The sequence below is a fragment of the Neovison vison genome, chromosome 3 (genome assembly GCF_020171115.1).
Source record: "Neovison vison isolate M4711 chromosome 3, ASM_NN_V1, whole genome shotgun sequence".
Classification (NCBI taxonomy): Eukaryota; Metazoa; Chordata; class Mammalia; order Carnivora; family Mustelidae; genus Neogale; species Neogale vison.
This window is the reverse complement of record NC_058093.1, coordinates 136,330,044-136,618,401: the sequence shown is the minus strand read 5'-3', so window position 1 is coordinate 136,618,401 and position 288,358 is coordinate 136,330,044. Positions and strand designations below refer to the sequence as shown.

General features: G+C 40.2%; 6 protein-coding genes and 1 pseudogene across 12 annotated transcripts; 5 read left to right on the top strand and 2 right to left on the bottom strand.

The window, feature by feature from the left end:
* Positions 1 to 28,421: 28,421 nt before the first annotated feature.
* On the top strand, positions 28,422 to 51,369 carry SERPINB5 (serpin family B member 5). Its single transcript, XM_044242851.1, has 7 exons — positions 28,422 to 28,517; positions 35,797 to 35,971; positions 38,756 to 38,893; positions 42,087 to 42,204; positions 43,754 to 43,896; positions 46,613 to 46,780; positions 49,585 to 51,369. Exons 2-7 carry the CDS (start codon positions 35,804 to 35,806, stop codon positions 49,975 to 49,977), a joined length of 1,128 nt encoding a protein of 375 aa, XP_044098786.1. The 5' UTR covers positions 28,422 to 28,517; positions 35,797 to 35,803; the 3' UTR covers positions 49,978 to 51,369.
* A 14,313-nt stretch (positions 51,370 to 65,682) lies between these two features.
* On the top strand, positions 65,683 to 101,187 carry SERPINB12 (serpin family B member 12). Of its 3 annotated transcripts, none has more exons than XM_044240971.1 (8): positions 65,683 to 65,795; positions 89,900 to 90,085; positions 92,167 to 92,301; positions 92,975 to 93,115; positions 94,633 to 94,750; positions 96,598 to 96,740; positions 97,701 to 97,868; positions 98,816 to 101,187. In XM_044240971.1, exons 2-8 carry the CDS (start codon positions 89,918 to 89,920, stop codon positions 99,218 to 99,220), a joined length of 1,278 nt encoding a protein of 425 aa, XP_044096906.1. In that variant the 5' UTR covers positions 65,683 to 65,795; positions 89,900 to 89,917; the 3' UTR covers positions 99,221 to 101,187. The 3 variants fall into 3 exon arrangements, with proteins under 3 accessions (XP_044096906.1, XP_044096907.1, XP_044096908.1); XM_044240972.1 differs by lacking the exon at positions 65,683 to 65,795 and adding an exon at positions 78,171 to 78,261; XM_044240973.1 differs by lacking the exon at positions 65,683 to 65,795 and adding an exon at positions 82,525 to 82,550.
* A 13,951-nt stretch (positions 101,188 to 115,138) lies between these two features.
* Positions 115,139 to 124,037, top strand: SERPINB13 (serpin family B member 13). Its single transcript, XM_044240970.1, has 7 exons — positions 115,139 to 115,179; positions 115,324 to 115,505; positions 119,044 to 119,181; positions 119,570 to 119,687; positions 121,102 to 121,244; positions 121,446 to 121,601; positions 123,413 to 124,037. The coding sequence occupies exons 2-7, from the start codon at positions 115,341 to 115,343 to the stop codon at positions 123,815 to 123,817; spliced, it is 1,125 nt and encodes a 374-aa protein (XP_044096905.1). The 5' UTR covers positions 115,139 to 115,179; positions 115,324 to 115,340; the 3' UTR covers positions 123,818 to 124,037.
* Positions 124,038 to 126,032: 1,995 nt separating this feature from the next.
* Positions 126,033 to 126,445, bottom strand: LOC122901899 (annotated as a pseudogene).
* A 5,832-nt stretch (positions 126,446 to 132,277) lies between these two features.
* Positions 132,278 to 219,327, top strand: SERPINB11 (serpin family B member 11). Of its 4 annotated transcripts, none has more exons than XM_044242848.1 (8): positions 132,278 to 132,608; positions 202,736 to 202,920; positions 203,930 to 203,989; positions 205,038 to 205,166; positions 205,866 to 205,983; positions 216,217 to 216,359; positions 217,257 to 217,412; positions 218,299 to 218,459. In XM_044242848.1, the coding sequence occupies exons 1-8, from the start codon at positions 132,527 to 132,529 to the stop codon at positions 218,371 to 218,373; spliced, it is 948 nt and encodes a 315-aa protein (XP_044098783.1). In that variant the 5' UTR covers positions 132,278 to 132,526; the 3' UTR covers positions 218,374 to 218,459. The 4 variants fall into 4 exon arrangements, with proteins under 4 accessions (XP_044098783.1, XP_044098779.1, XP_044098782.1 ...); XM_044242844.1 differs by having other exon boundaries at positions 132,291 to 132,608; positions 218,443 to 219,327; XM_044242847.1 differs by lacking the exon at positions 132,278 to 132,608 and adding an exon at positions 197,160 to 197,316 and having other exon boundaries at positions 202,740 to 202,920; positions 218,443 to 219,327.
* SERPINB3 (serpin family B member 3) lies at positions 145,974 to 152,633 on the bottom strand. Of its 2 annotated transcripts, none has more exons than XM_044242849.1 (7): positions 152,466 to 152,633; positions 151,810 to 151,866; positions 150,458 to 150,586; positions 149,563 to 149,680; positions 148,587 to 148,729; positions 148,282 to 148,437; positions 145,974 to 146,401 (listed from the first exon to the last, which is right to left on the bottom strand). In XM_044242849.1, exons 1-7 carry the CDS (start codon positions 152,631 to 152,633, stop codon positions 146,000 to 146,002), a joined length of 1,173 nt encoding a protein of 390 aa, XP_044098784.1. In that variant the 3' UTR covers positions 145,974 to 145,999. The 2 variants fall into 2 exon arrangements, with proteins under 2 accessions (XP_044098784.1, XP_044098785.1); XM_044242850.1 differs by having other exon boundaries at positions 148,282 to 148,374.
* Positions 219,328 to 256,568: 37,241 nt separating the features above from the next.
* SERPINB7 (serpin family B member 7) lies at positions 256,569 to 287,722 on the top strand. Its single transcript, XM_044240968.1, has 8 exons — positions 256,569 to 256,622; positions 261,703 to 261,888; positions 269,348 to 269,398; positions 270,007 to 270,123; positions 278,443 to 278,560; positions 281,941 to 282,083; positions 284,076 to 284,222; positions 286,577 to 287,722. Exons 2-8 carry the CDS (start codon positions 261,721 to 261,723, stop codon positions 286,973 to 286,975), a joined length of 1,143 nt encoding a protein of 380 aa, XP_044096903.1. The 5' UTR covers positions 256,569 to 256,622; positions 261,703 to 261,720; the 3' UTR covers positions 286,976 to 287,722.
* Positions 287,723 to 288,358: the final 636 nt, after the last annotated feature.

Sequence of the window (288,358 nt, the reverse complement as noted above, 5' to 3'; positions counted from 1 at the left end):
ACTTCATGGCCATGGTTTCCACAGTGAGGTCAGCCCCAGCAGGCCCCAAGTTCACGTGCAGGCTGTAGTATGGACCAGATGAAGCTCCTTCTCGGTTTGGCATTTTCTTCCATTATTCTTTTCAGGCTCCTCTTTCCAGCGCCATCCCTGGCACCTTTCCAGCGTCCCCACTGCTCTGTGCTGTGGCACAGATGTGGCATCTTGGCCACATCTGGATGCTGTTGGATACGTCCTCTGTCTCTCCGGCAAACGGAGCAACACACAGGTTTCCGCCAACCTTGGCTGCTTCCCTTCATCTCATTTGCACCAACAGTGGTCATTATAAGGTGCAAAGTTAGAAACCCTTTTGGTTGCATACAATCACATTTGATTCTGGAACCTACTTTGGATTAATTAACTCTTCCCATTTTTGAGCACCTGTCACTCACTCTTCTTGGACCTCGGACTTCCCGTCGGCTCTTGCGAGGGAGCACGGATGGTTGTGTTTCCAGCTTTGACAGTTGCCCCGGCAACTCACTGTAGAAGGCACCACCCCTGTTTTCAGAGGGCTTACAGTCCGATCCCACACGGAGGGATGACTTGCAGACGATCCCATGAGATAAGCATGAGCCGTATGTTATAAGCAGCAGAAGTTGCCGGGGAGGAGAGGAAATGGCCGTGGGCTGGACCAAGTGGCTATGAAGGGGGCCAACCCGGGAGCTGGCTCCTGGTGCGGAGAGAGGAGAGGCCCCGTCGGGTGTGGGGGCAGGGATGGGCCAAACGAGCAGCTTCCGCAGAATCTTCCCCAGAGCCATCTCATGGTCTGCTGCCCAATCAACTGATAAGCTCATCTTTGCTGTGGATATTCTTTTTAGCCCAACGCGGCACAGAAAAGTGGGGGCCGTGCACTGCGTGTGTGAGCAGGGCTAGACCACGCGTCTAATTCCAGCCTTTCAACAGGTACAGCCGGCCTCGAGGCCTAATGTGACGATTAAGATGGAAGCCATTCTACCGGGAGAGAGCAGGCCCTTGAGGGACGTGAGATGTCCCCTGTTCCTCTGCTCCACATAAATATGTCTGTGACACGTAGAATTGGTTCATACGTATCTCTACAGTTAATTCATTTTATATTAGAATTTATTCACAAATTAAAGAACATGTTTAGGTGAATAAACACAAATGTGGTACATCTATCCATTTCCTAGGTCTTTGTTATTTCTGGAATATTTCTGGGATGGACTGAAAAAAGATAAAAAAGTAGTTTTAAGGCAATCTTGTCAAGCATATAAGTACAAAATGTAGAAGATTGTGTCTGGGGTTTTTGGTGACCCACCTGCCAAACGGCCTTTTCTTGTTTAGGGGACCCCCGGCATTTGAGAGTTCTAGGGCCACTGTAACAAAGGACCGCCAACTTGGTGGCTTCAAGCAATAGATATTTATTCTCTCACCGTCACGGGGGCTGGAAATCCAGATCCAGGCGTCGGCAGAACATTGCTCCCCTGAAGGCTCACTTCTCCTGCATTCAGGGTTGGGGGGGCTGTCATCCTTGGTGTTCCTTGGTTTGTAGACAAATCACTCTAATCTCTGTGTCTGATGTCATATTGTGTTCTCCTTGTGTCTGAGCCTCTGAGCCTGGATTTCTCTTTTCTTACAAGGACACCAGCCATGTTGGATACAGGGCACACCAGATCCAGTGCTACCTCACCTTGATCTGATGGTTTCTGCTTCTCTGTGTGGAGGCGGAGTAGACAGTGAGGAGGGGGCAGCCTCATCGCTGGGCAGGGCGTGAACTCACAACCTCATTTTGGATGCTCTTGTCTGAGCTCTTGAATCCGGTTCAAGTGGCCCAACGCCGTAGGGGCAGTGAGCTCGGACTCTGTAACCCAGCAGTGCACGGGTGGCCCCACGCACCCCTGTGACCAGGGGCAGCTGCTCATCGGAGGGTGAGCGGGGATGTTTCTGGTCTCTTTCAGTTCCTGATTAATTCCTGAACTTGATTTCTCTGGCTCTCCCTTCAGTTCTACAGTCGTCCTAACCTCCTCTCAACAAATTCCCTCTTCTTTGTGTAAGTTAGACAAAGTCAGCTTCTCTTCTTTGCAGGCAAGGACTTGGAGTAGCAGCAACATCAACAAACTAATTTATTATCCAAACGTTACCAGAAGGTCCCAAGGAGAAGCAGAACCCAGAGACAATTAGCTTCAAAAGAGTAACTGCCATTAAGAACATTAGTTATGACAGGATATTAAATATTGATTGACTACCGGGTCACCTTTTGTTGTAAATATTTCATACAAATGACAAAGGATAGAGCTCCTTTATAAATAAAGTAGTTGCACTAGGAAATTTTGAAATCTTTCTCCTCAATGTCTAGAGATTTGGAAAATGGAATTAAAATTATTTTAAAAATTGAAATTCGAAAGGTTTTAGGGAAAAAGCTAAAAGAGAAAGAGTTGAAATATTGCTTCTTTTAATTATTTTTGGGCTGTCAGAACGGTTCCTTAATATCAGATACAACTGCAAATTTTAAAGAAATTCTACGACTCTATATTAATGAATAAATTTTCTTAGTTCCATCAATCTGTTAATAATCTGGAGTTGGGTAAAAAGAATTTGTGTTTCAAACCGTACACCCTGTTTTTCCGTCCTAAGCGTGATAAGGCGTCCCTCTAGTGGCTATTTGTGGAAACTACAGTTGTCTACCTAAGGCCCTTGTCGCTGATTTAAAAGTGCGCAGTTTCCCTTTTCCTGCGTCGCTCCTTGAAAACCTGCAGGAGTTGTAGCCGCAGGGCAAAAACAAGAACAGGCGCCGTTTAGGAACAAGCTGCTGGGCAAATCTTGGCCATAGCTCTCTGGGTTGAAATGAAAAACGCCTCTCTGTGGAGTAATGTTTTCTAATAAAAAAGTAATTCAAGGCGCAAATGTGAGCCCCACACGTAATTTTGAATTTCCTAGTGGCCACAACAAAAAATTAAATTGAAACAAGAAAATTAATTTTAATTATGTATTTTTATTTAGACTAATATAGCCAAAGTATTATCGCTTCAGCATGGTATCAATATAAAAAAATAATAAGATTTTCTTTTTTTTTTTACGCTTTTTTTTCACTAGGCCTTTGAATCTGGGGTGTACTTTGCACTTGAAGTGCGTCCCAGTTTGGACTAGCCACATTTCTTATGTTCAGTAGCCCCACGGGGCTAGTGGTTAATTAGCACAGGGCTCAAGAAACTCCAAAAGCAAGAACACGAATACGAGGGACATGGCATTAGCGGTTTCAGGGTGTCATGTCATAATCTGCTCAAAATCTGTTTAGAAAAAGGACCATAAAGTACAGATAAATTGACTTGCAGGAGCCTAGAGGCTCATGTTCCTTTCCCATGTCTCATTCCCAGTGGAGGCTATGTTGTAGAAGGTGCTGGAAAGTGGTTTGATGTTGTGCACCCAGAGCTTTCAAACATTCAGACCCTCTGTGCCAACAATAGTTGCGCTTGTGAGAGTGGGGTTTGGGGGGCCGCACTCCAGCAGATGGTACGTAGGAAACAGCTCTTTGAGTCTCCTCTGGCAGGTCTTGGGATGGCTGTAGAGCTCTACCCAAGCCCACATCTGAGCCCAGGAGCCAGACAACTTGGAGACTTCTGGTCACACGCTTGGCTTGCTTTCCCTCCCCTTCCTGTGGGCTCTGAGGCTGGGTGGGCTAGTTAAACATAAGCTGCGTATGTAAAATTAAACTAATGCATCAACATATGTAATTTAACTAATTAAAATAAGTCTATAATTAAACTGATGAAATTTACTATTGATCATGAAGGTCTTTGTCCTCAAGGGCATTTTTGCGGGGTCTAATTAGAAGGAGCCATGGGTGATGGTGGGAGGGCATGGCTTTTCTAACAGGGTACGCCTCTGAATGGGAATCCACCCCAGGGAGGTCACCAAAGATACAGACCAAGAGATCCACGGGTCAAACCGTTCAACGTGACCTTATGTTATGAGGCAAAAACAGAAGCAGCTTAAACATTCAACATTAGGTGACTGCTTAGACGTATCCCCACATGATAGATATTACCCAGCTTTCAAAGTAAGTCTTCAATAAGTGTTCTTCCTCCTTATTTTTGGTTTTTGGTTTTGTCAGTGACAGCCAAGAGTTCGGAATGGCTGGTTATGGAAAGCGTCAGCCTCCCTTGCTTCCATCTTTCCTCTTCCTAGAGGACCCCTCTGCCACCTCTTCTGAACTGGCCATTTTAAAGACTTATTTAAGAGACAGAGAGAGAGAGAGAGGCGTGGAGGGGCAGAGGAAGAGGGAGAGAGAAACTGCAGCGGACTCCGTGCTCAGCGTGGCACCCGACACCAGCTCTGTCTCATGACCCCCCCGCTCCCCACCTGAGCTGAAACCATGAGTCTGGGGCTTAACCGACTCTGCCACCAGGGTGCCCCTGAACTAGCCATTTCAGAATTTACTTCTAGTTCTCCAAAGAGCGGGCATGTATTAATACTTCTGCTTTTTTCAGCTTTAGTTATTATCTTTCAACTTCTCACTCTGGAAGGTGAGGATTCAGCCCTTTCTTTCCCCGCCCCCATTACCCATGCTCACCTTTCCCGTTTCCTAGCCCGTCTTCCTTTCTGAGTTTCCGCCCCTCCTGGAGCTGGATTGCTGCTGTCAGTTTACGCCATGCACTGCTCTGTCTTATCTCTTGCCCCCCATCAGGTTATAACCATTCACGGGGTTCACTGCTCCACCGGGAATCTCGGAGGATTAGGTCTATGCCTTTCTGCTCTAGGTCTCAGGAGTTTAAGACATCCCAGACAATGTTTGAGGAATACATAAGTTAAATAAGGCACGTGGCAGTCGTGGGCTCCTGCAAGAAGGGTATGGAACGCCAGTGGCAATTAAAGCCTCCCACAAGGGATTCATTAGGCAAGGGACTTCCATCTCTCCACACCTGTTACTGTATCTTAACCAGCATCCCAATTCCTGGACGTCCTCCCCTGACTTTGCTTCCACACATGGAGGTTCCTCATATGCCCCCATCTTTATATTGGTCAACTTTGTCTCCAAGTTCGTCTACAACTGGAAGAGCTAAAAGTAAATCATTAAGGTCATTTAAGTTGAGTGCACTCATTGAACTAACATAAGTGGAACTGTGTTTTCTTCTGAAAAAAGAGAAATTATCAGGATGGTTTTCTGTTAGGATTGTTTAAAGATTCAGGACAATGCCGAAAGATGGAGATGGTTTTTTACCCCTCCTCCCCCAGAAATATGTCCCAGGTAGAAACTGTGACTGAGCAGCGTGGGTTGTGTACCAGGAAAAGCCACCCGTTTGCTTTTGCTGTAAATTAACTCTACTTGTGTTAGATGTTCGACCCTCATTTTGTTGGTGTTAAATTGGATGCCTTCTTGCATTCCAGAGGAGCTTGTAGGTGTTTGTGGAGGTTTGTGAGTTGTCAGTGTGTAAGCAGAGTGTCTACCAGATTCTGTTGAATGCCTAGCATGTCGGACACCATGCTGGACAGAGGGACAGATGTAGTAGAAAACACACGGATCTTACAGTCAAGTCGATGAGATCGTCACAATAGTAAATAAGTAGTAAACTAGACGATGCTAGGCAATTACAAGTACAATAAGTGCTATGAGGAGGGAGAGGGAGTCCCGGAAGGTGTCCCTTGAGAGAACTGGATGAAACTCACCTTCCACTGATGAAGATTGTAGGGATGTGGTGTCATGGTTCAAAGTCAAATTCCAAGCGCTTTAAGGAAGGGAGATAGAGCAGCTATAACAAGGGAATGTTTAAAGATACAAGGCAAATTGTGCATTAATGTGACGAACTTTCAAAAATTGGACATAAAAATGTAAGCCTCTGGATAATTGAATTTAATTCTATCAAAGAGAAAAGAAAATAGCCTGGTTACTTACAAGTCAACTGGGCTACACCCAATCCCTCGGAGGGGGCATTGCGGATTTAAAACTTTGCCCCTCCCTGAAAAAACTCAGTCACATTCAATCTTACGGGTCGGGGCGCTATTCCCTTCCCCAGGGTGGATATTAGGACGCGATGGGTTTGCACCCCAGTCCCCTGGAAGGGGCGTGGCCGCGGCCCCCCCACGCCCTCCCACGCCTACACACACACTGTGGGAATGACAGTTCCCCTGGAAGCCGCCCCACCAGGGAACACTGGGGGAGAAGCCCCCCCGCAGCCGGCTGTTCTGTCTCTGGCAGGACTGAGACCCAGGTCTGTGTTTCTTGGATTCTGAAACTTCGATGAGGCCTTCGTCGTGTGCTCCTTCTCATCCTTCCACCCCCAAACCGACTTGCCAAGGGATGGGCGGATTGGCTAGCTCCCACACTGAAAAGGACCTTCCTCCTCCTTCTTCCCAAATGAGAGGGTCTTGTATTTTCCTGGAGTGGGCGTGAGGCCTGGGGAGCCCCGCTCTATTATTCCTCTTTTCTCATCTTTTCTGCTTTACTCCTTTCAGTGCTGCGGTTCCTTACTTCTGGCCAAGCCCGGGCAGGCTTGACAGGTAAATGAGAGTCGCGGTCGGAGGGTGCGAGCCGCCTGCAATCCTATCTCGCGAGCGCCCCCTCTGTTCCCAAGAGAACAGTGGAAGCGGCCCGACCTGCGTGGCGAGAACTAGAGCGAATGGGACAGAGCAAGGAGCCTCGGAGAAAACAGGGTCCAAGGTCTGCACCAGGAACCAGTGACCGTGGGTACTGGGATTCAGGGAAACTGAGTCACATGGGTGACGTGCTAGCAGATGTGGAGGAATTCCAAGTAAACAGAACTTAACCCGCATCCTGTATGCATCGGTCCTAAAAATTTTATTTATTTATTTATTTTCATTGTTTCAACTTAAGTGTTGTAGTTGAAACAGGATTGCTCACTCTATTTCTTGGGCACGGACGCTTGTTTTCTTTTATCCTTGAGTAAATGTGGAGACCTTCGAAAGCGCAATAAATTGAAAGCATGTGGTGGCTTATAAAAATATGACTCGCCCCTCCCAAGCCCAGTATGTCTGAGCGGGTCAAGCTGAGTGTCTCCTTAAAATGTGCTGTCTGAGGGGGGCAGCGGTGATGTCACTCGTTGGCCCTGAACCCAGGAGGACCATCACTGAGGCTGACAGGACGTTAGAAAAAAACGAGTCCCCAGGGAAACCGGTTGGCTTGGCCTCTCCTTCCTTGAGATGTAAATACGGCTCTGGAAATGCAAACATATATGCCTGACTTCTTCTTTTTTTTTTTTTTAAATATTTTATTTATTTGATAGAGACACAGCAAGAGAGGGAGCACAAGCACGGGAAGTGGGAGAAGGAGAAGCAGGCGTCCCATCCAGCAGGGAGCCTGATGCGAGGCCAGATCCCAGGAGCCTGGGATCATGACCCCTGACAAGGAAGACGCCTGATGACTGAGCCACCCGGGCACCCCGTATGTGTGACTTCTTACCACCACATCAGTGTGTGTCCCTGAGGGAGAATGAATGGCATGAGGGATCGGTGTGGTTAGCATTTATTCCTCAAAGGTACAGGTCAGGAGCCCCATTCCTGGGGTGACCAGGCTGGGAAATAGGATCCTTTTAAAACCTGTCCCCCGAATTCCCTCCTTGCCCTTCCTCAACGTGTGAGTCCATTGGGTTGAGCCAAGATTCAGTGAGAACCGTGGGGCTTGCCCCATGCCCTCATGAAACGTTCTTTTCGAATGAGTAACAGAGAGATACACGCATTCGTACCTGCTTACAGTCTGTGGTTTTCTTGCAGGGGCCTGTTTGGGGTGATCCTCTACTGGAACAGATCCCATGGGAGCTGTGCCCAGATCCTGGGCAGAGAACCTGCCTGCTCACATCTGCATCCAAGAGCCAGCTGTCTTGTCTTATGAGGAGAGGAGCGAGTTCTCCTAGAGGGTTTCTCGTAACAGTGGGTTGGGGTGGGGGGCATTGGAAGGAGGCCAGAGGTAGTGTGGGATTTCAGTTTGCCCCCCTCCTGCTGATGTTAATTTTAACCCCTTGATTAGACCTCTTGGTTTAATATGGTATTTTTTTGAGCAGTGTTAGTTTCATAACAAAGTTGAGAGGAAGGTGCAGAGATTTTCCACATACGCCTTGTCCCCACACATACGCATCCTCCTCCCTTGTCGACATCCCTCACCGAGTGGTACCTTTGTTACGATCAGCAAATCTACACGGACACGTCATAACCACTCAGAGGCTGAAGTCTGAGGTTGCCCATTCTGTGGGGTTGGATAAATGTACAGTGACATGTATCGATCATTAGGGTATCACACAGAGTATTTTCACTGCCCTAAGGATCTTCTGTGCTTTGTGTCTTCATCCCTCCCCTCACCCACCCTCTGGCATCCCCACAATTTTGCCTTTTCCAGAATACTATGTGGTTGGAATGCTATGTGGCCTTTTCGGATAGTTTTGTGGGTTTTTTTGTTTTTTTGTTTTTTTTTGAATTTTCCACTGAGTAATCTGCACTTACATGTCTCCCAGGTCTTCTCATGGCTGGAGAGCTTTCTTTTCAAAGCTGACTAGTATTCCATGATCAGGATGGATCACAATTTATTTATCCATTCACCCACCAAAGGCATCTTGTCTGCTTTGAAGTTTGGGCGTTTATGAGTAAAGCTGCTATAAACATCCATAGGCGGGTTTTTATGTGAACATACGTTTTGAGCTCTTTTGGGTAAGTATCAAGCAGTGTGATTGCTGGATTGTACAACAGGGCTATGTTCAGTTTCGTCAGAAAAGGCTCTGTAGTTTTCTTGTAATGTCTTTGTCTGAATTGGGAATTAGGTAATGATGGCTTCACAGAACAAGTCAGAAAGTATTCCTTCCGCTTCTATCTTCTAGAAGAGATTATAGAAAATTAGCATAATTTTCTTCCTTTCAATATTTGGTAGAATTAATTGGTGAACCTATGTGGTGCATTCTGTCTTGGAAGATTATTCATTATTGATTCAATCCCTTTATTAAATATCAACCGATTCAATCTATTTCTTCTTCTGTGAGTTTTGGCAGATTATGTCTTTCAAGGAACGGGTCCGTTTCATCTAGGTTATCAGATTTATGGGTAGCGTCTCTTGGCCTCAGTATACCCATCTGTAAAACAGGGAAGCTAATTGCTCCTTGCTTTCTTCATGAAGGAGAAGGATTGTGGATTAATAGCATGACCTCCTGACAACAGAGGCGCTATATACATAAAGGCTTTATTCTCATTAGTAGTAATGATGTCGTTGTGTTTTCTGTTCTTCCATTGACTTAACACGAAGACTAGAATTTGTTTCTTTCTTGCCTTAGAGAGTCATGAGGCTTAGTAGGGCTTATAGGTGCTATCCTGTCCCCACTTGAAAGGGGCTCTGCAAATGGTAAATTGAAAATGCTAGTAAGCAAGGAAGGTCAGATTCCAGGCTTTCTGGCCCACTGCCTGCTGAGCCAATTGAGGCCGTTTTTAATCTCTTTGGAGCTCAGTTCCCTCAACTGTAAAGAAAGGAAATAGGATTTTGTCTATGAGAAGGCAGTGACTGGTCCAGTCCATTTCTTTTTTCCTTTCGATCTATATTCAATTAATTCAATTACTGATACCCATACTCAAAATCCTATCACACAAAGAATTCATTCATTTAGAAATATTGCGTTTCCCTAAATTCACATTTCTGAAGCAATTTTATTCTACTTCTTTCATATATCCCCACATCAATGTCTTCTTTACCACCAGACCCACTTCCTGAGTCAGACTTTTCTAGAACACACGATGGCTTTCATCTGCATCATCTGAAATGCCGCTGCTGTCTGATTGCCCTTTGAAACTGCAGCAGGCGGCCGAGCCCCACAGGCTTGTCCATCTCTTTTATAAGCATCGTAGCTGCGACCTCTGCTATGTAACCACGTACCTTACAGCTTACTTTTGAGCTTTAAGTTTCATTAAAAAAACAAACAAACCAGATTTTATTTATTTGGGAGAGAGAGAATGAGAGAGAGAGAGAGAGAGCATGAAAGGAGGTCAGTGGGAGAAGCAGACTCCCCACTGAGCAGGGAGCCTGATGCGGGACTCGATCCCAGGACTCTAGGATCACAACCTGAGCCAAAGCCAGTCACTTAAACAACTGAGCACCCAGATGCTCTAAGTTTCACTTTTATCAAAATAGAATGTATGCATAGTTTAAAAAGTCAGTGTTTCAACTTGCTCACTGAGCTAAGTCCTTACTACCCAGAACCATCTACTCTCAATTCCTTTGCCTCCATCATCGCACGGCCCCTGTCCAGGTAGGTCTTCCTGTCTTCTTCCCTGGGTGCGTGTTTTTGTGTCCAAATTTCCCTTGTCTCATCAGGACACCAGTCCTACTGGCTTAGGACCCATCTTAACCTGATAACATCCACAAAGACCCGATTTCCCTGTAAGGTCATATTTAGTTACTGGGGGATAAGATTTCAGAATATCTCTTTGGGGGGCACAATGCAACCCACAAGACCCAATGACTTCCTTTGGTGGTGGATGAGAATTTTATATCTCTTACACCTTTGCCTCCTTTTCCTCCTCACATCCTCCCAATATAGGTACATTACAATTCCTGGTTAAATCCTCACGAGGTTTTCGTTATAAAGGTGTGAGTGATCAAAATTACCTAATGATCTATGAATTCCATAGTTCGTTGTTTGAAATCTTTCCCAGTCTTGGCTCTGTGGTTCTAGCAATTCCTTAGGTCTGCTCTCAGTATTTTGGGGGATGTAGCAGACAGTATTTTGTTAACTCAAAACACAGCTTCTGAATGTCTAGTTTACCCCAGAGGTTAACTGGTAGGGTGGAGCCAGCATTTCCTGGAGATAACACAGAGACTGTTGACCTCCTGTCATCCTAAGTTGAACACCAGCTTCAACTGTACCTGAGGGAGAAGTAACTTGTTTCCGGTAGGTAGATGGAAGGGAAGAAGGTAGTTAGGATGGTAGTTGTCAGAAGAAGACTTGTCATTTGAACTAGACATCAAAGGTGAGTACGTGCTCACCAGTGGAGGGAGGGGAAGCAGAATGTTCCAGATGCACTGAATGAAAATGGCACAAAGCAGGAAAACAAATGGTTTATTCAGGGAACAGAGCATTCTCCTTGACCAGAACAGAGGCTCTAGATCATCTTGTTAAAAGTCAACTCAGGGGGCACCTGGGTGGCTCAGTGGGTTGAAGCCTCTGCCTTCGGCTCAGGTCATGATCCCAGGGTCTTGGCATCGAGCCCTGCATCCGGCTCTCTGCTCAGCGGGGAGCCTGCTTCTGCCCCTCTCTGCCTGCCTCTTTGCCTACTTGTGATCTCTCTGTCAAATAAATTAAAAAAATAAAATCTTAAAAAAAAAGTCAACTCAGTTCATTGAAGGATCAATTCACTGAAGGAATATTCTCAAATAAATTTAATGAATATATATGTGTGCATTTATATGTGTGTGCATATATATTCATGTATTATATATATACATGTATGTATATATCCACAAATATTTAGATCTAATGGATATATTGCTGAATCTATTCTTCTTGAATAGACATATTATGGTTTTGCCTTTTCTCTTATTGCAGCTGGGGAGGTGGAAGAAGTTCAAAGGGAGATGGAAGGTGGGGAATCCCAACAGATGAATTTACATTACTTCCCAAATGAATAGGCCTTGGTCTCCCACATATTCTTTCATCTGAAATGTGAGAGTTAAATTGGTTCAGGAGTTCCTCATCCTAAATACAGATTCTGGATCATGTATGGTAGAGTTCGTTGGTCCTTTGTATCTGAGTCATAGAAGTGGTGGGTATCTAGATGAGGGATTCCCAAGCCTCAAACTCGCGAGAAGAGATATAAAAATAAGATAATCTTTTCTGGGACTGGGGCTCAGAGAAAAGTCTTTTCAACCAGATTTAGGAAGAATTGGCCGCACCAGCCTCCTGCCCCACCCCCTTCCTAGTCTTGAATTTTAGTACATTCTAATTAGCTGGAGAAGTTGTTAAAAATGGGAGATTTGGGGGCTCTTCCCAGAAATTCTGACTCCATAAGTGAAGGGGGGAATCCTCGTTTTACAACCAAACCTGGTGATTTTGTGGGATTACAATTTGAGAACACTCCTTCCTATCCAGTGAGTCTCTCAACCCTGGCTGCTGTTTAGAATCCCCCAGGAGCTTTTTGCAAGTACTGATGCCTGGGCCCTGCCTCCCTCCCTGCAGATCAATTGCACAGGAGTTTCTGGGGGGCGGGGCTTGACACCTGGCTTTGTTAACCGCTCTCTGCCTAATTCCAACTTGTGGTTTGGGCAAGGAGGATCCTAGCTAGACAGCAGAATCCTAGGGTGAAGTTGGCATTCGATTGCATACATGGAGAAAATGGTGCTTACTTACAATTTAATGCATTTCTTTAAATCTCACAGCAATCTATGAATTTGGTGTAATTATCCCCATTTTATAGATAAAAAAAAAAAAACTCTGAGGCTCAGAAATATCGTATCGTTAATCTCAGGGCGTATGTCTTATGAGTATTGAAACCAGCATTGGATTCTGGTGCCAAAGACCTCTTCTAATAATTTTTGCTACCTCCTTCCACCAAGAGATGCTATAGAAGAATGAAAAAGAATTTGATTCAGTTTTGAAAGTCAAACGAACTGATAACCAGAATGAATTAATGGAAAATTGCCCCTACTAAAATCTATTTTTAAGCATTGTCTTATAACCTAGGTAGGTCTCATGCATGTACCATGATGAATGATCAACCAGTTGGATACAACTTTGTTATCGGATAAAGACACTGTTGCTGATTTATAAGGAGTATTGTTCTTGGAAAGGAGGGTGAGGTCTATTTTCTCCCTCATGTACCAGTGACTTGTACTCACTGTGACCAGAGACCCCTTCCAGGTAATTCAGTCACCTCCTCCCAAGCAGGGGCTGCCTCTTGTTTCTGCCCCATTTAATAGTTGTTTTGAGTTTCAGTGGACATGAATTCATGTATAATAATTGAAAGAAAATACTTAATCACTCATGTCCTCATTTGTGGTGTTTCACACTGACCTGGCACAACTTCTGTGGAGGGGTGTGACCCCAGCCGTCTTCCAGCTTCCTCCTGACCTGTGCCTTCAGTGGCTGCGGGACTAATGGGGCTTGGCCTTGACTTTGGGCAGATTCATCCTTACTCACTGAGAGCTTCCAGTAGCCCGGGGGTGTTTGGACACCACCATTAACTGCCCCACCCATTGCTCCATTAACTCCTGGTTTAAGAGAGGGACCCTCCCTCTAGTGCTCCTTTTTAATTAAATATAGGAATGTTGTGTCTTGGGCATTTACATAAGGTTTGCATTTTTCTGAGTGGATTGCAACCCAAGAACTTTGAAGGCAGATGTTGCGTTTGAATGAGGGACTACTATTCTGGGCTTTAGATTTTCTCAGTAGTGCTCTGGAATGATATCTGGATTGCTTCTGAGTAGTGTTACTCCTGTATGATGTTGCAAAACAAGCCGCTCACCAGCATGTCTGCCCGAAGTGTGAATTTCTCATTCTTTCTCTACGTGGTCTGCATGGACACCATCAAAACAAGGTTTGGAGGGCTGCCCTCCACACTCTTGCTCTGCCCACTGTCTTCCAGAGAGAGTCTCTGGTTCATCTTGTCTGGTTTCTTATCAAGGATTCTTTTCAAGGAGTAGCTGGTTCATTACTAGCCTTTATGGGTTATTCTGACTTTACGGAATTCTTTTGTAAATAACTGCTTTACTGAGATATAATTCACATTAAAATTCACTCTCTTAAAGTGCACAATTTAGTTTTTTTGTTTGTTTGTTTTAGCATATTCACAGAGTTGTGCAACCACCACTACTCCCTGATTTTAGACATTTTTACTAACCCTAAAACACCTGGCGCCCATTCATGGTTACTCCCCAGCTTACTTCAACTTTCCCTCTCCTAGTCCTAGGCAACCACAAATCAACTTTCTGCTGCTGCTTCTTCCTTTTTTTTTTTCCCCTTCCTTTTAAAAGATTATTTATTTATTTTAGAGAGAGAGAGTGAGAGAGCAGGGGAGAAGCAGAGGGAGAGAATCTCAAGCAGACTCTCTGCTGAGCAGAGAGCCCGATGCAGGGCTGGATCCCATGACCCTGAGATCATGACTTGAGCCGAAACCATGATCAGACTTTCAACCAGCTGAGCTACCAGTTACCCCTCTACTTTCTGCTTCTGTAGATGTGATTATTCTAGGCATTTCATATGGACAGAATCATACAGTGTATGGTCCTTTGTGATTGACTTTTTTGCTTAGCATAATGTTTTCAAGCTTTGTCCGTGCTTGTAGCATGGATCGGAACTTCCTTCCTTTTTATGGCTGAATAATATTCCGTTGTATGACTAGACCAGACTTTATTCATCCATTCATTAGCTGGTGTATATTTGGGTTGTTTTTATTTTGACTATTATGAATGATGCTATTATGGACATTTATGTTCAAGTTTTTGTGCACATATGTTTTCATTTTGGGACGGGTATATGCCAAAGAGTGAAATGCTGGGTCATATGCCAGACTAGTTTCCAAAGTAGTTATACAATTTACATTCTAACCTGAAATGTCTGAGCGTTCCAGTTTCTCTACATCTTTAATATTTATTTTCTCTCTTTTTAATGATAGCTATTGTAGTAGGTGTGAGATAGTATTTCATCGTTTTTATTTGCATTTTCCTTATCATTAAGGAGATTTGAGTATCTTTTCATGTACTATGTACTTATTGACCATTAGTATACCTTTTTTTTTTTTTTAGAAATATTTATTTGAATCCTTAGCCCACTTTTTAAAAATTTGGTTGTTTGCCTTTTTATTTGAGAGAAAGGAATTCTTTTTATGTCCTGGATTCAAATCCCTTACCTGATTTGCAAATGTTTACTCCCATTATGTGGAGTGCTTTTTTTTTTTTTTGTCTTTCATTTTCTTGGTGGTATCCTTTGCAACACAGAAGTTTTAATTGTGATGAAGTCCAATTTACCTATTTTTTTCTTTTGTTGCTTGTTTCTTTGATGTCATATCTAAGAAACCACTGCTTAGTCCAAGGTCACAAAGATTTTCTCTTATGACTTCTTCTCAGAGTTTTATAGCAATGAGCCATGTTTAGTTAACTTTTGTATATGGTATAAGGTAAAGGTTCAACTCTGGATATCCAGATCTCCAGCACCATTATTTGAAAGGACTCTTCTTTCCCCCATTAAATTGTCTTAAGTACCTGCATTAGTCACCTTGGGCTGCCATAACAAAATACCCTAGACTGAATGATTTAAACTACAGAAATGTATATTTCACAGTTGTAAAGTCTGGGAAGTCCAAGGTCAAGGTGCTGATTGATTCCTCCTATGATGGAGTAAAAGATCAATCTGTTTCTTCCTCCCCTTATAAGGCCACTAATGTCCTTGTGACGAACCCCATCTACATGAACCAATCTAACCCTAATTTCCTCCTGTCTCCAAGTACCGTCATATTCAGGGTTAGGGCTTCAATATATGAATTTTGGGGCATCACAAACATTTAGTCTAGAAGATTATTCCCCTAGCCCCCTCAAATTCATGCTCTTGTGTACAAAATGCATTTGTTCCATCCATAGCTCCAAGAATCTTCACTCATTCTAGCGTCAACTCCAAAGTATCATGCCCAAAGTTTCCCCCAAGTATCATCTAAATCAGATATGGGCAAGACCTGAGGTACGGCTCATCCTGAGGCAAAATTCCTCTCCAGCTGTGTATCTGTGAAATAAGACAAGTTATATGTAATGGTGGGTCAGGCATAAGATAGATTTTCCCGTTCCAAAAGGGAAAAATGGGAAACAAGAAAGGGTGATGGGTCTCAGGCAAGTCCAAAACCTCGCAAGGGGAATTCCATCAGACTTTAAGGCTTATAAACAACAGACACTTCCTTCTCATAGTTCTAAAGGTAGAAGTCCAAGATCAAGGTTCCTGCAAATTCAGTGTCTGCTGAGAGGGCCCTCTTTCTGGTTCATAGATGGCTGTCTTTTCACAGTGTCCTCACAGGGTAGAGGGGGCTATGGAGCTCTGTGAGGTCTCTTTTTATAAGAAGTCTAATCCCATTTATAAATACTAAACCCATTTGTAAGAATACTAACCCCAGGGGCGCCTGGGTGGCTCAGTGGGTTAAGGCCTCTGCCTTCGGCTCAGGTCATGATCCCAGAGTCCTGGGATCGAGCCCCACGTCGGGCTCTCTGCTCCGCAGGGAGCCTGCTTCCTCCTCTCTCTCTCTGCCTGCCTCTCTGCCTACTTGTGATCTCTGTCTGTCAAATAAATAAATAATCTTAAAAAAAAAAAGAATACTAACCCCATAAGATTATTAATATCCACCCTCATGACATCAGCACCTCCTAAAGCCTGCACCTCCTAGTATCATCATAGTGGGCCTTGGGTTTCAATGTATGAATTTAGTGGGGAGCATGATATTCAGCCTATAGCAACTAGATAACTCAAGTGCTTCTCCATATGACAAAAGATTCTAATATCTATATATATTTCTTATATATATATATTTTTTTCTTCATCATTCTAGAATTTTCTTTCATACTTGAATGTTTTTCTAATACTATGAATTGCTATGTATTTTGGCTATAGGTAAGTTTATCCAAAAGCACCACACACGTTAGGTGAAGAAATCACAGCTTATACAAATGGGATTTTAGGTGTTAACAAACATGTTCTAGATCAAAAGAGATACTGAGAATCTGTGAGTAATCACGGTGGCTCCTTACCCCTTTCTTTACACGATGCTTACAATTCCATTGATCTATGACATCCAAAGCTGTTTTATAACTGTTAAACATTCTAATTATAGTATTATAAAAAATGAGACCTAGATTTTGTTTCTCTTATGTGTTCAACCCAATATATAGTCATTTGTATTTTTCTCAAAGAATTCTGAGAAAACTCATTTTCATATGGATAAAGGATTCCTGTAGGTCTGTGTTATAGTTTTACATCAATTTTTAATTTTTATAACTCATCTAGGTATTATTCTGATCAAAATCATAATCAGTATATATAAGTTTTTATCTAGAATATCTTCTTGAAAAGTGTTGGTTTCTGTTCTTGTCAGTAGTGCTATGGAATCTTAATTCTAAAAGCTATGAGTGTTAATTCAAATAGATTTGAAACTATAAGAAAATGAAATGAAACACAGAAACATTCTATAAAGAGTGGGTACTTTTGACCTACCCCATATTACATTGCTTTGGTTACTCTCATCCATTCCAGCCAGGTTCTAGAACTTTGTCTTGATGCATCTGTGGGGTAAGGAGAACAGGGATATGGGGGATGGGAAGTTGGAGAAAAGAGCTTGATTTCCTCAGAGCTAGACTTTGAATGGAAATGACTGGCCCCTGAGTTTGCCATACCCTACTCTTGTTTGTTTGGGGGAATAATTCCTCAGACCCTGACCAGTGGACCACCCTGGTTTCTTCTTGCCTAAATGGGACCCACTAATTCTTTGCTCTGGGATTCTGCTTATTTGAATATTCTATCTCAGGTTCAAAACATTTGATTTGATGTTCCCAATTCATTTGTATCACGGTATAAAGTGAAATAAAGTCACAAGTAAAGTTTTAGTTACAAAATTCTACTTACTCTAAGGTTGCTCAGATTTTTTTTTTAACTTTTCAGACTTATGGAAAAATTATAATAGTAATACAAGGATTTCCCTTATATTCTTCACCTGAATTGTCCAAATATTATTATTATTTTACCTGATTGCTTTACTATTCCTTCTCTGCCTCTAGCACTTGAGAATAATTGCAGACATGTAGCCCTATTACCCCTAAATATTTCAACGTGTATTTCCTCAAAATAAGGACATTTTCTTCCATATCATAGTACAAGTATTATAATCAGGGAATAACCATTGACATAATACTGTTATCTTTTTTCCTCCCAATTTTTATTTAAATTCTAGTTAGTTAACATATAGTGCAATATTGGTTTCAGGAGTAGAATTTAGTGACTCAACACTTACATATAATGCCCAGTGATCATCACAACAGACACCCTCCATAATATCCATCACCTGTTTACCCCATTCCCCACCCACCTCCCTCCATCAACCCTCAGTTTCTCTATTGTTTAGAGTCTTTTATGGTTTGGTTCCCTCTCTTTCACTTTTTTTTTTGTTGTTGTTCCCTTCCCCTATCTTCATCTGTTTTGTTTCCTAAATTCCATGTAAGTGAAATCATATAGTTTTTGTCTTTCTGATTTATTTCACTTAGCATAATATACCTTAGCTCCATCAATGTTGTTGCAAATGGCAAGATTTCATTCTTTCTGATGACTGAGTAATATTCCTATGTGTGTGTCTGTGTGTTCTGTGTGTGTGTGTGTGTATGTATGTGTGCATGTACCATATCTTCTTTATCCACGTAGCACTGTTATCTAATGCACAGATCTTATTCAAATTTTTCCAGTTGTCCCAATATTTCAATAATGTCAGCAGGGAGTCTACTTGCCACTCTCCACTTCCCTCTCCCAACTTGTGCTCTCTCTCTTTCAAATGAATAAATAAAATCTTTAAAAAACAAAGAAATACACAATGTCCAGTTATGTCTCCTTCTGTGATATCAACCATTGATGATCATGCCCTACATGTACTAGTTCACTCGTGGTTATAAAGTGAGGCTCTAATCCTATAAGTTCTTTATTCATTAGCTGGGATACTTCTTTTTTTTTTTTTTCCCTGACACAGTTCCTGTCTCCAATCCCAGCAGTACCATATATTCATTTTTTTAAAAAAGATTTTATTCATCCACTTGACAGACAGAGACCACAAGTAGGCAGAGAGGCAGCAGAGAGAGAGGAGGAAGCAGGCTCCCTGCTGAGCAGAGAACCCGATGCAGGGCTCGATCCCAGGACCCTGGGATCATGACCTAGTTGAAGGCAGAGGCTCAACCCACTGAGCCACCCAGGCACCCCTAGCTGGGATACTTCTATAAAATGAAAACTCTTTATCAACAGCCTGGTTATTTGAGATTTGCATAGAAAAGGCAAAATAAATGTTGGATTCTTTCCCTTTTGCTTCCATTCTCAAAAGAGTAATTCGGTTAGGAGAGTGTATTCTTTGAGACAGTGGAAGAATGCAGCTATAGACGGTGTTTGCTTATCTGCCAAGAATTAAGCACATGGACTCTTCTGACAGTCTCTTCTTTGGTTTTCCTGAAGAACATGCCAATGCAAATGGAAAAACCAGCATATTTTGCCAGACAATGGGCACCAAGAGTAATGTGGCCCTTTTCATCTTCAAAGTATTTCAGGGATAATTATTTTTCTCATCTCCCCCACAGGTAGGTGTTATTAACCTCATTTTAAAGATAAGAAAAGTGAGACTTGAAGAAGATAAGAGAGCAACCTGCCCCAAGCCAACAGGGCATCATGAAAGATGAGAATATAATTTGTGTATGGCTTAATTTAGAATTTCATGCTGGGAAAAAGATACAGGGAGAGCCAGAGAAAAAGAGAATAGAGACCTCTGAGTCAGTGCTGACACCATGAGTTGTGTAGGGAGCAGAAATTTGAGGACTTGCTGTACCACGGGTATTGTCAGGGAAGCATTTGATATTGTAAGGCCTGACGGATGGCAGGTGGTGAGCACATGTTTACCAGATGACTAAAAATAAATATCTCACCACATGTTGCCACTGTGAATATCCTTGTGTGAGGAGGACTGGAAACTCCACTAGATTCAGACCCCACAGCTATTCTACACCTGGTGTTTGGAAGGTGATATATATATATATTTTTTCTAAGTTAGAATTATTTCGTCTACACTGATTACTTCTTGTGTAAAGGAAAGATCGTATTTGTGTGGAAGTTTGAACATAGTTTCTGCTGACAGAGCACATGTAATCGTGAGCCTGGATCAAACAAAAGATAATATAATTCTTGGGAATCGGTCTTCTTAACATCAGCGTTGGCACTCGGATTTTTCATTGTAGTGGTGGTGAAGTTAAAATAACCCCCAATACTTTGGAGCTGGAACATACAAAATTTGTGTTCTCCACCCAGGCTAATTGCCCCAACAGCCTGGAATTGCTTAGACCCTGGGCAAGCTTGCCTCATCACCACGAGCATTTCTGCCAGTGGTACGGGAGAGTGAGGTGCAAAGCAAGGCAACAGAAGGAGTTTTTCAAAAGGAAGAAGCCCAGAAGCCTCCCTCTGACATTAGGTTTGTCTTATTAGTCACCTAACCACACCTTAACCTAACTCGTGAGCTTCATGATGACCTGGGAGTTTATCTCCTCCTTGGAAAGAACTGCTAAGACATTCCAGGTTCTGTAGATTTTTAGTTCAGGAATCAAATTCTACATGTAAGGCTTACCAGGTGAGAAATCTCAGTTTAATTTGCTCTTCCTGTTTCTTCTCTATTGGTAGTTCTCAATTCATGTGCCAATAAACCTATTTACTCCTTCTTAGCTTCTTAGCTAAGAAGGAATAAATATTCCTTCTTATTCCTTCTTAGTTTTTCTCCTTCCCTAACCGAAAGCTAGGTTGATGTTTTATGGGTGCTCAGCTGTTTAAAGGCACCTTTGTAATTTTTTGGACAGGAAGGAGGAGGGATCCTGGCCATCTAACACGGCCGCCTCCTACTCCAAATCTACTCAAAGCCTTGCTCCACTTTCCTTAGGCTCCTCCTTCTCTGGCTGAAGATATCTTCCTGTGAAGTCATGACTGCTAACAGTATGCTACCACTAGTTCGCTCATTGAATCTGGAAATACTAGAAGCTTGAAGAAAGTAGGTTGAAAACTAATATGAAGGACACATTGTTTTACACAAGGAGAGTGAATACATGATCTTTTTAATATTAATAGAAGGTGGAGCTGGCAATATAATTCAGCTTAGGGGTGTGCTAGAATCATGGCTCTATCATAGAGAGATGTGTGGGAGACACCCATTATGGAGGGCAGCCATGACTCTTGCCAATGAATGGCGCTTTGCACAGGGGGGTGGGAGGAAGCTTGATTCTAACCAAGTGAGTCAGGATGGTGGTTTGGCTTTGTGGTGAGTCTTTGGGCTTCCTCTTCAAAACTGCTTTTGAAAAGAACACTGATAATAAATGTCAAGGGATTCATCTTTGATTCATTTATTTTCTTCCATTCTTGAGCTATAATTAAGTCTCCATACTTACTTGTTAACTTTTTTTTTTATTTTTTATTTTTAAGCAGTGGAGGTGGTGTGGTATTGGTACAGGCTCAGTCTTTGGAGTCTGAATTCTGGGGATGAGCTTAGCTCCATCTTTCACAAGTAATTACTTAAATTTCTAATATCAGTTTTCTCATTTGTAAAATTGGAATCATGATAACGTAACTGGCTTGAAAGAGATAATATGCACAAAATTGCCTTGGGGGAAAGGCTAGGTGTGCAATAAGAACTTGTAATTTATAAAATATTACAGGTTGTTGAAGGGATAGTAATAATAAATATCTATGATTTAATATGAAATATTAATATATACTCCCCTCTTCAAAGTCTTTTTTTTAAAGATTTTTTAATTTATTTGCGAGAGAGAGAAAAAAAAGCATGAGCAGGGCAGAGAGAGAAGTAGACTCCCCGTTGAGCAAGGAGCCTAATGCAGGGCTCGATCCAAGGACCCTGAGGTAATGACCTGAGCTGAAGGCAGTCACTCAACCAACTGAGCCATCCAGGTGTCCCCCCCTCTTCAAAGTCTTAATCCTCCACTACTATTACCAGTGAATTCCACTTTTATTTTTGTTTTTCATGTTTTTCTTTTGCTGTCACTCTTTGCTATTTATAAAAAAAACCCAGACCTAAATGCAGAAAGGGGAAACCTCATATAAACTGGGTGTGTATGTTTGTGGATATATGTGTGTGTGAGTGTCTATGTCTGTTTATGCATGTGGGACAGCCAGTGATTCTTAGTTCCTCTCAAGCTTTATAGACTTACATTTTCTTCCACTAAAAAAAAAAATCTACATTTTTTTCTCTGACAAGTTTTAGTGAGTAAAAATCACAATGGTTAATATTTATTGGACCTTTATTCGTGGCAGGAACTCTTCAAGGCACTTGACCTGTGTTCTCTGATTTCGTCCTCATTATAGGAAGAGTTGCTAATGTCACCCCATATTACAGATGAGAAGAGTGGGGCAAAGTGAGTTTAGTAAGTGTCCGAGGCCACAGAGTCAGTAAATGGCAGAGCTGGGAATCAGCCAGTCTCACCGCTAACCACTGGATGGCCTGTGTCAGCAAGAAACCGGACAGAAGGGTGCCTGGGTGGCTCAGTGGGTTAAGCCGGTGCCTTCGGCTCAGGTCATGATCTCGGGGTCCTGGGATCGAGTCCCGCATCGGGCTCTCTGCTCAGCGGAGAGCCTGCTTCCCTCTCTCTCTCTCTGCCTGCCTCTCCGTCTACTTGTGATTTCTCTCTGTTAAATAAATAAAATCTTTAAAAAAAAAAAAAAAAAAAAAAAGAAACCGGACAGAAGCCTGTGATTTTGAAGGGACGATAGGTGAACCACCAGTCCTGAACCACTGAGAGGAATTCGGATTCCAGGGCCTAGGCCTATGGAATCACAGTGCCTGGAGATGTGGATCTGGGAATCTGCAGTTTGACTGTACTTCCTCTCCTGTCCCTCTCTCCTCATCTCCCCTACTACCTCCATTAACCACCCCCGCCCCCCACCAAGACTTTGATGGATGATGGTGTCAAAGAACCAGTAGCGTAAGTATTTTGATCTAATTAGGTAGAAAAAGAAAACTTTGATTTACTTACTATAATTTTTAATCCTTTATGTTTGAAAATACTAAAACAGCAACTCTCTTTCTTAGAATTGGACACCAGTTGTTTTCATGACACTCATTGTCTGCACCCACCATTGCTACAGATAATTTATTGCTTTCTACTACAGGTTTCTGCTCATGTGTTGTTTTTACAAATTTCAGATATGCTTATTTAATGTTAGTGTGCAAAGCATTGCGTGAATTCTGAGAAGAGGGAGTAGGAATATAAAGACAAAGAAACTGTGGTCCTGTTCTCATGTGGCTTGGGTTCCAGGGGGAACTGAGCTCAGATACACATGATATATGGGCGTGAATGAAGGGGTACATGCACAGAATGGGGCTCAGGGAAGAAAGGCCAGGTCTCAAGTTTCACGTTGGGAGGATCTGGAGCTCCAGCAAGCAAATCCAGAATCCTCAAGGTGTGGGGGAAATGAGGACACTGGATAGAAAGTTCCACCTGCAAATCCCATCTCAGAACTAGAGTTCTCCCATGAAGAGCCTTGCATGGTGCCTGACATGCAGAGTGTGGGTTGATTCATACATTTCTCTTCCTCCCCCCCCAATTCCTTGCAAGCTTCCTTGAAAATTTCCTTCAAGTGAAGCCAGTTGACTTCATATTTCTGAGACATGTAAATTCTTACATTCATTCTCTCATTTGGTTGGTGCTGTCATCACAGAGCCAACGCTCATGAGGAAGGAGTACTTCATATATTTTACACAATATATTCCATAGTCCACATGAAATAGGTGTGTTAAAATTCATTTTAACCCACTGAGCCACCCAGGCACCCCTCAAATTCATTTTAAACCAAGAGGATGGTGCTTCAAAAGAGAGTATGGTGTATTTGTTAAGGACACCACCTGGATTTAAACTGGAATCTGGTTCCACCATTTACTAATGTTGTGACCTGGGGAAGTTATTCAATAACCCTGGCCCTCTGTGGTTTTTTTTTTTCCCCACTTATAAAATGGAATGAAAGTAGAACTTATATAAAATAGGTTATTACAAGGCATGTAGTGAAAGATCTTACATCACTTTTAAAAATGGGCACACAAGACAGTGTAGGCTTAAGTTTCACCATTCAGAAACAAGGGATTTGGATTGGTGATGGCCAGGTTTCTTTTAGAGCTGTGTGTCGGCTTCTCCTTGACATGCTTTAGTGGCATTATGCAGCGAAGGCAAAGAGCAAGGCCTGCAACTGAGTCAGCATGGCAGCTAATGCTGCGGGGGAGGAGGTGAGAGGAAGGAGAAAGAGGGTCAGGCCTGTTCCCACTTGTGCTCCCCTCCTGGGGTGGGGATCCTCCTGGAGGAGCTCCTGGGCCCCAGGGTGTTGGGCTCCGTGCTCCTTGGCCTGGGTCATCCAGGGAGGGGTTGGGCCTGGTTGCTGGGGTGAGGCGTGACACCAGCTTCCTTTGGGCTTTGGAGCGGTCCTGAACCTCACCAAGGAAACTCTGGAATTTCTGCTTCTTAAAAAAAACGCCATTTTGCTTTGAGTTGCGTAGCCTTTATTACATGGTGCGGGTAATCATTAACTCCAGCTAGAGATTTATTATGCAAACGCCCAGTTGTGGCAGGTAGCTTTTTTTGAAAGTAGCTTGTCAAGAAACCTAACTTTCAATCTTAAGACATAATAGAAAATTTGGCAGATACAGGGAAGTATAAAAATAAACTAAAAATCACTTTCAGTTTCAGCCACTGGAATGATTACTGTTAAATTATTTGATGCACTGTCTGTAAGTCTCCTGAGTATACACACACACACACACACACACACACACACAGGTCATTGTCAACCTCAAGTGCATTAAAGCAAGAACCAGTCTCTAAATACATATGTGAATATATATATTTTAGCCTACTGTTATGCAACTTAATCTTGTGGGCACTACTCTTCAAAAACATATATTTAGTTATTTTCCTTATGATGGATAGTCAGCTGGTTTCTAGCTTTTCTGTTATAAGTAATATTACTGTGGATATTTCTGGGCATGAATCATTGACTTTATCTGTAATTATTACCTTAAGAAAGATTTCTAAAAGCTGTGTTAGTGGGTCAAAGGAGATGAATATTAAAAAGGTCACATATTGCCAAATTGATAGTGTTATTTCCCAGAAGAGTTGACCAAGTTACATTTTTGCCAGCTGTATTGAAATTCTTACTTCGACAGGACATTTTAGAAAGATTATATTTTGATTCATATATTCATTCCTTTTGTTTTGTAAGAATTACATATAAAAGGAAAATTTTTAAATAGCTTGTATATACATATATTTGAAAAGCTGAATAAGTCACCAGTTCATGTAACTTGATTACCTAATGAATTAAAACCCAATTGTTAATGAACTAATATATTGAATTTTCATTTTATTTTTATATCATGTTCAAGGCACTCCATACTATTCATTTTCTAGACTCATTGAGCTCTTTTTGATTAGGTAAAGGCAAGTTTCACTCTCTGACCTTTCTGTCTACAGAAAACATTAGAACCATGGGTCCAACCCCTCTCTCCCTTTTATGTGGCAGGAGCCTGAGGCCCAGAGAGGCTAAGTTTCTTGCTGATGATTAATACTTAACTGAGCCATTGAGTGTGGTTCAGAATTGATGCCAAGATGAATTGAATCCTCTTTCCCACACTGTCACCTTCTTTTCCTCTTCATCCATCAACCGAATATAAGTGATTTGATACTGAATTTTCTGCTTGGATATCCCCTGACACTCGGTATGAAAAATTGAATCACTCGTACTATCTGCTTGTGGTTTAATTCTGGAGTCTTGCTTTACCCTTTATTTGTTTTTTCAGTATGAGTCTTCCCCCCCGTCCTCGTAAGTTTGCATCTTAGTAGAAATTTCATGTGAGTCATTTTCCATTACAGGTTATCATTTAATGTAAAATTTCTTCTAGACAGAATTTTAGGCTTCTCAAACACTAGATGTTGACAAGTCACAAAGCATATTAACAAGTTGTTAATGTTAACAAGATGTTGACAAGTCACAAAGTGTATTAAGCTGTTGGATTCTTGAAATGGACGTAGTTTGGGTAAAGGATTATAAATCTGGGATCTTGAACACTTTTTTTTTTTTTCTGTCTCACTCAGAAACTCTAAGGTGAAGTTGCCTTAACTTTTCTATTTCAGTTTCTCCACATGTGAAAAGGAGGTGACTGTTCTCAGGGACTGGGTGGGGGCTTTATCGTGTGATGTCTGTGAATAGTTGGGAATGTGCATGGTTCTCGTCATTCCCCTGTTGTGGGGGAGAACTGTGACATGCATGGGTGGGAATCATACCTATCAGCGGTGAAAAAAACTCCTGATGATTTGTAGATATCTGGGGAGAGTACTCAGGAATTTTTGGCTGAAATTTATTCTTGGAAGGGAAGACAGAGAGAGAGAGAGAGAGAGAGAGAGACAAAGAGATTGAGAGAGAGAGAGAGAGAGATAATTCTAAGCAGGCTATAACAAAGCTCCTTTGAATGGTTCCTGGGAGTGCCCAGGTGTGGCAAGCCATCTGTCAGCCAAAATGCTGAGTAATCAACTTACCATGTTTGCAGTGTTTCAGACGACAGGTAAGAAAAAGCACCCACGAAACAGTCTCCTGGGTTATTAAATATTTGGGCCGATGACTGTTTTTGTTGAACTAGAGAAAATTAGGTCTGATAAAATTGTTGATGACCAAATGGATAATTCATTTTTAAAGCTATATTTCTTCTCTCAAAATTAAAAAAAATCTACTCTTTAATACATAGTCCAACACATGGTTTTTGAAGCAAATGAAAGAGAAGAAAATGAGAGGTCATTGGGGAATCATACAGCGAATGGTATACTTCCTACAAATGGGCGTATGGCTTTCACTAAGGTTTTTTTTTTTTTTTTTTTTTAAAGATCTTATTTATTTATTTGACAGAGAGAGACACAACGAGAGGGAACACAAGCAAGGGAAGTGGGAGAGGGAGAAGCAGGCTTTCTGCTGAGCATGGAGCCTGATGTGGGGCTCGATCCTAGGACCCTGGGATCATGACCTGAGCTGAAGGCAGACGATTAACAACTGAGCCACCCAGGTGCCCCTCACTATTTTAAATGAAATATTTATTTCCAACAGTCAGAATTGTGTTCGGGCTTCCTTGGGCATTGTCGAATTTCTGTCACCGGAGGCATTTCCGTCCAGGTTTGACAAGCACCGAGCAGGAGGGTTGCAGAGGGAATTCAAATATCAAAAGGGAGAAGGGCCAAAGCTCTCTGATTTAAGCGCGGGTCTCTTCAAAATCTCTGGGTCACAGTGGCAAGCAGGCAACAGCTGTTTAAAAAATGATTGCGGTGAATTCAGCGTGAAGCTTCTGCACCAGCCTTTGGGCCATTATGATTATTCCCTGAGCCTGTGCCGCCTGAGGAGAAGGCAAAGCAGCCAAACAATAACCACCGTCATCCAGGAGGACACACGGTGGGCCAGACGGTCCCTGTGTGCTGTGTCTCCATGTGTCTGTGTATTTCATTTTACAGATGAGGACACTGAGGCCGGAGCGGTTAAGCGCTTTGTCCAGGGCAGCTCAAGCAAGGAGAGGTACAGTGCATCTCCCAATGTATGACTCTGCCCCTAAACCCACATTTCCCCACTAGGGCTGGAGAGTGTAACTTTCGAGAGGCGTCCTGCCCACGTCACCCTCCGATGACCTTCTTACCTCCACTTGCCCCATGGATGCCTACGAGTCTACTCTCATAGTTCGACTCATTTAGTTTATGGCTTTGATCCTGGTTAATAATAACCAGGCATCCGGGAAGGGAAGCTATCCATCCGTCCGTCTTAGTCCGGCCAAACGAGGTGCTCTCATTCATTTCGACAGCCAGCATTTATGGACTGCATCCCGTCTATCGAGTCCGCACCAAGGGTCGGTGCCACAAAACTGAACGAGGCTTGGTCTTTATGGTGAAGATTCTCGAAGTCGGATAGAGAAGGCCGTGCAATAAACAGCTGATCAGGAAACTGTGGTAAACGAATAATAGGGACTCTTAGGTGAGTGCAGCAGGGAAGCAGTTGGCTTAGTTGGAGGTGCTTTCCTGAGAACAGATTCACTAGGTAGGGTGTAGGTCCCCCCCAAAGAAGGAGCAGCGGTGGGGGCAGGAAGAGCAGGCTCCGCGAAGACAGAGCTGTGTCTTCCTCATCACTGGGAACTTCACGCAGCACTTTGTCCTATCAACTTGGTATTACATATTTTGCTAAGCAGAATTTATTTAATTCATAGACCCTCTTCTTTTGTGATCGCCGCTCTGTTTAATAGGTAGTACCTCTTTGGTGTTCTGGAAGGATAAGCTAGCCCAGCTGACATGGAAAGGTGGAGGTTGGAGAGCTTTTTGGGGCACCACCCTCTCTGAGAGGTGTGAATCATTACGACCGTCACATATTCCTTCTGTTTCGTGCATTTCATCTTCCGGTCCCAGGGTCGCCCTTGTGTACCTGCGGATGTGTTCATTTAGCCCAAGGCAGGAGCCACGACAGCCCTTCCTGCCCGAGCACGTCGGAGGCCTTTGGAAGCTGCGCAGGCAACCGCAACTTCAGCCCGAATCATTTTTTTTTTTTTTTCACTCAGGGACCAGCTGCCAAGACGCCTGAGTAAGAGCCGGGAGGGGAGGGGAGGGGAGGGGAGGGCGGCGGCCGCCAGGCTGGGAGTGGTCACCGCGCGCGGGTGCGGCTCCAGGTGAGCGAGCCTCGCCTCTGCCCCACAGAGGGTTGCTCCTGCAAGGTCCCTCCACGGCCTCACTTTCCTTTTCCCGTGCCGGGCATTTTCCAGGATAGCTGGGACTCCAGGTAAGCAAAGCGCGGTGGCAGGGCGGGTGATGCCTCTTTTCAGGAAGATTCTTACAACGAAATCATGATTTGAGCTGCTGCGAGGTGGGGAAGGAAGTTGGCAGAAGGGTTATTGTCAAGGACGGGCTGTGAGGGCCGCTGCTGCCGGCCCACCCTGACAGGGGCAGCCCTTTGCCTTGGGAACTCGAAGTGGGAAGCAGGAATGCCGTGCAGGGAGCGAAATCACTCAGTGGGACGAGGAGGAGCGCGTATGAAGAGCCAACAGGGCTTGGAGGTTTGGGTGGTGGTGGTGGGGGGGGTGGCCGTGCGACAGTGATTTCTGGAGGGGACCGTCTTTCTGAGGACCTTTTCAGCCCTATCTGGAAATTTGAAATGAATTTTGCAATGCTGGTTTTCAGAAAGGGCGTGGTGCTGAGAACCTGGAGGGACTTGGAAGGTGTTTGAGCGTCCGGCTCCCCTTCCCGGCTGGGGGAGAGTCTGATTTTGGAACCGCTCTGCTTTTTGGGGCTTCTAAGCCCCCAGCCGGCGTTCGCTTACTAACCATGCCCTCTTCCAGGCAGGGAGCATCCTCTCTCCCTGTTTCTGGGTTTCGGGACACTTGAAACAAGTTACATATTTCCCATGTGTGCTCTTGGGCAACCTTTCAAATAGGCCGGGTCACAGTCTCTTCCTCACCGACACTGCGGTTTTTATGACGTCACTGAAGTGTATCCTGGTACGGATCAATTTAACAGGCCAGGCTGTTCTGATGGCTTGTTCTCAGAGGAGGTACGGACTCGCAGAGCTGAGGGGTTACCTCCATCCCGGCTTGGCCCTTCCCGTTGTGGATGAGGAGTGGAGGGTCACCGAGGGGAAGTGGGTCCCCAGCCACACAGCTTATCTGTGCCGAGATGAAGGAGAATCCCGGCCTTCCAACTCACAGCTTGTGGCCACGATGCCCCAAGTACTCTGACCGACCTGCTCACCCCTGCGTCACCAAAGAGGTCTTGAACAGAATCAGGCGGGTCTCAAACCTCAGTCCCCACCAGTCTGTGCAAGTGTTTGATGGGTTCCCGGATGGGCGGAGAGGCGGAGGCCCGCCTGAAGCAAGGATTCTCCATGTGACTCAGTGGGTTTATTTCTTTGCTTCCCAACGCCATGAATTCTGCTACCTCAGTCCCTCTGCTGGACTTTGAAGTTATGCAGTCTGAGCAATTTCGGTCATTCTGGTGCGGCAAGCCCGGTTCTAGTTTGCTGTCGGGCAGCTCAGTGGTCAAGATCAGGCTCTACACGGAGTATCTGAGTATAGAGAGGCTCCCCCGCCATTGGTGATTAAGCAATTGACCTCATTACTAATAGCTGCGCTGTTCTGTCCTGCTAACCAAGCACTTTGCACACACATCTACTCATTTCATAACTTCCCTTAATCTTCACAAGTTTCCCCCGCACAGAAGCTGCAGGATCTCGGATTTTCTTCATCTGGCTCTGACTTTTTCTTCTCGTGAGTGCAGACAGCAGAGACGGTGTTTTCAGGCATCCCATGGTTGTTATTACAACAAGGCAAGCTTCCTCAAGACATTGCCTAGGGATGGCCTAGACTAAATATCGATTTTTTTTTTTTAACCACATTTTTCTTCATCTGTAAACTGAGACTGGCTAGGCTAAGTGATATCCACAATAACGTGACACAGTGAAAAATAGTTTTTAAGGAATGAACAAAAACATGCACAGTTGTGTGTGTGTATGTGTGTGTGCGCACACATGTGTGTAGAAGAATGGATCTATACATAGGGTGAACTTATCTTGTTCAAATACAACATGTTTGAGAGTGAAAGGGGCACTCTTGCTAATGTCAGGACAACACAGAGAAGCCAGGACTGTCCCAGGCAAAGTGGGACATATGGTCAACCTACCCACATGGTTTTTATCTCATCCAATAGTCTACATTTCATTTTTCATCTACAGATGAAAAGCTCGAGGACCATTGACTTAGATGCATTAAAAACTGTAGGAATCTTTATGCAGGGGCCAGTGACCGGTAGTAGGTCTAGAGAAGCAAGCACACTGACCCGCGCACCTTCCAGTGTGTGTGTCTCTCATTTGGGACCCCCTGCAGTCTCTGAATTGGGTCCGTTCTCTCTGGCACATGTTTTTGCTTGGCTAACTCCTACTTCTCCCTCAGGACTTGCTTTCGTGTGACTTACTTGGATGGAGCTGTCTCTGAAGTGACCTCACTAAAATTTTACTGTAAGCAGACTCTCTCCCCTGAGGTCTCCCACAGTAACTGGTGCCCCCATCCAAATGCTGGTCACCCCACCACACGCGTCGTGCCACGCGACGGCTCCACAGAGGCAGGAACCGTGCGTGTTCCCTCGTGACTTCCCAATGTCCAGCCCAGTGCCTGACACACAGGAGGTCCCCCGGTAACACTTACTAAATGAAAGCGATGTCGGACTCGTAGGTTGCAATGCAAAGATCAGGAAGAGAACAAGAGTTTCTTGAAAAATGGGAAGAAAAATTTTGTGTGGATTAAAAAAAAAAAAAACCTGTGCAAAGTCTCTCAGTGTCTCTGAAGGGGTAATTGAGGACATGTAAGATTTTTGGAACTCTGAAGACTTCCGAGAGAACGCATGCCAGCGAAGACACAAGTACCAAGAGGGAAGGTGATGGGGTGTGGTGGGGAGAACGCGGCTGGCAGCAGGTGGAAAGGAAGGTCTGGTTTTGCCACTCTCACTCCCCGTGTGGGTGGCCTGGGACAATCGCTTCATCTCCGCCCGCCTTACTTTCTTCATCTGTAACGTGAGGGAGAGGAGCCAGACTAGATCCATTCCAAGATCTTGTCCTACTCGAAAGATCTCTGATTTTAGGATGCAATGCAAACAACAAGCCACTTTGCAATAAATTCTGACAACTTTCTGTTTGCTGCATTTGCATTTCTTACTTAACTTTCTATCTCACTTTTCTCTGGTTAACATAAAAGTGCCTCTTAAACATTTAAGCTACGAAGAGATGTAGTGTTTTCTCTGTTAGAGCTGTTAGGAAATTCTCCTTATTTGTTACAATTGTCAGAAGGTTTTCATGAAAATGAAAGAAGTTCTCTAGTAACAAAGTGAAAAGTAAAACCAAAAATGTTGTAGCAATTTAGCGCTGTGCACATAGGTCATTAGACATGTACATTGATTATGTAGGACCTGCTAATCTGTACTCTTTTCTAATTTCTACTCTTGCATGCGTAATTTTCATACAATTCCTTACCCAAAACGGTCTGTGTAGGACCTGATGGGTGTCCCCGGGCGCATGTTGCTAACGTTGCTGAGATTTGTTTGCATGCTTAATCTTGCAGCACAGGGAAGTGGTAATGGACTGTGGCCAAAGTCATCCGTTGGAACTACCTTAGCCCAGATCGGCCTTAAGTGTTTTAGGTCAGTTGGTTCTCATCACCAAGCCGGGGATCAGATTTGCCAGGCAATGTCTGATTGATGACTCCTTGGTGACTGTTTGCAGCTACAGCAATTTCCACGCGCAGTCATTTTCTGCTTCCCTTGTCAAGCATCAAACAATGTCATTTTCTCTGGGACCTCAGATATTAAAGGGCTGCATGATCCTCCCCAACTCGAAGGAGACTTTTCTGGGAAAGGAGCTTGTCAGCACACAGATAAGAAGGCACACCTCAAGCACTAGGACTCTTGAGGCAGAGGAACAGACTCTTGAAAGGGAGGGTCTCCCTGTTGGGAAAGCCTTAGCTGATAGATGTGGACTGATTCATGTTTTCCAACAGAGGCCTGACTCTGAGGTTTGAATTGCAACACAGTGTCAATTATATTGTGTAATCAACTGTACTAAAAACCACTGTGATCTCGTACTCGCATAGAACCGTTTAGACTAAATTTATCTTCAAATGCTATAAAGCATGAAGAAAGAGTGCTTCACTTGAACAAAAGGAACATTTCCTTACCCTTCATTCCACGTCCAGGGGTTTGAGTCAAAATTCTCTTAGCAGATCACTCCAAGGGCTGATACACAAGAAGGAAAACCAACTTGAAAAGTAAAGTTTGTTATTCATTGTGCAAAGTTATTCAAATATTTCTTCTGCGAGGGTAGGAAATACATCTGGGAAGGACTACTGATGTTTGTTCCAGTGGAGCTGGTGTATTTTCATATTGGTAATAATGTGATTAGGCCTCAAGTTGTAAAAGCTTTGAGAAGTTCCCAGGGACCTGGGTTGAGGCTTTTCTCTTTGATGAAGTGATAGCTCATTTAGGCTTCTCTCTCTCTCTCTCTCTTTTTTTTTTTTTAAGATTTTAATTTATTTATTTGACAGACAGAGATCACAAGTAGGCAGAGAGGCAGGCAGAGAGAGAGGAGGAAGCAAGCTCCCCACTGAGCAGAGAGCCCGATGCGGGACTCGATCCCAGGACCCCGAGATCATGACCTGAGCCAAAGGCAGAGGCTTTAACCCACTGAGCAACCCAGGCACCCCGAGGCTTCTCTCTTTGATGGAAAAGTAATTCAGGTTGAATGTTGGCTGTAGATGAAGTCAGCACCAACAATGTTAAATTTCCTGCCGTTGAAACCTTTTGTGCGGTTTCTTCTAATTTCCCTGCAGTGGTCCTACTCATCAAAACCCCCCATACGTGTCTGTTTATGTCTCATTGCCTTTTGCACACCTGATGCTTGGCTGCTTTGCCTGGGAGTGGGCTGTCAACCCGCTCAGACCCACTCCTGAGGAGAGAAGGGAAGGTCGTGGGCCCCAAAGAAATATAAGATTGAAGGTGACCTTGTAGTAGGTTTTCAGTGAGAACACTGATGTAAGCTCACTTAGCTGTTCTTATCAGGGACATAAAATGAAGGAAGAAGATGACCAGCGAGCATGAACAGGTCAACAAAACTTTTTTTTTTTTTTGCTAATGAATTTGCTTTTACAGACTGTGAGATATATATTATAATCTTTTTGAATCCATCCTACACACAAGCCACATGTCCCACAAAAGGCAGGATTCTGTAGACCAGGGACTCATTCCTTGATCTTCTTATCACGTCTTTGAATTTTTAATTTCTGTGCAGGCGTAAGGTATACTGTTGAGATCCTATTCATGTATTGACTCTCTAATAGCTCTTTGGGTCCTTCTGGAAGGAAGCCCTCTGTCCTGAGTGCTGATACTTTGTCTGATGCTGGAGAGTATGTCCTCCTAGAGGTCCTTCAATGTCATGTTCACTCTTTGTGTCTCTGTGTGGGACTACACAGTACCTGATGGCTTTGGGGGAATACTTCAAACCTTGGCCTGTGCACCAGCCAGTCATGGGTAGTAATATCGTTCTGTGGCCCATAGACACACTCTATCCTGGTCTCAGGCTGAGCCTGAGGAGTCCATGATGCTCTGCTCCGTTCTAGGAAGGGTTATGGTCCAACTGCCTGAGTTACCCAGGTGGCTTTTGGCTTGATCGTTAACTACTGGATTGGACAGATAGTGGACCTTTCAACAGAACATTTCTCAAACTTTTAAATTTCAAGACCCTTCTACACTCTTAAAAATTACTGAGGATCCAGGGAGCCTGGGTGGCTCAGCTGGTTAAGCATCTACCTTTGGCTCAGGTCATGATCCCAGAGTCCTTGGATCGAGCCCCATGTTGGGCTCCCTGCTCAGTGGAGAGCTTGCTTCTCCCTCTCCCTCTGCCTGCCACTCTGCCTACTTGTGTTTTCTTTATTTCTCTGTCAAATAAATAAATAAAATCTTTAAAAAAGAAATTACTGAGGATCCCAAAGAGCTGTTTTTCTTTTCTTTTTCTGATGTCAGATATGTCTATCCATACTTCCCAAATTAGAAATTAAAACTGGAGAAATTTTGAAGCATTTACTAATTTATTAAAATGACTATAATAGAGCCATGACATATTAATTTGAATAACATATTTTTATGAAAAAACAACTGTTTTCTAAAGGAAAAAAATTGCAGGAAGATGAGTAACATTGTTATTTCTTTTCTTTAAATCTCTGTAATATTTGGTTTGAGAGAAGACACACCAAACAGCCTCTGGAAAACTCTGCTGCCTATTTGTGAGAGATTGAAAATGAAAAAGATGATGTCTAAAAGTTATTATGAAATTAAAATAATGTTTTAATCTCTATGCCCAACAAAGGGCTCGAACTCATGACCCAGGGATCAAGAGTCGCATGCTCTGCTGACTGAGCCAGCCAGGAGCCCCTGAAAATGGACCCACTGAAAGGGTCTTAGGGGCTGCCAGGGGTCTCTGGACACCACTTAGAGAACATGCATCAGGATAAGAGTCCTCAGACAAGGGTAGTAATATCGTTCTGTGGCCCATAGACACACTCTATCTTGTTCTCTCTACTTCCCCAGGCGCTATGTTTTTAGCTGAACCCACCTTCTCTCTTTTCTTTAACCCTCTGTGACTTGTTGCAGTGCTCACATGTCACAGGAAGCCCCACATTTACTTCTTTGTCTCCATATCTGCCCCAAAGAGTTGCAGACTCAGAGAAGGAGGGACTCAGTTGGTACATCTAATACTGCGTGTGGGGTCTTCCACATTGTAGGTATATACTCACGACAAAAACAGTTAACTGCTGTGTTTGTTCAATATTGCTATGTGCCAGCTGCCCTCCTAAGGCATTACTGGCTCTATTAGTCTCCCGGGGCTGCTGTAACAAAGACCCTCAGAATTGCATGGCTTAAAGCAATAGAAATGTATTCTCCCACAATTCTGGAGACCAGATGCCCGAAATCAAGGTGTTGGCAGGACTCTGCTCTCCCTGCAGGCTGTAGGGGAGAATCTGTCCCATGCTTTCCTCTTGGCTTCTGATGTTTCCCGTGATCCTTCTGGTGCTCCTAGAAGCATCACTTCGCTCTCCTCCTCGCTGTCGTGGCCTGCTCCCGGTGTGTCCTCACACCATCTTCCCTTTGCACATGTCTGTCTCTGTATCTTTTCTCCTGTTCTTACAAGGACCTCATTCATATTGGATTAGGGACACCCTAATGACCTTAACGTAATTGAATCTGCAAAGATCATATTTCCAAATAAGATCTCATTCACAGGTACCCAGGAGTGGGACTTCAACATATCTTTTTGGGGGGATACAATTTAACCCATAACATTTACTAAATGTTAAATTGAACCTTGCAGAACTGCTGTGATTGGACTGTTTTTCATCTTCAAAAATGTTAATTCTATATGGTTTCACCTACGTCTTAACTGAAACAAAATTGGTCAATAAAACCAACTGATTTTGATCAGTGTTGTCAACTGTCAGCTGAAATCCCCTCATCCTCGTCCTTTGCTCCAGGCCCACAATGGATGCTCTCCGACTGGCAAATTCAGCCTTTGCGGTTGACCTGTTCAAACAACTGTGTGAAAAGGAGCCAGCAGGCAACGTCCTCTTCTCTCCAATCTGTCTCTCCACCTCTCTGTCCCTTGCTCAAGTAGGCGCCAAAGGGGACACGGCAGATGAAATTGGACAGGTAAGCTCCATACCTTGTTTCTGTTTCGAGTGCCAACAGGCTTATTAGAACACATAGGCAGTGCCTTGGGAGAAATGAATGGGGGCCCTTGGAGAAAATTGCTTGGGATTGAGAGTTGTGCCTTTTCTAGCACCCTCTTAATCAGTCTTTCTATGTGGAAGTTCATTAATCTGTCCTGCAGTCCACATTTACAAGTACCATGCTGTGATGGAGGACAGGGGACCTGCAAGGCGATCACCATCTTTATACTAATGGGTGGCCTTTGGCAAGTCTACCTGTTACATTATAAGGATCAATCAAGATGGTGTTTGTTAAATGTGCTCCTGCACATACCCCCTGTTTTATGCACAAAATTTATTGACAGCATCGTGCTTTAAGATGCAGGCTCAACTGCATTCTACTCTATAATATATTGTCCCCTATAATATAGTGATATAGTAATATATCCATACTATCCATCCTAATAGATATATATATAGTAATATATCCATACTCTATAATACAGTAATATATCCCTGTTAAATAAATACATCTGCACTTATGTTGGTACAGAAATAACATTTAAAATTTTCTACCTTCAAGCAACAGGGGTGAATAAGAAGACGGATTGTTCTTTCTTATGTTTCAGAATATCCCATTCGAGAAGAATGGACTAAAATGATGTTACCCCCTCCCCCATATATGTATATAGTTTTATGCAGATGCGAATTGTGTGTGTGTGTGTGTGTGTGTTTATTTTTAGAGTTTCTTTTTTGGCTATGGTTGACCGTCTAGCTTTGTAAAATTCTTAGATCTTCAAATGAGGTGATCTTCCAGATTGTTATGTTTAGGTACTCATTTACCTTTATTTCAGTTTATCATTATTTTTAATTATGATATAGTTGACATATAACACATTAGTTTTAGGTGTACAAGATAATGATTTGATATCTGTGTATATTGTGAAATGATCACCACACTAAATCGAGTTAACATCTGTCACCTTACATTGTTACACATTTTTTTCTTGTGTGAGAACTTTGGAGACCCACTGTCTTAGCAACTTTTACATGTACAATATAGTATTATTAGTCACTGTCACCCTGTTGTACATTAAATTTGCATGAATTGTTTATTTTATGCCTGGAAATTTTTTCCCCTTTACCCATCTCCCCCTCTTAGATCGTAGGTAGATGTGCTTCTACTTCCATTCCAATATGATTTTTATGTTGATCATTTTAGGTTCAACAGAATCTTTTTTTTCCCATCAACTCACAAGCATTAAAAAAAGAAACATCTTCTTATATCCATAAATCCCCAGGAAGTACACCCAAATAATAATTTGGGTCAGGATGAAGAATTTACACTCAAAACTGACTGGGGCTTGAAAAAGAAACTTCAGTTGTGGGCAGAACACCGGTCTCTTCTCATTCATCTTTCATTCCTGACTCCCCCAACCTCTCCATCCCCACCCAATTCTCCTTCTTCCTTCTCATCTCCCACTAGAGAAGGGAGAGCAAAGATGACTTCCCGGTAGTGGGTCTGTTCCCAATATTATTAATAAAGCTCTTTTCAGTACCTACAATTGTTTTCCTGGTAGCGCTTACCTGGGTTCTTTAACTTTCTGGTCTTTTTAGCTGCCATTAGGCATGAGAGCAATGCACTGCCTTGGACCAGCCAATGTGACCCTGCTGTACCAAGGTTTTTGGGTCATCAGACATTGTGCCTATTTAGTGACATTACCTGAAGTATGGCAGTCGGGGCAGTTGCTCTGACTTAGGAGTCAGGAGAGGATTGCCTTATGCTGACATCACATTTTGGGGCACCAAGAAGCAGAGGAGCTGCTGGGCTATTGGTTGGAACAAAAGAAGAGTTAGGAACAAAATGGAAGAAATCAAGCCTTCCAGAAGATAACATCCTAGTTTTAAGTGACTTTGAATATTAGTATAAGAATAATTTTACCATTTTTGAAACCATACGAAGTTTTGTTGTTTTACATGCAAGGTCCGTAATAGTTATACCAACTCAAAAAAGTAGGTGTTCTCAGTCCCTTTTACAGAGGGGAACGTGAAGCTTGGAAGAGCTCGGCAAGATGGCATTTCTAGTGGGTACAGGCTGGGATCCAAGGCAGGGCTGTGTGACTGTAGCTCACTGAGGGCAGGCGACCGTGGATGGTGGCTGCCTTCTATCAGCGATGCCTCAGCACATTTGGTTAGAGCAACTGAAGGGGCTAGAAAGACCCTGCCTGGAGACACATCTATCCCCAAATCTGATACCTGTCCAATGATTGTCTCTCTTGGTACTCCTCTCTCTCTTCTTGTGTCTCAGTTGGACAGGCATTATAACGCAGCTTTACTCCTTCCCGAGTTCAGAAAGCCTTCTGTATGAGCATTAGAGACATCCTTTTGAAGAATGGGCAAAATTTCCCCAAAGTTGAATAAAGAGAAGACTTTAATGGCAGTGTTTCTCAACTGGGGACAGTTCCACGCCCCCTCCCATCCCAGGGATATTTGGCGATGCCTGGAGACATTTTTGGTTGTCACAAATGGAGGAAGGAGTGCTAGGGTCACCAAGTCAGCCAGGGATGCTGCCTAACATTCTACAGTACCCGGGACAGCACCCCAACAAGAATCATCCAGCCTCAAATGTCAATAATATTCAGGTTGAAAAGCTTTCCTTTATGGGGGCAAATGAGCAGGGAGGTACTGACACGCCCCACCCCCAGGTGGTGGATCATTGTCCTGTACCCACTGCAGTAGGAAGAGGCAATATTTCATGGGTAATGGATTTTTTTTCTTTTCACAGGTCCTTCATTTTGAAAATATCAAAGATGTACCCTTTGGATTTCAAACAGTAACATCGGATGTGAACAAACTTAGTTCCTTTTACTCTCTGAAACTAATCAAACGGCTCTACGTAGACAAATCTCTGAACCCCTCTACCGTAAGTGGGTTAAAGCAAGGAACACGATTTAGCTTTTTACCAGGAATGACATTTTCACGTGGTTAGACCCACAACTTTGTTGTCCGTGAAATTCACTTCTAGGATGCTCATTTGTGATTTCAGCCTTATCAGAAATAAATCGGTTCTAGTGGAGAATGTGGGGGTGGGTCTCCCAATATGATGGGAAGCCGCCCAACGTGGACAACTTCACACAAGGCAGAGTGACGGAGATAGACGTTTACTGAAGACACCGCAAGGGAGTGGGAAGGACAGCAAGAGAGAGTCTGTTCTCCCCGAGGCAGTGGTGGGGGGCTCTAGTTAAGGGGTGGGTGAGGGAGTATGGAACGTATGGAGTTTTCCTGTTGTGGTACCTGAGTCTGGGTGTAAGCAGACCATGGGTCAGCTAGGGCTTGTGGATATTTTGAAGGGGGTCGCTTAATGGGACTGCTTGTATTCAGCCAAGGAGCAGGGGGTCCTGTGGGCTCCTCTACTTTCTCAGGTTTCCATTGCTCAAGTTGATTGCCTAAAAGCAGCCTCTACAGAGAAGCTGCAAATTGTGGAAATCACTTCTAGCTAGAATCGCCTTGCAGTCACAACACAGCTCAAAATGCAGAGAAGCTTGCGGGTTTCCCTTTCTCCTCTCAAACACACCTAAATCTCACCTTTCCTCCTAGCTTCCTCACTGAGAGGAATAGAGAATGGGGTATTAACTCTCTAGTAAGTGTATCTCCATAGATGCAAGACAGCTCATGAGTTAAACCTTTTTCTCCTCGAATAGCAGGGTGTCTGGCCTGGATCAACATTTTAAGTTCTCCTCCTCATTTGTTCATTCACACAATGTTCTCTTGACGTCTCTCAAAATCAATAAGAAAAATAGCAACTGTATGAATCAGTCACAAATTGGTTTTGTTTGCTTTCCTAGGCTGGTCATGTGGGCATCTATCCAAGGTAGGCCTACGGGTTTAATTTCAGCTGTTTCTTGAAGGACTCATATAAAGTACACTGTAGTATCTTTACCCTTGACCCCATAGTGTGTCATCATATTTCGTAGAATCTGTGTTTGAAACACATAACCAGCATCCTGGACTACGACATAGAATTTCTTTCTCTAGTCGCAGAGAGTTGATTCCGTTTGTGTTTGCATGGTCAGAATTTCAAGCTTTCCACATCTAGAAGGTAGACTAAAAGGTTAAATATTGTACCGTAGTTTTACTACTTTCTGCATACTGCTTGTTTTTCTAGTCTATTTTTTTTAGTTTTTTTAATTTCTTTTTTTTTTAGTTTTTTAATGTCTTTTTTCTTTTTTAATTTTTTTTTTTTTAAATTTCATCTGATGAGTGACAGAGATAGTGACAGAGATAGTGAGAGAAGAAGAAGAGGAAGAAGCAGGCTCCCCGCAGAGCAGAGAGCTTGATGTAGGACTCCATCCCAGGACCCTGAGCATGACCTGAGCTGAAGCAGACGCTTAACTGACTGAGCCACCCAGGTGCCCCCTGGTCAAGATCTTTTGAGAATATGAGTCACTAGATGTTATTGTGACTTTATTTGTTTTATGTGAAGACATATATACATAGCATTCTTTTCTGCCAGCAATCACCTAGGACATTAAAAAAAATATATATCCTAAGATGGGAGTTGGGATCTGAGTATGGAAAAATTTAAAAAGCTCCCTAGGTGGTCCTGAAGGAGCTGCTCAATACATTTTGCAGCTAGCTGTGAGGAGCAGGGAGGTCCTTTATCTTGCTGGGGCTCAGGGTTCTTAGGTGGTGCCAGCTCTCTCTGTCAATGTTAACACTCAGTCCTAAGGTTGCGTTGCCTAAGAAGCAAAATGGCTAAGGCTAAACAGCTGCTCTCAAGAACTTCACGGAGCCCCCTGTGCTCAGGACATTGAATCAGATACATCTCATTTGGTTGAATTTCCATTCCACATTTTGAGTCATTTCAACCAAACTTGGAATTGAAAGAATTTTAAAGCCTATTTCTTTATTTAAAAATTTATTTATATATTTATTTTTAGAAAAAGAGAGAGAGAGAGAGAAGGGGGTGGAGCAGAGAGAAAGGGATAAGCAGATGCTGTGCTAAGTGTGGAGTCCTACCTGGGGCTTGAGCTAATGCCCCTGAGATCATGACCTGAGCAGAAAAGAAGAGTAAGGTGTTTAAGGGATCCAGTCACTCAGGCACCCTGAAAGACTTTTTTTTTTTAAAAGACTGCTTTCCATTCCTCCTACTGGGTGTGTAACATTTGCAAATTTACTGGTAATAGAATCAACAAATGTGGTAGGAGGTCCCCCACCCCTCCAATCAGAATGACCTGAGTGTTTGTTAAAAGTGCACATTCCTGGCCTCAGATCACTGGAATCAAGATCAATAGGGTTGGGATTTGGGGTTTTGCAGTTTTAGCAGACATGCTGTGGACTCCCTGCTGTGTTTTCCCTAGAGTCTGTATTGATTTTAGTGAGGATAGGAGTTTTCTGTTCACAGAAAACTTCTTCTATTCTTTTTTTCTTTTTTAAATATAAATTGAGGTTAGATTCCTTTTGGAGTATTTTATATTGTTATTTAAATTTTTAAGAAGTTTTTATTTATTCATTTAGAGAGAGAGAGAGCACAAGTACGCAAAGCAGTAGGTAGAGGGACAAAGAGAAGAAGGCTCCTCACTTAGCAGGAGCCTGGTGCTGTGCTTGATTCCAGGACTCTGGGATCATGACCTGAGCTGAAGGCAGCCATCCAGGTGCCCCCATTTTTTTCTATTCTAAAAGATATATATCTCTTAGAATAGAAGAAAAAATATCTCAGGTGTGAGATACACACACACACACATATAGATATAGATATGCATATATGTATATATACATATATATATATCACATTTTAATGTTTCTAAATTGGAATTCATATTGCAATTGTTGCATACATTAGTATAGTGTTCCTTTTTTCCCCCAAAGCTGCTATTTCATTGACAGAAGTTTTTAATAATTGATATTGCCTTATAATTAAAGAAGTGACATACTTCATGCAAAGAACATTCATTGATTCCCACATGAAGTTTCCATTTGTACAGTGTTTCAGATTTTGAAAGGGTATTCACCAATCTGGACACTTACCAATCCATTAGTTAGAATCATGGGAGGAGGCAATGGTTTGGCTGTGGACTTTAGGAACTTTGTGATTTTATAAACTGGATGTTTTTCAGGAGTTCATCAGCTCTACGAAGAGACCCTATGCAAAGGAAATGGAAACTGTTGACTTCAAAGAAAAATTGGAAGAAACAAAAGGTCAGATCAACGAGTCAATCAAGGATCTCACAGATGGCAAGTATCTTTTCCTTACCTGGACCCTATCTTCGACCCTATCTTCTCATGAACTTTCTGCTAAGCATCAACTGGAACATCTGGAAGCTTCCTCAGATGTTTTCAGTAGACGGGCTAAACTTTTGTTTTTCCAGCCCATTCAAACATGTGGTTGGATTCCCGGGCATGTCCTACATCATCTTACGCTCGGCAGGAATTCCTGGTGCTTCCATTCTCACCCACCTGGCTGGGCTCCCCAGCGCGCTTCTAACAGAGAGTGGCTTCGCGGAAGTCACTGGCCGCTTTCTCAATCTGGAAACGAAACCTCAGTTTACTGATCTGCAAAATGGGGCCTAAGTTACCTGATTAATTTTTACATGGTGGCTGTGAAGATCAAGTTTGATCTCTAGGGTAACAAACAATCTATGATCACCAAGATAATCTATGGCAGTCATAGGTGTGCGCACACACAAATGTATTCATATGTATGTATCTGTCATTGAAATGATGTTTCTTTGCCTTCATATGTAAAGAAAAAAACTGGCATAAGTAACACCAGGTTAAGCACAGTTTAAAGATCTATAAGCAAAACCAGTTGCTGTTTAAACTGCTGTGTAGCAGTTTTGCTTCCAGAATTGTCTGATGATTGTATTTTCTCTATAAGGGCCTTTGAAAAAAGTCCATAAACTTAAGATTTTACTGGAGAAGTGAAAAGTCTCTGAATTTAGAGTCAGAAGCTCGAGATTTAAGTTGGAACGACCACCCACCAGCTCCCCTCCTTGTCTGGTCTTCCAGCTCCTTCCTTAACATGATTAGCAGTCAACCCGTCATGTAACATTAGCAAGACTGGTTACGTGAGCTCAGTGCAAAATGCAAATGCAGGGCCCTTTATTAAAAACTGTATTAAGGCCTTTAATGTGGTGACAGAGGAAACCAGGACAGGGCCCTGCACGTGCATGTCACAGGTCTGCAAAGTGGGCCCTGAGCAGCGGCGGGAAGATCCCGGGGATTTGGTAAATGAAAATCCCTTGGGAAAAACGTCAGTACTCTTCACACATGAGGACTTCGTTCTATGATGGCATTATCCCGAGGGAGCTCTTGTGGCTGCTGCGATTGAATCCTGCGATAATGACCCCACTGCCCTCTGGGGAGGGTGAGCCGGGCTAGGGGGTGAAGAGCACAGCCCGGCCCTGCGCAGATGCACTTTCCAGCCCGGTGAGCCTCCGGGGCTGCTCAGCCTCCCCGAGCCCCAGTTTCCTGAAATATAAAACGGGGACAATGATCTTGGCCTTCCAGGATCCCTGTGAGGTAACGCATGTGAAAAGGTTCAAATTACACTCGTGGCTTTTCATTTCGGAGCGCAGGCTGTGGAGTCCAAAAGACTCAGCTCTGAATCCCGACTCTGACCTTGCTCCTGTGTCATCTTGGGCCAGTGACTTAAGCACCACATCTCAGCATCCTCATCTGTAAAATGGGGATAAATACTCAGCGAGCGGATACACGTGTGGATATCAGATATGGTTTGGAAGAACGACAGGTGCAATCTGGGCTTTCCTATCGTTGCTTGCAGGCCGCTTTGAGAACATCTTGGCTGACAGCAGTGTCAGTGACCAGACCAAAATGCTTGTGGTTAATGCTGCCTACTTCGTTGGGAAGTGGATGAAGAAATTTCCTGAATCCGAAACCAAAGAATGCCCATTCAGAATCAACAAGGTATGGGAGAGGGGGGCAGCACGTCGGAGGTTCCCAACTATAGATCTGAAAAATTATAGCAACAGACGGGACCATAGGGATTCACTCCAGTGAGGGCAACTGAGGCCCAGGACGCAGTGTGCTTTTCCTGAGACAGGAAGGAAGGTGGGAGACAGAGACCCGTAATCCAGAGCCTCTCACACTTCTCCAGAATAGTTAGATGGTTTTGCTGGTGGTTGGTTCTCCTCCCTTGGAAGGGCTGGCAGACGGGCCCCAAGTTATATGTAAGCAAACCCAAGACAGTCTGCTGATGGTGGGTTTCCTAGTGGCCGCAGGGCCAGCCCAGACCCAACCCACGCCTGGTAATGGTCAGTGAAGGCACTGTGGACTTTGGAGCTGAGCATGCAGATGTGTAGTGTTTGCATCTCACAAAGTGTGAATGGGCGGAAGGGAGGAGGGATGTGTGCTACTCCTTTACTTGATTTACGTGATTCAGTCATAAAGCTGAGGAGAGCGAAGTGATGCTTCTAGGAACACCAGAAGGATCACGGGAAACATCAGAAGCCAAGAGAAGAGCGTGGGACAGATTCTCCCCTACAGGCTGCAGGGAGAGCAGGGTCCTGTCAACACTTTGATTTCAGTCATAAAGCTGGGTCATGGCAGATCCTGGAGACTCAATAAGGATTTGAAACGTTATTGATCTTGCTATATTTCCTCTGAGCAAGCAGTAAAAACACTGCTCAAGGCTATGTGGGGATACGTCCTCCTTTTGAATGCACACTTTCTTTTGTTTCCTTTGCTTTGCTTTTGTAGCCACTGAACTTTTCCAGTGATGTTACCGAACTTTCCCCCCTGGTTCTATAGTGTTTCCTTTAAGGGGAGACTAAGTTGATGAAGTTACCTTGTTTGGTATAGCGCCTATTCAGACAAGGTGAACACACGCGTGCACACACACACATTTCCTGGAATGGTCTTTATTTAGTCCTGTGTTCAGAAGGTATGTCTCTCAATTTATGTTTCAGAAATGGGGTCATTGTATCCATGTTCGGTGCTGATAAGTGAAATCGATGGGTTTTGGTCATCACAACTCTATGCAAATTCACATGACTAGCAGTCTAACTCGATGGAGATTTTTAGACAAATCTGTATCTTCTTTAAGAGAAGTAAATGGAAGAACCAGCAGCTTAGTTCAAAAGTAGTATGTTTTTCTATCATAGTTATGTTTCTGGTTGTATGCAGGATCGAAGTCTTTAGTGACCTGTCAACCAAATATTTAGTGAGCAGCTACCTTGTGCTGGGATATACCAAGATAGTAAGACAGGGTTTCTGCTTTGACTGTGGTCCAGCTGGTGTGTGGTGGTGGGGAGTGGAAAGACGGTCACATAAATAAATATTCTAACCATGTGACAAGTACTGAAATAGAGGTGTTATAAAAAGTAAAATACGGTCTAGCTCTGCTTGAGAGAGGTGTCTGGGGAAATTCAGTTTACAGTTTGAAGATCCCAGATAAAGGTTTTACTGCAGTATTATTCCTGATAGGAAGTTTATAATCTCCCCTAAAAGAGATGCAGTTAATAGGCCAATATCCCATGGGAGGTGTAGATTGAAATAAGAAGTCACACTAAATTTCTATCAGTCTCTTACTCTTGAGTATGAACTAATTTTTCTTCAGAAAATCAGTGTCTTTGTAATAGAGGCACAAAGTCAAATGTTAACGGAGATAGAGAAAAGGAAGGGCTTGAAGAAAAAAGCCTGGGCACTGAGGCCGTTTTTTGAGGATTGTGGAACGCATTGGAGCTAGAAGCGACTTCGAGATGGTTCTGTTCCTTAATATTCCCATTTTAAAAATTACTAAATATTTGTAGTATACAGAAAATTATAGAAAATAATAAAGCAAGCACTGACATACCCAACAACCAACTTTGTAAATCTTTATATTTTGCCTTATTTCAGATATTTTAAAAGAAAAAAATAAAGCAACAGATGCACTGTCCCACACAGGCCCACCCTCTCCTGTGTCTTTCTCTCTTCCTCCCCAGAGGTGATGACTTTGCAGAAATGTCTGATTCCCTCATTCCACAGACAGGAAACTGAGGACCAGAGGAGTTTAGTGACTTGTGCAAGATCTCAGCATCTATTTGTGTCACATATGGGCTAAAACCCAGGGTTCTTAACTCTACCCCAGACTCTTCATTGCTCAGATGAGAGTAGGTTGGCCATACAGGAAGAGCTTGAAAAACCTGAAGGAGAACAGAAGACGAAACAAATGGGATGTTTGTCCTGCTCTATGCTGAGTGTTCTCTAGTACAGGTTTTAGCAGGAAGAGCTGCATAAGGAGATACGTGGTTTGCACTAGAACTTTCTATCAAGTCAGATCCACCAGGAATGGTTCAAAGAGCTTGTACTTATGAGCATCTATAAAGACTGAGTTAAATTCTCCCTGTTTTCAGTCCTACTGTCTTATTTTTCCTGTTTAATATAAGCAAGTACAGTATTCTGTCTAGTTCCTGAATAGATTGGAATTATGAGGCACGTGAATAACCTTTCAAGGGAAGTCATTAACTCTTCAGAGGCTAGTCTGTGATGGTTTGGGTCCAGAAGGGAGTTGAGCCATAATGGTCTGACACTATAACAAGAACAAACGTCGTGTGTGTGTGTGTGTGTATGTGTGTGTGCGTGTGTGTATTTATGCTTGTGTAAGTCGAAAAGCAACGGGTCCAAATTTCTCCTCTTACAGACAGACACCAAACCTGTGCCGATGATGAGCATGGAGGCCACGTTCTGTATGGGCAACGTTGACGGTATCAACTGTAAGGTCATAGAGCTTCCCTTTCAAAATAAACACCTCAGCATGCTCATTCTGCTCCCCAAGGACGTGGAGGATGAGTCCACAGGCCTGGAGAAGGTGAGGAGGAGGAGGGAGGTCGGGGTTCAGCACGACGGCGCCCCCTGCTGTGCATTGGAGACATGTGGCCCGCACTGTGTGTGGCTTGCCAACGGTGTCAGGGTCCTTTCCCGGCCTTTGTCTGGAAAAAGCCAACATTTACCTGGCAATTGGGAAGGACCCAGGGCCTGTGAGGTCCCACATGCCCCTTCTCACTGGTTTCTTCCAACAGGCCCATCTGTGCATTGGAAATGATCACGGTGCTCTTGTTGGCTGGGGAAACTGAGGCACAGTCGGGTCGGTGACTGGTCTGTGGTCACATAGATCGTCAGTGGTGTCTTGAATTAGAATCTGAGCCCAGGAAGTTGGAATCTGTGTTCTCAATCTAGCCTCGAGCATCTATTGTTAGCATTTCCCATTAGCATGGTACCTTTGTTACCATCCACGAGCCCGTTATTAGCACATTTGTCCTAGGGTCTGTGGCTTGCTTTAGGGCTCGCTCTTCATGTGGTACATTCTGTGGGTTTTGAAAAGCTCTTCTTTTTTTAAAAACATTTTTTAAAGATTTTTATTTATTTATTTGACAGACAGAGATCACAAGTAGGCAGAGAAGCAGGCAGAGAGAGAGGAAGGGAAACAGGCTCCCCACTGAGCAGAAAGCCCAACTCGGGGCTTGATCCCAGGACTCTGGGATCATGACCCAAGCCAAAGGCAGAGGCTTTAATCCATTGATCCACCTGGGCACCCCTTGAAAAGCTCTTCTAATGCACTCGCCTATATGAGATTTTGTTAGGCTTTATTCTTTCTGTAGGTTATTAGAGGCCCGAGGTTTAAACAGAGGTTCATCTGCTGGTGAATGGTGCTTTTGCTTCCCCTCTGTTCCGGCAGCCCCATCCAGCACCCCCTCCCCAGCCACCTCTTCCCCCCTTGGTCCTCCCTTCCCAGCTTCCCTAGCTCCCTTCCAACTGGGCCTTGGCCCTTGGCCGGGGAGGACAGCCTCTTTGAGGCACCCAGAGGTCACTGCTTCATTTCCAGCCATGCGTCAGTTACTCCCTGACTTTCCTGGGGATAATCTAGGTCTAAGCCAGTCTCCCTCCCACCTGCGGCTTTCACGATGGTTACACTTTCTCCATCACTGCCTTGATTGCTCTTTTACTCACTGCTCTCTTTTTCTTTCTCACTCAATTCACGCATTGGTCTCTTTTCTCCTGCGGTCATTGCACTTTCTCTTACGGGAAATACCCTCATCCCAGCCTTTTTCTGATGACAGTACAGAATGGATGAAACTGATCTCTTGGGTCTCAGGGAAATGCAGAATGCATGTAGTGTTGGTCTCCTACGGCTGCCATAACAAAGTACCATGAACCCAGTGGTTTAAACAGCAGGAATTTATTCTCTTAACAGTTCCAGAGGCTAGAAATCTGAGTACTAGGTCTTGATTCCTGCTGCGGGCTAAGAGGCAGACTCTGTTCTATGCCTCTCCCCTAGCTTCTGGAGATGGGCTGGCGATCTTTGGCCTTTTTTTTTTTAGCTTGGAGATGCGTCGCTTCAATTTTTGCCTCTGTGTTTTCACATGGCTTTCTCTGTGTGTGTGTGCGCATCTGTGTCTAAAATTTTCCTTTTTATAAAGACACTGGTCTTATTAGGTTAGGGCCCACCCTAAGACCTCATCTGAATGACCTACAAGTCATTCTGTTCCCACATAAGGTTGCATTTTAAGGCACTGTGAGTTAGGACTTCAACGTACGAATTTATTTTTGGGGGGGGGGATACGATTTGACCCATAACACATACATAATGGAAGAGAAAAGAGCTTTTTTTCCTCTGAGTAGTCTTTTTGAGTTATGGATGAATTTTATTCCCTCTCTTCATTCCCACAAATCAAGGGGTCAGGAATTTTTGGCTCAAAAATTCTAGTTACTTATGGTAATCTTTTGATCAAAGTAATTTGTCATAAGTGAAACAGTAGTCATAGAAAACATAATTATTGTAGATTAACAAGAGAATCCAAGGGGGACCCTCCCCCACTAAAGACAAAACAAACAAACTTGTGTCCGGTTTATGACCTTGCTGTGCCACTGATTCTTAATGGGGTTTCAGGTGAGTAACTACAGTGCAGTGGTGGTGGGGGGAAGCATGATAATATCAGTCAAGTACTGTCATTCTCTCTTGTGCGTGCCTTTCTCCTCTAGCCAGTGGGGTGGTGAGCAGGGCAAGGAGTAATCTAAGATTTGCTCAGTGAAGAATTTTATGACTAAACCATTTTATACATCGTTGCCTCTCTCTCATTTCTAAAACCACCAACTGAAATGGATACATTCATCACCACGGGTCTTCAAGAATGACCACAGACAGTTCAAGTTCTCATTTTAGAAAGAGTAACTTTAGGTTTAATTTGCGTTACAAATTTTGATGCTACGCCAAGTACATGAATATTCTGGATTTCCTGGTAGAAAAGTTAAAGTAAGCATTCGAGAAAGAGTATGTGTAAAAACCCTTCTTTTATATTTATTTCACTCTTATTTATGCCACATTATCATCCATGCATTTGTTTCTTCTCTACAGCTTCCGGGAAATGCCCTCAGACATTTCAGTGCAAAGGGACCATTGTGGGAGGGTTGGGGAGTGGCCGGGTGCTTCTCTGGAAGGGAAACTTCCAAACCACACACCCAAACTGCAGGACTGATTGACTCCATGTTTGGTGGAGTATTTGCACTGCTTTCAAACTGGGCTTGCAACGGCACTTTTTGTTTTCAATCAAACAGGATCACTTACAACTGGGAATAAAAAAAAAAAAATAATTTCCTCTCCTTCGGGTCCTTCAGGTTGAACAACAGCTCAACTCAGAGACGCTCTTGCAGTGGACCAATCCCAGCACCATGGCCAACGCCAAAGTCAAACTCTCCATTCCAAAATTTAAGGTGGAAAAGCTTGTTGATCCCAAAGCTAGTCTTGAAAACCTAGGGCTGAAAAATATCTTTAATGAGAATACATCTGATTTCTCTGGAATGTCAGAGACCAAGGGAGTGGCCCTCTCCAATGTTATTCACAGAGTGTGCTTAGAGATCACGGAAGATGGCGGGGATTCCATAGAGGTGCCTGGATCGCGAATCCTGCAACACAAGGATGAGTTCAATGCCGACCACCCATTTATTTACATCATCAGGCACAACAAAACGCGAAACATCATTTTCTTTGGCAAGTTCTGTTCTCCTTAAGTGGCAGCGCCCAAGTTAAGTCCCACCTGGCTTTTCTGTAAACTCTGTATCCAAAGAATCACTTTCTAAATACAATAAATTGTTAATATTGCTGGGTCAGGAAGCAGCTGGTACTTGACGTGTGTGGCCCTCACACTTAATAAGCCCTTCTTTTCCAATCCTTTCTTTTATTCTCCCCACCCCCCAACCCCGCCATAAACCATAATGCTTTTAATGGAAAGGAGTTACCTTAGAGAAAAAAATATGTATTCATTATTTGCCAAATTATCTAAGGTCATGGGGAGGATTGCAGTCTTCCACAACGAAAATTCCTGTAAGAAGAATCTGGAGGACTTTAGAGCTTTGGCTTCTTTCACTGGGATACAGAATGTTCCAGACATTCTCACTTCCCTGAAAGACTAAAGAAAACGGTACACGAGATCCACAAAACTTTCCTGGCTCCAGCGGAACTTGGGCACATGTGCAGGCTGCTGTCCGTCCCTAGCTCCTTTTGCTTAAACTGTGGTCCCAATGTTTTCTCCCAACTCCTTGACTTTTTGGGATTTAAGAAAGCTAACATGTTGCACATAGTATATGTAATGGAAGGAACTCCATCGATGGAGATCGGGACAGCCCCCTATAAATCAACACTTTCATATTTCTGCCACAAAACACAGAACGCTCACACAGAGTGGATCAAGACTCCGAGGAACCTACAAATGTCAGGTTTTGCTGCCAAACGAGTGTGCCACCCCCTTATGAAATAGCTTTTTGTTTTCAGAATTTTTGGAAGTCTTGGAAGTGTGGCGAGGGCATGGTAGACCCATGGGAAGTGCAGCACCTCGAGGGAGGTTTGATTTTATTAAAAATCCGCTTTTGCTTTCGGCAGAACACGCACGTGGTCACTTGGCTAGGGGTCGGCGGCTGGTGGGCAGGGAGTGCTGAGAGCCTCAACAAGGCTCTGGGTGTCTGATGGCCAGGGACTTCAAACATGCGGGGATTTTTAAGGTAGCCGATAAAAGAGTCTTTTGAGTGTTGAAGGAACTTGTCTCTTTGTCCAACGTGCTAGTGGGAAAGGGGAAAGGAGCTAATGCCCTTGGAGAGAAAACAGCAATTGGAATGTTCTTCCGCCTTGACATGTGTGTTTCCAGACTACGAGTTTAGTTACGGTACACAGCTAGTTAGTAACTTAGGTTAACAGTAATCTGTGAGGTTGGTCTGTTACGTCACCGATGCTGCAAGTACACGGGTTAATTTGCTACCAAAAGAGCACATTTGCTGAAGATTTCATGACATTCCTTCACCCATCTCTTGTCTGGCATTCATTGTAAATAGATTCAACTTCCTTCTTGTTCTGAAGGTTCGATATTGAATGTCTTTTATGCCACTGACAATAAATATTATTGAACTACATGTCTTATTCCCTTATTCCTGTTCTTGTTCCCTTGTCTTCCTTTCTTCCTGCCCACCAGGCTTGCTTCCTCCCGCATTCCCTTTCATCCTGGGGAGAAAGGACCTGAGGGTGTGTGTGGGTGCTGGGATCCCTTTCTGTTACGTGTAACTCTGCAATGAAACGAGAAGCCCGCCAGGAGGACATGGAGCTTTTCTCCAGCAGAAAAGTTCAGGCCCAGCCTCAAAATCTCGTTCTATTAAGTAAGCTGTATATGCTCAAAATATTTGTAAGTACATTTTTCTCAATGTACATTTGTTTTAAGACAGTTACGGTATCCCTGAACCTAATATCAACAGAGCCCTCATCCTGTCCCTGTGCTGTGTTCCAATGGAATGTGTCCCCAGCTGCAGTAACGGCTGAGCACAAACAGTGACAAATGCTCCTCACCCCCCAAAAGAAAAAAAAGCCATTTGTGCAGGGTTGCTGGGGGTGACCCAAACCACGTTTTGCCACTCTTGGCTCATCACCCGTTCTTGTCTAAGAAACAGAAAGCGGGGGATAAGCACGGAAAGGGTTAGTGAGTGCGGACAGGAGGGAAGGGATTAGCGCCTTTTTAAACCAAGTGTTCAGAGGCTTAGAGTGTCTCCTGGAATTTGGAAAGCACTGGAACTTTTGATGAACTCTTGCCTGTGATACTTTAATCCAGTGGTTTTCAGCTGGGGGCAGTTCTGTTCCCTAGGAGACATTATGTTATGGTCAAGAATTCTCAATATTCTACCATGCTCAGAACAGGCCCGGAGCAAAGAATGCCCACGCAACACCACCAGTGCCAAGGTTAGGAAAGCTGGGCTGGAGGGGTCCCTGAGGCAGAGCAGGGAGAAGGGGCTGCAGAGGCCGTGAGGGGAGGCGGCCTGGTGTCAGCGGCCACCAGACGTGCAGGGAAGCAGGCGCCAGTGCTTTGAGACGCTGCTCAAAAGGTCGGCTCAGGGACGGTGTCTCCGAAGAGCCCAGGAGGAGAACATCCCGTGAGAAAAAGCCAGCATTTGGCGCCTCTCACGCTGGATTCCAACTGCACCAGTGAGGCCAAGTCCTTCCCTCCTTCTCCCTCCTCCTCCCCCGCCCCACAAGTTGGGTGTTGTAAGAAGCAGCAGAAGAACGCAGGGTGGGGGGGGCACCTCCCCTCCCTTCCCCTGTGGGATGGTAAGCCCCAACCAGCGCCCAGCGCTGGAGGATGGAGACGCTTTCAGCCAGAAGAGGATCGTCTTTATTAACACATGAAAGTGACTGGAGAGGTGTTAGTCTCCAGGATGTGGTTTGGGGGATTTAGTCCAGGGGAGCGGGGGTGGGGGGGTAGGGACGCCGTGGCAGTGTGGACTTGAGAGGACATGGAGAGAGGGCCATTTCCTTGGCACCTGCCCAGCCTGGTTCGCTGATAAACCGGTTACTCACTTAGTCATCAACAACCGTAGGAGGAGGAGGAGGAAACCACAGGAGGAGGAAACACAGCCTTGTTTTATAAACCAGCGTACGGAGACACCGAGTGGGTGGGTCACCAGGACAGGAGCGCAGGGCCAATGAAAGCTGATGGCCAGATCTGAACTCCTGTAGACAGAGTCCAGAGCTGGGGCTCTGACCTCCAAGCCACCATCTTTCCCCAGCACAGATGGCCACCGCACGTGCCTGGAGGAATTCTAATGTATCTTCTCTATTTTGAAGTTCCCGGATGTTTGTCTGATTCCGATGGTCCTTTTCTTGTCAACCCAAATGCGCCTAGCGGGAACCGGCTCAGCTCGGTACCTTCACGGAGCATCTTTATGGGCCAGGCGTTGTAGGGGCAGGTGCTTTGTGGGTGTTACTACATCTGCTTATTCTCCCAGTCACCCTGGAGATTGACACCATGCCCATATATTTTAGGAGGACATATGGGCTCAGAGGAATGGGGTAAAGCATCCAAATTGGTGATTAGCAGGGTATGTCTGAAGCTCTGTCTGACCTCCTTCTCCTATGACTTAGGGCCCTTGAACCGCTGGGGTAGGCTCCTCCTGGATGGACGGCTTTGAGCAGTCACTTGTGCATCCCACAGGACCTCAGGCCACCCATTGCTGCCGATGCAATGTCTGTCTCCGTCCTCCAGGCAAATGGAGTGAAACAAAACTTCTCAGTTAATCCCTATGCTGGTCCCCAGCAGGACACTAGGCTAACTGGCAGTTGTTGGCAGCCTCCTGTCTCTCTGCGGAGGTGGCTGGGCCCAGAAGGCAGTAGAAGGAAGTGGGATTTCAGAAAGGCCTGGAATCTTAGTCCCGATGGGGAAAGACGAGAAAGGGCAGGGGTCCCACAAAGGAGAAGCATGTGCTCATTGTTTATGGAAGAAAAATGAGGTGCTAGGTTGCACACGAGGCTCCGACTGGATGGAACACGAAGGAAAGAGCAGGAGGTCAGACTATGCGGGTGCATAGCGGGCCCTGGCACCGGGGGCCCTGATGACCTTGGTGTCCCAGGCTGTGGGGCTGACGCCAGTGCTGGCTTGCTGTGGCCATGGATAAAGTGGGCACATAAAAATATAACTTCTATCTATTTATACACACACACACTTGGGACCCGGGATTCCTGAGCCATATGCAAATATTCGCCAGTTTTCCAAAGTGGTTCTCCCATTCCTCACTATCTTTTATTAGCAATACTATTACTATTATTATAATGATTACTATAATTACAATAGTAGTAGTGGGTTATAATATAAAATAAGGCTGGTATATTATTGCCAGTAGTATTATTATTAAATAATTATTACTAAAGATTTTTTTTTTTCAATTATTACCTTTATCCACCCCATTGCCATTTAGAAGCTGGGTACTGGGCTAACTATGACCTATATTATAATTCAGCTTCCACGACAGTCCTGACGACTGGCTTGAGGCGAAAGGAATTGAGATTTCTGAGACATGAAGAAATTTGCCGAGCCCGTGTGGCTGGTGAGCTGTGCTGCGAGGATTAAAACCTGCCCCCCCAGCCCCCCCACCTCGGACTCCAGAGCCCCTTCTTTTACCCTCAGTGCATTTGATTCCATTAAAAGCTTTTACTTGATGAATTCAATCGTTTCCCCTCAAGAGCTGACTTGGTTCTATTTAGGTTAAAAATAGAAGACAAATGAATATGGGTAAAGATAAACTTGAGCTGAAGATTTACCTAGGAAGCAAAATTTCTAGCAGTGTTTGCTTTTCAAACATTTCTGGTTGAATGTAATAGATATTTTTTAAAAAATTCGGGGCTTTTCCCTCAGGGGTAACATTCAGTCCCCTGTAGGCCCTTTGCTTGCTCTTCACACCAGATCTGAAAGGCCTCCCTGCTGTGCTTTTAGCTCTTGGACCTGAAACTGCTTCCAGGACATTCTTTTCCTCAGCCCCACCCAACTGCCACAGAGGATTGAGTAGATGGGCGTATCCCTGTGGGAAGGTGTCCGTTTCTGTTCCCATCCTTGGCCCAACGATAATGGCGCCTCCAGTGTGTGACGGCTTTCAAGTGAGGGGATCAAAGTGTGTTAGGAACTGTAAATGACTACGCCTGACCCAAGTTCTGGAATAGATAAGTAGATCGCGCTGTTCTCCATTAGAGATAAGATCGTAGGGATGTGTCCCTCGAACTTCTCACAGCCTTAAAGGAACATTGCCAGACCCGCGTAGCCTGAATTGAGCCCCACAAGCTCCTTTGTGCCTCCCCAGAAATAGTAAATATTAATACATACTTTTGAGTGATGGTAAAAGAGCGTCTGATCGGATAGGTAATCCGTGTGTTTGAGTTGTCCTGCTGTCTCTCAGAACTAACAACCTTTTGACTGACTTAAAAAAAAAAAGACCATTCAGTATTTCTGAAATGAGTCTGGAGGATCATGAGTTCTGTGGGGATGAGAAGCTGCTGTGAAAATAGGAATAGGAATAGGAATAGGAATAGGAAAATAGGAATCCATGCTTAAGAAGTCACGCACAGGTTGTGTTGAACGAAGTTAAACAGGTTCTGCAGTACTTTCTAAGCTTTGGAGAAAAAGCTTTGTAGCTCTCCTCGCTGGAGTACACAGGGCCTTGTTTCTTAAACTTATGACCTCTACACCTGCTAGTTACACTCTAACTCAGAGGACTATTGCTTCATGGAGCAAGTTTTGTGAAAAGTAAACTTAGCTGGGACATCAAGTTGAAGAGAAAACTCCAGATTTGCCAGGTTGCCAGGTGGGTGCTGTGAATAGAGCACTGGCAAGGGGAGCAGGGAGCCCGGATTCCAGCGTCCAAGCCTTTCATCCTTTCAAGGGCTCAGGTGCTACTTGAATATGAGGGAGAGCCTTGATAGCAGTGCTCTCTGAGATGCCCACTGATGGCAGGAAGTCCCCTGGGGCCAAGGCAAATCTTCTCTACTTGAGCCAGTCCTCACTCAGTCATCTAGGCAGAGCCAACCACCACCTCCATCTTCAAGAGCCCGTCAAGGGTCTGACTGAGCTGATTCTTCTCTTTGACACTGGGAACGAAGGTTGGCCTTTCCTGGCCATGACTGAAGAGGCATGATTGCTGTAGCTGCTCACTTAGGGAGGGGACAGAAACACCTGAGACAGACTTTCAGGCCAATTCTTGGACTTCCCATTATTGGTCAAAAGACTCTTCCTCCAGCAGTTCCAAGTCCCAGACAGGAGGTTACTGATGCAGGTGGAAAGTGTTAAGGCAATGAAGCCAGCTTTTTCTCCCTACCATATACATATATGTATGTATGTATGTGTGTGTGTGTGTGTGTGTATAATTTTATTTATTTATTTATTTATTTATTTTCTGTCTACTTATAACACAGAGCTGGCTCTTTTCCTATATCTTACTACCCAGTCTTTTCCCCTTTCACGAATGCTACTGCATGTGGCTGTGTCAGGGGCATTCTAGTGAGAGGGTAAGGGGGATGACCTCAAGCTGCCATTCCATTTATGCAGCTGCACACCAGGTGTGGGGCTGTGTCAGTTGGAGGAAGGGTCACCTCTTCTGAATTCACACAAAGGTACTGCCCAGGTTAACAGTGGCCCTGTTCAGTTCTCTGCGAAATGTGCAAAAGAAATAAAAGCATCATCATGTCATCGTTATTTCCATTACTACTATTGCTGATATCATGCTCATCAAGTCAACATTTTCCTTTGTGAAGAGAATGATCCTTATCTACAATCAGGCCCATTAGAACTACATAGGCTTTCCCCTGCATGCCATTGGTGGGAATGTAAAATGGTGCAGCCACTGTGGAAAGTGGTACAGAGGCTCCTCAAAATATTAAAAATAGGACTATCCTATGACCCAGCAATCCCAGTTCTGGGAATTTAGCCATAAGAATTGACATCCGGATCTCGAAGAGATACTTACACTCCTAATTTCACTGGAGCACAACTCAAAATAGCCAAGAGACAGGAGACTGCCTAAATGTGTGGGTGTTGAGAACTAGTTGCAATGACCACGCTGCTTGCTGTGCCCACAACTGAGACCTGACTCAGCTTCTTGGTTTCACCCTTGCCCCCTTCCTTGGTCATCCTGTGTCCAGAAGTGGGCCTTATCATCACCATCTTCAGTTCCATGACTTTTTTAGGGAAAATGCATGAATTTAAAGGGAGTTTTATGCAGAAGGACCAAAGCTTGGACACTGCAGGAGTTGAACGCTTCATGTTCTGCACCCAGAGAAGCAAGCCTTCTTTCCTTCTTCAAGAGCCTGGTGTTGATGACTAAGTTTGACCTAACACTGAAGGCAGGTCGTGGAAGGCTGAGATGAGCTGTATTCCCTTGTCCTTAATTCTTATTCTTTGCTGACTGAGGAAAAAGCAGAAACGAAATGCGTAGGGTAATTAGGTCAATGGCTTTCCAGGTAGAGAACAGGTTTTCCCATTCTTGGCAGCGCGTCATCGCAAAGTTGCTGGCTGAAGAGTCCGCGGGCGAATGTGAGGCCATCCTGAGCGTCTTTCTCTTTGCCATAAAATTAATCCCAGTGGGAACCCAAGTACTAATGATGGAGTTACAATAGGTGGTGAAGAGGCTTGACACTAGCTTTTTCAATAATTTAAGGTGCGTCAGTCTCAGTAATGAATTTATTTCTTTTTTAGAAAACAATTGTATTGAGTATCCAATAGGCAAGGCTGCTTGCTCACCTGTGAAACCACCAAAGCAGACTATCAAGTCCGGCCTCTACCTTGTCTACAAAATTATCAGGAAAACCTTCATCAGCTCTGTCATTCATTTACTCATTTGATAGACATTGGTTGTGTTAGACACGGGTCGAAATGTGGGGAAGGAAAGACATGAATAAGACATAGAGGCCATAGCCATGTAGGAAACGAGCCACTGGCTAGGATGAGAATAGGGTAGAGCGTCTTCTGAGCACAGAAGGAGAGTTCCCAGCCCAGTCTGAGGGACCCTCCAGCGTCGGAAGTGAGTTTTAAAGGACCAGGATGCATTACCCAGGGGAGAAAGGCAAAGGAGGGAACAGTATCTGCAAACAGAGAGGCAGGGGATAAGACCTAGTTGTTGGGTGGAAGGGGTGTGAGAAACTCCCGAGAACCATTAGCTGCTTATCTCACTCAGCGTAATGCCCTCCAGGGCCATCCATGTTGCCGCTGCAGTAGGTAGGAATTCCTTCTTTTTATGGCTGAATACTATTCCGTTGTATGTACGAATACCACACGGAGAAGGGACTTTTATGCAGCACTTTGGGCAGTGTTGTTTCTCATTCATATTCATGGGACTGTTTTTCCAAATTAACAAGTTCGTTTTCGGTTCCAAATTCCAAGTTTTTTGTGGGCAGCGGCCAAATGAAGGAACAGCGATAGGTGTGTTGGTTCCATTAGTAGAAGAACACCCCAGTTACGTGACGTCGGCTTGGTATCAGTTGTCATGAGCTAGTTCAACTAGGAAATCATTTATGCTAATTTTTTAAATTTAATTTTTTATTTTTTATTAACATATAATGTATTATTAGCCCCAGGGGTACAGGTCTGTGAATCACCAGGTTTACACACTTCAGCACTCACCATAGCACATGCCCTCCCCAGTGTCCATAACCCAATCTCCCCCCTCTAACCTCAGTTTGTTTTGTGAGATTAAGAGTCTTTTATAGTTTGTCTCCATTTATGCTAATTTCAACAGTGGTTCTCTTTTTCTTTCACAGCTTTTAGAATTTCCACTTATCCAATGAAAAACACCTGGTATGAACTCAGTAGTAGATTTGAAAGGTTAAAAGGTTCAACAGTAAAGATAAAATTATTTTTACAGCGATGACAAATAGAAACTTTGGTGGACCTCCATGTCATAATGGGAACAATTTTCTCTCCTAAATTAAAAAAAAAAAAAAAACCCTCATGAAACAGCAACAGACTTGGAATTGCGTGCATTCATAAAATTTATAACAGTGTCCAAACAGGCTGCACGACTCTACCAACACAGGGGTTGCAGTGGCCCAAATTCATAAATTTGTAGGTGCACACACAGTTACTACAGAATTTTTGAGACTCCGTCATCAGTTGGAGTTTGGAAAGGCTTGATGTAATCTGGGGGCAGGGGTGAGACCAGATTTAGCCACTTGTTGCTGACAAATCTAAAGGCAGAAAGACGAAGGGTGGAGAAACAAGAAAGGAATTTATTTCAGTAACGCCAACACCAGGAAGACAGCGGATTAGTGCCCCCCTCTTTTTTAAAGATTTTATTTATTTATTTGACAGAGAGAGAGAGAGATCACAAGTAGGCAGAGAGGCAGGCACAGATAGAGGGAGAAGCAGGCTCCCTGCCGAGCAGAGAGCCCTATACAGGGCTCCATGCGGGGCTCGATGTGGGGCTTGATCCCTGGACCCTGAGACCGTGACCTGAGCCGGAGGCAGAGGCTTAGCCCACTGAGCCACTCAGGCACCCCACAAATTAGTGTTTTAAAGACAGTCTCCAAAGTGCTAAAAAGTGCTCCAAAGTGCTTGGGGTCAATCACATGGAGTCTTGCTGGCTCAGGGCAGTCCTCGTGGCTTGAGGCGGTGGTCTCAGTTCCCAACAGGGGATGCTTTGCCTGCTGGCTCTTCTGCCCCAGTGAAGAGATATGCTGGAAAGAAGAACTTCAGGAACTAGAAAGTGCAGACTGAGGTCAAATGGAGGTGGTTGACAACTTGTTTCATTCAGTCTGTGAAGAGCTGTGTTGTCAACCAAGCCGTGTTTTCCTCATGTCCACGTCTGAAGGTTTTGTTCTTGTTTTTAACAAATGGATTCTTTACCTATTAGTTGCATTTTGTTCACTGTCAGCTGGAAGTCTCTAATCCAAGCATCCCCCCACCTCAGCTTTTGATGCTTTTAGCTAATTGCGAGGATTGAAAACAAAACCTGCAGGCAGGAAGACATTTAAATTAATTTCAGAAGAAGAAGGGGGAACTGAACACATGAAAGAACAAGAGTTGCTCAGATGTGTGTAAGATTTAAGTCTGAAATTCTGTAACTGCACTTGAGAATAGCCCAGCTTGTGGAAAGAATCTTTAGATAGAACTTGGATTTTTAATTCTATAAACTTTTGTATTTTCTTTTCTTTTTTTAAAAAATATTTTGTTTATTTATTTGACAGAGAGAGAGAGAGAGGAGACAGAGATCACAAGTAGGCAGAGAGGCAGGCAGAAAGAGAGGGGGAAGCAGGCTCCCCGCTGAGCAGAGAGCCCGATGCGGGACTCGATCCCAGGACCCTGGGATCATGACCTGAGCTAGAAGCAGAGGCTTTAACCCACTGAGTCACCCAGGCGCCCCAACTTTTGTATTTTCTTACCAGAATAAAATACAGGGGAGACCCTCAAATTTGCACAATCTAGATTTAGTGATGTGTTCAAGAGGATCATAGAACTTACTTGACAAGTGGTGGGTTGTAGGACAAATGCTCTCTGAGTAAAAGCGAAGACTTGTATCTATGGTGTTTTTGGGCTGCATTATTCAGTACTGAACTGCAGGAAGTTTGAATCAAAACTATCCCTCCTGCAGCGGAATTAGTTGAGCTTACCAGGTACCCTGGCTCAGGTTAGAGAGACTATCTTCTCAGTGATTTCCATTTTTTAAATCATAAAATGCAACTTTGAAGAAGATTTCTGCCGATCTTGGGAAAGAATTAAAAAGAAATCATATTGAGAAACAATATTCTTCAGAAAAATACTAGAGACATAATACATCTCCCTGTTTCAGTGACACAATGACGATTCTGCTTATGTTTATGGTTTTTTTAATGCTCAGATAATCATTTTGAGGAGGGTTCTTTGTTTTTTGCATTTTGCTTGGTGTGCACAGACACATGCCATTTTAAAAGACAATTTTATTTTTGAATATAGTTTTCATGTAGAACTATTTTCAAGATCTACCAAGGAAATGAAACCAGTTTGGCAGTCAAGTCAAGACCGCACATATCTACATCTATGTTTGACTATGTCTATCTGTCCATCTTTAATCATTTTTGGTGCCCTTTTTACTTTCAGATTGTGTGGTCACACTATTTTTTATATTTAAAGATTTTATTTATTTGTCAGAGAGAGAGTGAGAGAGAGACCGAGCGAGAAAGCACAATTGGGGGGGGTGATAAGCAGGCAGAGGCAGAGGGACAAGCTGGCTCCCTGCTGAGCAGGGAGCCCAGTGTGGGACGGGATCCCAGGACCCCGAGATCATGACCTGAGCTGAAGGCAGACACTTAACCGACTGAGCCACCCAGGCGTCCCATGGTCACATTCTTTATAAAAGACAATATGAGGGGCGCCTGGTTGGCTCAGTCGGTTAAGCATCTGCCTTTGGCTCAGGTCATGATTCCGGGGTCCTGGGATCGAGCCCCAGGTCAAACTCCATGGTCAGCAGACAGTCTGTTTCTCCCTTTATGTGCTCTCTCTCTCTCTCTCTCAAATTAAATAAATAAAATCTTAAAAACAAGAAGACAATGTGAAAAGAATTTTTTTCTCCTGAGAGTGTCAGGGAAGAAAGGAAAGAGAAGGAAACCCATGACATGAGGTGCATTCGTCAAAACACAGTCAGGCAAGGGCTTCTTGTTCTTCTGCTTCCGGTTCTCTGTCTCCATATTGGCCTTGGGTGGGGTGTTTCGTTTGTGGTCGTATGAGGCTGCTTTTTGGTTCTTATCTCGACCCTGGCGCCATAGACGGGCTTTGTTTTCATGCTGGGGTTGATGCAAAGCCTGGGTTAAAGTTAAGGATAGGAATTCCGGAGAGGAAAATTCAGGACCCTGAAGTGTCCACGAATTTACACAGGCCTTAGAAAAGCAATGGACTTTTGTAGGTGAGAAATGGGGATTTGTTCCAAACCTTGTGCAAGTCCTAAGGAGCAGGGGGACCCCAGGGACACCTGAGTCACAGTTAGTCTGGGTCTGACAGTGTTCTATGACCCATAGCCCCTTGAGACAGTATGGAGTTAATGAGGCTACAGGCTTGGGAGCCCACAAGCCAGGTAGTAGTTCTAGCTCTCACTGGAGAAGTTACATAACTTGCGGGGAAGTCAAACTTGGTTCTTGTGGCCTATACTTTCTCTGTCAAATACACCTCTAAGATCCATTCCAACTCCAACTCAAAGTGATATTATCAAGGAAGAAAATCGGTCTTCTCCCGGCTGTTCACGTGACCGTCCACGAGATGGCGCTGCTCATCACACTATAGTTGCTGCTCGGTTTCTCAAACTAGCAGCTGTAACAGCTTTAAAGACTCCGGGCCCTACCCTGGCTTCTCTGGGGACGTTCTTGAAATGCTTTCGTCTCTTTGCTGCCCGGACACATCACTCTTCAATTCTCCCTCTGCCTGCCCCTGAAGTGTTAACTTTTTTTCTTTAGAGTTTTATTCCAGGTGCCATTTGCTATCAATAACAATTACTTAGTTTCTGTGGTTAGTTCTATGTTGGCCGCTCTCCAATTTCCGTCCTGGGTCTCCTGCTGACTTCCGGCCGCATGTCCAACTGCCCTGTGGCCACCTACGTGTGACACAGACACTCCAAGCCGACTTCGCCTGCTCTCTTTCCCTAGTCTCTTTTGTCGAATGGCCCTACCATGCACCGAGAGGTCCAAACGGGGCTCACACCGTTTTCCACAACGATTTACCTCCTTTCCCCACCAACCAATCACTACCTCCTGATATCTTTCAAATTCAACCCGGGTCGGGATCCAAACTCCGTGGCCCCTCCTCTGGATAACAAAAGCATAACTTTATCTAAAGCGCCTCCTTTCTTTCCCTCCATCCATTCTCCATAGTGCAGCCACACGCACGTCTGTATGCATATGGAGTCACATACGTAAGTCTATGTATATACATATGCGTGTAGGTAGACATATATGCTTGCATAAAAAGGTATTTATAAAGATATGTATGTAGGGGCGCCTGGGTGGGTCAGCCGGTTGTTCGTCTGACTCTTGATCTCAGCTCAGGTCTTGATCTCAGGGTCTTGAGTTCAAGCCCTGCACTGGGTGTGATATTTGTGTGTGTTTATGTAGTGTCTCCTACCACCCCAGTGTAAGGTCCAAGAGGGCAGAGATCTTGTTCACTCTGTTGTGTGCTGTACCTCCAGTGCCTAGTGTGTAGTAAGTGCTCAGTAAGTATTTGTGGAGTGGCTACATTTCCCATTGAACAGATAATTGCGGCCAGAGGAATGCTGTGTGTTGGTTGTCTTAGACATTGGTCGTATATGTCACTTACAGGGCTTGGGGTTCTCTGAGAGATATGACATATTGGTTTCCATCCTCCTAATTTTGCTAATAAATATGAAATAAATTCTATTTGATGATGAAGGACCCACACATTGGCGGGCTAATCTTATGTGTGGGTGAGTTAGACACTCGGCCAGCTTAGGAGTGGTCGAGCTGGGGAGGGCCCTCAAACTGAGGTGAACTGAGGACACTCCGAGTCTTTCTCTCTTTCATATCTCTTTCTGGCAATGTGCCTCAAATTCCAATAATTGTGTCTCTCCTCGAGGGATACCAGTAACGTAAAGTTATTTTAAAGCATGATCTAATGGGAGGGGCAACCCATTACCTAGAGCATAAATAAGCACAAGCTGGTTTCTGTGATTATTTCATTATCATTCTCTGCTATCTTGAAAAGTGCTGGTTTGGTTGAGGGTGTGTGTGAAATAAACTTGAATGGGTTGGGGGTAATGTGGGGAAGCCTGGCATTTGGAAGCTTGGCAGAGGATCTGTGAAAACAAGAAAGACACGTTTAAGAATAGGAGGGACAGAGAAGAAAATCTTCCACTTTGTAATTTTGCTTGGGTCTGGTTCTGCTTGTCGGACTGCTTTCAAAATCTGTGAATTTGTGTATTTCATATTTCATCAGTTCTGGAAAATTCTCAGCCATGTCTCTTCAAGTTTGCCCCTCATCCATCCTTTGTCATTTCTGCTTCTGAGACTTAAAAGCAATGCATAATTTCTTATTCTGTTATGTATCCATTAATCTTCCTTTTACATTTTTCATTTCCTAATTTTTTATGGCCCTTTCTCAGTTACTTCTTCATATCTACCTTTTATCTCATTAATCCTTTCTTCAGTGATGTCTAATAAGTTTTACCCTCTATTCAATTTTTAATTTCAATACCTATGTATTTCGTTTCTAAAGTTTCTGTTTGGTTCTTTTAAAAATATGCCTGGTCACAGATGATGGTCTTACCACTTGTTCATTTGGGGGACCCCAACCTTTTTTTTTTTCTTTTTCTTTTTTAACATTTCATACATAGTGATTTTACATTCTGTATATTATAGCATCAGTAGCTGAAAATCTTGGGCTTTAAATCTGTTTTTGTTTGTTTGTGCTGACCATATGTCATGGTGGCTTGTTATATTGTATATTTCGTGATATTTTATTATAAAATCGTAGTTGATTGATATTAATCTGTGGGAATCCTGGAGGCATTTATTCTCAAATGTTTGCGTCTTTGTTTTCGGAGAGCCAGGGGGCGCTACTGATCTGTAATTGATCTCCATCTTCTCTGCATCCAGTGCCCCATGTGGAAGTCTAGGAATCAGATTTCCCACTTTTTGAATTTGCTTACCCTTTGAAGCTCAGATTTCAGCTCACAAATTTTGTTGTTGCAGTTTTTAGCTTCTGGAATTGCGCTGTCCAATAGGATAGCCACTAGCTGTCTGTGGTTAGTAAAATTAAGTAAAATTAAACACACAGTTTCTTACATTTTCAGAGATCAATAGCTACACATTGCCAGTGGTAACCACACTGGACAGCAGAGAGATAGGACATTTTCAGCACTGCAATTCCAACAATACATGAAAAAGTATGCTTTATAGGAGTAAGTTTTGTAGAGGAAGGAAGCTTCAGAGTATCCAGTACTCCACACAGCCCAAGGCATAATATAAAGATCATCTTAAGTATCTTCCTCTGGACAGTAATGCAATAAACAATGCAGACAATAGCAGAGATATTTAATAGGAGGTAGGGTGTGATGATCTCTTTTGTGAAGAAGAATTGAGAAGAGAGCCCTCTGGCAAGTGTATCAGAGGGGAGAAGGATTAGAAGCCAGGAGGACCACCTGGAGGGTCTTGAAGTCTTCCAGGTGAGAAATGCCAAGGCCTCAGCTAAGCAAATCAGTGACAGCGCAGGTGGGGTGGAGAAAAGAGCCAGAACGTTTAAGTAGGAGTTTACATGGGTGGGATGTTTTAGATACAAGAGGAAAGAGGCAGAGAGCGGATAGGATTCAGGTTTTTGGTTGAGCCAGGAGCCAGACGGTGATGCCGTTGACCAGAACTGGCCATACCAGAGAAGGGACGCTTTAGGGAAGAAGATGAGTTCAGTTTGGGTCATGTCGGGTTGGAGGTGATCAGCCTCGCACAGTGGTGTTCTCAGGGACTTTGCACCACTTAGAAAGAACTACAGATCGCCCCGTAGGCATCAGAGGGAGCCCCAGCCCATAAGTATGGCAGGCACACCATGCGAGAACAAGAAACCTCTGGTCCTGCACCTGTGATATCTGAGCCGCTTGGCACGGAGGAGAACCAGAGGCCATTTCCAGGCCCGTTCGGTGACAAATGCCATCATCCTACCCTTCTCTGCCCATTTATCTTAATTTTCAACGCTTTACCCCTTTCAGGCCTTCTGGACCTCATGCTGCCTCCCATGTTCCTTTGATTTACCCCCACAATTCAGGGAGAGGGGACCAGAATATTTGGCAGAGTGGCTTGCCAAGGCCGGTGCCACTGGGCCTTAATGAGTAGGAACAACAGTTTTCTCAAGAGCACGCCTCTCTGTGGGAGCCTCCCCCGTAGGTGAGACCGCGAACTCAGCCCCACTTACCTGACGTCACCTGTGGGCACCAGATGTGTGGGTTGGAGATGGTGCCATCCTGGTTGAAGTCCTTAGAACCTTCTCCAGCCTTGGCAGAACGCACACGAAAGGAAAACTCAGTGGAGACAATTCTGGGGCAGTTGGCATCTGTTGAGAATCTCCTCTGTACAGGTAGGTACCAGATGCTTCTAGAAATTACTGTGTTTATTTGCGGCACGAAAACCCTATCGGTACCTGCAGCCTCACTTAGCTTCTTGAACTTCGGCTAATTGCCTTTTGCTTCCTTCTCAACCCCACCCCCTGCTCACTTTCTCAGCTTGACAGGCCAGTTGGTTCCCCCTACATTCCAGGACCATGCGGCGCATTGCTGCAATTCTGTGATGAAAACAAGGAATCTCTTTTATGTCAGGGACGTGGGCTTGCTGGTGGAATCCCGTTGGGAAGGCTGGGTATTGGTGGGCTTCTCATTTTCCTTGCTGCCATGAGATGCCTCATCGCTCATTCTCGCAATAGTAGAAGTTCTGTGAGCATCACAACCTCCCCAGAGCCTTGTTAAAACGCACATCCCAAGGCTCTATCCCTAGGAGTCCTGATTTGTTATCTAGGGTGAGGCTTAAGAATAAGTATTTTGAGACAAGTGCCAGGAGTGATTCTGAGGCAAGTGTCAAGGATCCCGCGTTGAGCAGTTATGTTAGAGCCCATGGGGGCTGGTGTCTCTTCAGAGATGCCTCGCTTCCCCACTCCCTGACAGTCCCTGTGAGTGGTATCCCACACCAAGAAGACCATCAGAAGGCTGTCTTCTCGCCCGGGGACCTTCTGTCGTCCAGACCAACACCTTCCCCCTCAGCTCAATGCTGGTATCGAGTTCTATCAGTCAGAGGAATCAGTCAGCAAGTTCTTATCAGGCTACCAAGATTATGGAACCCATCACGCTCCCAGGCTCAGGCCTTCCCTTGAGAGACAAGAGTATAATTAAATGAAGTGTGTTCACAGAAGGGCAGTAATTAGAACAGTATTTTTCAGTGGGAGCGGGGGAATGAGTTGGTGCAGTCTTTGGAAGTAGTAGACTGTGAAGACTTTAGAGACTCAGGTTGTATTTAATAAACATTCGCTGGTTAATGAGAAGTAAGTGCCAGGCACTTCCATATACATTGTTTTTGTTATAAGAAATAGAAATTCAGGGTGCCTGGGTGGCTCAGTGGGCTAAGCCTCTGCCTTCGGTTCGGGTCATGATCTCAGGGTCCTGGGATCGAGCCCTGCGTTGGGCTCTCTGCTCAGCAGGGAGCCTGCTTCCTTCTCTCTCTCTGCTTGCCTCTCTGCCTACTTGTGATCTCTCTCTGTCAAATAAATACATAAAATATTAAAAAAAAAGAAATAGAAATTCATACTATGTACTTATGAATAAAATTCATACTTATGAAGTCATATTCTTTCCCTTGGCAGAAAGAACCAAGAATCCTTAAAATCAGTAGGGTTCCCTAAAGCACGATAGACCTAAGGTTTTCATCACAAAACCATAGCCTGAAGGGTATAGCGAGCTTGCCCAAATGTTCAGTGGTTTGCTGGGATGACAGCTGGGGATTGCCAAACCCCAAATCCTCAGCAGAGTTCGGTGTTTGTTGACCATAAGCCATCACATAAATAGATTAAGAGCGCTTCCGTGGGTTTTTTTAATTTTCTCTTGCCATGCAGCTCTTTGAGTTTGAAAACCTGAAGACCTTCTTAAATTCTGGTCAACACATGGGTCAGGTATTTGCACCGACTTCACAAGGATGAAGGGCAAAATCACCAAAGACGCATGCTGAGTCTATGGTTTTCTAACTTGTGTAGGAGGGAACCCTCATACAATTTGCACTACTGTTTTTTGGGTGCAGAATACAGGCATATGGTTTTTGAGGCAGACTTGATTTCAGAGGAAGAAACACCTGGATTGGAATCACACTATTCAGCGTGTACTGCTTAGAGATTTTCGGCAGTTTACTCAACCTCTCTAAGCTCCCGTTTCCCAGCCAGTGACATACAGACTATTCCCTGCCTCGTATCGAGGGTTACATGAGATAAACTAATAAAACATCTTGTTTAGTGCCTGTGGTTGGGAAACATGCAACAATATGTTACTTCTTCTTTCATTTTCCGAAATTCAATACCATCTGATAACTATTTCTGATATAACTAACTTTCAAGAAATGCCAAAGGTTGAAGAAATTATTTAAATCACTTCTGCTTTATTTTATTTTATTATTTTATTTTATATTTCTGTGAATGAGGAAGTGTTATTTAATCGAGTCGGGGGACATTTTGATCCATGTTGCGGCACCCAGGGCCCTGTGGGGACTCAGCTTGAGAATCTCCAGCCAAGTGTGATTTTAAGAATGGTTTTATTTCATGGGATATGGATGTTGGCCTGCTCTGCAAACCTGTCCTCACCCCGGCCTGCACTCATTCTCAAGGTTAGGGTTGTTTGAGATTGAAGATATCATCTCCAAGGTAGAGGCAAATATTCTGGAAACCTAGTGTGAAAGAGTTTGCCAAAGGGTTACTGCTATGAACAGCACCGTGGTTCCACTAAGGGTGGCATAGATTCTGGCTTCTGGGCTCTGCTGGAAAATGAGCATGATTGCAAAATAAGGACAATGGCAACCATAGCAACAAGAGCAAACCCCAGCACCCTTCTTGCTTTTCAGGGACCAGTATGTGTGAAGGGTGCCCCTAAACCTTCCTGAGTCCGATAACGTTGACCTTGGGACTAACAGAAGTTCCTTGTAACATGAATTCTTGTTATAAAGCGAGTCCTCATGTATGTTTATTGTATGAATGACTCCAAACTTAAGTTCTCATGGTTGAGGGTGTGTCAGAAGATAAAATCATGAATATGGCCTTTAATGAGATCTTTCAACCTTGACATTTCGGTATGATCACCAGTCAATCCAGTTGTTGTCTTCCCATTGCATTCTCAGGGAAACAAATATGGCGCCCTATCATAACTTACACCAATTTCAATTTCAAGGCTGAAATTACAGAATGTCAGGACTGAGAGTTCCCATCGCTCAAACCCTTAATTTTACTGATAATTAGATGGAGCATAGTTTTAATCTTTTTGAAAACATGTTAATCCAGATACCTCATGACCCTAATGAGTATGTGCTGATCGTCCCTGCTGACCCAGAGCTGGGCTTGGAGAGGTTCCTTTGCCTACCTCCATACATAATGGTGTATTTATAACTTCAGCAGCCTCTTACCTTCCCTTTCTAAAACTGGTGGTTTCTTAGATTTAAGATAGGTTTATGCACCTTGTGCCAAATGATTGTTTTTCTTCCCCCACCAAAGGAACACCAGGGTTCGGGTTTATTGGCATCTATATAATAAAAACTTACTTGAAAAGAAAGGTGTGTAAGCTCAGTTTCAGATTTACTGCTCTGCTCTCCTCTCAATGGCTTGGTTGTCAAGTTCACTGTGGGGGAACTCTAGAAACTGCAATATACCAACCACAACTATCAGTGATTTTTAGATTTTTTTCTTGTGTTTTAATTTTTTTCAAAGCTGTGGTTCAGGTCAAGCTTTTGCTGTAGGTTTCCATTTTGCTCTATGTTTCCATTTTTCAACAATCCATCTAAATTATGATTTGAAATTTTAAATTTTAAAGAATTTTGTGTCCAAAGCCATTTGAAAAATGATGCTAAAGTTGAAAAAAAGTTTTTTAAAAAATATTTTTCTATGACTGAGAACTCACTGTAGAATTTGAAACAGTGATCCAAAGACCCATTTGATTGAAACTTATTTTGGGAGGCAGATAAACTGATTTGTCGGAGCTCATGGTTCTTTGTGTCATTAAAAGCAACTGTAAATCCATAGTAATTCATACTCTATTTTGAAAGGCAATGACTCACTAAAAAAACAAAACTATTTGTGGAGACCACAGGGACTTACCAAGTAAGAGGACCCTGACTCTTTCATACCACGTCCTCTGCCTTATTGCACTATTAATTACACAGAAGGACTAAAATTTCCAAATCACTTAATACTCAAAAACAAAAATTGTTTTGTTCTGTGAGCTTTCATGAACAAGCATCGTTTTGGCCAGCACAGAAGAGCTAGACTTTGCAGATTTTGATTATATTCTTGTGTCCTGAGGATTAACTCTACTGGAATTCACAAGCTTCCCTTCTGCCCCCCTACTCTTTCTTCCAGCACAAAGTATAGATGTTGAAGAGACTCACAGCCAAGTAAAATCTCTAATAATTTGTATTCTTTCCTTCATATTCTTTTTTTTTTTTTTTTAGAGAGAGAGAAAGAACATGTGCATGTGTGCAGGAGTGAGGGTGGGAGGGAGGGCAGAGGGAGAGGGAGAGAGAGAAGCTTAAGCAGTCTCCACACCTGTACTATGGAGGTGGGGGCTTCCTGAAGCTGGGCTGGATCTTGAAATCCTGAGATCAGGACCTGAGCTGAAACCAAGAGCCCAGGCTTTGATTACTGAGCCATCCAGGTGCCTTTGTACTCATTCATATTCTAATATGGAATCTCTGTACTTAGTCATCAGTACTTGTCTTTTGAGTTTCTTTTCCAGAGTGGTATGACTTTGTAACAGCACTTTTGTGCTGAGATGACTGGGTGGCTCAGGAAGGCGAGTGCCTGCGAGCAAGCTTATTTGGAAACTGAAGCTGTAAAACAGACCCATTCACACCACATCATGACCAACAAACAAGAGCTGGCCAGAGTCACATAATCATGGGGGACACCCTTAGGTTTCCTACGAACAGAGGCAGTGTCTCAAACAAATGGCAATCTTTTTTCTTAAAAAATTTCAGATGAGAAATTGAAAGCAAAATATAGATAAGCTATACTCAATTAGGTTTTTCTTTTTCCTAATGGTTTAGTGATTTTAAGAATCTTATATTAGAATGCCAACTTATAATTAAAGATGAAATACCAATTAGAAAAATTACTATTTTGAAATAGTTGCATAATAATTAATTCAAGCAAGAATCATTAATGGTTGCTAAAATCTGAAAATGTTTGATGAAGACAAGGATATTTACAGTTTCAAAATATTTCCTTCCTTTTTGTCTCTATAATAACTGTGGCTTATGTAAGAGAATGTCACTTTTTTTACAATATAAAAATATTTAGGGGCAAAGGGACATGTTTGCGTGGATATATATATATATATATATATATATATATATATATATATATGATGAGAGAATCACAAGGCAAATGAGACAAAAGGTTAATGATTGGTAAATCTGGGTGAAGAGTATACAGTTATTCTTTGTAACTTTCCCGCAACTTTCTGCAAATTTGAAATCAGTGTTAAATAAAAGATAAAAAGAAAACCCATTTTCCTAGAAAAGGTATAAAGAAGGCCAACTTGATTTAATAAAAATTAAAAATGTCTATACTTTGAAAGTGTAATCAAATTTAAGGTCAAATGATAGCAATGGAAAAACACAATAGATAGAGTTCATTTTGTTTATAATATCAAACAAAAATATGTAGGTCAAGAAAATAGAAATAACTAATTTTAAGTGTAATGCATACAAAAATGCATTTAATAGAAAAAATAAATGCTAATGAATGTGAATAGGTACTTAATTTATAACTAATCCAAGAATTAAATTAAAATGAGGGTAATTCCATTTTTACCATGTTTAGCAAATTTATGAAAATGGATAATGTTAGGAAAAATTGGGGGCTTCCTTTTTTCTACTGCCAGGAAGGAAACATGGATGGACTAACACATTTATATTTTTCCACTTCCAACTCATTGTGCCCAATGAGGATTGGTTAGATTGGACAGAACCTGATCTGTATTGGGCTAAGCTAATCAACATATTCTGTTGAGAGCTCCCATGTACTAGACACTACGTAGAACACATTATATACATACATTATATCATTCAACCCTTAAAATGATTTTATGAAGTTGGTACTATTATTATTTCTCTTTCATCAATGTTTTAGTTTTATCATATATTAAAACTGATTGGCCAAGAAGAGAAGTAGTACCAACCAAAGGGGAAGGAGTAGATAATTCACCCAATAGTTCTGGGAACACTGACTAAGTAGTTAGGGGGTATTTGAGTATTATTTATATTCCTACCCCACATCATAGACCAAATAAATTCTTGATGAACAAAAAAAAAAGGTAAAAAGAAAACCTAGAAGAAACTGTAGATGAGTAATTACCCGTTCTCTGAAAGGGGAAAGACCATAACTATAAAACACAAAATTATCAAGGAAAAGATACATTTATCAGATAAAAAGACATATTTGTCAGTATCATCCAGTGCATGTCTATATCGTGGGCTGATTACCACCTAGGATTTGTTTGGAAAGAACAGCTAGGGCCCTGTTAGAGAGCTAATGTGCCAACCTTCAAAGGGTGACATTGAATGTACTCTGAGTCTCTCCTACTAAATGATGTGTTCCTCCCAGGAGGGACCATGTTCTGCTCACTTGTGTGTCCCTGGTGTCTTGTACTGACCTGGTCCATCCTGTGCATTCTATTCTGTGTTTTGATAGATTGAGTCAACAGAGGAATGGTATTCAGGTGTGGCCAAAGCAACGTGATAGAAAGGCACAGTAGGCATGTCCTAGACCTGTGACATACACGGGTAATGAGAGAGTTGGAAGAGTTTAGTACTTTAAAACAATTTGATTGACTGAGTTCTACACCCATATTTCTAAATTCACTAGGAATGTGGATGAACTGTATGATTATTCTATTGTGTCTAATAAATTGTTATTAGAAGTTTGGGAGACTGAGCAAATCAATAAAACTCTGATTTTCTAGAGAGTCAACTACAAACAAGTTATCACATCAATTATCTGAATTAAATATTGTCCTATGGAAACCCTCTTGTGTGGAGTTTAAAAAACTCCATGAAGATAGATTATATTTATGAAATTACATTCAATGACTGACCTTTCGAAATATCTTATTACTACTATTTAAAAATAGTATTATGTTTGTGCACTGAAAAGTGAGGTTTAGAGCGTGAAGAAGCCCTTTTGGCTGAGTCGAGGGAAGGAGAACAGGGGTGAGAGATGGAGTGTTATGTCATTGCGGTTTGGATTTGCACGTCCCTAATGACTAATGATGTTGGGTACATTTTCACGTGCTCATTGGCCATTTATCTCCTCCAGAGGAATTTCTGTTGAAATCAATTGCCCATTTAAAAATTGGGTTATTTATTTTGTTACTGTTGAGTTGTAAGTGTTCTTTATACAAGTCCCTTACCTGATCCACGAGTTGCAAACATCTTCTCCCATTTTGTGGGTTGTCTTTTCCATTTCTTGATGGTGTCTTTGCAGCTCAGAAGTTTTTAGTTTTGGTGAAATCCAGTATAGTTCTTTTTCTTTCGGTTCTATTTTGTGTGTATGTGTGTGACATATAAGGAACCACAGCCTAACCTAAGATCATAAAGATTCATTTCTATGTTTTCTTGTAAGAGCTTTTGAGTTTTAGCTCTTATACTTAGGTCTGATCAATGTTGAGTTAATTTTTGTGGGTGGTCAGATAGGGTCCAGCTTCATTCTTCTGTTTGTGTAATACTCTGGGTTTAATTCTGAGTTATAAGAAAATATCTCATTGCTATAATGGAAGCCCTAAGGAGGTGAGGCAAAAGTTAGAGGTCAAAGGTGAGGAATGCAAGGACTACTGGAATATGAAACCTCGGCTTTCTAGACACATATTAAAAAACTCAACAAAATTATATCCTTTCCTGTGAGGCATTAAAAGGGAATATGTCTCAAGAGGACTAAAACTGAAGATTGTAGTGATAGTTTCACAGGTGTATAGTTATCTTCAAGCCCAACATGTTATATACATTAAATGTGTATAGCTTTTTTTAATGTCAGGTATAGGTCAATAAAGTGGTTTAAAAATAATAAGTATGGAATTAAAAAATAAAAGAGCAGGTTAGGTCAAAAAGAATCTGATTTCCTATTGTGATCAGATCCCTTGAATTATTACTTTTAAAGAATTTATTTATTTGTGAGAGAGAGAGGGTGCAAGCATGAGCAGTTGGGGAGGCAGAGAGAAGCAGATGCCCTGCTTCTCTGGGATCATGACCTGAGCTGAAGGCAGATGCTTCACTGAGCCTCCGAGGCACTCCTCCCTTGAATTATTGAGCAGAAGACAAATGCATCTTGGGCTCAGCAAAATACTGGTCACGGTTCTTGTTATAGCATGGAGGAAGCAGAGAGATGCGTTCTTCCCTGATCCCTCTGCCACCAACTTTGATTCGAGGCTCTCTTCTTTGCCACCCTAACTTCTACCGTTAGTGGCACCAAAATTTGTGCCTTTCTTTGTGGCACCAAAATTTGAAGTGGACGCATATTGTTCATAATTTTGGACTTTGCTTTTATCATCTGGCATTTAAGAAACCAGAAGGCTCAGTAGGTTTTGGTGAAGAGGAGGAGTTTCCATTTTTTTTGCGGACTAGGTCAGTGTTACGCAATGAGGAAGAATTTCTGAGAGAAGAATTTCTGCAAATATCCTGATGCTTCCCTTAAGTTCGAGCACAGTTATTAGACTGAATTGATACATGTATTTCTGTTGTGGGGGTTTTATACATAACCATGTGCCCTTACCCTCAGTGGTTGTTGCCTATGGACTTCATAGTATCTGAAAGGAGAAAGTTTACTTGAGAAAAATAGAATGAGGCAAATCTTACTTAACACATAGTTTAGTCACTCTTTCCTCAAAAGTCTAAAGTAACTGAATTGAATTTTATGGGAAAAAGTTCTCCTTGAAAATTTTTCTTTTATTTCTGGCCAATATTTAAACTATGGACACTCTCCTGGGAGTCTGGGTCTACCAACTATTCTCTCTGTAAGAAAAAGAAAATCAAGATTCCACACTTACCAGAGTCATTTCTTCTTCCCTCGAATTGTTTCCTTTTGGTGACCATGGCTCTCCTCAGGGGCTCCCATAATTTCCCGTAGTAGCCATAGCCAAGGCCATTCTGAAGGCTCAGTCAGAGCCAGTAAGAAGGTGTGAAACCAGAAAGCTTGTTTTCTTCCTTCTTGCATAATTTTCAGTACACCCAACAAGGCTCTTTAAAAATCTATTAAAAAGGAGGGGGGTGATAAGAGGATGCACAAAATAGTCACACTTCTTCCATAAAACTGAGTAAGCACCAGGAAGTGCTGCATGTTGTGGGGTTTTGCCACCATCATCTCCAGAAATAGGGAAAGTTCTAGGATGTGGGAGAGCAGAGGGCATCAGGAAGGGATGTGGGGGTCACCAAAGACTTTGTCTTCTTGTCTGGCTGTGTCACTAACTAACGTTTGTCCCCTCCCTCTTCTCCCTCTCCTACTCCTACCCTCCTCCCTCCACTTTCAAACAAAATGCCATGAAATCCTGTCATTTTGTTTGGGCATTTACATGGATATCTAGTGCCCAGCTTTTCTAAGGGAGTTATATTCCCAAATCCCTGGGAGACAGATGGTGGTGGAGTGGTCATTCTCCCAGGAACCCTCATGGTAGAAGGGAGAACCAGCTAGGTAGCTTCATGGATAACCCCCATGTACATGCCTTTTTTTTTCCCAGTCTAATTTTGTGCAATAATATAAACAGATGGATTAACTTTTTGAGCCTCATTTTCTAAGTTTTTTTTTTTTTTTAAAGATTTTATTTATTTATTTGAGAGAGACAGTGAGAGAGAGCATGAGCGAGGAGAAGGTCAGAGAGCGAAGCAGACTCCCCATGGAGCTGGGAGCCTGATGTGGGACTCGATCCTGGGACTCCAGGATCACGCCCTGAGCCGAAGGCAGTCGTCCAACCAACTGCGCCACACAGGCGTCCCTCATTTTCTAAGTTTTGAAATGACTTATCCTACATACGTCATGGTTGGCCACTCTGGGATGCACAGAATTGCTACAAGGTGGAAGATATCCAGGGAAAATACAAGAAAACTAGGCTCCAGCCTGTCTTTGGTGTTTGCTTAGGAATTCTCTGACATTAAGAAGTCAAACCCTGTCCCCACCCTGATGGGAGAGACTAGTTGAAAGCTGATCAAAATCTGACTTGAAAGAATTGTAGATGGTCTAAACAGTCACTCATGTAGTTGCGCAAAGTAGTGATGTGTGTAACATGAGTGGTAGAGGATGCTGAGCTTTTTCACTGTTTTCTCAGGGAGCGTTCTTAGGAGGGAGAAGGCTTGGTTACCAGGTTTTAGGAGAGAAAAAACTGGATGGTAAAGAACAGTGGAATGGAAGCTCCGTCAGTGGTGGGATTTCTCTGGAGTACATTTGCCATGGTATTATCAGGTATAAAAATGTTAATACATTTCTTTTTTTTAAAAAAGATTTTATTTATTTATTTGACAGATGGAGATCACAAGTAGGCAGAGAGGCAGGCAGAGAGAGAGGAAGGGAAGCAGGCTCTGTGCTGAGCAGAGAGCCCAATGCGGGGCTTGATTCCAGGACCCTGGGATCATGATCTGAACTGAAGGCAGAAGCTTTAGCCCACTGAGCCACCCAGGCGCCCCAAAATGTTCATAAATTTCATCCATTAATTTATTGCTTAGATATCTGTGCTAAAAAGACCATCTGAGATTCAGATAACAGGCTAAAACCAAATACTTTCAGTTGCAGTATTTATATAAATTAGAAACCACCTAATTGTTGAATTAATAAAAGAATAGATGAGTAATTTATGGTACATTCATGTAGTCCCTAAAAGTAATTGTTATGAACAGAACTTTAAAATATGGAGAAATAATTAGGGTGAAGTATTAAATGAAATAGATGGAAGACATAAAACTAGAATGTAGGTGAGCTTAACTATGTAAAAACAGGATGTAAAGAAAAAAAGAAAATTATGATTTGATGAACTTGTAATTACTTTTTATTTACATGACTGAATATATTTAATTTTCTCAAATAACCTGTATTATTTAAAATTCATTTATAGTCTACTATTCCAAATTTCTTTCCTTTTTTTTTTTTTTAAAGATTTACTTATTATTTGTGATAGAGACAGTCGAGGGATGAGGAGGGGCAGAGGAAGAGGGAGAAAAATCTCCAGCAGACTTCCTGCTGAGTGTGGAGCCCAGCACAGGGCTTGATCCCAGGACCCTGAGATCATGACCTGAGCCAAAATCAAGAGTTAGGACATCAAACTGACTGAGCCACCCAGGCACTCCTATTATGCCAAATTTCTAACTATCTTTCTAATTCAAAACTTTTGTTACTTTTGCAGTTATATTCTTAGTTACATTCTGTGGGCTCAATTTGACTTATGTAAGAAAACCAATTTCGTACTTGCAAGTTACATGCTACTTTAAGTTCCTTTAGATTCTCAGATTCTCTAGCATATAGGTTAGGAGTTCACAATTTTAACATTCCACAGAATTTCAGAGTTTTCTTTTGTAATGGGATAAGGTCTTCATTTCCGATATAATTATAGATAATATTTGCTCCTCAGTTATGACTCTCACTCAGTCACAGCTTAGGGGTGGGTTTTCATGGAAGATCAGGTACACTGCCCTGAATTGATTTACGTAAAGAGGAAGGGCCTTTCTATGGAAACTCAATGCCACAGCTTTGCTGTAAGCTGCAAAATGGACTAACTGTCCTCAAAACAGTTTAGAAAAAAATAAACATCCTCCTAGGAGGTGTCATTTTCCTTCACAATATACGAACCATGTTTTTGAAAAGGACCCAGTGTTTCTCTATGGTGATAGGTAATATTTGGTGAGTTTTGTAGGTGAATCATTTCCTCTGAAATAGCCTTACTCTGGGAGAAAGAGCAAGACCACTGGGGAAATAGGTCAAGTGAAACTTGGGGAGAGGGAATGAGGAGGAAAGAAAGGCAGAGAGAAAGAGAAGGAACAGAGGAAATCAAGGGAAGAGGGGAGAGAATTTGTCCATTGGTTGGGTTTTGTCTGAGGTGAGAAGAAAAAGTAGTGATTGGCGAGAATGCTCAGTGAATTGTTCTAGATAGCTGTGGAGTGCATCACGATGGGGTTGGTGATACGGCCACAGAGAACATGGTTTGTAATACCCGAGTCTTCTCTCTCAGCTGCACTTGCCTTCGCTTCATACTTAGCTCAGACCACAGAGTTCTAACTAACTCAATCCATTTGCTGGGAGTTGGCTGGAACACGCTAGGAAAACCATTCCTCTTGGGTTTTGTGTATTCTGTTTACAAACTATGAACTTATGGAGGTTCACAGTGCTGAAAGTTCTTTCTAAGTTGTTTGGGGGAGAATAAGGAACAGAGAATGAAGTCCAGGGTTTTCTAGCAGCCTTTCTAAAGGCTTGCTTTATAACCCATGGTTTCCCCGAAAACAGCAGGCTGGTGGACAAATTCTTAAAGAGAGGCTGTGCTCATGGAATGATCTATTCTAAAGGAGTGATAACTGACTTAGAGATTAATTTAAAATTAATTTAAAATTCATTGAGCTAATGACCATCAATGTAGGGTTTTTTACCCCTCCTCTGTCTTATAGGTTCATCATTGTGATTCATAGTCATAATTAGAAAGTCACAGAATTACTTGCTCAACACCTATCCTTACCAGTTTTCATAGGCTGTAGGACTTGGCTGCTCCCTCTTCTGTGTGATAATTGAACTGACTTTGTCAGAGCACAAACCTTAGCTGGGGACAGTTCTCACTGGCTTCCAGGTACGTACTGGGAGGTGGGTGAGTGGTTGATGGTACAGGTGACTTTGGGGATAGTTGTCCCAGTGCTGAAGCGAGATGTTTGAAGATCTTTATTCTTGGCAGAGAGTGCAAAAGAGGTCCTCCTTTATCATCCTGTCATCCTGCTACTTTGCAGCATCATGACTGTGAGCAACTTAAAGTGTCCAAGTCCCAGCTCTCTCGTTTGTTGGGAGAACAATGTCTTCCTCCCTGGCTTACTGGAGGAACTGAATGAAGTAATGATGTGGAAGGGTCTGTGACATAGTGGGTCCTCTGGAAATGTTTATTACATCTAGATGCAGGTAAGACAGTCTGGGCTGTAAGCTCCTGCTGTGCTAGGTGACATGAATCGAGGAGCAATCGAGCTCTTGTTCACTGGATATGCCTGACACATGGTGGGCATGCAATAAATAATTACTTACCAAATGAACATCTGGGCTATCATTTTAATGTGATGTTCAAGGGATCTAGAGTTTTTCCTGGGACCAAGATCAAACCGAAATGAGTATTTTCAATTTAAGAAACTGTATTTCTTATCTGTATTATAACATTTATTTTTTATAAAGAGAGGTTACATATCTAAGGCTATAACAATTTCATGGGTGTTAAAAATGATGATGTTTTATCATTTAAAGCAAGGATCGGCAAACTTTTCAGTAAAGGACCAGACAGTAAATATTTTTGATTTTGCAGGCCCTGTGGTTTCTTCACAACTGCTCAGCTCTGCCATTGTAGCTGGAAAGCAGCCATAGATAGTAGTAAATGAATGGGCATGGCTGTGTGTCGATAAAAATTTATTTACAGAAGCAGGCAGTGGGCTGGATTTGACCTGAAGGCTGTAGTCTGGTTGAAGCTCTGATTTACAATTACAGAAGAAATAGAGAGATGTCATATAGATCTGGCTCAGAAATGAAAAGAAAAACCATTTATGCTGTACTAATTCTATATAATTATGCTAGTAGTGCTAATATTTGTATAACACATTAAAGCAAGGGAAGCCATATTATTATTCCTATTTTTTTTTATGGGTGGGAAAATTGAAATGCAAGAGGTATTTGCTAGATGTCAGGCTAGTAGGATTCAGCACAGGGTCCGGAGGTTCTGATTGCAAATGTGCTACTCTTTCCGTGTTGTATTCTTTGCCATCCTGTAGCTTTGGCCGTCTTTGGTCTCTGTGTCTCTGTCTCTTTGGGGCAGACAGCTGATGTTGTTTCAAGCCTGGAGGCTTCAGTTGGGATCCAGGAGAACGGAAGGCTTCGATGGGAAGGGTGATTGATATCTCAAGGGTGATTGCAAGTTTTAAAACAAGTTTAGTGTGCTTTAGTGTTTACTAGTGTTGCTTTTTGTCATTTTCATGGTATATGCATATATTTTTGATGTTATACCAGCCTTTTAAGTTTGGAGGATAACATGATGAATGTGAGGTCATTCTTCTACTTTAGATAAAGGATGCATTTTTTCGTTAGACCAAAGCATCTATGCTGATATTTTCCCCATAAACATTCTGTTTCCCCAGCAATGTGATGTAAAATTAGATGGAAAAAGAGCCCCCTTATGATATTTCAAAAACTGTTTTTATCACCTCAGAGAGAACGTTAATCATACTGTTTTCCATCACAAGCTGGCAAAGACTTTGGTGAATCGTTCTGGGATTCCTGAAGTTTTAAGTCCAGGCCGAAAAAGACTAGTTACTAAAGAGTTAAAAGATTGGTTCATAACTGAGGATGGGTTGTAACACACCTAGGAGGAGCCACCTAACTCTACCCTTGATGAAATCACGTTCATACAGCCTGTTGACACGGAAAACCCTCCTAGCTTGCCTCTATTAGCAGCCGGGCACGTGAATGACCTCCAAAATTCCTTCAAACTCTAGTGTAACTCTCTGGCGCTGTAAGTCGTTGATATTGGAGAGACTGACTTTCTTCACTCAAATGAGATGGTGTCGGTGAAATCGCAAACAATGCTTGGCACATAGTAGGTGTTTGATGAATTCTCACACCCTCCTTAGTGATTCATTACGCTCCTTCCCTTAAGATTTAGCTACATTTAGCGGTGGATTGCATCATTCCTGATTGACCAATCACACCACACCAAATTTTTAGCCTTGTAGGGCACAGTCATCTGTAGTCAGACCTTTGTTGGGTTATTTGAAAGGATAAACAGATTCAATCCTAGATTAAAGATATTCAAACAAGCTTTGAATCTGTCTGGGCACCCGGAAGCCCAACGTGGTGTGAGTATCAGAGCCAGCAAGGACAAACGTGACAATCCGAAATCCAGAAAACCAGACCAAAATAAAACAAAATAAAATAAAATCAGCCTGTGGTAAATGTAAATAGTATCCTTTTTGAAAGGTAATGCTGGACAGTAGTCATGTGCAATAGTTATTGATCAACTAGCATGAAATATTAATGGTTAACCTGTTAAAATTTTCCAACCATTTATAATTCTTAACCAGTGATGAAATTCAACTGAAAAATTATGGTTTTTAGAATTTTGTGGAAGGATTTAGAGAAAAAGCCCACAGCAATTTTCAAATGAAATAGTGAAGATAATTAACAAGATATTTGGTTTTCTATGTTCACTATTGATAATTGAGAGACCTTCTTGATGCTCAGCTGTGAATTTCTATTGGTCAATATCTTGCCTTATAAAACTGACTTTTACTTGTTTCAGTTATACTCTAGCTACACAAGTAGCTTATATTCTCTGTGTACATATATATATAATATAGATAAGAAGCTTATGTTCTCCACAATGGCTACATACTCACTTTAAAAAGTTTTCTTTTGAATTTCCCTGTCTAATATAATGATATTTATAGGGTTGGGGCTCAGAAATCTTGTTGTCTGATAAAAAGTTAGAAAAGGAAGACAGAGCCTGTCAAAAAGGGAACCAGGCCAGAAAGGAGTCATCATTCTGTCCTTAAATCATGTCCATTCTGCAAATTTTCACTTTTTCTCACTTTCCTCTAGTTTCAACCTTTGTTCCTGATTCACGGACCCCCAAGTTTATAGTCATAAATGAATCAGGATTGTAGAAAATTGAAGTTTATAGTCATAAATGAATCAGGATTAGAACTAAAAGCAACATCAGAAGTTATCTGGCTCAGTTTTAAAACTTTTGTTTTTTTCAGTTGTGGAATATATTTGCTCCATGAAAACTTTATTAAAATCCTGATAAGAAAAAGAGGAAGAAAGAAAGGAAAGATGGAAGGAAGGGAGAAAAAGAGGGATGGAGGAAAGGAAAGTAACGAAGAAAATGAGGGGTCTGGAGCTCCAGAATTCCTTGAGGAAATAAATAGGACAAGCAGAAGAGCAGTTCACATGGTGTGGAGGCAAAATTGGACAGACTTTCTGGAGATGCTGGCATGGAGTTGATCAGTTCTTTTCTTCTTAGAAAATCAGTTTTCTTCTAGAAAACACTCCCCATTTCATCTCTCTGTCAGTAGGCCTTGATAATTTCTACCCACTGATTGGTATTCAGCTATTCTAGTTGATAAATTAAATAATACCCCCCATCTTCACTACAGGACTGTTAAAGGAAAAAAATAGCAATAACAAACCATTTATAATAGCTTAACATGCATTTTGCAGATCCTATGGAATAAGTAAAAAAAAATTTGGGACGCCTGGGTGGCTCAGTTGGTTAAGCAGCTGCCTTCGGCTCAGGTCATGATTCTGGCGTCCTGGGATCGAGTCCCACATAGGGCTCCTTGCTCGGCAGGGAGCCTGCTTCTCCCTCTGCCTCTGCCTGCCTCTCTGTCTGCCTGTGCTCACTCTCTCTCCCTCTCTCTCTGACCAAAAAAAAAAAAAAAAAGAATAATACAGAAATTGGAGTATAAGAGAATGTCCAAGACAATGGTTATATGAAGCAAAAATAGTTCTCTTCTCTCTTTAGTGTAGGGATTTGTGTTGAAAGGTGTGGATCAAATATTATAAGGAGGTCTCTAAAAAGAGACCCCATTGGAAATAGCAAAAAAAAAAAAAAAAAAAACAACCCAAATATAGTAAGTTAAATATTTAATTTAGTGGAAAGCATAGAACATGTGAAGTTTAAGAAAATAATATGTATTATATATATATATATGTACCATACATTTGTGTCCTCCTCCTTTTAATCAATCAATGACAATTTTACCCTGGATTCCAAAATGGCACTTGGAGAAGTGCCATTGTGGGAGGGGCAGAGTTCATAAATTTCCATTCCTGCCAGGGTGTGGATTGAAACTTACCTGACCAGCTGTTAGCAGCAACTCTGAAGACAAGAAGGTAAATGCAAGCATTACCAAATAGCATTTTTAACAATGAACATTGCATTGGAAAATAATAGAAACCCAAAAGAGATTTAATTGAAACCAAAGGGCATGCTATTTTTATGAAGTCAATGTCTTTTAAAAAAGAGCCGTTTGTTTCATGACATGTCGAAGTTTTTGTAAATGTGGCAATGCTTGCTGGGAGATATTAACAACATCTGTCACCTCATTTGGCCTCCACGTACCCGGTCAGATGTCTGATGTATCTGATCGATTTTCTAAAAATGTGGATGTTTGAATAATTTTATAAAAATCCTTCCATACTTGACAGATTGTATGCTATCTTTTTATAATGTCTGTAATATAAAATGGTATAATATTTAGAATATTTATGTTTTAAATAATAAGAGATTTCATTTCTCTTTTGTAACTTAAGTTGGAAATGCTCTTGGTTGCATCTTCACAACTATTTCTCTGTTTCTAAAGACTGTTTATCACTGAGTTAGTTTTAGCCGGATCTGACTATTTGTTCTAGCTATAGCATCTATCTGTATAAAGTTGGAACTTCATTCTTGGGTTCTTAATAGCTTTGTGGGAATTATGAAAATTATAAGACATGAAATATTTTGGAGATAGAAATTTTTTCCTTCCTACTGTATAGGAAGAACAATTTCCCCCAGAATATTTTGGGTTGTTAGAAAATCTATCTCATCTAAATTTTTACACTTTTACCATAAAGGAAACCAATTTTAACAAGTGAACTATTTCTAATGCATTGGAAAGTGAATCAAAATTTGATTCTGCAAAGTAGCATCTCTATTGATTATAGCTGCCTGCAGAGTGTATGCAGAATGAGTATGAAATAGTGAGTCATCATCTAATATTTCTTATTTTTTTTGAAGGATTTTATTTATTTATTTATTTGACAGACAGAAAGAAAACAAGCAGGCAGAGAGGCAGGTGGTGGGGTGGGAGAAGTAGGCTCCCTGCCGAGCAGAGAGCCGGACCTGGGTTCGATCCCAGGACCCTGAGATCATGACCTGAGCTGAAGGCAGAGGCTTAACCCACTGAACCACCCAGGTGCCCCTCATCTAATATCTCAAATGTCAGAATTATTTACAGTGAAAAAGGGGCAGATGCTAGCAAATAAAGCCATAAAATCTTATGAAATGTACTTATGTGCCACTATTTGTATTCTTTACTGATGGGATACAAAGATGAAAATGAAACTTGGAACCTGCCCGCAAGTGAATTATGTTTTGGAAGAAGACAGAAATAGGAAAAAAAAAATTACCTCACAGAGTGATAAGGGAAACAAATATGGATGTCGTGTGTTTATTATCTGTGTCTATACCTACATTATGATCACAAGATTAGAAAACATGTAGAAAATGAAGGCCAAACTGTGGAAAGAACCTAGAAGTTCATCCACAAATGAAGGATAAAGAAGATGTGGTATATATATACAATGGAATACTATGTAGCCATCAAAAGAAATGAACTCTTGCCATTTGTGATGACGTGGATGGAGCTAGAGGGTATTATGCTTAGCAAAATAAGTCAATTGGAGAAAGACAACTATCATATGATATCCCTGATATGAGGAAGTGGAGATGCAATGTTGGGGGTTAGGGGGTAGGAAAAGAATAAATGAAACAAGATGGGATTGGGAGGGAGACAAACTGTAAGAGACTCTTAATCTCACAAAACAAACTGAGGGTTGCTGGGGGGAAGGCGGTAGGGAGAGGGTGGTGGGGTTATGGACATCGGGGAGGGTATGTGCTATGATGAGTGCTGTAAAGTATGGAAACCTGGCAATTCACAGACCTGTACCCCTGGGGCTAATAATACATTATGTGTTAATAAAAAAATAAAAAATAATAAAAAAAACAAACAACAACAACAACAACAAGAAAATGAAGGCGATTGATTTGTCAATACTGTGGGAGCAAAATTCAAATTTATCGTGCAGATGGCAGAATACCATTAATGATATCTGATATTCTGCCATCTGCATCATAAATTTGACTTTGAGAACTGAAGTCCTTTTACTTAAAAACTAAATAATGAATCACTTACTTGGAAAGAACTGTAGACATAAATATGATAATATATTATTATTGATATCAAAATGAGTTTTTTTTTCTGAATAAAAATTGCCTATTAGCCCCACTCTTTAAACTTGTGGTTGGTAGGTGATATTGAGGACAGTAAGTATGAAATGACCTAAGTCAGATCTAATTTGGGATAAAGTTGTTTGTAATCATGAAGTTCCAATCTATGTTTATGACACATTTGCAGAGGTTTCAAAGCAATCTGAAAAAGTCTTTGAGGAAATGTTCAGTCTAGAGAAGCAAGCCCCTCAGCAGATCAGAGGAGTCTTGGAAGAACAACCTGGGACTGGAGGTGCCCCTGGGCAATGAGGTGGTCCAGAGTAGTCCTGATGGGCACTTAGTGCTGGCCATTGGTCAGATACACCAGTGAAACCAATAATACATGTTTTATTATTTTTTAATCAGTATTTGCCTTATTAGTTTCTTATTTATTATACATCCATCTTCTTGTCATGAAGCTGTGTGGTGGGTTACTAGAGCCATGGTCTTGCAGAGCACAAATGCCACCTGCCCAAGATGGCAGCATGATGTAGAAGGAAAGAGGGTGACCAAACCGACGGATTTGTTGATACAATTGGTCAAAAAAAAGGAAGATAATTTCTGATTTATGGATTGTTTGAGAATTAAGACAACATTTGTGAAATGCCAGGCACATGGTAGGCAAATTAAATGGTAGCTATTATAAAGTCATTATAGGTGGAGTAGTGCTAATTCTTTGAGCTGGACAGAGTTTTGAGGGACCTTGCTATTTTAAAGATTATTTCAAGTCTGTTTGGAAATAATGATGACTGAAGTAAATTATGTACAAGTGTTTCAAGTTGTAGCTTATTAAGAAGCAGCTTACTCAGCAATCCACCTTTAGACTCAGACTTCGCCAAACAGTAACTTCTTTGTGAAGTGCATATTTTCCATAGCGGATGTTAAGTAGCTATTGTTAATGCTTGGGGAACTCCTAATTGCATCTGGAGACTGAATTTCATTTTGAGATGTTATTCTTCAAATTTCCCTCTAATCTTAGTTCTTGTGTTAAACACAAATAAATTTTCAGTGCTCTAAAATTTGTTGCCATGTTTAGTAATACATCTAGAGTACATTTTAAAATTAAACTTCATCCATACATATAAAATTTATGTATATTTACATATAAATATACATACATAATAAATATATAGAGATGTTCTATGTAACTATACTATTATGGACTCTTCCCATCCATCTTCTTTTACTTGTTTGTGCTTATGAGATCCACATTATTATGGGGCACTAGAGTTCACTCAGACATATTGCTGTGTATTCCATTGTATACCTGACCCACAAGCTATTTATTTATCTTTCTGATGATGGACATTTGGTTTGTTTCTGAATTTGGGTTACTATGAAAGTGTTTCTTTGAACTTATTTGTACACACCATTTTTTTTTTTAAAATCTGAAAGGTATTTTGCTACACACCTCTGAAAAATATCTGTTATGGTTACATTTTAGTATGATGACAATTAGATCGCTACTTTCCATTTATTGCTAAATTGGTCCCATATGTAAATCCAGTGGATTTGGAGACTGGCTTGGTCATACTATTTTCAAATTAGTACCGATATAAAGGGATTTTTGATGAGGACAAGAAAACAGACCTTAGAGATTTTCCTCCTTTATTTTCTGTTGTAACAACATAGCATGGCTTTTACTGACCACCAGAGTGTCTCTGTAATGAATAAGAACAGTGTTAAGTAGCTTTAAAATGTTGAAAACATGATATTTTTAAATTACTTGCTTGAATTTTACTAGAGGAATACTAGAATAAGTCTTGATGAGTGCTGTTTAAAATTTTTTTCTTATGTAATACTCTGCTTTTTCTATTTCTTTTTTAAAAAGATTTTATTTATTTCAGAGAGAGAGAGAGAGATATTGAGCATGCACATGAATTGGGGGAGGGATGGGGCGGGGGGTAGAATCTGAAGCAGGCTCCCTGCTGAACACAGAGCCTGACATGGGGCTTGATCCCATGACCCTGAGATCATGACGTGAGCCAAAACCAAGAGTGGGAGGGTCAATCAACTGAGCCACTCAGGCGCCCCTGCTTTTTCCATTTCCTTTTGTAAATGAGTATGGGATTGCACGATGCTCTCAGATCATGGGAGCTGCTTCTGTTGAGGTACCTGCTTTATGAGATGGTGGCTTTCTGAGAGGCGAAAACTGGGTCTCAGTCAGCTCATGCTACTATGTGCAGTGACTGTCCTCATGGAATAAGTTTCAAAATGGTTATAGGGTAATTAGGTTACTGTCAGATTTAGCCAGTTTCTAATTCAAAAACAAACAAAATGACAACAGCTCTCAGAAGGTGATTATTGGATGGCCTTTTAATCTAGTTATTAAGTGCTCATTTTTCTATATTTTAGAGGTTTATAGAACACCAGGAAAGATTCTCCTGTAATAAATGCTTACCTACAGGCATCCAATACCAACTGCAGCTTTTAGGCTGTTCGTCCATGAGGACCATTCTCAGCCCTCCCTTGGAAGGTGGGCAGAGTTAAGCTACATAGACTCTAATGGAAACTTAGAACCAACCTACAGGGTAGAACCTGATGAGGCGCAGAAAAGTAAACTGTTGCTGGGTGAGGACAAGATTGTAGCTGGAGCCAGGTTAGGGAATGTGTGAAAAATTCACAAAATTTAGTGTAGTTTCCATGTTCTTTAGGCACCAATGGGCAGACAGAGTGTGGGGGTACACTGCAGCTCCCAGAGTGAATAAGGGTAGTAGTTGAATTAGAAATGGACAGAAAGCAATCTTTTCCAGGAGAGAGCAGGCCTGGGCATGGAGAGGTCTGAGCCTTGCTCTTCTCCCAGCCAGCTGCGTGATTATGTGCAAGTCACTGCTGCTTCTGGCCTCAGGATTTTTAGTCTCAAGAAGGGAGTTGGCCTGCATGAGCCATCATGTTCTTGGTAGGTAAGACTCCAGCTGCTCAGTTCTGTGCATGTCACACCAGAAAGGAACACACTTCCCTCTGATGCCAGGGGCACATCCGTAAAAAGAAACAGGTTAAAATTGAGCAAATAGCTGGGACATTTAAAGAGCCAGGTTGGGATCATTCAATTTTCAATCCAAATCCTATCTTTGCCTTGAGTATTTTGTCTCTAGCCTTCTTTTATAGTAGTGAACAAAGAGCCAGAGTATCCACTGCCTTTTCTTTTGGTGCCAAAGATTTGTATCAAATAGCAACCTTGATTACATGACCAAGACTTTAAAAAAGATGAGACTACTTTTTATCCAAATTTTATGATTTAACACAAGTCCATGAAATCCCCTTGACTCAGACCATCTTGAATTTATCTGATTTCTCTACTTCCTTAGTAAGTTTGTTACTGAAGTGGTAATGCTAGATACTGTTGTAGAACATTTTGGATGTGAAGGGATTTTCCACCTAAAGAATGTAGATTCTTGAGGTCTGAAACATTAGTGAATTTCCAGACAAGTTCAGGACATATGTTTCTTGGAAAGCATCTATCTGAACCCAGCTTTAGCAACACAAAATGAGAAATATGCATCACATACAAGTTTGGCAGGAAAAAAATAAGCATAAAAATGGACTCTAAACTGAGCAGGGGAGAACACCAATATATAGTGGGATGTGTCTGACCAGTCTGTCCTACACTGAGGACAACTTAGGAGAAATAGTAGATACAGCAGGAAGAGCACTTAGTTTAGGCCAACATATGTGATTCAATTCTTTGATTCTTTTCTCATTGGTAGAAAGGGAATGACAATATCTACTCTGTAAAGTTGTAGGGTTAAAGCTAATATATGTAAAACATATGTCTGGCACTTTTAAAAATGGGTATTTAATGTTTTTTTTTTTTTTTTTTGAGTTAGGTTTTATAGACTAAAAAAGCCTGTGTTAAGCTGGAAAGATTCTAAAACCAATGTACAATGTTCAATTCAGTGCAATAATAATTTCTTAATGCTTTACTATGTACCACATGTCTGATGATTAAAAAATAGACATAAAGGGGTTTACATTTCCATCTTGGAAAATATGCAATACATTGACAAAAAAAATATAATACATTGGCAAAACATTGACAAAAAGACAAAAGAGAAAGCATTTCTTTTGGGATGGTCCAAAGTGAGATCTATGTAAGATTTTCTTGATACTTCTGGAACAGATTATTGGTGAGGGGCAAGGAATCTGTCATGAAGGAATCACTCCCTTAATTTGGTTCCATATCACTGTGGTTCTACACTGTCAAGGGAAGGTATTAAATCTAATGACTTCTAAACTCCCAACATCTTTCAAGATCAATGATCTCTTGAACAATAATATCAATGACTGACTGAAGCACCTCAAGGCTTACAAGTTGCATGTGGAATGAGTCAAAGGAGGTGAGAACTTGACAAAGTACATGGCCCATGATAATTTGCTGGGTATTGTCAGTCCAAGGATGTTGAGGGGGAGAATGCTGGCAAAGGACTTGAGCAGAACCATGTATAGCCTGTGAAGAAGGAGGTGGGATATAGTTTTCTTGGTTGCAGACTTGACCATGAGGACATGGTTGCTTGTGACTTTGTTTTACCTAAATAAAGGAAGTTTTACCACAATAGAATCGTATCCCCCACAGACATGTCTAAGACCTAATCCTTGGTACCTTTGAATGTGCTCTTATTGGGAAATGGGGTCTTTGCAGATTTAATCAAGTTAAGATGAGGTCATACTGGATTAGTGTGGGCCCTAATCCAATGATTGGTGTCCTTATAAGAAAGGGGAAATGTGGACTCACACAGAAGACTAGGGAAGAACACCATATGGAGGCAGAGACTTGTGGTGCCTCTCTAAACCAAGGAATGTCAACAGTTGCTGGAAACCACCAGAAGTTGAAAGAGAGGCAAGAAACAGATTCTCCTTGACAGCCCCCAGAATGAACCAATCCTGCCAATGCCTTGATTTTGGACATCTGGTCTCCAAAACTGAGGGAGAATAAATTCTTTTTGTTTAAGCCACCCAGTTTGTGGTAATTTGTTACAGCAGCTCTAGGGAACTAAATCATATCACTAAATGAAAATAGACCTCTGTCTGTATCAATATCAATATGGATATCAATATCTATATACCAAGATGATGATGACCTTAGTTTTTGAGTTTTTAATAACACGTGGAATCATTGTATATGATTATATCTCATGTGTTTAAAATGAGAACTGTTTATTTATCTCCTTCTGACCATGATGTTTTCTCTGTTTTGTTTTGTGTTTCGTTTTAGACTGTCATCAATTTCAGGATGGACTCTCTCGTGGCAGCCAACACCAAATTTTGCTTTGATCTTTTCCAGGAGATAAGCAAAGATGATCCTCATAAAAACATCTTCTTCTGTCCTCTAAGCCTCTCAGCTGCTCTTGGCATGGTCCGCCTGGGGGCCAGAAGCGAGAGTGCACAGCAGATCGACCAGGTGTGGCTCCGGTATCTCTGGGTCCACCCTCAAAGTCAGACCCTAGTCCTTCTTTTGCAAGCCATGATGCTCACTGAGCCTGGGGCCTGGGGCGGGGGGGGAAGACTGCATTTGCCCTGGAGTTTTCATTTACATCCCACCTTGCTCTCTCTTCAAGGCTGAGTGAAACCTCTGCCTCCTTTATGACACTTCTTCAGCCTCCCCAGACTCATAACTTCTCTCAGTCACATTCTCTGTCTCTGTGTGTCTGTCTGTTTGCCTGTATATCTGTTCTTCTTCTGCTCTATAATTATCCATACTGATATCACTAACAGTATTTCTTATGTGCCTATGTGTTCTTTTATTCCATAAATAAGTATTTAGTAAGCACCAATTATGTATCCAGTGGAAAAGATCTTGGTGTCCTTCTTGACTTCTCTCTTTCTCACTTCACATCTAACTCCAACAGGCTTTTCTCTTGATATACAACGCAAATGTAGGTGCTTCCCACTGTGTCCCTGAGTCTGACCCACCACCATCCTTTCTAACCTGGATGCAACTTCCTCATGGGCTTCCTTGCTTCCACTGACAGTCTGTTCTCTATCTGGCTGCCAGAAAGATCCTTTAAAACCTCAGGCAGAGCCTATTTCTCATCGTTTCAAAACCTGGACTTCCAAGTTAGCTAATGATAGAAGCCTGAGTCCTTACAGTGGCCCATGAAGATCTAGTGTCTGACTTCCCATCAACCGGGTGACTCCCTCTATCACCCTGTCCCCTCCCCACTCCTCTGAACAGGCCTCCATGTTCCTGGGTAAGCTTGCCCACTCCTGCCTTAGGGCCTTTGCTCCGTCCCCTTTGCCTAATGGCTTTCCCCCCAGATAACTGATCCATAACTTACTTTCTCCTTCAGGGCTTTGATCAGAGTTTACCTTCTCAACCAGTCCTTCCTTCACCTCTCAATCTAATGCTGCATCCTGACTCCTCACCCCATAAAATGACTTCTTACCCTACCTACTTTTCCCTGACATGGCATTTTCCATCTTCCAACATAATGCATACAGTAGCTCATTACTATGTGCCTACCTGGCTAGAATATAATTCTCCAGATGGCAAGAATCTTTGTCCTAGAACCATGCTTGGCTAATAGCAGCTTCCAATACAAATCTGTAGAATGAACGAATGAATGTGACAAGAACAACTTCCCAAATAATCTTCAGGTTCCTGAGGTTGGTCTTTTAACTTCCATGGATCTCACACACAGCACAGAGGTTATTCAGGCACCTGTCTGTTGTCCCTAATATGGAGGAGTTGAATTCTTGGATTAAGGTAGAATGTGTTTGGAGTTATTCTGCTTTATTAATTTACTTCTATTAATATCCCATTAGGAGAACTTAGCTTTAGACTGTCATTGACATCCTCCCCATCAGGTGTCAGAGGTTCTTTCTCCAAGCACTTGGGTTTCACTTGCCCAGCAAAACGGTCCCAAGCAACACAAGATGTGCCTTTGTCTCCTACTTTTCCTGCAATGCCCTGGGTGACTTGTCTTTCACTGCCCTCACTTGCTTCATTGACTGAAAGTTCTAGATCAGTGCTAACACAAATATAATTCAAACCCCACATGTGATTTAAAAAAATTTAGCAGCCACAAGAAAGTAAAAAAAAAAAAATTGGTGAGACTCATTTTAATAGTATATTTTATTTAACCCAATATACCCAAAATATCATATCAACATGTAATCAAGCAAGCAATTTAAATGAGATATTTTAATTCTTTTTTTCATACTAAGTCTTCACAAATCCAATGACTATTTTACACTAACAGTCTGACCAGCTCCACAGCCATGTGTGTCTCGTGGAGACCTGGACGTCCTTTTAGTTGGGTTATTCATTCTTAAGTGCAGACCCCCGGGGGTTGCATGCAGTTTACTTCCCTTCCATTCCACCTCACAACCAAGTCAAAAGGATCATCCACTATGCTTTGCACTGTTGTTGCGGGGTTGACTCTGGAGTCCTTGTCCCTGCCACACTATAAAAAGGTTCTGAAGCTGTTCAGATTTCCCGGTTCGTATCATCTGAGAAACCCCATCGCTGTCCTCACGCAGGTACTACACTTCAATGAATTTTCCCAGAATGAAAGAAAAGAACCCGATCCCTGTCTGAAAAGCAAAAAACAGCAAGTGCACGGTGACAGCCCTCTGGAGGCACAGAAAGAAACAATGGAGCCTCTGACCCTACAGGTGAGCCAACCATGAACTCCTGCCCCTCTTCTTGTGAACTGCTCATCCTGGTTACGCTCTATTTGGCAATATGTATCTTTTATGTCGGTGGCTGTAAGCTAGTTTCCTAAAGAGTAGGATCTGGTATCTTCTACTCATGATAAAGGCAGTTAGAGGAAAGCCCCAGAACTAAACTACTTTTCTGGGTCACAGGTCCCCAGGACAGAGCATGGTGGAGGATGAAGGGCAGGAAGGGGCAGGAATCAGCCGTGGGAGTCTCACTCTCTTTCTCTACCTCTCCTTATCTATTTCATGGGGGAAATATACTTTTATTGGTTGCCTCATACCAGGAGTGGGAAAGATATTCTCCAGGTTATGTATCCCTGTACCTTAGAAAGTTTAAGAGGAGGGTAGAGAGAAGATTGTCTTTTTCTTCTATATTTTTGAATATAGAGGAAAACGAGGCACACTGAACTCAAAAACAGTGTGCACTGCTGAGTCCCCAGATGTACCGTTCCTGGAGGACCTTGATACCTAGTGGGAGCAATGATCTTCCCCTGGGACCCTTTCCCACCCTCCATTCCTCTCTTCATCTCAGCTTGCTCCCTCTCATGGTAACATCATGAAATGACAATGTGCTCTGGTGGCCTTTTGCTCTCCTGATTCGGTCCCATTTTCTTTCTTCTTTTGTCAGGCTGAGTCTTCCAGAGATGAGAGTGGACTGCTCAGCTGCTACTTCGGGAAGCTTCTCTCCAAGATAGACAGGATCCGAGTTGATTACACCCTAAGTATTGCCAATAGGCTTTACGGAGAGCAGGAATTCCAGATCTGTCCGGTGAGTTCGGCATGGCTGGTGATTAAAACTATTGTATGGCAGACGTTGTAAAAATCAGGGAGTAGCTGGATTACTCACCGGGCACCTGGACCACAATCCTGTCTGACATGTAGTGTGATGTACTGTGGACTGGGGGTTCCCCGGGACCCACCTCTTTCTCTCCCACACTGTTGGTTGCCCTGGTTCTGCCAGTTTTCAACTTGAGCAGCTTAGGAGGCCTGTTGTGGGTGAAAGGGGGTCGTGTGACCCTAATAACTTTGGAGCACACGTGGGTTTGGTAATGACTTTCTCTGTTGGGACCGTCTTTCCCAGTAAAGGTGCCTGGTAGATGCACTTGGTAGTTCTTCTTCCTGCCCCTCCCCCCCTTCCCCCAGCACATCTCTAAAATCCCCTTTCATGCCACCCTGAGGCCACCCCTCAATAGAATTGTACTCAGTAGCACCGCGGTATAGCAGAAGGAGTCTGCGTTTGGAGTCAAAGGCATCTGGCTCCTCCCTGTGGCTAAGCAGCGTGTACCTACAGCAAGACCCATCAGGTTCCTCTCTCACCCTTGCAAGGAGCCACATACTTAGCAATGGGCATGAGGGGTGTGACCATAGGCAAATGTGTGATGCAGGTGGTTAGGCTGGTCTAGTGAGGGGGCGGGCTTAGCCTCCTTTGGCCGAAAGAAGTATGTTTTCTCAACAATGAGAATGAGCTTTTAGATGTTTTTTTTTTGAACTGGCTTTATTGAAGTATAAATTCATATATCATACAATTCACCTATTAAAATTGTACACGCCAGTCATTTGGGTATATTACCCTGTAATTGTAGTAACATGTAATGTAAAAATGGCTGTTTTAACCAGTTTTAAGTAAACAGTTTGTTAGCCTTGATCACATTCACAATGTTGTGCAAACATCACCCAATTTCCAAAACGTTTTTATCGCTCTGGAAACTGTTACCGTTAAGTAGGGTTTTAATTCTTAAAAATAGAGGCATTTTGCAGCTAAATCTCTCAAGTAACTTAATACTGATGTTATAGGGTCTCCACAAATGGGACGTTCAAGGATACCTGGTAGCAACAGCTTGTGCCCTTGTAACTGTAGACTGCTTCATGAATAGACATTCTTTTTTCTTTTTTTAAAAGATTTTATTTATTTATTTTTGGAGAGAGAAAGAGACAGAGAGTGCATGCAGGGGGAGGTACAGAGGGAGAAGGAGAGGGAGGGGAAAGAATCTCAATTAGACTTTGCACTGAGCGCAGAGACGGACGCGGGACTCGAGCTGAAACCAAGAATTGAAGGTTTAGCCAACTGAGTCACCCCAAAATCCTGTTAACAAGCATTCTATATCCTGAATTGTCACCACGATGAATGAAAGGCCCGTGGCTAATTAAGAGTGGGGGATAGACAGAGACCACGTGCGTCCCATTTAAATGACCATCTCTCTCATTAGGCTTCTCCTGACTGCCTCATACTTATTAGCACAGTTATCTGATTTCACTGTATTATCTCTCTTTATTCCAACTTAACAGGAATACTTAGATGGCGTGATTGAATTTTACCACACGACCATTGAAAGTGTTGATTTCCGGAAGGACTCCGAGAAGTCCAGACAACAGATTAACTTTTGGGTTGAATCTCAGTCCCAAGGTAAGAAAGACCAAACACATTGTGGCTGGTCTTCTTTTCCATTTAAAAGGAGAAAAGCCAGCCCGGTGTCTCAGATTGCAAGTCTGTCATGACCAGGTACTCACATGCATGGGCTGTGTTCAAAGCCCGTTTTGCAAGTGCACAGTTACACGCTTAGATGCTGTGTTTCTCCTTTGCTCCCTCATAAAAGGGTAAATCCGTTCAACCAAGGACATGCCAGTGGGATGTTAACTATTTCCAAGTTTTTTAAGATTTCATTTATTTATTTGCCAGAGAGAGAGAGAGCGCGCACACAAGCAGGGGAGTGGCAGGCAGAGGAAGAAGCGGGCTCCTCTCTGAACAAGGAGTCCAATGCAGGACTCAGTCCCAGGGTCCCGGGATCACGATGTGGACTGAGGGCGGACGCTTAAGTGACTGAGCCACCCACGTGTCCCAGCTGTTTCTATTTTTAAAAAAACGGTCAGTAGAAATGTTGCAAAGAAAATCTAGTTATTCAGAAGGAAATGGAAATAATTAAATCCATTTTTTTTCAACGTTTCACTAGGTACATAGGTGTTTTCTGGGTGAAGGGTTTAGAGATAGTGATGAGTAGTGAAATTTAGAATTCAACATAAAATGGAATAATTTTTTAATATAGAACTCCCTTGTCTGGCCTTGTCCTGGGAGAAGCACCCAAATTCGAAAATTATTTCTCCTAACTTGGTCCATATGTTGCAAAAATGCCCATTTCTTCAACTTTCCACTCAGTTGCCAAGAAGAAAGCATGTGCACTAAAAAAACGTATACCAAGTCACTAGTTAACTCTCCGGCAGTATTTTAAGTGTAGGTGATGTCAACATAGTCTTTTATTATGGCATTTAAGTTCAAGTCTTGCTGTAGAAAGCTCTAGTCATCTTTAAGGACTAGGCATGTATTCAGATAACCAATGGTTTGGTATTTTGCATGGAAAAGAATGCGTACTGCAAATGGGTGATTGCCTGACCATGTGGGATTTTCCAGTCTGGCTCAGGGCTGTGTTATGGTACAAGGGGCCTCAGAGCTGGACCAAGAGTGGGAAGGCCCCAGGACTGATCTCAGCCAGCCTTGCTGATTTTTGGCTGTGTGGCCTTCCCTCTCACTAGCTGTGGTGTATTCCTCTCTAAGAAGGGAAAACAATACCTACTTCTCATAACTGACATGCGCTGGCATGAGAGGAGGCATGTGAAAGCCCCTACCGACCTGGCCTAGAATATTTATGTGCATTTTTGTTCATATGTAAGCATATACTGTTTGCTGTGATGAGCACTTGAGATAGGAAGTTTACCCAATAGTCCTGTTTCTCAAGGAGGTTATAATATAATCATGTGTCAGGGTCTACTTTGAAAGGTAAATCATGGAGGTGAGGAGGGTAACCTAGTGATGGGTTTTAAAGAGGGCACAGGATGTGATGAGCACTGGGTATTATTCAGAACTAACGAATCATTGAACACCACATCAAAAACTAATGATGTATTATATGCTGGCTAATTGAACTTAATTAAAAAAAAGACAAGTAAATAATGGCATAGGATGTCTCATGGCAATTTCCAACCACAGTGACTCAGGGAATGGAAGGAAATTCCCTCAGTTTCAAGGCTTTAAAATGGGTCCTTCTTGGGGTTGAGAGACAGTGTGTCTCCCCCACGATACACCCCATCACCTCCACCACATCCAGGACTGTACTGTGAGTGGCGTCATTTTCTTAGGTTAGTTCTTGAATCAGACATGCCCTAGCCTTGGGGATGGGAAGCAGCCTTCAGGAAAATCTGTCTACCTGAATACTTCTGGTACAATTCACATTCAGGATATTCTCTGAAACATTTTTTAAGGTAAGATCAAGGAACTCTTCAACAAGGATGCAATTGACAGTGCGACGGTGCTGGTGTTGGTGAATGCTGTTTACTTCAAGGCCAAATGGGAAAAATATTTTGACCCTAAAAACACAGTTGATGCCCCTTTCTCTCTAAATGAGGTATGCTATTATAGCACGTGGTTTTCTAGATATTTCTCTCATAATTTTCACTAAGAAGTATGATTTAGAGTATGTGTACTCAACTCTAAAACTTAGGTCTCTGGGTTAAAGCATACAATATAATAAGAATATTTTGTTATTAGAAAAATCAGTATCAGAAGTTCATTGATCATCTTGGTGCCAGGCACCACCTTGAGCATTTTCGATTCATTATTTCACTTGTTCCCTGAAATATCCTTATGGAAATGGATGTTATTATTCCCATTTAGGAGTTGAGGGGAAAGAATGCAAAGGTTATGTTACATGGCTAAATTCATGCATTAGCATTCACATCTGTGAGTATTTATCTCAAAAACTCATGTTCTAAGCCACTGAGCTGTAGAATGGAGAAAAGGGAAGGTTGGGATCCCAGCCCACCACCTGTCAGCTGTGTTCCTTTCGCAAGCACTGTGCATCTCATCTGTCGATTGATGACCTCTCATAATCATGAGGTGTCTGGGGTGGTGGCCTTTGATCTGATGGAAACCTATGGAAGAATTACTGTGATTCAATATGTAGATAATTATCATTTAACCAAATCTCCAGGCCAACGAAGGTAAGAAGGGGTCAGGAGATCAGGTGAGGCCAATAGACTGGGTGGTGCAGACACAGAAGGTATGAAGCTGGTGGGGATATATCCCTTGGCTAGGCTGTAGGGAGAGCCTGGATAGATAGCTTACCAACGAGTTGTCTTGGGAGCTGAAGAAGCTATGGAAACCAAGGGAAAATAAGGTGTTGGCAAGGACGGGCTGGCTGATCAGTGGGCAGAGGACTCATGGGTTGGGTCACTGGTGTGGCTCAGAGCTTTTGGTAAAGATGCTTCTTATCTTAGTGGAGCCCCGTTTTCAGGAGAGATGAAGGCCATGGGGGTGCACGAGCTTCCCATGACTGTTCCATGACTTTCTATCTTGTCCACTGCAGAATGAAAAGAGGACTGTGAAGATGATGAACCAAAAGGGCCTGTTTCGAATCGGTTTCATAGAGGAGTTGAAGGCACAGATCCTTGAAATGAGGTATACCAAGGGGGCACTCAGCATGTTCGTCCTGCTGCCTTCTTGCTCTGCAGATAATGTGAAGGGCCTGGAAGAGGTAAGTCTTCACTGTCTCTACAAAATACTTCACTGTCAATCTTTGGAGAGCAGCCCTATTAACCATCTACCTGCCTGAGGAAGGATGGCACCTCAGTTATCAGAGATATCAGATAATATGTAAGAATCTGAATTCAGTGAGAGAGTTCATCCTCATTGGTTTAGAAAATGCCAAAAGCCTTGGATAGGGCTTTCCTCTCCCATCTCACAGCTCTCTGCAGTGGTTCTCCAGACCAAGTGATCTGGACATGGAGTGAGGTGAGACTTGCTGCAAATGCTCAATAGCCTGACTTCTGGCCTCTTGCTTGGATTCTTCTGCTATGGCTCATGGAACGGAGCTGTTAGCTGAACTCTGTTTTTGGGTGCAAGTGCCTTGACAGGGTGGAGATCTGGTACTGGGATAAAGTGGTTGTGAGCTGGGGATCAGTGAAGGCTGGAGAGCCTCAGTGGTGTGTTGTTATGTGCAGTGAAGAGATGGAGACAGAGGAAGAGAGAAATACCCGGATAGCGAATCACAACAATAGCCATGATTCAAAATGTATCGTGTGCTGGCACTATGTTAATTACTCTACATACATCATTTTGTTTAATCCCTCAAGAGCCTAATGGTATTATCTCCATTTTATAGAAGACGGAATTGAACCTTAAAATGTTAAGGCATGACCAAGCTCACTCAACTTGGTCAACGGAGTTTTGCTGGGCTTTGACACCCAGACACCAGTCTGTCAGACACCAGAGGATACCAGAACTCAAATTGTCCTGTGACTTCTAAAGACTCCAGAGAATTGCTTGGAGGGATTTAAATGAGATCAGAGTAGGTTGAGGCTTAGAGAAGGACCTTGAAGATTGTTACTGGCTGTTGAAATATACTCAAGCCTTTTGAAGTAATTGGGACATCCATTGCTGGTTCATAATATGACCTTAAATATTATTTCCTTCCTTTTGTAGCTTGAAAGGAACATCACTCATGAAAAAATAGTGACCTGGAGCAGCTCAGAGAATATGTCAGAAGAAACAGTAGACGTCTCCTTCCCTCAGTTCACCCTGGAAGATAGCTATGATCTCAATTCTATTCTACAGGACATGGGCATCACGGATATCTTTGAGGAAGGGAAGGCTGATCTTACTGGAATCTCTCCAAGTCCCAATTTGTACCTTTCAAAAGTTTTCCATAAAACCTTTGTGGAGGTGAATGAAAATGGCACCCAGGCAGTTGCTGCCAGTGGGGCTGTTGGCACAGTAAGGTCCATACCTTCCTGGGTGACGTTTACTGCCGATCACCCTTTTCTCTTTTTCATCAGACACAACAAAACCCAAACTATTCTATTCTATGGCAGGGTCTGCTCTCCCTGAAAGGAGCACACTGTCTAGTAACCCAGGAGCTGGAAGAAAGTGGCAGAATGGTCTCCCGCTGGCGATAACATGGGAATTTGCGTTCTTGCTGATATCTAAAGCTGACCGAATTCTGCCACAGCTCCATGCCCCCTTCCTCCTGCCACTGGCCTGAGCTTGTCCTGATCCTTTTCTCACCCTGTAGCTGACTTTCATCTACGTCCATTAGTATCAAAGTCTCTGGCTCCCTCCCTAACCTTTCACCACACTAAGCTTTCAAGCATATAATTCACCCTCTGTGACCTTGAAGGTCAGTGTAATGTACTGACTTTAAGTTCCCTACCTCCATATAAAGGAATCCTGGAAGTTCAAGTCATTAGACCACTTCTAGGGGAGGATAAATTCAGAAACCACTTTAACATGGGCAACAGGAGGAAATGTTTAAATGGAATGTGTTTTGGAAACTCAGCTCTATTTCTATGGTAGTTAAAACCAGGGGTCGCTGCTGGCCAAGACGCCCTGCCTCTTTCTCTCCCATCTTCTTCTACTGCATGGAAGATGCCCTGTAAGATGCTTCTCACCTAAGGAAAAATCCACCTACCAGGGGTGGATTTAAGTGAGAGCTCAAGGACGGAAGCCTGCCCTGACCAGCACTCATTCTGTGGAGGTCAGGACATGTTTTGCGAATCTGACATTGACCTAAGGGAGCGGCAGTGGATTTAAAAATTAGTCTCAGCTTTCCTTATTGAGTCTCCTAGGCTATCATCATGAATCATGATCCTCTGTGTCTTTTCACCCCTTCCTCAGAGAATTCGCCTCTGTAGTTATTCTTAAATACCCAATAAGTTAGGTGGGGGAGGGGAGCCATCATCATGAAGCATGATCCTCTGTGTCTTTTCACCCCTTCCTCAGAGAATTCGCCTCTGTAGTTATTCTTAAATACCCAATAAGTTAGGTGGGGCAGGGGAGCACTGCCCCCCCTGTAGACTGCTGGCTCCCTAACCCCCTCAGTCAGGAGTCTGCCACATGGACCTATTTCCTCCTGGAGGCCTTATGCTGGGTCATGTCCTGAGAGCTGGCCTGGTTCTGGGCATGATGCATGTGGAAATCTATGTCAAGAAGGCCGTTGGCTTCATATCAATCTCTAGTCTACTGAAAACCAGATGCCCAAGTGTTTAAGACTCTAGAACTGGACTTTCATTCTCTGATACGTCTGTCTGAATTCTTGATCTCTGCCTTAGCTGAATGCTCTGGAATGACTATTACCAATGCCTAACTCAAGGAAGTGGAGAATCATTCTGTCAAGGTGAATTTCTGGTCTTGGCCATGGCCCCATTTCCCTGCCCTGCCCTGCCCTATGAGCGTCCTCCTCCCAGTTGCCACCATGTTGGTTAAGGGTGGCTGTGGCGGTTTTTGCAAGAGAAGGTAGGTTAAGTTCAGCTGGTTAAGTCATGCTGGCCCCTGTCCCCCTGTTTGCCTCTATATTAATGATTTCTTTGTGCTGTGAAGGACAAGTTCCATGTTCCTCATACAGGCTTCTCATTGTCAAAGGTTGTTTGTGGTATAAAAAATTCCTCATTGATAATGTGAGGCAGCTTGAGGTGGCTCTCCCAAGTCCTTCCACAGAAGGCATGTCCCATGGGTCAAATTTATGTCAGATAATATAATATGTAGTCACTTCTGTGGTTCTTTTTGGGGCTAACATTTTGAAGATTCCATGCCTGACCTGTCATTGCTGTTGGATACTGAACTCAATAACTATGACCTTTGTGAAGGTTTGGCATTGTCCGGCATCGCTATGTTCTTATTCTTTTCCTTGATAAACACATCTTCTCATTGTATTGGGCTCTCTCAGAATTTTAATCACAAAGGGAAAGTGTATCTCCTTATAAAAATGAGAGTGAGAGTGAGATTCTGTGAACCAGTAAACTTACTAATCTTCAATTGATCAAAATGTTTCTTCTTAGTAAATAAAACACTTTTGTCAGTTAAAATGTGTACGTTATTTTATGTGCCAACTGACTTTTTTAGTGACCTAAACCTAGCTTTAATTTTTTTCATCCCCAAATATAGAAATACATACTCTATAAAACTAACCATTCATCTCGTTTATGTTGGAAAGATGTATCTTGTGCCAGAAAAACTTTCTTAACTTTCTACCATAATTATATATGAAGGCATACACAAAAGGTGAAAGCTTGCAATGATTCTAAAATCTAGGAGTGATATCCAGTGGGTCATCAAACTTGGAAGACGTTTCTACTGACTACAAGTTAAGAGCTGGAAGGAAAACCTCAACAAGTGGTTCCCTGTATAGTGCCACCCCTGTGTCAGTCAGCTTCGTTCCCTCCCATTACTGGCTTCACTGGGGTTCAGAAACATAAGAGCCTTGCCAGCTTAAATTCCAGACAGCTACCTTTCTCCTTTGTACTTGCTGTGGTCTCAGCCTCTGTCTTTCTTGTCAGTTTTTTTCTTTTTGCCGCCATTTGAAGACTGATTGATACTCCCCCCATACAACGCACAGGAAAGTGAAGAGAGGGTATTGGCATTTTCTACCTTGGGCAGTTTAGACTTCACAAGGAGAGTATTTTTGGTGGGACAAAGACAGAAAGAATGCTGGTGGCAATGTTGTTGGGTTCGTATACTTCATTTGTCCCCTGTCTTTGAAGTGTCAGAGAGTCTGACCATACAGGGAAGACAGGATTCTAACTTAGTTCTATGGAATACAGTATATGGAAGCCTATGAGAAACTGGGGATTATGCTCAAAATTAGGAGTTCTTGACTCTTCATTCTTGTGCCAGTCCAGTGAGACTGACCTTTTAATATGGCAGCCACAGGCACAGAGAACATGCAAGTCCATGCATGTTCTGTAAGTGCTAAAAAATCAGCCAGAGCATTCAAATCTGGGAAGTGAGCTCCTCCATTTCTAATTCATGATTCCCTCCACCCAGCAATGTTGACAGGTAAGACAAATGAGGCAATGTAGATTCCAAAACAACTGATTCATTTACTCTGAGTATAAGCATTCTGGGAAGAGAACCACTAACGTGTCGTACTCAATAGGCTCTCTAGTGCTCTCCAGGTCACAGGATTTGAACATTCTATTTTATTTTGACTTCAGCCCTCCTTATGATTTCATACATTACCTCATGTATCTTTCCCCCTCAGACTCCTCCCCAGCTTCTTCTTGAGCTGGAGCAAGCCAGAACATATGTTGCTTCATCCTTGATTGCTGTTTATCTTTTGCATTTGGACGTGTGGCCTTTTTTTTTTTTATTACAGTATCATTAACCTTAGGTGGAGGCCCTATGATTGGGATGATGTGTGAGGAAACTGTGCGGTGTTTCATTGGGTTTGCTTGCTCCGTAGTTGAATGCCAACATCAGACGTTTTCTTCATTCACATTACTCGTGTTGTGTTCTTGTTTTTCCAAATCTACTGTGTTATTCTTTTTTTTTTTTACTCAATATATAAAACACAAGATTTTATTTAAGAGACACACCTCCTACCAATGTATTCTATATGCTTAAAATTTAATTAAAAATTTCCCATATTCTCATACACTGTTTCCCTTCTAAATTATGTCATCCATCATATGCATCAAATAATGTTTTAGCCACGGTTCGGTGAAAGGACTTGAGAAGCAACCAAATGCACAACAGGGGATCTGGTGGAAACCCACATTCCTTTTGTTGACACATATAGGTTTTGAATAGATCATCCCAGGTCCGAGGTTATGTAAATGAGGAGAACATATAGAGCTTTAAAAAAATTTGTGCCCAGTAAGGAATGAATACATCATGATATAGAGAAAAAAAAAATGATCTGAAGCTTCAGAAAATGACTTGTGGCAAGAACTTGAAGAGAACTTTAGAAAACTTTTTGGGATGATTGACAGGTTTGAAGAAGGCAGGACATTTGTGGAATTGGAGAAGAAATCTATGAAGATAAACGGTAGATAAATTGTGACAAGGTGTGAAAAAACTGGATGAAATATAAAAAGACTGCCAGGGAACTAAAAATACAGTAGCAGAATTTAAATAGAATTTAGAGGCAGTAAAGAAGCAAAACTGATGTACTGGAAAATTTAATTAGTGATGAACAGGGTGTATTTCAGTGTTTGTTTTAGAACATATAGGAAATAATAAAAGGGAAATTCATAGCTACAGAGAACAGAGGATAAACCTAAGGGTTAGGTGTTTCTGAGAAAGCAAGCATATTAATTGGCATGAAATTAATAATCAAGACACAATGAAAGAAAACTTTCTTACGTTGGACAGTCACCTGATTACACGGATTGATTTCCAAGAAAAGTAAGCAAAAATAGACTTGCTAAGAAACTGTAACAATAAAAGGCTGAGAAAATAATTCTGTTAACATTTGGGCAAAAAAGAACATGTTCACTTATAAAGGATAAATAATCAGAGGCTCCTCAAAAATTCATGTTGTGTTAAATTTCTAGGTTTAAAACCTAGTCTACAGGTTTGAGAGAAAAATACAGGATTAAAGAATTTCCTGTTCAGTCAAGTTGTAAATGCAACAGAAAATCCTTCCTAGCTGTATTTCTGCACAGGTGACCATGGTGTGTTTAATCCCCAGCACCTGGCACCATGCTATAACTATGAGAGGAACTGAAATTGAATTCATGTTGCTTTGAGCAAAATCCAATGCAGTCTAATTCTCCAAAGGTAAAGAAATACATCTAGTAAAAATATGATTTCAACTGACAGCCAAAGTAAGAAGAGAAATTCTTAATTTTAAGTTCTAATTATGTCCCCAAATTGTTGGCAGTTGTGACTCTTCCTTTTGGCACTATTTTTTTTTTTTAATGTTTGGTCTAGGTATGGGGTGAGTTTCAATATCCAGAAGACTATAGTCATGAAATCCCTGAACTGGAACAGTAATAGTTCTTGAAATTTGTTGAGTACTTACACATACTGGTATTGATCAAAAACCTTTATATGTGTTAGCCCCTTTAACTCTCTCAATCTTCCTCAGAGGTGGGTTATCATTAGTTAACAGATCATAGTGGGTTATCATAGTTAACAGATAAGGAAACTGAGGCAAAAGATCACCCAGGTCACAGATGATTGGACTAGAGTTTGAACTTGGCAGTCTGGCTGGATAATATACAGTAGATTTCTAACCACTGCCCTTTATGTTCTTCCAAATAGAAATAAGAACATAAGAGGACATTTACTTCCATTTTTTAAATTTTGCAAGTATGCCCTTTGAGGGCTGAGATAAAGTTTTAGGTTCCAGTGTGCTTTGAGCTTTGAGGTGGAAAATTCAGGGGGGCAGAAGGAGTATGGGGTGGGCAATCATCATGATGCCAGGTTCAAGTTCTTAAGTAGGAGTCACCTGGCAGGTGTGAGTCTTCCTGCCCTGGCCCTGTGCCAAGCAACTGAGTGGCAGAGGTCTTTGTCCCCTGGCTGTAAGCAGGTCCACTTGAGTCACAGATGCATCACCATGTCCCCAGGTGACTGCTACTGTCACAGAGGAGGACAAATTCCCACTCAAGAGGTACAAGCTGCTAGTATCCTTGCCAGGAGCACATACAGAACCTTCCACTCCTAAATTGCTAACACAGGACAAGGGTAACTGCAAAACAGCATTCATGGACAGTCTAACAGGGAAACTCAAAGACAGAGATAAGTGTATGACATAGATTAGCAAATGTCTGAAGGAAATAACCACATGAAAGCAAGAAATCAACCTCAACAGAGTTAATAGATTAGATAAAATACCTTAAGACATATAAAGTGAAGTTAAGATACTCATTTAGAATTCTTGGAAATAAGCTTAATTATTATAAGAGGTCAGTAAGTGGACTTAACAGCAGAATGAACACAGCCAAAGAGACAGCTGGAAGACTGAACCTCGAAGTTCTACAAAACATAGAAGAGACAGATAAAGAGATAGAAGATACTTAAGTATGTTAAGAGCCATGCTAGGTAGTGAAAGAAGCTCCAACATTCATCAGTGAGCATTTCAGGAACAGAGAGAACTGAAGGGAGGAAGTACTCAAAGATAAAAGAAAAATACAGAGAATTGAAAAAAATTCATGCTGATTGAAAGGGACAATTGAGAACCTGCACTTCCACACTGTGGTTAAATTATTGAAGATCAGGGAAAGAGGGGAGTATTCTAAGAGCTTTGTGAGACGAGAGAAATAGAATTCATAAAATGGAATGAGAATCAGATTGAGTTTAGGTTTCTCTTTGGCCCTGTAAGAAGACACAGGGCAATATTTTGGAGTTCCAAGAGAAAGGAAATCTAACTGAAGTATGTACCTATATAAACTATTAGTCACTGGTGATAGCAAAATGTGTGAATGAGGGGGGCACCTGGGTGGCTCAGTGGGTTGAGCCTCTGCCTTCGGCTCGGGTCGTGATCTCAGTGTACTGGGATCGGGTCCCGCATCGGGCTCTCTGCTCTGCGGGGAGCCTGCTTCCTCCTCTCTCTCTCTCTCTCTCTTCCTCTCTGCGCACTTGTGATCTCTCTCTGTCAAATAAATAAAATCTTAAAAAAAATGCGTGAACAAGGGCTCTTAGTTGACTATCTGTAGACTTTAACCTGAAGCAAGCTCTACTACAAAAAAGCCTTAAAAGATGAATTGAAGAGGAAAAAGTGAGCCATGCATAACTGTGATGCCAAAAAAGAAAAAAAGAGTAAAATGTGACTTAAGCTTAAATTAGAATTAATTATTAAAAAATGAGGATTCACATGTCTCAACATGAGAAGTAGGAGATGGTGGGATTGAAGAGTGAAGAGAGATTGACTTCAGACATTAATAGAAATTTTTTTTCCAATTTATTTATTTTCAGAAAAACAGTATTCATTATTTTTTCCATTAATAGAAATTTATGTTTAATATTTGTGTTATACCAAAGGTTAACCAGTTGGTTAACCAGTTGAGATAGAATGCACAATTGCTGAAACATTAGGGAAAAAAGAATGAAAAATACTTGATCAATTCAAAGAAATATGATCAATAAGACAAGAAACAAGAAGGCATAGTGTATACATAATGTAAAACAAGGTGGCAGTAAGTCTAAGGTCCTAGAGATGTGGGTAAGTTAAATTCCACAATCACAAGACCACTGAATTAAAAAGACAAAGATTTATTTATACACTATTAATAGGACACAATAACAAGAATATGAGGATTAGAGTAATGATATAGGAGAAATATCCAAGAAACATTAACAGAAGAAAAGTAAGAATAGTAACAATAACACCAGATGAAAATTTAATCAAAGCCCCAAACAGTAATGAACAAAGATAATCATGACACATATTTCTTTTTGTTGTTGTTGTTCATTTCCATTCTAATTTTTTGCAATTATGATTTGAAGCATTCTTTGTGTTCACAATTTTTTAAATGATTTTATTTATTTATTTGAGACAGAGAGAGAGAAAGAGATTCTGCTAGGCACAGAGGGGCTCGATCTCACAACCGTGAGATCATCACCTGAGCTGAAATCATGAGCAGATGCTTAACTGCCTGAGCCACCCAGGTGTCCCCACAGTGCTTTTTAAGTGGTATTTAACTCATAAGGTAAAATGTTGTAGCTTTTTTTTTTTTTTTGGCTCATGGTTGATTCTTTGGGGAACATTTTTATGAACTGAAAAGTTTTGATTTTCACTATTTTCTTCTTACAGTAGTTTTGCACGTTTGTTGGACAACTTTTTCTGTTCATTCTGAAATGTATAGAATTTGGGGGCTAAAAAGGACTAAAATGACATTACTTTAGGAAGGCAATGTTTCTTGGTTCAAGAGTACCCTCTTCTGTTGGAATAGTAAAGTACAGCTTGTAAAACAAATGGTGCCTTACTATTATGCCTGTAGATTTGAACTACGTGCGCAGATATTTGAAATCAGGTGGATTCCATTAAACCTGATGGAACAGTCCCACCAGAAGAACAAATATTGGTAAAGGAGACTAACTCATTATGCAGAGATTTAATGATCATCTTTTTTATTGCGTTATGTTAGTCACCACAAAATACATCATTAGTTTTTGATGCAGTGTTCCAAGATTCATTGTTTATGTACAACCCCCAGTGCTCCATGCAAAACATGCCCTCCTTAATACCCACCACCAGGCTCACCTAACCCCCAACCCCCTCCCCTCCAAAACCCCCAGTTTGTTTCTCATAGTCCACAGTCTCTCATAGTTCATCTTTCCCTCCAATTTTCCCCAATTCACCTCTCCTTTCCTTCTCCTAATGTCCTCTATGTTATACCTTATGTTCCACAAGTAAGTGAAAGAATATGATAATTGACTTTCTCTGCTTGACTTAGTTCACTCAGCATAATCTCCTCCAGTCCCAGCCATGTTGATGCAAAAGTTGGGTATTCATCCTTTCTGATGGCTAAGTAATATTCCATAGTATATATGGACCACATCTTCCTTATATATACATATATATGGACCATGTCTTCTTTATCCATTGGTCTGTTGAAGGGCATCTTGGCTCTTTCCACAGTTTGGCTATTGTGAACATTGCTGCTATGAACATTGGGGTACATATGGCCCTTCTTTTAACTACATCTGTATCTTTGGGGTAAATACCCAGTAGTGCAATTGCTGGGTCATACTGTAGCTCTATTTTTAATTTTTTAAGGGATTCCACACTGTTTTCTAAAGTGGCTGCACCAACTTGCATTCCCACAAACAGTGTAAGAGGGTTCCCCTTTCTCCACATCCTCTCCAACATTTGTTGTTTCCTACCTTGTTAATCTTTGCCATTCTAACTGCTATAGGTGGTATATCAATGTGGTTTTAATTTGAATTTCCCTGATGGCTAATGATGATCAACATTTTTTCATATGTTTGCTAGCCATTTGTATGTCTTCTTTCTAAAAGATTCCAAGTGAGTTAACTGATGGTTTACCAAGTAAGGAAGTTCTCCAAGATAGTTAGTTAGCTAGTTACCCAAAATTTAAAACAAACAAACAAAAGCCTTCTTATACACCAGCAATAGCTACTTGCAAGTTCAACATTTTGGTTAATTCATTGCATTTAGTTCTATTTGAGATTTTCTCTTTATTCATTCATTTGTTTACTTATAATCTGCATCTCCCCAGGAGAATGTCAATCTGATGAGAGAAGTGCTGTTTTACATCTTATTCATTGTTGTTTCTCTGTACTTAAACCAGAATCTGACACAGGGAAATGCTTAAATAATACTGGTTGAATAAATGAATGAGTGGAAAAACCAAAGACCCTATTCACAAAAATATCAAAACTATAAAATATTTATGAATAAATCTAAAATACACGTGTTTCTGTGTGATGAATAACACAAATATGGAAATATTAAATATATGAACATAGAGTTCAATGATTTGTCAAACAGTGAATATCCATGCAACCATCATCCAGGTAAAAATATATATATATAACATTATCATTACTCCAAAGCTTTTCCTATTCCCCCATATCACTTTCCAATTCTTACTTTCTTTGTCCTCTTCAAAGTATAACCGTTATGCTGACTGGCAGCATTATAGTCAAGTTTTGCCTGCTTTTGAACTTCATATAAATAGAATCATACAGTCTATATTATTTTGCATTTGGCTTCTTTTCATCAATATTGTTTTTGATGCTCAACCATTTTGTCATCTATAGCTTTAGTTCATTCCTTATCGTGGCTGTGTGGTATCTCATTGTGTGAATGCACCATAATTTATGTCTATGTTCTACCATCATATGTATCTTTTGGTGCCTGTGAGTGCACATTTCTGGGTGTGTATCTGAGATGGAATTTCTAGGTCATAGAATATGTGTATGTTGAACTTTAATAAGGCCTTTTGATTAGTGCAAGTTTTACCTTTTATGTAGTCCAATTTATTAAACTTTACTATTCATGCTAATGTTTTTGTTGTGTTTCATTTAGCTCTGCAGGTCATTTAGAATTGATATTTTGCATATGGTATGAGGCAGTAGTCAAGATTTATTTTTTCCTAATGGCTATCCAACTGCCTCAGCATAATTTATTGAAAACGCCACTTTCCCCCCATTGCTCTGCAGCAATACTTGGAAAAAAATTGAGTGAGCATATATGCACAGATACGTTTCTGGGCCTTTCTTCTGCCCTATCCTTTGGCCAAATCACACTCAATTATTTAATGACAAACACTCTCCAAGAGTGTTTTGGTTATTTTTGGCTTTCTGAATCAGCTGGTCAATTTTTTTGAAAAAACAAAACAAAACAAAAAACCCAAAAACCCAGAAACTCCTGGGATTTCAACTGAGATTACAGTGACCAATTTTGACAGAATCGACATCTTTGCAATACTGAGTCTTCCAAACCATAAATGAAGCATAGTCCTCTATCAATTTAGGTCTTTCCAAGTTTCCTGGATTATGTTTGGAGGGAGGCTTACCCATCTTTCATTTTTACTAGAAATGTGATGGTTTTGGGTACTCTTTCAAAGAATTTTTCATTTTCTAATTGTATGTTGCTAGTTTATAAACAGTATTTGATATTTTTAATAGTCACCTTGTATTCAGCAATTTTGCTATACTCACCTTTAAATTCTTATAATGTGTGTGTCAATTCCTCTGTGAATAATTTTATTTTGTTTTGGGTCTTGAAACTTATTCAGTTGCGTTGAATTCATCTTTTTTCCCCCTATTCTTTCTTCCAGCCTTGGTTCAGTTTTGAAGGGGAGCAGTGATAGTGGGCATACTTGTTTCATTTTTGCTCACAAAGACAAAACTGGTTTTCCATCTCTTTATTTCCTCCATTCCTTTCTATCTATGAACTCTACTGAGGAACATGTAAGAGGAACATATCACTGGCTCAGTATGTAAAGCTGACAATATCTCCCACATTGATCTATCAGTTTTAAATGTTCCAATCTAAATCTCCAGGGAAATTTCCATAGGTCTTGGAAAAGCTCATCTAAAGGAGATTGTGTGCAAGAATTTCCAAGGAATGTTTAGAAAGCAAAAACAGTGAGGGAGCTTGGGATAGATATGAAGACGCATGGTCTTGGTTAGCTTCTCTAGAAGCAGTGCTGCAGATCGGAGTTCTTGTTCAGGGAGTTTTCTGGGTGGGGATGAGAGGAGAGGGTTTCCTTGAGAGAAGCAGGACAGGGAAGGGAAACCTGTTCATCAATCATGTCTCAGCTACAGGCTGGATTCACTCTGATCCTGTGGCTGAAGCTCTGGAGGACAAATTACACTATGAAATGAGTCCTGTTTTGTTGCAAGGGGACTGTCCTGTCCTTTTATATCCTTATGCCAGTGAGTCACAGCTGAGGTGTGCCCTGGCTGGGGGTGGCGTGCTGCGTGGCTCCCACTTGAACTGTCAGCCAGAACAGCAGCCTGGTGACAGGAGCACTGGCTGGCAAAGGGAATCTGCTTGGGACCCAGCAGCAGTCATTACATTAAAGGCTTGAAGAAGAAAAATGTCACATGCCAGTATCAGTCACAGATGTGCAGAGGTTGTACCCAAACTTGGGATAGGTGGGGAACCCCTGAGTACTCTGGGTCAGGGCTTATTATTTTCATGTCCTCACTCGGAAGCACTGGAACCACTTTTATGGTTTCCAAGTGTCAATGTATTTTCTACCGTTGGGACATTTTTGATACTGGGAGGAGAGAGCTGATGAAATAGTAGGTTAGGGAGGGGTCCAGCCATTGGAGGTTGTGATGACATTGAAAATTAGGTTTAGGAAGAACAAGGATGAGAATCTGTAACCAGAGGGGGGAATTTTGGAGGCCAGTAATTTCCAGTAGGAGCAGTTTCTGGTGGTGATGACACCCAAAGGGTGACCATGTGGATCACAGAGGAGAGGGAAGGGGAGGGTCAGGAAAGTGTTAAATGCCCCCAGCATGGACTGTGAAGATATACAGAGGGATGGTGGGGTTAGAGAAGACAGGAAGAACTTATGTGTGCAGAGTGGTGAGTGGGGGGGAGATATGCTTAGGGAAAGAAGGGGTAAGTCTCTAAGGGGAACACTGAAGGTGATCAAAGGAAGAAATACTTCATGCATAGCAAGTGGACGGCACGAGGCATGGGAACCTTGCTTCCTGAACCCAAGATATGAGTAGCTGTCTCAGGGAAGAATGTGGGATGTGTGGTCCACAGGGGAAAGCTAGGCCTCCCTGTGAAAGTGCCTGGTAGAGGAAATGCATTAGGACAAAGCAGACGTCTTGTGGAGGTAGCTGGGCCATTGAACAGGGGATCTAGGGTCACAGAAAAAGAAATTAGAAGACAAATACTGATAGGGATGTTCAAACATAAAGCATTATTGCCAACTCAAAGATTTCATACCATTAAAAAAAACCCAACATCTTCATTTCAATGGCATCCAGTCTTAACTCCATAACCACGTGCTGATTCTTTCCAAATCTTACTCAATTGGTGTATCTCTCAGTGACAATGAGAATGTAAAATTTAATTAAATACTGTTTTGAGTTTGCTTAAAGAGCTGTAATCAGAATATTAAAAAACAGAAGGTGAATTGTGAGTGTTGAGATTGGCACATATATTACCTGTGCCCTTAGAAGGTGTATCACTGAGCTACTTCCTTTGGCAGACTTGCAGGTGAGAGGGAAGAGTTAAGATGTCCTTCTATGATTTGTTTCTTGGCAATAATGACAAATCTTCATACCCTTTACCCAAGACTAAAGCTGAGAATAGTCCAAGAACTGTTTATTTTTTTAAAATTTTTTATGTCAATTCATCAATTTTTTATGTCAATTTAATTAACATACAGTGTATTAATATACAGTTTCAGAGGTAGAATTCAGTGACTCATCCATTACACACAAAACCTAGTGTGCATTACATCAGGTGCCCTCCTTAATGCCCATCACATTCCCCCACCAATCTCCCATCTAGGACCCCTTGGTTGGTTCTCTATAGTGAAGAGTCTCTATGGTTTGCCTCCCTCTCTGTTTTTCTCTTGTTTAATTTTTCTTTCCCTTCCCCTGTGTTTATCTGTTTTGTTTCTTAAATTCTCCACATGAGTGAAATCATATGGTATTTGTCTCTCTCTGATTGACTTATTTTGATTAGCATAATACTCTCTAGTTCCATCCACATCATTGCAAATGGCAAGGTTTCATTCTTTTTGATGGCTGAGTAATATTCTCTCTCCCCCCCCTCTACACACACACACACACACACACACACATCACCTCTTCTTTATCTATTCATCTGTAGATGTACATCTGGGCTCTTTTCCATATTTTGGCAGTTGTGGACATTGCTGCTATAAACATTGAGTTGCTTGTGTCCCTTTGAATCACTATGTTTCTATCTTTTGGATAAATACCTAGTAGAAACATTGTTTCTTAAATGGATTAGTAGAGACAATGGGGATACCTCTGGATTAGCAGAAAATAACTGGAATTTAGAGATGTAATTTATTGATTTTTTAAAATAGTGTTGTTTTCCTGAAATCAGGGAGCTTGTTGGATGTTTATGAATTATTAGTCCTTAGCCCAGTGTTTGGTACATAGTAGACGCTCAGCAAATGTTTACTGAGTCAACTAAAATGAGGGATTTCATAATTCATGGAAAGAATGTTTGGGAATAAGAGTGGTGGGTGGTGTGTATATGTGTGTGGTCACTGCCTGCCTGTGTTTGGTCACTGCCTGCCCCAAATTTCTCACTAATTTTTCTGGTTCTTTTCTAGCAAGATAGCTTTCTTTCATTTTCTTCTTTTCATTTGATATCTTAAAATAATACAACTGCTAAGTTAACTTTATTGCAGAGACTGGGCTTGTCAGGACGCAACCTTGTACACCCACAGTAAGTAAAGTATGCATTAAATCAGATCTTTGTCAAGCTATAAACCAGTGGGTTTCCAACCTTGGCTGCACATCGTAATCACCTGGGGTGATAAAAATTCCAATGTCTTATTCTCACCCTAGAAAATGCTCACTTAAGTTGTCCGGGCATTGTTTTTGTTTGTTTGTTTCCCAGGAGATTTTAATGTGTATCTAAGATGGAGAACCAGTGCTCTGAACAATTTTTTCCAGAGGATCCCTAAGATCACTGGGGATGAAGGCCCTTTCATAGTCTTTCCACCTGGGCCAAAATTCACTTGACTTGGCCATTTTGGTCCTGAGTTGAGCTCCTGCTTTTAGTCTTATTTTGCTGTCTGGTTGATTTTTATCTCTTTATGCTTGGAATTCCAAAATCCTTTTTTTTTTTAAAATTTTATTTATTTATTTGACAGAGAGATATATCACAAGTAGGAGGAGAGGCAGGCAGAGAGAGAGAGAGAGGTGGAGCAAGCAGGCTCCCCGCTGAGCAGAGAGCCTGATGTGGGGCTTGATCCCAGGATCCTGAGATCATGACCTGAGCCAAAGGCAGAGGCTTAAGCCACTGAGCCACCCAGGCACCCACCAAAATCCTTTATAAGGGAATTCAAGAATTTACACTCTATTCCTCTATGTCATAAGGTGCACCCTTTTTGAGTTCCCAGAACAATTAGCTGACAAGTGCATAACTTTATGGCTACGAGTGGAAGAAATAGGAAATCCAATCCCCAGTTTTGTCAAAAGCCTTGTATCCTAATTTTTATTAGGGAAATCGTCATTGAGAAATCAAAGGTTGTTTCACTGGAAAGGCAACGATAATGACTAGGGAGAGGCAGAGAGAGCCCTATAAATTTAAGATCTCAACAACTCATGTTACATATGTTTCCTGGTTCTTGTCAGCTACCTCTGTCTCTTCAAAAATCAGGTAAGTTCTTTCTTTGGCTTTAACTGAAGACTTCTGTGTTTTAAGAACACTTGAGGTTTGTTCATTTGAGAGAAGTAGTTTTGTTGTGCATAGTTTTCCTTGGGCTGGTTTTATTTAATGCAGAGCCTACATAGCCATGACAGTGTATCTTCATCTTGTTTGATGGTAAGTTAATTCATTTTATTTCTCAGTTAGCTTGCAAGGAATCCCCACAAGGCAACTTGGGGGTTTTAACAGCAGATGTAGAATGCCTTAGCAGGGATGGGCCCTTGATGGCCAAAACCCTTCAAAGTATTTAAGCTTGCAAAAAATTTTATTCTGCATTAATCTCATTCTTGTTTTAGGATTTTTCTGAAAGCCTTTGTAAATTACTTATAACATAGCTGGTGGGGAAGAAATTATAAAGTGTGTTTTATTTATTTATTTTAAAAAAGATTTTATTTATTTATTTGACAGAGAGAGATCACAAGTAGGCAAAGAGGCAGGAAGAGAGATTGGGGGAAGCAGGCTCCCTGCCAAGCAGAGAACCCGATGCGGGGCTCGATCCCAGGACCCTGAGACCATGACTGGAGCCAAAAGCAGAGGCTTAACCCACTGAGCCACCCAGGTGCCCCAAAGTGTGTTTTATTTATTTTGGTAAATATTAATTGCTCTTCAAAATTATTTCTTTTTGTGTGAGATAATGAAAGTAATATGAACTCATGGTACAAGCCTGAAACAATATAGAAAAGTATAGAAGAGAAAACACTCTCGCTCCTACTTAATAATTCATGGCAAAGAGTTTTATCTTTGTCCCTCAGGGAAAATTCTGCCCAGAGTCAAGTTTGCATGCAGTTAGGGATTGGGGTTTCAGAGAATGAATGTAACATGCCATTCGCTGCACTAGATCTCAATCTTGAGAAATAGAAAGTATTGAGGAGCCAGTATTGGCTTTAATATTTTAAGGCTGAATTGCAGAACACTGCTTGGATCTGAGGTCGGCAGGGATTCCTAGGCCTTCCCCTGGTCTGGCCATGGGCCAGCAGCTGGACAGCTAGACAGGAATAGGCAAGGGCTGGGCCTGCCCGGGGAAGATTAGCACAGGAGGAGGCAGTGGGCAGGCAGATACAGGCAGGCTCTGGGAGAGGACAAGAGAGAAGGAAACCATTTAGGCGTTAACCCTGCTGCCTGGGGAAATGAGAACAGAAACACTCTATGCTGCCAGATTGAGTCACGTCTCCTGCTCAGAGAAGACCGAGAGAGGGGGGAGAAGCTGACTGCAGTGAGTTTTCCCTGGGAGGGTGAAAATCTCTATTTTTTGAATCACTGCAGGGAGGGTAAGAGAAGCAGGAAGGGCTCCCTCTGATATAAAGCAATTCAAATAAGTGAGATGTTCTTGTTTGGTTTTTGACTGTTGTTGTTCCAGATCTTGCTGGAATCTTCATGGATTCGCCTGGTGCAGCATACACTCAGTTTGGGTTTAGTCTCTTCCAAAAGCTGAATAAAATACAAGATGGCAACATCTTCTTTTCCCCTGTGGGCATTTCAGCTGCCATTGGCATGCTCATCCTGGAGGCCCGAGAAGCTGCCTCGGTCCAGTTACAGAAGGTAGGGAGGCTCTCACTGCTGTCCCACATGGGCTGGTTGCTGGGGGCAGCCAGCCAGCATTACTTTGAAATGGGGTTGGGAAACCGAGAATGCATATGAAGACACAGAGCAATTTCAGATCTGTCAGGGAAGTCCTCCTCCTTCTCCAAATACTGCCATGCCATCTGCTCTCTGGTGCTTGAAATTCCTTTGAGTGGGGATTGATGTGGCCTTGTTCAAAGTCATTAACCTCATAATTAAATATAGAGTGTGAAGAACAGAACCTTCTGGAAGAAGTTGCGTAGTCCCCACTGGGCCATAAATGACACATCAAATGTCAATACATGAATGGCCAAACCACTGTAGGAGAGATCAATGGGTAGTTGAGACCTTTGCATGATTTTGCAAAGGAGAGAAATATGACCTGTTTACCACTGACGTTTCTTTAACATTTTACTAATTCTGTGTGAGGGTTTCTCTGTTCTGACCACAACTAGACTATTTTCTGTCCCTTCCAGATGCTTTTCTCTGAAAAAGATGCAGAGGGCTCAAAAGTCAAAACCGAAGAAAAAATGGTGAGGAGACAGGTGTTGCAACCTTCAGGATGGCTGCTTTGTTGATGTGGGCTTCCTGGGAGAATGTGTAGGAGAGCTAATAGTTTATACTTATTTTTAAGCAATTACAAACACTGCAGCCAAGTGGGGTTGCTGGTATTTTACAATAATACACCCTTAATATTAAGAGGAGACTTTTCAAAAAAGATTTACTTATTTAGAGAGGGGGAGAGAGAGCACGAACTGGGGGAGAGTCAGAGGGGGAGGGAGAGGGAGAGAAAGAGCCTGTGATGTGAGGCATGATCTCAGGATTCTAAGATCGTGACCCAAGCTGAAGCCAAGGATCAGATGCTCAACTAACTGAGACACCCACGTGCCTTGAGGAGACTTTAAAGCACTTTGACCACTCTGATGTTAAGTGTTCATAGACTGCAAAGTCCCTATGGCAGTGTGAATGGGTTTAAGAGTTAAACAGATTTGAGTTTAAATCCTGACCCAGTGACTTAATAGCCATGCTACCTTGGGCAAGTTATTTTCTTTGAGCCTCCATGATGTGTCCAGTGGAGTGTCTGGAACACACTGGTGACTCACCTGGTAATGATGGCGGTGGTAATAGGCAATGCTATTACTACATTCCATTTTCATTTTAAGCCTCTTGTTGATATTTTATTTTAAAAATACATTAGCACAGGACCACTGACTTCTTAGGCTCTCTTCCAGCTCTAGGGATGTAGTATTCCTTACCTAAAGAATAATATGCTCAAATGTGGGGAAGTTCACTGGTCAGGGCTGGAATCTGGAGATGGTTAGAGCTCTCAGGAGGGGCACATCTGCCTGAAGTAGTCATAGCTCAGTACCAGATGCTCATAAAATCATAGCTCCAATCACCCAGCAATATGAGCTGTTCATTTCACAGTCCCACACGGCCAGGTTGTCTGGTTGACTTAGTGGCATATGTGGAGAGTCAGGCTTCCTCACAAAATTTGTGCAACCAAATTGGATCACACAGCTGCTCCACTGTCCACTCAATCAAGAAACACAGTTGTTTTCAGAGCCTTCTCCTTCTCAAGTATATTAGCTTGTACAGAATCTTTATGGGAATTAGAAAAACAAACATCCCATTGGATAGGTGCCCACTAATGGCTTGGTGATGGGGCTAAGGGTTGAATTCCAGCTTTGTGCAGGTCATAAACTGTATGGCTCTGCATAGCAACTCTGTCCATTTCTCAGGACTTTTCTGTGAGCCACAGAGGTACAAAAAAGAATAGAATTACTGACTGAAAGGATATTAGGACTGGTGCCTGTCTTGGAGGCCATCCACTCTAATCTCCTTTCTTAATAGATGAGAAAACAGATGAGTAGAATGAGCTGCCCAAAGGTATGCCAGATGTACATTTGATTATATTACATGAATTCAGAGTATTCTGAGCTTTGCTTTTAAAAACTGAATTTCAAGATCTTAGTAGGAGATCTTGACGATTTTAAGATTTGTTGAAGGAAAACTGCTCTACTACTCACACTTCTGACACCAAATGTGGGTTTTTTTTTTTCTCCTCACATTAAACAATTGTGTATTAATTGCCTGCAGTCAGAGCAGACCCCACACATTAAGGGCTCCATTCCATGAGACTTGCCCTACTTCAGATGCCAATTGCAAGGAAGTGAGTTCCCAGATTACCCACACTTCTCTCCAACTTGGCTATAAATCGCAGGATCCCATTACCCCCTACTTAGGCTTGATAGTTTGCTATAATGGCCCACAGAACTCAGGGAAACACTAGTTTACTGTAAAGGATACAAATGAACAAGTAGATGAAGAGTTATATAGGGTTAGGTCTCAAATTGTCCCAAGAGCAAGAGCTTCTATCCCTGCAGACTTTGGAGTTATCAAACACACATGAATGTTAAACACTGTAGTTCAGGGTTTTTTATAAAAGCTTTATCATATAGGCATGATCAATTATTAGTTCTGTCTCTAGCCCTTCTCCTTTTCCTGGAAGATGGGAGATGGGCCTGAAAATTCTAAGCTTGTAATTATGGTTTGGTCTTTTCTGGTGACCAGTTCCCCCCGCACTCCCCCTTGAAGCTGTTCGGGATCCTACCAAGAGTTGTTTTATTAGAACCAAAGATGCTCCTATATGAGGAAATTCCAAGGGATTTAGGAGTCTGTGTCAGGAACTGGGATCAAAGAGCAAATATTAAAAACAAAAGATGCTCCAGGTACCCCTATCACTCAGCAAATTATAAGACTTAAAAATTCTGTTAGGAATTGGAGAAAGAGACCAAATATACATTTTTTAATGTAACAGATGTAAAATATTTTGTTAATTTTTATATAATATTTTTGTTGAAATAATATATAATACTTATATATTATATTAATATATAATTATGTATTATAGTTACATTGAAATGATGTTTAGATAGATTTGGTTGGAAAAAAATATAATATTAAATTTGATTCCATCTGTTTCTTTTTACTTTTAAGAATGTAGTTACGAAAAATCTAAGATTATATATGTGGTTCACATTTGTGCCTTGCATTGTATTTCTATGGGACAGCAATCGTCTACAGTATATACCTGGAAGGTAGGGTTTATGTGTGTTTGACTTCATTAAATATTAACAAATTGTTTGCCAATGGGATTATACCAATATCTATTCCACTTAGCCGTGTGAATTGGCCAATCTCATACAATCGTAGAGAGAGTGGGTCCTGACCCCACTGGCTTTGAAATCCCCAGTCATTGATATTCATGTACAGTTGACCCTTGAATAACATGGGGTTGAATGGCACAGGTCCACTTAGATGAGAATTTCCTTTGGATAAATGGAACACAGTACTATAAATGTATTTTCTCTTCCTTAGGATTTCCTTAATAACATTTTCTTTTCTTAAGCTTACTTTATTGTAAGAACACAGCACATTATACATATATATGTATGCATATACATATGTACATATATGTATATACATATACATATATTTTGTTTTGATTTTGAAGATTGACAAGATTGACAAGACAGAAGAAATACATCACCAATTCCAAGAGTTTTTGGATGAGATAGGCAAACCCACCAGTGATTTTGAACTAAAAATAACCAACAAGCTATTTGGAGAAAAGACATACCTCTTCCTTCAAGTAAGTTTTGCTGTGTCCACCACATCTGTGAGTGGTATTCATGAATGACCAATGGCCCTTCTGTGACTGTGGGTCCTGAAGACATACTGCCTAAGCTGATGGCCTGGTTTAGCCCATATCACTGAGTGTGTTCCCCTGCCTGTTCTCCAGACATCCAGACCATTTGGGAGTTTCTTTTTAATTCTGGCAGTCTAATTCTGAGTTTTGCCTTAACCCTATTGCACCTGCAAAAAACATGTATGGAAGTACTCAAAGTGATTTGCCCAGGTCCCAAATTCCCTGCTAACAATATTAGTCATCTTAATATAGAAACACATTTATTTAGATATGTAAGAAATATATAGATTGAATTTTCAACCTTTGTATTCTTTCTCTGTTCCTCCTGAAGAAATACTTAGATTATGTGGAAAAATATTACCATGCCTCTCTGGAACCTGTTGATTTTGTAAATGCAGCAGATGAAACTCGAAAGAAGATTAACTCCTGGGTTGAAAGCCAAACAAATGGTAGAGTATGGATCGGTCATTGAACATGAAACACTTCTTGAGTGTCTGCTCTGAGAGAAGACCTGAGATTGACACTGCATGTGGGGCCGGGCTGTACCAGATTTGGGGAGGTGAAGACTTGAGAAAAATTTTTCAGAGTTAGAAGGGCAGCACTGGGCACGAGGAATGGGAAAAGACCTTACAGATGGTGGAATGGTCTCAGCAAATGGGAGGGAGCTGAGGGGCACCAGAGAGGCACCAAAGAAAGCCAACTTCTTGGAAACACATAGTGGAGAATGATTTGCATGAGGTTGTGGATCATGGTATCTTTGGGGCTCCTGAAACTGGACTCCTGTCTCTGTTGGGTTCACTTCTTTTCCTTTATATCAGATCCTTCCTTTCTGAGTCTGGGTCCGTAAGTGGAAATGTCACAGGGTTTATCCTTTCTCTTTGTCAAGCGAGAAACTTTCAGTCTCTTCCCATCAAGACTTGCCTTTTACTACCTGTAGCTGGGGCCGCCCAGGCTTCATCTCCACTTGAGCGTTAAGCAGTGGTGATAACAACTTTCAGCCTCATCCACAATGGAGAGCTTGACAGAGCCTTCACTTCTTCCTCCCTCTTTATCCCCTAACATGAGGCAAATGCTCAAGAAATACCAGATGGGACTATTAATACGGAAATAGACCTTAGGGAGCAAGAGCTGATACTTTAGTGTTAGAGTTTCAGAATACATTTTTTAAAAAATTCCAGTTATTAGGAAGACATTATTATTTTGCAGTCCATTTTTGGGTCTTTATACTTAGTCCAAAACATGAAATAAAATTTGAAAGAGCAGGAAAAAAGAGGGCCTATCAAATGGTTGATTGAAGGCAGTATTTAGTGTGGAATAGGCTAATCCCAGGGACAAAAACATTAGCACCTTTTCCAGTAATAGAATAAATCTCTAAGTTTTGGGTGGTAGCTATATCAAATGGGTAAAAATAATAACAGGTAACACTTACTAAATGCTGCTTAAGAGTCAGATAACTATAAGTGCTTTACATATATTAAGTCATTTATTCCTTGCAAAAACTCTATGAGGCAGGTTTTATTCCTGTTTTACAGATTTGGAAACTGAGGCACAGCGAGCTTAAATAAGTTGTCTGAGATTCCTCAACCTGTAAGAGGCAAAACTGGATGCTAACAGAGGCAATCTGATCCCAGAGCTTGAACTCTTAACCATCACACCTCAATTTATCCAATGGGATAAATAGGAGATGGGCAAAGTGAGAACCTCCCTACGATTCTGCCAGCAAACCTGTTGTCGGCAAGGCCTTCAGGTGCTGACCTGGCTGAGTTTTTAATGATGAGTCAAGTCCATCTGCATCATATCTGCCATGCATAGCACTTGTGATTTTGAAGATGGACCAATTTTTTTGTTGTTGTTCGTTTGCAGAAAAAATCAAGGACCTGTTTCCAGATGGTTCTCTAAACAGCTTCACCAAGCTGGTGCTGGTGAACATAGTTTATTTTAAAGGGCAATGGGACAGGGAGTTTAAGAAAGAAAATACCAAGGAGGAGGAATTTTGGCTGAATAAGGTATGGTCCTTTATTTATTTATTGTGTTTATACATGGAATATAAAATCTAAAGTCATATTTGAGCAAATGTGGTAGATAGCAAAGGCGACTCTGAGGCTCTGATCTTTAGCATTGTTTTCTGTTGAGCTAATTATTTTGCTGAGCTAACTTGGTCATCTTATGCCTCTTTTGACATGGCATGCTCTGTTGCTTTGTTGCAGAGTACAAGCAAATCTGTGCCAATGATGACACAGTGCCATTCTTTCAGCTTCACTTTCCTGGAAGACTTACAAGCCCAAATCCTGGGGATTCCATATAAAAACAACGACTTAAGCATGTTTGTGTTGCTGCCCAATGACATCGATGGCCTGGATAAGGTAAAAACCTTGTGTCTCCCCAATCTTACTTTCATTTCCTGAAGCTTTGAATCCCAAAGCTAGTTTCTAGGTAAGCCTGGAAACAGGACTTCTGATAGGGAGCTGGCATCTGGCAGTGCCAAGCAGAAAATATCTCTATAGATGGATGTCTAAAAGGAGCATTAGATGGTATCAGGTTTATTGGAAACAACTAGAGTTAAAATACTTGAGGATGAGCTAAAATGAACAGTTAAGGTCATACGGGAATTTTAAAGATCAGCCACCTTTCTGAGAAATGGTTGATCTCTATGCACCTTTTTCCTAGAAAAATTGCATTTGCACATACAGCAAAGTTTGCATCCTGTTCAGCAGGCTATTAGACCTCCTGAATTTCTGTCTTGGGCCATTAATTTCTTTTTAAAGATTTTAATTTTGGTGGGGGGCAGTTTTAGGTTTACAGCAAAGTCGAGAGAAAGGTACAGAGATTTCTCACGTATCCCCTGGCCCTACACATACATAGCTTCCCTCATCATCAACATCACTTATCAGAATGGTAATTTTTTTTAACCAAGGATGAACCTACATCAACACATAATCATCATCCCAAATCCATAAGACCTTTAATCTTGAACCTCTTGATTTAGTTTTTTGACTTAAACTTAGACTAAGATATCACTTAGAATGGGTCCAGTACATGGAAGCGCTCAATAAATGATAGACACTCTATTATTATAATACTACATGTTGTTCTGCTGCTGTGAAACATCTCTAGTAGCATTATACATTGGAAAAATTTGGGACAGCAAAATGGCAATATATATGAAAGCTTTAAGAGTATTTATACTCTGACCCCAAAAATCCCAGTTGTGAGGATTGCCTTAGAGAAATAATTTGAAAGAAAAAAACTGCCTTCCTCACTGAAATCAGTAATTTCTGCCTTAAATACACTAGGATACCTAGTTTGAAATTTATCATCATCATCATTATCATCATTATTTTGGGATCTACAGTATCTATCAGCATCTATCATGCTGGATACATACTAGAAGACTGTAAAGTGAATGGATGAATATTTGGCAAAATTTATGAGATTGATGGACTTATTATCCACCAGTTTAAAGATATTCAGGAGAGATACAGGCTTGTGAAAAGTTTACATTTAAACAAATAACATGGACATTCAAAGAGATTGCAACTATGTAAAAAATATATATAACATATAAATTATTTTAATTATAACATTTTAGTTATATATAATTCATATAAATATACAACTTAATATAATAAACTGTATATCATATATTCATAAAAGACTACAGGGGAACAGTAAAAAATGAAATAATATATATTAGATTGATAGAATAAGAACTCATTTTTCATCTTTAAAAATTCATTTAATACTATTGAGTTCTCACACATACACAGATTATTTATTTATTTATTTTAAAAAGATTTTATTTATTTATTTGTCAGAGAGAGAGAGAGAGAGCGAGCACAGGCAGACAGAGTGGCAGGCAGAGACAGACAGAGAAGCAGGCTCCCTGGTGAGCAAGGAGCCCGATGTGGGACTCGATCCTAGGACGCTGGGATCATGACCTGAGTTGAAGGCAGCCGCTTAACCAACCGAGCCACCCAGGCATCCCTCACATATACACAGATAATAAATAAAGAAGTATAAGACAAGTGCCTGCTATATAAAGACAAGAGTCTAGTGAAATAAAATTTCTATTTTTATTTATTAAAATTAATAATTTCTGATACAAATCAGTGTTGCAGTGTTTCAACTTTGTATTGATAACGTATCACTTTCCCCTCCCCTTTTTTCTTAATAGATTATAGATCAAATAACTCCAGAAAAATTAATAGAGTGGACAAGCCCTGGGCATATGAAAGAAAGGACTGTGATATTGCACTTGCCCCGGTTTGAAGTGGAGGATGGTTATGATCTGGAGGCCGTCTTGTCAGCCATGGGGCTGGGGGAAGCCTTCAGCGTGTGCGGAGCTGACTATCCTGGGATGTCCTCGCACTCCAGGCTGCACGCACAGAAGTTCCTGCACAGGTCCTTCGTGGTGGTAACCGAGGAAGGCACGGAGTCTTCGGCAGCCACCGGTGTGGGCTTTGCTCTCACCTCAGCACCAGGTTGTGAACATTTTCATTGCAATCACCCTTTCCTGTTCTTCATCAAGCACCAGGAATCCAACAGCATCCTCTTCTTTGGTAGATTTTCTTCTCCTTAGGATAGTCATTGCTTTGGCAGAAAACGAGTGGTGGAGTATAATTGAGACTATGGAAATAGCCCAGCCTTCAAAAATAAATTGTTTTACTTGCTTGCATTCCAATCTTACCATCAAAATCAGTGATTTAATGACTGTAATAGGGTGCGTTGTGTTTATAATTGTCCTTAAAAGTGAAATGTCTTTCTGTTTGTGCTGTGTATCAAGTGAGTTATATCAAGGCTCATTAGTAATTTCCAGCTGATTTCTTCTGAAAGTAAATCAACCTCTTGTAGTTTCGTGCATGGATGGTGAGACACAGACTCTTCAGTAAAGACTATGGACTCATGTTTCTGGGAGTCGCTCTAGTTCTAATCGTGTGACATAATATACAAATAAAACAATAATTTACTCAATTCATGTGTTACCCTCTTCTTTCTCAGCAAATAATGTGGCCAACTGCACAGAGTTTAGAAGCACATTAGCAAAACATAAAGCTTAAAGCCAGAACAAAATAAAACAGTGTATCAGACAAAGAGGATTCCCATATTTCCACCCTCTCTTCTATGGAGAGTAATTTATCTGTTGTCAGTTGTGGAAGCATTTTGATATTGTGAAACAAATGTGATTTTGAGAAGATAAATATTGTAAGTGATCTTACAATATCTTACCTGTCACTTTTTTTTAAATATTTCTTTTCAGCATAACAGTATTCATTGTTTTTGCACCACACCCAGTGCTCCATGAAATCCGTGCCCTCTCTAATACCCACCACCTGATTCCTTTTAAAGTGATAGTAAATATCTGGAACGACTGTTAGAAGAGTGGTTTCTTTCCTTTTTGCCCACTTACATATTTCTGGTTATTTTGCAAGGGGCTTTGGGCACCACCCAAGAGTATTTTCTTGATGATGCTGTTTGAGACACTCTCTGTCTATTGCCAATGCTCTTTATTGTGGGTCCGTTTACTTTTATTTTTTCAGTTTTTAACAAGATCCCATTACTGACTTGTTTTTTAACAGTTCTAGTGACCTATAATTTACCTACCATAAATTGTAAATTCATAAATTAGTGATTTGTCTTAAATTTCTACAGTTGTGTATCTATCACCACCATTCAGTTTTGGAACACTTACATCATCCTAAAAAGTTTTCTTATGCCTATTCCTACCCCCAGTTCCAGGCAACTACTGATTTGTTTTCTGTCTTTATACAATTTTCTGTGACATTTCATATAAATGGAATAATAAAATATGTAGTTTTTTGTACCTGGCTTCTTTCACTTGGTATAATGTTTTCAAGGATCATTCAAGTTAGAGCATGAATAAATACTTCACTCTTTTTATGGCTGAGCAATATTCTATAACATGGATATTTCAGATTTTGAAATAAATCAGTTGAATGAATGGATGATTCACTCATCAACTGATCAACATTTATATCATTTCTACTTTTTGGGTATTATGAATAATGCTGCTATGAACATTTTGTATACGAGTTTTGTGTGGACATATATTTCCATTTCTCTTAGGTATATAACAAGGAATGGGATTGCTGGGTCATAAGGTATCTTTACGTTTGTCATTTTGAGGACCATCCAAATTGTTTTCCAGAGTAGCTGCAACCATTTTACAATCCCATAGCAGTGTATAAGGGTAACAATTTCTACTTATCCTTGCCAATACTTGGTATAGCCTGTTTCTAAAATTTTAGCTATCCTATTGATTGTAAAATAGCATCTCATAGTTTAATGGTGTCTTTTGAAATGCAAGTAGAGTCTAATATATCAATATTATCTTTGAAGGATAATGCTTTTGGTATATTTAAGAACTCTTTCCCTAATCCAAGTTTACAAAGATTTCCACCTGTTTTGTTCTAGAAGTTTCACAGCTTTCACTCTTCCATTTAAATCCATGGTCGTGTGTGTGTGTGTGTGTGTGTGTGTGTGTGTTGAGGTAAGGGTCTAAGTTATGATTTTTTTGACTATAGATATGTAATTATCATGGTATCCTTAATTAAAAAGACAATTCTTTCTGTACTGAATTGTCTCAATACCTTCATGAAAATCAGTTAACCATAAATAGAAGGTTTTAGGTCTGGGGTCTCAATTTTCTTCTAATGAACTATATGCCTACTGGTATGACAATACCACCATGTCTTGATTACTGCAATTTTTAATATATATAAATATATATATATATTTAGTTTTCTTGATTATAAGATGTCAATAATATAGAAACATTTTTAATATAACAGAACATTTAATTACATCCATTTCCCATCAACACACTAATCATTTAATGATGATTATATTGGCCATTTCCATTGGTTGGCAGGAGGCTATTCCACTAAAGGCTCCCATGATTTCCACTGTAACATTTTTCTTGCCAGACTTAGTTCATTTTCAGCCTGAAGAATAACCTCTTCTAGTTGGCCGCACTGAAGCTAGTCTTCTAATTTCTTAATGTCTGGTTCTACTTTAACCATACTCAGCTTCTCGTTTGTAATTCTGTGTACTTTCTATATGCTGTCTTTTTTGGAATTTGCTCAAGAACATCAAGAATCTTTGTGTATAATATTCTTAGCCTCTCGTGTGGACTCTCACATATAGCCAACCCCACAAGGCCGGTGGTCTTCTTCAGCAAATCTGCCATGACAGCGCCGACCAGTTTTTAATATATTTTGAAATCAGAGAGAGTAATTACTTTGTTCTCTTCAAAATTGTTTTGATTATACTAGGTCTTCTGCATTTTCATATAAAATTTGAATCAGCTTGTCAAATTATTTAAAAAGCTATTGGGATTTTGAAGGAATAGCATTAAACGTACAGACTAATTTGCTCAATATTGAGTTTCCCACTCCATGAACATGAAATGTCTCTCCATTTATTTAGTAATTTCTCTTTTCAGCAATATTTGATACACTCAAGTGTACACACCTTTTTCACAGAATTTATTTAGATAATTTTTGATGCTATAGTGAATGGAATTATTTTCTTAATTTGTATATCAAATTATGTAGTATACCCTAAATATATATAATTTTTACTAAACATAAAGAATAAAAAGAAGCATGAATATAAGATGTTTGAAGGAATTTAAAAGGAGGTGGAGTGTTAATAGGCATTTTGTTGAGTGATCCTTTTTCTAATGCAGAAGAACTGTATCAGTTGAAGAACTGAGAAATCCATATTTATAAAATCTCTGAGCATTTGGGACCAGATACCAGATTCCTAAGGCTTAGGATGAGAAGGTTAAACCAGCTCTGCTCCTTCCAACCACCACTTGATGGCCACTAAATGAACCAAAGTATATTTAAAAAGGCAAGGCAGGGGGCGCCTGGGTGGCTCAGTGGGTTAGGGCCTCTGCCTGGGGCTCAGGTCTGATCGCAGGGTCGAGCCCTGCATCAGGCTCTCTGCTCAGCAGGGAGCCTGCTTCCCTTCCTCTCTCTGCCTGTTTCTCCGCCTATTTGTGATCTCTGCCTGTCAAATAGATAAATGAAAAATCTTAAAAAAAAAAAAAAAAGGCAAGGCAGAAAAAAAGGAGGTGCTTCATCCAAGTTATGACTTAATAAAGCCTTAGGAAGTACAGTGGCTCGAATTGCAAGTACGGGTGTGCTGATAGGGAAACAGATATGACAGAGGTATCACTAATGATAGTTGTGGCTCAGGGTCTTGATTGGTGCTTGCCCACCAGCTACAGTTCTGGGGCCTCTTCTACTCCACACATCCTTGACCAAGTGTTCAAGATTTTTGGTTTTACAAGTGTCCTCAATGGACCTGGGCATGTCTACAAGCAGCCGACCTTGGGGAGAAAGAAAAGCCAAGTGACACAGTTGAGCAACATCCTGTTTGGCAAAAGCAGAGGAGCTGCTGATTAAGCCCTCTCTGATGCCAATCTGGGTAAGGTTGATAACCATTAGTACCAAGTAACCACGGTACTAAAGGCCCTTGAAAGATAACATGGTCCAGGCTTAGCCAATAATGGTAACTCACCTTTTAGCTACAGTGTCTGTGTTAGGGGTGGGAAGGTGGCCTGGGACTTCATATAAAGATGGGGGAGAGAAGTTCTCTTATGGGTGACTTGCTGGAACAGGATAATCTAGATATTAGCCCAAGTCAAATGCTAGTCTTCTCCTGATGTAGGAAGCTCTCCTTTATATAGTAGGAGAGGATGAGAGCAATACTGAAAACAAGTAATCTGAAAAAAGATACGTATCATCTACCTACCTACCTATCATGTATCTATGGGGAGATAACTTGATCCACTCTGTTTTCACAGTTCCACCAAAAAAGAAAAAAAAAAGCTGAGTTTTGTTACTGGGTACCTGAAGAATCCTGAGGAATCTATGACCTTTTCACACAAAAATTTGAAAAATATCAGGGAAGTTGGGACCAATGTTTTGGGGGATGCCTGAAGTCCTAGTTGTTTTGGGGAGTTTGATTAAAAATATTTTCTCCTGCTGCAGATAGTGGGAGTGCCAATAGCACAGCTGACATATTGTTAGAGAATAGAAATTTTGGCTGATATTCTTGCCTAGATAGAAAACCATCTATTATTACATGGAAAATAAGAAGAGAAAAATCTGTTATATCTTTTTTTTTCCAATTTATTTATTTTCAGAAAAACAGTATTGATTATTTTTTCACCACACCCAGTGCTCCATGCAAGCTGTGCCCTCTATAATACCCACCACCTGGCACCCCAACCTCCCACCCCCCCGCCACTTCAAACCCCTCAGATTGTTTTTCAGAGTCCATAGTCTCTCATGGTTCACCTCCCCTTCCAATTTACCCAAAAGCACATACCCTCCCCAATGTCCATAACCCTAAAATCTGTTAAATCTTTAAAAAAAAAAAAGTTCCACTTAAGAAATTTTTTCAAGTGAATCCTTTGTTTCTTGTTCTCAGAATGAATTGGATATTTCACATCTGCTTCAAAATAGGTAAGTTGGTAGGATTCCATTGGAAATATAATCGCAGTTGATCAAACTCTGAGTATAAGAATGTGTTTAAAGATAAACACAAACTTATCAGAATGAGCTCTGGGCTCTGAGCACAGGGAAAAAGACACCTAAGATGACTAGAGTTTCAAACATTCTCTTATGCAAAGGCAGTTTAGGACAACATCCTTTTGGCTTCCATGGTGCTGGATCACGTTTCAGAAGTATTTGGGTCAAATGTAAACGAATGCCTATGTTACTTTCTTTGGAAGCTGTTTCTGAGGGAATAGCAGGATGGCTGAAGGACTGGGTTGATGTTGTGGATGCATGGAATATGGGAGATCAAATGGGAAGATGCTTCTTTTTTATCCTTAAAGATTTATTTATTTATTTGAGAGAGACAGCATGGGGCAGGGAGGGGCAGAGGGATTGGTAGAGAAACTTCAGGAGACTCCATGCTCAGTGGGGAGCCTGACACCCGGCTTGATCTCACGACCCGAGATCACAACCCGAGATTACCACCCAACCCGAGCCAAAACCAAGAGTTAGATGCTTAACTGACTGTGCCACCCAGGTGCCCCAGGACGGTGCTGACCAATGAGGACTCAGGAGACAGATCACCTGAATTTGATTCCCAGCTCCACCATATATTATTAACTGTGTGACTTTCAGCAAGTCATGTAATCTCTATTGCAATGTCCCCATCTGTAAAATTCATACAAAAAGAATAAATACCAGTTGACTTCAGGAAAAGGAAATTATCAGGGTGGGCCTAGTCTAATCATACAAACCCTTAAAATCTTGGTCTAGAGCTCAGAGACAGGAATGTCAGAGGCAAAATCTGAGGGATCTGACAGGAACGAAATTCTCTTGCTAACCTGGAACATGGAGAGTCCCGTGCGGCAAGACACTGAGAGCCTTTAGGACCTTAGAATGACCCCTAGCTCACAGCCAGTACATAAATGGGAAGCTCAGTCCTATAAGTGCAACAGATAAATTCAGTCAACAACCCAAGAGAAATGTATTCTTCCTCAGAGCCTCTAGAAAGGAGCACAACCTGGCTGATACCCTGATTTCAGTTTTGTAAGCCTCTGAGGGTAGGATTTAGTCCCACTGTGCCAGGATTTCTGATCCAGAGATCTGTGAGGGGATATAGTTTTGGAATTGATTATGAAGTAACCGAAAACTAACATAATTACTATTAGCTGAACTCCAGGATTTACCTGGATTTTACCATTAATTTTTTCATTAATCCATTAGCTGTTCCAGAATCCAGCACAGGATATAATAATGCATTTATTTGTCATAATCTCCTTAGTGTCCTTTGATCTGTGACAGTTTCTCATTATTTCCTCGTTTTTCATGACCTTGGCAGTTTTGAGGGGTACAGTTTTAACAGGTATCTTGTACTTGGGGCTTGCATAATTAGATTAGACTAGGGTTCAAGGATTTTTGAAAGACTATCACAAAGGTGACATGCCTTCTCTTCACAGCATATGAGGGGGAACCTGACAATGTACGTGCTATCACTGGGAATGTTAACCTTGATCACCTGGTTAAGGTATAATTTGTCAGGTTTCTACACTATAAAGTTGTTATTTTCCCTTTTCACATTCTATACTCTTTGAAAATAAGTCACTAACTTCCACTTATCCTCCTGGACGTGGTGGTGGGATTTAAGCTTCATCTTATGGAGGGGAGAGTATCTATATATGTTATTTGCGATTTTTCTGTAAGGAGGATTCAGAAGAGACTTAACAAAATTAATAGTTAATTGACTTTAATGAGATATAATTAATATAAAATAAAATTCACCTATTTTAAGCACAAAACATGAGTTTTTGTAAGTGTATATATCTCCAAAAACACCACCACAACCAAGATGCAGAATATTTCCATCATCCCCAGAGGTTCTCTTGTTCTTCCCAGACAACCACTCCCGTACACTCCCAGCCCAGGCAGCTGCTGACCTGCCTTCAATCACTTCAGGTTAGATTTGTCCTTTCTAGAGTTTCATTCAAATGGACTCATATAGTATGTCCTCTTTTGTGCCTAGCTTCTTTGGTTCAGCACTGTGTTTTTGAGATTCATCAATGTTGCTGAGATACTGGTAGTTTGTTGCCTTTTATGGACAGAGAGTATTCCATTTGATGGATAAACCACATTTTGTTTATCCATTTACCCAATGATGAGCTTTTGTGTTGCTTCCAGTGTTCGGCCATATGCATAATGCTACTAAGCAAATTTGTGTGTGTAAATCTTTATACAGACATATGTTTTCAGTTCTTTTCATTTAGACATGTAGGAGTGAAATTGCTGGGCCATATGAGAAGTGTATATTTAAGTTCCTAAGAAACTGCCAAAATGTCCTTCATGTTTCACTCCCGCCAGCAACATATGAGCATTTTGGTTGTTCTGCATCCTCACCAAGGGTCGGTGTGGTCAGTCTTCATTACAGACGTTCTAGAGGTGTGTTGGTATTATCTCATTGTGGTTTTAATTTATGCATTTCCCTTATGACTAATGATGACAGGCATGTTTTCATGTGCATATTGGCCATGCGGATATCTGCTTTTGCAGTGTCTGTCCAAACTTTTGCTCATTTTTATTATATTGTTTTACAGTTATGGATTTCTAATTGCTTTTAATATATTCTGAATAAAAATTCCATGTCAAATATACAGAATGCTTTTCTTTCTTCGCTGTCCCCCTTCCCCCAGGATCCAGTTCATTCTGTCTTAGGGAGATGGTCCTGAGAGTGGTGGGTGCCATCCTCTGCTAGAGGAGGGAGGGTCTGAGGGTCAGCTGAGGCTCATGGCGGGATGAGGGGGCTAGGGCACCAAACCCCTGGGATGCCCTGAGGCTAGGCAGAGGCCTGGAGGTAGCTGTAACAGGCTGTGGCAGGTGCCTCTGCTGCCCAGAGTGGAAGGCATGGGGCTGGGACTGGGTCATAGACCCAAGCCACACGGGTACCCCAAGAAGCAGGGCATAGGGTCGTGTGACACAGAACGTGACACTGAGGCACACAGCTCATGAGGCACAGGCCAGAGGGACGCCCACCCCTGGCCACACACCTGGACAGAATGGTGGTGTCAGACCACAGGGGACACATGGTACAACAGGACTCGATGGCCACAGGTGACTGACCCAGACCGCACAGTGCAAGGGATAGGGGGAGGGGGCCGTTTGGTGGGACTGGTCTGCAATCATAAGAAGACAGCAGGGGCTGGGCTAGAGGCGCCTGGGGCCAGCACCAGTGCCCTCGCCCCACCCCGCCCCCGGCAGAGACCCTCTGGGGCTCGGTCAGCCTTCCACACTTACCTGAGTTCCACCTCATCACAGATGACCAACAGGACGGCCACGTCCATGTGGTCCCGGCCCAGGCCCAAGCCGGGGTCACTACCCTTGGAGAATGCCTCAAGCTCTTCCTCCCTCACAGTGCGCAGGCGCGGCCCCCTACCTCCAGGCTTCCATGCCCCGCATCCGGTCCCGAGCATCCCAAGGTATGTTCACGCGAGAGCTGGGAGCAGCGCGAGAGCCACGGGTCAGGGCCTCGTGGAGTTTTCTCTTATGTCCCCGCTGCGCTGGGATGTGGTGACTTGTCCCCTTCCACCCTTTTCCCCACAGAATCTCCATGACCCCATGAAAGAATCCTCTGGATTTGGGGTTGGAGGAACCTCTGGTAGTGAGTGAACTTCACTGTGATCTCCAGGAGGCGCAGGACCACCTCAGCCTCGGCCCCAGAGCTGCTGGCCAGTGCTGTTGCCAGGGCGCCAGCGAGTGGCTGCCGAGGGATGGAGCATTCCGACCTGATGGCCACTTTGGGATGGAGCCACGGGACCCGAACAGTTGGCACGTGCAGTCCCGGAAGCCCAGGTACACCAGTGCAAGCGGCCCGCGCAGCTGCACCTGCCTCTGCGCGAGCTCGGGGTGGGGAAGGTGGGGCAGGATGCGATGCCGCCTCCGGGCTTCCTGTGGGGACAGGGCATGGGGCCTCCTGGCTGCCCTGCCCGCTGCCACCTTGTCCTGGCCAGGCACGGAGGGGCGGGGCGAGAGGAGAGACCAGCGCCCCCACAATGGGATGGGTTACGTTTTGGTGAAGTCCAGTTCACTCCTTTTTCGTCTTTTTCTTTAAGGGCTTCTTAGTGTCTCCCCCTTCCTCACTTTGGTTTTACCGAAGAAATCTTTGCCTGTTTCAAATTTGCTGAGACTACTTGTGTTTTTTTTCTAGAATTTTTATGGTATTAGCTTTTACATTTAGACATGTGATTTATTTTGACTAAGTCTGTCAAATAAGGGTTAAGGCACTTTTTTTTTTTCTTTAAATGTGGACATTCAGTTGTTCCAGCATCATTTCTTGGAAAGGCTATCCTTACCCCAATAATTAGTTATCTTGGAAACTGTGTGACATATCCATGTGTGGGTCTGTTTCTAGGTCCTCTGTTCTTCCAGTAATCTATATATCCATTATATGCCAGTACCTCCCCATCCCTGATAACGGTCCTGTCCTGAGGTTTAATTTGTCTGATATTAATAATATAACCACTCGGACTTTCCTGTGACTAATGCTGGCATGGTATTTTTTTTCCCCATCCTTTCATTTATCCTAGATGTGTCCTTATAGTTTAAGTTTTTTTTTTTCCCCTAATAGACATCATATAATGGGGTGTTGTGATTATCTTATGGAGGTAAAATGGACCCTTCTCCAAAAAAATTGAGACTGATAATACCAGGCCCACACCAAGATTTATTACTCCAATAAAGAGACTTTCTGGGGAGAGGGTGGTATGGTCCCAGGCTTCAGGACCAGGAGGGCTTTTCTTGTGTTTAGGAGTTGGCCCTGGATGAGAGTCCCTGCACATCAGGGCTTGCTTTGTTTACACTTCTTGCGGGTGCCAAGGGAGGGAGCTCAAGCGCTTTCTCACCAGCTAACAGCAGCTGTGGGGTCAGAGGGAGGGAGCCCTGGGCCTTGAATGCTGTCAGCACTCAAATACCAGAAGTGGAGCTGGGCTCTATTACGTTGGGTCTTGCTCTTTTATATAGTCTGACAATTTCTGTCCTTTAAACAGAATATTTAGATCATTAGTGTTTGCTATAACTATCATTGCATTTGGGTTTAAATCTACTATATTGCCATTTGTTTTCTGCTTGTTTTACTTGTTTGTTGTTTCCGTTTACTGACTGAGAATATTTAGTATTACGCTTTATCTCCAATATTGGCTTACCGGTGGTTGCTTTAGAGTCTATTCTATGCATATTTAAGCCTTCACTGACTGTCTTCAGGAAATGCCGTATACATAATTGTTAATGTGACAGCTTCAAGAGAGTGTACTTCCATTTTATCATCTCATCTCTTTTGCTATTGTATGGACAGATTTTATTTCTCGGTTTCTTATAATTTAAAATCCCTTTTTAATCCTTTTTTAAAAAAATCCTTTTTTTCTTTTTTTAAAAGATTTATTTCAGAGAGAGAGAGAGAGTGTGTGCACATAAGCAACAGGGACAGAGGGAGAGGACGAGAGAGAATCTTAAGTAGACTCCCTGTAAGGCATGCAGCCTGTGGCAGGACTCAGTCTCGGGACCATGAGATCAGGACTTGAGATGAAACCCAAGAGTCAGTTGGAAGCTTACCCGACTGTACCACCTAGGTGCCCCTATTTTTCTGTTTCTTATAAACCCAGCAATAGATTGCTATTGTTTTTTGCTTTAAGCAGTCAATTATCTTTTAAAAAGGAGTAAAACAGAACCTCCTTTCTTTGAAGTTGTAATTATCACACACATTTCTTTTTTTAAAAATTTTTAATTTTTTAAATTAGCATACAGTGTATTATTAGTCCCAGAGGTACAGGTCTGTGAATCGCCAGGTTTACACACTTCACAGCACTCACCATAGCACATACCTTTTCCAATGTCCATAACCCCACCACCCTCTCCCTACCCGCTTCCCCCTGGGGCAACCTTGAGTTTGTTTTGTGAGATTAAGAGTCTCTTATGATTTGTCTCCCTCCTGATCCCATCTTGTTTCACTTATTCTTTTCCTACCCCCCAAACCCCCACGTTGCATCTCTACTTCCTCATATCAGGGAGATCATATGATAGTTGTCTTTCTCCACTTGATTTATTTTGCTAAGCATAATACCCTCTAGTTCCATCCACTTCATTGCAAATGGCAAGATTTCATTTCTTTTGATGGCTGCATAGTATTCCATTGTGTATGTGTGTGTGTGTGTGTGTGTGTGTTTATATCTCACATCTTCTTTATCCATTCATCTGTTGACGGATATCCAGGCACTTTCCATAGTTTGGCTATTGTGGACATTGCTGCTATAAACATTCGGGTTTATGTGTCCCTTCGGATCACTACATTTATATCTTTAGGGTAAATACCCAGTAGTGCTTTTGCTGGGTTGTAGGGTAGCTCTATTTTCAACCCTTTGAGGAACCTCCATGCTGTTTTCCAGAGTGGTTGCACCAGCTTGCATTCCCACCAGCAGTGTAGGAGGGCTCCCCTTTCTCCGCATCCTTGCCAGCATCTGTTATCACACACATTTCTTTTACTGTCCTGTGGCAGGGTTCTGGTGGAATGAAGCCTACTCTTAATAATTGTGGAAAGTGTTGGGGAAATACAATTAAAAATAAAGTCTTCTTCCAACCCAGAAATTCTCTTGACAGAGGTAATAGAAAAAGAAGACACTTTTGTTACTGAATAAGCATTAAACCAGGATGTGATGCGTATCACAGGCAATTTGCTAAGAGACTGCGAAGGCAGAAGAACGTATCCTGTTACGTATCCAAGCAGATGTAAGGTATAACGACGGGTTCCGAAACAAGAAACACTAGTCCTCATGTAAGGGGACTTCACACATAGTTCATTCTAGATTCATTTGGGAACTGGGGAGACCATCTGTGTTAGCTAATTGGCTTTACTCAGAGGAAAACCAAACTTGTCCTATCTTTAAGATGGGAGGTAGTTTTTGAAACCCGGCCTCTGACTTAGGTGCCTGTCCTTCTACAGAATCTGGGAGATGGTGCTGGATCCCATGAAGTGTACGTTTCAGAGATGCTTCCCAGCTCCTCGAGAAAAGGCATTCCTCAAGCAATGAAGCTAACGAGGCTTAATTAGTTTTCAAAAGGATATAAAGTCATTTCAAAGAGGAGAAAGTACTTGGAATTCCAAATTTTCTTAGAGTAAATGTGAGAAAAAGGAAAGGAGAGGAATCTCTTACTGTCAACAGGAAGAATTAAGCCTCTTGTTTTTAATTTGTATTTGTCCTTGGAGTTGTTGCATTGACTTTGTGTTTTTTCACTTTATATTAGAGCAATTAGCCACAATCTGATTGTCACAACTGTCTCTTAAAATTTTCTGTAGAACAATGTGGTCATTAATATACTTTCGATTCTCTTTTTCTTTGCACTCATCACACTGTTTTCCTTATTATTGTGCTTATTATCTTGAACTGGTATTACCAGATGTTTGGAAATAGTATCCACCAAGCCCGTTTATTAGAATTACAGAGCATAGAAAGTAGCCAATCTTTGGAGACTGTAGGATAATTGCAGAGTATACTGCTCTATTTAATACGAGTCAGGTCTTTCTCTAGCAGCAGGGATTTATTTTGTACTTGGTTCCTCTCTGATAAATATGTATATTAAAGCAAATTATGATACTGCTCTAAAGCTATACTAAAATCATACTAGATCCTTTAACATATTAATCATAGTTTTTGTAAAATTCCTCTATGATTGTTCCTGCATCTGCATTATGTCTGAGTCTGGTTCTGTTGATTGCGTTGTTTCTGAACAGTGTGCTATTTTCTCCTTTGTGAGTGTTTTGTAGGTGTGCATGTCTCATAAATTTTTATTAAATACCAAACTTTGTGTGTAGTACAGTAGAGACTGAGGGAAATAGCATTTATGTCTGGAAATAGGCATGCCTCTTCTGCTATGCCCTTAGTGTGAAATGCGGAGTCTTTCTAGGCAAGATTTGAACTGAGCCCCGATGTAGTTGCTATGATTGTCTTCAGTGCAGTCACGGCTTAAATTCCTGTAGGGTTGTCTTGTGTTTAGTTTGGAGGCGCGATTGCTGGAAAGTTTTTTCCGTGTTTTTGCTCCATCCTCAGCTTCCAGTGTTCCTATGCATCTTGACCTCAGAGAGGGTCTTTCCGCTTGCTTGGTGCCAGCAAGCCTGGGTTGAGGAGGGTGGTTTTTTTCTCTCCAGAGACCGGAGGCCTCTCATAGTCCCCACATAGAAGAGGGTTTTTTCCCTTTTCCCTTGAGTCCACTGCTGCTACTGGAGTGATGGGGTTTGCTGCCTTGTCTCAGTGGCTAGCGCCTTTTGGTTCTAGAAGAACCAGGTGTGGCTTTTTGCCTGTTCTGCTTGTGGCAGCCATGTTCTTCCTGCAGACCCCCACCACTGAGGATGCCCTGCCCTGTCTTTCTCTGGAAGCCCCAGAGAACCTTTGCCATGAAGACCGAGCGAGTATGAACTCCCCTTTCGTCTCTGGCTCCCAGGGTTTGAGCCCTTGTGCTGCTCACACTTGACCTTTAGTACTTGTCTGAGCATCGCTTCTCCTCCTCTGAGTTGTGCCCCAGGCAAGTCAGCGCTGTGTCTGTCTGTCTCTTCTTGGACGTGTTTGTCTTTCCTTAGATTTCAGGCTGGGTGATTCCCTTGCAACTACAGTTCTCTGATGAGTTCAGGAATTTCTTCCTTGTCCAGATTTTCCTGCTAGAGTGGACCAGCACTCTGTCTGGCTTTCTTTTGTCACAGTGGAAGCTGGAGGTGTGCCATTGCCTGAGATACCCGTCTCCTCCGTGCTCCAGAGCCACATCAGGCCCAGGAAGTTTCCTGCTGACCCTGCGTGCTTTCCAGAGAAGGCATGCTGTTCTCTATATTCAGAGTGAGGCTCTTTCCTGGGGGGAGTGTGCTGCTGCTAAGCCTGGGCATTGCTCTTCTTGTTGTTCTCCTCACTTCCTCCAGGGCTTCCTGTGACCTAACTGCTTTCCTCCTCTGCAGCCTTTACAGGAATTGTGGGGCCGTGAGTTATACCTGCCCCTAACTACTGAAAAAGGAATTTACAGATGTTTCTATTCCTTCCTTCCTTCTTTCTTGTGTTCCTTCCCCTCCCTCCTTCCCTCCCTACATCCCTCCCTCCCTTCCTTATAATTTGCACAGGAGAAGGGGGAGTAAGATCCTGATATACTGGTATATACTGTATACTGATTTACTTTTCTGTTGGAAATCCCATTTTAATTTTTTCTGTTCTTTCATTGACAAGATGAATATCTCATCTACATCTTGATCTGTGAACTTAAGCAACAGGAAGGAGTTCTCAGGGATAGCTAGATAAAATTTATGGTGTGATTTCCTTTATAAATCAATATAGTGATATCCTGGGTTTTGAAATAAGTAAATCAGACAGTTCTGGGTTTGGGTCATGTGAAATTCTTTTCCAGGAAGCATTTCTTGTTTCTCCCAAACTATTCTACCCAATCCAGTCCTCCCAGAGTACTTGGTGAAACTCTTTTATACTACCAGCTATATTGTATTATATTGATATCAATATATTGTATATATATTGATTTTTTTCTGTATATACAAATCTCCACTGCTAACTGTAGTCACGTTTGCATGCTCAGCATATAGACCAGTGTCTGGAAATGCAGGTGCTCAAAAATCTGATCAGTTCCTGGTTCTTGCACATCTTACATCCAGTGTTCCATCCACCGACTTCTTGTGGGAGTAGGGAGACAGCATCTAATGGCGACTTATCAGTGAAGACTGTAACTGTCCTAAAGAAGTGGAAATGTTTAAATGCCACATAATCTCTTTGTTGCGAGCTACAGTACATTCAGCACGGGGCTTGTTGATGATGCCAGGGGTAAGTGGGTCTGCTAATGGATACCCTCTGGCTTATGCAGGCAGTGCTTTCTGGGGACGGCAGATCAGGATAACAGAAGGGTGGGCAACATATGTAACATTAAATTGATCAACCCAGTGGAGGAAGAAAGCAAAGTGATGAACCCTAATTTGGAGTCAGGAAGCTGGTTTCCGTCTCATCTGACCTGACTGTGGTCTCAGAGAAGGCAGCTTATTTCTTTGGAACTTTGTTTTTTATTGCTAGTGAACAGAATTATATAAATGATCTCTAATATCACTTCTAACATTATATGGGTGCATACTCCCTATGAAATTATCTTCTGTCTAATTATACTGGAAAATCATTCAGACATGAAGAGGGATTTTAGCAACAGAAACAAATTTTGTTTATGTCCATTTCTGAGTCACTCTATGTGCCAGCTTTAGGGTCAGGCAACTGAATATAAATCTGGGCTTTGGAAATAGGCATATGGCCTCAAGCAGGTTAGTTCATCTTTTTGGGCTTTAATTTCTTTCTTTTCTTTTATTTTTTTGAAGATTTTATTTATTTATTTGACAGAGAGAGATCACAAGTAGGCAGAGAGGCAGACGGAGAGAGAGAGGGGGAGGAACAGGCTCCCTGCTGAGCAGAGAACCTGATGCAGGACTCGATCCCAGGACCCTGAGATCATGACCTGAGCTGAAGGCAGAGGCTTAACCCACTGAGCCACCCAGGTGCCCCAATTTCTTCATTTTAAAAATGAATTTAAGACTTTCTACTTTATTGAGCCATTGTGAGGATAAATGGAATACGTGCGTATTAAAGATCTAGAACATGGCGTGTATCCAGCTGATGTTAGCTGCCATTTTCTTTGCCATCACATCACCAGTACCCGCACCAGCGCCAGAACCACCAGCACCAGTAGCAGCCACAGCAGCATCCTCTAACTTTGCTGGGAGACCAAAGCATGGCCACCTTGTCCTTAGCCACCATATCGGAACCTAAGCTGCTGTTTCATTAGCTCTGAAGTGGTTTTTGGATTTCATGTAGAGCAGCAGTTCTCTCCCTTGTCTTACATCTCTACATCAGCATTCGGAAATGAGTGTTCCAGGGCACCAGTATGTGTATTAAGCACATCAGGGGTTTTCAAAAGTTCTGGATCAGTAAGTTTACACTGACGAATCCCCTGGATTTTAAAAATATTTGCTTATGATACTATATTTGTGATGCATTCTGCATCTCCAAGCGGATTTTACCTCACTGCCATCAGGAAAGCCTGTCCCTGCAGAATGTGTTCTGAGCTGTCTCAGTGTGCATTCAAGGTCATTGATGTGCTCCTCTTGCAGTGGGCATAAACATTACCACAGAGAGATGAAAATGCAGATAGAGCTTCATTTGTCGTGTACAATTTATTTTCGTTTCACTTTAGTCTGACCACTTAAAGTGGAAGCTATTGTTTTTCTTAAAATTATTGTTAGATAAAAACTTGAGGTGAAAGAGTCCTTCTTAGGGAGAAAACAATTGCATTATTAGTTCCACGTGAAATATGAATCATCTTGGGCAATATTTTGGATTATGTGTGTTTCTGGTTTCTACCTATTTGGGTAGACAATGATCAGGAGCAGAGACAATATAGTTTTAGATATTATGATTCTAGAAGACCAGGGACTATCCCTGGGTTTCTGTGCTCTGAGACAGCCCTGTCCTCTGGGGAACCACACATACACAGCCACTTGGGAGGGTAGAACCCTCAGTGAATTCTGGTCTCTTGTGTCTTTTATAAAACATCTTCCTAAACTTAGAAGTTTGCCTTTTTTATGAGATCCTTAAGCTTTTCAGATTTCTAGTTTTCTGATTGCCCACCAGCTATTTTCTGACTGATCTCAGCTACTTCCATGGAATATGTTGCATTCATACTGCTAGTCTTGTTCCAGACCTTCAACTCTGCCTTGGTCATTAACATTGGGGCATTTCCTTAAGTTCTGGCCCACTTGTGTTCTGAATTCAGTTCCCTTATTCTGGCTTTTAGGATTCTTGGTTTATTTATTTATTTATTTTTGGGTCACCCTGTATATGAGAACCCACCATGTAATCCAGGATGACACATTGTAGGTACAGAATAATTGTTTGTTGAATGGCCTACACTATGCTGCACACAGTGAGACAGATAACACATTTTTTTGATGTTTATTATGTCTTTTGTAATAGAAATACAAATGAGTTCTTATAGAACAAATGATGGGCTCCCAAGTGACTTAGGGAAATGACTCAATCATCCATTAATTTGTTACATAGTCGCTGGCCACCTGTGTGAGCTCCCAGGTATACAGCACAAGTAATCCTGATAGATGCCCCGTTCTGATAGAGTCGATAGGATTGTACTTGGAGGGTTTTCCCCAGAAAAGGATGATAGCGTTTCATAAAGGAAGAAGGTATCTATCCTTCCATTGATAAACAGAAATAGTTGGTGAGGCGTGGCTTTCATCTTTGACTATTGTGAAAATTGTATGCAAAACTGACACAAAAATAGCTTTACATTTTAAAATAATATATTTTATCCAATGCTATGTAATGGAAAATTGTCTAGAAATGAATTTTCTCATTAGACTCTTTCAAATCTCAAATTAAAATTAAAATTTGGTAACTTTTAATGTCTTGATCAGTAAAGGCAGCTTGGTAGATCACACATGGTAGAATTTTGCTTTTTATTTTGTAGTTTCATGATTCTTGTTGCTCCATATGATAGGAATACTGGCATGTAACTAAATAGGGTTAAAAATATATGAATAAATTGAGAATTGGCCCAAGTTGCTCTTAAAAACATACTTAAGTTTTTTCCACTCGAGTACTTCCAGAGGCAGTAGTCACTATGTTTTGTGCAGTTCTGTTCCTTTTTCTCCTCTGTCCACTCTTTTGAGCCATAATTTACATTAAGCAAAATGCATACACTCTAAGTGTACACATCAGTGCCTTTGAAAACATTAACACTTGGATAGCCACCAGCTGATCAAGTTGTAAAGCAAGCATTCATTCCACCAGAAATTTCCACCAGACTCGTTCACCGTCAGTATCCTCTCCAGCTTCAGCCCCAGGAAACCACTAATCAGCTTTTTGTCACCCCAGGTTGAACTGCATATAGGTGGAATTACTTACATTATGTGTTCTTTCTGTTCTGCTTCTTTGGCCCAGCGCGGTGTGGGGAGGGTTCTCCAATGCTGCTGTGGGGGTCAGTAGTGTCTTCCTCTGTACAACCGAGTATGGCCCCACTGTCTGTTTATCCATTCACCTGCTGATGCAAATTTGAGTTATTTCCAGTTTTTGGTCCCTCTGAATAAGGCTGCTGTGAACATTTGTATATAGTCCTTCTGTGGACACATATTTTCTGTTCTTTGGGGTAAGTATCAGGGAGTGGAGTTGCTGGATCACATGTCAAGTAAATGTTTATGTTTTATTAGAAAATTACTAAACTGATTTCCAAGGTGGTTGTACCTTTCTGTATTCCCCACCAGTATTGAGATGAAAGTTCAGGGGCGCCTGGGTGGCTCAGTGGGTTAAGCCGCTGCCTTCGGCTCAGGTCATGATCTCAGGGTCCTGGGATCGAGTCCCGCATCGGGCTCTCTGCTCAGCAGGGAGCCTGCTTCCTCCTCTCTCTCTCTGCCTGCCTCTCTGCCTACTTGTGATCTCTCTCAGATAAATAAATAAAATCTGAAAAAAAATAAAAAAAATAAAAAAAAAAGATGAGAGTTTCATAGAGTTTTTTTTTGTTCCATATTCTCTCCAACACTTGATGTGGCCAGTTTTTAAAATGAAGATCAAAGTTTTGGCCACTGTATGAGGTGTGAGGTGGTGTTCTGTGGGGGAGAATCCTTGAAAGCATATAAATATTCATTCCTTATAAAACTTTTAATTTTATCATTTGTTTATTTTATATCAGTATAGACTCATTATATTCTGTTTTATTCAGGAGTTAGAATGTATTACTTAATAAAGATACAAGATTTGAGTTGTCTATCAATTTCTCTGTATATGGCCACAATATGGAGGTAGTTGGTTCTCTTGCCTGAAAATATGGGCAAAGCTTTTCAGATCTCCTAACTAGTTATCAGTCATGCCCTCTACTTGACCTGACCCTCATGCCTTTGGGCTTTTTTCACATCTTGTTTGCTCTTATAACATTCCTTTAAAAATCCCAACTTAAATCACAATAGCCAAACTATGGAAAGAGCCTAGATATCTATCAACAGATGAATGGATAAAGAAGATGTGGTGTGTGTGTGTGTGTGTGTCTCTCTCTCACACACACACACAGTGGAATATAATGCAGCCATCAAGAATGAAATCTTGCCATTGGCAATGATGTGGATGGAACTAGAGGGTATTATGCTAAGCGAAATAAGTCAGTCAGAGAAAAATAATTATCATATAATCTCACTGTTATACAGAATTTAAGAAATAAGACAGAGGGTCATAGGGGAAGAGTGGAAAAAATAAAACAAGATGAAACCAGAGAGGGAGACAAACCATAAGAGATTCTTAATCTCAGGAAACAAATTGAGGGTTGCTGGAGGGGAGGTAGGGTGAGGGGATGGGGTGGTTGTGTGATGGGCATCGGGAAGGGTATGTGTTGTGATGAACACTGGGTATTATTTAAAACTGATGAATCACAAACCTGTTGCCCCTGAAACAAATAGTATATTAATTAAAAAAAAAAACCAGCTAAAATAACAAGTAGTTGAAAGTTGCAATCTAAAGGGATTCCAACAATCAATTCTTCAACCCCCCCAAACATTATACAAGTTTAAAGTTCATTGTATCATTAGAAATTAGTTCACACCCGTGGTGGCATTCTGAGTTTATTTGTTGCTTAAAATTTTCTTTTAAAATATACTTCACAGTCCCTGGTCCTGGAGTTAACTTCTTATCTTCTCTTTCTTTTCTTCAACCTCATGAAGTACCCCAGTGCCTCTTGTTCATCAAAGCAACTGCCTCCCACCTTACCTTCCCTGCCCAGCCTATTCACCGCATGGTTTATAATGTTACCTACTCTCTCGCCAGTCTTTGAGTTGCCTTGACCAAATCTCATACTTAGAGGGGGAAATATTTACTTCCTCTGCTCTGTTCTTGGGCTGCTGAATCCTGCTGAAGAAGATTTAGACCTTGCTCAGATCCTCTAAAGTTCAGGTTTTATGAAATCAGTGGGGATTCAGTACTGACTGAGAGGGATTTGGACTGAACACAGTTCCTTAAGCAAAGCTGTGTTCTAAAAACTAAAAGTTGTCAATACCTGATGTTTGTATATTGACACACTTTGAAGTCAGTTCTAGGCCCTCCTTTCTTATCACTTTATACTCTCTCCCCGGGATCTGTTCTTGCCCTTAGGTGCCTTTTTTTTTTTTTTTTTAATATGACTATATGTGGCTACAACATTCTAGATAGCATCATTTTGTTTTTTTAAAGTTTTTAGAAAAACTTTTTGACATAGAGAGAAAGAACATACAAGCAGGGGGAGTGGCAGGGAGAGGGAGAAACAGGCTCCCGCTGAACAGAGAGCCTGATGTGTGGCTTGATCCCAGAACCCTGGGGTTCCAACCCAGGACCCTGGGATCATGACCTGAACTGAAGGCTTATGATTAACTGACTGAGCCACCCAGATACCCCAGATAGCATCACTTTGTTAATTGCCTGGAGGTGATTATATTTTCATATAATTTTCATTTGAGATACATTTTAAAAATTTTATTTTATTTTATTTTATTTGAAAGAGAGAGGGAGAGAAAGCATAAGCAGGGGGAGCAGGGAGGGAGAGGGAGAAGCAGGATCCTTCTGAACAGAGTCTTACACGAGGCTTAATCCCAGGACCCTGAGATCATGGCCTGAGCTAAAGGCAATGTTTTGTGTGTGTGTGTGTGTATGTGTGTGTGAACATTTTCTTTTATTGGGCTTTATATATATAATCAATAAAGTCAGAGTAATATGTAAATATCACAGTACAAAAAAGGAAAAATATAAATGGATAATGCTTTTACTCCATGAAAAAAATATTTTAACATTTTAATTTAATTTAATTTTTTTCATGTTCCAGGAGTCATTGTTTATGTACCATACCCACTGCTCCATGCAATATGTGCCCTCCATAATATGCACCACCAGACTCAACCATCTCCCCCTCCCTCCCCTCCACAACCCTTAGTTTATTCTCAGAATCCACAGTCTCTCATCTTTCATCTCCCCAATTCACATTTCCGTTCCTTCTCCTAGGTGCCTTTTTTTTTTTTTTTAAACCATGTTTTAGAGTTCCTGAATAAACATGGTAAAGCTTACATTAGGCATGACATGTTTAGAGCTTCAGATCATATGCGGCATCTGAGCTCCAGACTCTTCTATGTTCAAGTGCATCCATTTGGATGTCTCAAAAGTAATTAAAATTCAGCAAATATAGACCTAAACCCAGAATATTTTCTTCTCTCCAAAACAAAATCTTTTTCCATTCAACCCACTGGGAAGGCCAGAGTCTCGGACATCATTTTTGGCTTCCATCTCTCATTTCTGTCCCATATGACATGTTGCTAGAATCCTGTGCATTTTACTTTCAAAATAATTCTTACATATCTGTTTTCTTAGCGCTCCTCCTGACATTCTAATGGCTTACTAATTAATCTCACTGTGTCTGTGCTGTTCTTTCCTCTCATTTATTATAAGAGCCAGAAGTATATTTAAAAAAATACAGATATGATGATCTCATTCTCCTCTTTGGAGAACAAACAACTGAAACCTATAATGGCTTTCTGTTTATTTTAGGGTAAAATAGGAAGTTGTTAACATGGGCTGCAGAGCTTTTCATGGTTTGGTATCAACCTACCATCAGCGTTATGATGTTCTACTCCTACTTTGAATTTTCTTTTTTATATGACAATATATTTCTAAGTTATCTTTCCTGTGTGTAGTAGGCCAATTTGTACTTTATTGAAAAGAGAAAAAGCAACAAATAAAATGAATAAATAATTGCTTTATTGATAATGTATTTCATAAAAGAAATTTAGACATATAAGTGTTCCAGATATCACATAATTCAAAAAAGTGAGGGTATCTAGGTTAATAAGTTTGAGTAGTAGGTATGATTTTTGAAATAGGTGATATGATTTCAAATTTGGAAAAAATTAGAGAGTTTAAAACATCCTTTTATCTTATGTTGAACATTTTGTCCAAAGGGGAATTACCACTGGGAGATGAAGTACGTTTACATGTGTTTATAGAAGGAGAGAGATAGACAGATGTGCTGTTTCAACCATTACATTCTTATTGACTATGAGATTGGATTGGAAAAAGAATTAAAGAGAAGCTGTTGTTTCTAGCAGTCCCTATACTGGAACAACTGTGAGTTTCCTCTTAGTAGCAGCAGGGTAGTTGCATTTAAGGGGAAGAGACTCTGCCCAAGAAGAGGATGCTGTTGGTCTTATTGTGCCTGATGAAGAACAAGAAAGGGTGATCGCAATGGAAAGGGTGAGTCGGTGGTGATCCGACATTAACAACTACTGCTGTAGAGCTTGCAGCCTCCGTGCCCTCTTCAGTCACCTCCACAAAGGACTTGTGTATGACTTTAGATACCAGGAGATCCTTTGTCCCTGTCATGCCTGAGAGGTTGGCTCTCTGTGGACTGAAGACATCCACCATCCCCAGGGCTCTCAGTGTGTCCTTGAGGTCATAGGTCTCTTCCACTTTGAACCGGGGTAAGTATAAATCCACATAGTTATCATGCATGTTCTGTGAGCTCGTCCATTCTCTTAGTTTCTCAGCGGTCAGTTGGTCTTCAAGCTATAACAGTGGAAGAAAAGAAACAGCTGACGTGATTCTCATTGGATGTCAGATACGATTTATTTAACATTGGGTTGAATCGTAGAAAACTTTTATGCAAATGCAAATGCATTTTCAGTAAATGCAAATGCAGAAGATTCAGTGTATCACATCTTATCTGAGTAGGCAAAAATAACACAATCATAAATACGTGTTTTACAATTGAAAAATGCATTATGTATTCATGACTTATAGATAAGCATAAATGTGCAAATATCTATACATGTGTATATATGGATATATATGTGCATATATGTGCATACAACAGAATTATTAAAGTTATTTTGTAAGAGATGAACTGTATCTATTTTTTACACCCCCCCACATATGACATGCATCTTTTTCAAATGGACTTCTCTTGTTAATACCCCTGTGTACATAATTTTGTACGTCCTAATTGAAATAATTTTTATTATGTAGGCACTACTTTTATTCCTTTTTCTTGCTTGACCTATTTGTAAATATTTCTTATATAGATATATATTTCTCTTATCGAGTTTAAATTGTTACACAATACTACTTCTAAATTGATACTCGATGTATATATTTTTACTTAATACTTTTAAGCATTCACTATGTATCAGTCCCTAAATTAAACTATTTGTAATAAAAAGATGTGCCAAAATTTGAATTTTTCAATGTGTTGAGCCACTTCTGTCCAAAAGCTTTTGCCTTTTTGGATTAGTTACTTCAGGTCAAAACCCCCAGGACTGGGCGCCTGAGTGGTTCAGTGGGTTAAAGCCTCTGCCTTCAGCTTAGGTCATGATCCCAGGGTCCTGGGATCGAGCCCCACATCGGGCTCTCTGCTCCGCAGGGAGCCTGCTTCCTCCTCTCTCTCTGCCTTCCTCTCTGTCTACTTGTGATCTCTGTCTGTCAAATAAATAAATAAAATCTTACAAAAAAAAAAAAAGAAAATTCCCAGGACTGGGATTCCTGATGTCATTGATAATGAGGATTGCTGAGCTGGAGTATGAATACTGTCATGGCCCTTCACATGTATTGCTGTATTACTTTCCCTGAGGATCTCCAGGTCCACGTTAGCACTGTATTTTGGGTGTGGCAGATTCACTGTGACTTTAGCAGTAAGACTGGCTATTGGAGTCATTGGAAGCTGCCATGTTTGGAAAGTCCTGACTGCGCTAGTCCTTACTGCTTAGATCTTTGCCTTTGGTATTTTTATATATTAACTTTATTATAACAGGTTTAAGAGGAAAATGATAATCCCCTCACACACCTTTTTTTTTTTTTTTTTTTTTTCTCCACTCTGAGCAATGAGGCTCCAAATGACTTTTGAGTTTTTAGGGACAGAATACTTCCAAATTGAAAAGTAGGCATCAAGATAAATATGTTTGTCTATTATCTACAAGACCACTGTGATTTGATATTTAAAATGTACCTTTTGTTGTTTTAATTTGCTTCTTTTGTTTATGAGTGAGCTTGCAAATATTTCCATGTGTCACCTATGTATGAATGTTCATTTCCTTGTCTTCAAATAAATAGACTGGAATATATTAGAAGTTCTTATGGTTGAAGAATGTTAATGTGTGTGCCTAGGTATGTTTCTTCTGAACTGATATTCCATGGTTTCATCAGAATATTAATGGGACCTGTGATGTTGAGATTTTCTGTGTATTCTTCCATATGACACTGTGATATTTAAGATATTCACTCTTTGGGGTACTAGATTCTCCTTAATAATTCTTTTTTAATACTTTGTACTTGAACTCTGTTAGCCACCACCACCAACCTGTGAGCATTACTTCCATGAACAGCCTATACAGACATTGTACTACTAGGAAATCAGGCAAATAGTGGGAAGAACTGGAGGTACAAGATTTTACCTTCTGCAGACCATCCACATCATCTGGCAGCAGCAATACCATGCTTAGATCTTTGCCTTTGTATGGTATTTCCAGGATCTTGGCTTTTATGTCCTCCAGTGAGGTGAACTTAAAAACGTTGACTTGTTTCATCATTTGTACAGGTTTGCTTGTATCCTGCGGTAATTAATGTGGCAAACAAATATCCAGGGGAGGCATCAGTCAAAAGAAGATAATACTATTGAGAATACCAAAGACAACCTCCTTCCAAAGTTTTAGCGTTCCATTTATGAGTGTGTTACATTATTATAAATAAATTACAATACCTTGTTGAGCCAAAATTCTTTTTCCACAGTGTTTCTTTTATCAAATTTGTTGTCCCACTGTCCTTTGAAATAGATGGCATTCACCAGAACCAGCACAGTAGTAAACTCAAGAGAGTTTTTGGGAAGGAGATCCTTGATTTTTTCTGCAAAAGAAGGAAAATCAAAGGTCTTCTGGGAAAGTACAAGTGGTTTGTCTGGAAGATGTTTTGAAAGTTACAGTGGATCATTAATTATTCACACTTGAGGGACTGTGAGCAGTAATTCTCGAGGTGCAGCTTTCCTTGTGGCACCAGCTTGACGGAGTTACCCTTGCTGGAGACACCCCCTCCTGTCTCTGGGAAGGTGTCAGATTCTCTGTCGTAGGGTGACTTCAGTCATCTCACACAGAATATGCATCGATTTCAGCTACTCTTGCAGCTCATCCATTCCCACCCTCGCTCTCTCCCCGAATTCTTCTGCGCCCCTTCATTCTTCACTTCTCCCTCTTCTCTCCCTTCGTTTCTGTTTTTTCAGCTTTGGGCTTACTGCTCTGAGGAACTAGGGCTTGAATTTTCTTTAGGACAAAGGGCATGAGCTCCGTCACCGGAAACACTGCCCTGTGCTGTCAGACAACCCAGTCCGTAATTGTCTTCCTCTCTATTCTCCACTTGGAGAATTTAAAGGATGTGAACCAAGATGGGGTCTGAGCAGAGTCTTGGGATCCCAGAGGTATTGTCATCTATGGCCATGAGCAAACACAGATTGTCAGCTGTCTTTCTTTGTAATTGTCTTTCTTTTATACCTCCTGGGTTCCCATGTTGTGTTTCACATTTACCTGAACCATTCCATCATCTGTAGTGCCCTCCTCCAGCCTCTAAGCAGAGCTACCTCCCTCAACCCACTGGCACCCTGTATGGTATCAAGAACAGGTTTTACACACACCAGAGACTTAAAAAAAAAAAAAAGTGGCTTTTATGGGTGATCTCTCATACCATACCATGAGTTTGGCTTTCCACCCAGGAATTAATCTTCTTACGACTTTCTTCTGGAGCATTCTTAAAATCAACAGATTCCACACTGGTCAAGTAAAATTTCTTAACATTATCCATGTATTCCTTTGATATGGGAAGGAAGAAAGGAAGAATTAAGAGTAATATATCCATGACTATATATTCCCAAGTTAGTTATCTTCAATCTTGACAAAATATGGTACAGGAATCTGGACCCTGAAGAAATCTACATTGTCTTGCCCATGTTTATTTTATATAGTAAGCGTGCAGGTAATGTGAAAAAGAAGTACAGGCTAGTATAAGAATGAGGTCTTTAAAAAGCAGTACCTTCTGGACATAGGCTGGGGCAGAAGAGTCTGTAGGTTGCAAGCTGCAAAGCATGATGCTCTAAAGGAGATGGTGGGCTTCTGGGACTCCTCAGCAGTTCTGCCAGTCCATAGGGTTCTTGCTTTTACTCATATCTTCTATTCTGGGCACTCGGTATTCCCTGACACTTTCCCAACTTCCCATAGAGACTCCAGGCCTGCCCTCTCATCAGTATCCCAGTAGCCATACATTTTCTAGGTCATTGCCCACCAAAATTTTCACTGTGTGACTGAATGGTGTCAGATCATTGGGGGCATCTCATGACTTCCTTTGCTGCTGAACCTCCTCTTGGGTTATGAAGTAATCCCTAAAGTGTGGGTTTATACTGATGGATTACCCAGTTCTAGGACACATCATTTGGACACGTCAGTTGAGGCAAGGGAATCTTGTACCCTGTGTGAATGCTCTGCCTGTGGGTCAGCCAGGTTCCTCTGCCTCAGTCTCTCCCGTTTGGTCATTGGAGGACATAGGACCCAGGATTCAGATTAACGATGTGGCAGGCCAGATGAAACTTACTTGAAGAAACTGATAATTTTTTTCTCCATAGAGCTTGTTGGCGATGTTCAGTTCATTTGCATCAGTGGGTTTCTTTAATTCAGTCAGAAGCTTTTGAAACTGATGATGCACATTTCCCAACTTTTCAACCTTCAAATATAAAAAAGTAGGTTCACTGCATTCTCTGTCAATGTAAATATAAACACTAACCCCATGTAAACTGTTAGATCCAAAGCTAAAGTTTGGTAGTCCCACAGATGATATTTGTTGTTATTCCCTGATTTTTGGTGGATTTACTTAAATATTCTTCAGAATCCTTACATTCAGTCCCCTCCAGGAAATTCTTTCTTCCAGCTTTGAATAATCCAATCTTTTCACTTTTTAACTATAGATATTGCATGATTCTGCCATTGGATTTTCTTTTAATTGGTACAAATAGGTTAAGTTTCCCAGCTAAACTTAAGGTCTTTAAGGGCTAGAGGCACATTTAATTTTAACAGCCATTAATAGTATGATAATATTGAATTTATATATTTCAGTTACATTATGACATGAAGCCCTTTACTGTCTTAGATTATATTTCTTCTAAGACCTGTTGACCATGATCTATGGCTCTTCATTAATGATATCATAGTCCAAGTGTAGGAGCGGCATGTGTAGTGGTAAGGGCTTTACATTGGTATCTCTGAGTCTTTAATCCTATTCAGATGGAAACAAGAAGCTCAGAATTAAATCAACTTTTCAAAGGGATGCAGGTAGCAGAGTCAAGTTTTGAACACAGGTCTGTCTGAATCCAAAGCCTTCTGTTTGCTAGGTAAGAGTTTTGGACCTTAAGGCTATAACTACATATCTCATCTAATCATTTTCCAAAATGTGCTTGGATGTGGAAATCCCACTTATGAATTAATTAGAATTATATTATTTTAGCAACAGTGTTGTGATTACTGTAATTATTATTAGTCTACATAATAATACATAAAATTTATCAGGGTTTCCAGTAATCTAGGCTCTGTTATAATGTTTTACATCTGTTTGTATGCATTAAGACAGATTCTTTTATTACTCCCAGTTTACTGGGATGGGGTCACTGTGCCTCAGAGCGGTTGTGTCTTGTTCATGTTCCCTGTTGGCGAACAGCACAGCAACCAGGAATTTGAAGCTCTTTAGGCACAGTGTTGATCACCCCTCTGGAGACAAAAGTATGAAATAAATAAGTATTGTAATATGAAATGAGATACAACTCTGTCCAATGTATTTTACATAAGATATTTCTTAAAAATGAGCTTTTCACATATTATCTGAAATTCCTAAATTAAAGTATGACCCTCTTGAATATGCAATTCTCCTTCTAGACCCAAGACTCTGTGACTCACATGGTCTCTTGTAGTTCTTCCTTCTGTGTTCTCTGTGACTTCATTAAAGTGAAGGGCCTGGAAGAGACAGGAAGTAAGTGGGGCAAGAAAACTACTCAAAAGGTTGGGAGATAAAAAAGAAAAAAAGAAAGAACCCCAATCCAAACAAAACAAAACCCCAAACCAAAACCAAACCAAACCAAAATACTAAACAAAGGAAAAAGAGAGAACTTCAGTAAAAATAAAAAAAAAAAAAAAAAAAAAAAAATTAAAAAAAAATAAAAAATTAAAAAAAAAAAAAAAAGAATTTGCTCCTTGAAAAAACCAGACACTACAAAGAATCCTGCGTCATTATTTATTGCTGAGAAAACGTGAAATGTTTTGCATGAATTTAAGTCAGTGCATCACTTCTCCCATTACCCTTCCCTGTAAGCCTTGCCTCTGTTGGTTGTGTGATTGGAGGAGTTCATCCCAGCTATCAGAGTAAATGCAGGCGCAGGAAGTGAATGGGGCAGAGCCCTGGGGAGGACATGTGCCCCCTACGGCTCTGTGCACAGCGAGTCATGGGAAGGCTTGCTCAGTCTCCTGTGCTGCACAGCCAGATCTGTGGTCATCTGCATGCAAGCCAGCCAAGAAATCAGTCTAAGCTGGTCAGTGTATAGGAAGCGGACACCTACCATCTCCATTTCGAATGCAGTGTTTTCTTTGGCTCCTAGGTAGGTCATGGCTAATGCTGATGAGATGGAGAGAGGGGAGCAGAAGATGTTGTCATCCTTTTTTGATGTTTTGAACTGCTGGAACAGATCAAATGCGAAGTGGGTGTTTGCTGCACTGAGTGAATTCATGGCGACCTTGGTGAGATCTGGAACTCCTAGAAAAAAGCATAAATTCATTTTATGACTTTACTGAAGGGAAGTTTAGTCTGTAATGAACTTTTCTTAAAAGATATGACTTATATTTGGATTGTGAGATTCTGGCAACTAAAGTTTTTCTACTTTTCAAGCCTCTTTCAATGTATTTGTATTAATTTCATAATTAAATGACTATCAAATTACTAGGTTAAAAAAAAAAGCTTTCATGAAAAAGTAATAGAACATCTTTATCTTTCTTCTGTCACTGGCAGTACTAGGCTTGGGTAGGAAAGGCTTTAGTACAGACCCCAACACAGAGGTAGAGCCAGCTCCCATGAGGCACCTCTCTGCCTTTTCCTTCCGGGTTCTTTGCGAGTCAGAGACTCTCCTCCCCACTACGTATGTGCCTAAGGGAGCATTTGTTTAATCAGAAATAAATTAGCTAAAGGATAAATCAAATGAAGGAGATATTTCAATTTTACCCCGGCAGAATAAGTAAAATACAGTCACACAGATTGAGATAGATGCATGATAGAAAAAATGCCATTGCCATTACTTTCAGAAGTGATCTCTGTTATTGAGCTGCAGCAGCAGGAGGCACATACCTGTGTTCCTGGAGGAAGCAGAGGTGGGCAGGGAGCCTGTCAGCCTGTGTGTGGTGAGCAGTGAACTCCTGAATATATAGCTCTCTCCTGCCACCTTCTAGTCCTTGTGATCAGTATTTCAAGTAAATCAACTTTTGATTTCTTAACCAGTCTAACCATCATATGAATCAACTCAAAATATTTATGAGAATAAAACACGAGTAGTCTATTCCTGTACTTCCTTCTCACCTGCAGCAAAATACTGCAGACCTGCCATGGTTGGCTCTCATGAAAGGCAGCTAGGTGTCTTTATAATACCAACGAGGACAGAGTTACAACTTCCTCACTTGGCCCTGCCACATCCACCTGGAAATAATCTTTGGAGAAGCTTTCTCTTGGATGTGGATGTCTTTAAGGTCCACTTCGAACATAAACAGTGAAAAAGCTTATATTTTCTAAAGTTCCAAAAGGACTTCTTCAACCTGTCAATTTCCTTAGTAATTATTCTGTATAACCAGGAAAATAGCTTGGGTTCTGTCTAAAGTTGCTACTGATGCAGTGTCTCAACAGTCCACGGAGAACAAGAACCTGTTGCCTTTCCCTAAAGTCTGTACCTTGAGAGTAGTCCTCCTTGTTACCATCCATGCCCCCTTGCAGCCGGTCCCAGATTTTCCCTGTTGTTTTTTTTTTTTTTTTTAAGGTCAGTGGGAAATTCATTTATCCTTCAGTGTTAACATATTTGCAGGGGGAAGAAAGATGGATAAAGACAGGGAACATCTTGTGTGGCAGCCTTCTAGTTTTTTATATAAATATGAATAAAAACAAATTGTCTGAGCTCCAGAATTGTGACATTTCTCTGTCACTTGCCCTTTAGCATACCAGCTTCACAGTCATGGACTGCGCACCATATTCAACTGCTTGTAAGAAAAAATGAGACAAAGGTGTTTCTTGAACACCATGGTTAAGTCTATCAGGAACTTTATTCCCCTCATATACATGACGTTCCCACAGGTTCAATCATATTAAAAGCTTGACTCTTACCAAGCAGTGATAGGTATTCCCCTATTTAGAACTTTTACAACTTATTAAGGCAGGTCTCTTTGCTATCTCCATTGTATAGATGACAGAAATGAGGCACAAAGCAGTTGAATAAAAGCTCAGGTGTCTGCAGGTATGAATTGCACAGGTGAGATATCAGGCAGATTAGCTGGCTCGGGAACCTGCATGTGTATTCACTACCGTAGTGTATATTAGACAGACTCTGGGCACAGACTCTGGGTTTGAAACGACATACCTCCTTGTTTTTAAATGCAAAGAACCCTTTTCTTCTGTACTCTCAAAAGAGGTAATGTCCTCCTAAAAAATCAGAAAGGGTAAGATACAATCAAATACCAAGCTCCACAGTCACCAGGAGAGAAGGCTTGTCTTTCAGATGCCCTTTTAGGGCTCCATCCTGGACAGCCAAGAACAGTGAGTGCGGAATGATATCTGGGTGATTTCCCCTGAGCGCGTGAGGCTCAGAGAGAGAGAATCAAATCAGGCCCAATGCTCCCTTTCCCCAGACAGCTCTGCCAAGCTGGGATTTAGTAGAAATGAAGAGGAAGGGAGGGAAAAGAGGCAGACAAAAGGAAGTTTTTCTCCAGAGTACATTGTGCTCTGAGGCATGGCTGTGGCTAGTGTGAGGGTAGTGGTTACGGGGCATCTAGCCCCACACCTGGCCTGCCCCGGGGGTGGTGGATATTTGTACCATGGATCAAATTTTTAATTGAGATATAATTCATCTACTAAAAGGCTCACTTTTAAAAAATGTAATAGTCACTAGTTTTTAGTACATTGACAAGGTTGTGCAGCCATCGCCATGATTTAATTCTGGAACAGCTTCACCACCCCACAAAGACACTCCTGCATATCTCTCCCTTACCAAAGTCTCTGGAAACCACGAATCTACTTGTTCTATGAATTTGTCTATTCTGGGTATTTCCTACAGATGGAATTGCATGACATTTTGGCCTTTTGTATCAAATTCTTTTCACTTAGCATGGTTCATCCGTGGCATAGCACACTGTAGCATGTATTTCTTCATACGACTAATGTTCTGTCATATGGGAACACCACTTCCTGTCACCCACTCCTATGTGAACCTACATTGAAGTTTTGTTCACTCTGGCTATTATGTATGATGCTGACATGACCCTTCGTATAGAAATTTCAGTGCAGATACATGTTTTAATATCTTAGTTATATACCTAGCAATGAAATCAGTTGTGTCATACAGTAAGTCTGTGTTTGATTGTGAACTGCCAGACTGTTTCCCAGCGGCTGCGCCATTTTATATTCCCACCTGAATATGATGGGTTTAGGTACGGGAGTTCTGATCTCCAGCATACGTCCCTAGCACTTGTTGCCATAGTGGGTCCTGTCTAATACTTGCCATGGACAGAGTGTTTTGTCTCAGCACATCCTGAGTTCACAGGAAGGTTCACCTACAACAACGTCCCAGAAGCACAGAGGGGTAGACAGGAGTTGGAGGGTGAATGGGAATTTTGTTTCTAAAACTGAAAGACTTTTTCTGGCAGATCTCCTATCCCGCTAGGTCATTCTGCTCTTAGGTCTCTTCTGTCCCTCTGTGTGTAATGGAGCCCCGAGTGAGATTGTTATGTAGCAGATCCCCAAGTTGAAGCTGGGTGGAGGTAAGGAAGGAAATAGACTGTTGGGGTTTTAATAAAGGAGTAGGTCCAAAGTCAGAAGAAAATAATGACAAAATGACCCACAAACATGGGAATAGGAGCTTTGTACTGAAGGTTGTGTCACTGGCCATTGTCACCAGACAGAAGTATGGGTTCCTGGAGTAGGAGCAGGAGGGATTTCTTTGGGTTCCAAGAGAAAAGGACCTGATCTCATAGGACAGAAGCAAGAAGCTCAGGCTGGGCGTGGGAGGAAGAAATTTGGTGATAAAGTGGTATAAATTGGCCTTTAAGGGAACTTTTGACTAAGGCTGAAATTCCCTGAGACTTAGCTGCTAAGATTTGTCATGCAGAAGTAGAGTCTGGGAACAAGGGACTAATTATAAGGGCCAGGAGTTTGCTTACATTTAGAGAGAGCTTGGGCTCAATTGAGAAATAGTTTCATAATTTTCTTCTGTTCCCCAGAATTGTTCCTGCCATGCAATCAACTGTGTTCTAACATTCTAATATCATATGGTGTCACAGATCACTCAGCCATTCTTGGAAGTTTTTACATGTGATTCCTTGCCAACTTGTGTCTTTGGCTGTTTTCTAAATAATACACCGACATCATTGGTTCCAGGAATCCAGAAACCCAATAAAAATTCCTATCAAAGTACCATCCATCTTTTTCAAAGAAATGGAACAAATAATTTTAAAATTTATATGGAACCAGAAAAGACCTCAAATAGCCAAAGGGATATTGAAAAACAAAGCCAAAGTTGGTGGCATCACAATTCCGGACTTCAAGCTCTATTACAAAGCTGTCATCATCAAGACAGCATGGTACTGGCACAAAAACAGACACATAGACCAATGGAACAGAATAGAGAGCCCAGAAATAGACCCTCAACTCTATGGTCAACTAATCTTCGACAAAGCAGGAAAGAATGTCCAATGGAAAAAAGACAGCCTCTTCAATAAATGGTGTTGGGAAAATTGGACAGCCACATGCAGAAAAATGAAATTGGACCATTTCCTTACACCACACACAAAAATAGATTCAAAATGGATTAAGGACCTCAATGTGAGAAAGGAATCCATCAAAATCCTTGAGGAGAACACAGGCAGCAACCTCTTCGACCTCAGCCGCAGCAACATCTTCCTAGGAACATCGCCAAAGGCAAGGGAAGCAAGGGCAAAAATGAACTTTTGGGATTTCATCAAAATCAAAAGCTTTTGCACAGCAAAGGAAACAGTTAACAAAACCAAAAGACAACTGACAGAATGGGAGAAGATATTTGCAAACGACATATCAGATAAAGGACTAGTGTCCAAAATCTATAAAGAACTTAACAAACTCAACACCCAAAGAACAAATAATCCAATCAAGAAATGGGCAGAGGACATGAACAGATGTTTCTGCAAAGAAGACATCCATTTGGCCAACAGACACATGAAAAAGTGCTCCATATCACTCGGCATCAGGGAAATACAAATCAAAACTTAGAACATACTTAGAACTTAGGAACATACACTTTCAGGAACCATCATGCTATTTCTCATGCCTTTATAGTTTGGTTAAGAAATATCTCCTTGGTTTTCCTGAACCTAACTTCCTTGTGAAGGGTGTGACTTGTTAAATTGCAAATCCTAGGGGAATTTTATTTCTTCTTTCTTCTTACAAAGTATATGGTGTGTCTCTTTACAGGGAAACCAATTAGTGGAGAACGAGATGCATCCAATGGTAGAATATCTGCCAATTACTTTATCCTCTGCAGAAACAGACATAGCTATATATGCATTGAATATCATAGAATGAGGTTAGCCAGCTTTGTAAAAGAATTTCACAGAGGAGAACTCATTCCAGTAAGATTTATACAGACATTAGTTAGGGAACTGGTCTCCTGTGTAAGTATATCGTGGAAGACAGATTCATATGAACTCCACCCTTTCTCCCATTCCCACACTTCCAGCACCACCCAGGATAGTCATCCTGCTTTCAACCAAATCTGTAACTGTTCCTTGTTGTTCTCTTATAACTCCCTCCCTGATTCATGTGGGCATTCCTGTTCTTTTGCCAAGAAACACCAGTGCAGGCTCTCCCCTTTCCTCTTCCTCTTTGCTTTAAGTGAAATAATGGGTGTTCCCCATGACTGCATGTCACTGGATCTTTTCTCAGAGGCAGCGTCTCACTCCCCCATCTTCATACCATGAAGCCAGGAAACTTGGTCTTCTCTTTCTTTTATTTCCACTGCCTTTTCTAGCCATTGTTTTTCCTGTCTTCAGTGCCCTATTTTCACTTTTCAGTTGTGCGTGTATGTCAACATGTGCCCACCTACCATTTTGTGTGTTACTCCTTACTATTCATTAAATCATCTGTTACCTCTTCGCCCTTTTATGGGTTTAGCTCTTCATCCTAAATACTCCCAGTATTCCAGGTTAAATCAAAATTTTCATTTCATTGTCAACAAATGGAATATATTCCTAATTTATTTTACATCTGTTCTAGTTGAAGCTCCTTCTTTGTGAAAATCTTCTCATGCCTTTTGCCCTATTGATCATTGGATTCATGATGTTTCTTACCTATTTGAATATGCGCTATATATAAAGTAATATTGATTGTTGTTGATGCCGTCTCTGGAGTACGAATGGAGAGAAAAATTCTAGAAGGCTGAAAAAACTTGAGTACATGGCATGTGGGTTTGCTGGGGATTTTATTTTGCTTTTCCAGTTCTCTACATTCTTTCATCCACCTGTGGGTTCCAGGAATCTCAGTCATAGGGTGACAAAATCAGTGTCTTGTTCTCTGACGGACCCTTGCATTTGGCCACTGGGAGGCAACAAGTCATCCAGCTTCCTCTCAGCTAGGCTGCCAAGGGATGGTTGCATTTCTTTACCAAAAGCCACAGATGCTATTGGGCAGCCTTTTCTGTAGCTCCACCTGTTTCCTGAATTTTGGTAACCACTCCTCCTCTTACTATTTAGGTCTAGGGGTGGCGGTGTCTCCTTCTATTGCTCGCCTTGTGCTATTCACCATTCTTTATTGGCTTCTCTTAGCTCTGACTATATCTTGAAGAGTTTCTTCTTCAACTTTTCTGAATTATCCACTTTGACTGTGTCATTTGTTTTCTGCTAGGCCCTTGGCTACTATAGTAAGTAAATTATTTCAGGAAAAATATCTTCAAGTTGAATTCTGGAATCAGGTTGCTCACGTATTGAGAAACACATGTTGAGAGGAAATGGGACACTGGCATATGGCATATAGTGGCTTCAAGTTATTTCTGATGGAGGCAAGACATGAAGTGCAGGTGGAAAACAAGGTGTTAGTACATCAGGTGGCTGTGGTGTTAAGTTGCTGTAGCCACAACAGTAGTTTTAAAGATTGTGGGATCAGCTGCTTGCTTATGATGGGCCTGGGAAATTCATTCCAATTGAAATCTGAAAAACCTCTTCCACGGATCTTGACAAGTAAATACTGAAAGCTAGAACGCATTTAGAATGATAAGATGCTTCATCTTTGGGGACTTAGGTGGCTCAGATGGTTAAGCGTCTGCTTTCGGCTCAGGTCATGATCCTGGGGTCCTGGGATCGAGTTCCACATCCGGCTTGCTCCTTGATCCTTCTCTCTCTGCCTCTGCTTCCTTCTCTCTGTCTCTCATGAATAAGTAAATAAAATCTTAAAAAGATGCTTCATTTTTCTAGGAAATGCAATTAAAATAACAATGAAATTAACACCAGTAACAATGTTTTAATACTTTGGATTGGTGTGATGTGGAAGAAGAGAGTTATTGTTGAAGGGCTGGTGAAAATGTTAGCTACTTTGGTAATATTTGGTGGTATGTGTTTCAGATGTCTTCTGATGGCCCCTTATCCAGTATTTGACTAGATAAGGTGAATTTTCTGAATTATTTGTCACTGTTGACTCATCTTCCTTGGAATTCTGCCTTTAGTTTTCAACATCTCTGACCCCTCCCCACTGCCACCCCTCAGATCCATGTCCTCCTGGGGGTCTTCAGCAGGCGCTCCCTCTCCAGCCTACCTAGGCCATTTACCACTCTAACTTCTTCAGTTTATGAGTTCCCTGGTCCATTTCTCCCAGTTTAGGGCTTTCTCCTCCCTTCCCATTTCATAGTGCCATTCATAAGCCCTTCCTTTTCATTAGTTTTGGGTTGATATGTATCATTTTGATTGATTGCTATTTTACATCATTTTAACCAGCCCTATTTTAAAATTTCATTCTATACCTTTTAATCTTATCAGAAAAATTAACACTACTTTCCCTGTCTTCTATCATAAGGCTCTGTTGATGTTTCAGTAGAATAAATGTGTCTTTGGAACACAAGGAAAGATTGTTTTTTCTGTGCACCAAATCTAGCAGTAATCAGGAATAACCAATTATTGGCTGCTTATATTTGGCTAAATGCTTCTTGAATGTGCCTTTGTTTTGAATTTAGGGATGGTTACATAATATGTTTGACCATCACATTTTTAAGGCTTCTATAGTGACCCATTCTCCAGGCAACGGGTTCTTTGTTATTTTCTGTGACCTAATGGTAGGCTAAGTGAGTGGTCTCCAGCACAGTGCCAAAAGTAAGAGCTTACTAACAAGGGAGATTTGCCAAGTTCCTTTACATTTGGGTGACAAGTGACTTGATACCTCCTACCCTGAGCCAAAATTCCAAGGTCATCCTATCACCATACACTTCCTGTCTTATTACCTATGGAACAAGCCTCTGAATTCCTGGAATGGCCCTGCCTTTAATATCTGTCTCTCCAGGACTGCCAGGAACAGTTATCACTCCCTTCAGTTTCCTAATTACCCAAGCAGGATACAGTCAAGTTCTAGTAATTATATACTACTGCACAAGAAACTCCTGACCTTACGCTGTTAAAACAATGTCCTCCCTACACTAGGAGGATCACTTGACAGAACTGTTAATTAATTGTACTTTATGTAAAAGAACTATTCCTGGAATTCAGGGCATTAAATTGATTTTGGTCAGTATTAATTTGATTTACAATGTTATTTCAATGATGTTTGGAAGTATCTGTACTTCTTTGAAAGGATTTGTTTTAAATTCTTGAAGTACTTGATGCTTGCTCTGTTAAATTAAGATAATTCAGAAATGTAGGCAGGAAAGTACAAGAGAGAACTTCTCCACTCTCCAGCAGAGGAGTAGATTCTTAGGATTGCCATCATAAAGTACCCCATACTGTGTGGATGAAAATGACCAAAATTTATTCTCTCACACTTCTGGAAGCTAGAACTCTAAAGTCAAGATGTTATCAGGACCATACTCTCCCTGAAGACTCTAGGGCAGAATCTTTGCCTCTTTCAGCTTCTGGTGACTTCTACTGTTCCTTGGCTTGTGCAGTCAGTCTCTGCCTCTGTCTTTATAGGACCCTTTTCTCTGTGTGTCTCTTCTCTTCTTATAAGGGCATTGGCCATTGGATTAGAACTCATTCTAAGCCAGTATTACTTCATATTAACTAATATCTGCAGAATTTCTATAACTAAATTAGGTCACACTCTGAGACACTTGGTAGACATGAAGTCTCAATGGGGTACTTATTCAGTTCACTACAGTTAACCCGCCCATTAGCTGAAACAACAACTTTTAATAGCTGAGTAGAAACCATCTAGCTATTTTTTCATAAATATAAAACATACTTGTATCTATGTGATCCTAAATAAGCTTGAACATCCTAGACACTGGGTAATCCATGGACACCAGACTGTACTTCTTCATGATTATCTACTGAGGATGTTGGGGCCAAGAGTATAGGTATTAGGACTGACACAGCAAGTGGGCAGGCCATGGCACTGGCAGTAGGAAGGACTTTCAGCAGTCTTGAAGGACTAGCCAGAATGGATATCAGGCAACTGAGGTCATGGCTCCTGTGGTGCTTATTCACCCTAGGCCTCATGAAACAAGCTTAGAAGGAGCTGCACTCTGACTTCTCCATTGTTTTTTGGACCACTTTTGATGGCAGCAGTTGAGAGACCCTGGAGGCCCTAGTTTCAAGGGTAGACACTGAGAGAATAATAGTAAAGGAAAGTAGCATGCCATGTAAGTAGCCCCTCCCAAAGCTTTGTAGGAGTGCGAGTTCCAAAAGCAAGATGTGTTTAATGATGGATCACTTCTGACTTAGCCCCCTTGGTCGGATGGTGTGTGTGGCATGGTTAGAGGATGAGAGGAAGGGGGCAGGCAAAGAGAGGCTGGGGAGGAAGACTATACATGGGGAGAGTGTGAGTATGGAGGTGGGGAAGGAAGGGAAGACAGAAGGAAGGAAGGAGAGAGAAGGAGAGAATGAATGCCACTAAGGAGGACAGCGAGTCATGGAATCTTTACAGCTGACTGTTCTAGGGAAGAGATGCTTCCCGTAACCCAAACATCTTCCAAAACAGTGCTCTTTAAATCTGAATAAAACTAAAGGTGCCCTCAGAAACTTTTATATGAGAATTTCTAAATCTCAAATGCATGTATTCTCCAATGCATTTGAGAATGTCCTGTGTTCCCAGTGGCAGATTTTCCAATTCTTCCACATTTCACAGAAGAAAAGCAAACTTGTCACCTACCACAAATCTAACTACAGTGAGATATCCAAGAACAACAAAGACAATCTTTTAATGATTAATCAAGATACTACAGGCCCACCCACAGGGCTTCTGCATTCCCTATACAGACTTCTATAAACTGTGAAGACCAGAATGTCAGAAGGGAAGTATTTTAGCTCATATTGAGTTGTTCTGAATTAAGAATATTTATAAACTCCATAGTGTATATGGACCACATCTTCCTTATCCATTCATCCGTTGAAGGGCATCTTGGTTCTTTCCATAGTTTGGCGACTGTGGCCATTGCTGCTATAAACATTGGGGTACAGATGGCCCTTCTTTTCACGACATCTGTGTCTTTGGGGTAAATGCCTCCATCAGAAAGGATGAATACCCAACTTTTGTAGCAACATGGACGGGACTGGAAAAGATTATGCTGAGTGAAATAAGTCAAGCAGAGAGAGTCAATTATCATATGGTTTCACTTATTTGTGGAGCATAACAAATAGCATGGAGGACAAGGGGCGTTAGAGAGGAGTAGGGAATTTGGGTAAATTGGAAGGGGAGGTGAACCATGAGAGACTATGGACTCTGAAAAACAGTCTGAGGGGTTTGAAGTGGCGGGGGGGGTGGGAGGTTGGGGTACCAGGTGGTGGGTATTATAGAGGGCACGGCTTGCATGGAGCACTGGGTGTGGTGAAAAAATAATGAATAATGTTTTTCTGAAAATAAATATTGGAAAAAAATTGGAAAAAAAAAGAATATTTATAAACGAAGTCAGGGTGACAGTGGAAGTAATGACAATTTCTCAATACCACAACTTCTTCAAAGCTTTGACTATTATCAAGATTGTGTTCCTTAGGAGACCAAAGCAGAAGAGCACCTCATAAGCTACTGAACACTAAATACGATTTTTCTACTTATTGTGACAAATTCTTTTCTCCTATTCCAGAGACTATCTCAGGCACAAGAAAATACCAAACTAACTGGAATATTTTACTGGGTTATGTATTTTTAAGATACATTAGATGAAATTTATGGAATTTATTTCAGATATGGTGTACATTGTTCAATTAATATATAGAATCTATTTCATCAAATCTCATCATGAATATTTCCTCCTGTGAAAGTAAGTTCTCATTGTATTTCATTTTAAAAAATGGTTAATGGTTAAACCTCCTGCTAGCAAAGTCCAAAATTTTGTGTTAGATGCAGAACCAATGAATTTTTAGCAATACACATTTTTATCTTAAGTGAAGAAGCACTTCACTTAAGTTCACAAATATATATATATATCTCATAAGAGATGCTTCTCTGGGCACCTGGGTGGCTCAGTGGGTTAAGCCGCTGCCTTCGGCTCAGGTCATGATCTTAGGGTCCTGGGATCGAGTTCCGCATCGGGCTCTCTGCTCAGCAGGGGTCCTGCTTCCCTTCCTCTCTCTCTGCCTGCCTCTCTGCCTACTTGTGATCTCTCTCTGTCAAATAAAGAAATAAAGTCTTAAAAAAGAGAGATGCTTCTCCAGTTAAAAATAGCTTCTGTATTTAATAATATTTCAAATTAAAAATTTTTTCCTTCAATTTTATACTAATAGTAAGTGTAGTGATAGATAACGCAATCTAAAAAAAAGATCTTTTAAACATTTAAAGCAATATGATCCATGGAAAATAAGAACATTTTACATTGAAATTTATTAACATTGTCATTGGAGAAAAGGATGACAAAGTTATCAATAGAAGACTTTAAAGTATAAAAGTATCAAATTAGGATAAACTTCTTTGAAGAAAGTGGAATGGAAAAATAATTTCCATGTGAATGATTTAAAATCTTCAGAAGTTAAAGGTCTTGTTCATGTGTTTTAAAAATGGATAAATAGTAGGTATTATGGTTAAATTCTATTGGATGGAGTTAAAAGAGTGAGGAAATAGTTTTATTTTAAAATAGCAACCTCATAGTATGACACAAATTACATCCTTTGTAACTGTATTTTGGCCAGAATTGTAGTTGTCAACTAAAACCTGTGGGGTGAAGGTTTAAACAAAAGTTATGAGTTGTCCTTGAGCAAAGGGTTTGGAGATCACTGTTGTAAGATTCAGATCCCTGGATTTGCTGTGTGCTACCAGGTGCTACACATTTCAGGCAACACCACTAGTGACACTGTGTGGCAGTGGCTGCAACAGTGAGTCAACAGTGTGAGACTTCCTGGGGACAGAATAGATTTCTGGTGTTCTTTAAAACAAGGATAAGACTGACAATCCCCCTCCACACCTCAATTTGTTAAATATTGTGGGGTTCTTAAATTGTGGGGTTCTTAAAGTTCTTAAAGTTGTTAAGAGAGGGAGGATCCAGGGAAAGAGATTGGCATCTTTCATAGACAGGATGGTGGATGGATTATATTTCATCTGATTATAAAGAGGGATGTAGTCTTATTTTGCATTCATTGAAGTAATAGTTTCTCCCAACAAAGAAAAGCCCTGGACTAAGTGCCTTCAAGGTGAATTCTATGAGATACTGAAAAAATTAACACCAGTCCTTCTCAAACCTTTCCAAAAATTGCACTGTAGAGATCACTTCCTAACTCATTCTATGAGGACAGTATTATCCTGATATTAAAGCAAGAGGGACACTATGGAAAGAAAAGTACTGACTAATATCTCTTACAAATATTGATACAAAAATCTTCATAAAGTGTTAACAAGCTGAATTCAGCAGCATACTAAAAGCAGCATACATCATGACCAAGTAGGGTTTATTTCTGGAATGCAAGAATAGATCAACATATGAAAATCAATCAATGTGCTACACACAGAATGAAGGGGAAAAACACCATGTGACCATCTCATATGATGTAGAAAATTATTAGACAAAATTCAACACCTTTTGATAAAAATATCCATCAAATTTTTTATAGAAGGAGATGTCCTCAACATGATAAAGGGTATTTATGAAATACCCACAACTAACATCATATTGCATAGTAAAAGACTGAAATCTGTTAGTCTTTTTCCATTTTTACCTAACATAGTATTGGAAGTTCTAGCCAGAACAGTTAAGCAAGAAAAAGAAATGAAAGCATTCAGATTGGAAAGTAAGAAGTAAAATGATCTCCCTATTTAAGATGACATGAACTTGTATGTAAAAAACCCTAAAGATTCCACAAAAAAGTCTGTTAGAACTAATAAATAATTAAATAAATTTCTTAAGATATGAAATCAACAAACAAAAATTGTTTGTATTTTTATACTCTAAACAAGAAAAATCTGAAAAGGAGATTAAGAAAACATATCCATTTACAACAGTGTCAAAAAGAATTAAATACCAGGAATTAACTAGGTAGGCAAAGATTTATAGAATGAAAACTACAAATCATTGATGAAAGAAATTAAAAAGACAGATAAGTGGAATGATGCCCTGTGTTCATGGATAGGAAGGTTAACATCGCTAAAATAACAGTACTGTTCAAATCTGTTTATAGGTTCAATGCAATCCCTATCAAAATTCCAATAGCACTTTTTTTTTTTTTAGAAGCAGGAAAACCCATCCTAAAATTCATATGTAGTCTCATGGCAACCCCAGTAGCCAAAACAATCTTGAAAAAGAAGAATAAATTTGGAAGTTTACATTTTCTAGTTTCAAAGCACACTACAAACTTATAGTAATCCAAACAGCGTGGTATAAAGATGAACTATATACCTATGGAGTAGTATAAAAAACTTGGAAATAAACTTTTTTTTTTTGGAAATGAACTTTTGAATATATGGTCAAATGATTTTTCACAAGAGTGTCAAGATCATTTAATGGAGGAAAGGAGTCTTTTTAAATTAATGGTGCTGGTAAACAGGATATCTGTATGGAAAAGAATAAAATCAGGCCCTTACCTTACACCATTTATAAACATTAAGTCAAGAAGGTTGAAGGCCTAAATGTAAGATCTAAAACTATAAAATTCTTAGAAGAACATATAGTAGAAAAAATGACAACTGAATTTAGCAATGATTTCTTTGATATGCTACCCCAAACCGAGGCAGCAAAGGAGGAAATTGATAAATTGGACTTGTTCAAAACCTAAAACTTTTTTATACCAAAGGGCACTATCTGAAGAATATAAAGCAATCCACATAATGGGTAAAATTTTATAAACCATATATCTGATAAGGGATTAATATCCATAGTATATCAAGAACTCCTACTACTCAATAACAACAACAACAACAAAAAAACCAAAAGAAAAATTGCAAAGGACTTGAATAGACATTTTTCCAAGGAGGATATACAAATGCCCTCCCAGAAAATAACAAATGTGGCAAGAATGTGGAGAAAAACAGAACTCTTGTGCATTGCTAGCAGGAATGTAAAATGGTGTGACTGTTGTGGAGAACAGTTTGAGGAACCACCATATTGGTGATGGCTGCACTACAATGTGAATGTACTTGATGCCACTACATTATAGAGTTTAAAGTGATTAAAATGGTAAATTTTATTCTATGTATATTTTAGCACATTCACACATACACAAGTCATGATTTCTGATTTAAGCTGTTTTCCCTACAGTGTTTCCCAAACTTTTTATCATCTTGGGTCACCTTCCTCTCACATTTCCCTCAAAGGTTCTATTAACTTTCTCTTCTTTCAATTCTCTACTCATCCCATAGCTTTATCACTTGCAGTTTATGTCTTTTCCTCCTTCACCAGGGAGGGAGACAAACCATTAGAGACTCTTAATCTCAGGAAACAAGCTGAGGGCTACTGGGGGTTTGGCAGGGAGAGGGATAGGGTGGCTGGTTGATGGACATTGGGAGGGTATGTGCTATGGTGAGTGCTGTGAATTGTGTAAGACTGATGATTCACTGTACCCATGGGGCAAATAATACATTATCTGTTAATTTAAAAAAAAAGAAAAAGGAAAAGGATATTATTTTGGAACTTTTTCCAATTTCCCATAATCCTCTAAACTTCAGACCTCTGTGCCTCTCAACCTTCCTTCTTCTTGTCCTCTTATTCCCATCTTCCATTTTCTCAAGAACTTCTTTTAATTGCACACGTTTTCTAAATGAGTCTCTGTCTCTAATGGAGCCTGCTTCTGGTGTAAATATACTGAAACTCTCTCACTCTTTTTTTTTCTTTTTTTGAAACTTTCTTATTCTCAAGCAAACAAACCCCTTTCTTTTAGCCACCCCATTCAATAAACTTCTTTTGTCATTCAAATTTTGAGAGTTTAGGGGCTCTTGGATGGCTCAGTGGGTTAAAGCCTCTGCCTTTGGCTCAGGTCATGGTCTCAGGGTCTTGGGATCAAGCCCCACATTGGGCTCCCTGCTCAGCGGGGAACATGCTTCCTATCCTCTCTCTCTCTGCCTGCCTCTCTGCCTACTTGTGATCTCTGTCAAATAAATAAATAAAATCTTAAAAAAAAAAGTTTTGAGAGTTTAGACTCCAACACCTTCTTTACCCACTGCAAGTCTAGCATCTTTTCCAATATTTCAACAGTGTAATTTTTGCTTGAGTTTGTAATATACTTTCTGAATTTCTAATCCATTAGAATTTTCCAGAATTTACATATTTAGAAAGGATTCTTCTTGTGTGATCTGCAGGCCCTGGAAGTTCCCGAGACCTCAACTACAGAACCAATTTCATAAAAACACTAAAACATTATGTGCCTTTTCTACTCTGTTGAGATTGTCGCAGATGGTGCAAAAACAATGATTTCTAAAACTGTTGGCACTTTAGTGTGAATCAAGGCTGTAGCCCCAAACCATACTAATATATGGATTCTCCACTTAAAAATAAACACACACACACACACACACACACACACACACAATGCTTTTTTCAACTTAATGAACTTTTTGAGCCATTAAAATATTTAATTGAAGATTTTATTGAATCTACCTTTGAGTACACATCACTTAAAATTAGGTGGGGTCACATGGGATGTATGTATAATGTAACTTTTAATTTTTTTCTTAAGTATGGGGTTATTCTTAAAAACATTTAATTAAAAAGTGTTTTTTTTTTTAAAAGATTTTATTTATTTATTTGACAGAGACAGATCACAAGTAGGCAGAGAGGCAGGCAGAGAGAGAGAGGAGGAAACAGGCTCCCTGCTGAGCAGAGAGCCCGATGCGGGACTCGATCCCAGGACCCTGAGATCATGACCTGAGCCGAAGGCAGCGGCTTAACCCACTGAGCCACCCAGTGTTGTTCTCCCCCCATACTTCCAGAAACAATAGTTACTATGTGTGCTTTATACAAATCTCTTCCTGTTCCTCATTGTTTATCAATTTTGAGCTATAATTTACATAAAATAAATCCACACATTATAAAAGTACAGTGCACTGACTTTTGACAAATGTAAACACCTATTTACACAGCACCACCTGTTTACAGGTGGTCTTTACAAGTGGTGTAAACAGCTGTCTTTACAGGTGGTACTGTGTAAGCACCACCCAATCAGGTTCAGAACATTCATCTCAACCAGTTTTCCTAGGACTGTTTTACCATCAATTTCTTCTCCTATTCCAGCCCTAGGAAACCACTAATCAGTTTTCTGTTAACTTTGTCTGTTCTAGGGCATAATGTAAGTGCAGTTATATAATATGTACTCTTTCTGTCCCATTTCTTTGGCCCAGCATAGTATGTGAGAGCTGCATCCATGCTGCCGGAGGTATCCGTACCTTCTTCCTTTTTGGCACTGAGTATTCTTCCATTGTTTATATTACCATTCACCAGCTGGTAAAAATTTGAGATATTCCCATTTTTTGACTATTATGAATAAGGTTTCTATGAACATCTGCATTCTATCCCTTTATGACAAATGTATTCCGTTCTCTTGGGTAAATTCCAAAGTGTGCAGTTACTGTATCATATGGTGAGTATATGTTTAGCCAATGCATCTTCGTTCTTGTGAAGAAGACTTTCTCTAGTAGCGAAATTGCTCAACCCCAAGAGATTTAAAGTTTTCTAGAGTGACATCACTAAAACGGCAGTGTTGGAGACCCCAGACTTTATCCCTCCCCACAGAGATGAACAATTATATAGCTCTTATTGAACAAAAACAGCTCACAAAAAAAGAGGCGATAATCATGTGATGTGATGGAGGTGTTAGCCAAGGCTGTGCTGGGGTCATTATGTAAGCATACCAAACACGGTGTGTACTTTAAACTTACACAGTGCTATAGGTCAATTACGTCCTAATAACGATGGAAAAAATAAAACAACCCAATTGTTTTCCAAAGCGGTGGCACCCTTTTGTATTCCTACTGGTATTATATGAATGTTCTAGCGAATCTACAGTCTCTCCCCACACAGTTTGACCTGTCTTTGGCAGCATTGGCTGGTACAATAATGGCCGCTGCTGTTTTTTGTATGTCTTTTATAGGCCTAATTCATTATTGGTATTATTGTACATTATTTTTAATCACTATAACTATGCTAAGAAGAAAAATCACATTAATATATATTTTTTAACTTCTAGGAATGAGACTGTAATTGGTTTTTGTACTTTTAAGGTCAGAATACTTCGGCATCGAATAGTGGGCATCAAGATAAATCTATTTGCCCAGTGCCCACTAAGCCACCTTGTCCTGTATATGTAAAATAGTATCCTCTTGTTCTTTTAATTTCCTTGGTTTTGTTTATTGGTGACCTTGCTTATGTTTTCCATGTGCTTCCTAAGTCTGTGAATTTCTTTGCCTTACAATGCAGGTTGAACTACACCAGAAGTTCTTATGACTGTAAAATTGTATGAATGTGTGCACAGGTATTTTTTTCTAAGGTTTTAAGGAGCTTTCACAGTTTTTATCAGGATATTAGTAGGTCAGTGATGTTAACATTTTCTTAATTCTTTTCACATCAGATTGTGATACTTAGAATATTCATGTTTTACAACATTACCAGGTAGCCAGGTTCTTAAAAATTCTTCTTAAGGCTGTGTTTAGAGAAGAAAGAAGATACCATCCAATTTTGGTATTCATAAAGACTATGTTCTTTAAACTCATCATGGAGCACCAAATGAGTGAATACTAAACCATTCATTGCTCCTATGGGAATTATAAGCCTAGGTTCCTGTGAGGCCCTGGTCACTACATTTATGTTAATAAACAAGTACACCTCATTTTAGGTATTTTTCTGCTTATAGATACTCTCATTCAGTGTATGTTGTTAAATCCTGGACATTGATCTCTTGGACAACTGCACTATAATTAATGCATGATATAAGCTTATCTAACACATATATTTTCTATGATCTTGGCTTGCATGTCCTCCAGTGAAGTGAAATTAAAGGAATCAATTTGTGTCATCATCTGTGTACATTTGCCAGTATCCTGCAGTAAGTTAATGTGGCAAACAAATGCCAAGTGGGGCATACGTAAAAAAAAAATGATATTTAGATACCAAATACTTCCTCTTTCTAAGAGATAAGCTAAGAAAACTTTGAATGAGTAATGAATATTTTAAGTATTTTATTTATTTGAGAAATCATAAGTAATAAGTGTGCTTTAAATTAAAGTATGTTTTGGTTTCCACATGCTCTTTGTTGGTATAGAGAAAAGTGATTAACTTTTATGTGATGATACTGTATCCTGCAACCTTGCTGAACTCATTTATTAATTATAGAAGTTTTCTGGAGATTCCTTGAGATTTTCTATATAAAGTCACGTAATCTGAAAAATAGGGGGAGTTTTCTTTCTTTCTGATATGACTTTCATTTTTTTTTCTTACCTTATCAAAGTGGCTGGAATTTTTAGGACTATGTTGAGAAAGAGTTGTTTTGTTCCTAATAAAAGGGGAAAAATTTCAACTTTTCACTATTAAGTTTAATGTTAGCTATAGGTTTTTTGGTAGATGGTCATTATCATGTTGAAGCAATTTGCCTCTATTCCTTTTTTGCTGAGGTTTTATCATGAGTGAGTGCTTGATTTAGTTAAACGTTTTCTGGGTCATTTGCTCTGATCATACGATTTTTCTTCTTTAGACTATTAATATGGTGATTTGTTTGACTGATGGACCAATCTTTCATACTTGGAATCAATTCCACTTGGTAAAGTTATATAATTCATTTTATGCATCATTGGATTTGAACTGCTAATATTTTGTTGAGGAGTTTTACATTTATGTTCACAAGAGTTCTTGGTTTGTAGTTTTCTTTAGTTTTTTTTTTTTTTTTTTAAGTACTGTGTTCATTTGACTTTGCTATCAAGGTAATGTTGGCCTATATAATGAATTGGAAAGTGTTTTTTTTCTTCTATTTTCTTTCTGTTTTCTATTTAGTGGTCAATTTTCTTTAAACTTTTGTTGAAGTATTCTTCAAGAAGCCATTTGTATCTGGAGATTCAATGATTATAAAATGATTCAGATGACTTGTCTTACCTTAGTTTACTAGCTTACGGTTATCATTGAATTGGGTCATTTTTTTCTGAGTTGTCAGTATTATCAATATAAAATTGTTTGTAGTTTTCCCTTATTATGCCTTAATGGCTGCAGGATCTGATAAAATATCCCTTATTTTGTTATTGCTATTAGTGTTGGTCTTTTTCCCCCTCCCCTCCACTTTATAACTTCATTGTTTTGAATTTCAGGTTGTGTTATAACTTTTTTCAATCATCAATGTAATTTATTTATTTATTTAAAGATTCATTTATTTATTTTAGAAAGTGTGAGAGCACTCTTGTGGGGAGGGGAAGAAGGAAGGAAGTCTTAAGCAGACTCCCCACGAGTGAGGAGCCAGAGGCGAAACTCACTTTCAGGTCCCTGAAGTTAGGACCTGAACCAAAACCAAGAGTTGGACACTTAACTGACTGTGCCACCAAAGTGGCCCTCAATTATCAATACAACTAAAAAACTAATGAGGAGAAGGGTGTTCATTGTATAATGAGGAGAAGGATATTCATTGTATAAACCTGTATTTCTGTTGTGTCTTTTGGTGGTAGTTCAGGATGGGGCAAGATTCTCTCTTTTATCATTTTCCCTTTGAAGAACTTTAAAGAAGGAATTTTTTACCCTTTAAGAGGAGTAGATCTGCTAATGGGTGGCTCAGTGGGTTAAGCTGCTGCCTTTGGCTCAGGTCATGATCTCAGGGTCCTGGGATCTAGTCCTGCATCGGGCTTTCTGCTCAGCAGGGAGCCTGCTTCCCTCTATCTCTCTCTCTGCCTGCCTCTCTGTCTACTTGTGATCTCTCTCTGTCAAATAAATAAATAAAATCTTAAAAAAAAAAATTCTCTTACTTTTCCTGCATCTGAGAATGTCTTTATTTCTCCCTTATTCCTATAGTTTTATGGGTTATGGAAACAGTAATTGGTGGGTCTTTCCTTTTAGCAGTTGCAAAAAAGGGGACACTTCCTTCTGGTATTCATGGTTTCAAATGAGAAATCTGCTGTCACTCAAGTAAGTGTTTTCCTACAGGTAACATGCCATTTTTTCCCCCCCCTGGCTGATTTCAAGATTTTCCCCCCCCCTTTTTCTTTACTTCTCAGAATTAAATTTGTATGTGTCTTCACATGTATTTCTTTGTGTTTATCTTATTTGGGATTTATTCAGTTTTTAATTCTGTGGGTTCATGCCTTTTGCTAAATATGGGGTTTTAGCCTTAGTTTTTAGAATGTTCTTTCAGTTCCACTTTCTTCTCTCTGAGTTTCTGATGGTAGAAATATTGGATCTAATGTTATTGTCTTGAATGTTCTTGAAATCTGTTAATTTTTTTTTTAGTCTTTTTTTCTTGGTAAATTGTATTAGTTCTGTAAATCTGTTAAAATTGGGTAAATTCTATTAAACAACTGTTAGGTTCACTAATCCTATTCTGTTTTCTCTATTCTATTGTTGAGCCTATTCAGAAGGTTTTGTATTTTTGTTATTGCATTTGTTGAAATTTCTATTTAGTTCTTCTTAATAATTTCTATTTATTGAAATTTTCTATTTTTTTCATTTATAATTTGAGAATTTGTAATTGTTGGCTGAAGCATGATGTCTGATGTCTGATTTAAAATTATGTCAGATAGACCTGTAGCCCTGGGGCAAATAATGCATTATATGTTAATAAAAATAAAAAAAAAATAAAAAATTAAATTTTGTCAGATAATCCCACTATTGGTTCTATCTGATGTTGCTGTCAGTTGATTGTCTTTTCTTGTTTAATTCTTATTTTTCTGGTTCTTAATTTGATGGGTGATTTTTTTTTTTAAAGAAAAATTTTTTTTATTAGTTTCAGAGGTAGAATTTAGTGATTCATCAGTTGCATATAACACCTAGTGCTTCTTACATCAAGTTACCTCCTTAATGCCCATCACCTAATTATCCCTTCCCCTAAACTGCCTCCCCTTCAGCAACCCTCAGTTTGTTTCCTAGAGTTCAGCATCTATTAATTATGGTTTGTCTCCCTCTCAATTTTCATCTTATTTTATTTTTCCTTCCTTTCCCCTATGTTCATGTGTTTTGTTTCTTAAATTCCACATATGAATGAAATCATATGGCATTTGTCTTTCTCTGACTGACTTATTTCACTTAGTGTAATACCTTCTAGTTCCACCTACCTTGTTGCAAATGCCAAGATTTCATTTTGATAGCTGATTAATATTCCATCACACATGCATACACACACCAACTCTTCTTTATCCATTCATCTGTTGATGTACATCTCAGCTCATTCCATAGTTTGTCTATTATGGACATTGTTGCTATAAACAGTGGGGTTGCATGTACCCCTTGAAATCGCTATGTTTCTATCCTTTGGATAAATACCTCATAGTGCAATTTCTGGGTCATAGGGTAGCTCTATTTTTAACATTTTGAGGAACCTCCATACAGTTTTCCAGAGTGGTGGCACCAGCTTGCATTCCCACCAACAGCGCGGGAAGGTTCCCCTTTCTCTGCATCCTCACGAACATCTGTTGCTTCCTGAGTTGTTAATTTTAGCCATTCTGACGGTGTGAGGTGTTATCTCAGTGTGGTTTTGATTTGTATGCCCCTGATGCTGAGTGATGTTGAGCATTTTTTCATGTGTCTGTTGGCCATTTTTCTGTCTTCTTTGAAGCAATATCTGTTCCTGTCTTTTGCCCATTTCTTGACTGGATTTTTCATTTTTTGAGTGTTGAATTTGATAAGTTCTTTATAGATTTTAGACACTAGCCTTTTATCTGAAAGACATTTGCAAATATCTTCTCCTATTCCATAGGTTGCCTTTTGGTTTTATTGACTGTTTCCTTTGTTGTGCAAGAGTTTTTTGTCTTGAACTATTGGGGCATTATTAGGTGATTTCTTTTTTAATCATATTCTCGGTCTTTTGGCTATTAAGAGTCTGGCTCCTCTTTAAATCTTTTATTTTACTAGGCCGTCACCCTGTTTAGATTTGGCATATAAGCCCTGGCCAACTTTTGTGGGCTATGGTTCTGATGAAAATTTCATTTTCAGAGCTTTTGCTGTGCTGTTTTGGTCCGCTTGATACTTGTTACAGCTGGGTAACTGACAGGTCGTGGCTGGTGCCACTTGAAGGGGTGGAAGGAGATTCCTAGGCAGGATCAGGGTGCCTCTAGATGGGACAAAGAATTTCTGAGGCATCTCTGGCTCACAGGGATGAAGAACACTTCCTAGGACTATCTACTTGTTTTGGCAGGATCCTCTTGCTTGTGCTGCCTGGCTATCCAGTGTCTCCTGAAAGGGGAGGCAAGTCCTCAGGTCCCATGGAGAAAGAGAGCACTTTTCTTGGCAGATTATTTGTTTGCAAGACATCCATCATGACCCCATACCAGTGACTTAGCTGTTATTGTCAGAAGATCTCCTGTTTAATCAGGATGAGGAATGAGCATACATGAGCTACATTTTATTATTAGTTTGGGAGTCAGAACTTGCTGGATTTGTTTCCCTTTTTCTGTTGAGTGAAGGGATAAGATGATTTGCTGCCATATTGTTCTCCCAGTCTTGGAGTCACACACTGGCTTGCTTTTTCTTAGGGACTTTCAGGGCAAGAGGTTATTATTTTTGGAGTATGCTAATATATTTCAATAAGAAAGGCAGTAGGAGATACCCCAGAATTTCATATAGGATTTATTTGGTCGGAGATAGGCAGCAGTGAAAAGAAAGGAAGATTCAGATGTCAACAAGGTAAAGAAACGTAATTGGTCAAGGTGGAGACCATCTACCAACTGGTTCCAGTTCTAGTCAGGTCCCAAACAGGTATGTCAATTCTAAGCTTTCTATTTTGTCTTCTGTAAGATGAGCAGTTTGGCTTAAATGAACTTTGACGTCTCTTTCAACTCTCATGTATATAAACTTAAATCCATCCATTTTACTTGTAGTTAAGTGAGGGTGGCAGGCCAGGTATCAATCACACCCCACAAATATCTCCTAGCAGTTGAAGCATTAGGTTTGGGGAAGACAAGACATAGAGACAAGATATGGTATATCTGCTTGTATCACAAACACAGTGTGATCATTTGTTCACTAATTATTTATTTGTTCATTTGGTTTGTCATCACTAATTAATCCAGTATGTTTTATGTGCTTACTCTGGGCCAGTTTTATTCCAGCTTCCGTAAAAGTAAAATGAGATCAATTCTACCCCATGTTGTTCAGCCACTCATTTGGGAATATAGGCCAATAAACACACACTAAGTAATATGAATAAGTAACTTAAGAGGCCAAAATGTAGAATGTGACTAGACTCAATATGCAAGATAGTAGCACCAATTCTCTGTGAAGCTGCCTGGAAAATCGGGGACTATTGTTTAAACACAATAGATCTTAAAGCCTTAGGATCTCTGCCCCCTACCCTCCACCACCCTGCTTGAGCAAACTCCAGTGATTCTGCAAGCTTTTGTTCTTTAATACATTGAGCAAACATGAACTACCAGTGCTGAGTGCCTCACCTTGTAGCTATTCACTGTGCTGTGTAATTGGATGAAGCAATTCTAGTTTGCTTCTTCCCTGTGAAGCAACCAGTTAGTCCACAGAGCTGTCTTCTGACATCTGCTCCTGGGATGGTTACAGAATCTCAGGATTCAGCACTTCAGAGATTGTCTTGCCTGGTTAATAGCACAGTCTCTCACTTCCTTGAGGCTGGGGCTGGTACCATCACCTCAGACAAGCATGTAATCAGATAGCCCTTGGCTCTAATCATAAACTCTTAGAATAAAAAGGACCTTAGAAGCAAAATCAGCAGTACCATAAATTAAATTACAAAATATACTTAGAGGGTAAAAAATACACACTTAACACAATAAGCAGTGGCATAGGGTCTTCAAGAGATCTGCTGAACTATGGCCAGCTTCAGCCCCCCAAGTTAGGGTGAGAGACCTACAGGGCGGGGAAGGGGCTATGGAAGGTTCTTTGCTTCAACTTCTGATTTGCATTTGAACAAAAGGAGGCCTAGAGGGTTTTCTCAGGATTTGCCCAGGTAACAGGACTACTCATTTGATCTCATTCAGAGGGATATGAGAGGCAAGGTCTCCCAGTCCTATCCCAGCACCCTTCTGGAACCTCTAGGCCTACCTGTTCTTGTCCTCTTCTGCTCCAGCTCTCACCACTTCTCCCCCCACCACACATCTCTATTTAGTGTGGAGGCCAACAAAAACAGGGCTGTACCCACTCGAGTCTAGCCCTGACATAAGTACAGCCATCTTAACAAAGCAAAAGCTGGCACCTTGCACCCCCTCTCCACCCGCTCCCCTCTGCTCGGGGTAGTATGTGTGAACAAATCATAAAAAATCACAATCCTGCGAGACAGGAATCTCCCTCCGTTTACAAATGTCCCAGTGCTAAATCTCACTAACAAGGAAGCTTGATAGGAGGAATGTGACATTCTACCAGGAAACTCCCAACTGTCTTCATGCTAGTGCCTCATTAGAGGGAAAAACAGCCTTGGCTTGAAGTAACCAGGCCTTCAATATCCTGACAGTCTTCTTTACCCCCAAAGTCCTTCTGAATATCCCTTTTGTTCTCACCCACCGCTGAGCCCACCCCTCTCTGCCTTTAAAAACACTGACTGTAATCTGGTTCGGGGTCCAAGTCCCTACTCCGCTGCGTCGGGTAAACTTGGGCCCAAGCTTAAGCTTGTCAAATAAACCCTCGTGTGATTGCATCAGTGCTTGGCTCCTGGGTGGTCTCTCAGACATGAAAACTCGGGCACAACATTAGATCCTTTCACATCGACTTCTAGCTTCTCCCACCCTTCTTTTTTGTCTTTTTACCACAGAATTTTTTAGTATCCTTTTACTTATTAAATCAAGTATTGTTTTGAATCTTCTTTTCTTTTATAGGTGGACATGTTAAATATTTATATTTATCTCTCCAAGGAGGAGACATTAATTAAACTGCCTAGTGACCTTGCATTTACTCTGTGATTAGAATACCAGCCCTTCTACCAAGCCCCTCCCCGCTAAAGGGCCTCCTGATCTTCTTGGTCCAGATGCTTCCAATCCTAGCCCTGGAATAGTTCTGTTCTTTTTTGTTTTGCTTTGTTTCTCTTTTCTCTTCTTTCTTTCTTCCTCTTCTCCTCTCCTTTCTTCTTTCCCTTCTCCTCTCTTCCCCTTCCCTCCTCTCCAAATAAGACTTTATTATATAAAAAAGCCTCAGATAATAGTAGCACCTAATACTCACCATTGTCTGCTCTCAGCATTACTCAGTATGCTAGTTGAAAATCTAAAAATCACAGGACAACTGTATAGTAATTCCCAACTCTCAACCTGTGTATTCTCTATATAAGGGTTTTTTTGCAAGGTTGAACTTTGCCTCCACATCCCACTAATACAAGCACCATGGAATGCAGTCTCCAAGGAACATGGATATGGAGAGAGTGGGCCAGGCCAGGGTAGAGCGCTGATGATTTTTTGAGAGACTGAGAAGGTCAGCAAGCAGACCAACATGTATGTTCTTAAATTCAGAGCCTGTGGCTGTCAGAGGAGGGGCTTAGTGGAGTTCACAGATACATCAAATATTTCTAGTTTTGGTGTCATGGATGTTCCATTTCACTTCAGACCTAATCAACCACTGCTCTAGCCAAGGTCTAGCCACAGAAACAGCTGAATGTGAACTACAGTTCCAAGACAGAAGTTGCAGTGTCCTTAGATGCAAGAGAGATATTTCCTGGGATAAAGGGGTGTTAGCAGCAGACATTAGGCAGCTGTGGAAGAAAGCACTCATCTTCATAATTGATGAAGATGCTGCACTGAGAAATCTGAATTACTGATGGGAACTCAGAATTTCCTGTCATTAGTAAGTAACAAGGGCTTCTCTATTACTATTTTTACTATTTACTTATTTTCATAACAAGACTATCAGGATCCTTCTGAAACAAAGGTGGAGGAACATTTGCAAAACTTGGATGTTCCAGTAGGATCAGTCCAGTCCAGCTCAGCTTTCCCATAGAGTCACTGCAGGACAGATCCCTGATGGCAGCTGCCTGGTGGTATTCCCTACTAGTTGTGGCATACTGGAATGGTGCCTGATGCATAGCAGGTCCTCCATAAAGGCTGAATATCCAAGTACGGTTTTTGACAAATTCCTAGGGAGGAAGACTTAGAAATGAAGGCTGGGAAATTCCATCTGTCATTCCTCCTTTTTCATGTAGTCCCATTTGCGAACTAAACATGGTGCATAAACAGTGAATCTTGGAACGATGAAAAAAGAAATAAACATGTTCCACACAATTAGATCAGTAAATCATTGACTCAACTCATAAGGTTCCAAATAGAAGGATTTTGTAGTAGAAAACTAAATTGGCTTATTCCCAGAACAGGCATAGCATTGCTATTGTAAAAAACTAATAGATTTCTTAATGGAGCATTTTAGTTTATACAAAATTGGGCAGGAAGTACAGAGGGTTCTCTCTCAGTAGTATTCCTTGTTGTTGACTTGCATTAGTGTGGTATCTTTGTTGTATTTGATGAGTGGATATTGATACATTATTATTAACAAAGTCTATAGTTTACCTTAGCATTCACTCCGTGTTATACAGTTCTGTTGACTTTGGCAAATGCATATTATCACAAATTGACCATTATAGTATCACACAGAAAATTTTCAGTGCCCTACAAGTTTTGTTCTCCAGATATTTATTTTATCCTTCCCTCCCTGTCTACCTCCTGGAAACCACTTATCTTTTTAGTCTTTATAGTTTTGCCTTTTCCAAAATATCATATACTTGGGATCAAACTATATTTAATCTTTTCAGATTTTATTTTTTTCACTTAATCATATGCATTTAAGATTCTCCCATGTCTTTTCATGGCTTGATAACTCATTTCTCTTTAGTGCTAAATGACAATCCATTGTATGAATGTACCCCAGTTTGCTTATCCCCTCACCTGTTAAAGGACATCTTTGTTGCTCCAAGTTTTGGCAATTATGAATAAAGCTTCTATAAATATTTGTGTGTAGGTCTTAATGTGGACATAAGTTTTCAGTTCACTTGAGTAAAAACCTAGGAGTATGACTGTTGCATCATATGGTATATCTATGTTTAGCTTTGTTAAGAAACTGCTGCTAAAGTATCTTCCAAAATGGCAGTGCCAGTTTGCATCTCCAGCAAGTGAGTTCTTGTTGCACCGTATCTTCACCAGCTTTGGTGTTGTCAGTGCTTTTGATTATAGCCATTCTAGTAGATGTGTAGCGGTGTCTCCTGGTTGTCTGAATTTGCAATTCCCTAGTGGCAAATAATGTTGAGTACCTTTTTGTATGCTTATTTGTCATCTGCATGGCTTCTTTGGTGAGATCTTTTCAGATCTTTTGTCCCCTTTTGAATTATATTGTTTGGTTTTCGTATAATAGAGCTTTAAGAGTTCTTTGTATATTTTGAATACAAGTCCTTCATCAGATATGTGTTTTGTAAATACTTACTCCTAGTCTGTGGGATTCTCTTCTCATTTTCTTAACAGCATCTTTTGCAGTCCCAAAGTCTTAAATTTTAATGAAGCCAACTTATCAAATTTCTTGCTGGGATAATGATTTTGGTAAATCATTATTACTTATTATTATTATATTATCATATCATATATAGTATCATGTTATATAATTACATTATATTATATTATATTGTTATTATTAAACCCAGAGTCACCTAGACTTTTTCCTATATTATCTTTTAGCAGTTTTATAGCTTTGATTTTACATTAGGTCTGTGATGAGTTTTGAGTTAAGTTTTATGACAAATGTAGAGTTAGTATCTAAGTTTATCTTTAAAATGATTGTCCAGCTATTCCAGCATCATTTGTGGAAAACACTATTCTTTTTCCATTAAATTACTTTTGCTAACTTTGTCAAGCTCAGTTGCTATTATTTGTATGGGTCTATTTCTGGCTCTTTGTTATGTTCCATTGATATGTTTGTCTATTCTTTCACCAACAGTACATTATTTTAATTACTGTTGCTTTATAGAAAAATTTGAAGTTAGGTAGTATCATTTCCCTCATAAAGAAGACTTTGATTTTCTTTTTCAGTGTTGTGTTAGGAATATGTCAGAACTAGTAGGCAAATAAGTGTTGGAGCATCTAATGCACAGTGTAGTGATTATAGTTAGCAGTTCTGTATTATAAACTTTAAAGTTGATAGGAGACAAGATCTTAATTGTCCCCTACAAAAAAAGATGATAATTATATAGCATGGCAAAAGTGTTAGTTTAGCTGGAGCTACAATGGTAATCATATTGCAGTATCTAAATATATCAACATGTTGCATACCTTAAGCTATACAATGTTATATGTCAATTAACAAAAGAAAGAATATGCTTCTCATAGATATATTCTTTTATTTAAAAATATTGTCTTGGTTATTCTGGATCTTTTGCCTTTCCACGTAAAGTTTAGGATCAGTTTGCAGATGCCCACCAAGTAACTTGCTGGGATTTTGATTAGAAATTCTTGAATCTATAGATGAAAGTGGGAAGAACTGACATCTTAACAGGATTGAGTCTTATCTATGAACATGGAATAGCTCTCTATTTATTTAGATCTTTGGTTTCTTTTGTTAGAATTTTGTAATTTTCCCCTATAGGACTTAAAATATTTTGTTAGATTTACATCTATGTATTTCATATTTGGGTGTGTTAATATAAATGGTGCTTTGTTTTTTATTTCAAATTCTAATTGCTCATTGCTAGTATATAGGAAAGAAAGAATTGACTTTTCCATGGTAAAACAAATTTTTGACACATTTTAATGTTTAAAGCAAGTCACAGAGGGAAAGACTACTGAAGGTATGAATATTGAGTTTCACTGAGGGCTACCCAAGAGATCCCCACACTGGAGAAGTAATCTTTACACCTGAACTATCAGAGAACCACCAGAGCCTTCTTCCATTCATGCCCTAACTTTATGTACTGGTGAGGTCCTACAAGTGAATTTCTAGTGTGGGTAGAGGGAGGCTTTGTGGTGAGACCCAAACAGAAAGTGCTAATGATGAAACCCTCACCATGTGCGAAGAGCTAGGATTTGCAGCATATTCCCCAGGTGCTTCTTGACAGTGTCAGGGCCTCTAAGGTTTGGTGACTTCCTTCTGGTTTGTAAATTATGTAGGAAAGAGTATTATTTTAAAAATTAATTCTAAGCCCAACACCCTTTGGGATGTCTTTAACCTAATTTTGAAGAGGAGGAATAAATAGGAAGTCCAGTCTACTCTGTTACAAGTTGTATTATATGGGTAATCAAGATTGTGTGGTATTGGCTGAGGGATAGTCACAGAGATCAATGGAGTAAGAACTGAGAATCCAGAAATAAACCCACACAAATAGTAGCTCAGTAGATTCTTGACAAAGGTTCAGAAACAATTCAATGGAAAAAGGATTCAACAAATGGTGATGGAGAAATTGGACACCCATAAATTCTCCCATCTAAAAAAATGAAAGAAGAATCTTACATTCCACATATGAGTGAAATTGCATGGTATTTGTCTTTCTCTTACTAACTTATTTTGCTTAGCATGATACTCTGTAGCTCCATCCACATTGTTGCAGATTTAAGAAACAAAACAAATGAATATAGAGGGAAAACCAGAAATGCAAACTAAGAAACAGACTCTTAACTATAGAGAACAACTTGATGGTTACCAGAGGGGAGAGGGATGGGGGATGGGTTAAACAGGTGATGGGGATTAAGGAGGGCACTTTTGATGAACACCATGTGGTATCAAATGAAAGTGTTGAATCACTAAATTTTGCATCTGACTAATTTTACATTGTATGCTAACTAACTAGAATTTAAATAAAAACTTGGAAGAACAAAAAAGAAAAAAGAAAAAAGAAAAAAGCTTGACCTAAAACCTCATACAAAAATAAACTCAAAATTGACTTTTATTTTTTATTTTTTAAGTATTTTTTTATTAATTATTTTTATTAACATATAATGTATTATTTTCCCCAGGGGCACAGGTGTTGTGAATTGTCAGGTTACACACTTCACAACACTCACCATTTCACATACCCTCCAAAGTCCGTTACCCAGCTAACCTCTCCATTCCCCCACTACCCCCAGCAACCTTCAGTTTGTTTTGTGAGATTAAGAGTCTCTTAAGGTTTGTCTCCCTCCTGATCCCATCTTGTTTCATTTTTTTCCTTCCCTACCCCTTAAACCCCCATGCTGCCTTTCAAATTCCTCATCACAGGGAGATCATATGATAATTGTCTTTCTCTGATTGACTTATTTTGCTTAGCATAATACCCTCCAGTTCCATCCATGTCATTGCAAATGGCAAGATTTCATTTCTTTTGATGGCTGCATAGTATTCCATTGTATATATATACCACTTCTTCTTTATCCATTCATCTGTTGATGGACATCTAGGTTCTTTCCATAGTTTGGCTATTCTGGACATTGCTGCAATAGACATTCGGATGCATGCGCCCCTTCGGATCACATTTGTGTCTTTAGGGTAAATACCCAGTAGTACGACTGCTGGGTCATAGGATAGCTCTATTTTCAACTCTGTGAGGAACCTCCATGCTGTTTTCCAGAGTGGCTGCACCAGCAGTATTCCCACCAACAGTGTAGGAGGAGTCCCCTTTCTCTGCATCCTGTCCAACATTTGTCGTTTCCTGGCTTGTTAATTTTAGCCATTCTGATGGTGTGAGGTGGTCTCATTGTGGTTTTGATTAGTATTTCCCTGATGCTGAGTGATGTTGAGCATTTTTTCATGTGTCTGTTGGCCATCTGGATGTCTTCTTTGCAGAAATGTCTGTTCATTTCCTCTTCCCATTTCTTTTCTTTCTTTCTTTCTTTCTTTTTTTTTTTTTTAAAGATTTATTTAATTATTTGACAGACAGAGATCACAAGTAGGCAAAGAGGCAGGCAGAGAGAGAGGAGGAAGCAGGATCCCTGCTGGGCAGAGTCCGGTGCGGGGCTAGATCCCAGGACCCTGAGAACATGACCAAAGCTGAAAGCAGAGGTTTAACCCACTGAGCCACCCAGGTGCCCCCTCTTCCCATTTCTTGATTGGATTATTTGTTCTTTGGGTGTTGAGTTTGATAAGTTCTTTATATATTTTGGATACTAGCCCTTTATCTGATATGTCATTTGTGAATATCTTCTCCCAGTCTGTCAGTTGTCTTTTGGTTTTGTTGACTGTTCCCTTTTCTGTGCAGAAGCTTTTAATCTTGATGAAATCCAAATAGTTCATTTTTGCCATTGCTTCCCTTGCCTTTGTCAATGTTTCTAGAAAGAAGTTGCTGTGGCTGAAATCAAAGAGGTTGCTGCCTATGTTCTCCTTAAGGATTTTGATGGATTCCTGTCTCACATTGAGGTCTTTCATTCATTTTGAGTCTATTTTTGTGTGAGGTGCAAGGAAATGGTCCAATTTCATTTTTCTGCATGTGGCTGTCCAATTTTCCAAACATTTCCATTTGTTGAAGAGACTATCTTTTTTCCATTGGTCATTCTTTCCAGCTTTGTCAAAGATTAGTTGACTGTAGAGTTGAGGGTCTATTTCTGGGCTCTCTATTCCTTTCCATTGATCTATGTGTCTGTTTTTGTGTCAGTACCATACTGTCTTGATGATTACAGCTTTGTAATGGAGTTTGAAGTCTGGAATTGTGATACCACCAACTTTGGCTTTCTTTTTCAACATTCCTGTGACTATTTGGGGTATTTTCTGGTTCCATATAAATTTTAGGATTATTTGTTCCATTTCTCTGAAAAAAATTGATGGTATTTTGATAGTGATTGCATTAAATGTGTAGATTGCTTTAGGTAGCATAGAGATCTTCACAATATTTGTTCTTCCAATCCATGACCATGGAATGTTTTTCCATTTCTTTGTGTCTTCCTCAGTTTCTTTCATAAGTACTTTATAGTCTTCTGAGTACAGATTCTTTGCCTCTTTGGTTAGGTTTATTCCTAGGTATCTTATTGTTTTGGGTGCAATTGTAAATGGAATCGACTGTTTAATTTCTCTTTCTTCTGTCTCATTGTTTGTGCATAGAAATGCAACTGATTTCTGTGCTTTGGTTTTATATCTTGACACTTTACTGAATTCCTGTACAAGTTCTAGCAGTTTTGGAGTGAAGTCTTTTGGGTTTTCAACATAAAGTATCATATCATCTGCCAAGAGTGAGAGTTTGACTTCTTCTTTGCCAATTCAAATGCCTTTAATTTCTTTTGGTTGTCTGATTGCTGAGGCTAGGGCTTCTAGTAATAGAAGTACTATAAGTACTTCTAGCACTTGAATAGCAATGGTGATAGTGGACATCCCTGCTGTGTTCCTGATCTTAGCGGAAAAGCTCTCAGTTTTCTCCCCATTGAGAATGATATTTGCTGTCAGTTATTCATAGATGGCTTTGATGATATTGAGGAATATACCCTCTATCCCTACACTTTGAAGGGTTTTGATCAAGAAAGGTTGCTCTACTTTGTCAGATGCTTTTTCAGCATCTATTGAGAGTATCATTTGGTTCTTGTTCTTTATTTTATTAATGTATTGTATCACATTGATTGACTTGTGGATGTTGAACCACCTTGCAGCCCAGGAATAAATCCCACTTGGTTGTGGTGAATAATCTTTTTAATGTACTGTTGGATCCTATTGGCTAGTATTTTGGTGAAAATTTTTGCATCTGTGTTCATCAAGGATATTGGTCTGTAATTCTCTTTTTTGATGGGGTCTTTGTCTGGTTTTGGGATCAAGGTAATGCTGGCCTCATAAAATGAGTTTGGCAGTTTTCCTTCCATTTCTATTTTTTGGAACAGTTTCAGGAGAATAAGTATTAATTCTTCTTTAAATGCTTGGTAGAATTCCCCTGGGAAGCTGTCTGGCCCTGGGCTCTTGTTTGTTAGGAGATTTTTGATGACTGTTTCAATCTCCTTACTGGTTATGGGTCTGTTCAGATTTTCTATTTTTCCCTGGTTCAGTTTTTGAAGTTTATATGTCTCTAGGAATGCATCCATTTCTTCCAGATTGTCAAATTTGCTGACGTACAGTTGTTCATAATATGTTCCTAAAATTGTATTTCTTTTGTGTATTTCTTTTGTTGGTTGGGATCTCTACTCTATCATTCATAATTTTATTTATTTGGGTCATTTCTCTTTTCTTTCTGATAATTCTGGCCAGGGGTTTATCAATCTTATTAATTCTTTCAAAGAACAAGCTCCTAGTTTTGTTGATTTGTTCTACCGTTCTTTTGGTTTCTATTTCATTAATTTCTTCTCTGATCTTTATTATTTCTCTTCTCCTGCTGGGTTTAGACTTTCTTTGCTGTTCTTTCTCCAGCTCCTTTAGGTGTAAGGTTAGGTTGTGTACTTGAACTCTTTCTTGTTTTTAGAGAAAGGCTTATATGGCTATATACTTTCCTCTCAGGACCACCTTTGCTGTGTCCCACAGATTTTTGAACAGTTGTGTTTTCATTATCATTTGTTTCCATGAATTTTTTTTAATTCTTCTTTAATTTCCTGATTTACCCATTCATTATTTAGTAGGATTCTCTTTAGCCTCCATGTATTTAAGTTCTTTCCAACTTTCCTCTGTGATCTAGCTCACAGAGTATTGTGGTCTGAAAATATGCAGGGAATGATCCCATTCTTTTGGTACCAGTTGAGACCTGATTTGTGACCCAGGATGTGATTATTCTGGAGAATGTTCCATGTGCACTAGAGAAGAATGTGTATTCTATTCTTTTGGGATGGAATGTTCTGACTATATCTGTGATGTCAATCTGGTTCAGTGTGTCATTTAAGGCTTTATTTTCTTGTTGATCTTTTGCTTGGATGGTCTGTCCATTTCTGTGAGGGGGGTGTTAAAGTCCTATACTATTGTATTATTGTCAATGTGTTTCTTTGATTTTGTAATTCATTGGTTTATATAGTTGGCTGCTCCCATGTTAGGGGCATAGGTATTTAAAACTGTTATATCTTCTTGTTGGACAGACCCTTTGAGTTTGATATAGTGTCCTTCCTCATCTCTTTTTATAGTCTTTGGCTTAAAATCTAATTGACCTGATATAAGGATTGCCACCCCAGCTTTCTTTTGATGTCTACTAGCATGGTAAATTGTTTTCTACCCCCTCACTTGAAATCTGGAGGTGTCTTCAGGCCTAAACTGAGTTTCTTGCAGACAGCATATTGATTTTTTTTAATCCATTTTGACCCTGTGTCTTTTTATTGGGACATTTAGCCCATTAAATTCAGGGTAGCTCTTGAAAGATATGAATTTAGTGCCACTGTATTGCCTATAAGGTGACTGTTACTGTATATTGTCTCTGTTCCTTTCTGGTCTACTACTTTTAGGGTCTCTCTTTGCTTAGAGGACCCCTTTCAATATTTCCTATAGGGCTGGTTTGGTGTTTGCAAATTCTTTTAATTTTTATTGGTCCTGGAAGCTTTTTATCTCTCCTTATATTTTTAATGATAGCCTAGCAGGGTCTCATATTCTTGGTTGCATATTTTTCTTCATTTAGTGCTCTGAATATATCATGCCAGTTCTTTCTTGCCTACCAGGTCTCTGTGGATAAGTTTGCTGCCAATCTAATATTTCTACCATTGTATGTTATAGATTTCTTGTTCCATGCTGCTTTCAGGATTTTCTTTTTGTCACTAAGACTGGTAAGTTTTATTATTAGATGACTGGGTGTGGACCCATTTTTATTGATTCTGAGGGAGATTCTCTGCCTCCTGGATTTTGATGCTTGTTCCCTTTGCCATATTAGGGAAATTCTCTATTATAATTTTCTCTAATATACCTTTTGCTCCTCTCTCTCTTTCTTTTTCTTCTGGAATCCCAATTATTCTATTATTGTTTCATCTTACAGTATCACGTATCTCTCAAATTTTCCCCTCATGGCCCAGTAGTTGTTTGTCTCTCTTTTGCTCAGCTTTTTTATTCCCCATCATTTGGTCTTCTATATCACTAATTTTCTCTTCTGCCTCATTTATCCTGGCAGTAAGAGCCTCCATTCTTGATTGCACCTCATAATTCATTTTTTGATTTCAGCTTGGTTAGATTTAGTTCTCCAGAAAGGAATTTTATTTCTCCAGATATGGTTTCTCTAATATCCTACATGCCTTTTTCGAGCCCAACTAGCACCTTGAGAATTGGCATTCTGAACTCTAGATCTGACATATTATTATTATTATTTTTTTTATTAAATTTTTTTATTTTTTATAAACATATGTTTTTATCCCCAGGGGTACAGGTCTGTGAATCGCCAGGTTTACACACTTCACAGCACTCACCAAAGCACATACCCTCCCCAATGTCCATAACCCCACCCCCCTTCTCCCAACCCCCCTCCCCCCAGCAACCCTCAGTTTGTTTTGTGAGATTAAGAGTCACTTATGGTTTCTCTCCCTCCCAATCCCATCTTGTTTCATTTATTCTTCTCCTACCCACTTAAGCCCCCATGTTGCATCACCACTTCCTCATATCAGGGATAGATCTGACATATTATTAGTGTCTGTATTGATTAGGTCCCTAGCTATCAGTATTGCCTCTTGTTTTTTTTTTTTGTGGTGAGTTTTCCACCTTGTCATTTTATCCAAATAAGAATATGTGAATGAGAGAATACAATAATAAAAGGGTGGCATAGACCCCAGAAAAAAGTACTAACCAAATCAGAGGAGACCCCAAACCAGGGGGAGAAGAAAGGAGGTAAAAGAAATTAAAAATATATATATATGTATATATTAGACTGGTGAACAAAACAGAGCCACCCACTTGATTTTGGGTGTATTTTGGTCTCTTAGAAGAAACTAGCTCCAAAAATTTTAAAGAAAGAAAAACTCATATATAAAAAAACAAGGGTAAACATGATGAAGGGATGGAATATGACTGGAAAGATGAAAATTTTAAAAAAATTCTAAAAAAGGAATTGATAAGTTGGTTGGAAAAAGAAAGAAGAAGAAAAAAATAAGGCAGGGGGTGGGGAGAGAATGTGCTTACGCTGGAAAATAGAATAAAACCCTGTTCTAGATTTAGGGTATGTTTTGATCTGTTAGAAGAAATTGTATCCCAAAATATTTTAGAAAAAAAAAAACCCTATATGTATACAAAAAAATAAGATTAAATACAGTGAAGGATAAAATATGAATATAATAATGAAGGTTTAAAAAAAATTTTTTTAGGAAGGTATCATTAAGATAAACTAGTTAAAAAACATTAAAAGAGGAAAGAGTAAAATTTTAAAAAATAGAATAAGAAAAAAATAAAATTAAAAAATTTAATTTAGGGGCACCTGGGTGGCTCAGTGGGTTAAAAACTCTGCCTTTGGCTCAGGTCATGATCCCAGGGTCCTGGGATCGAGCCCCACATGGGGCTCTTTGCTCAGCAGGGAGCCTGCTTCCCTTCCTCTCTCTCTGGCTGCCTCTCTCCTTACTTGTGATCTCTGTCTGTCAAGTAAATAAATTTTAAAAAATTTAATTTAACTTTGCAAGACTAAAGGATCATGGGGAGAAAGCCTTGAATTCCATGTATTGTTTTCTCCTATTTCTGGAGTTCCGCTGTTCTCCTTGATCGGCGAGCTTGGTCTTGGCTGGATGTCCTTGCTGATCTTGCGGAAGGGCCTGTTGTAGTGATTCTCAAATGTCTTTGCCTGAGGCAAAATTACACTGCCCTTGCCAGGCGCCAGGTTAAGAAATCTGCTCGAGTTCGCTCTCAGGAGTTTTTGTTACCTGAACACTTTCTGTAGAGCTCTGTAGGATGGGAACAAAAATGGCGGCCTCCCAATCTCCAGCCCGGAGGAGCCAAGAGTTCATGGCGGCACTCCTCAGTGCGCCCTCAGAGATAGGGGTCAATCACTCCCGTCTCCCTTGTCTCCAGCTGGACTCTGGGCTCACCCGATCTGTGACCAAGCATTTCTGTCTCTGACACACAGCCCCGTTTGGAGTCTCCAAACCCAGCAGATTCCTGCCTCCAGAGGAGGAAGGTGAGTCTCCCTGGATCTGCCACTTGCGGGATCTCTGCTCAAATAGAAATGGCCTGACTGTGTCGTGGATCACAGTTTAAGGTAACCCTGAGCTGAGAGCTCACTCCTCGACTCTGTCTCTGTAGTTGGCTTCTCCACTCCCAATACCTGGCAGCTCTGCCACACTCAGAAACACCCGGTTTTTCCATGACCCCTCAGGTCCTGAGACCACACTGTGCCTGCGAGGGCTCCACCCCGTTAGCCACTGGAGTGATGTTCCTCAGTGGAGCAGACTTCTAAAAGTTAGGACTTTGTGCTCCACTGCTCTGCCACTTGCCAGGAACCAGCCCCTCCCCCTGTGGTCTATCTTGCCGTTGCCTTGGATTCACTTCTCCGCAGTCCTACCTTCCAGAAAGTGTTCAATTTTCTGTTCCTAGAATTGCTGCCCTTCTTCTCTTCTCTCTCCTGTTGAGTTTGTAGGTGCTCAGAATGGTTTGATAACTATCTAGCTGAACTCCTGCAGCTTGATGTCATTTCAGTCTGCCACTCCTCTGCCATCTTGCCTCTACCCAAAATTGACTTTTAAATATAAAAGTAAAACTATAAAACTTTTAGGAAAAAGATAGATAGTATTTGGGATCTAGGACTAGGCAAAGAATTTTTAGACTTGACAACAAAAGCATTATCAGTAAAAGGAAAAAATTGATAAATTGGATTCATGAAACTAAAAACTTTCACTCTGTGAAAGTGCATGTGAAGAGGAGAAGTCAAGTGAAAGTATGTAGCAAAGTACTAGTTTCTAGACTATATGAAGATCTCTCCAAGATCAGTACTAAAAACTGAACAATCCAATTAGAAAATGACAAGGACATGAAGAAACATTTCAAGGAAGAGCATATTTAGATAGCAAATAAACACATGAAAAGATGTTCCATATCATTAACTGTTAGGGAAATGCAGACTAAAGCTACAGTTAGGTATCACTACACACTTATCAGAACACCTGAAATAAAAAATAGCCACAGCTCATAGTGGCGAGGATATGGAGGACTAGCTCACTTATATATGCTGGTGCAATGCTAATGGTATGGCTACTCTCAAAAAACAATTTGGCAATTTATAACACACACAAACACACACACATGAAAAGTCCTAAACTAAACATGAAATTATGACCCCCAAATTAGGCACTATCCCAGGGAGATTAAAAACTTATATTCACATAAAAACTTGTATGTAAATATTTATAGCAGCTTTATTTGTAATGCCTACAACTGCAAACAGCTCAGATGTCCTTCTAGCAGGAATGGCTAAACATACTGTGGGTATTACTCAGAACTGAAAAGGAATAAATTATTGATAAATGCAACAACTTGGATGGAACTCCAGAGTAGTACTCTGATTGAAAAAATGGCAATCTGAAAAGATTGCACACTGTACAACTCCATTTCTATGCCATTATTAAAATGACAAAGCTCTAGAAATGGAGAACAGATTAGTGGGTACCGGGGCTTAAGGATGAGGCTGGGGGGGGTAGGGAGTATTGTTTTAGAAAGGCAACTTTCTAATGTCAATATGCTGGTTGTGACATTGTTCTACAGTTTTGCAAGGTGCTGTCTTTGGGAGAGATTGGGTAAAGTATACATGAGAACTCTATATTATTTATTAACAACTGCATGTGAGTGAGCCTACAATTCTCTCAAAATGAAAAGTTTAATTTAAAATAGAACACTAGGGATGCCTGGCTGGCTCAGTCAGTTAAGTGGCTGCCTTTGGCTTAGGTCATGATCCCAGGGTCCTGGGATCGAGTCCCGCTTCAGGCTCCTTGCTTGGCAGGGAGTCTGCTTCTCTCTCTGCCTGCCACTCTGTGTGCTTGTGAGTGCTCTCTCTCTCTCTCTCTGACAAATAAATAAATAAATAAAATCTTAAAAAGAAATAAAAATAAAATAAAATAATAAAAATAAAATAGAATACTATTATTAATGTATAACTTAAATGTGGTAAAGTGTCCAAATCAGTCAGTTTAATCCATTTTGACTAATGCACACATTCAGGTGCATGTCCTTTCCCAGGTAATCCTGCCCCAAGAGGAACAACCACTATTGTGGTTTTGATTTTTCTTACTGTGTGTGCTTACCATATGTACTTCCCATAGACCTATGTTGTTCTTGTTCCCTTGGTCTGGCTTCTTTCACTCAGCATAACACTTTTCAGAGTGACGCAGTGTTATTGTGTGTATTGGCAGTTTGTTGCTTTTTAATGCTTTGTAGTGTTCCAGTGTAAAAGAGGCATCATAGTGTGTCCCCACTTTCTCTTGTTGGACACCTAGTGGTTAGCTCTTATGTTTAAAGCTACTGTCAACATTCTTGAAAAAGGCTTGTGGTGGAAGTAATGTTTTCATTTCTCTTGGATAAATATTTTGGAGAGGAATTATTAGATCACGTGGTAGATGCAAGTTCAACTTTTTAAGAACCTGGCCCTTTTCTCAAAGTGGCTGTACCATTTTACACGCCCACCAGCACTGTGAGAGAGTTCTGGTTGCTCTGTATCTTCTTCAGCATTTGGTATTATTCATTAATAACAAATAATTATTTTCTTATTTATTTTCTTTTGTATTTATTCATTCTAGTGGCTATGAAGTGATGCGCCTTTGTGTTTTATTTTGCATTTCTCTGATGACTAATGATATTGAGCACTATTATGTGCTTATTCACCATTCATACATAATCTTCAGTGAAGTGTTCAAACGAACTCTTTTTTGGAAAGAGTTGCCTTATGTCAGGAAATATTTGGTCATTTATTTCTCTTTAGCTTTTTTGTTTGTAGGTGTTTGTGTGTTTCAAAAGTGTGTTTAAAAAGGTGCTTGTGTGTTTTAAAAGTGTGTTTAAAAAGTGTGACCTACACTTTTTTCAGGTGTATGCATGGTGAATATTTGCCCCTAATCTGTTTGCCTAGTTTTAAGTAGTGAATTCTTCTTGGCTTACCTGAGTTGCTTATTATAGTTGTAAGTCTCTTTCTGTGTCTAGTGGAAAATAAAACAATAGCACTGTTGGTTATTTTCCTTGGGTCTGTGCCTCACACTCTTTCCGTTTTGTTGCAACTGGGTCTTTGTCAAGAGTAGGAAAGTGCCCTAGGTGTTGTTTTCAAAACTCTTGATTTTCACACGACATGACTCCTTTTGAAAAAGTTGCTTTATGTCAAGGAAAGTGTTTCACTGAAAATGTCATATTTTTTGGAAATGTCCTGTCAGAAAACTGAAACTTTTACAAAAAATGGGGATTGGTTGGGTGATTACATTCCAAGGACTGAGGAAGCCTAGCTGGGAACTTACAAACCACAGCAAAATGCACCTGTCAGAATATCATTCTCATTTTATATTACAAATCATGTGTAGTTCCAGCCTCAACTGACAGTTAGTGAGGAAGCATTTTATGTCTTCTTGATCCACTTTTGCAAACCTTCTCCACTTTTCCAAACCTTCACGTCTTACTCTGTCTTAGTCTGGAACACACCTTTTCCCCCTCCACTCAATAAAAAGGTGGACAGTTTAAAAAATGGTTATTGAGTGCTCACTAAATGTCAGATAATTAGCAAGAAGCATGTCTATCCATCAGGAATTAAGAATCTAGACACAACTTTTAGCTCATGTATGCATATTTATTTAAATATAAATAACTTTTTTGCTGTACTCTTGTGTTTGGGAAGGACCATCTCATTTTATGTAAAGTTGTCTTTTTTACCTGCATTGCATTTTGCTGTTGTATATCTCTTTGTGTTGCTTTTCTTATCGACTTTTCTTTCTTTTCTCTAACAATAGCTACTCATCCATTTTTCTTTCTTTTTCTTTCCTTCAGTACATAACTTGAGTATGCAGATCTGCTTCAAGCTGCCTTATGGACCTTTCTTAATTCTGTGTCTAGTTCAAGTAAATGCCAGTAAGTGTATATATTTACTATAATGTCTCAGGAAAATGCCAAAGCGGTGGGGCCAGATAAAATACAGAACACCCAGTTAAATTTGAATTTCAGATAATGATTTCTTTAGTGGGAATATGTGCTATACATAGTATAAATTTGTTCCATATAATATTGGGGGAAATGTTTATACTGTAAAATTATTCATATAATTGGTATCCTGTATTTTTACTTGCTAAATTTGGCTACCCTATGAAGGGGGATGGCATAATGCAAGTGAAAATTCCAGATGTGAACATTCTCCATCCCTTTCCATCTCCCATAACATGGAGCAGACAGTCCCAAAGTTGTCCCTACCATCACTTCCACGCTCAGCTCCCAAGAACAATTGACTCAGTCTCAACAGGACCTGGCTCATTCAGATTCCACAGCAAATCTTCTACTTCTTGGTCTTGTACTCACATTCACCCTTCATTTGTTATATTTATAGACACCACAGATCTAGTACTGGCTCAACTGGTCTTTTAACCTCTTTCCTCTGGGAGGGTTGTAAATATTTATCATTCATTGTTTTTCCCTTGTTGGAATAGGCTAAAGTCACAAATAAAAAGTTCCACAACTTTGCTTCTTCTAGCATTCTTATGTCACAGCTTCTCTTCAAGGGTGTGTTCTTTTCTAGTATGTTCTGCGATGCATTGTAGCCTAGATTCTTCCCTTAAAACACCATTAAGGCAACTTCCATTAAGATTACTTATGCCCTCTTGGTTGCCTCCAGGTTCTTTCTTGAAAATTTCCTTTAACTTCTGATGGAGGCCATCATCAAGATGGCCTGCCCAAAGTGAGGGAGTAGCTGGGGACCGAAATCTAGCATGTACTCTGCTCTCCAGCCCATGCTAACTGTCCTAGGCTAAGAGGTCCAATAAATAACATTCTTACTTCACCCAAGTCCTGAGAAATATTGAGAGAAAGTTGAAGAATTCAGGCAGATGGAGAATAAAATATTTATTACAGGTCAAGATAGGTTGAAATACAGGATTAGATATGAGCCAGCAATGGATTCTAATTCTGGGCTGAAGAATTAGACAGACGTGCAACCTAATCATAGAAATTACTGGACCCTCAATGTGGGACACTGCCCCAAGAGGAACCGGGGGTAGGAGGAGAAGACCAGAGTGTGCACTTCCTTTGGATAGCTAGCACCCCCACGAGGAAACTGGCAGCTTTTCTCCTAAACCTACCCACAGGCAATGTCAAGAATTAGATGTGTTGGACACCTGTTGTGGCCACTTTACATGCTGTCATTCCACTTCCTAATCCAGCTGCTAGTGAGCCTGTCAGTTCTGCACAGGGTTTGAATGCCTTTGTACATTGCAACCTGGAAATACCTTGTTCCTGTATTGCTTCTAGTTCCAGGGCTTTTCTGATGCTTTGGCAGGGATAGGCATACTTGACATGTGTACAAGTACAACCCAAGTTTTCACACACGAGGTCACCTTTGACCAGGGGGGATGAAGGCTGGTAGAGTAGATGCTTCCCTCATTTTTCCTCTGTGTAGACAGTTCTAAGATACATTTTAGAAGATTCATGGCATCGGGTACCAGTGTCTACCTCATTGTATTAGCTTTCCCTCTTTTCCTGTACCACTTTTCTCTTCTATTCCTTGAGATCATTTCCTTCATTGATTCCAGGCCTGCAAGATTTTGTCTATGGCTCTGCTTTCAGAGACTCCAGGCTGAGACACTGGGGAAGGGGGAGGGGATGAGAGAGAGTAAAGAGAGGCAAAGAGTGTTATGTTACTGGGTGTCCTTCCACTTGGAAGGAAAAATTGAGTGGAGTGTAAGAACTTCTCTAGTGGGGAAAATAATAGGGTTTCCATATAGACTAAGGGTGAAAAAGATCTTTAATCAGTTCAATTCTTAGATAGCAAAAAAGCTAAGAAAATTAGGCTTTTTTTTTTTTTTTTTTTTTTTTACTAGCTCTGAAAAGAGATGAAAATAAGCTGACAAGGTAGAGGATTAGTTCTAATCATGGATACAAAACTTCTAAGTGATGGAAGGAGCTCCTTCCAGTCAGAAGGAGCTCACATTGGAAAGCACTTGCTCTGAGCAAAAAACCCACCCCTACCCCAAAATCCCCCAACGATGACTGGACCGATTTAGCACTCTTCTTGGTTCTGTATGATTAGTTGCATATATACAATTGTTTTTACGTGGATCTTATGGGCATAATGAATATTAGGGCTGTAATTTTAAATATACTTCCTCTGGTTCTTGTGGCTTTCACAGTAGTTGACGGGTATGTGTGTGTGTGTGTGTGTGTGTGTTTAAGATTTCTTTTTTTTTTTTTTGAGTTTAATTTTTAATTTTTTATAAACATATAATATATTTTTATCCCCAGGGGTACAGGTCTGTGAATCACCAGGTTTACACCCTTCACAGCACTCACCAAAGCACATACCCTTCCCAATGTCCATAACCCCACCCCCCTTCGCCCAACCCCCCTCCCCCCAGCAACCCTCAGTTTGTTTTGTGAGATTAAGAGTCACTTATGGTTTGTCTCCCTCCCAATCCCATCTTGTTTCATTAAGATTTCTTTTTTTAAGTGATCTCTACACCCATTGTCAGGCTTGAACTCACCACCTTGGGATCAAGAGTCTCGTGTTCTAACTGAGCCAGGCAGGTATCCCTAGAATGGTTGAGTTTTGACTAGAAGAGAACATACTGCACACCTACAATATGCAGAAAAATCACTGGCCAAAGGGACTTTCTGTTATCATAAGTGCAGTGTAGTCTGCCATCATAGTTTATGTCTGGCAATCGTCTCCCCCTGGGGAGGCTAGGCTGTGTATTACATGGGCAAGAATTGCCTCTGGGAAACTGGGCTTGTCTCATAGTGCTGATTCTGGCTATTGCACAGCCCAAACATTTTTTTTTTTTTTTTTGTCTCCAGCTTTAATGTTTACCCCTAATCTATAATCTTTCTTGCATGGTGCTGAATCATACCACTGAACTCACTTTAGGTAGGGGTGGCTTGCTGCTCCTACCAAGCTTTTAAACAGAAACCACAGAATAAGTCCCGTTTGAGCTCATTGTTAAATCCTTTTTATGGGATAAGAATTACCTGTGAGCAGAAGCTCCTCACAAAAACATACTCCATGCAAGGGAGCTCAGAAAGTCTTGGGGTGAATGGGCCTCAGGCCAGGAAGCTCCCATCATGGTTAGAGTGTTTCTGTCACAGCTGGGATCTTTCCTGTTGAATCACGGTCTCTGCCGTCCATACTGAAACAGCAATCTTTGGAATTTTGAATATGGTGTTGCCAACTTGAATGTTTCCCAGTTGCTCTTTTTAGAAAGACAGCTTATTTTCTGGAATAGAGATTAGGTTTGTAAATGTGTCCTCATTAGCAGGGAAGAACTGGGCACATCTCCAGAAAGTGCTGGCCATCCCAAGAGTCTCCTGGATGCAGAGCAGCTCTGGGTGGCCTTTAGAGGGAGTTCCGTCTCAGGGCTGTCCTTTCTACCAGGCGGATGTAGAGCTGAATCACTAAGGACACAATGGAAAGGGAGGGGCAAAAGTGAAGCCTTTATATTTCCTCTTCAGGGACACAACTCACATCACACCTGCCAAATTGTCCGCTGCACCCTGGAAAGCAAAAAAGGTAAAGAGAAGTATTTCTGTACTTCATTATCTTAGCTATGCTTGTTGTCTTAGAGAAGCAGAGGAAGAGTAGTAGAATACGGCAGCTGGACAGGTGTGTAATGAACCAAATGAGCATGAAGATTATTCTTTGATTGAGTGTGGCTTTTGCTGATCTCTTGAAGAATACACTAACATGTTTGTTAATACATTAACATTGATGGTGTACATTTTTTAAATCCTTGAGGCAGGCTGACTTAATTTCAAACCTCTCATTTGTTTAGCAAAATAGATCTCTGTTGATACTTTCTACTTACTAATAAGCCTTATTTAGAGCAGAGCTTGTTACACATGGCTCTGGCCTCTGTGTGATGAAACTTTTCTTAGTTCCTCAGAAGATCTTAACTGCACTGGAGTGGTCTTATTAATAACTAGACATGTTGGAAAGAATGTCTTACAATGTTCTGTTCTCTTGCAATATTTAGTGACAGTATCCCCTTTTAAGATACGTTTCTTCCTCACATTTCCTGAATAGTTCTTCTTTTTTTCTAGAAATCCTCCTTCTTAACCTGGAAGGGCTACAGCCTTGGGCATCCTTTTACTGTTTTTCTCCCATGAGAGCTTCCAGATTACACATTGCTTTTGCTTGGGAGCGATTTTCCTCTGTCTGAAAGCGGACAGAAGTGTACACTAAAAGACATTTTCGGCCTTTCCTTCCTTCTTTGGGAGCTCACTTCAGAGTCCTTCCATGGGTCTGTGCATCTGCAGTAAGGCTCTGTGTGACTTGGGACTTATGTCTTTCATGGTGTCCTCTTTTTTTAAACCAACTGCATAAATTAGACTAGAAGTTAGACTAGAAATTGTAAAATATTTATACTGTTGATTTCTCTAATGCATATCCATTATGGTGTGATTGTGCAAGACATGGATCATTTCACAGGTAGGTTTTCCCTGCCCTCAAGGAGTGCTAAGTCTAGTGAGGAAGACTAACCTATTCGGTGAATAAGAATCTGTATATTCATCGACACGTTTGTGTGTCGGTGTCTCACAAAGACAACCACTCAGATCTAGAAGAAACAGTCAATTAAGGTTATTGCATAAAATCCACTGAACACAAGATTAACGTGGATACTCTGTTGTGCTAACAGCCAGAAGGGTGAAATTTCGGAAAATGGATGATGAAAGTAGAGCTCTTAAGAGTTAGGTTAATGATAGTGAAAACTCTGTCTTGCAAATAAATGTGCCAAATACCAAAGGTCATGCATTAATTCATAGGATATATTCCCAGTAATTTTTGAGAAAAACCTAAACCTAAAGCTTTTCTTCTTGGTGCTATGAATTAAATGCTTGAAGAACTAGAAGATCTTATTGTGAAGTGCGGAAAATAATACCATATTTTAATAACCATTAACTATTAGAGTAAACCTATTGATACCTCGTATTTTAGGCTAAGTTTCTTAATTTTTCTGGTAAGATGGTATCCTTATAAAATAGGGATAATAATGGTGATGCCATAAAAATAAAACCATTTTACCTAAACTAAAGCTTATTATCTGAGTAGTATCCAATGGCAAGTGGAAAGAGCATGGATTTCAGAGCAGAGGGGTTGGTGTTCAAATCCTGGCTCCCCCACTTACAGTGTGTAAATTCCCAAACCCTCATTGTCTTGTCTTCAAAACTGGAGTAACATGATCCATCTTGTAGGACTTACATTCTGAATAATGTATGCAGTGCTTGGCACATACACGAAATCTGCAATTCAGTCATTTCCTTTACAAAGTAATCACACACAGTTGTGGAAAGGGGTATGTGTGTATTGATGCCCATCATAGCTCTTTTGCTGATGGTGTAGAGGAGGAGTTCATTTGGGTGTCTGCCTCGGGGGAGTGGATAGGCAAAATGTGGAAGCACAAAGACACAGTACTTACAAACAACAGAGGATGTTCCCAGAGTAACCTGGATGAGTCTTAAAAATGTAGTACTCAGTGAAAAATAAATCATTTAATGTAAGCTCATTTATGAAAATGAAAAAATGCATAAAATAAGGAAACATTTTTAAGGACACATGTAAATAAAAGAACATGCTTTAAACAAATGATAAGTGTTGTCTGTGGAGATGGAGGAGAAAAGAAATGAATTGGGTTGAAGTCAATAAGCAAAGAAGAGAACTGTGGCCCAATGATGGCTGTGCGAAGAAAACCAAGGGGTATGATTACTTCAGTCCTCTATGCTTGTGGTTAAAAAAGAAGAAAGAAACAGACAGATTAATAATAGAAGAGTGCATAGGGTGCCTGGGTGGCTCAGTTGGTTGGGGGACTGCCTTCGGCTCAGGTCATGATCTCGGGGTCTTGGGGTCAAGACTGCATCAGGCTCCCTGCTCAGTGGTGAGTCTGCTTCTCCCTCTGCCCCTCCCCTGCTCATGCTCTCTCTCTCTTTTGCAAAAATAATTTTTAAAAAGTCTTTAAAAAATAAAAAAAATAATGTAAGAGGGCATGGCTCACATAGGTGATCTATCCGTATATCCCCGCATCCTTTCCCTAGGTGCCTCCCTAACTGTAGGGCTACTTAACTCTTCTATAAAGGCAGGCTTTTTATAATGACAATGTGACATAGATTTAAGAAGAATAAAGTTTACATTTACTTCTGAATCTGAAATTGCATTCTAGATCCTGACCCCATTAGCTAACTCTATATACTGAAATGCAGAATGCAGTATGAAGAGTGTAAGATTTGGACATGCTTCATTATTGGACCAAAATCAGTTTCTTTTCTTTTTTTTTAAAAAGATTTTATTTATTTATTTGACAGAGAGAGATCACAAGTAGGCAGAGAGGCAGGCAGAGAGAGAGGAGGAAGCAGGCTCCCTGCTGAGCAGAGAGCCCGATGCGGGACTCGATTCCAGGACCCCGAGATCATGACCTGAGCCAAAGGCAGCGGCTTAACCCACTGAGCCACCCAGGCACCCCCAAAATCAGTTTCTTATTAAAGCAACAAAATAAAAAACTTCCAAGGATGTTATTATTATTAGACCTGTTACAGAGAACTCTATTACAATTAACTTGAAGAACAGAGTCCTGTTAAAGGTATATGCTAGTATTTTCATTAAATAAGATTAGTAAAACTTTTGTGTTATGTACCTTTAAAAAAAACTGTCGGGAACAAAGAGAAGTACAGTCCAGGCTTGTTATAATATAACTTCTAGGCTCTGTTATACTATGCTGGGTGGTCTGATGAATGGAATGGGTAGCGTCTAGTCCTTAATGATTATTTTAGGAAAACCAACTTCAATTATAGGGATGTGTCATCACCATTTTTTTGCCATATAAATTTGGTGGGTTATTATTTTGAAAGTCCATGAGTGACATGTTTCCTTTCAGTCTCTCTCTGCCTGAGAAGTGCTGAGCTGTGCACTCTCCTCCCTGCCCCAGATCTGAGGCCTTCACCCTAGGCCTTGGCTTTGTTTGGCTCATAAGGTGCAAAGCCCTATGTTTTAGTGACAGGTGTGACACTAACGCCTAAATCAGTAACTCAACAGTGTCACACCCCAGAGAACACACTTCCAGTGAGCTCAGCTCGGATATGTACTGTCTGAAAACAAGGCAAGTTAGTAACTAAAATAAATATACCCAGGTGGCGATAATAGCCTGCTGTCTGTCATAATAGCCTGGAGAATATAGGCCTAGGCTTGGGTTCTATAAGAGTGCACAGCTATAATCTAGAAGATGAGAGAAGAGGAATGAAGTCGTTCCATATCACTGGGGGACTAAATGAGGGAAAAAAATGGAGCTGGGCTAGAAATGTGTGAATGTGAGGTAGGTAGGCTAATTGGCTCTAGCAGACATGGTGTATAAAGAAATCCTGAAAGAAATCCTGCAAGTAACAGAACACTTAGTCAAAACGAGTTAAAGTATAAGGAAACATCATCTTACACGACAAGAAATCCCTGCAGTTCAGATCCAGGACCAGTTAATCCGTCTACTCAGTTAATCTATCTACTCAGTTAATCTGTCTACTCAGTTCTGTCCTCCTTTTCACTCTGCCATCTGACTTACCCTTGGGCTGGCTACGTCACAGTCCCACAATAGCTGTCCTGACAGTAGTCATGTGAAGACAAAACAGCTCTGAGAAAGAGAGGGCTGGCTTCCCCCTGTGAATCTTTTATCAAAGGGAGGCTTCTTCTAGAAGCTCTGCAGTGACTTTTGTCCTTATTGGCAAAAATCATGGCACCTTCAGATCTTTAAAATTCTATTTATTTCCCCCCAAACTTGAGTGAGGAGTAATTGACAAATATTATATATTTAAAGAGTACAGTGTAATGATTTTATACACATCAACATTGGGGAATGTTTCCCAAGATTACATCCTTCACCTTACATAGTTAACTGTTTTTTTGTTTTTTTTTTTTTTCTTTTCCTTTGGTGAGAATGCTTAAGATCTACTCGCCCCAACTTTGTACTACACATTACTGTATTATTAACTGTAGTCACCATGCTGTACATTAGAACCTCACAATTTCTTCTTATAACACAAAGTCTGTACCTAATTAGTCACTAATGTGGGATAAGAATTATTTCAATTGGCTTTAGCCAGTCAAGGCTTGCTCCTGGGGCATGGAGCAGGCATGAAGGTGAGAAGTCTTTTCTGAATACATGGCTAAGTGGAAGTTGCTTCATGAGATCTGTGTTTTCTTAGCAAAGAAGAAGGGAAAGGAAGGGCTGAACAGCAGGCATTCAATTTTTTTACTGAGCCATCTAGGGAGAATTTGAAGGTATCTGGAAATAGAAAAGTGTTCTCCTCCTATGAGGCTGTGAAGGTAGACAGTCTAGTGGGACAGCATTTTATTTGGCTGAGCTTGTGTAACTTGAAAATTTTTCTTCTTCTTTTATTTTGAATATTTTATTTATTTGAAAGAGAGAGATAAAGAGAGAGAGAGAACGCTTGAGTGGGGGACAGAGGCAGAAGGAGAGGGAGAAGCGGACTCTCCGCTGAGCTGGGAGCCTGATTCAGGGCTCAATCCCAGGACCCCGAGATCATGACCCAAGCTGAAGACAGATGCTTAACCAACCGAGCCACCCAGGTGTCCAAGCTTGAGAATTTTTCTGTGCAAATTCCAGGATGAGGGGGAGTCTGATGGTATGGACGGTAAGAACACAAAAACCTAATTCCTTCTGCTCTTTTGTGGCAAACAACTTTAAATGTACACAAATTATAGTGAGACAGCTTTGAACTACTGGTCGAAAGGAACAGAATCTTTATTCATTAGAATCTGCAACTAATCTGCACCTCTGTCATTTACAGATTTCTCGAAAACTAGAATATGTAATTTTTCATGAAACAGTGTGCCCAGACTCTTAAATTCGTGAAATTAAGTAACTGAACCCCATAGATTATCTGTATTTCCAAGTAATATTCTTGGATTTTTTTCTCCCATCTGTTTTCAGATAGTGCTGGGCATAAAATGGATTCCCTCAGCACAGCAAACGTTGAATTTTGCCTTGATGTGTTCAAAGAGCTGAACAGTAACAACGTAGGAGATAACATCTTCTTTTCACCACTGAGCCTGCTCTATGCTCTAAGTATGGTCCTCCTTGGTGCCAGAGGAAACAGTGCAGCGCAGATGGAAAAGGTATGGAACACAGCTAAGATCTCCCTGTAGCCTAGAGGTCTTCTGTGTACCCCTGTGGGTCAGCCAGATGCTCACATCCTTATACCAAGGAAATTCTGCCGTCTTGTGAAAGGAGAAACGTTTGGGAAAATCATATTTCTTAAAATGAATAATGGCTTAAATAATGCAGTAGTGATGATACAAATATCATAACACATATAACACAGTCCCTTCCCTTTGGTGCTCTCATGCTTTCATTTCTGCAGTTTACTTTTTCAAGATTCATAAATGACAGAGAACATACGTGAGGTACATAAACCTTAATGACACTTTAAAAGCTCTCAAGTTTTTAAAAATATTCATGAGGACATTTGAAGCTCATAGGAGCCCTGTGTAGCAGGTAGGGGTTATTATCTTCCTTTTACAGAGGGGGAAGCTGAGAGAGACTGAGAGAAAAGGGGTGACTTTTCAGGTTACATAGGCTGATATACAGTGATTTTTCCATTTATATATTTTTAATTGCTATGGAAAATCTCGATAAACATCACTTAACTACTCCTAGAGTACTCACATACCATATTATTGTTTGCCCTTTATTTCTTTACTCCATATTTGGATGCAATTTCATGATTTTCTTGCTCTCAGAATAGGTATTGTACTGGGACACCATGTAATGTTTTACATGAACCCCAGATGGTCACTGTCCTAGTGAATGGCCCGAGACTGGTGGGAGGGGGCAGAAGAGCTCGTGGACAACAGCTCCGTCCCTGAAGCCTGGCAGATGGTTGTCAGGGAATGTCTCTCGAGCTCATCTTCTTAAGCGGGAAACGGGATGATCCCGTCTACTTGTAAAGCCGTTGAGAGAGCTCAGTAAGATGTGAAGGCTGAGTTCAGTACTAAGAATATGACTAAATGTTAGCTGTTACTGTTGGTCTTTATCTGAAACGGAGAAACAGACGCTTGTAAATATTCACTTTTATAGACTGTATGTTGCTTTTGATGCCCGTCGATCCCTGTTTTTCTTTTCTAGGTGCTTCACTTTGATCATACTTCAGAGTCATTAAAACCAGAGTTCAGGGACTCAGCTAAGGTATGATAATATCATTGCTGTGCTGTCAAATGCTCTTTAACATAAGAGCACCAAGAGATTATAGCGCAGGGGTTGAGTAACAACCTCTCTTTGGCCGGTAAGGGTTAGCCGTGTCTCCCTTGATTCACTCCTTTGGTCTTCCCGATTATCTCTATGGCCTATAGAGTTTACATAATGATAATAATGTTAATAATGCTGATAAAGTCCCTCAGATTTTATCATACCATTTAGTGTCATCCTTGCTCCAACTTTCTGTTCTTTAATGGACTGTGCCATATATCTCCATATGGGATTGAGTCTGCCAGCCACATCTATGGAGTGGTAGATTTTTTTCAGTGGGGGCACTGAGAAAGGACACTGATGGTTTACCTTATAGTTAGTCCCCAGGAAAACAGGGCCTGATGTTGCCCAGCCTACATTGCCTGGGACCATGATACCTGCTCTTTTCTAGTAGGAGAATTCCTTTTGAAAGCGAAATTGTATAGAATTCACATATGAAGATGGTTGTGTTTCATCGTGATTGAGAAAGCACGTAAATGCATATAGGTTCACAGAATACTTGCTTCATAGGATCCACTTGTGAGGAATCGAAGCTCATAGTTTGGGAAACTTTTCTTTAGGGAATGAAGGTGTACCCCTATAATGTCCTTGAGTTCAGATGCATCAGAGCTGTAGGTCTAACAGAATTGCTCCTGTGATGGGTGAGTAAGGTCTGTTCAGTGAAGACCCATTGGGATCTCTTTTTGAAAACTGGTGCTTTTGGATTAACCCACTAAGGCCAGCAAGTGCTTATGTGTTTTGCAATAGCTTACAATTCTGCATGCAATCTATGAGTAAGGTCACAGCGTGCTGAGATTATTGTGCTAGAGGAAATCTAGAGAAGGAACATGACTTCAACTCTCCAACTCCTTGTTTGTTCGTATTCTCTACGCTTTTATTCAGAGGCAGTCATCTTGCTCTTTACTTACTGTTTTCATGTATGTATAACCCTCTGATGGCAAGAAATCAAGCAACTTAATACTCCATTCTTTGTTTACTGATGCTTCAGTGCAGCCAAGCTGGAAGGATTCATTCAGAGTTTGGAGTCTTAATCTCTCAAATCAACCATCCAGACTCTAACTATACCCTCAGCATGGCCAACAGACTCTACGGGACAAAGGCAATGGTGTTCCATCAGGTACGTTCATATGGAATGCTGGGCCAAGGCTGCCTCGGCATCCTCTACCTATCACACCATAAAATAAGTAAAGAGCAGGAAGAGCCGCGCGACATTCATCTTTAAGAGATTAAATTTGAGCTGACTTAGAGTTCCAGCGAAATGGTTTTGCCAAACTCTCATTTAAAGTTGTGAAATATCACATAAAAATTTTATTTCCCCCAAAACCACCAAAGTTGCCCAAGAAGCAAGGTCAGGGAAGAATTACAGATACACACTCACACACGCCATGGGGAGACCTGGCTCCCCATTAGACCTCAAACAAGCAAAATGTACTCACTCTGGTCCTTGCTTGGGTAATCACTCTAGATCTCAGTTTTCCAATCTAGAGTGTGGGGCGGTAACTCCCATCCGTCGGCTTCGAGAGATCAGAGGAGTGAGAGTGTACTGCCATTGTGCTTCAAGTGTTCTAGAGCAAAACATGTCAGTGATATGACAGAAGAACAACCAAACATTTCTGAACATTCCTTTTGGAAAGCTTTTTGATTGTTTAAATCCATTTGGTTTTATTAAGAATAAGTACATATGGATTTTGCTTTCTTGCAGATGTACACACACAAACTGCTTTTGTCTCTGTGTTGTAGATTTTAGAAAACACAGAGCAGTAGACTTTGGCTTCCCTTACACTATTTTTTTGCGTGATTGCTCTTTCTTTTACAGCAATATTTAACTTGTTCTAAGAAACTCTATCAAGCCGTACCACAAACTGTTGATTTTGAACAGTCTCCAGAAGAAACAAGGAAAACTATTAATGCTTGGGTTGAGAGTAAAACTAATGGTAAGAATAAGTCCCACATGTGTCTCCAAACTTTATTTGCACTGTTTTGATAGGCTGCCTGAGTCAGCGCTAACAAGGAAGCTGAGTGAAGTCCTGGACCCAACCTAAGCAGGTCAAGAATGGAGGAAATGAAGTATTTTGGAATATTTGTAAATATCCTTTACAATCCTTTGTCCTAATTGGCAGCTAAGCTCAGTGACTCTGAGAATGAGAACACTATTTCTACTTCACAGAAGTGTTGTACATTCTGCAATTAAATTTAGTTAAATTTAAATCTACCTTTCACGATTTTAAAATAAACCTTCTAATTATCAATTTTTTAAAAAATTGGCAGGTTAAATGTTGAGATTTAAAGATGTGTCCATTTCATTATTTAAAAATATCTAGTTAAGGAAAGATTTAAAGAAAAACAAGTAGAGAGAATACTATAACGAATCCTTATTGACCCATCACTCAGTTGCAGGATTTATTACCTAAAGCCAATCTTACAGCTATACCCTCGCGCTTTTCCCCTTACCTCTTCCAGGACAGATTCCAGAAACCATCTTTTTTTCTTTTTTCAGGTTGTTTCCTTTCAAAAATATAAGTTATTTAAAAGAAAATACCACTGCATAAGATGGGATCGGGAGGGAGACAAATCATAAGAGACTCTTTTTTTTTTTTTTAAGGTAGCAATGATTATTTTTATTGTTTATTCACAGATTAAACAGAACAGCTGGGTTAGTGAGTTGCTGAATATTTTATTATACTCAATTGAGAAGTCTATTGTTTCTTTTTTTTAATTTTTTTTTTTTTTTAAAAACAAGGAGCCATCCCAACCTAGATGGCATCATCTCTTTTTTTTTTTTTAAATTAAATTTATTTATTTTCCTGATGGAGGCATAATACTCCATCGTGTATATGGACCACGTCTTCTTTATGCATTTGTCTGCTGAAGGGCATCTTTGTTCTTTTGACAGTTTGGTGACCATGGCCATTGCTGCTATGAACATTGGGGTACAGATGGCCCTTCTTTTCACTCCATCTGTATCTTTGGGATAAATACCCAGTAGTGCAATGGCAGGGTCATAGGGAAGCTCTATTTCTAATTTCTTTTTTTTTTTCCCAATTTATTTATTTTCAGAAAAACATTATTCATTATTTTTTCACCACACCCAGTGCTCCATGCACGCCATGCCCTCTATAATACCCACCACCTGGTACCCCAACCTCCCACCCCCCCGCCACTTCAAACCCCTCAGATTGTTTTTCAGAGTCCATAGTCTCTCATGGTTCACCTCCCCTTCCAATTTACCCAAATTCCCTACTCCTCTCTAACACCCCTTGTCCTCCATGCTATTTGTTATGCTCCACAAATAAGTGAAACCATATGATAATTGACTCTCTCTGCTTGACTTATTTCACTCAGCATAATCTCTTCCAGTCCCATCTATGTTGCTACAAAAGTTGGGTATTCATCCTTTCTGATGGAGGCATAATACTCCATAGTGTATATGGACCACATCTTCCTTATCCATTCATCCGTTGAAGGGCATCTTGGTTCTTTCCATAGTTTGGCGACTGTGGCCATTGCTGCTATAAACATTGGGGTACAGATGGCCCTTCTTTTCACAACATGTGTTGGAGAGGATGTGGAGGAAGGGGAACCCTCTTACACTGTTGGTGGGAATGCAAGTTGGTGCAGCCTCTTTGGAGAACAGTGTGGAGATTCCTCAAGAAATTAAAAATAGAGCTTCCCTATGACCCTGCAATTGCACTCCTGGGTATTTATCCCAAAGACACAGATGTCATAAGAGACTCTTAATCCCACAAAACAAACTGAGGGTTGCTGGAGTTGGGGGGTGGGTAGAGGGGTAGTGAGAGGGTTGTGGACACTGGGAGGGTCTGTGCTGTGCTGAGTGCTGTGAAGTGTGTAAGCCTGACGATTCACAGACCTGTACCCCTGGGGCTAATAATACATTATATGTTTAAAAAAAAAAAAGAAAAAAGAAAATACTACGGCACCATTATTTAATCTATAAATTTAAAAATAATCATATAATATTAACAAATAGGCACTGAGTTTTTGTATTCCATCAATTGTCTCTTTTTTTGTTTGAATCAGGACCCAAATAACATTTATACATTGCAGTTGGTCAGTATGTTTCTTACGTCTTGATGTTTGAATTAAACTTTTTTGATTGAAATAAATATAGAGAAGTTCACACATTCTATGTTTGCTGTTCAGTTGAATTATCACAAAGAAAATAATCACAGAAGTGAATGCCCTCAGGTAACCTCCCTCCACCTCTACCAAGTCAGAGAAATAGGAAGGGCACACTCCACGGCCACTCTTGTGTCCCCTCCCAGAAACTAACCCACCCTATTTCCAAACATTAAGACTTCTCTAACTTCTTTACAGTATATTAGTTGTGCCTATTTAAATAGTTCATGTAATTAGAATCATAAAGCATATATTTAGGATTTTTTTAGGTTAACATTTTATTCGTGAGAGTCATCCCTGTGACTACAGGTTGGCATGATTTGCTCATTTTCACTGATACCAGTTTTGTTCTCTGAAAATACCCAATATATTTATCCATTCTACTGAGTCTTAATGAACACTGGGACCTTTTTAGTTTGGGTCTATTATGAATAGCACTGCTATAAGCATTTTGATACACATCTTTTGGTACATATATTGTATGTAATTTTGTTGGATGGACACCTTGGAATGGAATTGCTGATCTTATAAGGTATATGTATATTCAATTTTAGTAGACATCGGTTTTCTAAAGTGGTTTGCCAATATACTTGCCTAAGCAATGAATGAGAGTTTTATTTATTGCTCAACTGTGCCAACACGTGTTAGTCTTATTAACTTTAGTCATTGTAGTTAGTTTAATTTGCATTTCCTTTATGAATGACATCATTGGACATTTTTCATACACTTCCTATCTTCCTTTGTAAAGTGCCTATTTGAATCTTTTGCCCACAGGTAGGGATGGTTTGTCTGTTTTTTTCTTATGCATTTTTAGTAGGAGTTACTGAATACATGTGTTGCAAGTAATTTCTACCATTTTGTGTCTTTCCTTAATGGTGCCTTTGATGAATAGAAGTTTTTAATTTGAAAGGAGTAAGATTTATCAATCTTTTCCTTTATAGTCAGTACCTTAGCATTACTTTAAAATAATCCTTTGTCTACTCCTAGCTCATGAAAATACTTTTATATGTTATCTACTAGAACATTTATTGTTTCACTACAGTCAAGATTCATTTAAAAAAAAATCATTCCACTCCATATGGACATCTAGCTGACATAGGGAGAGAGGATCCTTTCACCATTACATGGCAATGTAAACTTTATCATAAGTTAGATGACCATATATGTGTGGGTCTGTTTCTGGGTTTAGTGTGCTCCATCTGTCTATTCTCACGAAAATACCACAATTATGGTGGCTTTAAAATACATCTTAGTAACCAGAAGTGTTAAGTTCAATGTTAATCCTCTTCTGGGGTTGCCTTGACTTAGCTTCTTGGTCTTTTGCATTCCATATACATTTTATTTGAATATAGTTGAATATAGTTGTTAACAATGTTAACATTAGTTGCAAGTTTACAACATAGTGATTTAAGTTTATACATTATGCTATGCTATGTCCACCACAAGTGTAGCTACCATTTGTCCCAATTCCTTGCTATTACCATATCCTTGACTGTATTCCTTATGCTGCTTTTTTCTCTTGACTTATTCATTGCATAAGTGGAAGCCTCTATCTCCCTCTGCCTCTCCTCTGGCAACCACCAGTTTGTTCTCTGTATTCATAGGTCTGATCCTGCTCTTTGTTTGTTTATTCATTTGTTGTTGTTTTATGCAGTCATAAAAAAGGATGAGATCATGCCATTTGTGACAACACGGATGGCCCAGAAGGTATTAATGCTGAGTGACATAAGTCAGACTGAGAAAGGCAACTTCCATATGATTTCACCATAAATGGAATCTATACACCTTTTAAAATCAACTTTATCAGCCTTTGTTAAACATACTGGTTGAAATTTTATTTGGAATGATATATATTGAATCTATAGATTTGGAGAGAATGGGCGTCTTTATCATATTCAGCTTTCAATCCATTTCCATGAAGTTTACTTCTGTTTATTTAGGTCCTCTTTAGTTTTTTTCAATGACTTTCTGTATTTCTCTATGTTAATGTCTTATATGTATTTTGACAAATGGTTTTCAGATATTTGAAGTGTTTACTAAATTTTAACTAGTATCAATTATTTCAAATTTTATTTGTTGTTGATGTAGAAATATATAATTGACTTTTGTATATTAACTTTGCTGAATTCTCTTAATTCTAGTTTATATATTATTTTAGATTTTCTGTAAGTACAATCATTTCCTCTTCAACCTTTCTTCTTTTCTTACTGGCTAGTGCCTGCTGTTGAATATAAGTACTAATACTGGGCATCCTTATGTTATATCTTGTTTCTGGATTTATATCTTGTTACTGAATGGTTTTAATAATATATATTTAAGTGTAATGTTTGTTGCAGATTTTTTTAGAAGATTTTATTTATTTATTGGACAGACAGAGATCACAAGTAGGCAGAGAGGCAGGCAGAGAGAGAGGGGAAGCAGGCTTCCCACAGAGCAGAGAGCCCGATGCGGGGCTCTATCTCAGGACCACGAGATCACGACCTGAGCTAAAGGTAGAGGCTCACTGAGCCACCCAGGTACCCCTGTTGCAGATATTTTTGTGAACATTTTTTTCAGATTAAGGGAGTTTTTTTTTATTTCTGTTTTTCTAAGAATTTTTGAGACAAATGACTAACCATATTGTATTAAAGCCTTTTCTATATCTATGAGCTATGATTCTCCTTTATTATGCTAATTTAGTGCATAGTGCATTACATTAATAGATTTTTTAAGTGTTAAACCAACCTTTTAGTCCTAAGATAAACCAAACTTGGTCATGGTATATCGTACGTTTTGTATATCACTGAGTTTGATTTCTTAATACTTTCCTTAAAAATTTTACACCTGTGCTCATGAAAGAATTTGAACTTAGTTTTTGTTTATTGAAATACTCTTGTCAGTTCAGGTACAAAGTTATACTCACTTCATGAAACTAGTTGGCAAATGTTTCTGCTCTTTTTCTAATTTCCAAGAAAGAATTTATGTGAGGTTAGTGTGCATTTTTCTCCTTTAAATATTTGGAAGAATTCACTCGTGACCCTCTGTACCTGGTTTTTTCTATGTGGGAAAATTGAGAGATTTGGCTTCTCTAGCATATAGAGGTCTACTTATATTTTCTTTTTTCTTGTGTAAGTTTTTGAATTTTCTTTCAAGAAATATGTCAATTTTATCTAAATTTTTATCTGTATTATCATAAAATTGCTCATAATAACCTTATATTATCTTCTTTATGACTTTTGGATATATAATATTGTCTTTTATTCCTGGAAATCTAAACGTGAATTTTTTCTTAATTAGCCTTAGTATAGATTTATAGTTTTTTAGTCTTTTCAAAGAATTGATTTCTATTTTCTCTAATATAGATTTTTATTACATTAATATTTGTGATTATCATTTATTTCCTTCTTTTTTACTATCTTGGTATTAAGTTGCTATTCTTTTTCTAGTTTCTTGAGATGAATGATTGATTTTCAGATCTTCCTTTTTTAATGTACATATTTGAGAAAATGGATTTCCTTTTAGGTGTCACTTTAACTCCATCTCACAATTTTCCATTTATTTTATTTACATAATTATTCAGTTCAAAATATTTTCTAATTTTCATTGAGGTTTCTTCTCCAAATCATGGGTTATTAAAAGGTGCTCTATTTCCAAAAATTTGGAAATTTTCTAGTTGTTTTTTAGTTATTAATTTTTAGTTCAGTTCTTTTGTAGTCAAAGAACATAATAGTTCAATTATTTGAAATTTATTGTGACTTTTTACAGCAAAACATGTTCTGATTTTGGTAAAATTTTCATGTGCACTTACAGATAATGTCTATTCTTTACTTATTGGGAGAGATATTTTATTTATTTATTTATTTATTTAAAAGATTTTATTTATTTATTTGTCAGAGAGCGAGAAAGAGAGTGTGTGCACAAGCAGGCAGAGTGGCAGGCAGAAGCAGAGAGAGAAGCAGGCTCCCTGCCGAACAAGGAGCCTGATGCGGGACTCAATCCCAGGAACCTGAGATCATGACCTGAGCTGAAGGCAGCAGCTTAACCAACTGAGCCACCCAGGCATCCCTGGGAGAGATATTTAATTTTATCAGGCCAACTTTGTTGATTTTGATGCCTGTGTTTGCATAGCCTTGCTAATTTTTTTGTCTGCTTTTTTTTTTTTTTGAATCATTTACTGAAAAAGCTGTATTAAAATCTTCCACTATGATTGTGGATTTTTCTATTTCTCCTTTTAGTTATGTGCAGTTTTGCTGTGCATTTTTTGAAGCTGTGTTATTAGATGCATAGATATTAAACGGCTGTATCTTCTCAGTGGATCAGTTCTTTCTGTATTATGAAACACCTTGTCCACCTTGTCAGGTCCTGACCTTCAATTATATTTTCTCTAGCACTGAGAGACTAAAGTAGATCTTAAATTCTTGGTTCACTTCCTGTTGTGTTTCTTCTTCTTCTTTTTTTTTTTTTTTAAGATTTTATTTATTTATTTGTTAGAGAGAGATCACAAGCAGGCAGAGAGGCAGGCAGAGAGAGAGGAGGAAGCAGGCTCCCTGCTGAGCAGAGAGCCCGATGTGGGCCTCGATCCTAGGACCCTGAGATCATGACCTGAGCCGAAGGCAGCGGCTTAACCCACTGAGTTACCCAGGCGCCCTCTTCTTCTTTTTTTAAAAAATTAATTAGTTAATTAATTTTAAAAATTTCTTTTCAGCGTAACAGTATTCGTTGTTTTTGCACCACACCCAGTGCTCCATGCAATATGTGCCCTCTCCAATACCCACCACCTGGTTCCCCCAACCTCCCACCCCCCGCCCCTTCAAGACCCTCAGGTTATTTTTTAGAGTCCACAGTCTCTCATGGTTCACCTCCCCTTCCAATTTCCCTCAATTCCCTTCTCCTCTCTAACTCTCCATGTCCTCCGTGCTATTTGTTATGCTCCACAAATAAGTGAAACCATATGATAATTGACTCTCTCTGCTTGACTTATTTCACTCAGCATAATCTCTTCCAGTCCTGTCCATGTTGCTACAAAAGTTGGGTATTCATCCTTTCTGATAGAGGCATAATACTCCATAGTGTATATGGACCACATCTTCCTTATCCATTCATCCGTTGAAGGGCATCAGATACACTGTTTGCAAATACAAACAGTGTTGTGTTTCTTCTTATTGAGGCTTGGGACAACTTTTGAAACTTCATTATACTTTGTGGGAAAAATTTGTCCAGAACCCTCTGTTGAGCTCACCTGCTCATGCTTCTCCTGTCTCTGAGCTCTTTACCCCTTTTGTACTGGTTTCCTGCTTCTTTGCATTCTATTTTTGGTCTCCCCAACTTTCTCATGATGTGGACGGTTCTACTCAGTTTCTCTGTCTCTTTTAGTTACTTTCTGCTCAGGTTTTTGCATCTCCATTACTTATGATTAACAGTTGCTTCAGAAACAACCCAGTGTAGAATTTAAAAAAAAAATGTATTCAGCTTTCCTTATAGTTCTTGCCAGGGATACTGATCTGTCATAAAGTGCATTCTTATTGCCTGAAGACACATCTCTTTACAACTTTTTTGATATTTTAATAATTTCTATTTTGGTCTTTTATTAATTTACCCTTCTCTTTTTTTCTTACAGAAAATTCATTGAAGGAAACAAATATTTGCCTGCATTTTCTCGTAGTTTAGATGATGATGACTACACCTTGAAATGTCATTTAATAATTTCCTCTGTTTTTATATTTCTCTTAAGTTGGCAGTTAGACCTAGAAACTTATTAAGATTCTAGTGGTTTTTGCTTATGTGTTTGTTTTTTATTTTTGACAAATATGCTTCATTGGAGGTGCTGTGTTTCCATCAGGAAAGAAATAATGTCTGGGTGCACTCCCTTTTTTATGATGTTAGTAGCCTTTGATGATAATTGCCTAGGTCCATTATTTCATTAGGAGTTATAAAGTTGCAGTATTCTAGTTCTTGCATTCCTTCTTTATAAGCTGGAATATTTCTATATGAGAAACTTCTCCTCATAAATTATTTGGTTATTTTAAATACAGTTCATATGAGAAAAATGAAAAAAGAATGCTGAGTTCTTTCTCTTTAATACCAGTTTCAAAACTACTTTTTATTCCTTCTAGCATCCTTCAAAGATAGAGTTTTATTTTTTTTAAGACTTATTTATTTATTTGAGAAAGAGGGGGAAGGCAGGGGAGAGGGGAAAAGAGTCTTAGGCAGACTCTGCACTGAGCATAGAGCCTGATGTGGGGCTTGATCTCACAATCCTGAGATCGTTCTTTAAACCAAAATGGGGAGTCATTTGCTCAACCAGCTCTACCGCCCAGGTGCCCCAGCCACTGAGTTCTCTTTTTAAGTATCCTTATGAATTCATAATTTTAAACATTTTGAGATTTTTCAATTTGTTTGCCCCTTTTAGTCAGGAGTCACATTTTTATATTGGCTCCTAAGTTCTTTTGACACTACCCTGCAGAATTTGATTGCTTTCTCACTTTCCAATTTGACCAGGGTTCCAGGCTCATGTCCTGCTCTTGACCTAGAATTACTTACTTCTCAAGGGGATTCTGAATAATTTTAATGAGTAATGATACTTAGAGACCATAAATCTGGGTCCAAGAGTACTCATTGAAACTGACTTGGTTATTGTTTATAGGACTTCTCAGTGAATATATATATATTTTAGATGAAATACAGCATAATTTCTTACTGATATGACCAGTTCAAATACAGATTCATAGGATTTTTACTTAACGCCCCCCTTTTTATATCTATTTCTCTTTTATCTTGTGTCAAAAATTCCAGATTCCAGTGCCACCAAAATTATTGCAAAATCACATCATTTAACATAAGTATGGTCTCAAAGCAAGAATACTAATACAATATAACAGTATCTTAAGATATTTTTTTCAGTTCTTTCTGTCCTTAGGCTATATCTACCCAACTAGAGATGTACCAATTACCATGTTGAAATAATCTGTCTCTGCGTGGCTGTGCCATATTCTCATTGTACCAATAGTTTCTGAGGTTTAAGAATGTAGACAATCATATTCCTTGATATAGGAGAGAATTAGATTTATTGAGTAACAAAATTAGGGTGAAATAACAAAGTATTAACATTAAAGTATTAGAGCTAATTGCATTTATGAAGAACATGTCAGTGATATAAATACTTTTCTGAGAATAAAGACCGCATTTCTAACGTATTTGTATCTTATTATTTCACTTACCAGTGATAAACTCTCAACAGTATTTCTTGATTGGTGGATTGATAGATGTTATTCAAGCTTAGTAATAGATGAGCAGGTTAATATATATTTATTCAGTTCTTTGTATTAAGTTGGAAAATGCTTAAAAACGTCTATAGATTTTTCAGATCTGTTAATTTAATTAGAAAAGTAATGGAAAAATTAAGCTAGAGTCTAATGTTCTGGATGTCCCTATGTTTCCAATTTTAAGATTATATTCCAAAAATGTTAAATTGCAGTGCACCAAGAAGGCTTGGTGTTCAATCCAATTGGTATATCTGATTGTATATTTTGTTTAAATTCTGATTTTCAGGTATGTATTTACTTTAAGTCTTGGTATATACTTGAAATACACTAATTGCTAGGATATTGTAAGAATGATCTTTTGAATACTTAAATATTGAATACTTAAAATATTTAGGTGTGATGAGGTGTTGGCAAGTATAAAGCCTGATAAATATTAGAAGGAAGCCATAAGAGATTATTAATATTTTTTAAATAAGCAGTAATGTATAGAAAAGCATTGGGTATAACTAGGTATAAGACAAGTTGATCATTAGTTAATATAATAACTACTCCCTAGATGCCATCTTCTGATTAGAAATGACAAAATATTCAATTCTTGGACATCAACTTCATTTGACAAGGATAGTCTTGATGGCCAGGAGATAAAGTAGTTTTCCTGGCATCTCAAATTTATAACTAACCCTAAAAAAGAAATGGTTCCAAATTTTTAGTCACTATTCAACTCTGTTATTAATAAACCAAAGTTCAAATCCAAATACATTATCTGGGTTTTTTTATTATTATTATAAGGAAAAGTCACAAACCTCTTTGGAAAGGGAACAATCGACCCTTCTTGTGTAATGGTCCTGGTGAACGCCATATATTTCAAAGGACAATGGCAAAATAAGTTTCAGGAAAGAGAGACAATTAAAAGCCCTTTTCAGCTGAGTGAGGTAAGTATTTTGTTTTCAGACTAATGACAATTTCCAAAGAATGCAATAATCATTTAAGGACAATTTAGAAAGTTTTAGTGAAAATACTGGTTTAGGTTTCCATAGGTTTCTTTGTGTTTTTTATGAATTTTATTTTCATTTTTTCTCATGAGGTGACAGTAACCTTTCTCACAGGGCACCTAACTGGAGCCTTTGGACACTGGAGCCATCCAGCAGAGAAGAGAGCCTGCTCTCTCCTCACTCTTCCCCTATCCACACATTCTCTCCACATATGCTGTGGTTGTTATCTCAGCACAATAAAACTATCTATATTGTTTTTCTCCTAGACAGTCTCCAATTGGATTAAAAAAGAAAATGATCCTATGATGTTATTTTTCCATACAAATCACTTTAGGTGGTAATGTTGGCTTTGTTTTGAGAAAACATTATTGTTATTATATATATTACTATATATATGTATTTTATATACAGATAATTATATATATCATTTGAGCTAGTTAGGCTCTAACAATGGCTTATTTTAAAATAAAAAACAACCTTTGCAAAGGGAAGTAATAAAGGGTTACTTTATTATTTATATTTTCCCCATGCCTTTAGTGTTTTTTATTTTATTTTATTTATTTGAGAGAGAGAAACACACAGCAAGAGAGGGAACACAAACAGAGGGAGTGAGAGAGGGAGAATCAGGCTCCCTGCCGAACAGGGAGCCCAGTGTGGGCCCCCTGATTCATGACCTGAGCAGGAGACAGACGCTTAATGACTGAGCCACCCAGGCGCCCCATCTATGCCTTCAGTGTTAATGCAGATATTCATGTTAGGCAACAGAATCAGTGTATATGCATGTACAAGCATATATGTAACTATTCTACCTAATTACAACCTCTTTTTTAAAAATAGGGTAAAAGTGTGTTTGTGGAAATGATGTATCAAACTGGAACATACAAATTAGCCTTCATAAAGGAACCGCAGATGCAAGTTCTCGAGCTGCCTTATGTTAACAACAAACTAAGCATGATTATTCTGCTTCCAGTAGGCACGGCCAGTCTAGAACAGGTAAAGAATGCTAATGTGCAGAGAACGCATGTGTGCTTGAACCGCCCCGCCATATATGTGTACCCTGTGACATTAGTGTGCTCAGTCCCTAATTCAGCCACACTCTGGGTTCGGTGGGATTGCCCCAGGGGCTGTGAGAGGGAGGGGGACCCTGGTCCCTGCCTTCAGGACAGTGTATTTTGGGGGAATAATTTATTCTTATACCCAAGAGGGCACAAGGAGGCAAAAGTGCCATCTTGTACAAGTACCACACCTACTGGTTATTTGACACTTGGGAAACATCATTCCGTAGTAATGAAATTGTAATGCGACTTAGGGTCTTAGGCCACAGAAGTCTGGTTAAGCCATCTTCCCTCTCAGGAGCAGTTTTTCCAGCCCAGTTATGACATGCTTGAGCTAGTCACTCTTATTAGCATCCTGGTTTTGTGGGGGAAATGAGTGCCACAGCCACTGAGAACAGGACATGGTGGTGGGAGGAGTTTGGGTCTAACCCCCTATCCCTGGCTGCAGCCAACACTGCCCCGCACAGAAGCCCGCAAGCCACTGACCTGAGTGACTACACTTCTACCCTGGCCTTGCTGGATCTTCCCAGTGTTCTGCTGGAGTGACAAACAGTTTCTTAGGAGAACAGCCATGCTTCTGGGATCTTGGGGGAAGCTGAGCTATGCCACAGCTGGGATGGCCACAGTCAGGGGTTTCTAAGTCAGGAAGGAAGTGCCTGCTGGAGATTAAACAGTATGGCAAGCAGGTGGGGGGCCGGGAAGGCTTCTTGAAACATCTGGGTTGGGACCTTGACATTTGAGACCTTGACTTAGAAAATGTGGATAAAAGATAGTAGAACAGGGAAGACGTGGCTGAGTGTGAGATTCTGTTTCTTTTTTTCCAGATGGGACTGGAGCACATTTTCAAAGTAGAAAAGAAAGCAAGCAATACATTGAATCATTCACACTGGGACTTATAAAACAGACAGCATTTAATACAGAGAGCATGTGTTTGGCTCATGCGGACTCATCTGTGTTTTGTCTCTCAGATAGAGAAGCAGTTGAATGCGAAGACATTTTACGAGTGGACCAGCTCTGCTAACATGGTGGAGAGGGAAGTTGAAGTACACATCCCCAGATTCAGGCTTGAAATCCAGTATGAGCTAAATTCCCTGCTAAATTCTCTGGGCATGACAGATATCTTCAACGAGATCAAAGCAGATCTTTCTGGAATATCACCGGTTGATGGCCTGTATTTATCAAAGGTCATCCACAAGTCATTTGTGGATGTCAACGAAGAGGGCACCGAGGCAGCAGCAGCCACTGGGGACAGCTTCCTTGTGAAAAGACTCCCCATCCGGGCTCAGTTCCTGGCAAACCACCCATTCTTGTTCTTCATAAGGCACAGCCATACCAACACCATCCTCTTCTGTGGCAAGCTCGCCTCTCCCTAAACAAACAGGCTTGAGCAAGGTGCAGAGTCATAGAGGAGGTGCAGGGACAAACCCATGACTAAAAGCAGTTCATCCCCCCACACCTCTGTACCTCACTTTGCTCATCTGCAAAATGGGCTTATGATCTCTCTCAACTTATACCTTGAATTGGTGAACCTTAAGATTATGGAAATCATGGAAGAAGGTACATTTACAAAAAAGATCCTCTAGTTCTCTTGTCTTTGGAGCCTCATTTAAGTGTTATCTGGGTGACATAATCAAGTCAATGAGACTAATTTGAAAGGGTTCAATTCGTTTGACTTGTATATATCCATGACCTCTTGAATAAGTGACCAATCTACTACCTTCAGAAAACCAATTTCAGGGCTTCAACTTTGATGGGATTTTTAAATATTGTAATTTTCCTTGAATGTATAGATGCATCATGAATTTTAGTTCAAAATTCTGTATTTGCTATAATAAATACATAAAGTGCTTTCAGTTCTTTAAAGATTTTTAATATACCACAGCAATTAAATGACTTATAAAGGGAGACTAAATAAGAAGAAGTCTAATTCAGTGAACATTTTCATGGAATTTTTGGTCAAATATTTTCAGCCCTTTGAATAATAGATTTTCTCTTTGCCTCTCTCTCCCCCTTCCTTTGTTCCTTCCGTCTTTGCTTCATTCATTTTTCTCTCTCCTTCCTTCCCTCCCTCCCTCCTTTCTCCTTCTCTTTCTTTCTCTCCTTCCATCCCTCTTTCTTTTTTCAATAATGCAGTGAGTTATAGTTCAGAGTAGCAAAAACCAGAAATCAGATTTTTATTAAAAAATGATTTTTATTTAAAACATTTGAAAAAACTTCTTAAAGAGAAGTCCTTCTTGTTTTCTATCCGAGATGACATGAGGTAGTAATCAGATAATAATGGCCATGACATATTTACTGCTTTCTCGGTGCCCTCTTGGTAAGTTCTTCCTTCCAGAACTCTCTTAGAGATGTGAGCAAAGCAGAGGATCCCCTCAATTCTCCCTTCCCTAACCTTATCTTGAAAGAGGCAGTCCAAAATCAGCCAGTGCTTCCCTCCTGAGATGCTGGGACACCCTCTTTTACCATTGGCAGGGGTGGCAGCTGACGATAGCTTTTCTTTCCCATCAGGGCACTGAAAGAAGGGGCTGACTTTACTCTCTAATAATAAAGATGTTATAAGTAGCTGTCCTGCTGTTTGTGCTCTCCTAGTGATCCTTTATAAGCCACTTTGGCCTACTTCACAGAACACCCCAGTGGTCCCCAGGCACAGGAGTGTTTAATTGTGGTAAAATGGAGAGACTTGAAGCAACAGTGTTGGGTGGAGAAAAATAAGAGTTGTCTCTTGGCATCTACTTCTCATTTTAAACATCCTGAAGAGACAGAGAATGGAACCAGTCCAGTGAGTGCTGGGCCCTTTGACATGAACCTGGCATGGGCTATGCAGGAGCATGGAGGTATCACTTGAACCAAGCGCCTTGGGCTTGACCATAGCTGAGCTGCTTGGCACTCACGTGGCAGCCTCCATCTGTTGAAAAGACTCAGAATGACTGCCCACTCCCAGGCTGCAGTCATAGAACCCCAGAGTCCTCTTCAAGGAATGGGAACTGAGTGCATGGTCATCATTTAGAGTCAAAGCAGGGAATACTTCTCACAGAGGGGCCTTCAGGAAACACCAGTGTGAGTCCTGGGCTAGGAAAGTAAGGCTCAGAGAAACGGCGACTTAATCAGTCCCCAAGAGCACAGCTGGGAGGGGTGCTATCGTCAGGATCCTGAGCCTCTTTGTAGGATGGAGCCAAGAACTTTTTAGGGCACCCAGCCTGGGATGGGGAGAGCACAGCTATTTTCACTCTTCAAAGAGCTAATGTTATGTGTAAAAAAAAAAAAAAAAAAAATATATATATATATATATATATATATATATATATGTATATATAGGACCTGGATAGACATTTCTCCAAAGAAGACATCCAAATGGCCAATAGATGTGTGCACAGACGCTCAACATCGCTAATCATCAGGGAAATGCAAATCAAAACCACAATGAGGTATCACCTCATACTTGTTAGGAAAAGGAAAGAGAGGACAAGTATTGGCAAAGATATAATTAAAAAGAAAACTTACGCACTGTCGGTGAGAATGTAAATTGATTCAGCCATTACCGACCCCAGATTTTAATTTTCCTCAGAAAATTAAACATAGGACTGCTGTATGATCCAACAATCCCATTTCTGAGTTACATATCCAGTGAAAATGAAACCAGTATATGGAAGAGATATCTGCACTCCCATGTTCATTGCAGCATTATTCTCAATAGCCAAGACAGGAAAACAACCCAAGAGTTCATCACTTACAGCCTTGAAACTATTCAATATGACACCACACTGGAGAAGACAGGTCCTTATACATCTGTCTAATCACATAGGATGTACAGCACAAGGAATGACTCCTAAAAGTAAACTATGGATTTTAGTTAATAACAATGTATCTAATTAATTACCAATTTAACTAATAATAATAATAATAACAGTATTGGCTCACTAGTTACTGTAACAAATGTATGACATTAATGCCGGATGTTAATAATGGGGAAATTGGGAGGAACAGCAAAGGAGGTAGGTGGGAAGTCTTTTTGCTTAATTTTTCTATAAACATAAAACCACTCCAAAAAAATTAAAGACTAGTGATTGAAAAAAAAAAAAAAAGAAGTAGGGAGGAAGATCTCCTTTACCTGGATTTCAAAAACAAAAAATTCTCTACTTTTTTCTTAGATGTTTTCTGATAGTCTTTTGTTTTCATTTCTATCAATTTTATTCCCTTTTATACTTAAAGATCTTCTTAGTTTGCCAGTAGTCTTTTTTTCCCCTTCTTGTTTCAAGAACACTGAGCCTCCAGATGAGTGTTTGGTATATACAATGTTACAGTGACTCAGATAGAATTGCTGCTTTCCTAACCACATTTGCATCCATACCTCAGTGCACAGGGAAGCACTGAATAACATCAAACCAGAATCTGAGTCATTGTGCATCAGTGAGGCATAGAATGTCAAACTTCTCTTGGGTCTCTTTGCTCTGAGTGGTCTCTGCCATGTGAAATTGCTGCAAAATTAAAAGGCAAAGTGAAAAAAAATCACCCCTGGATAGTGGTCTGGAGATAGATTTGTCTGTGTATTATTTACTGGTAAGTACAGATTTTTCCCTTTACTTCGTATCTTTTTTTTTTCCTCAGAAATTTTCAGGAGCAGAATGGAATGACAGAAATGAAGGCTTAATGGAGACTACCTTGGAAAGGGGAATTCCCGCCCTCAAACTTCTGTATTGAGGAATCTAGCTCCTTCTCCCCATGCTGTCCTTTAAGTGCCTGGATTAATGGTGACTATAATCCTGGTATGACCGGCTCAGGCCTGGTCGACCTCTGTTGCCCTGCTGTGATAATCAATAGCTTCCTATTTCACACTCCGAAGTGTCCTGGTTTGGATGATTTGGATGATTAGTTATATGGCTTTCCCGCCTTAATGCCACTGGATTTATGTCATGGTCTGAGGTCATCCTATGGTGTAAGTTACCTAAGGCAACAGCGAAAGAGCTGCTGGTAGGAGGCTCTGGTTCTTCCAGTAACAACAACACTAATGCTTGACCAGCTCTTGATCTCTGCTTTAGTGTCCCATGTACCTTTGAGTCTCTTCCAGTAAGAACCATTCCTCTTGCTCTGAGATCTTCTGGGGGGAGTTACTCTTTATATGTCTTATTCTGAGAAAAGCTTCTCCTTTTATTTCTTGCCATTGTTACATTTGTTTCTTCTTTGTGTCAGTAGAGAAAACAGGGTTCAGTGGGGTACCCAGCCTATACTCAACCAGACCCAAAGGACATATACCTCCAGCCAACACCAGATTTGCTGCCCAAGAGTGAATCACTTTAAAAGATTGTCATTTCCTTATTCATTGATACCCTGGTTCATTTCTTGAAGAAATATTTCTTGAGCACCTACTAAATTCTAGGCCCCATGTCAAGCCGTATGTATATATATATATAACAACTACCAAAAAAGCCTCAGTACTTGTCTTCATAAATAGAGAGGACAGCCTTCAGAACAGTAATGGCACCTGGGTTCTGGGCATTGTGAGAAGAGGTTATGGGCAAGGGCAAATGATGAGGATGGAGTTATGGAGGGAGGCCTCCAAGTGGGGAGCACTGTAGCCTTTTCAGGGAATGAGGACTTTCTTCCGAGGAAAATGACTTGATGAGATTAGCGTTTTGGAAACATCACTTGGGCTTCCAAATGGCCATCTTTATAATGGGAAAGATGCATTATAAGCTACATAAAATATAACACAAAGGAACATTTTCCATGTTAATAATCATTTTGGCAGAACTAGAAGAGTTAGAGGTGTGGACACAATGATAGCTCATGGTTTATTTTATTTTGTTATATGTAGATAGCATCTTTGACAATTTAGGTGTGACAGTGAAGGCGCCATTAAGATGCTTAATTGGGTGATGGAATTGTCCAGTAATGTGGATGTGAGTCAGAGTCACAATAGCTCTGAGATGGCCATGCCAAGAATCCCCTAGCCTAGTCCCCAAACATTTTTGACTGTCAATGTGGAAAAGACTGTGTGTTAAGAGGTAATAAGGCTGTTGGCTGACATTTACCAGACTGGAATTTGGCAAGGTTTCCAGGTTCTACATGTGATCTATGGATTTGTTTTTAAAATACTGCTTTCTCTGAACGAAATCTTTGTAAGGTCTTGTAGAGCGTACACTAGACTAACAGACTCTTTTTGCATTTGATCTCACTGGTTATTGTGGGTCCTTCAGAATCCCACCTCCTTCCATTGTGCCCCAAATCCTCTCTGAGATTCCCTACTATTCCCTTCTTTATGGTTGGCTCAGTGTGGAATCTGCTACCCTTTCTGGTGCCACAGAAGCCACCTGTGATGTTGCCGATAGGTCCACAAAAGTGCCACCCCCTGAAAGGGCCATTTTTAAAAAAATCTTTTTTTGTTGTCTCAGTGCCAGTAAGGTCTAGAGCATAATAGTTGCTCAACAGATATCAGTTGAATCAATTAAGAAATTAATTCCTTAAATACTTCAATGTTCTGAGCATCCACTATGTTCTTGATCTGGAAAGCAAAGAGCATTCATTGGTCTGAGCAAGCCATGCTGGATGGGGCTAATGCAGTGAACTTAGCCCAGAGCTCCTCTGATGATTCTAACAGGATTGTTCTATAGTTAAATGAAGGTGATCTCAGACTACAATGTGAAAGATGTTTTGTTTCTGCATACATAATTTCTTCTGATCAGGAAGATGAAACAGCCTATAAACTCTCACATGAGATGGTTTAAGATACACCTGGTGTGGAGCTGGGTTCCTCAGAACATCTAAGCCACAGATTAGGAGAGTCAGTTACCACAGAGGTCAGCTGACCCACTGCAAAGATGCTCACAAGTGGAAGGGAAAGTCCAGACTGAGTGTGAGGTATTTATTGGGAACTGACTAGTTTAGTGGTTGCCAGCTTGTGAGGCTACCATTCAAATTAAGTGAGATTGTTAAGGATGGTCAAGAGTCTTCTGGCATCTCCAAAATGAAGTATCACAGTGTTATATAGTGTAGCCAGATTTTCCAATTACAGCTAAATTTTATTCAGCTTTTACACTAAGTTACAACCTCTTTGTTAGCCAGTGTGTCTTGGGCTCCTCCTGGTGGGTGAGATAATAACACAAAATACACGTAATCTGTGCTTGTGGGAGACCATGATGACAACAATGGCAATGAGAACTAACACTTATTGAGGCATTATTATATGCCAGGCACCACCAATTTGATCCCCAAAAGTGTATGTGATGACACTGGGTCACTTGGACTGGAGACTTAGAGGATGTCATTAACTTGCCCAAGGTCCTACTTAGAGCCAAGATTTGAGCTCAAGTAACTTGACTTTAGTGTCTATGTTCTGTCCTCTGCACCATTGTTATAATGGTACTTGGTACTTTTGTGAAAGTTGGAGGGAGGGTTAGATTGGCAATTTAGAGGCCCGGGTTCTAACTCTGCTTCTGCCACAGCTCCTCTTTTAAAATCTGTAGTCCCTAAGCACTGAGCTAAGTGACACCTGCTTAAGGGCTGTAGATGTGTTGCTGCAGCTCCCCATCCCATCACAAGATGGCAGAGTTGGTGGCAGGAGGGAGCAGAGAGTGTGGGAGATGTACAGTATTTACTTCATAAATCTCATCTTGTATCCTACTGGTGAAGTAGTTTATGGGCTGTTTCAGTCAGGCAATATAAATATTTATTACATTTATACTCATTAAATTTCTTCCAGTTTGCATTTAATAGTTCCATTTGTCCTCTCTAATTGTTCAATGTATACAGTATCTACAAAAGGAATATAAATCAGATAGCAGGGGGTTTGACTGCCTTATTCATGACAATGACTAGAGAACAGTATCTGGCCTATCGTCAGGACTCAATAATATTTGAGATTTTTCTTTTCCTTTTTTCATGTTGTAAGGATTCATTTTCCTTTTTGTTTTGAATTAATGTTAGTGTTATAGGAGAGTTGCAAACGTATCACACAGAGTTGCCTTATATCCCTCACTCCATTTTCCATAGTGTTAACATCTTACATTTCCTTAGTAGAGATATCACGAATAAAAAATTGACGTTGGCACAACCTTATTAACGGAACTACAAACCTTATTTGAACTCTACCCATTGTTTCCATTAATGTCTTCTTTCTGTTCTGGGATAATACTCAGGGTTTCACCTTGCATTTAGGTATTATTTTTTCTTAGTCTCTTCCAGTCTGTAAAAGTTTCTTGGTTTTTCTTGGTGTTTCATGATTTTGGCAGTTTTTATTGATCCATCATTTTACAGACTGTCCATTAGTTTGGATCTGTCCAATGTATTCTCCTAATTGGAGTGAGATGATGGATTTTGGCAAGAAAACCAGAAGAATGATGTTATGTCTTTGTCTGTGCACCACTTCTGGGTGTTCATGATATTGATATGTCTTATTGCTGGTGATACTTACCTTGAACACTTGGATAATGTGATGATTGCTAGGTTTCTCCATTGCAAACTTACTTTCTTATACTTTTGTAGTTAATAAATGCCTTTGAGGGGAGTTTTTGGACATAATGCAAATCTTGTATCTCCTCAAACTTTGCCCACAAACTTTAGTGTCTTTTAGTAATGCTCTATATTACTCTGTTATCCATTTGGCCAAATTGCCATACTCTTGGCTTTATTTTCCTTCTTATATGACTCCATAGTACCTACATGGAGTACGGATAAGAGACAGTGGAATGTACATATAATGTGCATCTACTACTTATAGATTGGTTCAGATGAAGAATTTTTTTACTGATGTATAATTAAATTCCCCAACTGGACCTCTATAGACCCCACTTTGGATATTTTTTAAGTGAGAAACTATGCTCGGAAAAAAATATTGGATGCAAATTTCAACAGTAATTAGTGGAATAGGATCTACCCTCTTAAATCCATTGAAAATGTAGAGACATTCTATTTTTAAAAATTTACCCAGAAGTTGAACATTAGAAATTACAGGTGATTATAAAGGGGAAAAAAACTCATTAATTCTTCCCTTAAATCTAAACTTTGTTAAGATTGTGCCGATATTCTTCTGAATTTTTCTATATGTATACACATATATTTAAATTTCTATTTTAAATAGGATCATATTGCATATGTCATGATAAACTTGATTTATGTACTTACTGTGTTAAATAATTCTTAAGAGCAGTACAGTATTCATTTACAGGATATAGCAGGATTTATATAAATAACCCCTTATTATTGTTTATTTTCAGTTGGCTTACTTTTAAAATTTTAAATGTATCAGATGATAATTGGAGATAATATTTGAGGGCTAATTGTCCCCTATATCCACCTTCTAGTCTTTCTGTGTACACTGCCTGCTTTAGGAAAGAGTATGCTATTGGACAGTGCTGAGGTTCCTCAATGGATTTTCTAGAGCACAGCCCTGAAAGTCAAGTTTTGCTTGCATATACCCGAATTTGGGAGACTAGGCTCTTTAAATTTCCAAGATTTGACTCTAAAAATGCAAGGAGAAAACTATGAGAGAAGCAGAATATGCAGTTAATTTGACACACGTGTGTACACCTTTCTGTTGAGTACGCATATAGGGCTGAAACAGCTTATGCACAGACTTGTAATCAGTTTTAGTAGTTTTTCCACTTTATATTACCACCAGCAGTGTCTGAGAAGTTCCTGTTCAAGTCTTTTGCACATTTGTCTATTGGATTATCCTTCCTTTTATTATGGATTTGTAGAACTACTTTATGTATTTGCATTACAAATCTTTGTCATAAATATTTATTGCAGACATCTTCTACCAGCTTCTGGCTTATCTTTTCACGCTCTTGAAGGTGTCTCTTTGATGACCAGAAAGTTCTTAATTTTGATAAAATTGGTTTATCAATCTTCCTCTTTATAGCTAATGCTTATTTGTTCAAGAAATTTTTGTCTAAACTAAGTTAACAAAAATATTCTCCATTGTTATCTTCTAGAAGTTTCTATTGAATCATTTTCTTTTTTTTAAAAAAAGATTTTATTTGACAGAGAGAGAGATCACAGGTAGGCAGAGAGGCAGGCAGAGACAGAGGGGGAAGCAGGCTCCCTGCTGAGCAGAGAGCCCAATGCGGGGCTCGATCCCAGGACACTGAGATCATGACCTGAGCCAAAGGCAGCGGCTTAATCCACCGAGCCACCCAGGTGCCCCTGAATCATTTTCTATAAGAACTATAATCCATATGTATAGAATCTATTTTCTTGAATGCTATGAAATATAGGTTAAATTTCCTTTGTTTGAAAGAAGTATGAATATCCATACCCCTCTCTCTTCTTCCTCGGCTTAGTGGTGTTTTTGTTTTAAATCAAGATCAAATTGGTTAATCTGTTTCTGTCTTCTCCATTGTGCCCTGTTGGCCTATCAGTCTATCCCTACACTAATACCACTCTTAATTTCCCTGGCTTTATAGTGTGACATCTGCTAATGTAAGGCTCCAACTTTGTTTTTATATTTCAAGGTTGTCTTCTTGGCCCTTTTTATTTTTATATACATTTTAGAATTAGCCCATCAATTTACAAATACATACACATAAGAAGTCACTGGATTTTGTTCAGAATAGCAAAACAAAACAAAACAAAAAACAACCTATGGAAAAATCTTGGGGAATTGACATATTTCCAATATTTAGTTTTCCAACCCATAGCATTTGTTCTGCTATTTATGTTTTCTTTCATTTCTCTCAATTACATTCTTTTATGATCTTTGAGGAGATCTTGACCATTCTTTAATTTTTGGATCCCTTTATAAATGTCACCAATATTTATATTTGCTAATTCAACAATGGAAATGTCAGGACAGAAGATGAGATTCAGAACCATGGACAAGCCTTCTAGGGAGGACCCATTTCTGTACTGTCATGTCTTTGTTTTGATTTGTTTGTTTTTGCTTTGTTTCTTTTGGTGACTGCTATTTTTCAAAGCCTTGAGGATCCTCTGTGGACAGACATCCAATCCATTTTTGGGCAGAAGCACCCTGTTTTATTCACCAATTTGTAACAAAGCCACCCTGGGAATTCACTCTTCAAACATTTTACCAATAGTATCTAGGCATAACTTCCGATCCCCCTGGTTTTTAAGACCAGTTTCATCATGTGGTTACTTTAAGGCATATGTATCTTCTCATGTCAAGAAACCTCTTCTAGGGGCTTCCCGCCCTTGTATCCTTGTTCCACTGGCGCTCTGCTTTCCACTTCCACCAGTCTGCAGCAACGAGAGAGGACCCACATGAAACCATTCTCTTTGGTCATGCCACTTGCTTATCTTCCTTCATTTCTTTCTTCTATTTTTGTATTCAGGAGGGAGTGATGGGGCCCTGCATTCCCCATCACCGACTCCCTTTGAGTCATTGCTTCTCATGATGGTGACTTACAAGTGAGCTCTGTATATCTTTCCTTGATGTTTCTGGAACTTAAAGAACTCTCTTTCCTATCATCAGTGATATACTTTTTCTCATTAAATTTTTATATAATTTCCATTAAAATTTTATTGGGGATGGGATGAAGGGGTAGGAATTAAATGTTTTCAAATCTCATCTTTCCCCACAGCTTTAAAAGTGTTTTACTAGTCAATACATTAGACTATAGTGAGCTATATCTTCAAATCTCTTCTGCCTACTTCTGATGTTGAAATCCCTTAAGAAGGGAAAAACCCTTTTCTATAAAATTAGAGGGAAGTCCAAGTCCAAGTTTCTCTGGGAAAGTGATACTGACAAACTGATTCAGATGAAAAAGAAATGGCAAATATAACTTCTTTTGTGGTAAGAACACCTTTTGTTAGTGGTGAAGGGGTCAAAACAGAAGGGAGGTTTGGAGGACTTTGGGCACTTGAATGGGAAGGGATGAAGAAAAGGGATATACTTTGTACCCTAAGTCTAGACTTGGCAATGTGTCTGAATTTTCCTTGATTCATAGGGATGTGTGTGTGGGGGGTGAGGGGATTCATGAGATGTTGTTTCTTTTTTTTTTTAATTTTGTATTTTTAAAAAAATTTTTTAAATTTATTTTCAGCGTAACAGTATTCATTGTTTTTTGCACTACACCCAGTGCTCCATGCAATCCATGCCCTCTCTAATACCCACCACATGGTTCCCCCAACCTCCCACCCTCCACCCCTTCAAATCCCTCAGATTGTTTTTTCAGAGTCCATAGTCTCTCATGGTTCACCTCCCTTTCCGATTTCCCTCAATTCCCTTCTCCTCTCCAACTCCTCTTGTCCTCCATGCTATTTGTTATGCTCCACAAATAAGTGAAACCTTATGATAATTGACTCTCTCTGCTTGACTTATTTCACTTAGCATAATCTCTTCCAGTCCTATCCATGTTGCTACAAAAGTTGGGTATTCATCCTATCCTTTCTGATGGAGGCATAATACTCCATAGTGTATATGGACCACATCTTCCTTATCCATTTGTCCGTTGAAGGGCATCTTGGTTCTTTCCACAGTTTGGCGACCGTGGCCATTGCTGCTATAAACATTGGGGTACAGATGGCCCTTCTTTTCACTACATCTGTATCTTTGGGGTAAATACTCAGTAGTGCAATTATAGGGTCATAGGGAATCTCTATTTTTAATTTCTTGAGAAATCTCTATGCTGTTCTCCAAAGTGGCTGCACCAACTTGCAATCCCACCAACATTGTAAGAGGGTTCCCCTTTCTCCACGTCCCCTCCTGTCTTGCTAATTGTTTCCTGTCTTGCTAATTTTGGCCATTCTAACTGGTGTAAGGTGGTATCTCAATGTGGTTTTAACTTGAATATCCCTGATGGCTAGTGATGATGAACATTTTTTCATGTGACTGATAGCCATTTGTATGTCTTCATTGCAGAAGTGTCTGTTTGTATCTTCTGCCCATTTTAAAAATATGATTATCTGTTTTGTGTGTGTTGAGTTTGAGGAGGTCTTTATAGATCCTGGATATCGACCTTTTGTCTGTTTTGTATTTTTTATTAACATATAATGTATTATTATGAGATGTTGTTTCTATAAAGGACTAGTGACCTTCAGATAATTTATTATATTATACCATGCTGCCTACTGTTGTTACCCTTTCTACCCTGGCAGTTAATCCATGGGCCAGGGCATCCAATAAGATGGACACTGAGTATCCCCAACCCAGATAAATGGAAATTGAGAATAGAAGTGGTTCTGTAAATCAATGATGCTGGTGTTATTTAACATGACAGGGAAGTCTCCTTATTTCAGCACACAAACACTATATCTCTGTGCTCATGGGGCCATGGCTGTATTTAACAACAAAGGCAGAGTGACAATAATTTTGTGACATAGGATTTTTATTTTCATTTTCCATACAGATCATGGTGAAATGTAAACATGAAGAGTCATTTCCCAAAAGATAATTTGGGAAATGTCCAGGTGTGTAAGAAGGGTGTTTATAGTCATGGCCAACCAAAAATACTACTTGGACCACAATTAATTAAGTGCATATTTTTCAAGTGCTTACCAGATTTCTTACAGTGTATTCAGTCTTTGGGATTTTAAGGCAGCATGGCTTGCTTCCTGTGCTCAAAAAAATGTTTTGTAGGTGTGACTTAGAAGTGACAATATAAAATTATATATAAAAAGTGGAAAAATTTAAAATATATGATGAAAATATAATATCAAGAAAAAAAGAAATCAATATGGGCTCAAGATAATATGGAAGATGGTGAATATGGGGGATTTGAGGTGGTCCTTGAGTAATAAGTAATATGTAAATAGAAAAATCTTAATAATAGAAAAATTATAATAGAATAATAGAAAATAATAGAAAAAATAATAAAAAATAGAAAAAATAATAGAAAAATTAAAAAAAGGTATAGTTCTCATACATCCTGGATTTTCCAGGGCTGTCTCAGTCAGTTATTACAATAATAACTACATTTTTAAATGCATACTATTTACTAAGTACTTTGTATATGCTACTTCTAATTCTCTCACCATAAATTTCCTAAAATTCTCCCCACTTTTCAAACAAGCAAAGCAAGCAAGACATATAGAGCTTGCCAAAGTCATGTGGGTACAAGGTGAGGAGCTAGAATTTCCAACTCATCGCACCCTTCTTTATTCTGCCATGAGATACGCACTTCCCAGAAGATGTATCCTGATATTGGTTCCAAATATATGGTCTCTGCTGTGTATTGTGTTGTCAGCATTTCTCCAGAGTTGCACACTGCCATCTGTTATTGGCAAAAGCCATTCATGTGTTGCAAGCTTATCCTGAGATCAGGGATTTGAGTTAATGCGTCTTTCAGAGACACCATTTGAACTCTAGATGACTCTTGTGGGAATAGCTGAAGCCCAGGCATTTGGTCAGTCCTGGGCACCTTGTGTGTGGCCTCTCTTGGCTCTGGCTTACCCTCTTGTTTATCCCCTCCCTGAGTTCTATTCTGCTGGCTCTGATTCTTGGCTCTTAATTGATAACCTGCTCTGCATCCAAGTTCACATCGTTGAGATGGGAATGTGAAAGGGAAGTCTTTAGAATGTTTTCTTTCTGTGTTTGGTTTGGTTTACTTGCTCATGATTAAATGACAGGACGAATACCAGACACCAAGACACTGCTCTGGGCTTCCTGCTGAGCAGGGGGCTGCCAGGTGCCTTCCTGAGCTGGACAGGGAAGCCTATTTGGTGTGCCTCCTTAGTGTCCCTTCCATGATTGTCTTCATAGAGCAGCCTGGGACGGGGGAGGGCTTCTGTGCATTGCTCTCACCACTGCTGCTATTGTCACCAGGCTGTCTCTCAAGGGTTGAGCCAGTGGGAATTCTGGGCAACTTTCCCTGAACCTTGGCAGAGATGAGGGAGGAGTGAGGACTCAGGAGGGAGAAGGCAGGAGGAAACTGAGCCCAGCAGTGCAGGTGGCAGAACTGCAGTGGGAGGAGGTAAGTAGCATTCTTATGCATGATGGGTTATTCTAGAATGTTCTCAACACTCTAAAAAGGATTGACAACCCGAGGGCTGTCCATGTGAGCACCCATCTGCTTTCAGAGTAACAGCTTTGCCTCCAGCACCTGGGCTTCTGGCAGAAGCAAGGCAAGTGCCTTGCTTGATAAAACCATAGTCTCCTGCGCATCCCTGAAGGAATCATCAACTCCCCTCTTCACTCTCTATTCTCTGCAGGGTTGTAGAATGGTTTTAAGATTAGGATGACAGTGGATGGCAGCCTCTATCACATTGGCCAATTTAGTAGATATAAAAAAAATTAGCATTGTTCTTTACGTGAAAAACGCCTACCAACTACTGAATAAATCTAAGCTTGTAGGAGATAATTTATATATCGAATATACTGAATGCTTTCATCCGGGCTTCCTATCCTCTGGGCACAACAACAATACTTAATAAATGTGAGAATGAATGAATGGAAATTTACAATTATAGTCTTGTGTACCTTTTTTTTAAAATAGCAAATGTTCTAAAACCCTGAAATCAAGTTTGCATGTTGCTCCCAGATCCCAAACAAAAGCTGATGACAAAAAAATTCCTCCCCAAATCTGTTAGGTGTTAGACACTCCCTGTTGGTGATATTTTCATTATGTCAATGGTATTTGGCAACTTTAGCAATAGTGGGGAGTGGCTTGTGCTTGATGTTGTTTTTAGGAGTATTTTTGAGTACTTGACAAACTTACTCACAATCAAAGATTCTCCAAAAAAAAAAAAAAAAAAAAAAAAAAAGAGAGAGAGAGAGAGAGAATCCAAAGCTGGGAGCTTTAGAATTTCTTTGTGCTTTAAATGTGGTCTTCTACAGTGCTGTATAGCCTGACATCTCTGCTCGTATTTTTGCTCATAAAGATGAACTAGAGTGTGGGCTTCTCATGGGGCCTCCTTGAAGGTGCAACAGAGAGGAGAGGAAGGAAAATGACTATGTACAATTTGTGAGGCCCTAATAATTCTGTGGTGAGAACGGAAATGGTAACATCAGGAAACCCTGCATTTAATCACAGTTGCAACTGGGAGATTTTGATCCAAAGTATGTGGTAGGGTTTTTTTTTTTTTTTTAAAGATTTTATTTATTTGAGAGTGAGAGAGGGAGTGAGAGGGGAGAAGGTCAGAGGGAGAAGCAGACTCCCCATGGAGCTGGGACCCTGACGTGGGACTCGATCCCGGGACTCCAGGATCGTGACCTGAGCCAAAGGCAGTGGCTTAGCCAACTGAGCCACCCAGGCGCCCTGTGGTAGGGTTTTCAATCGAACAGTATTAGAAGAGAAGCTTATATTTATATTGATAAATAAAATAGCATTAATTCCTCGACAGGGATGAAGTAAAACTATTATGGAAGTTTTTCTTAAAAAGGAGGTATTAAGTCTCTCATTTGTCTGAAATGTGCTTAGAGAAAAATGTGCTTAGAGATCATTCTACATGGGGTAGAATGAAACCAAAAGTTTCATACTAGGGAAGTGTGCTGTTTAATTCATGTTTCATGAGTGAAGATAGATAGGGTCTGGGTTTGATCCAAAGCAAACACAGATTTCCTCCTTTATTCTTTGAGAACTAATCTGGTTATGTTTTCCTGTCTGAACTGGGTTGTGTTGGCACCGGTGATGCTGCCTGGAACACCAGCAAAGAGATAAGAGCTCCACAAGTGACATTTTGTAGGGACAAACCCTATAGTCTTAGATGTTCCCCAGGGGAGCAAAGTTAAGGATAAGGCTGGTCATCAGGGCCATCCGGAGAGAGGCTTGGAGCCCCAAGGACGGTGACTCTCTGCACCTGAGCCCTTCCCTCTGGCTCAGTCAACCTCCCTGGCTTCGCTCCTTACTTCTGTTAGAAGGAGTTTGAGCAGCATGTCTCTGGAAAGCCTCCTGCAGACACGTCTGCTCCCCCAAAGCTCTTTCCAAGTATCTCCAGCCACCGGAGGACATAGACTACTAGGGGAGAGGCAGGAAAAATGTATTAGGAATTTCCTCCCGCCCACAATGTTTTGACTGAAGTGTTGAATTGAGGTGGCATTTCATGCCATAGTTAGAGGCTTCCTAGGTTTTTTTTTTCCCCCAACTTCTGAAATAATGAAAGAACACTTTATTCTTTACTGCCTCTTTTTTTCCATTTCTCCCCACACTGTTTTGTTTGTTTTCAATTTTTCTTTTCCTGTGAGCAGTTAGGAAATTTTGGGGTTGGAGGAGTCATGAATAGGGACAAAAATCAGGGATAAGATGAGAAGGATCCGAATTTCTTTCTACTGGTCTCTTTGGCATACAATTAGCCTGTTTTCATGGCAGACCATGGAGTTTGCGGGTTGACTGAACGGAATTTACTGGCAGTAGTATCATTTTAAAGGTGAGTTAATGAGGCAAGGAATGCTTAATAGATGGACACTTTGAAGAATTTAAAAAATCTTTATTCAACTATGGACAGGAATTGTATCACCTCACTAATAAAAGGATGGAGTCCTCTATGTAACACCATTGTCACGGTTGAGCAGTGTGTTATTGCCTATCAACAAAGGTGGAAACAAATAAGGACAGCATTCATTGAGATAAATATTTACACATGAACCTTTGAAGTTTGAAAGTAGGATACTGTTCTTTGTGCACAAGATGTTGTGCAATGAGAGCGCGCCTCAGGAGATACAAAGTAAAGAGCAGAGCTGTTTTCTCATGCATGCTGCTACCTGTTCAGGCTCAGATTATGAACTTTACTGTGTGCCAGGTCTCATAAAATCATTATGTGGGGTGGGTGCCTGAAATGTGTCAGCAAAGTGGTTGGAAGTGTATTTTCCTACAACTTGATCGTGACTGGCCATTTCCGTCCATGGGGCACGGACAATCGATTTATGAGTGGTTTGCTCCCAGTCACTCCTGGAGGACCCACAGAGGGTCCAGTGACAACACCAAAGTCTTAAGAGTGACCCCAACCTGTCTCTTGTTAAAAGTAGTAAAAGCCATGCAGCCATTCATCTCATATGACAAAGTGGGTCTGGGCTTTTGCTGCATCCCAGTAGAAATCAGGGTGGAGGATAAATGGAGGTTCCTGCCTCTGTGGTCAGTAAGTTTTGAGGAACTTGTGAAGGAGATTCTGTGAGAGTAGAAGGCATTAATAATCTTGACCAGTTAGACCTGGCACTGTGGTTTCCTCCAAGACTCCTGTCCTGAATTTTAGATTTTGCCAATCGTTTCCAGAGTCTTGGTGGACTCAGTGTGTGTGTGTGTGTGTGTACCTAGAAAAACTTACAAGGACTGGTCAGTAGCTGTCAAGCGACTGTTACTGATCACATTCATGCGTGCCCACGGAATAATACTTGCCCTTAATGTGAGCAGTGCTCTGTGATCTATTTTATTCTATTTGTCTGTTCTCATGTGTCCTTATACTACTGTATTTCATTTTTTAAAAAAGATTTTATGTATTTATTTTGTGAAGGAGCGGGAGAAAGATGTGGGGAGGGGCAGAGGGAGAGAGAATTTCAAGCAGACTCTGTTGAGCGTGCAGCCCAGCGCGGGGCTCAGTCTCATGACCCTGGGATCATGACCTCAGCCATAATCAAGAGTTGAATGCTTAACTGACTGAGCCACCCAGGTGCCCCTCATTTTTTTCTTAAATGCTGATGTCCACCCACTAAATGTATTTCATTCCCCCCAGCTGATAGTAATCTGCAGTTTGGAAAGCGGTGTTCTAGGTGATACAAATGTTACTGACTCTTCCTACCAAAACTGATGGCTAGGAAACAATATATTTTCCTTTACATGGAAACATGACATAGGGACACAACGGAGATCACTCAGGCCTCTATGGGCATGTGTATCTTTTTCCTTCCACAACTGGATGGATCATTTTAAAGTCCCAATTTCCTTCTTATTTCATTACCTAGCTTTTCTCTTCTTCCCCCCACCCCCAGTCTGTTTGTTTTCTTTCTGCCTTTGACCACTAGCTCCACTGGTCACTTGAAGGGCTGCCATGTTCTCTACTGTCCCTGAACCCTTGTGTGTGTGGCTCTGGCTTCTTTTCTGCCCGCATAGGCCTGATCAATTCTAGTTTTCACTCCTAGGTATCTCTGCTCCCTCTAGTTCTCCATGAACTCTATTTCGGGGTTGTTCAGATAGCATATCCTTTTAAACTTTGGGCCCATTGAAGGCAGGCACAGGGTTATTTTAAATTTACCTACAACACAAGACCCAGCATCTAATAGGCTCTTGATGCAAATTTGTGGGGTGAATGAGTAGATGAGTGGAACTATCTGGAAGGGGAAAAAGCCACTAAATGAAGGATTTGAATGGGCAACCTTCTTAAAATAAGTTCTATTATCATTCATATTCTTCTTTTGTTTTGTGCAAATGCCAAAATGTCCATGGAATTTCCTTCTGAAATAAGATTGTGAGGTTTTTCTCTTATTTCTGGTGGTATAGTCTGTGTATCTTAATTTAGATCATACCGGCCCAAGACTTATTCCACTATTATTGAATTGGACTTACAGATTGTTATGTGCATTAGTATGTTTATCAAGTGCTAGGAGACACAGGGGCCTCCTAGACATGTTTATGGGCTGAAAGAAAATGGGACAAGATTGTATACATTAAGGATCCTAGCTTCAGGCACATTCATGAAAAGCTGCATGTGCCAAGGATCTAATTTGCATGGTTTTCATTGGTATGGTTTTGAATTGTGTATGTTGGCTGTCTCATCCAGTGCATGTGGTGATGAGTGCATGTAAGCAATCACACTTGTTCTCCAGCAGATCAAATATCAAAGAGGAATTTTATGTTGACTCAATTTAATTAATCCCATATCTGTGGAATATAATTTATTTTACCAATTTTAGTTAAAATTTAACTTTAATATGGTTGATGTAATTCAACTGACTCAACAAGGGAGAAGCCACTTCTCAGAATACTCAGGAACACAACGAGCTTGTTTAGTCTTCTTTTATTTCTGTGATTTCTTTTATTGAAGGGCTCTTTTTAGTGTCTTCTAGGATACTATGGTGATACAACAGACACGGACATTGCTTTCATGGATCCCAAAGTGTAAAGGAGAGACATACATTCAACAAATACATAGATGCATAGTTGTAAGCTCTTATAAATACTAAAGGGAAGGTCTCTGAGCATAGGAAGGAGGACCAGATTTAGATTAGATGTTGAAGAAACCTCTTTGGTGAAGTGATGTTTATGCCAGATCTTTCATTCCTGGTGATGGAAACCCGTAAGAAATCTTTGAGGCAGAAAAAACTAATTCTTTTAAATAATTGAAATATCACCGTATTGGAGCTTAGGGAGTGCATTAGGTTCCTAGAGCTGCTTACCAAACCACCACAAACATTGTGGCTTAATTAAAGCAATGCAAATGTATTCTCTTACAGTTCTGAGGATCAGAATTCTGAAATCAAAGAGTCAGCAAGACCAGCACTTGCTTTGAAGGTTCTAGGGAAAATCCTAGCTTGCCTCTTTAAGCTTTTCATGAAGGCAAAGATTAATAACGCCCCTATTTTACATCTCTTTTTAAAAAAGTAATAGTGTTCATAGCATTTGGGTGTAAAGAGAACAGATTTTCAAAACCACAGAGCAAGTGAGTATCAAGTGTACCAGCCAAACTCAGACCTCTAAGACTCCAGTCCTTGTTACTCTGACATCAGACTTTCTTGCTACTTTTTTTTTTTGAATAGCATAAATAATATGCTGACAAGTGGAAACAAGTAAGACATCTTCTAGAAAGTAATTTGGTCACTTGACTAAACTAAACTATATATAGGCTTTCTATTGTTATTAAGTATTTAAAATTTTTCAACCTGAAGTGATTTTATGTTTGGAATGGTCTAATTTTTAATAATTAAAAAAACCGGTAGTAGTCCACTTTAAATTTATGAGTGGGTCTAAAAAATCATTTTATTTAAAAATAATCCTGATGAGAAATCACAGCAGAGTTAAATTTGGTAATGGTCAGAGTCATCAGATGCTTAACCTAAAGGATGATTACTTGTCCAAATTTTAAGGTATTATGGGATATTAAGGTGTTATGGGAAAATAAAGCATTTATGTAGAACACTTTAAATAATAGAAAGTCAGAGAAAGAGGTTCGGGGTTAAAGAATCATAATGTAGGTGAGTTGCAAGTTGTAGTGATACCTTTGATTTGGGTTCAGTGACGTGGAAATTAGTGGTCGTTGGGCAAAGAAGACTGCTTTCCTTTGTTAAAGATCACGTCCTTTGAGCATGAACTAAGTTTTTTTTTTACTAAATGGTGACTTAAATCCTGGCATCTCACCATGACATGTTTTGAGAATTCCACAACTTGGGAACATATTCCTGGCCAGGGAACCCAGAAAAGAACAAGTTGAACCTGTGTTTCTAAGTGGGTCACTATAAAGAATTGCGTTACAATACAATTACAGTTGTGTAGTATTTCCCAAGTTATGAAAACAGAAACTGCATGCCATTTATGTGGTAGGAACTGAATTAAAGGCAGGCCCAAGAGTGAAACTTAACCAACCTTCAGGGTAAAAGAAAATTCTCCCAAGACATGGACTCTGTTGAGTGATGGATGATCAGCTACATTTGGATAAATTTTTCTCAATCACTTACAGCCTTGGTTCCAGTATCTGCAGTAGAATAACGTGAATGCAGATGGGATTTGGTTAGCTAACCTAAGATGCTACCTCTATTCTTCTGTGGCTCGTACGCCAATAACACTGTGTTTGGAGGTTTCACAAAGCCAAACTTGTGTTCTGTCTGATTCATATTCAAACAAATATGGAGTGACTGAATAGTTTGGCCCTTCAAAGGAATTTCATGTCTCTGCTTGTTGGAGTTCTGACTGTTCCCGCTCTTTCTACATTCCATGTATGCTCTTTCCTGCTTCTCCTGAGCTGCTGATGGAAGTGTCCTGAGGAAGCTTCATACTAGTCTTCCACAAGTGTCTGTTTCTGAGAACCAAGGCTATTCTCCTTAAGGAACATGCAACTCAATATGTATATATATTTTTTTAAATTTATTTTTTATTTATTTTCAGCATAACAGTATTCATTATTTTTGTACTATACCCAGTGCTCCATGCAATCCGTGGCCTCCGTAATACCCACAACCTGGTACCCCGACCTCATCATCCCCCACTCCTTCAAAACCCTCAGATTGTTTTTCAGAGTCCATTGTCTCTCATGATTCACCTCCCCTTCCAATTTCCCCCAACTCCCTTCTCTTCTCTCTCTCTCCATGTCCTCCATGCTATTTGTTATGCTCCACAAATAAGTGAAACCATATGATAATTGATCTCTCTGCTTGACTTATTTCACTTAGCATAATCTCTTCCAGTCCCGTCCATGTTGCTACAAAAGTTGGGTATTCGTCCTTTCTGATGGAGGCATAATACTCCATAGTGTATATGGATCACATCTTCCTTATCCATTCGTCCGTTGAAGGGCATCTTGGTTCTTTCCACAGTTTGGCGACTGTGGCCATTGCTGCTATAAACATTGGGGTACAGATGGCCCTTCTTTTCACGACATCTGTATCTTTGGGGTAAATACCCAGTAGTGCAATTGCAGGGTCACAGGGAAGTTTTATTTTTAATTTCTTGAGGAATCTCCACATTGTTCTCCAAAGAGGCTAAATTACAGAAATTTATTCCCCTATACTCTGTAGTGGGATGTTTTCCTTGAAAAATAAATCTAAAATTCTGTAGAAAATTTAAATGAATGAAAATAGTCAAGAATGTTTTGGAAGTGAAGAGCAGTTTTAAGGACTTGCCTTAACAAATACTGAAATACACTTCTATTAAACAGTTTCAGTTGACAAAAAAAATACATGGACAACTGAATGGCATGGAATAAACTCAGACTGTTATAGTTGAAATTTAGCTTGTGATGAACAGGAAGTACACGTATTTAGAGGCGAGAGAGTTTAAAGAGGTGCTAATAGGATAATTGGTTATTATTATTATTAAACATGTAGATCTTCATTTTATACCAAAGGATAATAGAGGGAAACAAAGCAAAACAAAGAAGCAGAAGACAAGGGTAATTAGGTATTGGATCTCAGAGCAGTTTCTAAGCATAAAAGCTATAGAGGAAATCACCTATTTTTAATTGCATAAAAATGTAAAATGGGAGTGGGGAGGAGAGGAGGGATAGGTAGGCAGAACACAGAGGATTTTTATGGCAGAGAAACTGCTCTGTATGATTCTATATAATGGTAGCTACATGTCATTATACATTTGTCCAAACCCATAGAATGTACAACAGCAAGAGTGAACTCTAATATACACTATAAATATTGAGTAATAATGTCATTATAGGTTCGCTGGTTGTAACGAATGTACACTCAGGTGGGGGATATTGATTATGTGGGAGGCTGGGTATGCATGGGGGCAGGGTAGGTATGGGAAATACCCACCTTCCACTCCATTTTGTTGTAAACCTAAAATTGCTCTAAAAAGTGAAGTCTATTAAAAAGGTACATATTTTTTGTATATGTGAATTATCTGTTCATGTCTTTTCTAAAATTTTCTGTCAAGTTTTTGGTCCTTTGCCCTTCACATTTAAGAGTTCTTTTCATATTAGAAGTAGGCCTTTTGTCTGTGGTGTAAGTTGTTAATTTTTCTATGTCTTGACTTGGTATTTGGTATTTTCTGACATGCACTAGTTTTTATATTTTAAGTCAAATTTATTAATGTTTTCTTTTATTGTTTCTGAACTTTGAATCATCTTTAGAAAGCCTCTTTCTTCACAGGAGTTAAAGAGAAATTGACCAGGGGCACCTGGGTGGCTCAGTGGGTTAAGCCTCTGCCTTCAGCTTTGGTCACGATCCCAGGGTCCTGGGATTGAGCCCCTCATCAGGCTCTCTACTCAGCGAGGAGCCTGCCTCCCCCTCTCTCTCTACCTGCTTCTCTGCCTACTTGTGATCTTTGTCTGTCAAATAAATAAATAAAATCTTTATTTAAAAAAAAGAGAGAAATTGGCCAGTATTTGTTGCTAGTACTTCCATGATTCAATTTCTTACATTTAGATCCCTAATCTGTTTGGTGTTTATTCTATGTATGGGGTGAGATATGAATCTAATGTTATTTTTTCCTGAATAACTACCCAGTTGTCCCAGAATTGTTTATTTATATATCTATCTTTATTCCATTGATTTGAGGTGCTGCCTTTCTCATATTCTAATTTTCCATAAGTATTTGGGTGCAACTGTAGACTTTCTATTGATGCTTGTGTGTTTCTTTTCTGTTGCTACTTCATTGAATTTCTTTTATTGTTTGATTTGTGTTTATCCCTGATTATCTGTGGATTTCCAGGTATACTATTACAACATGTAAAAAATACAGGTAATTTAACTTATTATTTTTTTGATCTACTCTTACTCTTCTGATTGAATTCTCTTGTCTAAGTGAATTTACTAATACTTTCAGTGCAATCATGAGTAGTAGCAGAGAGAGTGGGCACCTTTTTTTTCTTGATAAATATAAACATTTAATTTAATTTAATTTAAAAATAAAAAGTTCTTAAAAATTTTTTTTATAACAAATGGGTATTGAATTTTGTCAGTGGCTTTTTCATCATATGTTGAAATAGTCATGATATTTTTTCCTTAGATTTATTAATATGGTGTATTATAGTAATAAAGTTCAAATATTTTTTTAAGATTTTTTAAAAAATTTATTTATCAGAGAGAGAGGAGAGAGAGCGAGCACAGGCAGACAGAATGGCAGGCAGAGGCAGAGGGAGAAGCAGGCTCCCTGCCAAGCAAGGAGCCCGGTGCAGGACTTGATCCCAGGACGCTGGGATCATGACCTGAGCCGAAGGCAGCTGTTTAACCAACTGAGCCACCCAGGGATCCCTAAAGTTCTAACATTGATCTAACCTTGCCTTTCAAATCCCACAAGGGATTGATGTATTGTTTTCTTAAAGTAGTACTGAATTCTACTCGTTAATATTTTGCTTAAAAATTTTTAAAGAGTTATTTATTTATTTGTCAGAGAGGGAGAGAGTGAACAGGCATGCACACAAGCAGGGGGAGTGGCATGCGGAGGGAGCAGCAGGCTCCCCACTGAGCAGGGAGACTGATGTGCGACATGATCCAGGAACCCCAGGATCATGACCTGAGCCAAAGGTAGATGCTTAACTGACTGAGCCACCCAGGTGTCCCTTTGCTTAGAATTTTTGCATCGATACTCCTGAGTGATATGTGTCCCCTCCTTGCCCTACTGTCTTCATCTGGTTGGTTTAGATATCAGTGTCACAGTTGCTTCATAGAAGGAAATGGGAAGTTTCCTTTCTTTTCAGTGTTCTAGAACAATGAGCACTGGGACTATCTGGTCTTTGGAAGTTTGGTAGAATTCTACTGTTAAACCATCTATACCTGATGCTTTTTTTGTGTGGTAGTGGTTCCTTAATAATGCTGTTTCTCTAATGGAAATTGGTCTGTTCAAGCTTCTCAGCTCTTATCGAGTTTTAGTATTCTGTATTTCTTTAAAAAATTATGCAGTTCATCTAGATTTTCCAATGTATCTACATCTACCTATTATTTATTTATTTTCTATTTCTTACAGAAGTGTTGGAAATTGCTAGTTGTAGCATGTTCTAATAGCTGCTTTAAAATCATTGTTCGAGAATTCCTACACCTATATCATCTTGATATTGAAATCTGTTGATCATCTTTTGTCATGTGAATTGAGAATATCCTGGTCTTCGGTAAGATGACTAATTTTGTATTCTCACCCAAACATTTTGAGTATAATGTAATGAGACTCTAATCTCATTTAAATCTTCTCTTTTGGTAGGTTTTAACACATTTGTGATCACAGTACATCCTGGTTCACTTTGGGGTCTATAGTTTTAATGTCAGTTTAGTTGTCCAACTCTGCAGTGTTATTCTGGTCTGCCCCACTTTTGCATTATCCAGAGGCCTGCATGAAACAGCATCATCATTTACTTCTCAGAGTATCTGCTTTATTGATTTTCTTTTTTACAGATGAGTGGAAAAGGGGTGTGACTGGGACTTTATATACAAATTTAAAGGATCCTTTTTTCCATCTTCTGCCTCCAACTCTCTAGTGGGGAGGAGGAGGGGGAGCTACTTGTTTGCTGGCTATTGTAGTCTTCATTTTACTTCCTTTGGGGTGGTGATAGTTGACAAGATCCCACCTCACAGACTGTGTTCTCAGTGCAGGTGGGAAGGAGTGGGATTCTCTTATCTGTGTCTGCAGCCACTACCAGTGGCTAGGCATGTGACACTGTTTGCTTGGTGTAAAGTGGGGATCTTCACAGTGGTTTCACTCCACTGTCTCTGCAGCAACCAGACCAGTATTGGGCCAGGGGTTAGGGGTGTTGCTTCTCTCATGACATCTGCCTGTACTCGGGTGGATAGAGTCTAAAAGGCTTTGCCTATAGGGCTACCCTCTTCCTAGACCTGTGGCTAGAGAGAACAGGCTTTCCTTGAAGACTTTTTCCTGTCCCTTTTAGGAGTTCCAGAGTGTGGAACTCAGGCTGAGATGTATCAGACAACAAAAAATGCAGCAAATTTAACACTAAGTTGACCTCCAGTCCTGAGGTTCTAGGCATTCTCCCTTCTTTTTTTTTTCTCCTTTCAGAGTCTTCTCCTTGTTCCTTTATGGCTTTTTTTCCAGGGATTTTAGTTGTGATTTATAGGAAAAAAGAGGTGAGGTATGTTTTTCCTATTTTGACTGGAACTGGAAACCATTGTCATTAACTTTTTTTTCTCGTAATTTTAATTTCAACTTTCTCTTTCACCCAGGAGTAAATAGGAGGATTTTAACTACCCATGTGGAAAGGTCTTTTGCACTTTGTTTTTGTTAGTAAACTCTAGTTTCCTTGCAGTGTGATCAGACGGTGTTGTTTGTAGTATTTTCCCTTAACTGAAGTTATTGATGGATGCTTCCTTTGTGATGCAGTATATGATCAGTTTCTGGGAATAAGCCATGGGTATTTGAGATGAGTGTATTCTCCAGTATCAAGGTATAGAGTTCATAGATTTCCATAAGATTTACTCTGATGACTGACTATGTTGTCTAAATCTTTTAACATCTGACCTTGTTTTCTTTCTTTCCTCTCTCTCACACATGTACACACACCCCACAGAATTTTACTCCCTTTCACCAGAACAAAGCAGGATGAGAGTCTCATGAAATGTAGTCAGAGTGGGAGAAGAGCTGAACTTCCCAAAGGTGTATATGCACTTTGCGTGGAGGAGACAAGCAGGTGGGTCTCCTGTCATTAGGAGTTCCAGGGAGGGGGATGGCGTGGACTTGTGCAAAAAAGGAAGGGATGAATGGAAAGTGGGGCCTAGTTGTGGTGAGGATTTGCGGTACAGGGAAGGATGGTTAGCTGCTGCTCTGAGTGAAAGTTTGGGGATGGGAAGAGATATCTAAAAAGGATCGAGGAGGGACTTTTTATGTGGCATGCTTTGTGAAATCTCTTGAATGGACTCTTTAAGGAAGCCTGAATAAATGGAATGGGATGTGTATTTTCTTTGAATGTGACTTTTTGCACAGACTGGATCCTGATGGTCCTAGTTTTTATTCTCAGTTTTGTTTCTATTTTATCCATAATTAAATTAACATAATTTGACATGAAATGACCATAATAGAAGAAATTTTTAAATATTTCATGTATCTTCATAGACTTACCATTAGTTTATGTTCATTTAATATGTTTTTTATGTTTCATATACCCTGCACATAGTTTTTTTCTTTAAAGACCAGAATCTTTATGTGCTTGACAACTCCACTCAAAAAGGCATCCCTCTTTAAGGGTTTGCATGGGTTGGGAAAGTTATTACTCCCAAAACAGTGAGAAAACAAATTTGAGTTGAATTGGTTTACTTCAGTTTCCTATGAGATCATATAGGATTCTCTGTTTCTCATAGGCCCTTATGAGAACTGATGGGCTGCTAGCTATGAGGTAGAAATCTATGGTAGGCACATTTATGCATAAATCAGGATGGCAGCTATATTAGCTCTGACTTCTAAGTAAGTCTCAGGGGAAGCCTGGGGGATGCTTGCAGAAAAGCCAGAAGTACCCAGGAGAAATTATGGTTCAATGAGAAAAAACATCCCAGGCATCTTGGGGGATAGTTCCAAATTTTTCTTTTGCAGGGGGTGGGGGCAGTAGGGGCAGAGGGTGAGGGAGAGAAAGAATCCCAAGTAGGCTCCATGTCCAACACAGAGCCCAATGCAGGCGTGGATCTCACAACCCGAGAGCATGACCTGAGCCGGGCGCCCAACCAAAAGTTTCTTATTTAAAAAAAAAACCACAAGCTTTCTGAGTCTCAGTTTTCCCATATTATAAAATGGGAGATTTAGATTTAAATGATCTCTAAAGTTTCCTTTAGCTCATTATATATCTGTCTTTAATAAAGGCAGAATTGATTTATGTTTACCTCCCAGGTTCCTGAATTCACAAATTTAAATAAAGTTAAAGTGGAGATCTTAAAATTACATTGCAAGTAGAAGAGTGCATCTAGATTATAGGTTTAATGAGCCCAGTGAGAACCAGAACCATGATGTTAAAGGATGACAAAATAAAAGGTTACAGAAAAACTAAATACAGGTTTCCCCTGCCATCCTTTTGTAGGCTGGGATGGCCTGAAGCAAAGAAGCAATTACCCAAATTTATATGGAAAAATGTTTGAATGTTCCCTGGTCCCAAAATAACCGCTCTTAGACATTCCTGATACCTTAGGACACAGATGCACAAAATAAATGGACAGAAAGCCCAGACGCTCACAGATACAGTTCGCAGCACTGGGGCTGCTGCTGAGATGCCCAGTGTGTTTCCTGGGAAAGCAGCCGGTGGCACCTCTCTCCCTGCTGCTGGGGGTGGGGAGTGGTGAGCTACCTCTACAGTGGCTGTGGCTCTTGCAAAACAAACACTGAATGCTGTCTTCATTTTTTACCTTCTTTCATAAAAGACAAAGTCCTCCTTGGATTTATTTTGGTTAGCAAAACAGCTACTAACACAGGTCTTTCGTAAAAGCCAAGTGGCTTAATGCAAACTTTTGAGAAGTAGGTGATGCCCTTGCATAATTTACCTTGAACTATGCCACTGAAATCAATTAAAGCTTAATGAACCTGGGATTATATTTCATGAAAGATGATGATATTCAAGTTGGGGTGAAAAAAATTTAGGAAATCCAATGGGACCAATTATTGCATTTATTTGGCAAGTTGACATTCTGAGATGGAAAAGTGGGCTCTAATTTGCTTCTTAAGAAACTAGAACTGGGGGCACCTAGGTGGCTCAGTGGTTAAGTGTTTGCTTTTGGCTCAGATCATGATCCCAGGGGTCCTGGAATTGAGCCCCGCAACAGGCTCCCTGCTCAGCGAGAAGCCTGCTTCTCCCTCTCTGACTCCCACTGCTTGTGTTCCCTCTCTCACTGTGTTTCTCTCCATCAAATTGATGAAGTCTTAGAATGTAACTGTGGTTCGGTGGGGTGATGTCTGGAGCTGACAACCAAGAAAGAATTCTTTAGACATATTTGGTGCAAGATGGTGGTTTATTAAACCACAGGGATTGGACCCATGGCCAAAAAGAGTGGCTGCCCCGGGGGTTGTGAGGAGTGGTCCATTATGTGCTTGCAAGTTGGGAGGGCGTCAGGGATGGTTTAAGTCTCTGTGGAATTTTGGAAGCAAGGTTTCCAGCACCTTGAGGGGCTAGTTATTGTTGGGAAAAATGTCATTCATTACCAGTAATAAGACCTTTGTCGTGAGACCCTTTAGATGTGTATCAGTGGGCCATATGCTTCGGAATGATTGTTAACAGGTATCTTGGAGGGTTTAGAGATAACGTTTTTGAAGAAATTGTTAAAAGTGGACTTCAGGATCCTGGTAGGGGATAGGGGTCATCAGGCTTTGATTGCTCTTTGCTCTTAGCAAAGTGTTAAGGTGGAGGCAGTTGAGTCCCTAGAGGAATGTCACTCTGCCTGTTTTAAGGGCTTGTCAGTGGGTAAGGAAATTTAATAATTTTTCCTCTGCCTTGGTTTCCCACATCAAAATAAATAAATAAAGTCTTAAAAAAGAAACTAGAACTGGATTTTATTTGGGAAACCTCCCTGTCTCAGTCTGTTCATAAATATCAGAGAACTAAGAGTTCAAATAGGAAAGGCTACTAGTAAAAGCCATAGTGATGACTCAGTTCTTCGGGGACTTAACCATTCATTATTCTATTGTTTGTGGCCATGAAGATGTGATGAAATGACATGGCACAAATAAGTGGAAACTGATAAGGCCTCGGATATTTGAAATTCTGATGAGAAGAGATCGTAGGAAGTTCCAATGACTGCATTCATTTAAATGTCTGAGGAGAGTAGTCCATCACGGTATTCATGGCCAGGGGAGAGCTAACATTGCTCATTTTGAAAATAAAAGAGGGAAGAAGAAAGTGGAGGAGGTAGAGCAAGAAGGAAAGATAGGGTAAATATTGGCATGTAAATAGGAGATGTAGACTAATGGAATTCTTTTGTGCCCTGCCCATCGTGCAAAACCAAAGAATACATCAAGTAATAAAAATAGACCTAACATTCAAAGCATTTAGGATGAATAAACCATGACACAACATGAAATTAAGCCATGGAACTTGCTACTGCAAGGTTTTATTCAAATAGATAACTTAGATTAGAGGATTAGTTTCAGTAAACACAGTTATAACAAAATTTCAATGTCTGCAAACCAGAACAAAGAAACAAAACACCAAAGAAACAAGAAAAATGACTGTAGCTTCTAGAGAATATTCTAATCTATTTTAGGATGTGTAGGAAATTTCCCTTTAGTGATATTTTATTGCTGTTCTTATTGATGGTCTTTAATAAGAAGGTGATGATGGTTGTGGTGTGGGAGAGGAAACAGAATACACAAGTGCAGTCCTCAGGGGAGTCCTGCAGGCCTCTGTTGAGCTATTGAACTTGATCCACATGGAGATGCTGTAAGGCGCCCAAACTGGTCTCTTTCCCCTTCATGCCAAAATATACATAAAATGTATATTTCTGTTTTTTGTTATTAGGCACTATTTACTCTTTTTTTTTTTTACTTTGACTTAATTGTATGCTATTGCTCTCTTCCTACTCCATCATTCCAAGAGAAAATTTTAAATTCTATTTTATCGTTCATGGAATTTTTCAAGCATGCGCAGAAAGGAAGAAAATAGTCTACAGCAAACCTTCTCCCCGTCAGCCAAATTCCACAGTAAGCAGCCCGTGGCCAGTCTCGTTTTCTCTCTGTCCTTTATTTCATCTCTACTCCTTTTTCATTCTGCCACAACATGGGGTTGTTTGAAACAAATCCTTAATAAGTATCCATTTTAATGCTTTCAGGTCTTTCTGATGGAGGCATCCTCTCCTGGGGTAGCCCATCCACTTCTCTTCATTCTAAACGTCCCTGTTCTGCAGACCTGGCTCTTGTGGATCATCCACAATGCCAGCATGGCCGCTTCCTTCTGCAAGGATCTCAGCCTCCTTAAACTCTACATACCGAGACTGTATTATTGACCTTATGCCACTCTGTACTTCTTATTATTTTTATGCATTTTAATGTCTTTTAACCCTAAGTCTACTGAAAATTCCATGAAGACAGGTTTTTTCTTTTTTTTCATTTTCCATGTATGTACTTTTATACTGCCTACTTTACTATCTGATTAGCAGAAGGCACATGATAAAGAGTTTTTGTTCTGTTCTTTGGAAAAATCATCACTAATCCCTAGGCCATTCCCCTTTGAGAGCCCACTTTGATCCACACCCTTTTCTATGCCCTTTAGTATTAGTATACTGTCACTACAGAAATGGTGTATTCTTAGCCCAAATACAGAGCTCTAACCAGAGTTCACAGCCTTCTCAACCCATACCTTATATAATCCTGTATTTATTCCTAGGACTTGCTTGAAAGTCTTCTCAGGTGGAAGCTGTTTTTGTCCTCTGATCTCCTTGTCTGAGGCCAGGAGGAGAAGGTAAGAGCTTTTCTCTGGGTGTCCACCAACACTTTCAGAGCATTTTCCTCTTCTTCTATTGCCCTTTCTCCTTTGAAACTCTAAACGGCTACATCTGCCCCTTCTCTCCCAGCCTGGCCACTTCCCATCTGCCAGACTGTTAGTTATGCCCTGAGAACTCTAGAGGACTTTGGCATCTGGGTCTTAGTTACTATTTGTAACTTTTCTTTTGGAGTGTCCCTGGCTTGAACATTCATGTTGGTATACCACCTACTATTTAGCCTCTTGTGTTCCTCTGTAGGCCACTTCTCTGAGCACATGTGGACCTTGTTATTGGCTAGAGGGGATCCTCTTCTAGAATTTTGAGCTCTTTACCCCAGTCACACTTACTGACCTTTTTTGTGGTCCACATTCCCATTAAACATGCTTAATAACATCTTGTCTTCCAGCATAATGATGTGAATAAACTTATGGTTCACCCTTCAGGTAGCCTGCCAATGTTCACCACACTCACTGCAAGTATAGGAGTTTGGGGCTGGAGCCTCATGTGCTGATGTGCAGGGTTCTGCAAACATCTCTGCTCTGGGAAATTGTGAAGAGGGTCATGCTTTCTCTTTATGATGCTCTGTTGAACCTGGACTTCAGGGTCTACCATTTCAACTGCACTCATTAACACTAAATCTGATTCCACATCATTTACATTTGTAATTCAAAACCCAACCACTTTTTTTTTTTTCCCCCTCTGTGCTGCTCTTGGGCTTCCTGCTGCTACTGAAGAAAGGTCATGTAGCTGTATTATTACCTGACTCTTCTAGGGGTCTGGATCCTTACTTTGCCTGTCCTGTAAACATAGGAATTTCTCAGGGGCCTTCCCAGTGAGCTTTTATTCTTCTTACCTTTGGTAATCTTCTTCATGGTTTTAATTATCATCTATGTGTCAAAGACTGCTGAATTAGCATCTGTCTCACCAACCACCTCTTTTATATATATGGAACTGAATTTCCAACTACTTTTCCAGCTGGGTGTCCTATAGCATCTCAAATTCAATATATCAGAAGCAGACCCTGTTATCTCTTTTTTCTTCTTCTGTCCCATATGCTGTTCCTCCTGGATCCTTTGTTTCTGTCGATGGCATCATCATCCATCCAGGCAGCAGAGCTTGCCGCCCCTCCGCCCCTCTACACCACCTCACTAGGTATTTGCCAGCTATTCCCAGAATACATCATGTCCACTAGTTCCCACGGGCCTTTACTTAGGCTGTTCTCTATCCCTGGAATACGTATCCTTATTCCTCAAGATTCAGATCAGATGCTTGCTCACTTGTGAGGCCTACCTAATCCCCTCACTTCCAATTAATTATTTCTCTTTCAGAGCTCTCACTTGTTTGCTTTTCTGTCATAACACTTATTTTACCCTAAGTCATTTCATTAATTCAATAGCATTTATGAAGGCTGAATATAGTATCAGACACTGTCATATACATGAGGGAAGAAAAAGGAATGACTTCGGTCTGGATAGATTACTTAATTTCCCAGCCTTCTGTTGGGAGAGGTGGGCATTTTATTCACTTTTACTTTATGCCTTTAAAGAGAAGATATGCTTAGCAGTTCATTTGAGGATAGTAATAGGAGAATAAGCTTTAGATAAAGCCTTTATATAAAATGTTAAAGATTGAAAATTGAAAATTCAGTAAAGACAATGTAGACATATTTGGGTCATATGGTGGTTTGGTAGTTCCCCAAAATGCATACTTACAATTGTAATTTAATTGAGGCAAGGAGCCTATCCAAAGGATGTTTATGCATGGGTATTAATGGGCATCATGGGTGAGTGAGAAAGAACAAAACAAAATGGTAGAATCTCTGTTATTCACCTGGTCCCAAGGATAAGCATCAGCCAGAGATGGTTGAGATCACAAATCCTGGGAGATGCATCTCTGCCAGGTACCTGGTAACAAAAGTGACAAAGGGACCTTCTTCCCATTTCTTCATGGGACCAAATGAAGGTGTTGAACCCTTCCCCCCAACAATTATGAGGATACCAGGAAATAATATTCTTGGTAGGGATAGCGGTATTCCTTCATTGAGTGGTAACAAAGGTGAGGGATCCTCAAGAATCCTGGAGACAGAGGATATTGACAAAGGTACTAGAACAGAAGAGAAATATGGAAGGCTCATATGGTGGCTCTAATGGGTGAGCAAACTTGTTTCCTTGAGAACCCACAAATATCATCCCAGGCTTCAGTCCTGGGTAAATAAGTGAGGACAAGGGACAGTCAAGTTTAGGTTATTATAATTCATGTGATCTCATCTCTACTCATGAACTGGTAAGTCTATGGAAATTTGGGTTACCATTGTATGGCAAGAGAAAAGAATTGATAGGATATACCAGTTCCCATGGATGAGCTTCCTTTTCAGACTTCTGTCACTTGAAGATTGCTTAGCTCTACATAAACTGTTGCAAACACAGTAGTAGTAGGGTTGTCTGAGTTAAAGTGGAGAAGAAAACATTGGTGAGAAGAACTTTAATTATGGTTGGCTCTTGGTAATTCCAGGAGGATTATCCAGTTTATGTGTCATTTGGATTGCTTACTTTTTACCTACTGGTTGTTTTGCCACTTGAGAGTACTTTATGCCTACAGTAGGCGGGAATGATAGAATATGGAACTAAACATATTTCAGCTCCATGCAGTCAGGACACAGAGAATAGGAAATCCATTTGTAATCCTGTTTTCAGTATTAACAACAACCTTTACCAGAAAATTTATTGAAACTACTAAATCAAAATAAGTTTTAAGGATTTTTTTGTGACTTTATTTTTCTCTATTATATTACTCATAAACCATCATAGAAGTGAACAAAAACTGTTTGATTTCAGATAAGCTAGCTGGCTCCCTTTCTTCCTTGGCAAGAAACAAAACTAGATAAAATTGATAAGTCACTGTAAGCTTGTGGCCCCTTCAGATTCCAGTAGCTTTTTACAGTAGAAGACTCAGTCATTTGGGTAAGCATTGGCTGTATACTAGAAAACATTCAGCCAAAAAAACCAGCTTGCAGTTCCTTCTGTGCACAGCAGATGCCGGGGGCACAGAGTTCAACCATGTGATGTTAGCACTGGGACTGAAATGGATGCCCCTGTATGGGATGTTCTTTTTATTGAGTGAGAGCAAAGTGACCGCTCAAAGCTCCCGAGGAGGGAAGGGGACCTGACAGGGTTGCCCTGTGTGGTATATTCCAGTGGCAAACCTACCTTTGCCTACATATGGACACTTATCAAGGGACAAACCCATTTCCATGAACTGTAGCCTGTATTATAGCAGGGAGGATCTAGATGTTGCAGATGTGGCTTTTCATTCATTGCCAGATCAGAAGGGTGGAGAGGAATCTGGCTAGGTGACAAGAATGAATTAACATCCCAAGTTTCAGCTTCTCTCTGAAGCTGCTCAGTTAAGGTAAGCATCTAGAGAAGCCAGTTGAGATTACAAACCCAACAGATATGTTTCTGGAAAATTCCAGGCCAGAAAAAACTGGGATGAAGAGGGAGTAGGAGAAGGATGGAGGATAGCACAAAAAGAAACCAATTAAAATAGTTTGAGGTCCAGATGAACATCTGAGTTTGAGGAATGATGAAGATACTATGTTAAATTCTATTTTAAGTTCTTATGCTAAGCATACACAGGGTAAGGTTGAAAGGAATTAGACCACAAGAGAGCAATGACAAGTTGCTATAAAATTTCATACAAAATTCACAGAAGTCCCTGATGTCTTGCTTTAGTTTACTGATGATCCCTCTCACAAGCAGGAGGTATGTTTTGAGTGAGACAGGCTAATAAATGCTCTAGATCCTGAAATTTTGTGTATACTTACATTAAAACCATTGGCACTGTAAAAAAATGAGCCAATTCCCCCTTTAAATCTTATTCATATCCGAACTGAGTGAACCCCGTAATGACTGCCTTAGATACTATTTTGAAACTTGGTGCAAAGGCTTAATGCTTATTAACTTCTTTAGGGACTGTGCTTACTGTGAGTCATAGGGAATCCATCCCAGAAGCTAAGTCTACACATCAATAAGCAGTTGGTGGGGCAGGGAGGGTGTAGACGGCACCTACGGACAGCCTTTAAAAACGAATTCTAAAGTTTTTAGGAAAATACTCAGCTTAGAAATGCTTGTTTCTTTTTATTAGATAGTGATACATCAGGCTTTCAGCTCCCCTCTTCTTTGTCTCCTTCCCAAGTGCCTTGGGAAAACACGTTAAGGCTGAACGGTCCAGAGTGGTATGAAAACACTTTCTTTGTGAGTGAGAATGCATCAGTTTGAGAAAGGAGATCAGAGTTTCATCACTGTGTGTGTGTGTGTGCCAGGAGGCTGGTGTGAATGCAATCTTGATCTGCATATTCAAAAGGCTGCTCCTGTTTCTGCAGCTGTAGGTGAGAGGTATGCTCACTGGTGAATCTCAAGAAAGATGTCAAAAATGGCCGATTACATGCAGAGGTGTGACATCTCTGGAGGGAACACTGGGACCCCTGGTCTCCCATCATGCACCATGTCTGTCTGAGCTCCAGTCGTACTTGGCATCCTTCTTCACCTCCCTGCCCCTCTGTTTATCTTCAGTTCAGGTTGCCCCTCCCCCCATCAAAATCTGCCCTCAGGAGCAGATCTGTTATTGGTTACATCCTATTTCTGAGGTATTTATTTCCTTATATGTTTTGATTGGCTTTTTAAAATTATGAAATAGAAATTGGACACATAAAATATATGCATAGAATTGAACAAATAGAACATTGCCAATATCTCTGAAGCCTCCCTCCTCATCTTTTTACCAAAAAACCTTCCCTCCCCCTGAGAGGTAAGAGGAGCCAAGTAAAGGCAATCATGCCCTTATCACAGTCTGCCCACCTACATAAGCATCCTTAAAAACACAATTTTGCTTGGCCTGACTTCTCATAAAGGAAATCACAATGTGTGTTTTCTTTTGTGCCTCTCTTCTGACCGTGGTTTAGGACCACATTTGTCCTGTTGCAGCAATTTCAGGCATCAGTGAGCAGATGAGGATGTATTTTGGGTGTCAGCATTATATTTCCTGTGTCTCGAGATAGTTTGAATTGAATGAACATGACCTGGTGTGGAGTTTTGGGATATGCTAGATAAGCAGTGGTCTGGGAACTGAGGCTGAAGGGAGGACACGTGCCCCAGTGTTTGTCCCACCAGGACTGAGGGTGTCCCGGGAAGTGGGACTTTCAGCACTAAAACCAAGAACATCTCAGGCAAATTGGAACCAATTGAGCGCCCCGGTTCTTTGCTCAGACCTCAACCTCCATGCCAACAGGTCCCTTCCCCACCTCTAAACTCTGAGCCTGCACTCCCAACTGCCTATTATTCCTAAAAGCCCCCTCCATTCCTCCTATGATGAAAATCTCCATGTATTATTTATTATTGTATTATTTTCAGGAGGATGGATCTATCACACTAGAGAGATAATAGCAGTAAAACTCCAGATTCTCGAAGGTAAAATGCTATATACAAACAGTTGAGGTGACCCAACTCCTTATGTTGTATGTAATCACATGTAATATAATACAGCCAGGACAGAGTGAGCATGGAGGGGGATTAAACTATTGAGGGCCTCTCCTGCACCAAACGCTATTGTGGTATAGATACATAGTACCTGTGCTGTAGTATATAGTACCTATAGATATACACATATATTCATATGTCTTTAAATAAAAATAGAATTGATCTGAATTCTGATATTATGGATAGAAAAATGGGAGCTCAGAGAAACGAAGTTATTGGCTCAAGGTCATACGGCTAGTAGAGGTGCCAAGCTGGAACTTAACCCTAGATCTAGTATTTTATCCTTCATCCATTGCAAGTTTAGATACGATCTAAGCAGTGAGGAGTCAAAAGGAGACCACAGAGCTGATCAAGTAGACCAGCAGTGTCCTCTTCCCTTCCCCTCCCACCCTGCTTCTCACATAACAGGAAAAACAACTCTCAATGCTTTTGTTTTTAAAACCACTTAATTGAAGTATGATTGACTATGGTGGTGATTTCATAGGTGTATACTTATCTCCAATCCCAAGTGCTTTTAATGCTGGCTTGTATCTTCCTCCAGATACCTAAATACCATGCTAATGCTATTTTTTTGCATTTTACCTTTAAAGGCTTATACTAAAGACTTCCTTTCATGGAAGGAAGATGTGTCTCTTGGATACCATATTCCCCACCTGACCCCTACACATAGTTTCCTCCTGGCATCCTTACAGAGATACATCATGAGTCTTATTTAGCTCAGTACTTAATATTTAAATCGTTACAACTAAGACACTATTACCCTCAGCTGAGCTATAAAGTGTAGTAGGCTATACCTTTCACTGTGTAATCTTTGTTTTCCCTTGAGTTAATAATTATATTTTTTTCCTAATTTTTTTTGGTTTAGTTTTCAGTGTTCTGATCACTAGCTTATCTGTCTTCTGCGGAAGGTAGGTCTCTCCCCACGTGTTCAATATATTCAAACACATCTATCCTGATAGGATATTCACCTTAGAGAATTTAAACAATCTTCCAGTATTAAAACTTCTAGTATTAAAACATGCAATTAAAATTAAGGCAGGGTGGGCAAAGGCTTGTAGGAATAATGATAAGGTAAAGTCAGAAACACTGTATCAAGTAAAACCAAAGGAGCTGTGAAAGAGTGAGCTCACCCGCTGTCCTCAAACACAGAAATCCTGTCTCTGAACCAGAGCGGTGCTTGCTGTCCCCACTCTGTCCCCCAGCTCTTTGCCCTCTCGCCTCTCCAGGGGGTCACTGATGCCCTTCTATGTGGGGCTCTGCAGTATTGTTAGACACCAAAATCCAAAGAGGAGATGGAATCTGACAATAGCAGTAACAAAAATCAGTGGTTGAATCTGAAAAACACACCTTTCCCTATAGAAAAATACCAGTGTAGCACAATATATGAATATTTGCATATACTACATAAAAATACAATGTGATGTTAATATCAAATTAAATAAAATTTCATACTAAATTATACTTATATATAATATATATATTATTATACTTATTAAAACATAGCTACTTTGACCACTTTGAATTGGATCTGCAGCACAGAGGCTACACATTTCTCTTAATCTGCTTTATAAAGGGCCTTAACATAATTATATTTTAATGCCATTATTTAAAACTTCCATGGTCATCACAAAAGGAAGTAGGGAGTGTCTGAGTCAGAGGCTTTATATTTCAGAGTAATGCAAGGAACTCTTTCAGACTCACCCAACCAGCTGCTAACTTCCTCTATGAAGAGAGTAAGGTAAATATTTCTGAAGCCCACAACTTCAAGTCTGGCCAGACACTTTGAATGAGAGAGAGACAAAGAGGGTGAGAGAGAGGAGAGAGACAAAACAATGGCTGTTTGTACCTGAGGGTCTGAACTCATCATACAATCTCAGAATCATTGCCTACGCCTGCCCTCAGCTTTCTCTCTTAGAGCTCCTCTTAGGGTCCTCTGATGGCTGACTTTCTGTGGTGCATGGGGGGAAGGGCAGCGCCCTGCAGGGGATCAGATGAGCTGAACCTCATATTCCATTCTGAAATAGATAAATAGCATCTGGGGAATTAGGTACAAATCTAGGTTCTATATTCCCAGTGTTCTTATTTTAGGCATTGTAGGTTAGAATTTTTAAATATAGCATGGGAAAAACTCGGCTTTGAGATTAGAATTGAACTTAAAAAAATCATGTAGCATGGTGCTTGTCTGCTTAGGGATTTACCAAAATTTGAAACCAGATTTTAAAAGAAATGGAAAGATTTGAAAATACTTCTGTAGAGGAGTAACTATTGATAGCAATACAATTGACTTCTATGATAAGAATAAAAATTAAGCATGCTTGATAGTAGTTACTCATATTTTCCCCAATATGTACTTAATTTTAAATACAAGATTTTTTTCTTCTTCTTCAGTAATGTACCATGAAATATAGCTACTTTTCCTTGTACAGACAAAATTATCCTGAGATTCGGTAATATTTTTATCAAAGATTTAAGACACATAACTTGTCAATCAGGTATAATACATTTAGGTCCATAAAATGTCATTATAATTTTGTGTTTTTTTATTGTGCTTTGTCCCTAGTTTTTCCTGTGCTTTATGTAAAAATTATTTTTCTTGCCTTTTATTAGACTTCAAAAAAAATTTAGTGACAACATGTATTTTTTTGTTTTGACATAAAAAATGTTGACTATAGGAAGGAAGGGGTAAGAATTTTCTTGGATTAAAATATACCATAAGTAAACAAATAAGCTTTGAGTTCCTGTGGAGTTTTAGACCCTCAAGGTAGATGCTTGGGATTTAAAAAGCTTTAGGAATCTTTGTTAAGTTGTGTTAACTTGAAAATGATAAATACATATCTGTATAATAAACTAAAATATTTGTGTAAAGAATGTAAGAATGCAGTATTTTTTAGTGGGATGAAAAATTAATCTGAAGCCAAGTTCTTTCCGGATTTGGGAAGCATATTTCTGCATTGCTATGTCTGGACAAAGGCATCCTAGGTCCTGGGTCGTATCATACTGATACCTTCTGTGGCTTAACGTAATTTATTTTCCTTTTCCATTTCCTGTAGTTATTTAACTGGGACCCAAATCACTGGATACTTTTGAATGGCTTGTTTGAACTTAATTATTTTAAGTTATTTCTCTTGGTGCTTGTTTATTATTTTCTTTAAAGTTGGGATAAAAAGTAATTATAGGAGAAAGGAAAACCACAGTTTTGGTACTAATGCTAATATTTATTCATCTGTCACTTGACAGAAGCTTGGAAGCATAAAAAAGTAACTCACCCTTAAATATTGTTTATCTATTTGTCAGTGCAATTTAAACTTTATATCAAAAGAGAAGGAAAGAATCTTGCTTTCATTTCTAGAAACTGCAGTGCACCTGCAGAGAGAAAGATAAAAACAATTATGTGAAGTGGAACATACTATTTGGTATTTATTTTCAAAGTGCATAAACACCTCTGTACAGGAATGTTTAAAGATATATGATCTAGTATCATTTATCATTTTAAAAGTCATTGCTTGAGAATTTATATTGGTCTAGGAAAGTCTCAGCTCATTTTTTTTATGTTTATGTGTCTCTTCCATAAAATTTATCTAACTCGTAAAAATGTGTACTCAGTTGCCTCAATGAACAAATTCCTGTGTAGCTTCTCTTCTCTCCAGTACAATGTAGTTTTGTGAAAAGTCATCAGGATGATTGAAAAATTAGAAAATGAACATTTGTAATTATTGCTTCGAACATGATTTAAGAAAAGGTTTTAAAAAACATGAAAGGCCCCCCACCTTGCCTAGGGGTAAAATAGTATGATATGCTTTTTTATTTTTAAAAATTTTTTAGAGATTGGGGCTCCTGGGTGGCTCAATCTGGTAAGTGTCTGCCTATGTCTTAGGTCATGATCCCAGGGTCCTGGAATCAAGTCCTGCATCTGGCTCTCTGCTCAGTGGGGAGCCTGCTTCTCCCTCTGCTGCTCCCCCTGCTTGTATTCTCTTGCTCTCAAATAAATAAATAAATAAAATCTTTAAAAATAAAAAAAATTAAGATTTATTTAACTATTTGAGAGTACATGGACTGGGAGGGGCAGAGGGAGAGGGAGTCCCAAGCAGACTCCATGCTGAGCCTAGGGCTCTGTGCAGGGCTTGATCCCATCACCCTAAGATCACTAACTGAGCTGAAACCAAGATCAGGACATTTAATCCACTGTGTCACCCAGGTGCCCCAGTAAGACATACTTTCGTACAGCATCAAACAGAACTGGGGATTGACCAAATAAAAGTACATTGAAATTTTGTACTTTGGGATATGATACTAACCAAGTAACTTCCACTGTCCACTGTTCCACACAGGCAGGTCCCCAAACAGGGTCATTTTTAAATATTGCAGATCTTAAAGTTTCAATATATATTGAATATATTCTATCAAACATATCAAATAAATAATATAGAATATATTAAAATAATTCCACAATCCTCTATTAAGTATAATTTTCACTATACATATTTGGAAATGATTACTATAATTTTGCTTTTAAAGTTACTTTTTTCTAAGAGTGATTAATTTCATTTACTATGCTTTTCAGCAATCAGTATGAAGTCTTGGAAACTGAAGAGACAGAATCTAGCACACAATTACACTTTAAAATTAAGGAACTTCTTATAAGTTCAAAATTTAATATAAAAAAATCAATGTTTCAATTTAAGTTCTAACTTAAGTATATGCTTCAATATAAATATATTTACTTATATATACACTAATTTCAATTTTGTCATTTTTAAAAATTAAAAAAAATACTTTTCCAATGTAGAATGTGATTTTGAGCCCCTGGAAAGTTTGGGGACCTTAGTTCCTGCCGATATCACTCACTGGCTAAAATTGTCCTGTATCTCTCATCCCGTGTCCTCTCCTTGCTCTGTTTCCTTCTTGCCCTTACAGGAAGGGGTTTCTCCTTCCAATCAAAGCTGCCACTACACGTCCTCTTAGTTTACATGGATTTGATATGAAATCATTCAATTTTATGGATAACCATTAAAAAAACATAGATGTTCTTTCTTGGAGTGAAGAGTGTTTGGAGTGTGAATGATATTTTCACCCTTTATTTCTGGGGGCATAACTGAGGAGTGGGACCTGTAATGAATTGAAAGTAGCTGAATTTGACCTTGCAAAACAGCATCATTTATGGCCTTGTGCCTCAGTGACGTTCTCAGGGGGTGGAATTCCAAAGTGAAGAATACAGTTTCCTCAGGCATACTCTGGAAATGTCCAATTTGTGGTCTTTAAGGAAGAGCAAATTTATTACCATTTAATAAAGAATAATGAATATGGGGGCAGCTTCGAGTCACTGTTTACAATGAATCAGGCATTATGCTAGATTGTTTTTCATTTTTGTTTAAACTCAAGCTTCCATTTGATAAAATAAAAATCAAAAACTAATTTTAATGACATTTGTAACTTTGAAAGGCATTAAGTTTTTGTGACTTCAACAAAATCAACACCATAGCAGTTGTAGGATATTATTTTTTCAAACCCCAAATATCCCTCTTCTTTTGGCATTCTTCCTTTTCTATACCATGCCCTCATCCTGCTCCCCAGAGCTTGGACATCATGCCATCCTTTAACAACTGTAGGGCGGAAGCAGACTTTTTTTTTTTTTTTTTTTTGGATCTTGTAAATTGATCATATTATTGAATAAGAGGTAATTTAGGAGCCGAGAGAAGTTAAGACTTAACCCAGGTCATACAACTTTTAGCAACAAGTTTGGGTTTAAGACTAGGTCTCTTAAGGGTCCGTGAGTCTTGGAACCCACCACACATTAGGCATAATGTCACAGAGTATTCAAGGAGAATAATTTGGAGGACCCATGGGAATTCATTTAGTTTCTGACAACTCCAACTGTGGCACTGGAATCAGTTTAGTATTGTGGAAAAATTCTGCAAAGAAATACCAAAGTAGACTTCTGAAAAATGCCATGCAGTAGTGGTAACCCTCTATATTTCAGAAACAACATTATCAAGAATTTGAAGACAATCTCATTTTCATCCTGGATTCTAAATTTGCTATTATACCTCAGGTTCTCCAGTAAGAGATAGATCTCTGTGTTGGAAAGTCATGTGCATGTTTGTGATACATAATATGGTTAATCACACTTCCATTCCAAAAAAATTAGAAAGTGGTGTGAAAATAATAACTATAGGATCAAGGATGCATAATGGACAGTCCTGAGAAGAGTTAGGATGCATGATTAAACACATGCATTAAACACATGCATGTATGGCGACTCTTCTAGAGAGAAGGAGTAAGGAAATTATGTGTTAAATCTCTAAATGTTAATGTTTTTTAAAATTACAGATTGAAAAGGCACGGACTATAGTCCCTTTAAGAGACCATTTAATGCTGTACTCTTTGTTTTACTGCGAAGAGCGCTTTTGCTCTGTTTCAGCTTAGAAAATGGGGGTGATTTGATGAAAGGTAGACGTCGGAAATGTGTCTGCTTAGGAGTTGAAAGCAACTCAGAGGCCACTGATGATAGCAAAGTCACGTTAAGGAGAAGTGGGAATATGAGTGTGAGAGCATAGGCAGAAACACAGAAACGCTGCACCAAAGAATATCAGTTTAAAAAAAGTGAGCGTATCATGACGTTGTTGGCACAACAGAGTTTTAGAGTGTTGTTAACAAGGATACAGGGCCAAAGGAAATTTTTCTTTTTGTTCTAAGTTATTTGATGGTTATATCCAAGATGGAAGAAATGAAGCTTCAAATTCAAAAATCAAAGACTAGAAAAATCATCATATACCCCCAAAACGTACTTGGCACTCATTCCATTTCTCTTTGTCCTCTAGGCAGCGCTCCATTCCACAATGGCCTCCCTTGCTGCTGCAAATGCAGAGTTTTGTTTCAATCTGTTCAGAGAGATGGATAACAATCAAGGAAGTGAAAATGTGTTCTTCTCTTCTCTGAGCATCTTCACTGCCCTGGCCCTGGTCCGTTTGGGTGCACGAGGTGACTGTGTCTCTCAGATTGATAAGGTCAGTCTCAGTTGTGCCACCACCCATGGTTTCTGCCATTCATCAGTTAGGGCAAATTGTTTCCTATAAGAGCACATTCTACTGCAATGGTACCATGTAAATGAAGATATCTCAGTGAGTCCCTCTCTGGGTGTGAAGAACCCACACTGCTTGTAGCACTTGTCTTTGAGATGGGAGACAACAGGAATATTCTCAGAACCACTGCTTTAATGCTTTTCTTTAGTACAGTGCTTCTCAAAATGCATTTCCTAGACCAGCAGCATTACCATCACCTGGAGAACTTGTTAGAAATGCGAATGGTTGGGCCCCACCTGAGACTTACTGAATCAGAAACCATGGGGGATGGAACCCAGCAATCTGTGGTTTAATAAACTCTCCAGGTGTGCACTAAAGCTTGGGAACCACAGCCTGAGTAGATGTAGATGAGAAAGGAGGGCAACAAGAAGATACTAGTGAAGTCCCACTTTATTTTTATTTATTTATTTTTTGAAGATTTTGTTTATTTATTTGACAGAGAGAGACACAGCAAGAGAGGGAACCCAAGCAGAGGGAGTGGGAGAGGGAGAAGCAGGCTTCCTATCAAGCAGGGAGCCCGATGCAGGGCTCGATCCCAGGACCCTAGGATCGTGACCTGAGCCCAAGGCAGATGCTTAATGACAGAGCCACCCAGGTGCCCCTGAAGTCCCACTTTAAACACAAGTGACATGGGCACCATGACATAATAGTATATTCCAGATAATAGTAACCTACTGAATGGTATCTCATTGTCACCAACATGTGTAGAAAGTGCTTTTTAACTCACCCTTGTATACTACCCTGAGCCAGGCTGTGCAGGGAAGTGACACAGTCACAGAACTGTAGTAGCTCAGTAGCAGGGGAGATCCCAGGTGTAGGCTGCCTGTGGAGGTCTTTGTTATCACTTTCTGCCTCCTGGTTTTCCCCATTATTTTAGTTTATAAATGAGAGCTAGAGGAAGACTGTCTGTGTTGTAACCCATCACAACTAAGCAGTTGTTGAAGATTGTTTGCTCAGATAATCTAAGCTAGGACAATTCATTTCTCATTCTGGGTAGCTCAGTGAATATTTGTTGCTAAGGAATAGCCAGAGTCTCAGGACACCATTTTCCCAAGAGCTGGAGTCATTCGCAACCACAGTGCATTGAACACTTTTAATGAGATGATAACAGCTGACTGCTGGAAGTTTCATCAGCGTACAGCTCTGGGATAAGCTCTAAGGGTATCTTATTGGCTGCTCCCAGTAGCTCCGGAGTAGGCATCACCACCCTGATTTTTGTGTTCCTGTGCCATCTTAGTAAGTGTCAGCACTATGATTCAAACTCAGGGTGATCTTCTAAATCAGGGTTTCTAAATCTCAGCCCCACCGACATTTTAAGCCAGATAATTCTTTGTCATGAAGAGGCTTTGGTGTGCATTGTAGAAGGTTTAGCGGTATCCCTGGCCTTTTCCCACTGGATACCATTACTGTACCTCTGTCCAGTCATGACAATCAAAAATGTCCCCAGATAGTGCCAGATATCGCCCAGGAAGCAGAGTCAACCCACAGTTGAGAACAATTTGGCTTAAAACCACCAAACTGAAATGCAGCCCAAAGTACATTATTGCAAAGCCCAATTTATTTTAGAGTTAGTATAAAATATAAAGCCTTTGGAGAGAAAAAAAAAAAAACAACTTAGTAACCAGTAAAAATGTATTCATTCATTGGTGTAAGTACATAATGTTTTAGAACCAAGTAAAGCAATGTGGTGTCATGGAAACAAAACACTGGTCTGGGAGTTAGAAAATCAGATCCAGGGGTGCCTGGGTGGCTCAGTGGTTTAGGCCTTTGCCTTTGGCTCAGGTCATGATCTCAGGATCCTGGGATTGAGCCCTACATCAGGTTCTCTGCTCAGCAGGGAGCCTGCTTACCCCCTCTCTCTCTGCCTGCCTCTATGCCTACTTTTGATCTCTCTCTCTGTGTCAAATAAATATATAATATCTTTAAAAAAAAAGAAAATCAGATCCAAATTCTGATTTGGAAAAATTAGTTCATCCATGTGGGCCTCAGTATCCTCACCTATAAACTATGGGGGTTGGTTTGGGGGGAACCTCTTAATGAGTACCTCAAAATTTGTTCCTGTTCCATATGTTAGACAAAGATGTGTAGGCTCCACACCTATGACAAAACCCCATGCCTTTAACACAACAGAAGGCACAGTTACTTGTTATTGTATGATTTCAGGTTAGGAACATTCCTGGGCTATTGCCTGATTCATTTCCCAAGGTCTCCTTGTGGCCCAACAGCCTGATGGACAAGGGTCAACCGCTCATGGAAGCAGGTCACAGTGAATTCAGAGAGCCTATCTTACTGGGGTCTGCTCTTCCGTCACCACTGGAATCAGTGCCTTTCCTGAGTTACTTTTTATACCTCTTGCTATTGTAACCTCCTATAAGAAACATGGAAAAGGGAAAAATGCAACTGTAGACACAGAAACATTGATATAATTCACTGGTACAAAATTTAGTCATCTGCAGTAAACGCCTTGGAAGTTAATTGTTAAGCCTCCTCCGCCAGTCCCCAAACTCTGTCCCAGATAGTTTCTCCTTGCAATACCTGACACCTGACACTGTGGGTCACGTATGTATATTTTTAGAGAAATCAAGCCTCGGTCACTTTAGTTGTAATTTATGGCATCCTCCATCCTTCTCTCTTAAGCCTTGCCATGGACCAGTGTTCGTTCTTGTTTTCAATGCTAAGATGGTCACAGTTGGGCCAATAGAAATCTCTTTAAACTTGTCATTTTAAACAATCCTTTCAGAGGATTCTAAATCTTTGCTAACTGACAACACGATGTTCTGGGTCTGTCCTGAATTTTCTCGGCTCAAGATAGGTCAGTTCTCTCTGAAAAACAATCTGAGGATTTTGAAGGGGTGGGGGTGGGGGGTTCGGGGAACCAGGTGGTGGGTATTGGAGAGGGCACGGATTGCATGGAGCACTGGGTGTGGCGCAAAAAGCAATGAATACTGTTACGCTGAAAAAAAAAATTAACACAAAAAATACATAAATAAATAAATAAATATAGGTCAGGTCTCCCACTCTCAGTGAAACCCTGGTTCCACTACTGGACAATAGCATTGAAATGCAGAATATACATAGATTTTATATACATATGTATAAAATATATAAAATATATGTATTTTATATATACATAATATATAATATATAATATATACATATTTTATATATACATAATATATAAAATATAATTTAACATAATGGTTTTTATTTTATTTTAATTTTTTTATTTAAAGTTACCTTATTTATTTTTTTAGGACTGAAACACTTGGAAAATGTCACAGCCTTGAAACACCAAACATAGGCACATAGTTTACATTATCATTTCAAGTAATAAGCTGGTAAAAAGAGAACAAGGTCCTTATCAAAATGATAAGGTGTTCAAGCAAGGGCAGGAACACAGCTTGCTACAAAGGCCCTTAGGCCAAAGTGGTATTTGGTGGTGGTGGTGGTGGCCGTGGGGAAGTTGCTACTCTTTGTTTTAAAGGATTCATAGCTCAGCCCTGAGTTGCTTAAGTTTTCTCCTTTGACCTTTGTTGCCCAGGGATTATCTCAATAGGGCTGTGTTATTTCGGGGGTAAATAAGCAAGACTGACTTTAGGCTCTCATTCCATCTTATTCTATACAAACAGATGTTTTCCAAATCTAGTACTTAACAACTGTCTTAATTAAGAAGGCAGCAATTCATCCTTCAATGTTCATTCCTGGATACTTGTATTTGGTGCAACTGAAGCCCCTTTTCCCTTTGAGGGAGAAATGCCCGCTGTCACTGTAAGGCTGTCCTGTGCCTCTGCTTCCGAGAGCCTCAGGGCCAATGGTGGCAGCTAGTGAGTGGGAAGGGCTGCTTCCCACACCCATGAGGCATTACCTCCCATGTGTCTGCAGGAACATCCTCCTGGTTGGAAGATGTAATGTGTTTTCCAAGAAATGCATATCCACATCTTCTGGGCCAGAAACTGATAGCCACAAGGAAGTATTCAAAGTTCTTATCCAAACCACCTCTCCCAACTCCACAGCTTAAAAACCAGGCTCTTGCATATAAAACAAAACCAAGCAAAACAAAGATCCAGAAACCTTTTTTTTTTCTCTTCTAAATTAGTGACCTCATGGATTTTGTTTTATAGTTTACGGAAAATGATTTGGTGATCCTTCCGGTCAACAGGAGTTTGGCAATGAACAGAAACACTCCTGCTCACACTGATACAGTGCTTTTTCAAATGTATTTTTCTTTTCTTTGAGCTACCTACTCTTCTCTTTCTCTCACATAGCATTTCATTGAAATAAAGTATGTCATTATTTTTTTTATCTTTAATCATGTCTTTATATTACAGTGTTATTTAGAAGATATACAAATATGAATTTTCTTTTTTTTTTTTTAAGATTTTGTTTATTTATTTGAGAGAGAGAGAGACAGAGTGAGAGAGAGCATTAGAGGAGAGGTCAGAGGGAGCGGCAGACTCCCCATGGAGCTGGGAACTCGGTGCGGGACTTGATCCCAGGTCTCCCGGATCAGGACCTGAGCTGAAGGCAGTTGCCCAACCACCCAGGCACCCAAATAAGAATTTTCTTTAAAATAAGTGGGTTTTACCAAAAACATTTCAAAAAATAATCATTTTAATATGTTACTTATTCTACCACTTTTGTGAGAAAACATAATAGTTTTATAATTGGTCATGAATACACAGGTGGAAGGCCACCAGGATGCAGCGATTCAAAATCTTTTTTTTTTTTTAAACTTCCGTCCGAAGATCCTAAAATTTTTAAAATTGTGACGGCCCATGATTTTCCTTGTTTGCCATTATCTAAATATGTTATCAGTTATGAACAAGAAAAAGAAATTCTGACTTTCCTTCATAGGGTCAGTCAGGGGATACGAGAGCACAGGACTGCCGGCATTTTGGATTGTGATGACTATGCCCTTTGATATTTTATTTAATACCTGTTACATTTGAATATTTACTGGTATCACTATTCACCTTTAGTCATTGTAGTTTTATTGTTGAATGTGTAATATCTTAGAATTTTTGAAAATATAAAAAATATATGTATCACCTCAATATTGTACCAGCCCAGTTTACTAAAAGCCAATTAGGAATGTCAGAAGAGACAACTAGATTATTATCAAAATAGAGTAAAATTATAAATGATCAAAGAATAAAATATTTTTACTCGTTAAAGCTTTTTTCAAAAAGTTAACAAGAACGACTTCTGGGGATTCATATAATTTTTTTTTAATTTATTTTTTATTTTCAGTATAACAGTATTCATTATTTTTTCACCACACTCAGTGCTCCATGCAATTTGTGCTCTCTATAATACCCACCACCTGGTACCTCAACCTCCCACCCCCCGCCAATTCAAACCCCTCAGATTGTTTTTTGGAGTCCATAGTCTCTCATGGTTCACCTTCCCTTCCAATTTCCCCCAACTCCCTTCTCCTCTCTAATGGCCATCTGTACCCCAATGTTTATAGCAGCAATGGCCACGGTCGCCAAACTGTGGAAAGAACCAAGATGCCCTTCAACGGACGAATGGATAGGAAGATGGGATCCATATACACTATGGAGTATTATGCCTCCATCAGAAAGGATGAATACCCAACTTTTGTAGCAACATGGATGGGACTGGAAGAGATTATGCTGAGTGAAATAAGTCAAGCAGAGAGATTCATTCAAGTCAATTTTTATAATATTTCCTTGGTTCCACAAGAATTAGTTCAGAAAAGACATTAGCATTTTTGAGTCCTGACACTGTCCCATGATATTTTATGTTTCTGGTACCTCCATATATTCCCAAATACCAGTCTATCCAATGCCAAGGCAAAATGAGAAAGGAACCTGATATGTTTCATATTCCACAGTGGCATCGAACCTGGGGGACAGGATGACATCTGGGGCATGAAGCATGGTGCCTCCATGCCTGCAGAGACCCCACCAGTGAATTTTAAATAGACTACTAATTTGTATATCAAGTTTGCCTTGTTGCCTTTGCCTTATCTCTTACTCCATCTCATGTTAATTATTATTTCAAATTAAGAGGATGTAGAAATTAAGGTAGGTTCCAATTCTCTGTGACCTATTAAGACTAATAATGACACTCATTGCCTTCATAGGTTTTCATCTATCTTATGTAGTTCTTCCATTTCATCCTAGCCAATAAGATGGTGCTATTGATTAGGGGTCCAAAGTCTTAAAGTCTTGAAGTTGAAAGCCTCCACAGACACACAAATATTAACATTGACCTAATTAGATTCCCATCCATAATTTCTTTACCCAGTGTCAGAGTGGTCCTTTACCTCTTCTCCCTACTTCTACCTCCCACCAGGGATATGGTTCAAATATAGCACACATGACCTCCCCCTCTTTTTTAAAGATTTTATTTATTCATTTGAGAGACAGAAAGACAGAGAGACCACAAGCAGGGGGAGCAGCAGAGGGAGAGGGAGAGGGAGAAACAGACTCCATGCTGAGCATATGACCTGGGACTCCATCCAGGACACTGGGATCATAACCCGAGCCAAGGGCAGACTCTTAACTCTTCGGGCCATGCAGGCGCCCCCGCATATGACCCCTTAAAGAAAACTTACATCTCTTTACAGAAAATCTTATCTGTCTCTGTCAGTGCGCATTCATTTTGCTCCAGATGGCTGCATAAATGATTATCACTGCTTAGCACCCTTATCACTTCCTTGTAGAGAAGCCGTTTTGTGTTTCAGATCCCATGGCCATAAGGGCCTGGGGAAATTAAAAGTGCAATAGATAATAGATAAAGTGCAATAGAAAATTAAAGCTTGGGCAGAATAGCAATAGTAGAATAATGGGATTATGAGAGCCACACTGGAAAAGGAAAAGCCTAAAACTACTTAATTTCAAATAATTGTAGGACCTTTTTTGTTTTATTTTGTTTTCACATCTCTCAAGTCCCAATTTTGCTTCATTTAGGATTTCTTAGATATCCAGTACCTTTGTCTCTCTTTTATATCTTCGTGCCTGCATCATTAGCCTTAATCTTGCCTGCCATGTGGGCAAATAAAATTGCTCATTTGATACTTTTTAAATCCTTGTCAGGTTTAATCAGTGAATAATTGTTCAATTGCTCCGTGAGAGTGAGCAAACCAAAATGATTCGTAGACACAATTCATTTTGTAGCCATCGATTTATTCACTCTGCCAGCTGCTGGGTGCTTTCCCCAATGCATGACCTGTGTTCTGTCAGTAGCTCATAGTCATGACCTGTGTTCTAACCAAGTCAATAGCTACCTATTTTCTGCTCTGAAGCACACATGCAAGCACAACCACTAACAATGAGTCCCTTCCTTCCTTTATTTTGTGGGGTCCCTTCCCCTCGAGTAGGACCTGCTAACTGATTTCCTTACTCCCTGTTTGCAGATGCTTCACTTCAACACAGCCTCGGGATGGGGAAGCTCTTCTCAGGCTCAGGTAAAGACAACACGTTCTTTCAGGGAAAGAGATTGTGAGACTGACTTTAGAGAAATCACTATGGCACTGATGTATTTAATTATGCTTACCATCTTTCCAAGCAAGGGAATGTGTCTCACTCAGATTTCCATCTTGTGACATCTCAAGGACAATTTTTGGTAATTTACTTGTTAATTATTAACTTACCAATATTTTACTTCTGTGTTGGCCAGATTTTGGCAAGATAGTTTGGAAATAAATGTTTTGCTTTTATCCTTTGATATTCACAGCCAACTTATATTGGTAAAATGAATTATTTAGTATACATGCAAGGCAAATTCATTATCTGCTGTTAATAATTTTATTCTTAAGTTAATTATTTTATATGTGCTGCCGAAGTGAGCACTCAAGTTAACTATTTTAGTAAAATTTGTAATTAACTTTGATCACAGGTACTATTTGAGAAAGGGCAAGAAATTGTAAATAGAGGTGGTGTAGCTGAATTTACAAACATCATTATTTTTCAGTTCTTTCATGGTATAATATACATATTTTATGTTATGTGTAAATAAGAGTGTGGATATATTTGCAGTCCTGTAACACATTTTTATATATCTTTTTAATAACAGCCAGGACTTCAGTCTCAACTGAAAAGAGTTCTCTCTGATATAAACACATCCCATAGGGATTACGAACTCCACATCGCCAATGGTCTTTTTGCAGAAAAAGTGTTTGACTTTCATAAGGTAAGTGTGGCCTTCCCTGTCACAGGTTATTTCCACTCTGGACCCCAGTTCAACCCATCATCTGCAAAAGGCTTTTGTCTTTCTACAGAACGATACAGTGGTGATTTTTTTTTCTTATAGCTGCTAATTATGTTCCCAGACATCTTTGAAATTTCATCTCTCCTGTTTCTAGAGTACAGCATTACTGGAGCTGAGCACTCCCCATATTCAGGGTCCCCAGACTGAGAGGCTCCAAAACAGGAGACTATGTCCTCTGGCAGTGATGGGAAGGGAGGAGCAGGCAGCCCACTTAGGGTCGGTGGGCAGCAGAGAAAAAAGTCTACCCACTTTTCTTCTGAGCTTTGTGTCTCCTGGGATCCTTGTGGATCCCCAGGGCTGAGTCCACCTCCTCTGTTTCAGCCACGCCCTTTCACCCCTCCTGTCAACAGTGACTTTGCCATGGGATCACTGACGGCGGCGAGTGTCCTGGTAGGGGACATGGGCGGATACAGCCAGCTGCTGGCGGAGGAGCGGCTCAGGCTGGTCCAAAGGCAGGGTCTGGCTCGCGTGAGGTCAGCGGGTGAAGTTTCCACGTTACTGGGTGGTTTCTGTGCTTTCATTTCACTCACCGTGGCTTTCTGCTCACGCAAAGACCAGGGAGACCCAGACTGAACCCTATAGGCCCCCCGGGCTTCTCGCAGGCGCCACGCGTGCGTTACAGCCACTGTCGCAGTGACAGCCAGAAGCTGGTTAGCGCTGTTCAGAGCTGCAGTGGCCATGGTTTTCAGGGCGTGTTTGTGCTCCCTGTGATTCTCCACTCGTCAGACGACCATAAAGCTCTGCTTCCGTGACATCTCTGGGCTGATCTCCACTTGTGTCTGTGCCAGTGTCTGTGTTCCACCCAACCTTTATTGTCTCCTGTCTGTCACCCACACAGATCTTTGTCCCTTCCTACACCGCGCCCAAGCCCTTCGGCAGCCTGCCAGGTATGAAGCACTAGGCCACTTTGTGTTTTAATCTTTCCAGAAGAATCCTACACAAGCTTTCCAGGGCCGCCTTGTATGTTCAACTCCACATTTCGTGTCTCTTTTCCCACACGTACTGCGGACTCCCTGAGGGACTGCTAACCCTTTTAACCTGGAAGTTGATGTGTCTGTCATGTTACTATTTATAGCACATTTCCATGTTCCTTTATCTGGGACTCACTGTATGCACCCAGCCTAGGAAAGGTGCGATCCAATCACCAGCATGGAAAATAGACGCTGCCATTGTTTTTCCTCCCAGACATTTACAAACACAGCTATTCTAAAAACTACTTTTGATTAAAAGCATGACTTGCCTTTCAGTTGTCAGTGCAGTACAAAGATAGATCGTCTCCAAATTTTCTACATTTTGTTGTGTAACAGTATTTTACTCATATTTGAATATGAAGGAGTCTATTTGAATTGAAGAAGATAATAATAATGCATACATTTTCTTTACAAAATGTATGGAGAAGACCCAGCTGCCATCTCTGATACTTTTCTCCACTCTCCTCCCTGAATCTGTGCTAAATCTGTCTTGGTCAGACCTCTGTGAAGGTCATTCCCTATTGCCCCAAGCTCTGCCACCATTGAGGGTGACTTCAGTGTCCCTGTAACAGCCAGCTGTGAGCTCAGTTTCCCTCCTTACAGTCTCCTGACCCTCTCTCCCTATGCCATTACAGTAACAAATGCCCAAGCCCCACCCTGAAACTCATCAACACCCAGAACTGTTCCACTCCAATCTACAAGTGGAGTTGCCCTGTCAGTGGCCACATCATTTCATGCTTCTCATTCTCTCATTATTTCAGTCCCGCTCTACCTGTTCTTCAACTGCATCGAGTTATGCAACTTTTCCATCTCTAATCATCTCTCAACATATGAGCTCTCTCTCTCCCCCAACATAGCCCCACCCGGATCAGTCCCTTGACTTCCCTCAGCAGCTGTGCCTCGGCCCCTAGGTGACACTTGTGCCAAGCCTCGGTGTGTGCGGTCACCACCAGGACACCACGGGCTCCTAGCCCTGCTAGGTGTCCTCCATGCTGCCCAGCAGTCAGCTGGGCGCTCACAGTAATTTCCCTTATTCCTCACACCAGTTTCTGAAAGCTCTTCTCTTCTCTCCATTTCCCAGCAACCCCTTATGGCCACCATCAGTTTCAACTAGGTTTATACCAGGAGCTCTAATCTCTGCTTCCTTAGATTTGTTTAGTTGGTCCTGGAGCAGGAAAAGGGCCCAGTGCTGTGGGAGCTCAGGTAAGGACTAGAAGCCATGGGAGTTGGTGGAAATGGCCCTGGGTTTTCTTTAGTGCACATCCCGCTTCCCCTGGTTATCAGAATCCCAGCAGTAACAGAGTGACACCACTGCCTTTGGGTGGGGTGGGTGGGTGGATGTCTGGGTCATCTGGGATAACCTGAGACCTCAGGGTAACACCTCTGTTCTCCTCAGAACTGCTGCTCTGGGTTCCTGAGGTGACTGCCTGCACGCCTACTGCTCTCCGCCTACCCAAAACCCAACACTGGGACTTAGCTCCTAAATTTTATAGCCATTTGTGTGTTCACCTCAAAAATAGAATTCCCATACTACACAAGCACTTTAAGCTTTTAAGCTTCTTCTTCTCTCTCTCTCTCTCTCTCTTTTTTTTTTTTAAATAGGAACTTACTTTAATACTGAAATGGAAATACATGTTGTAATATACATAGGATGAGTATTTTAGCTCTGGATAGACCATTTGATATTCTTAAAATTAATGGAAGAATTCTTAAGAGACAAAACAATGGTGTCTCTTTATTAAAGGTGAATACATCATATAAGTTCTTGGAACAAATTGTATCTAGAGAAAAAAAATAGAATTGAGTTGTCTTATATTCCAGCTTCTCTTCTATAGGTAGAAACAAATCTGCCTCAGAATAATGCACTTTCTTTTTTTTTTTTTTTTAATTTCTTTTCAGTGTCCCAGAATTCATTGTTTAATCAACACACCCAGTGCTCCATGCAATATGTGCCCTCCTTAAGACCCACCACCACCAGGCTCACCTCTCCCCCTACCCCCCTCCCTTCCCAAACCTTCAGTTTGTTTCTCCGAGTCCACAGTCTCTCGTGGTTCATCTCACCCTCCAATTTCCCCCAACTCACTTCTCACGCCCATCTCCCAATGTCCTCTGTGTTATTCCTTATGCTCCACAAGTAAGTGAAACCATATGATAATTGACTCTCTCTGCTTGACTTATTTCACTCAGCATAATCTCTTCCTGTCCCATCCATGTTGCTACAAAAGTTGGGTATTCATCCTTTCTGATGGAGGCATAATACTCCATAGTGTATATGGACCATATCTTCTTTATTCATTCTTCTGTTGAAGGGCATCTTGGTTCTTTCCATAGTTTGGCGACTGTGGCCATTGCTGCTATGAACATTGGAGTACAGATGGCCCTTCTTTTCACGACATCTGTATCTTTGGGGTAAATACCCAGTAGTGCAATCGGAGGATCATAGGGAAGCTCTATTGTTAATTTCTTAAGGAATCTCCACACTGTTCTCCAAAGTGGTGGCACCAACTTGCATTCCCACCAACGGTGTAAGAGTGCAAGAGGGTTCCCCTTTCTCCACATCCTCTCCAACACATGTTGTTTACTGTCTTGTTTATTTTGACCATTCTAATTGGTGTAAGGGGATATCTCAATGTGGTTTTGATTTGAATCTCCCTGATGGCCAATGATGTTGAATATTTTTTCATGTGTCTGTTAGCCATTTGTATATCTTCTTTGGAGAAGTGTCTGTCTTCTGCCCATTTTTTGATGTGATTATCTGTTTTTTGTGTGTTGAGTTTGAGGAGTTCTTTATAGATCTTGGATATCAGCCCTTTGTAGTGTCATTTGCGAATATCTTCTCCCATTCCATGGGTTGCCTCTTTGTTTTGTTGACTGTTTCCTTTGCTGTGCAGCTTTTGATCTTGATGAAGTCCCAAAAGTTCATTTTCGCTTTTGTTTCCTTTGCCTTTGGAGACATATCTTGAAAGAAGTTGCTGTGGCCAATGTCAAAGAGGTTGCTACTTATGTTCTCCTTTAGGATCTGATGGATTCCTGCCTCATGTTGAGGTCTTTTATCCATTTTGAGTTTATCTTTGTGTATAGTTTAAGAGAATGGTCAAGTTTCATTCTTCTACACATAGCTGTCCAATTTTCCCAGCACAATTTATTGAAGAGATTGTCTTTTTTCCACTGTATTTTTTTTCCTACTTTGTCGAAGATTATTTGACCATCAAGTTGAGGGTCCATATCTGGGCTCTCTACTCTGTTTCACTGATCTTGTGTCGGTACCATGCTGTGTTGGTGATCACAGCTTTGTAGTAAAGCTTGAAATCAGGCAATGTGATGCCCTCAGTATTGTTTTTCTTTTTCAACATATCCTTAGCAATTCGGGGTCTCTTCTGGTTTCATACAAATTTTAGGATTGTTTGCTCTAGCTCTTTGAAAAATGCCAGTGGAATTTTGATCAGGATGGCACTGAAAGTATAGATTTGCTCTAGGCAGTGTAGACATTTTAACACTGTCATTTTCCTATTTAAGCAATAAATTCCCATCTCCACTTGTCTTCTACTTGACAAAGAAAATAGGCAATCAGAGCAGATCCATACCCCAAATAACACCCTGCTCCCTTTCCCCTTTTCCTTCAATATCGGGGGAACACTTTGCTTAATGGATAAGTCCTCCATTTCTCCTTGCCACCTCACCCCCTCCCTTGCCCCCAGTTTCTTGGTGCTGTTTCTGTATTTTTCATGAACTTCTGTCACTCTGTTTTCTTCTTCTTCATCACATATAAATGTGCTCCAGATACACATCTTCTCAATTTTTCTCTCCTTTTTTAAAAAGTTACCCCATGATTCTCTTTCCATTTCTGTGTTTCTCACTCTGACAGTCTAAACTTGAAAAATATTATTTGAGGGATGATATGTACAGGCAGAATCCATTTTTTTCACCCTCTCTCACTGCTCCATCTATTGCAAACTAGCTTCTACCTTCCACATTCTCCTGAAGCTCCTCTTACCAAGGTGACTATTGGCTTCCAGTGGACACCAAGCTATGGGCACTTTGCAGTCTGGGTCTTACCTGCCTCTTTAGTATTCAATGCTATTGGAGATCCCTGGAACTTTCTCCTCTCATGGTTTCTATGGCATTGATTTTTCCTGGTTTTCTACCTTCTCTTCATTTCACTTTCCTTTGTTTATCTTTATTCATTTATTCATCTCTGAAATACTGTTGCTCTTTAGGGTTCTGCCCTCTGGCCTCTTCTAAGAAGAGATGATTGACTTAGAAAGTTTAACTTGATGTTGTCCTCTGTACCTCCACAGATCATTCATTCCTCGCCCTCAATGTCATGCTCATCTCTCTGCCTGCCTACTGCCAGTCTTCACGTGGGCATTTATAGGTTCTTCAACACAGCATCTCTCTTATCCCCACATATTCTCTTTCGTCTGGGTTCTCTTTCAGTGAATGACCTACTAGGTATTTTGATCAACTTTGACATTTCCTTTCCCTGGAGCTTCACTGTTGATCAGTGAAGAAGCGTTAATTGATTTTCCTTCTACTTTCAAAAAAAAGTTATTTGAAATAAATTCAAGCTCACATAGAAGTTCCAAGTATTATAGAAAGAACACTTTCCTCCTGAAGCATTTAAGATGCTTTATCATATTTGAATACTTTCATGTAATTCCTACAATGGCATTCTTCTACATAGTCACCATACAACCATCAAGATCAGGAAGTTAACAGTGGACATTCAGCCCATCTTCAGATCCTTTTGGGTGTCACCAGTCAGCCCAACATCATCCCTTAGCTCAGAATCAATCATTATATTCTGTTGTTGACTCACTTTTAGTCTCCTTCGATTTGGAACAGTTCATAGCCTGTCTTGACTTTCATGATCTTGACACTTTTGATGATTATTTAGTGTCCAGTTTTAGGCCAGATATATTTTAGAATGCCCTTCAGTGTGGGTTTTTTTGATATGTCTTCATGATTAGAGTCCTATTTTCTCCCAGCATTTCTGAATTATGATTGATATATAATATAGTATAAATTTAAGGTATAGAGCATGTTGATTTGATTCACTTACATATTATGCAAGAATTATCACCATAGTATTAGCTAACATTTGCACCAGATTTGATGGAAACATCCAACGAAGCCTGTTTGTTTTTGTTGTGTTATCCCCGTGGCACACTGGCAGGATTCTGATTTATCCTGTTGCTTGTCCTGCCATCTTTGGTCACATGATTACAGGGATGTATGCTGGGTTTCTCTACTGTGAAGTTACTCTTTTTCCCTTTGTTGTTAAGTATTTTGTGAGGAATGGCTTTCAGACTATGTAAATATCTCATTTTTGATAAAAGATATTTATTTGTTTATTTATAATAATATGGACCCATGGTGTCTTGTTTTAGCCAAAGGGTTAATCCGTCATATTATTTTCATGTTCAAATTATCCCTTCTATTGACATCTATACTTGTTTGACATGCCCACCTCATTTGAGCACTTTCTTTCTGGCACCATGAGAATTCCCAATCTCATCTTCTTTCCCTGCCTCAGCCCTAGAATCAGCCATTTCTCCAGGAGCCCTAGTTCCTTTTTAGGAAAATACATGCACATATTAAATCAATGTTCATCTTTTTACCCAAATATAGCAAAACCCATGGGTTCCTACTGATATCTCCAATTTCCATCAAACACCACAGGGTCCATTTTTTTTTTCTCTTTTTCTGTGTTCATTTAACTCCCTTCTCCGGCACTGAGAAATCTGGCTGTATTATTCTTACATATTTACTTGCTTGATCAATCTCCCTCTATGTAACCCATTTCCCATCACTGATGGATGCTGTTGCTCCTCCCAATGTGAAAACACCTCCTTTATCCCATGAGAGATCTGCCCCTCCATGCTAGGCTATGTGTATACACACACACACACACACACACATAGGTGTATATGTCTTCCCTCGTCTTAGTCCCCCACATCCCATGGTCGTTGCCCACCACAGAGATGTTCCTGTGCTCCTGTCACTTTTTTTGGGCTTTGACACCCCACAAGAATGTCCACTTCACACTATTTAGGATCTAATACCTGCATGAGGCCACTCCTTCTCAGGAATGCCTCTGGATTCTGCCTAAGCTTGAATTCCAGAGCTGGGCTTCCCTGACAAGGCAATGTGTTCTTTGTCTCCTTTGGCTGCTAATACTTTGTGTTGAATTTCTCCTCACCATGATGGAGCTCTGCTATCCATCCAGCTCTGCCACACTGGTCCTCCCCTCCCGAGATGTTTACCTACCTAGATTTGCCCCTCCTAATGGCTTTGAGTCTCAGCTATTCAACAAGGAAAGGGAAGGGTAGGGGACAAGAAAGAGTTAGTTCTACCTTCTTAGTGTATCTCTAAAATTTGTTTTGTCCTCCCCATGGCCCTGGAAACTGCCAGTGCTTCAATTCAGGACCTCTTTATATTCCTAAAGATAAACTATAAGGACATTTTAGTAAGTCCCTCTATTTCCATTCATTTTTTTTCCTATGCTGATTTCAGAGTTACCTTTATGAAATGCATATTTAATTATATTACTCTCCTGTTTAAATCCTTTTAATAACTCTCCCTAAAATAAAATGAAAGCTCCTTTTCCAGGGAAACAAGATAGTCATGCTCTTCCTCTGTCCTGGCTCCTGTCCTCCATTTTCCCCTTTCACCACATGCTTCAGTCATCAAAAATTCCTGTGGGTCTCCTGAGTGTGCAAAGATACTCTTACTCCTCTGAGTGTACTATTGCTTGGGGCCTTACTTTTCTGCTCATCTTCTTCAACTTGTCTTCTTTTTTTTTTCTTTCAAATGCAGGCCAGGTCCAGGGGCTTGAGCTTTATCTTAAGTACAAGAAGTTGCCTGGAAACCTTCTTAATGCTTTCAGTAGGAAGCGGGTGACACAAGCAAGGGAGATGAGCAAGGACACTGTTGAAGTACTTATGGTGAGAAAACAGTGCTAAAGCCAAGGAAGTGGGCTTTAGCCATAATCCCTGTTAGCCTCCCCTAATCTACTTCAGATAAACAGGTTCAAATATTGTGCTTGCTGTGCAAATTCAATTTCAGGTTCTCCAGCAAACTATCCAGCCATATTTTCATATTTCTACCCATATTTCCTCATCTTTGAGTGGGGAATGAGTCTTTGAGTAAAATGGTGGAAATGAAGAGACAAGTTGAAAAACAGAGTTTTTATATGCTTAGTTAATGATGACTTGTGACTATAAGAACTATGTATCACTTACAGAACTGTAATTATTTATATTTATAGAACTATATTGAGTGTGCTGAAAAATTATACAATGCTAAAGTGGAACGAGTTGACTTCACAAATGATGTAGAAGATACCAGATATAAAATCAATAAATGGATTGAAAATGAAACACATGGTGAGTGGAACCCTATTTTTTTTTTACAAGATTTGCCAGTGATATGTGAATACTGAGAATGGCCAACTTTAGAGCTGGACATCTTTTGTAAAACATGCAAGGAACAGTTCCTCCTAATCCAAAGTAATGATTGATGCTATTGAATATTTTTCATGCACTCGTGGTGGTAAGACAAATTGGTGCAGCCACTATGGAAAACACAATAGAGGTACCTCAAAAGCTAAAAACAGAGCTATCAATATCTAGTAATCAATAGGTTACTAGATATCAATATCTAGTAATTCCACTACTGGGTATTTATCCAAAGGAAATGAAAAACACTGATTTGAAAAAATACATGTATGCCCGTGGTTATTGCACTGTTATTTACAGTAGCCAAGATGTGGAAGCATCCCACATGTCCATCAGTAGATTAATGGATGAATAAGATGTGATATATATCTCATAGATAGATAGATAGATAGATAGATAGATAGGAATATTACTCAGCCATAAAAAGGATGAGATATTACCATTTGCAACAGTGGACAGACCTAAAGGGTATAATGCTAAGTGAAATAAGTCAGACAGAGAAAAGCAAATATCATTTCATTTACGTGTGGAATTTAAGAAACAAAACAAAGGAAAAAAGAGGCAAACAAAAAACCGACTTTTAAATACAGAGAACAAACAGATGGTTAGGCGAGGTGTGTTGGGGGATGGGAGAAATAGGTGAGTACAATTAACTTGAGCACTGAGTAATGTGTAGAATTATTGGATTATTATATTGTATACCTGAAACTTAATATAACACTGTATGTTAATTATACTTCAATTAAAAAAAAAAACCAATAATGGTGGTTACTAGGCTTTGGGGATTGTTGTGTGAAGGGGAGTGGTTTGATGTATTTAGAGTTTCAGTTTTTTTAAAGTGAAGTAAGTTCTGAAAATGTGATATATCACAAGGCATATATGGTTAATACAACTGATCTGTTAAGATGGTAAATTTGATGGTATATGTTTTTTAACACAATCCTAGCACCTCAAAAAATCAATGCTTCCTTTTCCCATTTTCTATTCTAGTCCTTGGTTTTATGCACAAAAAATAAGTTGACCTAGTTATGTTCGGAGGCTACGTTCACATCTGTGTTTATATTTTTTTTCTTCACATTCTATCTCCCATATTTTTAGAGACTACTTTGCAATTTTTATGACCATTTAATTGCATAGGTCAAGTATGAAGTAAAGAATGTAAACAACCCTAATAGTTTTTTCTATTTACTATTTGGTGAAATGGTAATATTTAGGTTCTATTGGTTACATCAAATAAATTATTAAATAAAAGAAGAAAGAAAATTGCTTTAGTATTTGTCCACAGTGTGGTTCTGAATAATCTTAATAATTTGAATGCTTTATACTTTTCAGAAATCTTACCTATTACATTATCTCATTGGATTGGGAAACAAGCCTATGAAACAAATACTGATTTCATTATGACCATTCATAAATTACTATTTGGGAAATATATTTTATATCATTGCTTCCTCTAAAAGATGCATTGTTTATCTTTCATTTAAAACCCTCTTCATGTATCCAAATAATGTATGTGACAAAAGTGGTACCTTCCAGAAAAAGTACATTGCTTTATTGGTAAGTGTTTTCACACAGCTAAAAACTGAATTCCAGCAGATGTTCTTGTTGAGTTCAAAACAAATAAGGAAATGTATTCATTGCTATTTTGTTAATCAATCGATCCCAAACCTAGTCCTTGACTTGGATTTATACTCTGAACAACATACAAGTATTTGCTGAATGTGGTTCTGTCTCAAAAGTAAAAAACATGTGACTTGCAAACATTTGACATACTACAACTTGTCCTGGGAACAAGAATACAGTGTCCCAGTTTTCTTTTGCTTATTCATTCATCATTACCTCAGTAGAGGGTTACTTGGACCATTAGCCAAGTTTCAAATATACTATTCACAAACAAAGAGGAACCGTATAATTGCTTTTCCTAATAACTGAATGGAATTCTATTTAGTGTGTAGTTTTTAAGGGTATCAGATTGCTAATATCTTTTTTCGCCTGGACCAATTATTCATTTCTCTTCCTTCTTTTTTCATGCAAATATATTTCAAAATTTATTCTTATTTTGATAAGCATTAGTTCTCAATACTCATTTGGAGGGCACACTTCAAAATGCTGTCAACATTCCAACAAACCCACCCAAGTCCTACCACCCCAACTCCATCCTCCCACACTGCCAAAGCAATCCTCTTAAAAGGTAAATCTGACCCATCATGACCGTGTCCTTTCTTATATTCCAATGAATCCTGAACAATTATTTTCCATTGCCTTCAGGATAACCCAAAATTATTACCAGACATTCAGGGATCTTCATTATTGGCCCCTGCCTCTAACCTTTTCAACCCTACTTTCCCTACGCATTGGAATAACTTAGGGTTTCTCCAAATACACTGTGCTCTTCCGTGCTTCCATGTGTTTGGGTAAACAGCCTCTGCTGTATGCAGATTCTCTCCACCTCCCACCTTGCCATCAGCTCAAGCAGAGGGCCAAGCCTGAGATGGGTGCCCCTCATCTGTGCCCCCCCAGCACACTCAGCATGTGGCTGTGGTACCCATGTGTACAGTTGCTCCCCTGCGAGCCCAATGATGGCAAAGACTGTGCCTCTCATGGTTGTTATTCAAGTATCGAGAATAGGGTTGACATCCAGCAAAATCTTGTTCATGCGGAAGGAAGGAAGAAATTAGTCCAACAGAATGGAGTTAAATTATATTTGAAGTGCTGTGGCCTTGTCTAGGCAGTAAAGGTAGTTTGGTGCTTAACAGCAAGGAGGGGCTTTGGGAATTGTCTTTCTGGGTCAGAATCCTGGTGCCCTAACTTTCTTGTTGTGTGATTTTGTACGAATTACTTCATCTCTCTGTGTTTCAGCTTCCTCCACAGGAAAGTACTCGCCTCACAGAGATTTTGTGAGGATTAAATCAAACATTGTACATAAAGTGCTCAGAGAGTACTGGAGGAGCAATTGGTCATAGATTATTACAGTATCATTGTTATAATTATGTTGTAAGGAAAACATCATGTTCACCTTGTATTTTTAAAAAATTATTTTAATGGGGCACTTGGGTGGCTCAGTTGGTTAAGCATTCACTTCTTGATTTCAGTTCAGACTGTGATCTCAGGGTGGTGAGATCAAGCCCTACCATGGTGGGGGTGGAGGGAGCATCCTCAGTGGGGAGTCTGCTTGAGATTATCTCTCCCTCTGCCTCTGTCCCTCCCCCTGCTCTCTCTTCTTCTCTCCCAAATAAATAAATGAATCTAAAAAAAAATTTAAAAATACATTAAAACTTAACATATTTTCTCCATTTATATTTCAAAAGGCAAGATCAAAAACATCTTTCGAGCAGGTAGCATAAGTTCTTCGGCTGTAATGGTGCTAGTGAATGCTGTGTACTTCAAAGGCAAGTGGGAACTGGCCTTCACCAAGAATGAAACTGTAAATTGCCTGTTCAAATCTCCCAAGGTATGGGAATATTTTTTAGATTTTTTTTTTTTGGCCAGGAGACCTGGGTGTCTCAGTTGGTTAAGCATCTACCTTTGGCTTAGGTCATGATCTCAGGGTCAGGGTCCTGAGATCAAGCTCCGCATCAAGCTCTCTGCTCAGTGAGAAGTTTGCTTCTCCCTCTTATTCTCCTCTGTGCTTTCTCTCTCAAATAAATATAAGATCTTAAAAAAAAGGTTTTTTTGGTCATAATATTCCTTTGCAGAAATTATGGTATTTGCATAGACAAATGATAGATTCATCATTTCTTTACTTATTTCTTCTATAGGTTACCCAATACTATATGGTGACTTGCTTATAAAACAACCTACTTTCCTGATAATGCAGGTTATGGTACACTATTGGAGGTGCCCCATAAATTGATATTTCTTAAAATATGTTCAAATTTGAGAAAGGTAATAACATGTGAATTCATTTTAAGATAATCTAGTTATGCCTATAAGAAGAAAATATGACAAAAGTGTGCTTTTCATTTTTTGTGATTCTAACTATGGGGTAGATAATTCTAGTCATTTAACATCAGTGGTTTTTCTTGAGTCAAAGCCAGGATGTGTTTCCTTTTACAAAGGAAAAAGTTATGTTGAGTAAAGTTATGCATTCTCAAGTGTCAGTCTTTTTAAAAAAAATTTAAAAAGATTTTATTTATTTATTTGACAGAGAGAGACACAGTGAGAGAGGGAACACAAGCAGGGGGAGTGGGAGAGGGAGAAGCAGACTTCCTGCCCAGTAGAGAGCCGATGAGGGGTTTGATCCCAGGACCTTGCGGTCATGACCTGAGCCGAAGGCAGACTCTTAACAACTGAGCCACCCGGATGCCCTCCAAGTGTCAGTCTGAATCAACTTTTGTAAAATATATATTCTTGTGTGTGTGTGTGTGTGTGTGTGTTACCAATTTGTACACAATAATCTTATGGGATAGTAGAAACACCAGGGGCTTTGGAGTCAAAAATACTGTGTTGCCTTATTCCAATGCTAATCTGCATTGTCTTAGGCCAGTTCGCTTAACCACTGTAGACCTTCCCATCCTCACAAATGAGCCAATTCCACTAATTGACCTCTAAAGTTTCTTTCAATCACTCAGCCTTTTGTGTTGAAACAGAGAAACTCAGATTAAACTTTTAAATTTAGTTTTATTTATTGAAATGTTCTTTCTGCATTCTTCCACATCAGAACTTTTAGATACAGGAGTGGTGAGAGCTGGTAGAAATCAAAGATCGCTGAATGAGTGATAAGTATAGCCATGACCAGTACAGATTTTTTTTTTCTTTCGTCAGAAGTCAATTACAGACCCGTACTATCAAAATCACACAATTTAAGAATGAGGTCTTAGGGGCACCTCGGTGGCTCAGTCGTTAAGCTTCTGCCTTTGGTGCATGATTCCAGGGTCCTGGGATTGAGCCACGCATCTGGCTCTCTGCTCAACAGGAAGCCTGATTTTCCCTTTCCCACTCTCCCTGCTTGTGTTCTCTCTCTGTCAAATAAATAAATAAAATCTTTAAAAAAAAAAAAGAATGAGTTCTTATAAAAATAAAAAATCTATAGCATCCATTTTTAATTACAATGCTATTTAATAATTATTTGTTGCTTACTATATAAACATTTTCAGATAATATGCTAAGTGCAAAGAAATGAACCAAGTTCCAAGTATAATAACTCACATGATCTTTACAACAGTCCTGCACAGTAGAGACTATTTTACCTCCATTATATTGATGAAGAAAGGGAGGCACAGAAAGGTGACGTAACTCACCCAAAATTGCATGCTGGAAGTTTTAAATTCAGGCAGTTAATCTCAAAGTCTGTGCTTGTATCCCTAAGCCATGAACCATTGCAACCACTGTTGGCAGCAAGTCAGGAAAAATCTACAGGATCAACCAAATGAAAACTGAAACACTATTCTTATAAGTGAAATAAGGTAAATTAATTAAAATTTTTTTCTGACTTGACTTTCAGTGTCCTGGGAAAGCAGTCGCCATGATGCATCAAGAACGGAAGTTCAATTTTTCTGTCATTAGAGACCCACCCCTACAGGTTCTTGAGCTCAAGTATCACGGTGGCATAAGCATGTTCATTATGCTGCCTGAAAATGACCTGTCCCAAGTAAGTTGCTACTGCCACTTTCACTATTGGGGAATTAGAAGATTTTTAGGATATTATTGATTGTATTTTTATGCATCAACTTTACAATTTTGGGTTGTAAGAATTAGAGATTTACCCCTATTCATTTGAAATATTTAAGGAGTACCTACTCTGTGCCAGGTACCGTTACTACTGAGATTGACTTATTTCCGTTTAACACAGTTTTAGTTGAATAGCTATGAAATTGGAACCCTCTCAGATCTCAGCTTTGGAGAGAAAATGGCATGAGTTTAGGTCTTTTCCTGGGCCTTTGTGCACTGAAATGTATGGTCTCATTCTGAGCTGCTGTGTCTCTGGGAAAAGCAGAAGTTAGGGACTGCCCTGTGACTGGTGTGACTAGGACAATAGACCAGCATGGTACAAGAGGCAAAGAGTGATAGTCCTGCAAAGCAAGGAAGAATCACCATATCTCAGATCCTGATCTTTTTTAAGGCCTATCTATATAGCCTCCTGAGCCTGTGACCTGAAATCCCAGAAACCTGGGTGTCAACATGCCTCTCTGTATTTCCAATCAAAAGTAATAAGAGACACCATTCATTGAACATCTATTATGTGCCAGGCCATGTACTCTGAGCTGCATTTATGTTATCTCATTTGATCCATATAGCAGTCATGTGGGGCAGGGAAAGGAGGGTCAAGGAATTTGATCAATTTATCTGATAGATACATACATATGTACAAATATGTGTGGGTGTACACACCTATCAGCTACCCTAAAATTTACACCTAAAGTTTAAAATATTTTTTGGTATTTTGATTAGTAAAATGATGATTCTTGCTTCTAAAATAACTGGGAAACTACAAAGAATATAAAGAAGATCTCCTTATACCTAGAGGCATAACTTCTATCCATCCTTTTTTCTATGATTTACAAACATGATTTTAGAACTTTAGAAATACAGTTTCTAAAGGGACAAAACCACTGAATCATTATAATGATTTTCATTTAGTTTCATTTTAATTACTTTTTCTGATGAACAGCAAGAGGAAATGTCATGAAGTTGCTATTGTTAAACCTAAAGTGATAATATAAAATATTGATACTCATATTAAACCAATAATTCACTTGACAATCATTATCACAATTAGATTTTAGCATACATCAGTTATTTTAACTTCAAATAATCTACCATAACAGAAAAATTAGCCCATATAAAACAAATGGCAGATAACATGAAAGATAGATTTGTTCTTATACTTATTGTCTAAGTTTTTCTTTTCTGTAATAGATCTTGCTAATAATGTTTAGATCAGATGAGTATAAATCTACATTCCTACATTATCCTATAGACCTATATAATCCTATGTAATGAAATAATGGAGAAGTTGGCTTTATAGTGAGCTAAATGAGGAAATAATTCTAATTCAGAGTGAGAAGTTATTATAGATTAACCATAAACTGGATAATTTACACACATAAAATTGTAATCAGACAAAATTTGATTAAACAAATTTAGGTCTTTGATAAGGATAACTGTGACAAGCTTTTAAAATTCCAGTAAGACTGAATTTGAGAATAAATACCTACATATAAGATTTATAAGCAATGTGCATGAAAATTCTTCCCTGTGTACATCTGGTCTAGTCCCTGATCAATTCTCAGTTTTCAAGAGTTGGTGAATTCCATTGGGGAAATCATTGAGGGCAGCAGTGGTGCTGGAGAGAGGGCTGTGGGCTCCTAGCTATATAACTGACGTGCCCAACTATGCAATTTGGCATATTTCCTACAATGTCTTGAACTTCCGTTGTCCCATGTGTTGAAAAGGAGGATGTATTTGGATCCAAGCCCCCCAGTGGTGTAGGCGCCTATGCTAGTAGGTACTGATCACCTAAACTCTGGAAGCTAGAGCTCTGGGCTCCTTGCTTTGGGCCACCTGCCATTCCATTGGTTATTCTGGCAAGCTATGCAAACATTACCATTTTCTATGTCGTTCATGATGGGAAATAGTCAAGAAATGCTGACTTAAATGACCTGAGCTCCTTTCACCCTCTGATGATCTCTGCTACTCTAATTCCTTCACCTGCCTGTTGTTCCACTTTGGCTGTATTTGTTCATATGTGGGCAGAGAAAAGAAATGCCTTGAAGTACAAGTAAGTCACACCTTATCATAGCAGAGAAAATTAAACATGATTTATTAAAGAGTGCTTGAACTATTTGTGCTAATAATTTCCCATTTTCAGAATCCTCTGGACCCATTGACATACTTTCACTCAAATATCCAGAAGAGAATAATTATGGAAAACCATCTATCTTTGTAGTTGGTGTTTTATCTGTCCCTTAAGCATATTGAATTGCCTTTTCAATATTCCTACAGATTGAGAACAGACTGACCTTTCAGAATCTAATGGAGTGGACCAATCCAAGAAAAATGAGCTCTCAGTATGTTGAGGTGTTTCTTCCTCAGTTCAAGATAGAGAAGAATTATGAAATCAAACACCACTTAAGAGCCCTAGGACTGAAAGACATCTTTGATGAATCCAGAGCTGATCTCTCTGGTATAGCTTCAGGAGGCCGTCTGTATGTGTCCAAAATGATGCATAAGTCCTACATCGAGGTCACTGAGGAGGGCACGGAGGCCGCTGCTGCCACAGGAAATAACATTGTAGAAAAGCAGCTGCCCGAGTCCAGGGTGTTCAGAGCTGATCGTCCATTCCTCTTCGTCATCAGGAAGGATGACATCATCTTGTTTAGTGGCAAAGTGTCTTGCCCTTGAAAATCCAGTTGGTTTCTATTATAGTAGTCCCTACCACATTAAGAGGATAGATTTAGGTGTAATTGAAGCACATGGTGTTTCCTTCGTGTTTATTTCCTTTTAATATTGGTCGGCAGATGATTTTGGAGACTTGACCCTTTGCAGACACTTGGCTGATTGTCCTGACTCTGCTTTAGCCTACCACTGTGTGCCTCGCGTTTTTCTAAGTTCATTCTCTTTCTGCCCCAACTCATTCCCATCATTCCTCCCCACCTCCCCACTCCCATCCCCATACCCCTTGCAACCTGGAGCTGGGCATCACGTCGGGGAACTTCTGGTAATGACAATGTGGAAGCAGCCTAGGGATTTGCCTGAAACTCTATAGTTTTCCCAGTTATTCCAGTTTCTTTGCAAAATGGGCTTGGAAGGAAGCCCAGCTACTGAATGTCAGTGTGAAGGATAACCTAAGAAGACACTGGAGAGTTTCCTTCCACATATCTGATTTGAAATCAGTGTTGAATTTAGATGCCAAAAAAACACAGATTTGGGATTGGGGGACAACTGAGATATTTCATTAATAATTTCAAGTTCCTATTTTTTTGGGCTTTCCTTGATAGAGACTTTTTTTTTCTTGATAAAGACTTAATGTGTACATAGTTTTTCAAGCATTATGTATCTTTGAACTTTGCCATTTGTTATTTACAGTATATAGTTCATGTGCTGTATAGTTTATTCTCTGTTTGTCAGAATAAATAAATACAACATGGCTGTACAGTGTGATTGTTCTCCTCTGACCAGTTGTGGACTACTAGTACTTCCTTTGCTTGCTAGGCCAAGCAAATTAGCAATGAACAGAAAGAGTGCTTTTTAAATATAAATCTGATTTGGTTTAATATTGCTAATTTATGGAGCTCCTGGGTGGTTCAGTGGGTTAAAGCCTCTGCCTTCAGCTCAGGTCATGATCCCAGGGTTCTGGGATGAACTCTCTCTCTCTGTCTGCCTCTCTGCCTACTTGTGATCTCTGTCTGTCAAATAAATAAATAAAATCTTTAAAAAATATTGCTAATTTATTACACATGCAAATTACTTTTACAGATGCATAGTCTGATAAGGTCATTTTAAACCATTTGAAATACTAAGATTTAAGTTCACAAAACAGATAAAAAATAAATTGAGAATCAATAGACCAAGCTGAACTCACTTAGGATTTTATAAGCAGGCTATTCAATTTTTTTTTTTTATCACAAAAGACTTTCACCTAATAGGAAAGAAATAAATCTGGAATAGTCTATAGCATGGTACTGTGGTGCATAATACTAGACCTGGCAGCTATTCGATTTTCAACAAATGTAGAATCCATGAATATGACACAAATGTGTTAATGTGACATGATTTAAGAGATGT

Bases quoted from the DNA above. Each gene is read 5' to 3' on its own strand.
- SERPINB7 (XM_044240968.1), top strand. From the start codon at position 261,721: ATGGCCTCCCTTGCTGCTGCAAATGCAGAGTTTTGTTTCAATCTGTTC. The intron at 261,889-269,347 runs GTCAGTCTCAGT...CCCTGTTTGCAG, and splicing joins GTGTCTCTCAGATTGATAAG to ATGCTTCACTTCAACACAGC. The intron at 282,084-284,075 runs GTATGGGAATAT...CTTGACTTTCAG, and splicing joins GCCTGTTCAAATCTCCCAAG to TGTCCTGGGAAAGCAGTCGC.
- SERPINB5 (XM_044242851.1), top strand. From the start codon at position 35,804: ATGGATGCTCTCCGACTGGCAAATTCAGCCTTTGCGGTTGACCTGTTC. The intron at 35,972-38,755 runs GTAAGCTCCATA...TTCTTTTCACAG, and splicing joins CGGCAGATGAAATTGGACAG to GTCCTTCATTTTGAAAATAT. The intron at 43,897-46,612 runs GTATGGGAGAGG...CTCCTCTTACAG, and splicing joins GCCCATTCAGAATCAACAAG to ACAGACACCAAACCTGTGCC.
- SERPINB12 (XM_044240971.1), top strand. From the start codon at position 89,918: ATGGACTCTCTCGTGGCAGCCAACACCAAATTTTGCTTTGATCTTTTC. The intron at 93,116-94,632 runs GTGAGTTCGGCA...CCAACTTAACAG, and splicing joins AGGAATTCCAGATCTGTCCG to GAATACTTAGATGGCGTGAT. The intron at 94,751-96,597 runs GTAAGAAAGACC...ACATTTTTTAAG, and splicing joins GGTTGAATCTCAGTCCCAAG to GTAAGATCAAGGAACTCTTC.
- SERPINB3 (XM_044242849.1), bottom strand. From the start codon at position 152,633: ATGAATTCACTCAGTGCAGCAAACACCCACTTCGCATTTGATCTGTTC. The intron at 151,867-152,465 runs GTAGGTGTCCGC...TGTCTCTTCCAG, and splicing joins CTGCATTCGAAATGGAGATG to GCCCTTCACTTTAATGAAGT. The intron at 148,438-148,586 runs GTATTGTAATTT...TAATTACCGCAG, and splicing joins AAGAATTTTGGCTCAACAAG to GATACAAGCAAACCTGTACA.
- SERPINB11 (XM_044242844.1), top strand. From the start codon at position 132,527: ATGGAGCATTCCGACCTGATGGCCACTTTGGGATGGAGCCACGGGACC. The intron at 203,990-205,037 runs GTATGATAATAT...CTGATGCTTCAG, and splicing joins AGTTCAGGGACTCAGCTAAG to TGCAGCCAAGCTGGAAGGAT. The intron at 205,984-216,216 runs GTAAGAATAAGT...TATTATTATAAG, and splicing joins GGTTGAGAGTAAAACTAATG to GAAAAGTCACAAACCTCTTT.
- SERPINB13 (XM_044240970.1), top strand. From the start codon at position 115,341: ATGGATTCGCCTGGTGCAGCATACACTCAGTTTGGGTTTAGTCTCTTC. The intron at 115,506-119,043 runs GTAGGGAGGCTC...TTGATTTTGAAG, and splicing joins CCTCGGTCCAGTTACAGAAG to ATTGACAAGATTGACAAGAC. The intron at 121,245-121,445 runs GTATGGTCCTTT...GCTTTGTTGCAG, and splicing joins AGGAATTTTGGCTGAATAAG to AGTACAAGCAAATCTGTGCC.